This window comes from Leuciscus leuciscus (assembly GCF_965113295.1).
Source record: "Leuciscus leuciscus genome assembly, chromosome: 9".
Lineage (NCBI taxonomy): Eukaryota > Metazoa > Chordata > Actinopteri > Cypriniformes > Leuciscidae > Leuciscus > Leuciscus leuciscus.
In genome coordinates, this window is record NC_138733.1 from 14732504 (window position 1) to 15020861 (window position 288358).

Here is a 288358-nt window from a genome sequence, read left to right on the forward strand (position 1 = left end):
TTCACATGCACCCATTTCTTACTGCTGTATAATCAGAATGTACTCGGGCAGGATAATTGATTCATTCAGTTGACTTTTTTTTTTACTATGATTTTTCTATTCATTAATTTCAAGAAAAACCCTGGGATTTTCTCTATATTGTTAGTAAAGCGAGTTATAAGGTAACACTTTACAATAAGGTCCAATTTGTTAACATTAACTAACATTGAAAAATACTCCTAAAGCATAAAAAAAAAAAAAAAAAAAAAAAATATTGAATGGTCCTGAGATAACATGAACTGAGAATAAACAGTTGTATTTTTATTAATTTATGTTAACAAAGATGAATAAATGCTGTAAAAAACATATTGCTCATTGTCATTTTTTATTTTATTTTATATATGCTCATCAAGGCTCTTACATTTTAAAAGATTCACAAATCATTCTAATATGTGAATTTGCTGCTCAATAAACATTACATATTATCATCAAAATTGAAAACAGTTGATGCTTAATATTATTATTTTTTGACAAAACATGTTTTTTTTCCCAGGATTCTTTGATTGGAGGGAGGGAGGGAGAGGGAGGGGGGTACACGAATAGTTAGTTTGTATGGTACAAACTACAAACAAATAGTTACTATTTATTTGAAATAGTAACTAACTGACCCCAGACTTTTGAACAGTATAGTGTATATTCAGCACCACACTTCACCTGATCCTCAGCTTTCTGGAATCCACAATACATATCTAGACCAAAGTCCTTATTACCATATTGCAAAGGTCAGTGTTATAAATAATGTGCATTACTGAAGAGATGGGCATCAAATGTTTTCAGAACTCCAAGGGAATCAGTCTCTCAAAGTCATTTTTAAGAATAAAAATATATATAAAAAAAACTCTCTACTCCACCAAAGCAGAGAGCACAAGACGAGCCCATTTCTATGAGAGTTGTCAAAGAGTTTTCCAATGGTAAAATATATGTTCTCTTATGAAGCCAGATGACAGCCTTTCCCTGAAGTGTCTTAATCACATTCATCTACAAGATGTGTTTATCTTTAATTTCATAAAGCCATTATGGATGGATGTCTTTGCTGACTGTGATTTGGTTGTATTTTAATGAGAAATGAAATGAAAGTCAATTTATTTTAAATGATCCCCCCGTCACATTTATCACTTTTGTTAGCTTTCTTTACACACTTATGTCTCTTTGCATGTAATAGTCAGAACAATCACACTCACAGAAATGTGTTATGATGTATAATGCATACAATACTGTAAGTTGTAAGAAGTAAATAGGCAGTTTGTTTGCAGAACAAATGTTCAACAAAACTGCTTATTAAGAATTTGTGACCCAACAATTACTCGTATTGATATATCAGCGATGAGATGTTTACATTGCTGCGCCATGATCCACATGTTTTGCACATTCAATTCATATCTGATTCGTTTTATGTGATTTTAAACAGTATAAAAACCACATGGATTCAATACACATCATATCCAAACCTGACCCCATGAATAAAGCACATTTTATTTTTATGATACACATTTAAACTTTTTCTATGCATACTGTAGATTGTAATTTACTGTTTTTTTTTTAGATTGTAATATGAAATTAGCCTTTGCAAGGCAAAGGCATTGGCCATTTTGTTCCAAAATGCAATTTCCGCAACAGAATGCTTTCATTAAAATGACCTTATTATCCTATTTACAATAGGTTTACATTCAGCCAAGATCAAAAGCCTTTTCTCACAGCGTCTGAAACCTCTTGATAAATGATCGGGTCTCTCTAAACCCCTGGTTTCAGAGAGCCTACTCTACTCTGATTGGTCAGATGGCTCAGTCTGTTGTGATTGGTCTAATCTGCTCTGATTGGTCAGATGGCCCGGTTTGTTGTGATTGGTCTACTCTGCTCTGATTGGTCAGATGGCTCAGTCTGTTGTGATTGGTCAGATAGCCCGGTCTGTTGTGATTGGTCTACCTCTTACAGTACGTGTTGGAAACCACACAACTATTACCATATCTGAATTTCAGGTATTAGCGCTTGTATACACAGTGATACGAACAGTAGCCTATAATGATGCCGTGGATTTTACAGTATCAATTAGAATCCTAATCCTTTAGAAGAGCTTGCAAAATAGATTTGCTTTCACAGCGCAGAAAACAGCATCTTCTCGACATGTCGACAACACAAACCAAACTCTTTCAGGCCTCAGCTAGAGCTACAGTGTTTAAAGGGTCAAAGTAGATGTTCACGGGCACGTCGGGCAGCCAATTAAGATCATATGCTGGCATTATGCAAATGTTTTCTCTTGCAATGCATATATATATAATATGTTAGACAACAAACTAGTATGTTAAGAGAGTGAATTTTCTGAATAACTTCAAGGCCAAAACTATGAAGCCCCTAAGAGGATATAGTGGTGAAAAAGTATTAATATAATCATAAAACTTGCATAAGTTTTGCATTTCCCCAACAAACTTTGCGTTCTCTCCCAAAAGCATTGAAATATAGCATTTCCTTCCACCTCATATTATTCCCATGACTAATTTTGTTTTTTCACACAAACTATTTGCAATTGAATGCAAAGTATCTCAGAGGAACGCAGACGTATTTATGGGGACGGAGAAGCAAACGCTAGCAGTGAAATTTAATTTGACCCCCTCATTTCATTTTTCCACCATCCCAATGCATGACCCTTTAGGGGCTCCGTAGTTCCCAGAGTTAAATAAACACCCAAATGCATAATAAAAAAATCTGATACAGATTATGGTAATTCTCTGTCTTAAACTATTCCTGGAATGTCACAGCTTTTACTTCCACACACCACAATGCACAGCGATTCTGTTGGTGAGAGTGACGGGAAATAAAGCAATCACATATATTCCTCTAGACGCCACAGTGTACAAAGCTTTCTGTCTGCTCTCTATATACTTCTAGCTTGAACGTACAGCTCCTAGTTATACAAGAAAACTGCTTAGCATAGTGCGGATGCCAAAATGATTACTACAGCAACCATAGATAGAACTGCCTGAATACAGGATCTGATTCGATCACCAGTAAATAACAATGTGGACAATCCTAAATATCACATTAGAAAACTAATTGTCATCGCCTGCATTGCAAACATAGTCGTTCCTCTCAATCAAATATCTGAAGGATTTGTAAATCCTCCATCATACGTGGCATCATAGAACATTAAATCGAAAAGCTAGTATTAAAATCATAAGATGTCAGATGCTCAATATTCTTAAATGAGATTACACTTGGAAAGAGAACAGATTTTATTCAAATTTCCAATTGATTTTACTATGAGACTGCTTATTACACATGGATGCAGAAGGAGCTGACATTTGGAGATTTTTTTTTCTTTTTTTTCACCCGTTTCTAGTGCGTTTTGCAGACCTGAACAACTCTGCTGGCATGTTGGACCAGGGATGTTATTTGAGATGGCAACAGATTCTTGGCTGCCTGGAAGAGACACTAATTACTTGCTTTGTATTGTAAAATGGCTGCCAACTGGATTGTGCTGATGGAGTGTGTATCTGGAAATGTTCTTCCCTTGTGGTTGTCTGCAGATATTCGCTGTGATTGGAATGCGGGTTGCATCAGCTATAGAAGTGCGTAAAAATCTGAAAACATGACACTGAAACTGATTTAAGGTGAAAAAAATCGATTGTATGTAACAAGTTTATACAGCAGCATAGTGCATTTAGACACACTGGAAAGTAAAAAAAAAAGAAAAAAAAAAACTGTTTTGTTAGAGCTTTATCCTTAGAATAGAGTCTGACCATTTAAAACCCTTTAAATATTAGTAAAATGCTAAATTGCTCGGTTGCTTTACAATCCCATGAGGCCTCGGGTCAAAAGTTTTGTCTGCAGTAACATGCATCACAAAATATGAAATAAACACTCCCATTTGATCTGATCTGACGTGTACGCAGACTGGTGCATAGATATATACACTAGATGTCGCCTTAAAGACATTCGTTCCAATGAACTGCCGTAGACAAGGCGACATCTAGTGTGTATATATCTATGCACCAGTCTGCGCACACGTCAGATCAGATCACTTGGACATGGCTGTGTATAAGAGGTAAAAACGATATAAATACTGTTCGTTTTCTCACACAAACCGCTCGTTTCGTGTCTTAGGCCATCAATGTGTACTTACGATGGGGAATTGTTTAATTTGGACGACGGGGAATTGTTTTAATTTGGACTCTGTGCATGCTCTTTGAGATAATGACCATAGACCTGCATTATATGACTGACAGACAAGAACGGTTTGACCTAAAAATATCAAAATTGAAACTACTGCGGAAAAAAAGACACCTACATCTTGGATGCCCTTGAGGTAAGCTAAAACATACCAAAAATGTATTTCAAAGTGAACTATCCCTTTAATATGTGACCCTGGATCACAAAACCAGTCACATGTCGCACGGGTATATTTGTGGCAATAGCTAACAATACATTGTATGGGTCAAAATTATAGATTTTTCTTTTATCCCAAAAATCATAAGGATATTAAGTAAAGTTCATGTTCCACGAAGATGTTTTGTAAATTTCCAACTGTAAATATGTAAAACATATATTTTTGTGAGTGAATGCAGCACAATCGCGAACATAAATGGACAACTTTAAATGTGATTTTCTCAATGTTTAGATTTTTTTGCACCCTCAGATTCCAGATATTGTCCTGTCATAACAAAACATACATCAATGGAACGCTTATTTATTCAGCTTTCAGGTGATACATACATCTTAATTAAAAAAAATTGAATTAAATGCAAATTTTCTTCCTGTTTTATACTATATTTTTGTTCAAATAGGTCTGTTGTTGTTGTTTTCTATTAATTCTTACAACCTAAAAAGATGAGGCAATAATCAAATCTCTCCAATACTTTTGGCAAGTTTGACTCATTTTAGAAAAACAGTTTTTAATCATGAGCGAGTTTTAGCTTGGCAACTTTTAAAGTATCTTCCTCTACACTGCTTGTTGCCAGGTTGAGGCAGTGATCCTTTGAACCTGCAGTTGTGGGATGTTATCCAAAAAAAACAAAAAACAAAAAAAAACTTCACAAAGTTGCCGGCCTCTGGCAGGGGAAGAGTAATGTGTCTGGGCGCGTCTGATGTGTTGGCACTGTGTAACAGACCCTGGACGCTCATCTGTCCTGCCCTCTGATATGTTTTCTGTAGGCAGGTCACAGTGACACGTTGTGGTCTGTGTGTCTGGAAACACTGACACATGACATGTCCATCTGCGGCACACCAAGTTCCCGGTGTGCCGCAGATGGTGATATTCAAGACGTAATGCTTATACAGAAAATGTATTTATAGCGAGACATATTCGTTTCAGTCAGCAAAACTTGAATGTATATTTCTATAATTTTAGTTAGGTCTATAGCCTACATACACATATTCAAAACTTTGCAGTTTTACAATTAATAAGTAACTAAATATTAATACATTTATAATATTAATAAATATTAATGTATATATATATATATATGTATGTGTGTGTGTGTGTGTGTGTGTGTGTGTGTGTGTGTTTGTTTGTTTTTGTTTGTAGAATAACAAACTACCTATGTCTTCACACTTCATATGTGTGATATTGTATGTTTTTTTTTTTTTACATGCAAATTGACAGACAGATTGCTTGTTACAGCCTGTATCAGGGATGACAACAGATTTTTGTCTCTCTGGAGGAGACAGTAATTACATGCTTTGTATTACAAAATGGCTGCCAACTGGATTTTGGAAAGGCAGCGTTGGTCTCTGGTGGATGTTTTCTGCGACTGTGGTAGTCTAAAGATTTGTCCTTGGAGCAGAATAAATGTTGTTTCAGATGACGAGTGCAGAAGCTTATGTGCATAATGGGCCTAAAAATAAAAAAAATCCATGCTTTCAAAAAATAGATGCACAATAGATGCACTTAAGGATTTCCAGTATTTCCTCTCTCAGGACTAAGAATGAAATGGCTTAGAAGACTGTTTTGATGAATTTGAAATATAAAATTGCTAATGCCACTCACTCACTGTAGCTACAAATAAAGTAGCTGAGTGTGTAATGCAGTTTTGTACACACAGAGTTCAGATGTTTGCGAGAGTGACAACTGCATTCTACAACCAAACATACTGACAACTAAATTTACACAGTTTGTGTACAGAACACCTGAACACCTATTGTTAATGCATTGATGCTTTTGGCAGGGGAAACAAATAAAATGGGCAAAAATTTCCCCTGTACCAGTACAGCAGCTTGTTACTAGATAATTACCTTCAAATGAGCGTATTATTAAGTTTTATTTTCGGGAGTTTTTGCTTTACTTGAGTAGTCTTACTTAAACTCAGTTACATTTCTGAAGCAAAAACAGAGCTTCTTTTAGAGCTCAAAAGCATGATGTACAGTTTTGCAGATCATCATGACTTTAACATTTTTTGTCTGGTGAAAGAAACACATAAATGAAGATGAAAGCTAAAATATTAAATGTCATGGGTGTATATTTACTGAGTAATCCACTATTGTGTAGAGGGGGGTCAAAATTAAAATTTTCACCTTAGATGTGGAGCCAAATTACAGTGGGGTAAAAATGACTTTAGAAAGATGGCAGCATCATTATTTTATTTCTACATAGAGATTGGTAGGTCTATTAATTAAATCTGTTGACTTTAGCAGTCTTTGTATCATTATATGCCAACGGTGACAGTTCAAAAATGGGAAAAAGCACTTATTTAATTATTTTGCACCAAGTTTGCATGCCTGTAACTCAAGAATTATTAAAGATACTTTAACATTCTTTTAGATTCTAGTTCTTAATACACTTTTCTTTTGGTATCTTCATTTTAAAGGCCCTATATTATATTTTAGGTCAGAAAGCCTATACATTAGGCCATAGCGCTGGGAATCTGAAGGATCTGGAGATTCTTAATGTAGGAATGATCTCTGATCTCTTGTCAGGGGTTATCCAAACTCATCAGACATTAGGAGAAAACTCAGAGCTGTTATTTTGGCAAAATTAGGTTGTAAAAAGTATTGAATAAAAGGGCGCCATTAATAGTGGCCAACATATTGTCACACACACTGGTTGGACTGTTTGCATATTTCCCCTGAGTTGTTGTCATGGTTGTTGATTTGATTGTCATTCTGTTCAGCTGCGCACACCTCATTTTCATCAGTATTTAAGTTCATTAGTTTGTTGGGTATTGATTATGTTACGTGTGTGAATGGCTTTTGGATTTATGCCTTTGGATTTATTAAAGACTGCCTTTGATCTTTATCATTTTGTTTGTGTTGATCATCTACACAGCGTATTGTGACACGTATTTGGAGAAAAACATTTATTTAATAAAGAAAAAATTGATTCTTTTGAATAAAATATCAAAAGGATTAACAATGCAGATATATTTTCCCAGGCTTCTTTGCTCATATTTACTAAGGATGCCAATAATTCTGACCAGGGCTGTAGGCTACTTCTTGGATGGCCTGAGGGCAGGGCCGTGGAAAGATGATTTAGGCTGGGGTGCTGTGCATACACTGTAAAAAAAAATTGCTGTAAAATTACAGCCAATTTCCAACAGTAAAATACTGTTATTTCAATAAACAGCTAAATCATGTAAATTTACAGCTAATGGTCATTAAATTAAGCACTTGCAGTACATTTACAACATTTAACAGTAAGCCGGTTTGTTTGCCATGTCCACACTAATACGTTTTCGTTTGAAAACGTATATTTTTCTCTCCGTTTTGGCCTTCCGTCCACACTGAGACACGTTTTTATTAATGAAAACAAAGCTTTTTGAAAACGCACTCCAAAGTGGATACATTTGAAAACGCCGTTTTCACGTTGTAGTGTGGACTGTGAAACCGGTGGTATTTAAAAACGATGACGTAAATTTAGTCATGTGACGCATATTGTACCAATAGATATTCATGTTTATATCAGTATTGTGCCTGTTATGTGCTATTCACTTTCACACTGTTGCTAAAAAATATTCTACATTGCACACTCTTCATATCACAGTCCTGCAAAGATGACAGAATTTACTCACATTTGCTGTCCTGCGGCAATACATGAGAGCATTTGCGTTTTAGACCAAACATATGGTGACTGCGTGGGACCTGGACCGCATCAGTGAATGGTAAAGCCTGGTTCACACGGGACGATTTAAAAATTGTCGGCCGATTTTCCAAACCTGAGAGACCCCACACACGGGGATAAAAAATCACGGGCCTAACAGTTTTGGTCGTACAGTGTGTGGTGCGCAGCCACACGGCAAAATCAACACATCACACACGAACCGATTTGACTCGTCCCGAGCATTCCCAGATCAGACGGGAAATCGCGCAAAATACCTCGAGATCAAACGTGACTTCAGAGTAAACAATCATGGCGGACGAAGAGGATGAAGTGGCAATAGTTTGTTTTTAACCGAAAAAAAACGTTATCAAAAGAAAAGGCAATGATCTCTGATGTCCACCGGACTTTCTGGTGCGCCATATCGCTGGCTGTTTTGATTATATTTCCCGGTGTTTCCTCGCCGCCTCGTCACCTCGCTTTCTGATTGGCTACACTCCACAGGCTGCGTGCTCGGGGGACACCACACACGAGAAGAAATCGGGCCAAAAAAATCCAACATGTTGGATATCCCCGATTTGAGATCGGAGCGGTCCCGACGTCCTTCCGAGCAGACGAGAGCAGCCTTAACACACCACACACGGCAGGAATATCTGATCAGATTAGTGTGCGATAATCGGAGCATCCTTAAGATTGTCGGAAGAGGTGAATCGGGGCTAAAACCGGATTAATGTAGACGTAGCAAAACAGTCTCGCGATGTAAAAAGCAGCACATGGGGGCGGGGCACCTTCAATACAACACAAGCTCTCGTCTGCAGAAAGCGGTCAACTGAGGCCCCGTCCACACTACTGCATTTTCGTTTAGAAACGGAGACCTTTTGCTATGTTTGCACCTCCCGTCCACACTAAAACGCCAAAAACGGAGACCCAAAACGGAGAAGTTTAGAAACGCTGCCGACCCGTTTTTCGTTTTGAATCTCCGGAGGGCGTTTTAGTCTGGACGGGTCAAAACGGAGGACTTTAGAAACGATGACGTAGTAGAGGCTCACGCTTGGCTCTATGATTGGGTGTCATCAGTCATGGCGTATATCTTTGCTAGCAGCTGTTGTGCAAGTAAATTCTGCATTTTACAATGCTATAACTGCCTACATGCGCCGGAGGCAAGTTATTATTCGAGCGATCTGTGACAATTCCCGTGTGCAGCGGCGGTATCGACTGTACATGGGGCGTCGTTTTTGGGTTAACCCGGGAAGAACCAGCGCATGGTGGGATAATTTTATCAATGAAGTTGTGTTTACACCGGCACGCGCATGCCCAGTGTTGGTGAATGGTCATGTGATCCGCGTTTTCAGTCGTTTTAATGTGGACGGAGATCAATTTTAATACGCAGCTAAAACGCTGGTGTGGACGGAGATCATATTCGTTTTAATTCTCCGTTTCTAAACGAAAACGCAGTAGTGTGGACGGGGCCTGAATCTCTACTAAAGAAGAAAACTGTTCAAGGTAAGTTTATTTCTTTGTTGTTATTTTACCATGTTGCACTCAACTTGTAAAATCGCCTTTTTCGACTGCACTAACGTTACTTGGCGCAAATCGCGTGTTGCAGCCAGATAGACCGTTCTCGGATGAGGCATTTCACTAGTACGTGTTCTCCATCAGATTATAACTCAAGGTTTGCTAGCCTGCTAGGTTTAGGAATAATTGACGACAGGCTGCTGAATTATTTTGGAAAATAATGCACATCCGAGGTTGTAATGCAGCCACGATTTGAAGTGCAATTCAACGGCTCGTCGTCAGTTATTTCTCCTCGGTGTCGGTGACCACACCTCAAGGCATTGTTCAGATGTTGTATTTCAAGACATTTGTCAGGTTTTTGTCCTTTTTCTTATTGCCAGATACCAAGCCTCAGTTGCTCATTCAAAACGTCATAACAGAGAAGTGTTTCAAGAACAGCGTCATCACTATGCAACTGAGAAATGGTAGGCTACACTTTTTAATTTTGAAACTATTTTATTGATAAAGTTTCTGTTTATGGTCTATATGCGACTGTGTGTCTGCACTATATCTGTGTGTGTGTGTGTGTGTGTGTGTGTGTGTATATATATATATATATATATATATATATATATATATATATACAGGTCCTTCTAAAAAAATTTGCATATTGTGATAAAGTTCATTATTTTCCATAATGTAATGATAAAAATTCAACTTTCATATATTTTAGATTCATTGCACACCAACTGAAATATTTCAGGTCTTTTATTGTTTTAATACTGATGATTTTGGCATACAGCTCATGAAAACCCAAAATTCCTATCTCAAAAAATTAGCATATCATGAAAAGGTTCTCTAAACGAGCCATTAACCTAATCATCTGAATCAACTTATTAACTCTAAACACCTGCAAAAGATTCCTGAGGCTTTTAAAAACTCCCAGCCTGGTTCATTACTCAAAACCGCAATCATGGGTAAGACTGCCGACCTGACTGCTGTCCAGAAGGCCATCATTGACACCCTCAAGCAAGAGGGTAAGACACAGAAAGAAATTTCTGAACGAATAGGCTGTTCCCAGAGTGCTGTATCAAGGCACCTCAGTGGGAAGTCTGTGGGAAGGAAAAAGTGTGGCAAAAAACGCTGCACAACGAGAAGAGGTGACCGGACCCTGAGGAAGATTGTGGAGAAGGACCGGTTCCAGACCTTGGGGGACCTGCGGAAGCAGTGGACTGAGTCTGGAGTAGAAACATCCAGAGCCACCGTGCACAGGCGTGTGCAGGAAATGGGCTACAGGTGCCGCATTCCCCAGGTCAAGCCACTTTTGAACCAGAAACAGCGGCAGAAGCGCCTGACCTGGGCTACAGAGAAGCAGCACTGGACTGTTGCTCAGTGGTCCAAAGTACTTTTTTCGGATGAAAGCAAATTTTGCATGTCATTCGGAAATCAAGGTGCCAGAGTCTGGAGGAAGACTGGGGAGAAGGAAATGCCAAAATGCCTGAAGTCCAGTGTCAAGTACCCACAGTCAGTGATGGTCTGGGGTGCCATGTCAGCTTCTGGTGTTGGTCCACTGTGTTTTATCAAGGGCAGGGTCAATGCAGCTAGCTATCAGGAGATTTTGGAGCACTTCATGCTTCCATCTGCTGAAAAGCTTTATGGAGATGAAGATTTCTTTTCAGTACGACCTGGCACCTGCTCACAGTGCCAAAACCACTGGTAAATGGTTTACTGACCATGGTATTACTGTGCTCAATTGGCCTGCCAACTCTCCTGACCTGAACCCCATAGAGAATCTGTGGGATATTGTGAAGAGAAAGTTGAGAGACGCAAGACCCAACACTCTGGATGAGCTTAAGGCCGCTATCGAAGCATCCAGGGCCTCCATAACACCTCAGCAGTGCCACAGGCTGATTGCCTCCATGCCACGCCACATTGAAGCAGTCATTTCTGCAAAAGGATTCCCGACCAAGAATTGAGTGCATAACTGAACATAATTATTTGAAGGTTGACTTTTTTTTTTGTATTAAAAACACTTTTCTTTTATTGGTCGGCTGAAATATGCAAATGTTTTGGATTTTTGGTTTTTCTTTACTTTTTTGCCAAAATCATCAATATTAAAACAATAAAAGGCTTGAACTACTTCAGTTGTGTGTAATGAATCTAAAATATATGAAAGTCTAATGTTTATCAGTACATTACAGAAAATAATGAACTTTATCACAATATGCAAATTTTTTGAGAAGGACCTGTATATATATAGTACCAGTCAAAAGTTTGGAAACGTTACTATTTTTAATGTTTTTGAAAGAAGTCTCTTATGCTCATCAAGCCTGCAGTTAAAAAAAAAACAAAAACAAAAAAACAGTAATATTATGAAATATTATTACAATTTAAAATAATGGTTCCCTTTCAAGGGAACTCGAGCTGCGTTTGAGACGCGGTGGGAACGCTCTGCGTGATTGCGTCGTGACGCACGTGTATAATCAGTCCAATGGAACGAAGGAACGAAGGAACGTCATCAGTGACGTTCGAGAATTGCGTCGGGCGACAGATCTATCTCTCCGGGCCACCAAGGAGACGGCTAAATCTGTGGGCCGTTCTATGGCAGCCCTGGTGGCCACGGAGCGCCATTTATGGTTAAATTTGTCTGATATAAAGGATAAAGATAGATCTGTTCTTCTGGATGCCCCGCTTTCGCCTTCGAGTTTGTTCAGCGATGCTATAAATTGTGTTGTCGATAGATTTACTGAATCTAAGAAACAAGCGGCGGCATTCCAGAGGTTTCTTCCTCGCCGATCCAGTGTCCCAGGGACTGCTAATGTTAAAGCAGAGCAGTCCCGACCGTCTACGAGCTCCTCACAACAGCAACAGCATAGAGTTCAACAGAAACAAAGCGTCGCCTCTCGGGCTCCTCCACAGTCTGGGGAGCCCAGGGGGCGGCCGCAGTTTAAGTCAGTTAGAGGTAGACAAGATCTGAGGACTGTCCTCTCTAATAAGGCTTGGGACAAGAAAAAGTCCTGACGCCCTAGGTGTCAAAATGTTGAGGGTGGTCCCCTCGGGGGAGGGACGGTTCCCTGAGGAGAGCCGCAGCGCTGCCACATCGGTTGTTCCTTGCCGGTTCGCCGTTTCAGGGCACCGAGGTGTCAGCATCCCCGTGCGATCCTCCGAGGAGGGTCGTAGAACAGTCAGTTCGGTTGTTCCCTGCCGCTTCGCCGCTTCAGGGCACCGAAATGTCTGTTCGACTAAATCCAGAGGCCAGTCTCGAGAGGCTGGTTCCCTTAGCAGAATTTCTGGTAGCGTGGAAACTTCTACCAAATATTTCTCAATGGGTCCTGCATATAGTGGAAAAGGGTTACAGAATTCAGTTCGGTTCGTGTCCGCCCAGATTCCAAGGGGTTCTGCCCACAGTGGTGGACTCCGAGCAGGCTCTGGTTATGGAGCAGGAAGTAATGACGCTTCTTCGAAAAGGAGCTATAGAAAGGGTCTCTCCTCCCAGCAGAGAGTCAGGGTTCTACAGCCGTAATTTCATTGTTCCAAAGAAGGATGGGGGGTTGCGTCCTATTCTAGATCTGCGTCAACTAAACCGCAGAGTTCAGAAACTCAAGTTCAAGATGCTTACGCTCAAACAGATTGTATCACAGATTCAGTCCGAGGACTGATTGTGACAATAGACTTGAAGGACGCATACTTCCATGTATCGATTCATCCTCATCACAGGAAGTTCCTGAGGTTTGCTTTCGGGGGCGAAGCATACCAATATCGGGTTCTTCCCTTCGGCCTAGGTTTATCACCCCGCACTTTTACAAAATGTGTGGATGCAGCGCTGGCTCCTCTGAGACTCCAGGGCATTCGCATATTAAACTATCTAGACGATTGGTTGATTCTTGCTCAGTCAGAGCAGATGGCAGTTCGGCATCGAGGTGTCGTTCTGGCTCATATAGAAAAGTTGGGGTTACGGCTCAACTCCAAAAAGAGTGTGCTCCTCCCAGCACAGAGGACCACTTTTCTAGGAGTAATTTGGGATTCAACAACAATGCAGGCACGTCTGTCTCCTGCACGAATATCAGCGATTCTCACAGCCGTAAAAGGGGTAAAACTAGGCCAGTCACTCACTGTCAAACAATTTCAAAGATTGTTGGGGCTCATGGCAGCTGCGTCCAACGTAATTACTTTTGGCCTTCTGTACATGAGACCTCTGCAGTGGTGGCTCAGGACCAAGGGGTTTTCCCCGAGGGGAAATCCGTTTCGCATGATCAAGGTCACGCGGCGATGCCTTCGTGCTTTGGTCATGTGGAAGAAACCTTGGTTCCTCGCCCAGGGCCCAGTGTTGGGGGCTTCTTGTCGACGCGTAACGCTTTCGACAGACGCTTCCCTCACGGGGTGGGGCGCAGTCATGAGCGGACGCTCAGTGTCAGGTCTTTGGCAGGACCATCAACTGTCTTGGCACATAAAATGTTTAGAAATGATGGCCGTATTTTATGCTCTGAAATACTTCCTGCCAGACCTGAGAGGCCAACACGTCGGTGGTCTCATACATCAACCATCAGGGGGGTCTGAGGTCTCGACTACTGTGCAATCTGGCTCATCAGATCCTCCTATGGGCCCAGGGGAAATTACTGTCCCTCAGGGCAGTATATATTCCGGGGCATCTGAATGTAGGAGCGGATATTCTGTCAAGGCAGGGGCTGAGGCCCGGGGAGTGGAGGCTTCACCTCGAGGTGGTGGAGCTTCTATGGAAGAAATATGGGCGAGCCCGAGTCGACCTTTTTGCATCATCAGACTCAACCCATTGTCCCCTTTGGTTCTCCCTCACACATCCATCTCCCTCACACATCCAGCCCCTCTCGGACTGGATGCAATGGTGCAGGTGTGGCCGAGGCTACATCTGTACGGGTTTCCCCCAGTATCTATGCTCCAGGGAGTTCTGGAGAGAGTTCTCCGGGAAGGGGCTCATCTACTATTAATAGCTCCGTACTGGCCGACCCGAGTTTGGTTCTCGGATCTGGTGTCACTTCTGGACGGCTCTCCGATGGAGATTCCCGTCAGGAGGGACCTGCTGTCCCAAGCAAGGGGCACGATATTTCACCCTCGCCCAGAGTTGTGGAAGTTGTGGGCTTGGCCTCTGAGGGGGCCCAGCTCATAGAATCTGGTCTCTCGACTGAGGTCGTTGAGACCATCCTTCAATCCAGAGCTCCTTCCACGAGGAAACTTTATGCTTTGAAATGGAAATTATTTTCTACATGGTGTAGAGATCGTAATTTGAATCCTGTTAACTGCCCTATTGGTACAGTTCTCGATTTTCTACAAGACCGTTTCTCTGCTGGATTATCTCCTTCCACCTTAAAGGTGTACGTAGCGGCTATATCTGCATATCATACCCCTCTGGCGGGTACTTCAGTTGGGAGAGATCCTCTAATTATTCGTTTTCTCCGTGGCACTTTGAGGTTGAGACCTGTATTGCACTCTAGCACCGGCATGGGATTTGCCCATTGTACTGGAGGGTCTGGCTTTGGCTCCCTTCGAGCCCATTGAGGAGGTTTCAGAAAAGTTCCTTACTCTAAAAACTTTATTTCATCTTGCTATTTCCTCTATCAAGAGAATTGATGATTTACAAGCCTTGTCGGTGGCTCCATCATGTCTGGAATTTGCACCTGGTATGGTGAAAGCATTTCTTCACCCTAGACTGGGTTACATTCCTAAGGTCCCTACTAATGTTGGGGGCCCAATAGTGCTGCAGGCCTTTTATCCTCCACCATTTAATACCCCAGACCAGGAAAACCTGAATCTGTTATGCCCTGTGCGGGCGTTGGATGCTTACGTCCACAGAGCTGCCCTGTGGCGTAAATCGGAAAAATGATTTGTCTGCTTCGGAGCACCTAAGAAAGGTTGCCCTGCATCAAAACAGATAATGAGCAAGTGGATAGTTGAGGCTATTTCACTGGCATATGAAGCGGCCGGACAGCCTTCACCTTTGACTGTTCGGGCCCATTCTACGAGGAGTATGGCTGCCTCTACGGCTTTAATTTCGGGAGTTTCCCTTCTAGACATTTGTAATGCGGCAGGATGGTCCTCTCCGCATACATTTGTGAGATTTTATGACTTGGACCTCTCCACTCCTGGGGTCAGGTTGCTTGCTTCTTAGTATGCTCATGGTACTTCATACAGAACAGGCACATCGTCATTATGGCGGAGTGGGTATGGGGTTCCCACCGCGTCTCAAACGCAGCTCGAGTTCCCTTGAAAGGGAACGTCTCAGGTTACGTATGTAACCCTGGTTCCCTGATAGGGAACGAGACGCTGCGTTCGCCTGCCATACTTCCTGCTTGCCTTGATGGACTTGCTTCAGGCTTATCAGAAGCTAGTTTGGTCTGATCTCAAGAGTGATTTATACCTTCCTGGTCGGTGACGTCACTGATGACGTTCCTTCGTTCCATTGGACTGATTATACACGTGCTTCACGACGCAATCACGCAGAGCGTTCCCACCGCGTCTCAAACGCAGCGTCTCGTTCCCTATCAGGGAACCAGGGTTACATACGTAACCTGAGACGTTCTCTTTTTTAATATACTTTAAAATGTAATTTATTTTTGTGATGCAAAGCTGAATTTTCATCAGCAAGTACTCCAGTTTTTGGTGTCTTATGATCCTTCAGAAATCATTCTAAAATGCTGATTTATGATCAATGTTGGAAACAGTTGTGCTGCTTAATATTTTTTTTATAACCTGAGATACTTTTTTCAGGATTATTTGATGAATAAAAAGTTAAAAAGAACTGTATTTATTTAGAATAGAAATCTTTTGTAACAATATACACTACCGTTCAAAAGTTTGGGAACAATAACTTTTTTTTTTTAAAGAAATTAGTACTTTAATTCAACAAGGATGCGTTAAATTGATAAAAGGTGATGGTAACGATTTATATAGTTAGAAATGTTTTTATTTTGAATAAATGCTGTTTTAATGAATAAATGCTGTTAACGTTTTACTCATCAATGAATCCTGAAAAAAGTATTCCAAAAAATATATATTAAACAGCACAACTGTTTCCATCATTGATAATAACTGAGTATCAAATCATCATATTAGAATGATTTCTGAAGGATCATAAGACACCAAAGACTGGAGTACTTGCTGATGAAAATTCAGCTTTGCATCACAAAAATAAATTACATTTTAAAATTATTAAAAAAAGAGAACCATTATTTTAAATTGTAATAATATTTCATAATATTACTGTTTTTTTGTTTTTTTTTGTTTTTTTTTTACTGCAGGCTTGATGAGCATAAGAGACTTCTTTCAAAAACATAAAAAATAGTAATGTTTCCAAACTTTTGACTGGTACTGTATATATGTATATATGTATATATATATATATATATATATATATATATATATATATATATTAGGGCTGGGAATCGATAAAAAAAAAAAAACTAATTAATTGCACAATTTGCTGTAATTAATTGCATTTCCCGCAAGCTTGTAATCATCAATATTTAAACTTAGAATCACCTAATTAAATTAAACAACACAGAAAAAAATAAAAAAGGAACAGGAAATTGCCCTATATTAAAATAATATTAAACATCAATATATTAATATATTATTATTTTTCAATAATCAATCAACATAATCAATTTAACAGATTTAAATGTTGTTGTTTTTTTTATCTAATTATCAAAATAAAATATAGTCCTACAAAGCTATTATTACAAGAGCATGTGATCAGAGCAGGTCATTTTACCATTGTTGCCCAGCATGACTATACCAGCTCAGTAGGGCTATTGCAAACAGCAGTCTACTACAGAGAAATTTCACATTATTTGAGCGGACTTTGCTTTTCCAGTGCGTGATCGGTACATGATTGGAGCGTTTGGGCCGTTAAAGACGGAGCAGAACGCGCAGCGCAAACACGGAGCGGAACATTGAGCAGAGAGCGCGCCGACACACACACACACGGAACGGAGAGCGCAGCGCACACACGGAGCGGAAAAGACCCGCTCATGAAAGCTGCGCGAGAATGAAACCTGATCGCCGAACACGGAGGAGCGAGACAGCATATTTTCGGCCTTTTCAATAGCAGCCGCAACAGGAAATCATTAAAACAAGGCAAAAAAAAAAAAAAAAAAAAAAAAGTGTTGCGTTAATTGCATTTTTTTTTTTTACGCATTAAACATCTCAAATTAATCCCAAAGATGAATGCGTTAATTCCCCCAGCCCTAATATATATATATAGCCTATATGCTAGACTGCATAGCTTTCCAGCAGACTTAGAAATTAGGTGCCAGTGGTTGCATGCACTTGGCCTGGAAGACTGTGAGTTCCCGCCTAGAGCTGGAGTGTGCAACCTGCATTTTATGAGGGATTGCTTCTCCAACGCAATGGGGGTGGAAATGGGCTTCTCCAAACAACTTGCACTGAAAACATTTTTTTTTTTTTTATAATTCAGCAGCCCGTTGTCAATTATTACCAAACCTAGCAAACCTGGAGTTATAATCTGATGGAGAACACAGACTAGTGAAATGCCTCACCCAAGAACGGTCTATCTGGCTGCAACACGTGCATGCAACCACTGGCGCCTAATTTCCAAGTCTGCTGGAAAGCTATGCAGTCCAGCAGTGCTGTTGCAACTAGCAACACTGCACCTACGTCCCATCCAAACCACTGCAATAAATACAGATAAAGCTAATGCTAAAAATCTACGCTAACTTGAAGCTATCCTAACTAATGCAATACTATGCTATTAACTAACTATGCTTCTAACAATACTACACTAACAACTATGCTAATTAACTACCTAGGCTACACAAAATAATCTAAATAACTATATAAATGCTATGCTAACTAGATGCTAATATACGATATCCTGTTTGTTTTCAATAGTCGCAATTCCAACTCCTGACTCGCTAAAATGGTTTTGACGGAACAAGATGTTTTTATACCAGGGGCTGAGTCTATGGCTGAGCCTATGCCAAGGGCATGGTGAGCTGGTGCCAGCTTACATCACGTGGGGAAACAACTTCCAATAGGAAAATTCTACTTGAAGAGGGCAACACGCAGGCATTTTTACACCATATATTGCAGAATTAAAACACTTTATACCCAAATGTCAAAAAAATTACTCGAATCAATGAACAGCACTAATAAAGCCCCAGTCTTACAGATCATTAACTAAAAAAATTGTTACCCTTTAATAAGAAACAATATTGAGTCTATAAAACACGTCAAAACTCCACAAAGCACATCAAGCATAAAAAACACAATTCAACATATAAATAACTGTTACATGTGCATGTAGTTTGACACATTTTTAATAGCCCACTTAAAGTGTTTATTACAAAGAAATGACTAAATGCTAAAAAATAACAAATTCATGCATAGCACCCCTACTTCCCGCACCCCTGCCTGAGAGTGGGTGAATAAACAGCAAATAAAAATTTTTGTGGCAACAATCCCTTTAAATGCACTTCCTTTTCACAAGGGATCATGTATTTTCCCCCATTTGAGAGCAAGTTTTCCACAATCAGTTTAAACGATTTGATGGGCCTTTATCTTTCTTGCGTATTCCTATAATTCCTCTGATATGAGTTTCTCTTACACTCTCTTCTTCAGGTGTCACATCTATAAAAAGGAGATATAGTCTGTCAACATCTCTCAGTTCTGTCATTCCAACTCATTCCTCATCTCCTTTTTTCCCTCTTGTGGTTTTTTCATTCTGAATGAAATGTAGATGCGGTTTTCATATGAAAATGCAAAATGGGGGCCTCCGTATTTTGAAAGATTCATGATTTCCCAAATTAGTCCGGTTAATAATTCAGCATTTGTTTAAGCTGACTCCAGGAGGCAGGGAATGAGAGTCTGTTTGCTGTACTGGGTCGATCTGCTGAAATAGAGGCCAGGATGCCTCAGTGCACTGACAGGCTGTTTTTGCAGGTTAAAAAGCTTCAGTATAATGAACTAGCCAAGGGATTGGAAGTCTAAAGGGCTGACCTGACTTATTCAAGTTTGGACGCGAATGTGCATGCACATGAACATGCACAAATCTACTTGCTCTATTTTCTATGCCCTCTCATAATCCTCTCTCACCCAATAACTCCTTTTCCAGTGATTATCCTTTGAGGGCATCCACTAAAATGTACTGTGTAGCTCATTTTCACAGGCCAAAGGAAGTGGTAAAACTCTCCAGCCCGTTTACGTTCTTTAACTTTCAGTGAGAAGAATTCAATTTGGGCTAAAATTGATTCCTTCCTTTCATGCAAAATGTAGAGGCTGCGGCATATTATCTGTCACACATGGTCAAAAAATACTTATAAATACTTTTTTGCTCCACAAAGTTCTTGCGATCCCAACTCACAAAACAGAATTAAACTACTTCAGGATTCTATAAACGTCATATAACATTTTTATCAACACATCAACACACATGACCCCTTCTCAAAAAGTAGTGCGCTTAATTGTACTGAATATATTGTACTTCAGATCTTAACGTTTTTCGCAGAGAATATACTATTAATGCAATAAAAGGCCACTTAAGTGTACTATGTTTCTTAACACACTTCCGAGACAGCAACATAGTGTCGGCCCACATCTGGTACACGTGGATTCCACACGTACCAGATGTGGGCCGGATCTGGGCCGACACTATGTTGCTGTCTGGGTTACAGTAAGTACAATTTTAAAAAGTGCAGTTTGTAATAATGTAACAATACAAGTTTTAATTTAAAGGTTGTAACAATAAATGTAACAATACAAGTTTGACTTTAAAGTTCATTTTAAATCAGTATGGTTTAATAATGTAATTATGTTATTAATCATAGTAATTAATGTAGTAATTATTTAATTGTGCTTTAGAAATGTACAATTATTTCGATGTTGACTAAAATACAAAAGAACATGTAAAGTAATTGATTGTAATGTTAACTTTATAGGCCTAGTCTAGTTGATTTAAAGTTTAGATATTTTAAATGTACTAAATTGCAACCACATCATTAAAAATTTGGGTTACACTTTTTTATTTTAAAGTACTCTTGTTACAGTGTAAATGTACATATAAGCACTGAGTAAAAGTAATTAACAACATGTCCTTGGTATATAATTAGGTTTAGGGTTAGTTGCATGTAACTATGCATTATTTACTATTATACCATGGGCTGTTTAAATACTCGATTCTGATTGGCTGGAAGGTGTGCAGTAAAACCCTTTAATGCACAGGTAGTTCCAGTCAGTTTGATTACAGTTACAGTTCGAAATGAATCCGCTACTATAAACATTGGTAACCATAGTAACACAGTTACACTTGCAAGCAGAGTGAGAGACTCATATGAAAACGTTTATTTAGGTAGGCTAAATGGATGATTTTTGCATATCGTTTAATTTGTATGGTGAATATGGCAATTTTGAGAAATGGGCCCAGGCACAAGACGAAAAAGAAGACTTGTTGAATGACAAAAAGCGGCACAAAGAATTAACAATAAATAAATGACATGATTAGTTCAAATAAAGATTGCCTTGTCACTGTCAGTGTTGCCTGTCATTCATAAATAATTTTAATAAATCCATTAAAGAATCATTAAGTTAGCTATATGCTTAAGCAACGAGGGGACTGTAGCTGCTAGACTTTAAAGAGACGCACACAGGTAACGTTAACTCGCGCACGCATCTCTCTCTCTCTCTCTCTCTCTCTCTCTCTCTGTTCCTTCTCTTTCAGTTCTCTGTCTCTCTCTTTTAATAATGAATTTAAATAAATGTGATGATTCATTCAAATAAAAGCAATCCGATGGCTCTACTTTATTTAAAGTGGACGGAGTGCTAGAACTAACGAGCCGTAACTTAAGAAAATAACCGTCATTTTTACACGTCTGTTAAAAAATTACACTGTGAACATCAGTTACAGCTTTAACTTGTTTTTAACTTGGCAAATAACCAAGGTATAAGCGGGATAATCCACAGCTAGCCATGCATTAAAGAATTTTAATGCACTTCGTAGAGGCAACCACCCTCCGCTTCGCGTCGGGCGGTTCTTCGCCTCTACGTCGTGCATTAAAATCCTTTAATGCATGGCTAGCTGTGGATTATCCCTTACTTATTACTATAGTAAGTACATGTAACATTATGTAAAAACGACACTGTAAAATAAAAGGTTACTAATTTTTGTCTAATTTGTCATTACAAATATTTAAATACTGTACACTGCAAGTCTCAATAGAAATTACATTATATTTATAAAGTATGAAGTTTGCTTGTCAGTATATTTGTCAGTACATTTTAAACATAATCCAAGGTCAAAAGATTTATAAAGATGTTCTTAAGTACTTAAATGGGTAAAAAAGATAAACTAATTACATTTAATATCAATTTAATGAACATGCAGGTAAGTGTTATTGTTACATTATATTCAGTTTGCATATAAGTGTATTCTTTTAAAGTCGCACAATTATTTGTAATTATTTGGAGTTTTTCCATGGTGGTCCATTATTGTCATACAGTATTATCAAATAAATCGCTCTTAAATGGCACATAACAATTACATTTTATGTAATTGATTGCTTTGTATGTTGGTAAAACAGATTATTGACCAGAATAAACTGTAAAGTGAATCAGACTTTATGTTAGTCATATTTTGCTACCACCACTGGCAAAAACCCGGTAATAGATGATTAGTTGCTATTAAAGGAGAACTCCGGTGAATTTTTAAGTTAATCTTGATCGTTTTACCTTTGTGAGTACTGTCTATAGAAAAAAAAACGAACCGGATCGGTGCTTGCAACACGGAGCTGTTACAGTTAATGCCCAGAGCTCCCATTCAGCTAAAACGGCAGTTTTGGGGGCATCGACCTAAAGAGTGTCTTTGTGCCTCTTAACAGACACAAAATGCAATTAAAATATCTGTCCAACATGAACAGGGCCCTTACATGACAACAAGATGCGTTTAGCAACTTAGCCATTGTTTAAACTCACCTAAATAGTGTTTTAGACGGCTAGCTGTAGTCTCGCGCTGAAGTCCCGTGGGAACTCAGTTGTAGCCGGAAAAAGTGCGCGTGATTTTTTTTTCCCCCAAACCACTTCAGCGGAAATCCCGCCCTGCAGCTGATTCTAAGGTTTTCATTGGTCATGTCAATCGTCACTGTAACCTAAACCAATTAAATCAGCTGCAGGGCGGGATTTCCGCTGAAGTGGTTTGGGGGGGGGAAATCGCGCACATAGTGCAGGTGGGAGGAGCGTCGTGTTCCGGCTACTACTGAGATCCCACGGGACTTCAGCGCGAGACTACAGCTAGCCGTCTAAAACACTATTTAGGTGAGTTTAAACAATGGCTAAGTTGCTAAACGCATCTTGTTGTCATGTAAGGGCCCTGTTCATGTTGGACAGACATTTTAATTGCATTTTGTGTCTGTTAAGAGGCACAAAGACACTCTTTAGGTCGATGCCCCCAAAACTGCCGTTTTAGCTGAATGGGAGCTCTGGGCATTAACTGTAACAGCTCCGCGTTGCAAGCACCGATCCGGTTCGTTTTTTTTTCTATAGAAAGTACTCACAAAGGTAAAACGATCAAGATTAACTTAAAAATTCACCGGAGTTCTCCTTTAACTCTCAGTGACCGGTCATGACTGGCCCAACATCCATTTCTCTCTATCTACACTTAAACCCTGAAAAACAACACTTATCACCAGGCTGAGCCATAAAAGCTTGTCTCAACACTTGTTCAACACAAGTAGGTCTTCGGGGTTTGCTAAAGTGTTAACATATCAGTCTTCCCTATAGTGAGCAGATAGTTGCTCTCAGAGACAACTCTTTGGGAAATGGATAGCCACATTGAGCTCCAGGTCAATGCTGTAGAAAGAGATCGGACATTGTTTTTCTGTTTAGGACCAACAGAAACTGCCTCTTTCAGGGTCAAAAAGACAGAGGAATTTATTTTGTAAAGCCAGTTTAAAGGACAGTGTTTTTGTAGCAAAATGGCTAAGCATTGGCATAGAGCCATTTAAATCAATCAAAGGACTTTGTGTCTGTACATGCTGTGTTAGTGTTGATTATTTCCCATATTCCTTCAAGTTATCGTTGTTGATTACGGCTGATTGAACATGATCAATACAGCCATTTTGAACAATGAGTCTAGAGCACTGATGTCAATCTGTGTGAGAGGAGATGAAGAAAAAAGAAGAAGTTTAGGCATCTACTTCACTTTAAAGTACAAACACTTACCTGCAATTCTCAACATCACTTACAAGATGTATAACTTTTTGTAGTCAAGACCAGCTCATGAACGAGTCAGAGTCCAGGCAGAGACCTGAGTAGGTTGAGTCTGAATCAAAACTGAGACCAGAAGAGGGTTGAGTCAGAGTCAAGATCAAGTCCAATTGCTATGCTTCCGAGTCCATGAATATATGGTCTTGGACTTGGACCCAGGACCAATCTTGAGCACACTGGTCTTAAAGCTGTGGCTCTCGACTTGTTTTGCTTCATTATCAATATTTTACGTTCAACATTAGGTGGTAATAATATAATATAATATAATATAATATAATATAATATAATATAATATAATATAATATAATATAATATAATATAATATAATACAATATAATATAATATAATATTGTTTGATTGAACATATGATGATGATGATGATGATGTCAACAACAAAATAATGTTTTTTTTTCCTCCTAACTATACCTTTTTATTTTTCTATACTAACAATGCATGTTTAATTGCATGTATAAAAACCTTAAAGTTTTTTGTTTGTTTTTTGTTTTGTTTTTTTGGTCTATATTATAAATGCTTGTCAGTACATTTGGCAGTATTCTTTAAATATATTTTAAAGACAATATAACTTATAAAATTGCATACGTCCTATCACCGCTGACAAAATGGGCTTTCAATAGATCTTGGCTGCTATACAGTAGAAAGGGGAAATGTTTTTGAAAAAACAGAAAAAAAAGCTGTTGCCTTCCCTTTTTGCCAAATAGGTAAGAAAACTTCAACACCCACAATGCACTGGGCATGTTGCTGTTCAAGGCCACTCCCACCAGTCTGCTATTCGGTTGCTAAGTCGTGACGTAACCACTCTCCGACAATACTCTTTCCGGGTCCAAAGTCCAGGTCCTCTCTACCTACCTACCTACCTACTGCTTTCGCTAGTGTTTTGGTTATTATTGAGTGTTTTTACAATGCCGCAGTGCTGTGTCCCGTGTCCCGAGCTAACTCACTTCAACCTCGTAAATCTTCTTTTTCATTGATGTCTGGACTCTACCCTTAATTATGCCACCTGAGTGATGAGCTACACTAACCACTCTGTTGGTGTTAAAGGAATTTAAACCCTTTTTGACCGCCAAAGATGCCTCACTAAGAAGGACGTGATCGTAAATAAATGTACAGGTTCCACCATTGTTATTTCTGGACGAGAGGAGCGCTTGGACCCGGAAAAGGCTAAACGTCACGCGTGACGTCAGACTTAACAATCGGATAGTTACGCTTGACCAGAGTCAAATACCACCTTGCTTTGGTAGGAAATACTTCTTGGCAAACTTTTAGTCATAATGGTGTTGTCTTGTTTTGTTTCCGGGTGCAGGAATTCAAAAAGTAAACGTTTCAAAGAGTGAGTTACTTTTGGTATCCGGTGAAGGATCTAACGTGTTGTAGTCAGTGGCTAAAGACTGCAAAGAAACGCAACAGGAAAACTTACATATTTGTAGTCAACATTTCAGACTGGATGACCACGAACACCATGTTTTAGGCCAAATGGAAGAGAAAAACTGAAATAAACTGCCATTTTGTGTCATCCGTCAGACTTTTGCAGGCAAATAAATGTGAATTTCTCTCTTCAGGTAACACGGGGAAATTAGTAAACGTTGTTCATTTACATATACTACCAACATTGTAACAATACAAAGCGGGTTGAAAATCAGAAAAGTTACTCTTTAAGTTCAACTAATTGCACTTATGGCAAATAACATGTAGATACATGTCCGAAAACATTACATTGTCTGTAGATAAATGTATTAATGAACATTATGGATGACTGGATTAATTAATCACAATTCATTCATTGTTGTTTAAACAAACATGCAATAGGCCCACTACTTCAGATTTTGACCAGAAGGCGGCCGCTATTATGATCCAGTATGATTATGCTGTTTACCTTCTGGGACACATTTAGCTTATGATCACTTATTAGATTTTCGGACAAAACAAATGTATTGACTCAGTCTCTATATTTAACTAATGCATTTGAAATGTGCCCTATTCTATTTATTATGTGTTTTATTGTGAGAGAAGGTATTTTGGAGCCAACAAATTCAGAAGAACAGATAAAACAACACAAATTCAGAAGAACAGCTTTTATTCCTAAAATAAAACAGTTGGAACAGAAAACGTGTTAATTGAACAATTAATTATTTATTTTATTAAAACTTAAAATGAGTAAGACTTTCAAAACATACCTTGGTGATAGAAACTGCAGCAATAAAAGGCTTAACCTCAAAGCTTTACTTTCCTAATTCAATTCTCCAATTATCTTTTCACGATGTGCTTGCAGAAAAAGGGGTGTGTGCATCAACAAAACGGCGGCATAGACAAAGGAAGATATGTGTGTATATATATATATATATATATATATATATATATATATATATATATATATATATATAAATCTTCATTTGTCTATGCCGCTGTTTGTCTATTGACCCCCATTTGTGGTTTTACTTTATAGACAGACTGAGAAATACATGGAGATGAAATGTCTCAGTTTTATATATATATATAACATACATGTATATGTTTCTCTTCAATTTTCACCAGCCACACTAAACTGAGACATTTCATCTGATCCATCCAAACCGCCATCCCTCATCATGTTAAGTATGTGTGTTTCTATATGTCACAAACCCCATCACACATTAAGATTTCAGTAGATAATCTGGTCTCGAACCATTAACATTTCATCAGACAACATGGAAGAGAAATTATAGAAAAGCTTTCATGAAAAATTCATTACCATTGGCAGGTGTATTTCTCAGTCTGTCTATAAAATAAAACTATAAATGGGGGTCAAGCCTTTGTTATCGCTTTTAAATGTTTCAGACACCTGAAGCGGTCTGGAATGAATTCATTAAAATGGATAAACTCTCAAAAATAGATGAGACGTTTTACCATGACAAGATTGTATAATTTTAAAGAGTTCTGCTCTTATGAGAACAGTCTCGATTGCCTTAAATTCCTCATGCATGTCTAAGCAGCACAATTTCTCTGCCATTTCATATAACCACTAACACTTACATTACATTTACTATTATGTTCTTGGCAAATGCTGTTTACCCAAATTGACTTAGAAAGTGCCCATTACCACAAAATGTAGCTAACAGTGCATGTCAAGTGTTAAATGCAAATTACACAATAGAGACATATATGGAATACCCAATCCTGATTGGTCAGTCACGTCTTGTTCATCATCACATTTTGTGGTCAGATGCATATGTACAGTATAACATACCTTTTCCGTAATCTATGTATCATCACATCTGACACATGAAGAATGTATATATGAAGTTCTGCCCACATTATTGTCAATGAATAGTTCTGTCATGAAACTCTACATGGCACTCTACAAGCTGATTGGTTCCTGTTGCATCAGTAGCCAATGAGCTTGCTGCTCAACATTTAATAGTTGGTCACTGGTTGCAGTAGCAGTTTGCTACATGCTTTGAAAAATCCTCTGAAACCCTCCACCATCCCCAGCTCCACCTGTATAGATGTGCTGTGGGTAAATTCTTATTTGCTGTTTGTACAGCTGCTGCTTATCATGTATGTATTGGAAGTAGCAAGTCTTTGTACTTGCTCTACAGCAGCAGCAAAAACAGCAAAGTAGCAGATCTATTTAACCAAGACCAAATAGATTAACATTGTCATTTCCATTACTATGCTAAACTCTTCAGAGAGTTGTCATGATACAACTGTTTATTTAACTTTACATGGCACTTTACGGTGTCATCTTTCATACAACATTATCTGAGATGTCTCACAAGGAAAAATAAGGAGTTGCACACTGTTCAGTGGTGAATGTGAAGACTTTTTTTAAAGCTAATTGAAATTGTATTTTTATTGTTAATGCGTCTGCAGAATGTTAATCTCCCGATTGTATTTCAAACCTAATGCAACTTCAGACACAGTGACATTTCTATCCGTACTCAATTTGTTTTACATATTTATTCATTGACATTGTATTCAAATCAGATGAAGACCTTTAAATCCAAACACACATCTGCATCTGATCTTGTCATATACATTTGGTGAACATTGAACTCCAACAAGAAGGATCACTTTGCCTTTTAAACCAGTAGTGAAAATCATATACAGTAGTACAAACATGCAAATATTACCATAGTTTACTCAGTACAATTTTCTTTAGAAATACACTGCCATTCAAAAGTTTGGGGTCAGTAACCTTTAAATAAGTGTCTTATGCTAACCAGGGTGTTTATTTTGTGAAACAATTGTGAAATATTATTGCGATTTCAAATACCTGTTTTACATTTTAATATTTTCAAAATTATAATTTATTCCTGTGATCAAAGATTTTCAGTATCATTACTCCAGTCTTCAGTGTCACATGATCCTTCAGAAATCATTCTAATATACTGCTCAATAAATATTTATTGCATAACTGTGTTGTAAACAGTCGTGCTGCTTAATATTTCTGTGGAAACCAATATCTTTTTTTTTTTCTTTTCTGAAGAATAGAAAGTTCAAAAGAATAGTATTTATTTGAAATATAAATATTTTGTAACATTATAAATGTCTTTATTGTCACTTTTAAATCACTTTAATACATCTTTGCTATAAGTATTCATTTCATTCTAAAAAACAAATTGTACTGACCCTAAACTTCTGAACAGCAGTATATTTTTTTTTGTGCTGTATGCCCATGACTTGTTCTCATTTTGTTTATCTTGTTTCTATTGTGCATAGCATAACATATTTTTCTTTGTTTTGTCATCCCTGGGAAATCATTGCAAGTGAAGTCTGGTCTTTTGATGAACTGTTGGTGTTGAAAAATCAATAATTTTGTCTTACCTTGATTAAGGATAAAACGGAGGTTTAAATAGGATAAAATATCTTTCTTCTCACATAGTAAAATGACTTCAGCTCAAATCAATATTTCATGCCCATTTACTATCTTATTTGGTAAGCAGCCATGTAATATACAGGATAATGTACAGTCAGCAAAATAAACACCTACATAAACCCCTTATATGTAGTGCTGATACAGCTCTAGAGCTTTAAGTCACAATGCTCAGGTCACTGAATAAGTGTAAAGATGAGTTGAGTCAACACATCTAGTGTTTTCTCTGTTATGGAACATCTTGGGCGAAGGTTAAACCACCTCTCTGCTATTTCCACCAACACAGCCACCCACTAGCCAAACTGAATAGGAGTTTGAGGCTATCCTGTCCTTATGTCACAGGGAGCAAAGTACAAAAGAGCACTTAGAGTTTGAGTGATCGAGCGAGGTGAAAGGTTGTGTGCTGAAAGAATCAGGATAAAATATCAAGAGCCTCTTCCAAAGTCTACATGCGGACGGGAGATTATTATTATTTTTTTTTTATTTCTTTTTTTTTTTTTTTTACACTGCACTTGCACCAGCAAAAACGATCACTTGGTTAACAGGGTCCAAATCCTGAATTAATAATGCACTGAAATATATCCCATGAAAGTATAACCACCACTTCAGTTCAACAAGGTCTATTACACAGCCCTGCAGTTTGAAAAAAGTCTGCTGAATTAGCAAAAAAAAAAAAGGCATTGTATTAGCTAATGCTAATGCTGGGTTAAAAAAATTCAACAAAACTTTCCGTCATATACAGTTTTGTCACTAAATAAGAATGAAGATTTGCCATCCAGGAAGAACCTTTTAACTGCGGAAAACTTTGAAAACTTTGGATTAATTATATATATATATATATGTATAATTAATATATATATTGGGGGGGGGGATATTAACATGCCTAATGGTGCGTTCACACCGGACGCGAATAGCGCGTCAGGCACGAGTGATTTCAATGTTAAGTCAATGCAAAGACACGTTACGCGCGTAAAAAATTCCTGCGGCGCGAATGAGGCGTAGAGCGCGGCGCGGTAGACGCGAATACGCCTCATTCACGCGTCAAGTTCGCGCGAATAGCGCGAATTGAGCGTCTGGCGCGTTAAGCGCGAATGTTTCATGTAGTGCTATTTGTGCATTCACGCGTTTGACGCGAATTCGCGTCTGCCGCCCGAGTTGAAAAATCTGAACTTATGCGTCAATTCGCGCCGCGTTAACCAATCAGGAGCCTGCTTGCTGCTGTCACGTGGTGAAGTGACAGTTTATAATGTTATTTTATGTTTGGCCTCAATCAATTATTTTGTAATATGACTAAAATGCACAACAAAGCAAATCTTTCACATAAAAACTCGATTTCAATATATGAGAGATACTCATTTTGTATTGAATGCTATTTATTCCATATCTATTCTAGATTATATGAAACATAATTATTCTAATGTAAAGACAACAAACACAATTTAGTGTATAAAAACAAAAATCACAGGACAGGTTTCACTTTTGGAGGCTGGCTCCATTTATTATCAAAACAAAAATAAATGACAGATTAGGTGGGTGCGGGCGAGGGTGAACCTCGCGCCGGGCTGTAGAGCGCGGGCTCGTCAGGCAGCGACCACTCGAGGCCGAGGCCTTACGGCCTACGCTGTCCTCGTCAGTGTCCTCACCGTTAGGTCCACCAAACCTAGCTCCTGGAGCAAATTGTGAAACTCCTGAAACCCTCCGGAGGGTCTGGTGGACCCGAGTACAGCGACGATGTCCCCTACGCAGCTGTATCTGCTCTCCAGAGCATATACGAGCGGTGACTCTCTCGATTAATGCTAATGCTAATGCTCGATAAACATCTAAAAAGATGGCCGCCAACGGGTTTCGAAACTTTCGCCTCTGACGCGCGTAAATTTCGCTTCAAACTTTTGTTTTTACGCGCGTCAATTTCGCTCTTGACACGCGAATTAACATAAGTGGTCAAGCGTCAAACTAGACGCGGCAGGCGCGAATTTGACGCGCTATTCGCTTTTTGAGAACATATGTTTCTAACAAGTAACTAGATAAGACCGTTTGGGGTGTGAGAGTGTGCAGTTTACATTGTAGAACAAAAAGTCAAAGTATTGTCAAATAATGCTTACCACAGCTTTCTGTTTATAGATTTTCATGCAGAGTGATCTGAAGCATTTAAAATAATTGCAAAAAGCATTATTGGCCAAAAATAAGCCGCTACAAGTTACATAACTAATTAGCACCTCCGTAGTTGATGACGTCACAATGCTCTTCTACTTCACTTAACTTTTTATTTATTTTTTAGCTTCACTATTGCCACCTAGTGATAAGGCATGCAGATAGTTTTACATATATCAATAAGACAACGGAAAAGCAATGGACAACTCTGGATGCAGACAGACCCTTCTCCAAAATGACCAGCTGACATAATTTCACTAATCATATCATCAGCACATGGAAAAGTGTGAACAAATATTAGTCAGGTAAAATCACTGTATCATTCTGATTGGATTATAAGAGCAGACTGATTGCTATGAAAGGAGGGAAGAAGTGCTTTCATCTTCGTGTTCCTGTGTTATCAATGGTTACCTCCAAAGAAAGACATGCAGCCATCATCACTTTGCATCAAAATGGCCTCACATGCAAGGAAATTGCTGCAAAGAATATTGCACCTGAAAGAAAAATGTATTGGCTCACCAAGAACTTCAAGGAGAAAAGTTCAACAGCAGGGAAGAGAGCTTCAAGACGTCCCAGAGTGTCCAGCAAGTGCCAGGACCACCTCCTCCTGAGGAGTCAGCTATACAGAATTGGTTCTCCACCGGTGCAGATCTTGCTCAATATTGGCACCAAGTGTGTGTGAGTACATCTGCACACACAGTGAAGCCAAGACGTTTGGACAACGGCCTGGTGTCAAGAAGGGCAGCAAAGAAGCCACTTCTCTCCAAGAAAAACATCAAGGACAGACTCAAATTCTACTAGAAGTATAAGGATTGGACAACAGAGGACAGGTACAGAGTTATTTTCTCTGATGAAGCCATCTTCTGACTGTTTGGGACATCTGGGGAATCAATTGTCTGGAGAAGAAAAGGTGAACGCTACCATGAGTCCTGTGTCATTCCAAAAGTGAGACCATCCATATGTGGGATTGCTTTTCATTCAAGAGACTGGGCTTTTTCACAATTCTGCCCCAACAACTTCCATGAATAAAGAATGGTTTCAAAACCCCCTGTAAGACAAAACTTCTCCAAACTACCCAGGAGAAATGTGTTGATGATCCATACATTATCCAGCATGATGGAGCACCATGTAACAAGGAGAGGGTGATAAGGAATTGACTTGTGCATCCTTACATCGACATTTTGAATCTGTGGCCAGGCAACTCCCTAATATCTCAATCCATTAATCCCTGAAAACCTGTGTTCAATCATTAAAAGGTAAGTGGACTAGCAAAAGCCAGTACAGAACAACTCCGAGGACTAATAAGGCAAGAATGGATCGCCATCAGTAGGGATTTGGCCCAGATGCTGATTTCCAGCAATCCATAGCGAGTTGCAGAGGTTATAAAGAAGAAGGGTTAACACTGTAAATATTGACTCTCTACATACAGTATATTACATGTTTTTGCCAATATTTGCATTTTCCTCTGTCATTTCCCATAATCCTAACGTTGAAAACAGGATTAAGCATAGAATAATGTCATATGTGAAAATCGTCTGAGAATTGAACAAAGATAAGAAGACAGAGATGAGAAGATATAGATAAGAAATATGTCTTTGTGGCAGTTTTTCTGGTTATTAAGGGATAACACATAATTTTTTTCCTTACAAATGGCTGTCAAAAGCAAAAATGCAAAACATGGTTTTGGAATCAGCACCCCAAAATTAGTGAGAAACAGTATTGGATTTCATTCAGCAGAAATGAAGCAGAGTGGTATTATATGTGTGACTTCATAAAAGTAGAAGAACATTGTGTTTCTACCAGCATTTAAATACCATTTCGGTGCATATGATCATGATGTACTGTACCAGAAAAGTAGGGTCACAAAAAATGTGATTCTATAAATGTAATTGTATTTTTTGGTGCTCACAAACACACAAAAAACCCCAAAGCTGCAGACTTTTTGGATGAAGATATAGCATCGCCAGAGGCTGGATCAGGTCGGAAAGCAGCTATAGGTTCCACAATACCCGAGACTAAGGCTGGTTATTGCTTATTTGGATGGAAACAAAAACTGAACCCTGAGGGCTCTACAACACCCAAAGCTTAGGAGAAAAATTGCTATCGAAACTAGATTTGGTACCATGGGATACGCTAAACTGTTGTTGCGTTACTCTGGGATCAGAGCAGGATCAGTGATTCTGGAGTTTCACAGATGCAGGTGTCCTCGGATGCGTGATGGGAGTGGAGATTCGGATGTCGAAGAAGCTGAATTGATGAGCAGAGCCAGTGAAGAGCACCTGCTGTTGCTGTCCGTGGTGCTGAATGAACGACAGTAGGGTTTAACGGCCACCTCTCGTTTATCTCAGCTCTCATGGTTCAAGCAGCCACAGGCAAAATCATCGACTGTGTTACCTCACGTCATGACCAACAGTCACACATGAATAAATGAACATGATGTAGAAGACATTCAAAATAATCATTCCAGAGGACTGTTCATTCATTTAATCATTATATATAAATTGTGCTACTTTTTAAATGTCTGACATTTAGATTTTTTTCCACATGTCTCAGACACAGACTTTTAATTTTAAGAGATGAAAATCCATCATAAAATTATTAATTGTTACATTTTAAAATTATCTACAGACTTAGGTTATAATAATGTTGTAAAACTATTATTTTCAGAATTATTTATAAAATTATTGTATAAAATGTATACAAACTATTTTTTATATTGAATATAATGAAATGTTCAATTCAATGTTTTTCAAATAAGTCTCTTTGCTCATCAAGGCTGCATTTTAATGAACAAAAATACCATAAAAAACAGTAATAATGTGAAATATTATTTAAAATAATTAAAAATATCTGTTTATATTTTAACATATTTTAAATTCAGCATCATTACTCCAGTCTTCAGTGTCACATAATCCTTCAGAAATCATTCTAATGTGTTGATTTGCTGCTCTAGAAACATATTGAGATTATCATATTATTATTATCAATGTTGAAAATAGTTTAATAATGTTTGGAAACCGTAATATTTTTTTTTTTACAGAATTAATTTATGAATAGACCGTTTAAAAAATACATTATTGTTTTTTGCAACAAGATAAAAGTCATTAGTCACTTTTGACCAATTGAATGTGTCCTTGAATGTGAAACAATTGTTTCAAAGAAATAAAAAAATAGAAAGCTTGAAAAGTTTAAGATTAAAAATAAATTAAGGTATGATGTTTAAAAAAAGGGGAAAATAAATAAAACGCCCATTCAGCCTGTATTTCTGTTGCACAACATTTTTAGTGTTTTCAGATTAAAACAACTTTAATGTATGATGTGCGACTCTATAAAATAAGATACTTGGTTATGGGTCTGAATTTTATGTAGGCATATGATGCAGTACATACTGTACATTCTCTTAACTTTAATTGGAGTCCTTGTGAAGACAAAGGAAAGGAAGATGAAAAAAAAAAAAAACACACATCTAGTGTGAACAGTCGGTTGTGTAACAGCGGAGCCGATGATGCGCAGGCCTATAAATACAGACTGGCAGCAGCAGTGCATCGTGGGCCAGTGTTTCCCCTCAGCCCACTCGGCTTTGTTTATTCCCAACCGCTTGGCTTGTTATGCCTCTGCACTGCTTTGACATTGGCAGAGAAATCAGGAAACACAATGTACAGCGCCGACTCCCTCACGGACTTTGACCGATGCCTCCCTCACTGTTTGTGTGACTCCCTCATACGGGAAAACAAACGATCAATTTGCAATACACCGGCCGTTTCATTGGCAGGTACAGTTACGAGGCTTTCCAGTATAGTAAGCCATTCAATAACAAATGTTTTCTCCCTGCAAGATGATGCTATGATTAATGTAGCTGCCCTGTCCTGTAAATAATTTCACCTGGTAGCCTAGAGCTAGTGCAACCCACAACACTTCCGTTGTCATTTGCGCTTAATATGAATTCAGCACAGCTCAGTTGTCAACCAATCCAATGCAGTCCCAGCTAACTAGTTAAGGTATCGCCTGGAGTAGTTGAAGGAGAAGATGCAAATGATAAAAACATATAATGTGAAAATAAGGCGAAAGAGACGTGCAGAGTTGGGGCTTATCTAAATCGTTAGATAATGCATTCGAATGAGTTGCATGTATCTTGCCTTTCCGGCAAATTCTGCCATGCATTTTCTAAGCTTCTAATGAAACAATATATCACCTTCTCTACCCACGTTCCTCAGCCTGGGTGCAGGCTTGCTAACACTTCAGCTTTCATCTTCTAGACGTGGGAGATATTATTCATAAAGTGTAAAAATCAACTCTTCAGCTATTTACTGCAAGCCCACCAAGCGGAGAGCAAAAAAAAAAAAAAAAGGAAGCCCCAGGGAGACTGTCACTAAGACCAGCCATATCACAACCATGTCAGAAAATCTATCTGGTTACTAACAAACTAAGAGATATGGAGCTCATCTAAAAAATTAAAATTATGTCAAAATGTACTCACCCTCATGGTGTTTCAAACTCATATAAGTTCTGTTGACTACAAAAGGAGATACAGTATTTAGCAGAATGTCCAAGATGATTTTCTCCTTACATTTAAAGTAAATGGAGACTCCATTAGGGAAAGAATTGTAAGGAATTTGGGGATTCCGGTTCCTTAAGATTCCAGTTCCCTAATTATATGAGGAAAATATATTTGGAAAACAAGGCAAATGTAATTTTGTTAAAGGAACTATTTCTATAATAAATGTAAAACATTAAAGAATAAAAAATGTGATTGCTTATTTTATTCAACCCTTTACCTTTTTTAAATGCTACTGACACAACTCATAATGTGTACAAGCAGTCAATAACTACAAAGATTTAGGTTTCAAATGCTGTATGTACAACATAACACAGTATTTGTGATTCACTAAAAACAAACGGGGTCATGAGAGTCATTAGCAGTCATCACTGGACGTGCTATTTGTTTTGGACTGGAAAGATATTGTAAGTAGATTGTTGAAACCATTAGCACCAATGGTCTCTACAATCTGTTTGCACTTACAAGGCTTTTGGGAAACGCTCATTCATCAGCTTGGAATTCAAATGTAATGCTCTGATTGTGATTCACTAGATACACTATTCACTAATAGTGCGGCAATGCATGAAGTCACTTTCACACCAAGTAGCTTTCTGTTGGAAAATGTGGCGATTTCGCAGAACCATCTTGAACATGAGCACAGTCTGCATCTGAACATTTTGGCCCTCACATGAAACTACTGATCGCACAGATTCCTACTGGAATGACTGTGTTTTGCAGCAATTTAATTCAGGGGCCACTTCCAGAGTATTGTAGTTTGGAGGTCAGTGCTTATCGGTGGAAGCATGCAAATGTGAGAATGTTAATGGAAACGCATGGAATGGCATGAACATTTGGTATTTTTTATTTAAAAAAAAATTTAAATGGAAAATAAATTTCCCTGCCTTCCCTACAGCTAAACTTCTCTTGCGTAGCCCAAAATCGAAAAACGAGTTCATGATGACAGGATTTTCATTTTTGACATGAACTATTCCTTTAAGCACTGCAAGTTTGGATTTAATAGATTTCAGATCAAATTTTTGCCTCTGTCTACTGACATTTCAAGGATGCAAGGCAGATCTGATGCATTTAAGTAGCAAATCGTCTGGAAGCTCGTGGGGAAACCGTTTGATTTGAACGCCGTACGACTGGTGAAATGACTATGGTGGAAAGCACACAGGTAAAGGTGGCCCAGGAGATGTTTACGCAAGCTGAATGTTCCTTTCATTAACAGCACAGCAATGTTTATTTATACTTTCGCCATTTCTGCTATGCCCAACGGGCTGCTGGAGTGTCCTGTGATGATGAGCTAGTGTAATCACTGAGCCCAGCCAGTGATTTATAGCTTACAGCACAGAACCTAAAAACAGATGCTCTTTAGAGCACTTGATTTCTACAAGTTTACAAGCCCTGTAAAGCACTGCGGTAAGTGAAGGTCTGGCATTACTAGGGCCTTCAGCAGAATTCTGTATTTAGGCAGGACCACTGAACTGTGATTGGAAACTCACAGGTAGGCTATTTATCACACATTCACAAGGGATTTTATGCCCCTGCTCCAACAGGGTGTAAATGCTGGCCTATAATGTTTTCAATAGCATAACAATCTGGAGATTTTGTTTTTAATCAAAATCTTTTTGTTTTGTTTTTGTATGCAACAAATAAAGGAAGTTCATCAAATAAATACTAATACTTTTGATATTTTGCATAACTTTTCCGGAAAAGTTTGGTTTGTTATTGATCTTTTAAAGGTGCATTGAGTAATATTTTGGAAGATCTGTTGACATAAATGCAATATCATATACAGTACATAACTATGTTTTCAGTGGTGTATAAAGACGTTACATAATGAACTGTTATTTTTTTATTACCTTAGAATGAGCAATTTATATCTACATACTGTACACCGCGGGTCCCCTTACATTTGTAGCGACCCCTACCCTCTTCTTTGATGGGCGGAGCACCGGGTTCTAATGATATGTCTCTCGACTTAACTAATTTACTTCCTTCCTTCCAAACCAACACGTTGCCTACGGTGTATAGGCTCTGGCGTAGGTCCGATGCAGAAAATGTACACACTTCACCTTTAATTAGCTTTTGTAATTTTTCTGAATTTTGACTCCTCAAACATGTAGCCAATCAGCATTAGGGGGCGCGAGACGGTGGAGGAGAGAGAACGAGCAAGAGGGAGATTTGAAGAAAGACTGTAGAAAGAGAGATTGCTGAGAGACATTACAAAAGAGAAAAGCTCATAAGAATCAGGAAATTATGATCAGGAAAGAGGTTTAGGACCCGTGTTATTATTAGAAAAGCTTCCCAGCGCTGAAGAGAAGCGGGAAGGCCTGAAAACAGACACGGAGGTTGCTTTGATTCCACTTTGATTCTGAGTCCGCTCTGAGTCGAGACCGACTGGAGCAGGGCGGTTAGGATTGTAGGGTGAGCTTTGGAGGCGGAGCAATGAAGAGAGGGGTGTGTGTTTGTTTGGATTGATTTCAAATATCAACAATGTTCAGCAATGACTTTGAGAAATAACATACTACATATTTAACATTTTAAATAATTATGTTTTAATAATGTTTTAATATGATTTAAAGAAGTACACTACTGTATCTTTGTGTTGACTTACATACTGTACTAAAGTAAAGTGATTGATTATAATTTTACATGCTGTAAGTATATTTTTATAATCTTTATTATTGCAAATGTTTAAATAGAAAGGGCAGTTATGTATTTAGTTTGCCAATAAATGCTTGGCAGTACACTTCAACCACATTTCACAAAAAAAGTGTGAAATTGCATGTTAATATGTCCTTAAATCCTACTTATTGAGTCAAAAACACTCTAATGTTCAGCTACCATGAAATATAAACTGTAATATATTTTTCGCTTAATTGCTAATAACATACAATTAAGTGTCTGAAAGTTTGTACTTTAGTTTAGTCTTTTAAAGTATTTTAATTCCATAATAAGTAGTCTTTATAAAAGTATGTATTTCTTTTGCACAAGTTTTTTTTTTTTTTTTTTTTTAACTGCTTCAGTCCTTATGTGTCCAAGAGCTAAATACCAATCATTATATTCACAATAAATCACGAACCAATTTAGGCTGTTTTGCTAATCATTTGACCCATTCAAAAAAACGTATTCATGAAGTTATTCATTTAATCAGGTGTCACTTAGTTCTGATTCTAAACAGCCCAATACACACAACTTGTTTGTGAAACATTGTCATGGAAAATATAACATAACGTGATTATGATCATCTACATAATGAATGTATCCGTTTCCAAAAACCAGAGCACGCAATGCTGCTCTTCTTTTCTATAGCTTATTTTGATAATATAGTCAATACTGTTTTTTTTTTGTTTTTTTTTGTTTTGTTTTTTGAGAATCTGTATGCCTTAGAAATCATTCAAAATGCATGTTTTCTATTTTTTACTCACTGTATTGTGATGTGTACTCACATGAGGCTCATTTGTACCCTGGGATTAAAACGAGAAGCTTAATCACACAAATCAGCAGAACTGTGTTCTCTGGAATAGTCTTTGTAGAATAAGAGGATTTGTGTTGCAGTTCAGCTCTGGATGATAGAGATTGTTTATGGTGACGGAGACACACTCATAATCCCATTAAAACGAACCACAGGGCAGATCTCAGCTCTGTTTGTCACATTCATCACGGCCGTTTGCGCACTAAACTTGCAGTCGTATCGCTTAACATGTAGCGGGAAGTGAACAGGTTGCTGGTATGAGACATTGGACTAGTTTGTGTGTCATAATGCACAAGTATTAAACTAACTGTGGGGGTATTTTCTGCAAGTAACACTTATAGGTTTCCGTGTGGATGGGCTAAGTGTTTTTCTTAGCAAGAGACATAAATAAAGCTGAGTAAATAAGATCTCCAGTGAATTACTGTGTAAAAGGGGAAAATGTTTTGATGGAAGATGGTATATGGAGAAATTCACAGAACCACATGATTAAGGCAGCATCTCCAAAAGACCAGATCCCACACCACTCTATAATTTTCCAGAACTATATTAGAGTAATATATCATGTTTCCTTATTCCTTTTTTAGACCTGGAACATTTTTTTAAAGGAATAGTTAACCTCAAGTTTTCATGCTTCAAAACAGATGGCATAAAGTTTCATAAAAGTGGTCATTATGACTTATGCACTATATTTATTTACTGAGAGTAAATGATAGGTGTGGGTGAGACATATATCAAAATGTAAGTCATTATTCACTGAATTCATAGGAGATTTAGCGATGAAAAAAAAAACCATAGTTAAGTCATGAAACTAACACATCGCTCTGATTGGTTCATGTAACACTATGGCATTAGCAAACCAGACACTTCCAAATCCACGTAACCATGTTTGTTCCCTTGCCTGCAATCGTCCTGTTGCGCGATTATGAAAAGTTCTGTTTACCCCTCCTCCTCCTCCCCAGCACCACCTGTAGAGATCTGCTACGGGGGTTTACTATATTCTTGCAGAATCATGTACTTTACTGTATGTTATTTAACTATGCTAAAGACATTCTGATATTTGCTCAGCAGTAGAATAGCAGATGTTGTCTACCAAAATCAAGAATATGTACATTTCAAGCCCCATGCCAATAAATGCTGGTTAAATAATTCACTTCAAGAGTTGTCATGATGGAAACTGGTTCAAAATGCTTATTTTACTAGTGCAACTGATCTGGATTGACAGCTCAATGTTATAATTTCATATATTAATTGTGTCTGTTTCTCACACAAAGCTATCTAATGGCTTCATAGGAATTAGAATATCGTGCACAAATTGCATGGAGTACAGGTTTTTGGTGCTTTTGGGTCCTATTTAGAAGTTTAAAAGATTTAGTTTCAATTATAACTGCTTGGAACAAGCTTGACATTTTTCACTTTTAGTGTAAACTATTCTTTGAAGTATATGGAACAAAAAACAGTGTGATCTTTTCAACATTTTGAGGTCATCTATTGTTTAATAATTCCCAAAGACCACATGAACATGAAACACCAGAGATTGCCACTCCCTAAAAATCAATTTCCTATTATCTCACTCACAACAGTTGTGGCGTGACGATCACTTCAAATCCCATTTTGGTCCGACAGCTACAGCCAGCTCAATTTACGGTTTCACCCAGGCACAGTGAGAATAAGCACTTCAGTAATCACAACTTGCTGTAAAAATATAGAATTTTTTTTATATAATGTTGGGACAGCAAAGAGTATTACATTGATAATAATTACTAAATTACTAAATAAATTACTAAAAACTGATTATAGCAAAAGTTATAATAACAAAAAATCAACTCAAGTTTATTTGTGCATTGGTTAGGCATGAATTACTGCATATTTGTGCTACCGTATTGTAAATTGTTACCAGTTGTTTTAGTTATAAATGTGTGTAACATGGTATATAAAATTAAGTTTTTTAGCAATGTATTAATTACAAAATTCTTAACAATAAATAAATGCAGCCTAAAGAATATGAACATTATATTTTGTTAAAAGGTATTGTTATTTCATAAATGAGAATCAAACGACAATCACTATTGGGAATTTATAGGAATTACAAAAAAACTCAACTATAAAATAAACTCATTAGGGTAATGAGAATTTTGGGGGAAATGTGCTTAATTACTCATCTTCTCATTGGTTCTTGTTTAATCAGTTCTGTCTTGTTGTTGGTTCCTTGTTTCCAAACGTTGGACTTTTATTCATCTACATCTTTTGTTTTGTCCCATCACATATGGCTGTCACGTCACGTAATAAAAGAACAAACGACCCAGAACCGAAGCCTCGGGAGGTGAACTAATCATTTCTGTTTCCGGTACCGACGGCCTATACGGGATGAACGAACGACTCAGACCTGATGACTCAAGAGGTGAATTATCATTTCTGTTTCCTGTACAGAATCTATAGGATATTGAACATGCATGGCCAACACACACAAAAAAAAAATTATTAATCACTCTCTAAGACAACTCGTTGTCGAGGCTTATGAAAGTTTTATTCAAAATGAACAAATAGATCATGATCGACCCATTACTAGTGTCCACTACTAAAAATATTTAAGTTAAGATTACATGATAATTTTAAGTTAAATGTATGAATTAGCTTACTCAAATATTAAAAATTAAGAGCAATTAAAATGTATGAGTACAAAATAGAAGTGTTTCAGTTCTGCTTACTTGAACTACATTTCTTAACTTAAATATTTTGATGTAACTGATTACCCTTTTTTTAGGTATGTAACTTATTCAGGTTTACAGTCTATTATAAATTATATATTTTTTTATATTCTACAGTTAACAGATGTTAGAACGCAGATATTGCAAGCCACACAATTTTTTTTAATTTTTTTTTTATAATTAGCTCTTGCTAATCAACTTTAATGACTCACCATGCGAGATGTTTGAGAGTAATGCTCTCCGGAGCAAGAGTCCTATAATCTAACATCAATTACCTATTTCAGTTCAATTAACCATCACAAAGGTGTAGCCACATGTCCAAAACGAGCAAACAATAAATCACGCTCTTAAAGAGACGCTCACCTCATCTGCCTGTCTGGGTTTCACTTCTAAACAGTTTGCATTTATTTTCCTCCAGAACAGGCTGAGTTGTGTCCTGACACAAGATAGTGATTAACCTTGCAGGTCATTAAAAGTAACACAGCGTGAAGAATTTACAAAGTCTGGCCCATTAAGTGTGCTGGGTTTAGAAGTTTTTAAATTACCCTTTCATTCTTCTATTGGACTCCAGAGTGTAAGATCTGTAAATCTGTAATAGTAGATGAACTGGAACCAATACAATGCATCCAGGTCTCAGCTGTGTATAATACAACCTTTCTGACATTGGGAACTTCACTCGTCCCTAAATGAGAGACTGCTAGAGTCTCTCAAGACTTTGAGAAATAGTCTGGCTTTACAACAAGGTCACTCTGAAAGAGGCAGACATTGCTCACAGTGACAGCACAGAATGGAGACAGCGCTAAAACACACTCATTTCACTAAAATCTGCCATTACAAACCTCCTCTCATTTCACAAATGATGGCTTCAAATAAATACTGAATGTGGTGATAAATTACTGTTACAACCAGGCATCTAATATAGCAATAATTCTCAGCTCATTGGTATCACCCAAAAATGGGTTGCAGGTCATGTTCGTTCGAAAGAAAGAAAGAAAGAAAGAAAGAAAGAAAGAAAGAAAGAAAGAAAGAAAGAAAGAAAGAAAGAAAGAAAGAAAGAAAGAAAGAAAGAAAGAAAGAAAGAAAGAAAGAAAGAAAATAAATAAATAAATGTTAATAATAATAAAATAATGGAGTAAATGTAAAGTGTAAATATAATACTAAATCTAAATGATTCATATTTGTTTGCCATTTTGAATTCAGTTACTACTACTACTACTACTACTACTACTACTACTACTACCTCTACTACTACTACTACTACTACTACTTCTACTACTACTACTACTACTAATAAAAGTAAATAATTATAGAGTAAATAACTACATTTTATTACTGTAATAATCAGAAAAATCAACTCAACTCATTAAAATGAGCAAAATGACATTAATTTAGCGAAAATCATACATTCCGATTTTTTATTTTTTTATTATTGAACTGCATTCAATTATGGAAATATTATATAAAGGTTAAGACACATAATAATGATAAATAATAATAATAATAATAATAATAATAATGACATTTGAAAAAATATATAAAAATGTGGTACAACACTTGTGGGTCTTCTTTAAACAATGTTTGTTTGTTTTTTTGTTTTTGTTTTTTTAATAATGGAAATTTGAAAAATAATAGTTTAATCAAAACGTGTTACAATACTTTCCAGTCTTTTTAATGACTAACTGATTGTGGATTTCCTTATTTTGTGTCCACAGACCTCAAAATGAGCGACTGTGCAATTATTTGTAAAGGTCATTATCTTTTCCGGAAAGGTTTTGTGAATTAAATAAGACACTTTCATTAATTCTTGGACAACGTGTTATCTGTATTTGTGATAGTTTCTGTCATGTTTCCCCAAATCCTGTCCAACAATCTGGCAAAATAATTAAACGTTGAGTTCTCCTAAGACTAATTAACGCTCAAAGAGGAAAGGTTAGACTGTTAAAATAAGAGCCTCCCTCAGCTTCCCGTAAGCGGGATGTTCACCGAAGACTTTGGGGCATAACTGAGCCAGATGGGTGTTGAAATACTTAGCGTTGTTTTTGACTTTCAATATAAAGCTGTAATAACATACGGTCATGTTTTCCATTTGACTGGCATAATTATTACTGCCTTGACACTTGGTTTAATTTTTTTTTTTTCACATTATATGTTTGGGTCTGAATCACAGTCAGTACCACTGGTGTGATTACTAGCGGCAGCTGTTTATCACTAACTAGGTGATTTCTCAGGAGAAGATGCCTGTTTCACTGTTACTGAAGTATATGTCCCTTTGGATGTAACACCAAAACATGAAGTATAGTGCTTGTTTCTCTTTGCCGCAGATGCACTACAAGAGTTGTGAAGAATGAGCTGTCTCCAAATGCAAATGATCTGGATACAAGCATACAAAGATACAAAGAAATTATATAATGTATCATTAATTTCACATTAATGTTTTTAAAGACACTGTTATTTTGAGCCAAGTGGATTTTGCATTCCACAAAAATAAGAAAAAAAAATATATATATTTTACATTTAATACATTTAAAATTGCAGCAGTGCTGCAAATTCAGGCTGCATTTATATGATCAAAAATGTAATAAAATTAAAAAAAAAAATATTGTAAAATATTATTGCATTTTAACTGAAGAGTTTTTTTTAAAATATAAAATGTAATTTATTCTAGTGCTGGCAAAGCTGAATTTTCAGCAGCCACTGCAGCAATTATTAATATGCTGATTTGGTGCTCAAAAAATATTTCTTATTATTATTATTATCACAAAAGTTCCTTCTAAATGTTTCTGTGGAAACTGTGATACATTTCCTTTTTCCTTTTTTTTTTCTTTTTTTGATTATTCAGGATAGAAAGATCAAAAGAACAACATTTAATTAAAAAAAAATTGAAATCCTTGTATATCAAAGTGAAAGTTATAGTGTGACTTTTAATCAATTTAATGGATGCTTGCTGAAAAATAATATTAATTTATTTATTTATATATATATATATATATATATATATATATATATATATATATATATATATATATATATACTAACCACAAACCATATAAACATGCTTGTATAGTTTATAGATCTTAACAAAATATTTATCTAATTTGACATAAAAAATATGCCTTATTTCCCTCTGCTTTAATCTGTTTCAGTGCAAAATGTCTTTATAGACATGTAAGATATAACATTGGGCAACAGGGCAATTAGTGGTTGTGTGTGTTGGCCCATCCTTCCCCTCATACTAGTTCAACCATAACCAGCGTAGATCTCTCATCTCAGGGGCATCTTTCCATCCCCTCTCGGGCCAAACTGACAGGATTAACAGTGAGGCAGCAGGCTGCTGTTATTAATTGCTCTCCCTGAGGAGAAGAACCTCTAAACATTCAGTAAGCATTATATATTTTCACACTCCATCAGCCTGTGCCATTCTAGGAGTTTTATGGTTTTAGTATGTGCCGCTTCGCCTTTGCCAAAATTTCTTCTCTTTCCCAGGCCACGTGCCATGTGGTTTCACAGCAATATGCTGCACTAATGTCATTTTGATGTCACCCCACATAAGCCAGTGGTTAACAAAACTAGAAATGATCGCTTTTTTTCTTAGTTCCTATTCATTTATTCATTCCATCCCACTATGATAAGACTTAATTCACAGCCACGGTAAAATGGAGCGTGGTCTCATTTGCAGAACTCACTAACTTTCAGAACGCTCCAGTATATCAAAGAATAACAAACACTGTCTATTCAGCTTCTTTCGAGCTGGTTTAAAACACTGCAAAGGGAGTAATATCGTTTGCAATTCTTTCAACCCATTAATGGGTTTCCTGTCATAGCGTAGAGTGTCATAGTGAGAGAGAAAGAGAGAAACCGGCTCCGTAATTACATTTGAAGTACCACATTTCAAGCTGTATTCAATTATGTGGCTGTCAGTTAAAAAACGCCGGCTCCGAAACTGTTATTACCGTAACTACATTTACTCACATAATAAATGAGGTGAGAGGTGTACTTTTTAGATAGAATAATTTCTGACCGGCTGGAAAAAGACGAAGGGCTCATTCAAGGATTATCATTTTGGCCATGGGCGTCTGAACACGTTAGCATACTAGACATATGCAATTGAATTGACCCATTAGAATCAATGAAACTCTCCATCTAAGTGTTGCAAGTGTTGCACAGCATTGTTGCTCATAATCACAGCCTTGTTGCGGTACATATTTTCAGTGTCCAATAAGGGTGACATTGGCTCAGAATGACCTGAGACAATATTCCAGCAATTTTTTTTATTAAAAAGGAATAAATAAAATGGCTGTTTATTTGTCAGTCCAGTCCATTTCCTGTAGGCAATATTCCAGTCCAGGTAATCCAGCATACACATGTTAAAGCTTCATTTAGCAAGTATACTCAGTCAATATCTGTTACTGATACACATCTACTGATATGCGGAAGCAATTTTGCTTGGTGTATTAAAAGTTGTGTATGCTGGTGGTAGACCTGAACTCAGAATTGCTTACATTACATATACAGTATTTAGTCACATACGCTCTCCATCTGCACATCTTCTACATTAGTCATCCAGTCAAAAACCACATTTCCCAGCATCACCCCTGTTCATCACCTGCACTCACTCTGCCATCACCCACACCTGTTTCAATCTGTCGTCTTTCAGCAAGTGTTGTTATAATTGTTAATTTGCACAGAATTCACCCGCTTTTTTACGTCAATGTTAATTTACTCTATGCAACCAACATCAAATGTTCTTGGAAATGTCTTCATTATGTACGTAAAACATATGTTCATGAGGATGGGACTGAGTGGGTTTTCAATCTCCCTTCGAGCTGCATATCTTTTCTTCCATTATCTGTATACATTTTCTGCTTGAAAGAGCCCTCTTATCGTGCTAACATGCTCACTTGACTCAGGGTCTTATCCAAGGACTTACTGGCAGCTACTGTACACATTGTCACACACAGCAGAACTACCATTGCATGATATATTATTGACATAATGGCGGGTTGTGGATTTTTTAGAAGTGGCGTTAGTATGAGGGGGCTGGTCGTGAGGATAAACTGTTTCAGTTCCTTCTTATTTACAAGCTGATACATCCAAATTGCACCTTAAAGTAATCTAAGACCAACAGTAGGCCTATAGTTCATACTTTACAAATGTACAAGAGATTCTCAACCTTAAATTGGATAAGTGCCCAATTAGTTTACTATATTTTTTTACATGAAGTGGGCTGCGTTTCCCGAAACATTCTTAATGCTACGTCGTTCTTAAGTTATACCTTAAGCTGTACCTTATCGTTAATACGTGTTTCCCGAAACGTTCTTAGTTAAATGTACCTTCTGTAAGTCATACGTTCGGAAGGTTGGTCAGGACCACTCTTAGCATCTTGTTAACCTGTGAACAGGTGGCCACCACTGCAACTAAAAAATAAATTATAATAAAAAATAAAAATACATCTCAGTATACAAATATAATTCTGAAGTTAATACACCCAGTGTTCAATTAGGCTAATTCAATTATGCACAGAATAAAATTGTATTTACACTGATTGTTGTTAGCTTTTTAATTATATTAACCAAATGTGCATCAGCTGGCAAACCATTAGGCAGTAAAGGCTTAGGAGTCTATTTAAAGGAAATGATTGTGAATGATTGCTCAAACTATGGCAGCGATACAGCGAATAGTTGTGCTAAATGAAGGACGGCGCCATCCACGGAGCCCTTTCAAAGGCCAGTGAAAGCATACTGTCAGTTTAGCCCTATTCGGACGCTAATTGTTTCTCATGGGGTTGTAGGCTACGGTATTTTAAACATTTACAGGGATTAGTCGTGATCTTATTGCCGTCCAAATACAGAATTTCAGTGTTTTTCTCCCACCACCCACGTAAAAATCTCCGGCCAAATTCCCTAGGCTACTGTTTTTTTTAACACCAAGGTCGTGTTGTGATTTAACTGCCGTCTGAATCCACATCTCTAAGTTTACAAGAAGAGATCACTTCAAACTTCACTGTTTAAATCCTTTTTGATCACTGCCGAGCCCCGTACGTACAATGTAAACTTTTATTAGGCTACTGAAGTGCTGGAAAGTATTTACAAGAAAAATATTTCAATCAGAGCTCCACCTCAGCGAAATTAAAAAGGAGAAAGAAGAAAGCACGTAAACATTTGTAATGGGCCGTTATTGTGGCAGCAATATATGATACAATTTTAAAATATGTAGGCTAGGCTATAGTTTGGATTATTTTTTATTTATTTTTAATTCTAATAAATGTAATTTCCACTATTTCTGAAGTGATTATTATATAAAGAACACCGCTTTCTCACATAACACAGAGAAGCAGCCCCTGCATGAGTGAATAATTGATTCTCGAGCCATCGATATCAACAAATTCAGCACCATCGCCACGGACAGCACCCGGTGACGTCGCACGTAAGAAGGTGTATCTTAAGCAGCTTCCTAAGGCATGGTTCGGGGAACACGCCTAGAAATGGTATATCTTTAGTTAAGTTATACCTTTAGAGTCTTCGTAGCGCGCTAAGAGACAACGTTATAGGGAAACGCAGCAGTGGTCTTCTCATCCTACGTTCCATGGATTATTCATGTAAGGTGTCTCTCATCATGTGAATTAATTGTTTTTAAAGGTACACCATGTAACTTTTGGCCCTCTAGCGATTAAAAAAGAAAACAGCATTCATTTTGCAGAAGAACATTAATTTGGTTGCGCTTTGGCTGAATGAATATGGTTATCCTACTGCTCATAAAACATTCACTACTAAGAGATATAACCAGTTTAGATGGAAAGGATCTTAACCTGACTAGCTGAAGCTTTACTGTAGCTTTACCCATAACTAGACAGTACTTCCTTGAAAATAATTTAGCTTAATTTAATTTAGCATTTAGCCGATGCTTTAACAGTATACTCATATTACAGTGAAAGTCCCCTTGGAGTAACCTGAGGTTAGGTACAAACACACGTAATCTAAATTATCATTACAATTTATTGTCATGTTATACACAGAACATGAAGTGTGAAAAAAAAAAGCATGCGTATCTAATTGTATCCTGTATCACATGCTGTCTAGAGGGGGAGTTAGCTTTGCATTCCAGGGTTAATGGATGTTCCATTGATCTAATTAGTCATTTAGCTAATGCTTTTAACTAAAGGTGCACTCAATAATTTTGTGATAATTATATATATTTTTTTGTATTTTAAAAAAATTGGTTTTCGAGAAATGTCATTAAGTTGTGGTGCACTCACATACGATGAAGACTTCAGTCATATCAGTCTAATACAAAAAAAATCCTGTTATGGGTGCTTTGAGATCACATGACCAGCCATGATACACAAGTTAATACTACTACTAATAATAACAATAACAATTATTATCATTTACTTTACAAAGCTCCTAAATCAAGGCATTGTACAACACACACACACACATACACAAAACATGGTTTTCCATGTTTTATGGGGATTTTCATAGACATAATGATTTTTATAGTGAACAAACTGTATATTCTTTCTCCTAAACCTAGTCCTACCTATCACAGAAAACCTTCTGCATCTTCACATTTTCAAAAAACATCAGTTAATATGATTTATATGCTATTTTCCTCATGGGGACCAACAAATGTCCCCACAAGGACAAGGATTTTGGACATTGTCATCTTTGAAGGAACATTTTGTCCCCATAATGTAGGGTTCACCTGAAGGATTTATATTATATTCAGCACATCAAAATGAGTGAACTTTATTAAAGCACAACAAAAGATTATTAAGCCAATGATTTAAAATGCACTTTAAAGGAACACTTCGACTTTTTGGGACTTTTTAATGAAATAAAATGCCACTTAAGTTTACTTAAAGAGAGTACCCTTTCATGGCTATATTGCTCAACACTTAAGTAGCTGCTACACTTTTAAAAAGTGCAGTTTGTAACGATGTCAAATAAAACGTTTTACTTTAAAGGAACACTTCAACTTTTTGGGACTTTAGCTTATTCACCTTATCCCCCAGAGTTAGATACATACCTTTTTCATCTCCGTGCGTGCTGTAACTCTGTCTGACGCACCCACCGCTAGCCTAGCTTAGCACAAAGACTGGAGGTAAACAGCTACAGCTAGCATACTGCCTAGAGCCCTGCACGGGGCAAAACATCCAGCCCTAACCGAGACCTGGCCCGTGGTGTTAAAGCCCTAATCCGGACCAAGGCCGAAAACGTCTGCAATTTTTCAGCCCGAACCCGACCCGAGATCAACATCAATATCACTTTGAGCTCTCTCTGATGCGCGCTGTCTCTGCTAGACGCACACACAAGACGCACACACATACGCTACTAGGTAAAATTTTATTATAGGCCTCAACATAACTACCACCACCGACAATTATGCCCACAAATATTAATACAGACTGTCCATTACAGAGAAGCATAAGCATGCAGTAGAGAATATTGTATAGCCAAATGTGATCCAGCAGTAAATAAAGATTTATGGCCTACCTTTTTTTGATGTCAAGTAACTTTACTGAAGAACAACGTTTCAAAGAACTCTTCGCCAACTGGCTAACGTTAAATAATAATAAAAAAATCAAAAAAATCCGTTGAACTGAGTAGGTTCATTCACTGTTTATTTGTGATCGTTGTGAAGAAACAGAATAGCATCCATCACTGTTGAAGGCTTCAGGCTCGGTAATCAAATCAAAACTCTTTAAAAATGCAGCTTTTCCTAAAGTATTGGGAACTTTTAGTGACGCTCCAACTTCTCCCTGATGCTCTGCATGGTCAACTGTCACCTAAAGCCTGGTTCACACGGCAGGATAATTAAGCCGATTTTAGCCCCGATTCACCCCTTCCGACAATCTTAAGGATGCTCCGATTATCGTAAAATAATCTGATCAAATATTCCTGCCGTGTGTGGTGTGTTAAGGCTGCTCTCGTCTGCTCGGAAGGACGTCGGGACCGCTCCGATCTCAAATCGGGGATATTCAACATGTTGGATTTATTTGGCCCGATTTCGTGCATGGTGTCCCCCGAGCACGCAGCCTGTGCACTGTGGAGTGTAGCCAATCAGAAAGCGAGGTGACGAGGCGGCGAGGAAACACCGGGAAATATAATCAAAACAGCCGCGGCATGGCGCACCAGAAAGTCCGGTGGACGTCAGAGATCATCGCCTTTTCTTTTGATAACTTTTTTTTTTTTCGGTTAAAAACAAACTACAAACTATTGCCACTGCATCCTCTTGGTCCGCCATGATTGTTTACTCTGAAGTCACGTTTGATCTCGAGGTATTTTGCGCGATTTCCCGTCTGATCTGGGAATGCTCGGGAGTCAAATCGGTTCGTGTGGGATGTGTTGATTCTGCCGTGTGGCTGCGCACCACACACTGTACGACCAAAACTGTTAGACCTGTGTTTTTTTTTTTTTTTTTATCCCCGTGTGTGGGGTCTCTCAGGTTTGGAAAATCGGTCGACAATTTTAAAATCGTCCCGTGTGAACCAGCCTTTAATGCATTGCACGCGCGTCGCGTTACTCGCGTGATCGCATATTGCGTTGCATATTTATAATATTAGCCTATCAACACGGACGGATTGACAATCTGTGCGTTCTGGAAAAGTCCAGAACGGCCGTCCAACCGAGGGCCGTCGGCAAAAAAAAAAAAAAAAAAAGTCTAATAAAGCAATATGAACAGCCAACAGCAGGGGCACTAATATATGATCACGTATATGCTACCTGTAAAAAACAACAACTAAGGAAGAAGAGTCGGCCTATACCTACTGACAGAAAGTTAGTTTTATAAGGCTGCACTTTTAAATTAGCTTACATTATATTTGAATAGCAGTGGCCTGTGAGTTGCCCGCTAAACACATTCTATAAATAGCCCCAACTTGCCGTCGGGGTTCCAGACTTCGAATAAATTGTATAATTTTGCGACCTTTTCAACTAAACTTTTCAATTTGAACTTTTGCCTCTACAAAATTACCCAACTCTCTTTGATTATACGCTGTCATTTGTGTTGCGTAGCCTATGAGAAACATCAAATGGCAAACGCTCAAAAAGCGGAACAAATCTTGTTTGATCTGAGCAGCGCAGAGCATTATCAGCTCGGCCCAAAAAACAGCGATCGCGGACAAAGCAGCTGTGGGCTGATCTCGATCACGCCAACATTAGGCTATTTACACAGAGTTATTGACAAATCTTGTTTGATCTGAGCGGCGCAGAGCATTATCAGCTCGGCCCAAAAAACAGCGATCGCGGACAAAGCAGCTGTGGGCTGATCTCGATCACGCCAACATTAGGCTATTTACACAGAGCTGCGCGATCCACTGAGAAGCATTTAAATTCAGCGCAGAATTCTCTATCTCTATTATAAACCCACACATGACTTTGATTTAAGCTTGTAAAAAGCCAGATGAAACAGCGCTGATATTCTCAACATATTGACGCAAAAAAAAACTGCCGAAACATTGTTCCGAGAACAAACCAGTTAGAAGACATTTCACACCAAAACTTATGAATTAACTTTAGTAAAACAAACTTTTTTGGCAGAAATGGGCCTGTATTCATATTAAAAATGCTGTTATATTAATATATTCATGTATTAAATGTAGCCTAATGCAGTAATGTTTTGTTTAGAAGTTATGGCAGTTTTTTTTTTATTATTATTTTTTTTTATTATATTTATACTAAATGTGGGCTACTGTTTTTGATAACACATACAATAGGTTTATAGAAAATCAACAAAAAAAATCAATAAATACTTTCATAATTTTTCAGGAATTTTTTTAATTTATTTTTTACGCTTGTGAGTTGTAAGTCTGAACCAGAATATCAAGATATTTTATTATTTCCCATATGATGGTGAAAAGTAAAAAAGCTTCACCATGTTATGTATAATAAATATTGGAGTATAACAAGTAAAAATTCCCTCTAGATTATTTTATCCCTTGAGGTAGCCCTCGCACACAAAAAGGTTGGACCCTGGTATAGTAACTATATGTTTTATAATTACAAGTTTGTGTAATTTGGGGTTACTGTAGCCAGTGACATTTCATTATTTGTATTTTATGGCATTGTACATTTTATGTTTTTATTTGAAGGCTGAGGCTTCATTAATAAACACAACCCCAATTATCATCATTTGTTTTGAGATGTTACTTGCTGTGAATACCTTGTCTGATAGGTTTACAGTATTGTGGCATATAGTATCAGAACATCCTGGCTAGTGTCTGTCGCACACGGCGAATGGCCGGACGATGGGCCTATTTGGGAGAAAGTCCAGGGCTGTTTTTTAGCCCCAGTCCGTCCCTGCCTATCAATATAACAGTTTTACATACAGTAGCCTGCGCTCTGCACGTATATTATGGGCACGATGAAAGGAGAAAAGCTAAATGAGCCCGAGTCCGACCAAAGTTATATATATATATATAACCCGACCGCTCCCAATAAGTGACAAAATAACGCCAACATTTTCTTATTTACATGTTGTGATTTGTATAGTCACAGCGTGTACAAATAACATGGTCACATATTCTCAGAAGGCAAAGCACTGCTAACTTGGGCGGAGTGATTTGCTCGCAGCGCCTGAGAAGCCCCGTGGTTAGGAGCAGAGTTCGCTCAGAATTGAAGTAAATCACTCCGCAGAAGTAACAGTGCTTCGTCTTCTGAGAATATAGTTCCCAGTATGTATACGGTTAAAAGATGGTTGTGTCTCATGTGACCTTGTTATTCGTACACGCTGTGACTATACAAATCACAACATGTAAATAGGAAAATGTTGCCGTTATTTAGTCACTTGTTGGGAGCAGTATGCTAGCTGTAGCCGTTTACCTCCAGTCTTTGTGCTAAGCTAGGCTAGCAGTGGGTGCGTCAGACAGAGTTACAGCACGCACGGAGATGAAAAAGGTATGTATGGACTTATCTAACTCTGGGGGATAAGGTTAATAAGCTAAAGTCCCCAAAAGTCGAAGTGTTCCTTTAAAGTAAAACGTTTTATTTGACATCGTTACAAACTGCACTTTTTAAAAGTGTACTTAAGTGTTGAGCAATATAGCCATGAAAGGGTAGGCCTACTCTCTTTAAGTAAACTTAAGTGGCCTTTTATTTCATTCATTATATTATATTATCTACAAGAACATTTCAATATATATATATATGGAAGTATACATTCAATACAATTAAGCACAATTATTTTTTCACAAGGGAAGCAAACCAAACAATATAATAAACATAATGGAGTTCCCCAATCCTGTTCCCGGAGATCTACCTTCCTGCAAAGTTCAGCTCAAACCCTGATCCAACATAACTGAGCCAGGTAATTCATATCTTCAGGTGCTCTTGATAATTACAGACAGATGTGTTGGATCAGGATTGGATCTGAACTCTGCAGGTAGATCTCCAGGAAAATGATTGAGCACCCCTGGCCTACACACACACACACAACATAACAACAGAAGTTGAGTCAACAGCAATGTTCCATGTGATGGAATGGATCAGCATATGTGCAATCCTCCTGGTTGATTAAACAGAATAAGTATAAGTGAAAAAAATAAAATGTTTAAACAAGCACCTTGAGATTTTGTAAAAACAAAAACCCCTTAACAAAACCTCAGTGAGTGCACCTTATTTCAGGCACCATGACCCTGGAGTAACTTTAATGTGTCTTGGCCAAATGGACAACTGTGATGTTTCCACTGCGAGATTTGAATTTACAACCTTTAGCCATCAGCCCAAAATCCATTATGCTTTACCCATTACACAGCAACTCACAATGTAAAATGATATGCTAAAATGACGTCATTGAATCCTCAGTGGTGTTATTTCTGAAAGCTGCATGGACATAAAAAGGAAGAGCTTAGGACAGAAAACCCTCAATCCCACCTCTAATTTCCATGTTTCACATGTGTCCTGGAGCGCTACACATCACAGGCAGTGGGAGTTCTGAATCTTCTGAATATGCTGCAAAAATGCTGTTTACATTACAGAGAGGCTTCACTCAGTCGGACCTGAAGTCCCTGTTGAGTTCATTTTATTGTTTGACCTCATTCTTGGATTCTGAACGCTAATAGACTGGTGAGCTTTTTATGAGCCGTGCACTTTTGAGATGTTCATTTGCATTTCACTCCAGAAGAGAATTAGCTGCTGCATATGCGGAGTGCAGCGAGTTGGAAATTAATCACTCTAGCCTCTAACCATTACAGTAAAAGCTCAGCAATTTCCTTTTTTTGTTATTTTGACCCTCAATACTGCACAGAGTTTTTATCATTCAGTTGAAAAGTCAGCGTCTTGATGAGATAAGACTGAAGTTAATCAGTGATAGCCTGCACTTTCACTATGACTAATGCTACGTTTCAATCAACCCCAAAAGTCACAGTGTCCAAAATTCCTACTTCGAAAAAAGCATTAGAACGGCACTTGACAATGTTTTTCTGAAAATTTTCATTACAAATTCCATTCCATTCCAATTCAATTCCATTCTGTTAAAACCAACGTGTAAAAACAGCAGACGGGCTGAATGAAAATGCAAATTCACTCTCTGACATTAGGTGGCGCTTATAGAGAAGCAGAAATACCTCGGTTACCGTGGTGCACAAAGTGCTGCAACTTTCCATTTCTGCTTAATAGTGAAGAAATTGAGTTTTGTGTTCGCAACAACACCAAATACAAGAGTACAAAGACAAGATGTCTGGCTGGTTTCGGATTCTTACTCTGCTATTCACTGTCATTTGGCAAAATTCTTGCTACCAAGTCATAGTTTTATATAACATCAATGACTGAGTACAGCATATGATCAACAGCATGAATCTTATTGGTTGGTCAGAGTTTTTTGCAATGCGATGGAAAAGAGATTTCTCCATAAAAATGGACGATAAGCGAATGTTCGTGTTGGTCTGAAGAGATGCTTTAACAGCCATTCAAAATTAAAATATATGGTATGCCGTTCACACTTACCTTCGTCTTGGTGTGAAGACTAAGGTAAGTGTCTCAGGCCGGTGATTGTATTTTCAAATTGGAAACTCATGCAAAATCTGATTCTGACAAAATGAGGATATAGAATGTCACACAAACATAGTGATGCCTATGGAACACTAAAGCTAATCCTAAAACAAACTTTTACACAGATGAAAAATGAGTCCTAGATAACATGATAATAATACTTTAGCAAACATTTGGTCAGACTTTCAAATATAAAACTCATGTGGAAATCAGATTTTGCCAAGATGAGGGTGTACAATGTCACGTGAACAGTGACATACATTAAGCGCTAATGCTAATGCTAATCATTCACTTCTACGCAAATGAAAATCATCAATGAGTCAATGTTCCTATAACATGCTAATAAAACGTGTTTAGCAAACTTTTGCAGATGTAGGTTTGTAAATTAGACACAGTAAATAATCCTTTCTGTTGATAATTGTACACCTAATAGCATTACCCAACATTGTTTATCCAAAGATATTTTTGCTACTTTATTAGCATTTAAACACCTGCAAAGCTAATGGTAGTATTGCCATTTTGTTTTCTTGTTCAACGTACTTGTAGCATCACGCAAAGGAACGGCTTTATGGAGATTGGAGATGTAATGTTTAGCAGAAGCAGACAGTTTTCTTGTCAAAATACAATGCCATCTTATTTTTTCACAAACAATATGTTCCATTCAGCTGCAGTAACTACCAACAATAATACAGTGGCCTGGTGACCTCGAGCGATAGAATCACCATCAGCGTGAATAGACATAAGAGGAAAGGACGGGAAGGACGGGAAGCAATGTGGCATCAAAAAAAAAAAAAAACAGAGATTTCTTGAGGGGAAACTATTCACAGCATGGTGTTGTAGTCCACTGCAGTATATAGATTGGTTTTCAGGATAGACATCGAGGAAAGCAAGGTGAAAGAGCGAGATATATAGAAAGTGGGTGAAAAACCGGGTGAAAAAACTGTGTTTTTCTGTGCGACTGTGTCCCAGGGGGGGTTTCACCGACCACAGTGAAGGAAATCTAATAATCAGTCCACTCTGAGTTAGGCACGCCGTCGCCCATCAAAGCTGATCTCTGTCTAACAACTCCTTCATGGCGAAGTCTGGTACAGAGGAGCCCATCAGACATCCACACACAGCTGGCTTTACCTCAAAACATGACGTCTCACAGGAATCTCTTCTCCTTCTTAATGAAAAAGAAGATTCTTTCAATCCAAAAATCCCAGATCAGTTTTGATCAGAATCTGTGTTTGACTAGCCAAGTCGAGGACAGATGCTCAAATCAGAGGTATTAATGATGGACAGAAGACTAGATGAGACGAGATTATAGATGCTTCAGGAAGCTTTGAGGTATCTTAGCACAAGTGTGCTACATACATGATCTTTGCAGTTAAATATGAAATAATAATGGGTGCAAAAATTATTAGAAAGTGCACATTTGCACATAACAACAAAACAACAAAAATTCAATAGATGACAAAGGGGGTACTTTTTGTTGCACTCATGTTTATGCTAATAACTTTTGAATCACAAGGGCTAGAAACAAAATTCAAGACGATTTGATTGCACCCTATGACGTCATTTTCCGTCATGGAAATGTTTTCGCCATTTAGAATTTTCCGAAAAACCAACTTTTTAGAACTCCTCCTAGGCCGTTGCTCCAATTTGCACGAAAATTGAACCAGATCATCTCCAGACCATGCCGACAAAAAGTATATATATATATATATATATATATATATATATGTAACATTTATACACACACACACACACACACACACACACACACACACACACACACACACACACACACACACACACACACACCATTCATTTTAACTATAGACTCATTTACATCAAAAAGGCAATATCTTAATCTAAATTCTTTATTTTGATAATAAAATAATAATAAAAGAACAAAAATATAATAAAATCAAAAATAAAACTTGCAAATTTGTTGACCACATGCATTCAGAATTCATCTTTGAATGATCTATAATAACACATCTGGCACCTGGAAATATAAAACCCAAAAAGTGTTAAAAAAAAGAGCCATGTCATACAGTAGGCTACCCCATGCCAAAGGGTGGAAACATAGCTATTAATAACGGTGGAACCTTTCACGGCCTCAGAAACTCATTGCCTCTCTTTCCTGCCACCCTGCTGAGCGCGCTGCTTATTCCTAAAGCAATCTGTGCCTCTCCATGCAGCAGCCTAATCTCAGCCTGACAGAACCCCACAGACCACCTTCACATGCCCTCAATGTGTCTTCCCGAAAATACAGCTGTTTAGTCCCCTCCCAGAGTTCCACAGTCTCACTGGAATAATTACTGGCCCAAAGGTACAGCGCTCTTCTGTTCCATTTATACGTCTCTCATCATTTGCACGGCAAGCAGTTTTGTGACGCTGGGATATGTTGACAGTCCGCGAAAAGGAAAGAAAGGTGCGCTCCTAAAACAGAAATCAAATCCTGGATGATCCCATTTTAGCATTAATCTCAGCACAAAACAGAGATGCAAGCAAATAATGTGATTAAGAGGCACTTTGATTAGAATTGGCATCTGATGAATTGCTCTCAGCACTCTACACCCCTAAAGATGGATATATATGTTGCTAAAGAGAATCCAATTACTCAGAAATTGTTGTCCGTGGATAGGATAAGAAATTGATATCAAACGTTTCGGTCATGATTAATGTCGCACCTTGGATGGGCCAACAAGAGGCGCTTCCAGCGATGCGGTATGATGTAGTACGGGTTATTGACTGATCGCGGGCCTTCATCGCAAAAAAAGTGTGTACTTTTAATCATTGAGGCTCAAGCTTTCGTGGTTGTGAATTGTGCATTCCTTGCAGCCCATAGAAATGTGTCTAAATCAAGGCAGTGATGAAAAAAAAGTCAGATAAATGATAATGGCAATGTGAGAAGATATTGAGAGGGTAATGTAACACAAGTGTCACCGCGCAGACATTATCGGTTAAGGCTGAGGTTATTTGTGGCTCACTGAAGATAAAAGCTCCATAAAAGCGGGGTGATAGAACTTCCCTCCTTTTCCCTGGGCTGTGAATGTGACAGGGCACCAGAGTGTTGAAATCCTTGGATTTGCATTTTAAAAAATGTGAGCAGGGAACTGCAGGAAAGCAGCAAAACATTGGGTGAAGAATATCCTGAAAAAGATAAGTTCAACAAGAAGTCATTTTAACATCTTTTACCTTTAGACCTGATGTTCCTGCTGGGGAAAAAAAGACCACAAATCTGCATGAATCTGGTTTGGTGCTGGTCTAGCTGGTTGGACACTTGCTGGTTAAAATAGTCAAAGGGATAGTTCACAGAAAAAAAATTAATTCTGCCATTATTTACTCAGTCATGTTGTTTCATGTTGCAACATGTGTCGGCCCAGATCCGGGCCATATCTGGTACATGTGGATTCAACGCGTACCAGATGTGGGCCGGATCTGGGCCGACACTATGTTGCTTTCTGGGATGTTAGCATACAAGTAATCCAAAAACTCCAGTAATGTAATTCATTAGTCTCCAAATTAAGATGGATGTTTTTGACTTTGCCGTATTTGATTTCCTGTCTGTTTACATTGATCAGACAGTTGGTTTTATTTATAGTTAATAATCATTTAAATAAAAAAAACCTGTATTGTCTGGATTACTTGTACACTACATTTACAGTATGGCAATTTTTGAGCCTCCTGTGAAAGAAAATTGCACTTAATTGTATTGAATGTGCATTGTAGCGTATATTTAAAATCTTAAAAGAATAAAAAAAATATACTCATAATTTTAATGAAAAGAGAACACTAGCTCCATGACTTTCACTTTTACTGGGCCTGAATGAATTCACGTAACAGCGCAGCGCGCCTGGGTTGTACGTCACCACGTAGGCTCACTATTGGCCGACACTGGTCATGTGTGTGATGCGTGTGACGTACAGCACAGAAGCGCTGCGCTGTTACACTATACGTGAATTCATTCAGGCCCACACAGACGAAAATTAATAGTTGAATAAAGTCGTTATTTTTGTTGTTTTTTGCGCACAAAAAGTATTCTCGTCGCTTGATAAACTTATGGTTGAGCCACTGTTGTCACTTGGACTATTTTCACAATGTCTTTACTAACTTTCTGGGTTTGCAAGTTTCGATCCCATAGAAGCCTATGGAGGAGTGATCCAGCTCTCAGATTTCATCAAAAATATCTTAATTTGTGTTCCGAATATGAACGAAAGTCTTACGGGGTTGGAACAGCATGAGGGTGAGTAATTACTGACTGCATTTTCATTTTTGGGTGAAATAACCCTTTAAGTGGGTCAAAAAAAAAAGAGCTCCAAAATGTATGTTCATGGATCAACATATTTTGTTAATCCTGGAACAACATTCCTGTTTGAAAATTTAGTCTTAACCCTATCACTACCCCTAAACCTAATCCTAACCATAACTTATCCCTTAAATCAGATGGAAATGATGAGTAACACTGATGTAGAAGCACTTAACCCTGGTTGTAAGCCTAAACCTGACAAACTGTAAACTTGCCCCTTGAATCTGATTGGTTGATTCTAATGTAGTTCCAGGATCAACAGAGGTGTTTATCCAGGAACATGTTGAACAACAGAAATTCTTCTCCTTTTGATTGGCCGGCTTTTCCTGGAGGATGATCTCTCTGTTACCTTAAAGCCACTTTAATGTCTACCAGTTACCATGATGTATTGCTTTTATTGGCAGCTTGTGGAAACTGCACTTTTCAAGGATTTCATCAGAACAACAGAAACATTTCTCCTGCCCCTGTCTACATGTTTGATAAGGTGGTACGAGTTGCTGTGACTAGATATAATTTATATTATAGAAATATAAAGAAATAGTATGACTGCGGATTTGTAAATTAATAGATTGATTGTTCAATGTTATCTCTTTTTTGCTTTTATCATGATGGTATTATTTGGAAACCTCCATTCAAATGTAAATCTGCAGCTCAACTTGTAATAGAAAATTTACAAAAAAAAACTCTGTACTTATTGTGCAAGTTTTTTTAATTGAAAATTCGGTAGCACTTTATTTTACAGTCCTGTTCCGCATTCAAAGGTATGGGGTGGGTAAGGTTTTTTAAATGTTTTTGAAAGAAGTCTCTGCTGCTCACCAAGGCTGCATTTAATTAATCAGTAAAAACAGTAATATTGTTAAATGTTTAAATGTTTAAAATAACTGTTTATAATTGGCTATATTTTAAAATGTAATTTATTCATATGATGCAAAGTTGAATTTCTGGCATCATTACTCCAGTCTTTAATGTCACATGATCCTGCAGAAATCATTCTAATATGCTGATTTGCTGCTCAAGTAACATCTATAATTATCAATGTAGAAAACAGTTGCTGCTTAGCATTTTTGTGGAAATCATGATACAATTGTTTTAAGGATGAACTAATAGAAAATTCAAAAGAATAGCATTTATTTGAAATTAAAATGTTTTGTAACATTATTAATGTCTTTTACTCTCACTTTTGATCAATTTAATGCATCCTTGATGAATAAAAGTATTATTATTATTTTATTTTTAACTCCCAAACTTTTGAAAGGTTGTGTACATATGTACTTATTATAGTAATTACAACAACTGGGTAATAACTAGATAATAACCATGAACCTACCCCTACCTTAATCTATGTTACCTTATATTACTAGTAAGTTTGCTATAAGTGCACATACTGTAAAATAAAATGCAACTGAATATTCCCATTATGAACATTATGTAATTATAAAACCAATTAAAAACTGTTCACTCAATTTAACATCAATAAAGTATTATTCACTGAAGTCATAGACAACCTGACAGCTTTGGTCATAAAATAGTTTGAACTCTTCAGGCCAGCAGACATGCGTTGAGATTGATCTTATTGAATCGCTCCATATGTAATTGCTGTTAATCACAGGCCATTCAGAATGAAGTCGTCAGTCATGTAGTATAATAACGCAACAAACAATGAATCCCTGCGACTCTCGCCAGAGCTCTCTGACATCAGACCAACCCTTTAACTTACCACATGTCAATCACTTCTGATTTCCTGTGAATTCAACAATATTAGTTTGTTTTTCAGACCATTGTTGAGCCAGTAATGAATGCCAATGTACTTTCAGGGTGGGTCACAGGTGAAAAGAGAGCCAATTTAGCTCAAGAAAAAAGTATATAGGTCTGACTATTAAACTAGAGTGTTTTATTGACAGGGTCAAAGGAGCTGTTGCCAACCTTAGAAAATCATTAAAAATACCAACTTAAAGGCGTCAAACTTGCCTCTGAGATTTTTATGTTTCGTGTTAGTGGTATTTTTTACAAGAATTATTCAAAATAAATTTACATTACAGTATTTATTTACAGCATTTTATAAGTATTCATATATTGGCATAACATTCAGTTATTTTAAAAACATAACTGCAAGCAGTAATTATGGTGCCGAGTACCAAAGGGAATATTTTAGTTCATAAATTGGCCCATGTAGAGTTTAAATCAAGATACTTTAACTCTTCAACCCAAATCTTTAGTCATCGCAACAAACTGCCACAATTGCCATTGGAAATGCTGTTGCTAAATGTTTTTGAATACCAAAATATTTTGATCATGTTATTTGGTACAAATAAAAGGGCTAGTTCAGTGAACTAACCGTTTAAGTGTAGCATTTACTTTGAAACAATTTTCACACAGAAACAAATAATTATATGAAACAAGTAATTTAATTATTTATGTAATTTTGAAGTAGAAAGACTGAAAATATTTTCTTGTATATACTCTAGTAATCTGTTTTATGTACAATTTTGAGAAAATATCTTACAGTGTATTTCCGGAGATCATCTGAATCAAATTTGATGGGAAATGAAAAAAAAAAAATGTGTTGGAGTGTCAACAAAAAGTGATCACCATGTGACTTTCTCTCCAATGTCTTCAGATACCCAGGACATGGCGGTCGGTGTTTGGCAGCAAATGTTACGATACAATTTTAAATGGTGGGAAAGGGCAAGGGAAAATTTGTATTTGTCAGGGAAACACAATGTTAGCTACATCATCTAGTAAATAAACTGCAAAATGTATTGGATGTAATACAAGTATAAATTGAAATGGTTATTATTATTATTATTATTATAAGAGATATGTTATTATTAGGATATGCTTTGTCTTACCCCAATCAAAAAAAGTTTTAACTCCCCACTGATTATGGGATAAACTGCACTTGAAAAACTGTAATCTAATTGCTTATAGTTTTTTAATGGATCTGTAATAATAATTTCAAGATTTATCAGAGTTGGCATTTTGTACAGCTTAATGTATTCTAAATCAAATTAAATAGACAGTTTTCTGACTGTAAAAGTATCTTACCCTAAGTACACTCTATTCACAGACATTTTCTCTGGATTTATGTAACATTTTTAACAGACTGAGAGGTTTATTTATAGCCTTACTGAGAATTATACATTTATAATGCACTACTTCAGTGCTGAGACACACAATATCTACAAAATTCTCTCAGGATCCTTTTGGGACTCCAAATAAAGAGGTGAATATATATATATATATATATATATATATATATATATATATATATATATATATATATATATATATATATATATATATATATATATATATATATTCTACCATTTTGAAAACACCCACCAGTGACTGTGGGGTATGAATGAGTAATATCCAGACACAGTCAATATAATCAGTAAAAGCTATTAACCTAATAAGATACAAGAGCAGCACAGAGAGTCTATGACTAAAATCTGCCTTAATCCACACAAAAGTTAGCTGGAAAAGTCGAGGTGAATCCTTAGCATTAGATTTTGTGAGCTGCGTTTAAGCAATTTAATGTCAGAGCTAGCATTACCCCAAAAGCAATGCATCTGTGCCAAGGCTGGCCTGGAAAATGTTAGTTTACCCAATTAGCAGTTAATATATTTAAGGTCTACAACAGAATTTTATAGTCCATTGATTTTATGGCATTAGGAGAATCACAAAAGCCGAATTAAGCGGATTTAACAAAACAAAGGTGCATTTCTTGAACAATGATGTAACTCGCTTAACTACCATAGTATGATGCAATGATTGAGAAACAAACTAGCTAGTCACAACTGTTTCCTGAAACCGTAGTAACTTTGTCGCACATCCTTGTTTGAACCATGTTGGTTAGAATGACATCACACAGGTGGTGGAGTAATAGTTTCTGCTAATGTATCACTTCAAGATCAAAAGTCAGATTGTTGATGCGAATAACGAACACGGCATCTGAGGTCTTCTTCGCTATTTTTGTCCTCCATTATGTTGCTTTGTTTCAATTCGGTTTATTCAATTGTGGGTTCTCTCTTATGTCACTCCGGAGATTCCCACATCTTAGAGCAAGTTCGCACACAAAATAAAAGACGTAGGATGAAGTTTGTTTATATTACACAGCATGTTAGCTTGCATTTAGCGAAGAGCACACTGTAAATGCAAACATGGTATTTAATTAAAAATAGTCAATTGACCTTAATCAGTTTTTATCAACCTGCTATTAACACTCACTTTTAGTAAGTTACTTGTACTTTGAGGTTGAAAAATCTTACCAGCTCAGTCTACTTGAGCTGGATTCATTTAGAAAAAGTCAGTTTATGACCTGTGGGCATGCGCAGATCAGTCCTCTCTATGCTAGACGCCAATATATGGCCACGTCAAGACCCGCCCTTCAATAGCTACTATTGGCCAGGCGTCCATGCTTACACAAGGCAACGTAACCTGATTTGTACAGGTCCTATCCCCCTAAGAAATGGGGGAGAGAAAAGGCCACAGGTTGGACCCAAACCTGGGCAGCTGCAACAAGGACCCATTCAAGGAAATTGGTTTCTTTAATTTAAGTGAACTTGAAAAATGAGTGAGCAGAACTAAAAGTGTTAAGTTGTAGGTATTTAGTAATTCTAAGTGGGGTTAAATGTATATCAAGCAATCCACACAAAATGAAAAAATTAAGTTAACACTAAGCATGGCTATTACTGTAAGTTATATGAACATAAAAAAAAAACGTGTTAGTGGTACTACTTGGTTTAGTACTAGTACTAGTGGTTTAGTACTAGTACTAGTGGTTTAGTACTGCACACTTAAAATAAACAAGCTTTTCTAACTCACTAATCTTAAGATTACTTTGCTTAATTTTTTTGAGGCAATGAGTTTGCATAGTTTTTTTAAGAAAGGTCAACTAATTACATTTCACAGTGCATGATCAGTCCACATTTCATACTAACAACAGCTCGAGAGCTGTGGTTCCAACCACATAATTTGCGATGCTGTTTGCGACTGTTCATTGGAACTATGGTTTTGGGAAATCATTGACCTACGTTGGTAATGACGGAACTTGTGATCAGTTGGCTAACAATGCTTTTGGGAAACGCAGGTGAGATGATCGTATTCTTGTAGTGTTGCGTTTGCGGTAATAAAGATGACTAAAAGTTTTTTTTTCATGTTATCCAGTGACAGCAAAAGATCCAAACATGGCGGATAATATTTCACCTCTGTGCCAGTACTACTCTTTACAGTTCACTGCTCATGTGGATTATGTAAATAGCATTCACAAAATCATGTAGCTAATGTACCCTTGATATGATAACTGCTCATGCAGCACTGTCAATAGATTATGAATATGCTAATACAAGAAGGTTAAGTTTAAATATATGGTTCAAATAACAGTGATTCAGCACTGGTTGAAGTATATGCGAAAGCTTAAGAAAGCATCTAATTTTTGTTTTGTTGCAATTATTGTTATGCATATATAAATGTCAATATTTCCTGGCATATTATGATCCAGACTCTGTCAGAGGGCTGGCATTTTAAAAGCACTTAAACACCATAATTTGTTTTGTAATGCACAGCATCCACTCATCATACACTATGGTTCATCTGTCAGATTCTACAAAATAACTCGTTTTTTTATTTTTTTATTTTATTGATTCAATGTTAAACTAAATGACTGTGTGATATGCAACATAAAAACAGACCTGTATTTTTTTTGTAAGTTGTCATTAAAAGAACAACTAGAATTTATAGAGAGAGACTGTTCATCTGTTTGTTACCAAGTATTTAGATGAGTGCACTAGAAGAGGTGATAAGTTTAGTTCTAATCAAACCACTAGATCACAAGTGTAGCCTACATTTATGCAAATAAGGTTAACTGAGACTCAAGAGTCCTCTTAAAAAGGGGTCATTTTTTGCATTTATCTCTCTAGCTTTATTTAGAATGTTTTTAAATTGTGGAAATAGTCTAGGTAAAGGTTGAATTTTTAGGTTTAAGTGTCATCTCTGCAGGAAGCATGTGTACAGACTCGTGTATAAACTCGTTCCAAGCACCAGTGAAAGATATGAGTTTGTACAGAAGGCTCTCTTTGAGTGTGAGACTGGAAAATAGCTGCAGGCTAGGAAAGTTGCCTCCTTATGCTCTCTCATGATAACTGTGTGTGTAAGAACAGAACTGAAGATAACCCAATGAAAGTCAGGCCTGTTACACTCATTTAGTGGGGTTTTGCCCCTAGTGTATATTGTTTGTTTTTGGCCACTTCTGGTAGTTCTCGCTGCTTGTTAGCATGTTAAAGGAAATCTTGGTTTTGAATGGAAAAACACAACAAGATACACTGCATCGCCAAGAGTGAGTGGCCACCCTTGTGAAAAGAAAACATATTTCCCTATATATGAATGATCAATATATTAAATGGTTTAACAGTATGTTTGAAAATATGCAGAATAATCAACGCTATCTCACGACCAATTCATACGAATTCGTACAATTGATTAAAAGGTGGCTAATTCGTACGACCTCACTTGTACGAATTCGTACGATTTGTCTAAACCCACGTGATGGGTAGGTTTAGGGGCGGGGTCAGGGGTAGGTCAATCGTATGAATTAATACGAATAGGGCAACTCGTAAAATATGTACGATTTAGCAAAAATCTTACGAATTCGTATTCGAGTGAGGTCGTATGAATTCGTACAAATTAGCCACCTTGTAAAATTCGTATGAATTGCCGTGAGATCGGGTTGGAATAATATACTGTGTTAATATATTATACTATATTGAATAATACATAAGAAATTGCCGCTTTTCATATATTGAAAAATATGTGACAATATATTTACTAATATATAAGTGTCATCTTGTCACCATCACGTTCATCATCACTGTCATCGTCTTCTTCACTGTCATCGTCATTGTCTGCACTACAGTTCCCATGATCCTCCTTGACACACACCTGCACATCGTTCTCCATTACCCGCACATGCCAGTCATCTAGTCATTATTATCGTTATCATTCATTGTCTTCAGCTGTGTCATCATTGTTCTTCAGTCTATTTAAGTTCCTCTCGTGTCCATGTTCATTGTCGGTACTTGTTTGTGTTGGATGCTTGGATCACACTGTTTCTCTGTTTTAACTAATCGTTGTTTAGAATCATCTTGTTATTTTTTTGTATCCATTGCCTCCATCGTACTTTTTGAGAACCACAGCGTGACTCATCTGAATATTTTTTTATTTATATTCAGTAAAACACTTCATAATATATAGATGTATATGTGACCCTGGATCACAAAACCAGTCATAAGTCGCGCGGGTATGTTTGTGGCAATAGCCAACAATACATTGTATGGGTCAAAATGATCGATTTTTCTTTTATGCCAAAAATCATTAGGATATTAAAGGTCCCATGACATGAAATTTTCACTTTCTGAGGTTTTTTAACATTAATATGAGTTCCCCTAGCCTGTATATGGTCCCCAAGTTTCTAGAAATTTTAATCGGTGTAAATCGAGCTTTTGCTATCTTTCTCTGCCTTTGAGAAAATGGAAGCTCAACCGGGCTGATCTTGAATCTCCTCCTTATGACGTCATAAGGAGAAATGTTACCTCCCCTTTCTCTGCTTTGCCCGCCCAGAGAATATTTTCCACCTCTGAGAAAGTGAGCTAGGAAGTAGGAACGCGCGCGATTTTAGTTTGTCCACGAGAGATAGCCTATCATGGCTTTTGAGCGAGCGAAGCATAATAATTGCTAAATAATTGGATGTACAAATGAACACTGAAGGGTCAATACAGAGCTGTGCTTGCTGAACGTCTGAAACTAAAGTCTGGATCAGTACCAACTCTCTTTGGCTCAGCTACACACCTCGGACAAGTAAGTCAACTAATGATAAGTGTGTTGCTTTACTGTTTATGGTTACCTAGCTTGTTACAAGTAGAATGTGGCTGTAACATTAGCTATGCAGCAATGCAGTTACTTGCGCTAATGTAAAGGTAGACAGCATCAAGTATGTGTGTACACTTCTTTGTTATTTGGATAACCGTTCTCCTGTTGGTTTTATGGCGCGTGCGATATACGCATTTCAAGATCGCAGAGCTTGATGTACAGACGTGTGGTACCTGCCATGCAGTATACCTTATTTCAAGTTTGACTACGCCACCCCCTGATGATGGGCAGGGGGAACCCTAACTCTTCCCGTGACTGTAGTGTGGCTAATACATTTATCCCCGCAAAGGGACAGTCAACAAGAGAAAGAAATGTAAATGTATTCCAAAATGTATTACATTAAATTTAAGACGTAGAAAAGTTATTTAAAACGAATCTTAAAAAACAATGTGGTAAATGACTGGTGGATTTTCCTAAATCTAGGAAGGTCGGATCAGCCAATGCAAAACCCCTGCTCAGGAGGCCCCTGGAGAGACAGAAACAGGAGACAGCAACCCAACACCAGTCGAAGCATGCAACACAACAAGCACTACACACTTAAGATCTTTATATACCACTACAAAATATCACACCGTGTTGTAGTTATAAGTACACACCAATACAGTGTCTCTCCCAGTATGGTCCCCTGAAGAGAAGGGGCAAAGTATCAGTGTGGATCCGGCCTTGTACAAGGATAACCTACGCAGAAGACATAGTTAGAGAGGAGAATCACCAGCATAAATGGCAACACTTAGTCAAAATAAGAAATACTATGAATGTAGCACATGAGTGGCAAAATTATGGATAACCAAACAAAACAAAAACAATCAAACAACAGGAAACAGTAAAGAAATGCCTATTAATTACAGGAAAACAGTGGCTGGCCTGGTCCTTTTCAGTATGATCAACTGTCCCACAGCGCATTAACACATGCAGAGAAAAAGGTGAACGTTCCGTTGCAGTGCAGTTCAGCAGCTCGAGACACACTGGGGTGATTACATAAATGTTAAAACTCCATTCAGCAGCCTGTGTCCTCCGTGAAGAGTAGACACGCGCTTCTAGAATTACCCTGCATGAAAAGGGGCCCAACTCACACAACAGTGTCTAGCATCCACACGAAAAGAGTCTGCCTTGCAGCCAGCAAACATTTATCACTTCTTGATTAGTCATGTGACCTTACAACCGATCACATGATTGATTGAGTGAATATGATGCAGCTGTGTTGTATGCCTGCCTAAGTAGATCCCCACACTCACTCCTCCCAAAAGGTATCGTCGCCCCCGACGATCAAACATCAACCCCTAGGGATGCAGCAGCCCCTACCATCCCCACATTGGCACTGGATACTGCAGACCTTGGCAAATTGTGAGGATTCTGGTGTTTCCCAGCTGTTGCCCGTCTGGTGCGTCTAAGACCTGGCGACCTGCCTTGAAGTTGGGAGTTCCCCATCTCGTCATCATCGCCCTCGTCACAACCCTCATCCTCTCCTACCGGTGTTTCTGACACTTCGTTGGGAGCCGTTGGTGGCAGATCTATAGTGACAACAGCGGTTGGAATAGGTCTTACTTCTTCTACCCAGGTAAGGACATCCTCGTCACTGCAAGTCAAGTTACTTTCTGGGCAAGTAGATTTTGTGCAGGGCTGAGGGACCTTTGCTACGGATGGTATAGTCTCTAGTTGTGATGCTTTAATCTCTGTTCTGTGGACTCGACGGACATTACCAGTTCCATCAACCAATGTTACCGTATAGGGCCCACCAGGGTCGGTCGGTGCCCTGACAACTTTGTACAGTACTGGTGACCAGACATCCTGGATCTTGCGGCGACCCTGGCAACGATGATCTTTTAAATAGACCAGTTGACCCTCTGTGAAACCCGTATCACACACCTGTTGGTTATGGCTTCGTTGCCGGTAATCTGCTGCCTCCTCCATGTTCTTGCGGGCCAGTTCACGAGTTACCTGAATTCGTTCCTGATGCTGTAAGACCCATTCATCCCAAGAGCTTGTTTCCTCTGTGTCAGTAGCCCCCAAGAGGAAATCCACGGGGAGTTGAGGTGTCACGCCAAACATCAATGAGTAAGGGGAATGACCAGTGGAGCGGTGCGTAGAGGTGTTGTATGCCCACACCAACTGGGAGATGTACTTTGGCCACGCCCTTTTCTTTTCTGTAGTGAGTGATCAGAGGAGGTCATGAAGGGTCCTGTTAAATCTTTCGCATTGACCATTCCCTTGGGAATGGTATGCCGTTGTTCTAGACTTTTCAATCCCGTATAGCTGACACAACTGTGCGATGAGTGCACTCTCAAAGTTTCTCCCTTGATCGGAATGTATCCGTTTAGGCACTCCGAAGCGATAGAACCAACAGTCAACTAAGACCTTCGCCACTGTACTGGCACTTTGATCTTTGGTTGGAATTGCCTGTGTGTACTTTGAGAAAACATCTGTCATGACCAAAACATTTTCCCTTCCGTCTGTTGCGGACTCAAGCAGGGTGAAGTCTATAGCAAGTACTTCCAATGGCTGACTGGCCAGCAGAACCCCCTGGTAAGTCTTTACTCTGGGCTGAACAGCTTTAGACAGCACACAGCGTTGGCAGTTCTGACAGTACTTCTCAATTTCCGCTCCCATCCCTGGCCAGTAACACCGTTGCCTCACCAGGTCAGTAGTTCGTCGTACTCCTTGATGTCCATGTTGGTCATGGAGCCCCCGGAGAAGCTCCTGATGGAGACACTGGGGCAGGAGTAGCTGCGTGTATGGCTCCCCATGAGGGGCAGTTGTCTTCCGGTACAGCACGCCGTCCTTCTCCAGGATACGATCCCACTGCCGGAGGAGATGCTGTACATCCTTGGTGAGTTTGGCCCGCTGCTCCTTGCTGGGAGACCTTCCTTGTCTCCAAAGAGACAGAAAGTCTTTCAAAACAGGGTCCGCCTCCTGCAACGTTGCCAGATCAGTATTGGATCGACTTAGGAGGACTCCAATTTGATGAGACATGGCTTCCTCAATTCTGTCGGGAATGGGCGGCTGGTAAGATTCTACTCTCAGCTGGTCAGTCTCCAGAACTGTGGTCTCTGCTTGAGTGCTGTATTGACGAGAGAGAGAGTCAGCATTAGCATTATTTTTACCTGGTCGGTAATGCACGGTGAAGTCGAAAGCTGCCAACTGAGCAACCCATCTTTGTTCAGTAGCCCCCAGCTTCAGGGTCTGAAAGTGACTCAAAGGGTTATTGTCAGTATAAACCGCACATTTACTGCCAAGTAAATACTCTCTGAACTTTTCTGAGACTGCCCATTTTAATGCTAAAAACTCCAGCTTCATGGAGCTGTAATTTTCCATGTTACGCTCTGAACCACGCAATGAGCGACTAGCATATGACACTGGACTCAATTTTCCATCCTTCTCCTGGGACAGGACTGCACCTAGTCCTTGGTGACTAGCATCTATCTCCAAGACAAAAGGCTTGGTGAAATCGGCGAATGCTAAAATGGGAGCACTTGTAAACATCCTCTTCAACTCAGTAAAACTTCTCTCACATCTTTCAGTCCACATACTGGGTAGAACTGCAGCTGGCCTGGTCCTACTCATCTTTGCGGCTTTAATCACATCCGCCACTAGTTGGTGAAGTGGAGCCGCTAACTGGGCAAACCCCTTGACGAAGCGACGATAATAGCTGCAAAATCCAAGAAATGATCGAACTTCAGTCACATCACAGGGCCTCCTCCAGTTACTCACAGCAGATATCTTTTCTGGATCAGTGGCCACACCTTCTTTGGACACACGATGTCCCAAGTACTGCACCTCCCTCCTGAAAAAGTGGCACTTACTCAGCTTTGCCTTAAGCCCTTTCTGTTGGAGTCGACTAAGGACCATCTCCAGTCTCTGCAAGTGCTGGACCACAGAAGAAGAAAAAATGATGACATCATCCAGATATAAAAGAACTGAGTGAAAGCTCTGGTCACCAAATATTCGCTCCATGAGCCTCTGAAAAGTTCCGGGAGCATTACATAGTCCAAATGGCATCCTTTCAAATTCAAAAAGGCCAAAGGGGGTACAGAATGCAGTTTTTGGCTTATCACTCTCAGCAACAGCAACTTGATTATAGCCACTAGCCAAGTCCAGAGTTGAGAACCACTGGGCACCTGACAAGGCGTCCAAAGACTCCTCAATGCGAGGTAATGGGTAGGCATCCTTTCTTGTTTTGGCGTTAAGTTGACGGTAATCAACACACATCCGTAGCTCTCCAGTTTTCTTTTGCACCAGGACAATGGGTGATGCGTAAGGGCTACTACTCTCCCTAATCACTTTGCTATCCATAAGCTGTTTAATATGGTCTTTCACAGCCTGCCACTGTGTAGGGGGTATTTGCCTATATCTTTGTCTGACTGGTGCATCATCTAAAAGAGGTATCTCATGTACAATTTCATCAGTACAACCCAGATCTCCATCATATCTAGCAAAGACATCACTATACTTCTCTAACAGCTGTTTTGCTTGACTCTCCGCTTCAGGTGAAAGCTCTGACCAGTGTAAAGCTGCAAGGGCTTCTGAGATGGAGGCAGGTGGCTCACCAGCAGTATGCATATTAACTAGGGCAACCTCTCCATTCTCCCCTTCAAACCTCAGCTGCTCTGCCTGAATGTCAACTACTGAGTGTAACATCCCCAACACCTGCTTTGAGTGGACTGTAGCACCAGTGGCTCCTACATTAACTACCGGAACATATGTCACACCATTAGTAACACTGAGTAATGACGGGGACAACAACAAACCTGGGGCAAGATCTGAGCCTCCAGGTTCCAACAACATTGTGGCAGGTGTCGTATGTGGGACTTTTGGGCAGGTGACCTTAATAAACTTAAGTGACCCAGCTGGTATAAACTCCCCACCCTTTTCTAAAACCCGCACCCGACCCTCATGAGTTAAATGGCACACATCTTGGCGACGACAGTAGCGGAGAGCAGACTCCCAACAGGCTTCTGCCTGAACAGCACATAGAGAAGCAAATAAATCTTCACCCTGTTGTGCAAATAACTCCCTATAACACTGAGCAATGACATTCATTCCTAACAGCCCAGGAATGGAATGTTGTAATGTGCGAGGGGCGTCTTTCACGACCAAAACCCCCCGTCCTGGAAGTGTTCTACCCAGTACCTGGATATCCAACTCTAAATATCCAACATAGGGGATATCTAATCCATTTGCAGCTTTTAAAGCCAACCACCCTGCTGACTACGCCAGAATGTGGTACCTGCCATGCAGTATACCTTATTTCAAGTTTGACTACGCCACCCCCTGATGATGGGCAGGGGGAACCCCAACTCTTCCCGTGACTGTAGTGTGGCTAATACATTTATCCCCGCAAAGGGACAGTCAACAAGAGAAAGAAATGTAAATGTATTCCAAAATTTATTACATTAGTACAAAAAGACGTAGAAAAGTTATTTAAAACGAATCTTAAAAAACACTGTGGTAAATGACTGGTGGATTTTCCTAAATCTAGGAAGGTCGGATCAGCCAATGCAAAACCCCTGCTCAGGAGGCCCCTGGAGAGACAGAAACAGGAGACTGCAACCCAACACCAGTCGAAGCATGCAACACAACAAGCACTACACACTTAAGATCTTTATATACCACTACAAAATATCACACCGTGTTGTAGTTATAAGTACACACCAATACAGTGTCTGTCCCAGTATGGTCCCCTGAAGAGAAGGGGCAAAGCATCAGTGTGGATCCGGCCTTGTACAAGGATAACCTACGCAGAAGACATAGTTAGAGAGGAGAATCACCAGCATAAATGGCAACACTTAGTCAAAATAAGAAATACTATGAATGTAGCACATGAGTGGCAAAATTATGGATAACCAAACAAAACAAAAACAATCAAACAACAGGAAACAGTAAAGAAATGCCTATTAATTACAGGAAAACAGTGGCTGGCCTGGTCCTTTTCAGTATGATCAACTGTCCCACAGCGCATTAACACATGCAGAGAAAAAGGTGAACGTTCCGTTGCAGTGCAGTTCAGCAGCTCGAGACACACTGGGGTGATTACATAAATGTTAAAACTCCATTCAGCAGCCTGTGTCCTCCGTGAAGAGTAGACACGCGCTTCTAGAATTACCCTGCATGAAAAGGGGCCCAACTCACACAACAGTGTCTAGCATCCACACGAAAAGAGTCTGCCTTGCAGCCAGCAAACATTTATCACTTCCTGATTAGTCATGTGACCTTACAACCGATCACATGATTGATTGAGTGAATATGATGCAGCTGTGTTGTATGCCTGCCTAAGTAGATCCCCACAGACGTTACAGATCTTTCATGAAAAGGCAACAGTAGGTTAGCGTTAGCTACATGATAAATGTAAACCATCCGAATAAAGTACCGTATACAGACATAATATTTTAAACTAACCATTCGCAAACGTCCTGCTGGAGCCGCTGAGTTGCAACTTCTTCATCCGTTGCTTCTCCATCTGGATCAGATTCTGGGTCAAACTGAAATGCTTGAATGACTGTGTGTCTTCGTGCCATTGCAATACTGACCCTGTCCCAAATGGCGCACTTCATGCGGACTTTCGGTCTCGTGGACTTGAATTGCGCGTGCTCACTGAGTCTACGAGTCCGTAAGCCGTCCCATTCAGCATTTTACCGCTCTGAAGTGTGCTCAGCAGCGCCCCCTTTGTACCCTTGAAGCGGTCTTCCACGAAGCCTGCATAGATGCACACTCCACGCACTTTAACTACCCAGGAATCCTTGCGAAAGGCCAATCAGACAACAGATGGGAGGAGATTTCACTCACGGATAATTGTTGACATGGCTGAGAAGAAAATATTACTGTTTGTATGACCTAAATGTACATTTTACCAGTTGTTACCTACAGTTTATACAAACATTATGATCATCGAGCAGTGGTTGATGTCTCAAACATAATAATAGCACGTTTAATAATACGATCGCATTATGATTCATTAAATAAATAGAATCGAATGGCAGGGCTTTACTGAGTCATATGTAAACATAGTATGAATATTGAAACCTGTAAATTGAAAAAATGATGTTTAAATTATGTTTTAAAATTGTAATCTTAGTTCAAATGGAACATTATGTATTATTATGTACAACTGTATACATCATTTAAATAAGCATGATTTATCTATTGTCTAATGCCCAGGTGATATGCATAATATCAAAATATAGAACTGTAAAATTAGGCTGTGTAGTGGACATGCAGATGAGACGTTGGAGCGCAAAAATGTGATTTCTCCTGTCCAACAACAACCAGACCGTTATCTGTCCCAAAAATACCTCTCAATGCGCCCTCGTGGACTCGCGCCAAGGGCCCTATAGGTCTGCACTACATGACGTCACCAAAGTGTGGATTCTGAGGAAGTCCACAAGTCCGGAGTGTGCCATTTGGGACAGAGCCACTGTATATCCAACGTAAACATGTACCGTTGCCGCAAGATGGTCAAGGCCACACCCACCCTCCACCTTGCACCGCCTTTCTCCTCCTCATTATCATTTAAAGCTACAGACACCGAAACGGCCCGTCTGAAGGAAGCTCATTCTAGGACTTTCTTGTAGTGGCTATAATTCTGCACCGAGGCAGAATTTTTGGAAAGAGATTTCAGATACAGTACTAGGGACCACTAAGGCCTATATTAAAGCCTACACAAAGTAGCATGTCATGGGACCTTTAAGTAAAGATCATGTTCCATGAAGATATTTTGTAAATTTCCTACCGTAAATATATAAAACATTTATTTTTGTGAGTGAATGCAGCACAATCGCGAACATAAATGGACAACTTTAAAGGAGATTTTCTCAGTGATTCCAGATTTTCAAATAGTTGTATCTCGACCAAATATTGTCCTATCATAGAAGGACCAAATATTGTCCTATCATAACAAACCATACGTCAATGGAAAGCTTATTTATTCAGCTTTCATATGATGTATATATCTCAATTTCAAAAACATTTACCCCATGTGACTGGTTTTGTCATCCAGGGTCACATATGTGATCAGTTATGGTACTGCACGTGTAATATATTGCAGATATATTTACTCATGCAGCATAATCACAGATATATAGAGAAACATTTAATATAAAATATTTTTTTAATTTTTTATTATTTACATTATAAATGTTTCATATTTTCAAGCTATAGTTAACAGAAGCACAAGCAGACCTGCTTGTCTTTAAATATTTAGCCAAGAGACTATCACTGTGTTAAGGACTACACAGTCTTTACTTTTATTAAATATAATAAAAGTAGTCTTTGTACTTATTGGCCAATCATCAACCGAACCACAGGCTCTACTCTTCAGCACAATGGTAACCCCAAAAACTCAGACATACAAAACCTTTTAAATTGCAAAATAATAGAGCATTGAACACTAACAGATTTCCCCCCATATTAATATTGAGCAAAATGCATTCAATAACACTTAATTTTAACTTTTGTAGAACACAAAAATATAAATTTGCAAGACTGTGTCTGTCACTATTTTTTATGCATTTAAAGTGTATTGGGACTGAAGCTTTTAAGCTTCAATTTAAAGTCACAAATGCAACACTCTTAAAAATAAAGGTGCCAAAAAACCTTAAAGTTCTTAAAATAACTTTTTTTCTTAGTGCAAATAACCTTTTAATAATCTAAAGAAATAAACTTTTTCCACCGAAACATTTAATCCCCTATACTACCACTTGTCCACAGCATATCAAAACGTTTCCATGCAAGTCTCCAGGACACTTGAAGAAGACTTACTAGATAGGAACTGGTAAAAGCCACACGGCACCTGCTACACACAATCTGGGTAACTGCCAGCTAGGTTTTTTTAATAACCTTTTTACCTAATTTTACTAAGAATACTGTTACTAATTACACTTATAATGGCAATACCACAGAATATCACCAAATTGATCAAATCCACATGTGTTTATTATCCAAAATGATGTCCTTTCCTGGAGGATGATGTCAATGAGGAAATGGCTTTGTTTGTTATAGGAAAATTCTAAAGACTAAAAGGATAAAAGGTGACACAGGACAAATGTTGGTTACAATCTACTGTATATATATAATATCCAGTGTTCAAGACATTACAAAAAATATATATATATACAAAACACCTGAAATATTTGTTAATTACAGTATATAGAATCAATATATAGTAATATAATATAATATAATATAATATAATATAATATAATATAATAATTTTTATTGTAGAAATTAGTTAGCATAGCACATAGGGACATGGCAAAAATGTATCCTTCTGTTTGCTTAGTTATGATATAAGAAACATAAAACTAATATGATTTCCATCTTTAAAAAAAAATCTGATATTAATATTTAATTGAGAATGCTAACAAATATATAATGAGAATATGAAAATACAGAAAAGTAGGACATGCCTGTATTGTTTTGCCTTTTTCAGGCTACAGTTTTTTTTCTTCCAGTTTAAAATCAACAACCCATATGTGACCCTGGACCACAAAACCAGTCACATGGGTCAGTTTTTTTTAAATTGAGATACACGAAAGCTGGATACACAAACTTTCCATTGATGTATGGTTTGTTATAATAGGGCAATATATGTCTGAGATACAACTATTTGAAAATCTGGAATCTGAGGGTAAAAAAAAAAAAAAATCGAATCATTGAGAAAATCGCCTTTAAAGTTGTTCATTTATGTTCGCGATTGTGCTGCATTCACTCACAAAAATAAATGTTTTATATATTTACGGTAGGAAATTAAAAAAATATCTTCATGGAACATGATCTTTACTTAATATCCTAATGATTTTTGCCATAAAAGAAAAATCGATAATTTTGACCCAAACAATGTTTTGTTGGCTATTGCCACAAATATACACGTGCGACATGTGACTGGTTTTGTGATCCATCATCCATGGTCACATAAAGGGCTTTTTTAATTTATGTTTGTGTTTATTGTTTGTGGGTTTAGCATCACTGCAGTCATCCACAAAGCCGGGCCAGGCAGGAGCTCATGTTCCTGTCATGTGAACCGTCTGATTAGGCTGGAAAGAGAAAGGAACAGGGACTGGAACAGAATACGGCTCTCTGATAGCTTTGACAGCAGGTAATGAGCCACTTAATGAAGTCCAGGGTAATTTCGCAACCACAACAAGAGGGAGATGCAAGCCGTGCCGTGTTAGGTCCGTAACAGCCTTTAATCAAATGGGAAAGGCAGGCTGAAAATGATAGCCTGGGTCTGTGGGGATTTTGACAGCAACCGCAAGGTAGCAGGTGCTTCTCTTAACCTGTTGGCATGGCAACCACAGCGTAGGTTCTTCCCCAACAGTACATTTACGGCATCTCCAAAATGATCCTCACACAAGAAAATATGTTTGTTTTATTTGTGTTCATCAGGAGGCCTTCCACTGCCGCCCACACATCTGCTACTGTGACTCTGCCTCCTCCAGGTTGTGTGTTTACCATTTGCATGTTTTCAAGATTTCCTCAATCAGCAACATGATGCTTTTCCTTTTCATCATAAACAATTAGTGCTTTTCGGTTCCTGGTGGAATAGCGTGAGAAACAATACTAAGTATTAGTTCAGATACTCGGCATTCCGCATTGCAGAGGTTATCAAAATGTCAGGCGAACATATACTGTAGCATAGAGTTTTGATCATATTTTTTTTTGATAGAAATAGATTGAAGTCTCTTATGCTTACCAAGGCAGCATTTATTTGATCCATTCAGTAAACACATTAAATATTATTGCAATTTAAAGGTACACTATGCAACTTTTTGGGGTTCAAAATGTTCTCAATCAATCCTTCTTCAAAAACTTATCCTGATTTGCTATGGTAAGCCTATTTTAAGTGTTTATATTTTAGAATTAGCATGATGTTTTTTTCCGTCACCCGCCCGTGTGTCTCGTCATGGCCGTAAACAGAAAAGTTGCTCCGGCTACTTTAACGCATGTATGGTGTGAGTGGCAGAGGTTACTTGTCACAGCGAGTGAGAAAGGTCGACATGGAGCCGCTAAATCTTGAACTCGGCTCCGGCGAATCACCCGTTTAAAACAAAAGCTGTTTGTTTACTCTTTCCCCGCCAGCATTTTATTTTTATTTTTTATTTTGGCAGCCACCGCCAACCTTTTTGATAATTTTCACAAAACTTTCAGGGCCACCCAGAATCTTTTGTTGTATGTACCGGTAGGTTTAGGCTATATCTGAGCATGCTACATATGCATCTGCTTACATGCAATATGCTATCACTTGTTTCTGCTTCTTTTTCACCTGCTTTGAACAGGAGATTCTGTACTCCTTCAGAAGATGCGTTATAGTGGCCCTTACAGTATACAGTAACAGTGAAAAAACGGAAAGCCGGAAAATTCCGTCAATGGCGGGTAAGTTCCCAGGGAAAGCAAGAACTGACAAAATGTAAAATGTGTGCCTTGAATGCAATGTAAGTCGCTTTGGATAAAAGCGTCTGCCAAATGCATAAATGTAAGTGTTGTCTATAAATGATGGAAAATTCTGTCAATGGAAGGGAAAGAGTTAATGGGTGTAGCTACAGTAACATCTTCAGCATAGTCAGCTTGAGATCCTTTCCATTTAAACTGGTTGGCTGCATCCGACAACGAAGGCAGCTGACTTGTTGCCTCTCCGCCCTATCAGGCAGTGCCTTTGCAGGCAGCGTTTGCGCACGAAATTACCTCATGAAACTGATTTCGGACAGACTTCTGATGCAGCGTTACGGTTTAATGATCTACAACAAAATATAAAGAGTTTTGGTGATAACTAAGCAAATATGGAATTACTACAATTGTAATTTCTTGCTAGAAATTACATCAAAAGTGGAAAACGTTTGTCAAAAACTGACCGCCAAGCGCAATTTTCAGACTCCATCTTTATTTTTTTTTATTTTTTTTTTCAGTTTTCGGATACAGCAGTTATATCTCTCAGGCCAAGTAGAGAATGTTTTATGAGCAGTAGGATAACCATATTGATCCGCAGAGCCAAAGCACAATCAAAACAATGTTCTTCCGCAAAATGCATGAAGGTTTTTTTTTTTTTCTCGCTAGAGGGCCTAAAGTTACATAGTGTCCCTTTAAAATAACTATTTTCTATTTTAACCGTTTATTATAATGTAAATTTTTTTGTAACAATATACTTTACTGACACATCAATTGAATGTAAATTATATATATATATACTGTATGTTAAATATGCTCCAAGAACAAAACACTAAACTTGGTTAAGGTTTTATTTTAATATTAAAACAAAATGCATAGAAAAATTATTCTTCATTGACATACATTGTCATATGAAAAACATACATTGACTACAACAATCAGTTAATAATAAATATTAATAAATATTGCATTGTTTCTTTTATTTTAATTTTTTGTTCTTTTTTTTTGCATGAGTTCTTAATTTCTTTATATGACAGCCTGGCCAAAAATGACTTTGCGTTATCACAAATAAACAATTGATTCATGTTTTATTTTATTTTATAATATTTTAAAGGTGCTCTAAGTGATGTCACACGTTTTTTAGGCCAAAACATTTTTTGTCACATACAGCAAACATCTCCTCACTATCCGCTAGCTGCCTGTCCCCTGAACACACTGTAAAAAAACGCGGTCTCTTTAGACACCACAGGCTCCACAAACGGCAACAAAAACAAACTGGGCTCACCCGCACCACGAAACACAACAAGCAGTGCTCCAGCCAATCACCGACAAGAAGTATTTGAGGGGTGTGGTTTGGGGGTTAGTGCGCGTGCACATGAAGGGGGTGTGTGGAGGAGAGAGAAGCATGAAGAGGGAAGTTTGAATTATGGCCGACACACGACTAAAGAGACTACGTTCCGATGAACAAATTGCAAAGAAGAGCAATAACAAGGATAAGGAACGCACGAAGTCCCGAATTTACATCGGAAAAACCCTCGAAAGGTGGCGAGAACTCCGCCGGCAGAAGGGCTTCCAATCCGACATTCAGTTGCTCTGTTTTTGCAGAACAGGTAAATCCATTTTTCTTTCTAAATTGACGTTCATGTACGCCAACCCAACACAAGGATGTAATTAGCTAAAACTATGCAGTCAGCGTTAGCTTTGGTGAATACAACATATATGTTTCTAGCAGCTAGCGATCAATCTCTATTTCACAGTAGGGCGACAATTTGTGTGAATGATTGTTCTCTTACGAGAGGTCTCTCGTACTGCGTAAGATATCTTACGCTAGGGGAAAATCCTTTTCCGCGAGATATTGAAGCCAAAAATTATCCTTAATTTTGTAATAATGCAAAACGCGTTGCAGCAGCAATGCAGACATAGGCGAGACAGCTCGCGCGCCTATTGGCTGCTCTCTGGCAACTGCAGCAGCCTATCGAGCGAGGCCTGGCGTGACGCCAGACCCAATCAGGGCACTTCGCGCCCGCTGCGTCACGTCCCGCCGAAATGGGCGTGGTCTAGGCCTATAAATATCGCTCGCAGGCAGCTATTATCTGATTTTTCATCCTTCAAGCGAAGCACACGCATCGCTGGAGCTGGATTAGAAGCCGCGCCGTCGAGAGAGAGCACCTTCAGCGGGACGAGTCACTGAAGTCGCTGGCCGCGCCGCCTTCCTGCCTTCCTGCCTTCCTGCCTTCCTGCTGCGCTTTCCGGCGCTTATATCCTTCTCTTTTATTTGCACTGTATTTCTGTGTGTGTGTGTCGCCGCCGCGACACACATTTCTAAAAGAGCTAGCGTCTTTTTAAAGATGCCTTCCTGCGGCTCGTGCAGAGCCACACTCAGCGACGGAGACCGCCACGTGATCTGCGTTTCCTGCCTGGGTGAGGAACATGCAGCTCTCGCGCTCGCTGACGGCGGATGCCCTCACTGCGAGCTGATGGCAATGGCGACTCTGAGGACTCGCCTAGCCGTCTTCACCGAGACTGCTCCCCCGCCCGCCGCGGCGTCGCGCCGTAAAAAGCGCCGTGCCCAGCGGGCCCCGGAACCCTCCCTCAGCCGCCAAAGCTCGCCGGTTCGCCCGCTTGCTTCCCCGGCTTCTTCTGTTTCGCTTCCTGACGGACAGCGGCCGCCGTCTGCCGCCGCTTCCGTTGATATCGCGGATGAGGAAGCCCTGCTGGGAGAGGATGATTCCTGCTCTATCCTGGCGTCAGGCAGTGAGGATTGGGCGGGCTCTGAGGACCCCGCACCCCCTGCCCGCACTTCGTCAGGCAAGAGAGCTTCTATTGAGACGGAACTCATGCGAGTAGTGGTCTTCGCCTGAGCAGCCCGCTCACAACCGGCTGGATGGATTTTTCCTGCCTGGGGAGCGCGCTTCGCCTGTGTCCAGACCGGCGCCTTTTCTTCCTGAGTTACACGAAGAAGTCGCCAAGTCCTGGAGCGCCCCCTATTCTGCTAGAGTGCGTCCTGCTGTTTCTTTGGCATTCTCCGCCGTTGACGATGCCAAGAACAGAGGATACCTCTCGCTGCCGCCGGTTGAAGAGGCGATAGCGGCCCACTTATGCCCGCCCTCCGCTGGACGGCGCGCTAAGCCGGCCCTGCCCTCTAAAGCTTGCCGCACGACGTCGAGCTTGCTCCACCGCGCTTTCTCCGCCGCCGGGCAAGCTGCGTCAGCGTTGCACACCATGGCAACGCTCCAGATCTTCCAGGCCGATCTCCTCCGTAAGCTGGATGAGGAAGGACCTGACGCGATCTGTGTGCCGGACTTAAGGAGTGCCACGGACCTCGCTCTTCGTGCTACTAAGTCCGCAGCGCAAGCCATTGGACGGACTATGGCTTCTCTCACCGTGTCTGAGAGACATCTCTGGCTGATGCTCTCGGAAATGGCCGAGTCTGAACGCACCGCGTTCCTCGACGCCCCGCTTTCCGCCACAGGCCTCTTTGGATCCTCCGTCAAAGATTTCGCGGAGAGATTCGCAGAGGTACAGAAAGCGTCTCAGGCCATGAAGCACTTCCTCCCGAAGCGCTCCAGCTCTGCAGCAGGCCGTGCGAAACCGTCTGCTCAGAGCTCACAGCCACAGCCACCGTCCACTGCCTCCACTTCACAGCGCCGCCAGGCCAGAAGCGCGAGACCGCGCTCCCGCTCATCCGGTCGCCGCCCCGCAGGACGCGGCTCGCGACCTAGGATCACGGTGAAGCCCGAGGCCCCGAAGTCGTCCTAGCACAGCTAGGAAAACGACGGTGTTCCAGTCCCGCTGCGGCCGGACTCACACCAAAGCTATTCGCTCGTCCAGTTCCAGAGAATGTGACTGTTCCAGTGTTTTCTGCAGCCAACAAGTCGGTTCTGTCACCCGCTTGCCTGCACACAAATGCCGTTTTCACGGCTACCCAGATAAATCCCCAAAAGAGTGTATTTTCTGGTGTCCCGGCCACGGCCGATGGTGTTTCGTGTGTAGTAAGAATGCCCACTGCCCAGTGCCCATCCCTACACATAAGCACAGCCTGTCACACAGGGCTCGCGCACATAAAACCGACTCAGATCGGTTGCGCTTCAAACATGGTGAACGTGCCCACTACCCAGTGCCCACTAACACCACGTTATGCATGTCTCACGGTTTCTGTAAAAACGAAACCAACGTGCACTCGCTTCACGCAAGCGAACGATGCTTTCAGTGTGATAAATGTGCCCGCTGTCCCGCGCCCACAGCCACACATAGACATGACAGTTCCCACGGGAACCGCCCAGCCCTCCCCCTCGCGGTTAACCACCGTAGAGCAGTCGAGCGCGGGCAATCTGCCAGCTGTCATCAGCGCGCCCCATGCCTCAAATGTCACGAGCGACACGCTTGTGTTACAGCACACCGAAGCTTCTCCATCGCTGAGCGAGCGGAGCGCGCTTCGTATTCGACCCCTAGCTATCCATGCAGACGCATGGGCAAAGCTACCCGGGGTTTCGAAGTGGGTGCTGAACATTATAGAAAGAGGCTATTCGCTGCAGTTTCGCCGACGCCCTCGCCGCTATGTGGCGCGCGTCGAGACCACGGTAAAAACAGAAGTAGCACATCTACTTCGAGCCGAAGTGACGAAACTATTGAGCAAAGGGGCCATAGAACCTCTCTCTCAAGATCAGAGCCAGGGGGGGCTATACAGCAGATACTTCCTGGTACCGAAAAAAGACGGGGGTCTCAGACCCATACTAGATCTAAGGCAGCTGAACAAAGTGCTTGTGAAGCGACAGTTCAGGATGCTCACGACCAGGCAAATCCTTGTGCAGATTCGCCAAGGAGATTGGTTTGTGTCAATAGATCTGAAAGACGCGTATTTTCAAATACAGATAGCGTCACGTCACAGGCGATATTTGAGATTCGCCTTCGAGGGCCAGGCATATCAGTACACAGTCCTGCCGTTCGGTTTGTCCCTAGCACCCCGTACATTTACGAAGTGCATGGACGCGGCGCTCGCACCCCTCAGAATGAGAGGCATGCGAGTGCTGAACTATTTGGACGATTGGCTGATTCTAGCGCAATCTCGCGCAGTGCTCATAGAACACACGACCATTTTACTCGATCACCTCGAGGATTTGGGTCTGAGTGTCAATTGGGCGAAGAGCTCCCTGTCACCCAGTCAGAAAATATCTTTCCTGGGCACAGAACTGGACTCACTATCCATGATAGCGCGACTATCACAACAGCGCGCGGTAGACATTCGACGCACAGCGAACTCTTTTCGCTGCGGCGCGTCTGTCCCGCTCAAAAGATTTCAGAAGATGCTAGGTCTCATGGCCTCAGCATCGTCAGTGCTCCAGCTGGGTCTGCTACGCATGCGCCCGCTGCAGTTTTGGCTGAAAGCGCGAGTCCCACGCAAAGCGTGGGCACCCGGTTTGCTTCGCCTCAGGATCAATCAGAAATGCGTTACAGCTCTGAAACCCTGGAAAGCGAACGACTGGTACCAATCAGGTGTAAGCCTGGGGACTTCCTCGAGGGTGAAAGTGGTGTCCACGGACGCGTCCACCTCGGGATGGGGAGCGCTGCTCGAGGGCAGACCGTTCTTCGGCCAGTGGTCAGAACGGGAGAAGCTCCTGCACATAAACTGCCTCGAAATGCTGGCAGTAGACAACGCGCTGACGCGTTTTTGTCCCCAAATAAAAGGTCACCACGTCTTGGTCCGTTCGGACAACATGTCTGTGGTGTCCTACATAAATCGCCAGGGCGGCATCAGATCCGAGAAACTGTACAGGCTGGCAGAACGCCTCCTGGTATGGGCTCAGTGCAACCTGCGCTCGCTCAGAGCAGCGCACGTGCCAGGGATCATGAATATAGGACCAGACAGACTGTCCAGGAACAATGTTCCGGCAGGCGAATGGTCCCTACACCCACAGACAGTCCAACTGCTGTGGAAGAAATTCGGCAGAGCGAAAGTGGACCTGTTTGCGTCTCAAGAAAACGCTCACTGTCAAGAATTTTTCTCCAAGAGCAGGAGCGCGCTGTCCCATGTGTGGCCCCGCCGCCCGCTCTATGCTTTTCCCCCCGTCTCTCTCCTGCCTCAGGTGATAGAACGGATCAGGGAAGAAGGATGCTCAGTACTGCTGGTAGCACCGTTCTGGAAAAACCAACCTTGGTTCCCAGCCGTGATGCAGTTAGCAAGTACTGCCCCGTGGCCAGTACCAGTGAGGAGAGATCTCCTCTCACAGGCCCACGGCTCGATCTGGCATCCTCACCCGGAACTATGGTCCCTTCATGTCTGGGCCATCAACGGGTACATGTTGGACTCCCTAAAGGAGTATTAAACACGATCACGCAGGCTAGAGCTCCGTCTACAAGACGACTCTATTCTTCGAAATGGTCAGTGTTTTCGGGCTGGTGCACAGCCCGTGGTGTGTCACCCACAAACTGTGATGTGACGGAGGTGCTTTCCTTCCTACAAGAGCTGTTGGATGGGGGCAGGGCCCCCTCCACGCTCAAAGTTTATGTGGCGGCTATAGCAGCGTTCTCAGAAACAACGCTTGGTCAGTCAATAGGAAGGAACGATTTAGTCATCCGCTTCCTTAGAGGAGCTAAGAGACTGAATCCTCCCAGACCTCCCTCAGTCCCCGTATGGGACCTTTCTACGGTTCTGGAAGCCATGAAAGGTGCGCCATTTGAGCCTTTGCAGTCAATCGATTTGAAACACCTGTCTTTCAAAACAGTGTTTTTGCTGGCTCTCGCTTCAGTGAAGCGCATAGGGGATCTGCACGCGCTCTCTGTGAGCGCGGCGTGCATGGAGTTTGGGCCCAATGACTCAAAAGTTATACTCAAACCTAAGCACGGTTATGTTCCAAAATCCCTCAACACACCGTTTAGGGCGCAGATTATCTCTCTGTCAGCCCTACCGGTCCCTGATGAGGAAAGAGACGCGAGCCTCCTTTGCCCAGTCAGGGCATTACGAGCTTATGTGTCTCGCTCGTCTGTTTTCAGACAGACGGAACAGCTCTTTGTTTCGTTTAGCGGACGTTCTAAGGGACTAGCCGCGTCGAAACAGAGCCTATCCAGATGGATAGTTGATGCTATAGCGCTGGCATACGCCTCCAAGGGCATGCAGTGCCCTTTGGGTGTCAGAGCGCATTCCACGAGAGGCATGGCCTCTTCGTGGGCCTGGTCAAGTGGGATTGCCTTGCAAGATATTTGTATGGCGGCAGGCTGGGCCTCCCCGTCTACATTTATAAGGTTTTATAACCTAGAGGTTCCCGCCCTGCAGGCCAGGCTGCTGTCGGTCTAAACTACCAGTATTATCTGACCTGATGCGTTCAGCTCAGAATGCTGCGTTTGCTGAGCACAGCTCAATGTTCGACAGTTTAAAGCTGGGCAAACTGTGTAAGACCCACATTTTTTCCCATCAGTTCAGGCCGTACCCCGCCCTGTCTGTATGATGAAATTCGCGTCCCTTCGACGCTACTTTATGTGGAAAAGTGAGGCTGCACCCCTCCTTCTTCCCGGACTCTCTGTGAGTTCACTGAGTGATTGTGCACTATATGTACCCCGGGCTTTCGCCCTTGGGTCTTTGGTGTCAGATCTCAGCATGCACGGCGTTTTACATTGGGTCCCCTAGCGTAAGATATCTTACGCAGTACGAGAGACCTCTCGTAAGAGAACGTACTCGGTTACTAACGTAACCTCGGTTCTCTCTAGAAGAGGGAACGAGTACTGCGTATCTTGCCGTGCATGCACACGCTCTGGTTGCTTCGATGATGAAAAACCAGATAATAGCTGCCTGCGAGCGATATTTATAGGCCTAGACCACGCCCATTTCGGCGGGACGTGACGCAGCGGGCGCGAAGTGCCCTGATTGGGTCTGGCGTCACGCCAGGCCTCGCTCGATAGGCTGCTGCAGTTGCCGCAGAGCAGCCAATAGGCGCGCGAGCTGTCTCGCCTATGTCTGCATTGCTACTGCAACGCGTTTTGCATTATTACAAAATTAAGGATAATTTTTGGCTTCAATATCTCGCGGAAAAGGATTTTCCCCTAGCGTAAGATATCTTACGCAGTACTCGTTCCCTCTTCTAGAGAGAACCGAGGTTACGTTAGTAACCGAGTACGTTTTCACCCACTGTTTGTTATGGATTTGAATGTTCATTTATAGGCTATCGACAACTTTGACTAAATTTGTTTACGCCGCCGCCGTTGTTTATGCTCACTGGGAAACGCGAAGCTAACGTTATCTTGCTATTATTGTGTCCTTGTATGGGAGCTAACGTTATAGTTATAACCTCAGGTGGCGAAACGATTTTAAGACAATGTTTCTCTTTTTCTGCATTCTGTTCTGCAATATATAAAAGCATTTATCTAACTTGGTGACATTACACATTGAATGAAGTATCAGTAAAACTTTACTTTGTTTTTAGTGACTACTTTGACTTTCCTTTATGCCGGAAGGGAGGGGAGGAGGGAGGAGACGGGATGAGGAGGAGGGAGGAGACGGGATGAGGAGGAGGGAGGGTCTAGCTAGCCTCCGTTTTGTTTGACAACAATTCGAATGTCAACACTCCCGGCATCACTTAGAGCACCTTTAATACATTTTCCTAGGCCAGACATCACTTTTGGCCACTACTGTATATATTAGCATGAGCAACTCAAAATATTTTATATTTGTAGCATTGAAGCACAAATGTTCTGGGCCTGTTGTGAGTGTTCCTTTCAAAAACACAAATAGGTTTTGTTGAAGTTCCTAATTACTTCTCCCAATCCGTTCTTGATTACCCCCTCCCTGCCTTCCAAACTGCACCAAAGTGCACGCAATCAGAAATCACATGTCCACTCAATTTTGTTTTCTTTGATTGATGCTCAACATGAGCTAAGCAAAAAAAAATGTGACAACAACAAAAGCAAATCTGAAAATCTGAAAGCATATAGCTGTAAACATTATACCATGTGATGTTGAACACAAAAATGCCCCTAAACTCCCAAGAGGCAAAAGTTTATTTTATTTTATTTTATTTTAATAAATTTTTGGCATTTTTACTTTTTGGACAAAATAATCGGTTAGTATTTGTGTAATTATAGTATTTAATAAATAAACAAAGACAGTAATTATACATAATTGTACCAGTTTACTCTTGTCTTTCTCATTGCAAATTTGCTAATACATTTGCATGGAAATATAGATTTTATATGAACTCCCAAATCTGTTCTAGTAGATACTGAGTTAGATTTAGTGTGAACTGAGATTCACTCTTCTGCCCAGTTAACTTATACTGCACAGTAATGGCCAAATAAATGTTATATAAAATACAATGAATTTATTTAATTCACCACTTGAAATGAATAAAAACATTATAAACACAGAATATATATATAACAACTGACCCAAACTCTTATTTAACTGAATTAATATAAACTAAAATAAATTGTCCCTCTTGGCTGGATCAGGCTTAATTCACACTAAGACCAAACATTTATTGTGAGCGAATGTTATCTGCGAATGTTATCTAATATTTAATAGAATGAATAGAATGAAACAGTTCTGCAATATTAGGTAAACATTAACGGTAACATCCCTAAGCTGAAAGGTGTGCATCTGTTGTACCATAGTCAATTTGTATGTCGATTAGCACCACCTATTGTACAGGAGTTATGGTTTGAATATACCTTTTGTTTCTTATTGCAATTTCATTTGCATCTGGTGTGGATGGAAGTTTCTTTCCCTGCAAACCAAGCATGTATGTGCTGGTGCTCTGGTGCATATACAAACATCCTTCACTCCCACTCTCCTTCTTGTCCTTTTGAGGATGTTCATATAACTTGCCAGCACCACAATTAACTCCCAGAGCGACCTGCTCACCACCCTGTTGTTGAATCGGATTAGGTCTCTCCTTGTCTCCGCCAAGCTCCTGCCAGCTTATCTGGGGCATGTTTGGAGGGCGCAACAACAGGACAGGGACACATGCCTGGAAATAAACGGAGTCTCGCGGTGATAGCCTCCCTGCTCACTCAGCCATGAAGGTTAAAACGTCTCATTCTTGCCTGCAGTCAACCTTGCTCCATGACTGTGAATAAGGATGGAGGATATCTGTAGACATCTGCGTCTGTGTCTGCTGTCATGGGTCAGCAGGTAGACAAATGATAGAGAGCATGCTGGGGGTCACGGTGTGTTTAAACACGGAGGGCAGAGAAGTCAATCAATGGATAGAAAAACGAAATGTGTCAGGCATCACAAAGCAGCCAAGTGCAAAATATTTTCTGTATTTATTGTTTTATTGATTTGATCCTTGCTGATGCTGTATTGTGTAGCATTATGAGATACTGAACTTGAGGTTGTTCTTTCATGAACCTTAAATGATCAGTCAGCAATATTTTATTTAAAGTGTTAGTTCACCCAAAAATGATAATTCTATCATCAATTACTCACCCTCATGTCATTTCAAACCCTTAAGACTTCCGTTCATCTTCGGAACACATATGAAGATATTTGAATGAAATCTGAGAGATTTATGTCCCTCCATTGACAGTCGATATAACTACTACTTTGATGCTTTACTTTTTTTTTTTATTCACATATAAACATTCATCAACACACACATCAGATATGGTAAACGTAAGCTCAAGCATGCTTGCTTGACGTGCGAGAACCAATAATATACATTTTCGTGTTACGCAGCACATTTGAGCTTCTCCAAGAACTAATGAGGTTCATTCTCATGTTTCGCAGCACGTTTGAGCTTCCCTAAGAACGAATGAGGTTCATCCCTGTGTGTTACGCAGCACGTTTGTGCTTCCCTAAGAACGAATGAGGTTCATTCTCGTGTTACGCAGCACATTTGAGCTTCCCTAAGAACCATTGAGGTTCATTCTCGTGTTTCGCAGCACGTTTGAGCTTCCGCAAGAACGATTGATCTTCTGTTTATGTTTGCTGATCAATGTTTAATGTTCAAATGTGAAAAAATACTAAATTCAATCACAAAAATCAATTCTGATTGAATTGTCCATATTTCCCAGAAGCATTGTTAGCCAACTATGGTCGCAAGTTCCTTCGTTATCACAATAGTTCAACGAGTTGGTGTTTCCCGAAAGCATAGTTCCAACTAACATCCGCGAAAGCATCGCAAAGTTGTGTGACTGGAACGACAGCTCTCAATCTGTGGTTAGAAGCATAGTTTCTATTTTTTTTTTTTTTTTTATGGCATGTGGACTCATGATATTTTATTAACAAAGTTCGGGAGGAACACGCTCAAATGATCTATCCAATCATCACGTCATTCCAACCAGCAGTCAGCAATCAGTCATCAACATGTCTACCCAATCAGCATGACTGGAGGCCTATACACAGTCGACCCACCTATGTTCCTTGACAGTTTTCAGCATCCCTCCACCACCCTGGCTCCACACTTCCTAACCAGAAATACGGGGAAGGAGTACTCTGGATTCGGGCCAAATTCCGTGCTCGGAGCCTTGGACAGCACGCCAAATACGCATACTACTTTACTCTGATCTCATTATTTGTAAGTGTAACTTGTGAAAATAAATCCTTATCTTGAGCAAAATAAGCAAGCTGACATTCTATATCTTTCATTTGGAAAATATACAAATTTCATTTAGGCTACGTCTTTTAGTTTGTCAAGAGATTTAACCCCTTAACTGTCACCCCCCTTTTTGAGAATGAACATTAAAATGCACTATTCAAACTTAAATGGTTGTAATTCAAGAATGCTTTGGAATATAGACCTAAGTTCGGTCTTGTTTTAAAGAAAACACTCAGATTATTGCTGAAGTGAAAGCACTTAAAAAAAAAAAAAATGAAAAAGTTATGGGTTTAAATTTACAGTAAATCAAATATACTGTAATATTTTTCTTTTATATAAAATATATATTTTACTAAATATCTTTTACTATAAAATCAAAGCCATATATCTAACCAAGTTGTGTTCCAAATTTTAAGTTGATATCACAACAATTGAAGTTCCCATGAGATTTTGTTTAGGCGTAATATAAAAAAAACCCACTGGGTGACATACATTCCATTGAATTTAATTGTATGCATTCTGCCGTAAGAAATTAACAAATGTCTGTCCAAATAACACTTCTGTCCCCAAATATGGAACCTTGAGACTGGAGATATGTGTTTTGTCAAGATTAGAAAAGGTTTTGATCATAAATTATGAAACATGATGACCACAAATGCGGAGGATCCCGATAATTTTTTTTTTGTTTTTTTTTTTGTACTGTTTCTATGGTAACACAACGTCCAACTTCAAAACGGTTTTCACAGGATGTAATCATTTGTAAGCTTTCAAATGATACTTAATTTATGATAACTACTAAAATATGTGATGTAATAAAAAAGGCGATATTATATTTTAGAGGATAATAATATATTTTTTATTATGAGCATTTAGCATGAAAACCAAAGTTTCAATTATTCAAAGTGTGTGAGTTGACTTTCTGTGACAGGTGTTATGATGTAGATTTTTTAAGGAGCACTCTTGTCATAAATTCATCTATTACTGTTCCTACATAATTTGTAACAAAAAACAGTGCTAAAATATCTGTTTAGGAGGAGTCTTAGACCTTTCCAACAATATATAGTTTGTCATGATTAGATTAGGATTTAATTGTAATATAGTGAAGTAAACGTATAGGCGTCCCGCTAGCGGGACGGTGACAGTTTTAAAGCGCCTTTTTTGAAGAGTGTGCATGTGTGCTCTAGTACGTAAGAAGGAGCCTATGATTGAATCTGGAAATAAAGCAAAATTGGACCATGTCCATAATTTATAGCAAAACATCTAGCATTAATTTGATCTCAAACAGATTCATTAAAATAAGTTATTACTCAACCACCTGTGTTACATCATCAGCCAACGTGGCTGAATGAGAAATTCGCGAAAATACTGTTTCGGGAAACAGTCGTGACTAGGTAGTTGATTTCTTCAATGATATATCATACTATGGTAGATAAGCAGCGAGTTATATTGTTGTACTGAAAACTCACCCCTGATCAGGCTGATTCATGAACAAAGAAGCCTATTTTTATTTTTCATTTTATTTTTTATTAACCAGTTGATTTGGCCGATTTTTAAATATATACGGATGCGTCATTTAGATTAAAAAAAAAAAATAATAATAAATAGCAAGCACTTGTTCTTGAGCTAACACAAGTTCACACATAGTATCTGCTTATGAAAAAGTGTATCACTACCCACATTTCCAAGAGGACACCATTAGATTCTCTCAAACCATCACATGTAATTGATTCAATAATACAGCTGGGCTGCATTAGCCACCAGCCTTTGCTGGGATGTGTTCCCTGATGGCCGTATAATCAAGGAAGTGCTCTTTGCATTATGTCCCAGTTCAAGTATGAATGAATCATTCTCCATCAGCAGACATATGTGTGGTCCAGCATTTCACTGATAATGCTTCCTGTGAAACCGAGTAGGGAATGAGCCACTGCGGGATGAGGCCTGAGAGAGGATACAGTGTTTCAAAACAGACACTGCATGTCCATGGCAACATTAAAATAAGATTATTTAATAAAGCCCTAATCAAGGAAGTAGGAAAGCAAGTAATTCCTCTTATATAAAGAACTCAGGTTATCAAAATACTGTAGGTATTAAGTGTGTAGGGAATATATTACCATCAGATTTGATGTGCGGAGCGCGTAATTGTTGCATAATCAGGATACACAAATATCTATTACATACAGTGACAAAATAATCAGATCACCACTACATTTAGTAAAACAATTATTGTATCTTAGTTGTATTGTATAAAGAAATATAGTAACCTACTATCACCAGAGAAGGATGGAAAAGGAGCTCACTTTGTGACCTTTTCCGAGCATCTCTCAAGATGTTGACTTTTGATTCATTTCACCAAAAAGACTCATTTACAGATTAATTCTGTGATTTTTGTTATCTTTTTTTTTCTTTTTTTTCTGTGGGTGCATCTTTACACCAGTAGGTGGATTCTTTTTGAGTGTTAAACCACTGTACGACAGCAGGTACTGATTTAAAGTTGACATGCAACAGAAATGACGCTAGTCTTTTCTTCTTTATTGTGATGTATATTCGAGTTAAATGGCTTCTCAACCGAGAAAAAATGGCAATTTTTTGCAAAACGCAAAATACGTACCTATACGTACTCATCACTGCAGTTTCTATAACAGATATGAACGGAGGCAGTAAAACAGGAAGCATCCTTATCGTTTTCACACAAAACTATGATTACAGGGCCCGATTATGCATTAATAAAGACTTCTTTTCACGCAGCTCCTCAGAACTTTTTTTTTTTTTTTTTTTTTTTACCATAGTGCATGCTTGTAAACAATATATTTTGGAGATTGCATCACTTAACCAGCTCCATATGTTTGTTTTTACTGACACACTAAGCATGTACAAAAACAAAATCACCCTACATTTTGTTTTCTTGTTCGAGAAGTCATTTTATTCAAATTTACATCACAATAGAGAAGAAAAGACAGTTGTAACTTCCATTTCATGCCGACTTTAAAAGCTGAACTGCTTTTAACTTGAGCATCGTGTTTTAAGACCGCTGTGTCATGCTTGAGACGTAGTTTTATGACAGAAATATGAGAAATACAATGTAAAATGCTCTATTAATCTATTTATTTATCTGTGGTATTATAGATCTTCAAACAGTATATGCTACTCACCCAATATAAACAACGAGAAAGCTGTGGCTTTTTCTCTCCAGTGCCACCTATGTGCTGCTTATGCATGCGATGAGTGTGAAATGGGCTTTATTGTGTGTTTGGATGAGGTTGCTGATTTTTGTAATTAATTAGTAATTTCTCCAGGAATACGGTTCTAAATTCCTCCCATCTCTGGCTGCTGCTGACACATTCAGAAAAGAAAATCCCCTCGTCTGTTTGCCTTCCCAACACATTTCGTCCCTGATCCTGGTGTCAGCTTGTGAGGGAGAGGTGTCTAGGAGGGAATTCGGTAACCACATTATCCATGTTCTCTGCAGTGGCTGAGTCTCCTGGAACCGTTGAGACGACAGATCAAAGCCCCACGCTCTCTCTGTGCTGGTCCAGCTACTTTGGCGATGCTACCCTTCAGCTTTGGCTCCAGAGACAGGCTTCTACCTTCACAGAGCACGGCTTGGATTGTTTCCTCAAGTGCGGACATTCGGCTTTGATGGTCAGTTTGCTGTGACTGAGACCCAAGGGTAAGCTTAGAAGAGCTGAACATAGGAAAAGAGGATGAAAAGGAGGCCGGAAAACGTCTCCTTTCCATGGACAGATTTTGTCAGTATAGCATCCATGCTTCACAAGATGGAGTAAGCATGTTTCCGGTTGTGTCTAGCACTGTGGGAATTGAACCAATTCATAAGCAGAAGAGATATCCCACCAATGTCTTTTTTATTTATTGGGGGGATGACATTTAATGAACTGAAAAAGCTTAACTAAATTAATCACAGACAAGGCTTAAGCTAGTCCCACATTAAAATGCATGTATGAGCTGTCTAACTGAAAGCAACTTTCACTGGAATATCTTAAAATATGTCAGTGCCATTGTTTTGTCGTATATGTTTTTTTTCTTTCTGTTTTTTTTGTGTGGTTTTTTTAAGGCATGTTTATAAAAGTTACTTAAATGACCTAATTGAACTAAGGCCTAATCCTGGCTAAATCTAAGCCCTGTCTGTGAAACCAGACAGGTTTATAAATTATAAATAAAATACATTTTATGTAAAATTCTTATTTTTTTATTTTAAATTTAAACACACTAAATTAAATTTAATAATGATATACTAAATGACAAATTGCCATTATTATTATCTGACAACCCTTCATTTTTATTTGTATCTTCCCCTAATGATTCAGTATGCTGTGCGTGTCACAAACCCCGCATGACTATCATTTAGGTGCCCCTCCTTCTGCTCCTAGATAAAAGCAGTGTACTGGTCTGTCTCGGCTGCACTTCCCAACCAACACTAATTATTGATATGCATTTGTCTGGTTTGCATCAGCCTACTCTGTGATCTTGGCTTGTGAGGTGCGATTATTCCAGCAATTGTTCATGGAAAAACGCACTGGGACATGCAGGGCTGTTTATGGATGCATCTCAGCCTCTTAAATTATGGATTTCCTTTGCCCTGAATCTTCCTTCGCTGCCCTTATTTGCTTTGTTATTTTTATTTAACTTTTTATTGGATGAACAAGACTGAATTCTCAGAAACGAACATGTAAAAAGAGCTAAATTAAAGGTTCAAATATTTATAAAATTCATATTCTGAATTTGGACAAGCTCATGCTTAAAACTAGCCAATTTTAGTTGTGAAACTAAATGAAAAATCATATCTCAGTAGAGACAATCCACACATATATTCCTAAATCTATAATGAGCTACCTTTAAAGGGATAGTTCACTTTGAAATTAAATGTTGGTATGTTTTAGCTTACCTCAAGGGCATCTAAGATGTAGGTGTCTTTTTTTTCCGCAGTAGTTTCAATTTTGATATTTTTAGGTCAAATCGTTCTTGTCTGTCAGTCATATAATGCAGGTCGATGGTCACTGTGTCAAAGAGCATGCACAGAGTCCAAATTAAAACAATTCCCCATCGCCCAAATTAAACAATTCCCCATCGTAAGTACACATTGATGGCCTAAGACACGAAACGAGCGGTTTGTGTGAGAAAACGAACAGTATTTATATCGTTTTCACCTCTTTAACACAGCCACGTCCAAGTGATCTGAGGGCGTGCGTGCTTCCTGGTGTGTGACGTGTGTGCAGACTGGTGCATAGATATATACACTAGATGTCGCCTTGGCTACTGCAGTTCATTGGAAAGAAACCGTAGCTAAGGCGACATCTAGTGTATCCGTTATGTACCAAGAGCTATGACAACATGTCTTCCAATAGCACTTCATCAAGTTTAACTATACACACTGTAAATGATTTCTGTTGTTTTCACAGTATTATTGCTGTATTTTCAGTGAAAGTTTACTGTAGAAACAGTTTACAGTAAGTTGCTGTCAATTTTATAGCTTTTACATTATTTTTGCTGTATTTCCAGCTTTGTCACCGTATAACTATTTACAGGAAAGTTGCTGTCAATTTATGCTTTTCTTTGGTGGGGGGAAGAAAATAATTACAGTAATTCTTATACTCCTGTTAAATTGATGACAGTATTCCAACAGACAAGCCCGACAGAGGACATTTTTTGGTTTATTGAGGTTATTTCAGCTTAGGAATTTTATAATACATCGTTTCATAAGGTAACCCATATATTAAGGCATTTAGAATATAGTTAAAAAAAAGTTTAAGTTTGCTTGAGTGTTTTTTCTTCTTTTTTTTCTTTATGGTTGCCAGATTTGGTCACAAATCCAACTAATCTCAAAGGTTATAGCCTAAAATGTTTGAATGGGAGATGTAGTCCCATCCAGTGATCAATAATATAGGCAATATAAAATAGATAGAAATCGATTTCCATGATTTATTATTATTATTATTATTATTTTGCTTTAGATTTACACACTTAATTACATAAAGAGCGAATCGCACGGGATATACACCTGGCAACCAATCATCTAACCGTCAGCCGTCAAACTCGAATTTTCCATTTCATCCTGACTGACTTCGAGGACGGAGCACGCAGAACCAGCAAGAACTAGCCAGGTAAGATGTAAAATTGTATTCAAAATCTTAAAAATTTGTATTTCTAAATGTTCCACCACTACAAATGTGAAGATATTCGTTTTACCATTAACTGTTAAGTATCCTAATCGTGGTGAGTTTGAAAGGTAAAGTTAAGGTAACGTTAGCTTTTTAACGCGAACATTCTAGCCAGTTAACGTTAGCCAAATACTAGTTATCACAAGGTTTGATGTTAATGTCAGTTATTATTTTCAAGTTTAGAACAAAGTAATCGAAATGTTCTTGTTTCTGAACACTTGTGTGTAACTTAACGTTAACGTTACACTGTGTGTGTGTTGCCTGTCGCGATCGAGGCCTCATACAACATGTTAACATATAACGTTATAACGTTATAACATAACCCTACCGGTAAGTTATGTTCTACACTAATTGAATGGACAACCACAGTGTTATTAGTCATATTATACATTTTATAACGTCAGTACGATGCACATTTAAAGTGAATACACAGGCAGAGAAAGTCCCGCCCAATGAATTCTCGCGTCTCGGCATTTCAGTTATTGAATAAGGCACTAAAATTCATAAAAGTAATCTCTCTGTGTACATCTATGCAGTGTTGAATATGTTTTTCATTTCTTTCAGCATGTACAGTTGTTCGAGATTGCAGTGTGCTGAGGATGAGTTTTGCTCCTTCATTAAAAACAGAGGTAAGTCATTTTCAGTTATTGAATAATGCACTAAAATTCATAAGTAATCTCTCTGTGTACGTCTATGCAGTGTTGAATATGTTTTTCATTTCTTTCAGCATGTACAGTTGTTCGAGATTGCAGTGTGCTGAGGATGAGTTTTGCTCCATTAAAAACAGAGGTAAGTCATTTTCAGTTATTGAATAAGGCACTAAAATTCATAAGTAATCTCTCTGTGTACGTCTATGCAGTGTTGAATATGTTTTTCATTTCTTTCAGCATGTACAGTTGTTCGAGATTGCAGTGTGCTGAGGATGAGTTTTACTCCTTCATTAAAAACAGAGGTAAGTCATTTTCAGTTATTGAATAATGCACTAAAATTCATAAAAGTAATCTCTCTGTGTACGTCTGTGCAGTGTTGAATATGTTGTTCATTTCTTTCAGCGTGTACAGTTGTTCGAGATTGCAGTGTGCTGAGGATGAGTTTTGCTCTTTGCTTGGCCCTGCCAAGTCTGAAGTGTTTCTAGTTTAATGAATTAAATTTTAATAAAGAATTTTAAACTGACTTCTGTGTGTTGTCATAATTGACGTAACATCTAAAAATCAGTAATGTAACTGTGTGAAATATTTTTTGGATACACAACTTTAGCTTTCATTCTTTTTTTAAGTGTGTAACAGATTGTAGTTGGTTATATGTTGTGTATATAAAAATACCATAATCAATTATACTGCATAGTAACTTTACAGTATTTTAAAATACAGTGCAAAAACAAGCACTGTAATTAATTTTACAGTATAAAAATGCTGTAAGTTATTATACGGTATGCTGTGAAGTACTGTTGTCAGATTTACAGTAATTTTACCGTGGAATAAAATACTGAAGCTTGCTGGATATTTGTTGCCAGTAAGTTACTGTTGATTTTACGTTAAATTTTTTACAGTGCATGTTCTACTGTTATGCTGCCTATATAATGAATTACACAACCAAGCAATGAGAAAAAGTTTGTAATTTAGACCGTAACATTGACTTACCTGTCGAGAAGAAAGCAGACAACTTCAGCATCCCTTTCAAAGTCTTTCTCCTTCATTAGCTCTTTCCACCTGGGAAAAGCTATCCCGATATTTACCCTCATTTTTGGAAATCGCCGGTCACGTTTCCTTTTAAATTCTTTTTTGCTTTTTTTGGCGATGAGGAACAGAGGCAGTTGGGGATATTAAACATCATCACGCTGAACAGGTCGCTGAACAAGCTCAGTCCATTTTTACAACCTCATTATGCTCATAATTGTGCTGTTATAAGCAGAGATGCTCACAAGTCTCTGAGCTAGAGTCCAAGTCAAGTCTCAAGTCTTTGAGCTAGAGTCCAAGTCAAGTCTCAAGTCTATTGTGGTTAAAATAAGTGTTGCATCACGTACAGCGACCCATCCAGGCTACTTAGAACACTGCATAGCTATATAAGGAATTCAAAGCATGTAATATGTTATTATGACTCCTTTATTTATTACAGTATCAGCTTTGATTTTGGTATACTCAATGTAAACAGGCTATTGCAACATGACAAAAACACAAAGAATGCTTTACTTTTAAGTTAATATCTGTATGTTGCCTTGTAGCATGAACATACAGTACAGACCAAAAAATTCGTTTCTGAAGAAAAAGGACTCCCTTGTCTGTCGCTGAATTATAATGAAAGGCCTTGGCTCCTATTGTGCTGGCTCTGTGGGGCTATAAGACCAAATATATAAAAATGTTATACCTTACACTTACAGTACTAAAATTGACATACTCCTATTTAGTGCAAAACTGCAAAACATCACATTGTAGCTAAATGCAAAACACTATTGCAACGAACCAAATGATGTGAAATATACTATTATAAAAATATACTTTTATTGACCCCTTTCCGTGGATGAAAAACACTGAAAAACACTGATTGATCGATATCATGTATGAGGAATATACATTTCGGTAAGTTGTACTGTATCTTTCAACAGTGTCGTGTTTATTTACTATTAGCTAATAGAAAGGGTCGGTTCACGTGCCGTTAGGGATCTGTCACGTCACATTTACAAGCGCCAAAACGGTATTTATTGTTTGAATTTCGTAATAGAATTGACAGAATTTGAGAGCTGAGATTTTTTTAATATCATAAGTACCTGCTCTGTCTAGTCTGTCGGTCTCCGTGTCCTCTTTGCTTCGCGATTTTTCTGTGCGTGAGAAAATGGATGTGTGTCGTGAGAGCGTGTGAAAAGTGTCAATCGCGTGAGTCTCACGGTGAATGCGTGACAGTTGGCAGTTCTGTTGAAGTTTTTAAACCCCAAAGCTTACGATGAATGGCACAGCAGCCAGCGGCCGGTGCAGTCGAAATGTTTGTTGTCCTCTTATGTGTGGCCGCGCGTCGCAGTTACGTAGGCAGATTATAGGTAACGGAGGGAGGGGAATAACCATACCTATGGGAATAACAGCGAGCTCGTCAGACGTTTCCTAATAATAAACATTGTTCACGAGTCCCGCAGCTCGAGTCCGAGTCGAGTCTGAAGTCTTTCGAGGACGAGTCTCAAGTCGAGTCTGAAGTCACGCTGTGTGCGACTTAAGTCGCACTCGAGTCCGAGTCTCAAACTCGAGTCCCCATCTCTGGTTATAAGCTATTCTAACTCAAACGTTCTGGGGAAATGTTTTTAGATAAAAACTGAGTTGTAGGAAGCTTAGTGATGGTGACGTTGAAGTCGAGCAACCATGGTATAGTCCGTTTAGCTTTTTACTTCTGGCAACTGCATTTAGGCTTCAAAATTTTAAGTTTTAATTATCTTCATGGACAAAACGTGAAAGTATCATAAACTTTTGTTGATCACGTTTTTTTTTTTTTTTTTTTTTTTATAATCCAAAAGCCTATGGGAAAATCCTATTGGGTTTTTATCGAGGGAGCCAGCGTGATGCTACCACTCGATTGTGCAAGAGTAATGGTTATATTAGTGGCTTCAGTACTAGCATACAGCAAGACAGTTTAATAGGTTTTGGAATAGAGCCATTGACTTGACTAGTAAATTATCTTAGAATCATCATGGTCATTTTCTGTGAGGAACAAAATAACAATTTCTCTAAATAATGTCTCCTGAACAGATGCAGATGTTGACTAAAACAGATTTTCACAGTAAAATGCTCATCGGTTGTGGAGTTTAATTCGTGACTGCATGGGTCTGGAAAAACTGCCCTGGAAATTGGCCATATGGTTTGACAAAGTGAGGTTTCCCCTGAGTGATTGCACGGCGTAGGAGTGTGAGGATGTTTTGCAGAAACACCTTTGAGTAGGTTGTGACATTACATGTCTCCAGATTCTGTGCTGAAAAATACAAATGGAGTGAGATTTCCAGACGCACAGAAACAGGGGTGCATAAGGTTGACCATATTCAGCCACTCAGTTGCTAATGGACAATTTATGTCAGCTAGACTAAAAAAGATGAGTCTGAACTCTGAGGTGCAAGTTTTGTCGGAAGAAAGAATTGACTTTTAAGACTAAAAATGTCTATGTCTGAGTTAAGGGAAATAGGATGTAATGAATGCAGCACCGCTGTTGATGGTGGCCATCCCAAATCCAAGATATTATACAACAGCAGAGCAGATTTTACTGTAGCAAGACGGTCTCAGATATATTGTTTAAATAAATAATAATAACAATAAAAACATTAGGCACCAATTTTATCAGAAACAAAACATATTAGCTATGGTACAATGCTAAAATCATTCAACTTTCATTTGTAACAGAAGTGGAGTTTTCAGTATAGAGGGAATGCATTGACGTCACTTTCCCGCCGGAACACGCCCCCCTTAGCCGGATTGAGTGGCAAAAGAGCTGCTGCGTGACTGGACTTAATAGGGGAAACTGCCAAAATGCAAGTAAAACAAACGATTATCAATTTAAACTAAAGGTTGGACTCAATATGGTGTTCCTTACAACTTACTAAAGATCCATTGATCCATGGATATTGACATGCAGCCAGGAATCGTGTTGCCTGACATGTGTGCCTGATTTCGACACCGGGGAAATACATAAAGCAAATTTGCCTGTGAATGATTTATATAAATACAGTATAGGCAGGTCTATCCGGGTGATCACTAACATCATATCGTCCAGCCCTAAAACTTGTATAGTTTTTTGTCAGTGTTTATTTAAAAACATCGAATAATGCAGAATATACAATGATAAATATTTAATTGATGAGTTGTTAATACAATATATAACAATACCATATATAGGGTATGATTTTACACCTCAATTCAGCATATTGACACAAAATGATGACTGCAAATCCACCTTTCGCTGGAGTTCAGTTGTTTCTGTGAATTGCAGCGATCCATTTTCTCCTCTTGTCTATAGCTTTTGGCAGTCTGTAAAAATATACCTCAGATTTCTCATCAAATCTAGTTGTACAGTCAATCTCAAAGCGCTTTCCCGCTTTATGTGTTTTGTGTGTTTTTCGCATCATTCACGCTGAAAACAAATGCTGCCGCTCAGTCTTTTTGCCACTCGCTGCGCGTAACCTCCGGCCGACGGTGAGGTCACGCGCATACCCTCTATTAGGAACTTGTGGGAGGGGCCAACATTATGACATCATCCCAGGTTCAGAGTGATTCATTGTTTTAGCGGAAGCGGGAGATGGAGATCTTATTTCTGAAACTCTGGAAGGACTTTAGAAGTAGGGCAAACTGGATTAACTTCCACCTGCACACCATCATACTGTCTTCAGTAATGATAATTCAAACGTAGCTACATACTCAGACTATTTACTGAAATTAAACATACAAATGTATTATAATTTTATAAATTAATCAGTTTCTCTTCTTCTTTTATAAATTAATCAGTGTTCATTTATGTGGGTGTTTACTTCCTCAACCTGACAAAACAGAATCGTGTTCAATTTTAACAGCTTTGACAAATTTAGCACATGTGAAAATAATTTAGCATATTTAGTGATAATTGTATTGCCTACAACTTTATTGTTTATTAAAGGGATAGTTCGCCCAAAAATGATATTTAAGCCATGATTTACTCACCCTCAAGCCGTTTGAGATGCATATGTCAATCTTTTTTCAGACGAACACATTTTCAGTTATTTTAGAAAATGTCTTAGATCTTTCAGTAGTTATAATGTGAGGCAATGGGGTCCAGCTGCTTCAAGTCCGAGAATGTGCATGCATCCTTCACAAAAATAATCCATCCGGCTCCAGGGGGATAAACGAAGGCCTTCCGAGGGTAATCCGTGCGGTTTTGTCGTAAAAATGTACATATTTAAAACTTTATAAACGAAAATAACTGGCTTCCGGTGGCGGTCGGCGCGCGTTCATGGAGATGGATGCTGGCGTATGACGTAGGACGTAGCGTAGGAAGCGTCGTGACGTAGAACGAACGTAGAGTTTTGTTTTGCTCTGCTCTCTGGCTGCGCTGTCACGTTCGTTCTACGTCACGACGCTTCCTACGCTACGTCCTACGTCATACGCCAGCATCCATCTCCATGAACGCGCACCGATCGTTTATAAAGTTTTAAATATGTACATTTTTACGACAAAACCGCACGGATTACCCTCGGAAGGCCTTCGTTTATCCCCCTGGAGCCGGATGGATTATTTTTGTGAAGGATGCATGCACATTCTCGGACTTGAAGCAGCTGGACCCCATTGCCTCACATTATAACTACTGAAAGATCTAAGACATTTTCTAAAATAACTGAAAATGTGTTCGTCTGAAAAAAGATTGACATATGCATCTCGAACGGCTTGAGGGTGAGTAAATCATGGCTTAAATATCATTTTTGGGCGAACTATCCCTTTAAGGGAAGAGGAAATGAACAGTTAGGAGTGTGAATCCATTGACAAGAAAATTCCTGAAAGGAATGTCACACGTTAAGATGAGACCATTCAAATTGATCGTCTTTTATTTTATAAAAAAAAAAATCACACACCATAAAAATTACATGTACAAAACTATAAGATCTTAAATTGATTTATGTACAGTTACAAAAGAAAATGGTGAAATAAAAAGTGACCAAACAAATTAACATGTATACTTGTGCTCCCATTTGAGACTGCTGCCGTCGTCTGTTAGTTGCTTTCAGTCCTTTGAGTTTCAGTTCTCACTGGGCAGGAGGGTCATGGATGACACTGTAAATCCAGTTGAGATGGAGGAGGATGAGGAGGAGGAGGATGAGGAGGAGGAGAAGGGCAAATTGATGAAAGTGCAGGAAGCACAGACATGCTGTTTACTTTGTCCCATCTGAGTTTCCTCTCACTGGTGCAGTTTGCATGACTGAATGGGAGGAGGATGATGAATATCTAGAGGAAACGAGAGAGAAACAAGATCAGAGCCCTTGGCAGAAGGTGTGAAGCGTCTGAAGAGATAAGAAAAGACTGCAGCCCTTGCCTAGTCATCGTGGAGCTGCTCGCAGGTCAGCTAACATACGATTTAGAAGAATGATTCAGTTCGATACAATTTAAGCTCTATCGACAGCATTTGTGGCACGATGATTACCAGAGTGAATTTATTTGTATGGAAAAATATAGAGAAATCAATCTATCTATCTATCATCTATCTATCTATCTATCTATCTATCTATCTATCTATCTATCTATCTATCTATACTGCCGTTCAAAAGTTTGGGGTTTTATTTAATGCGAAGAAGTATTAAATGAAATAAACTTTTAAATGAAAGAAGTTTATCATGCTCACCAAACATTCATTTGATCAATAACACAGTAAAAACAATAATAACAGAAATATTACTACAATTTAAAATAACTGTTTTCATTTCAATACATTACTCCAGTAACCATTTACTCCAGGATCACATGATCCTTAAAAAAAACTAAAAAAACATTCTAATATGCTGATTTGGTGCTCAAGAAACATTTATTATTATTATAAATGTCAAAAACAGCTGTGCTACTTAATATTTTTGTGGAAACGTGACTCTTTGATGAAAAGAACAGCATTTATTCTTATATATATCATATATATATATATATATTCCTGTCCTGTATATATGGTGGAATACTGTAACACTGTCACTTTTACTTCAACTTGCATGCAAATCATACATAAATACATACATACGCTAAAAATAAAAGGGCATAGTCAAACAAATGTATCTTATGACCAACTTTATGCCACAAATCCTGTCAACTGAGCTTAACTTCGTAGTCTGAAGTCTTCAAAGACCAGAGGGAGCGGGTAAAATTGGCTTTCATAAGTGGAGATTGTGACATCTAAAATTATATTGATCTTATATGCATAAAGGAACAAAAGAAATCAACAGCAGTGCTGGCATTCTCTCAAATCTATGATGGTGGTCTCCTCTTTGGGCTTCTGGACCCTTTGGATGGGAGAACAGCTGATATAAATGTTAATTTGTTGGCAGGAGCAGCAAACGGTGCCGCCAAGCTCTGGAAAGCTTGAGAGACCATGAAAGCAGCCGGGATTAGACAAAATCTCTGCCAGTGACTCGACCCCGTGCCTTTTCTGCTTCTTTCAGATAATGTATTCGCCGACACCACCTTTAACAGCTCAACACCTGGACAAGGACCTCCATCCATGCAAACACCACAATCAGTCATATCAAAACCTAAATGAACGTCCATCAATATTGATCTGAGCATGTCACGAGTGATTTATTTTTAGCTCGGCCCTGACAAAAGAAAATTCATCGGCATGAATTTGGCCTCTAGAGCGGCCATATGCTCCAGCCAAGCGTGCTCAGCTCTGAGACAGATTCTGGATGTTTCACACCGCATGTGGCCTCCGAGATGGTTCTGTCTGGAGCCTCGCGGCATAGATGTGATAGAAGACCGAACACACAACCAAAATCATCCAAACACAGCTAAGATCAACAGCTCCGGGCATTTGCATATTAAGTGAAGTTTCTCTTCCTGCTTGTTTTTAATCTCAGCCGTTTTCTTCTCTCACCTACCCCGAAAAAGCCGTGCGGTTCCGGTGTTTAATCTTGTTAGGTGAAAAATGAATGTTTTCAGTTTGGAGTGTGACGACGTAAACAGACTACTTAAGATACATGGGAGTTTATACAAAGAGAAAAGATATACCGGTTGTTCCGGTGAAGAGACTATTTCGAGTATAAGAAAGAAGATAAATAAACTTCAAACTACAATCCCATTGTGTCATAAAAGCTTGATCCCTCAGCTCTTCAAATGCTTGCCCCGAAATCTATTTATAATTCACGGCAATCAAGTCTAGATTTGTTAATATCTTTCGATTGCCCTGAAGCTTCTCCTAATTTTTGAAGTATATATGTCAACACAAGTGTATTCAAATATGCTCTATTGTTCAAAACTTTTGGGTCTGTAAAAAAAATATTTATTTATTTTTATTGTTCAGCAAGGATGCATCAAATTAATCAAAACAATGACAGTAAATGCACTTATAGTATTACAAAAGTTTTATATTTCAATTAAATGCTGTTCTTTTCATCAAATAATCCTGTTTCCACAAAAAAAACAAAAAAACAGCACAACTGTTTTCAACATTGATAATAGTGGTACATGTCTCTTGAGCAGCAAATCAGCATATTATAATGATTTCTGAAGGATCATGTGACTGAATACTGGATGGAGTTATAGAAGGCAGATAATTTACGTTGCGGTAATATTTCACAATATTACTGTGTTTATTGTATTTTTATCTTATAAATGCAGCTTTGGTGGACTTCTTTAAAAAAAAAAATTTAAAAAATATTACCTACCCCAAACTTTTGAACGGTTGTGTAAATAATAATAATAATAATTTATTTATTTATTTATTTTGTGAGCAAAAGTACTGTACACATTTAAAAGTATGTTATTTTATTTATTTTTTGTTCTGTTGGCAGTGCAATTTCTTTTAATCAGCCAATCGAGAGAACTTTTTAAAGACTAATCCACGCTTAAATTAAATTGATGAAGAACTATACTAAACCCTTAGATGAAAACTTTAGCGTAAACAAGTCCAATCTTTTTCATCAGATAACGAGGACGGTATTTAACACTCAGAGAATCGTATTACTTGGTTTGGCTGCCATTATAGCTTTCATTATGAGTTATATTAGCACACCTTGATTCTCGTCAGCACTATTGATTCTGCAATTAAATCCAGCCGACCATTAGATATCAAATAAAGGAGTCTTTCAATGGATTTTGTGCAAACCCAGGGGCAAAAAGTGAATGACAGCTGGGTATAAATCACAGAAAGCTCTTTAATAAAACAGCAGTCTGTCATGCAAATGACACACAGGGGAATGACAGCCACATCACTTTCCTAAAGAGAGAGATAAGTAAACTCCATTTCAAATCTCACTTTAATGCTAACCTATTTAATTGACGCATACACTTACACATGTGTATGGAAGAATATGTATATGCATAGAATGTCTGCATACACTTAGTGTAAACAATTATTATCATTATAAAAAAAAAAAAAAAAAATGCTACAGTAAAAACCTGTTCATTGGTGAATTATGAATTGTATGTATAGTTTATGATAAAAAACAGTCAAATAACATTCCCAGAAGTCCCTGCGTGACACATAACATGATTATATATTTATATTTTCAATATATTTTTATTATCAGTAATGCACCATGCTATGTTGCATTTTCTGTTAATGTTTATTGCATTATTATTATTTTAGTGTCGTGTGTAACCCTGATGTTTTTTTTTGTTTTGTTTTTTGTCTTTGCATGTATGACACTGTCTATATATGAGTGTTGGCAATAATTTATCTGATTCATCATGTCACTTTCTATTTTGTCATCTGTATTATCATGGTGGTTATCAGTATATGTTTAGGTAAAAACAAAAGCAGATTTTGTCCAAGTAGCTTGTTATATTAACATTATAGCACTTACTGATCTATCTGGTTATAAAATATAGCGCCAATATGCCATCCTGAAAAGGTTCAAATTAGGTGAAATCTCTGAAAAGATGTTTGATCAACATCACAGTAACCTGGTGCATTCAAATAAAATTGGAGAAAACTATCAATTTAAGTGAATGTTTCAAAAACTTCAATCAAGGAAAGAGTTGCAATATTACTGGAATGTGAATTAACAAACACATTAACATTGTGAATATTCCATCAATTTTCCAAACCATCTGTCCTTTGTAAAATTAAATAAAATTAACAAAATTTTCTTTTAAATGTATTTCTTCAAATCACAAGCCATGGAATGTGGGCATTATATCCTGGCTGTTGCAATATTCGGAAAGGATTTTACAACCTTAAAATCCAGTGTGACCACCTCCGAACGAAACCAGATGCATTTGGAGAAGTCAATGTGGGCGACCATTTAAATCCATCTGGTTAATCTAAGCAGTGAGTAAATTCGTGTTTACTCTGACCCTATGAGGGGAGCATCTGGGCTCATGGAAAGGGCAAATTCGTGAGTCATTATATGTTTCATTCCTAATTTCAATTAGCCAGAAAACGCACGCTGAAGGGTCTCCAAGATACAAAACATTAGCAACAAAACCAGCAACGAACCGTTAATTTCGAGGAGCGCGGCTGTACTATGTGATTAACAATGTTGTGGTAATTACTAATTGCGGAGTACTTATCTCAAAGAGGTGGAAGGTGGAACAAAGAATTAAGGTATCAGCAAACATCCCCTCTGGGTGAGCAGACATAGGCCAGATAACATCGCCGTGAACTCCTTCAACACCGCATTCGCAGAAACCAACAACAACAAATCACAAGAACAGCTAATTAAAACAGCAGAACCTATGCTTTTCCCAATTCCAATCCAATCCGACATTGGCAAAGGACATTTGAAGGTCTTTGCCATGAGCCAACTGTCTGTGAGATTGCATTTACGATCACTATATAATTAATTATTACATATCAATATTTAAAACTGCTTTTGTAAGTGTAATTTCTGTTTTAATGGCATTTCTGTGATTAAATGGCAAATAAGTAATCAAAACGGACAACCTGCATAAGCGTCTGTGGCAGCAAAATGTGTTCAGTGAGCTTATCGCTGTGTCATCGGCATGGTGAAGTGATTAGTCACGTAATGATTTTTTAATTGGCGAAGAAATGAGGCTTGACAAGTCAAAACGAAATGCTAAGTGTGGCGAAGGGGTGCCAACAACTAAAATACTGTGTAATTGCAGTTCAGTTGGACTTAAATATAACAACTTAGATGCACCACTGAGAGATGAAGGTCTGAAATAACAGGGTTGGAAAGCTCAATCAAAGAAATGTTTTATTTTTTATATAAAAAATATCTATTTTATATCATAAAATCAATTTTATATCATTACTCCAGTCTTCAGTGTCACATGATCGTTCAGACATCATTATATTATGCTGCTTTGCTGCTTAGGTAACATTTATTATTATCAATGTTGAAAACAGTTGTGCTGCTTGATATTTTTGTGGAAGTTGTGATACATTTTCTTCAGGATTCTTTGAATAGAACCGAATTTATTTGAAATTTCATGTTTTGTAACAATGTAAATGTCTTCATTTGTGATTAATGTAATGCATTGTATGCATTGTTGCTGAATAACATTATTACTTTCTTAAAAAAAAAAAAAAAAAAAAAACTTCCCCCAAACATTTAAACAGTAGTGTATAATTTATGTCACAGTTAGAAATGATTGCTAATTTTTCTCTCAGCTATTGTTGTTAGATGCCTGAATGGCTATATGTGGATAGCAATGCAAATCTCAGTCGACACCTGAGTCCTGACAGCTAGGGTTGATTCACAGCTTTAAGCATTGAAACAGGGAATAAACATCTCAATCCATCTTAACTTTGCATCTCGAAGTTTTAACTGCTCTCGTTTCTCAAAGTCATGGAAAAGAAGCAGAAGCTTTGATTTTGGGATCAATAGCCATGTGAAGCGCCAATCGTTGGCCTGTCAATTTATCCTTGTCAGCTCCTTTAACAGGAAGACTTTTAAACAGAATCCCACTGATTGCGTATAACATCGGCATCAAACACCTTTCTCAGGTCACAGACAGCAGGCCACATGTGTCATCAAATTCAATCAATATTTAATCAAGAGAGTTGCAACTTAATCGACAGCTAAAGTTTTTGAGTGCTGTTTATTCTCTGACAATACAGCATGTAACCATTAAGCTTTAAAACAAAAAGTATTATATTACACACACACACACACACACACACACACACACACACACACATATATACATATATACATATATATATATATATATATATATATATCCTACTATTTCCTTAATATCTTTACTAATTTTGCTTCTCATGTAAATTTCTCTTGATTTAAGAATTTTTTTAAGAAAAACGAGACAAAAATGCTGAGTAAGAAAATATTTTTTGCAGAGAACAATGTCTCCAGGAACATCCAGATCTTCAATTACACTGTAAAAAAAAAAAAAAAGACTTTTGAAGGTGTAAATAAAAGAGAGATAAAAAAATAAGAGACTACTAGAGTACGTTTTACAAGAAAATAGTAGTTCTTTCTATAATGTAAAAATGTCATGTTTAATAAATTTTTAACTGCAGATCCTATATCCATTGTAAACAATTATTATTATTATTTTTTTTACGTGCTATTTCGAGGGATTGTCCAGTGTCTGAGTAACATTCCCTGGTGCATTTGGTTTGCGTGCAGCATCCTGTATATTTCTTTTGACATGCTCTGTCAAACCTCTGTTCTGACGTCACCAAGCATGAATGGTGAGGGAATTTTTAGCAACAGTTAATATAAAAAAAAACAGTATGATCAAATAATTCATGAGGCTGTTGCAGTGTTTCTGAGCTTGAATACAATCCTGATATCCACTGTGCAGCAACTTATGCTGCTTGACGTCAAGTCTTAAATGGGGGAAAATGTACATACTTGGCATTTACTATGGCCTTATGTTGGCATTTGTTTGCAGTCAGAGGTGATACTTGGAGATGAAAGGTACTGATTATGCAACACAAACAAGTTAATTATATTTCCACATGAGTGATCATGAGTTTTGGTAGAGCTTCTGATACATGAAGCTGAGGTGCAAGACATTAGCTGATAACCTCAGGACAGACACAGCAATGTCAACACAAGAGCTGAGAGCTTCCTAATCACTGACTCTGATCTCTTTTGAGTGAGCAAACCTTAGTGAGCAAACCTTACTAAATATACTATATACATATATTAGACTCTTATGCTCATATTGCTAAATATTATTAAAATTTAAATGAACTGTTTTGTATTTTAAAATTACAGATGCCCCAATTACTTTTTTCTTGTGGGTCTCAGTAGGTTATTGGTCAGGTAAGAAAGTAATCAAATGTAAAATGACACTGGATAGTCTTCATTGTAAAAGTTAAATACAGATTAAAGTTTACAATTAAAGTAACACAACTTATTTAGTAAAGAGCAGAGAGTGATGTTCTTTGTCTTTTGTTCTTTGATTAACATGACAGACAGCAGCAGGAAAATTAGACTGCTGTCACTTTAAGAGTGTATGCACGGATCCAATATACTGTTACACAACATGTGTTATCTTTCTCAACTATTCCAAAACTGATTGTGTTTAACTGAATACACGCCAAGTGTATTTGTATTTTTTTTTTTGGCGTTTTTTGTCTTTATTATGACAGGACAGTTAGTTGACAGGAAGCAAAGGAGGAGAGAGAGAGGGGGATGGGATCGGGAAAGGCCCATGAGTTGGGATTCGAACTCAGGACACCCGAAGCGTAACTGCGCTATATGTCGCCGCGCTGCCCACGAGGCTATTGGCACCAATCAAGAAGGGCATTTTGACATAATTTTGTGTGTAAACCACTCATTTTGGTACTCACGACTCACAAGCTGCTTGAGACTTAGAGGTAGCTTGTTCGCTTCAATTATATAGATCAGTGGTGCACGCGCTTTTGGTCTGAGCACGAAACTTGCGGGAATACAAAAATGATGCACAATACAAACACTACTTAACCGGAGCGAATGAGAGGAGTGAGTGAGAGGAGGCGGGTGTGTGTCACTTTGCCGACGGAGAGAAGTGGTGCACGCGCTTTTGGTCTGAGCACGAAACTTGCGGGAATACAAAAATGATGCACAATACAAAAACTACTTAACCCTCTGGTGTCCTTCATTTCAGAGTCACACTCAAGACCTTCGGGACCAAATGGTCCGGGAGGGTGGGAATAATATTTATAAAAAAAAATCATAATTTTTTTTTTTTTTTACTTGTTTTTTATAATATTTTTTCTTTTCTTTTTTGGTGTTTTGAGATAATTTTATGATTTATAATTAATATTTATGCAATAATTATGACCCATTTTTCCCATTGAATATAATATTTTTTTTTATATGTATATATATATATATATTTTATTTATTTTTATTTTACAGCTGTATTTTTTGTGTGTTCACATACCTAATACCATAAAAGTCACCAAATTTCGTAACATTCCGATGAAGCTGTGATTTAAAAAAATTCAACACAGATTTTTGTAATCTGAATTTATTAGTGTGTATGTGTATAAAAGTGTGTTTGTGTGTGTGTGTGTGTGTGTGTGTGTGTGTGTGTGTGTGTGTGTGTGTGTGTGTGTGTGGATGTGTCTGTTTTGCACTCTTGATGTTTTATAGATTCACCCCTTCACTGTTGTGTGCTTTTTTTTTGGATCGTGGCTGATTTGTAGATTGTACGCACAAAAAAACTCTGTATTTTCACATTTTTGCCAATTTCCCATTCATTTCCTATGGCGGACCATTTGGTCCCGAAGACCTTGAGTGTGACTATTTTTTTTACAACCACTTAGACTATTCAAATCCTGTCGCCAATTTTTTTGGGTGTTCATATACCAAGTACCAACAAAGTCACCAAATTTCGGACCATTCCGATGAAGCTATGATTTTATAAAAAATTTTATTTAAACATTTTGGGACCATTTGGTCCGAAGAACACCACCGGAGCGAATGAGAGGAGTGAGTGAGAGGAGGCGGGTGTGTGTCACTTTGCCGACGGAGAGAAGAGATTACAAAGCTGATGATGTTTCCTGTGCCGCTGGTAACAAAACAGACTCGGACGGCTCGGAATCGGAAAGACATGAGATTGACCGACCAGTCACCCGTCGGGACCGATCACCCGCAAAATTGTCAGATTATGGCACCTGGCCAGTCGATCGGTGCATCTCTATTTTTTTTTTTTTTTTTTAAATGTATTCCTGTGATGGCAAACCTGAATTTAATGGATCCTACAAGTGTGAATTGCATCTATACTGTAGATACAGAATTTATGTATACACATACACATAAATATAGTGGTATATAAAGTGGCTTTTTATACGTTGTATTAATTGTTTTGATTTGTTTTATTTAAAACTAGATGGAATTGGAAGAATTACAATAACTTTGAATTCTATTATGTCTGTGTAAGATGAGCCCTATGTCACATACAAAAGCATCATTGAGAACAACATTCTACATAATTTTATTGACAAAACATTTTATGTTGTTAAACCAGTGAGAACAATAATGAGAACTGATTGAATTTTGATGTATTGCATCTTAATAGAATATGTTTCATAAGTAAAATGTTAGACCCATTCAACTTTAAGGAAATGTTTCTAATGTTTCAGTTTGCATTGGCAGGTAGAGACACATTTAAGGTGAATATTCGCTTTCCAAAAGAGCAAGTGTATACTCACCCCTTCCAGTGAGGTGTTATTCTCGAACCCAAACCGTCCAGTAAACAATGCATGCTGAAGTCGGCAGCAAACACATTGACAGTCCCGGCCGCGGGGATGTAAAAGGCAATATGTTCCAAAAGCCAGCAATGGAGAACAATTATTGTGCTCCGTTTCCATTTGTTGCAGTAGTGGATTGAGTCCTCAAATATGTCCCGGTAGGAAACGGTTGGATAGTCCTTGGAATACAGTGTGAGAAGTGAACACTCAAGGGAGAAAGTCCAGTAGGGGTTCAGACAAATTATCCCATATTCCTCTCCCCATAATCGGATGACCTGGCGAGCTCTGGGGTGGGTTGAAAACAGAGAGAGAGATATAGAGAGAGAGGCCAACAATAAACAAAACAGTTTCAAAACCCAAATGAAGAGCAGATGTCTCAGCTGGTAGTGCAGATTTTTTTTGGGAAATACAAACCCGAATAGAGAACAAGTGCATCTGTCACACTACACAGAACAGAGATGAAACAGAGCTGTCATATGCACCAGACAGGACTGCAGAAACTACGCCAGAACCCGTGTGAAAAAAAATGTGTTTGTAATGTGTAGGACAGTCTCTTTGTTTTCAGTCTCTCACAGCGAAGTTTTGACCATTTACAAAAATAAATGAACTTTATAAAATTCCACATAGCAGATGACTTTAGAAGAAGTAAAAAAGAAAGGTGGCATTACTCTTCAGGGATGATGGCTGTCTCTTGTGGGACAGCGGAAGGAGTCATCAAATTTTAAAGTCGCTCCAATCTCGTTGAACCTTCTTCTCGTCACTGACCTGTGGGTTTGCGGTGTCTAGGGAAGACAGAAAAACAGCCGTGAGGGATGGGTAGGACTGTGCTAGTGACAGGACAGAGCGTTCTCGCGCCTCTCTCAGAAGACCACTCAATGGGAGTCTGCTGGCGGAGGTGAAGGACAACAGCCGGTCTGTGGTGTAGCTGATCTATTACCAAAACTACAATATAATGTGTCACAGAATAGATAAATAAGGGATAATATGCAATCAGCTGATTGTGAAAACAAGATAAACACTAATAAGGTGATCAGGAAGCAAAATAAACCCTGAAATATGATACCAAAATATCATAGTAATACCGATACTAGTACATTTTATTTTTATCCCACTTATGTGGCTATACGCAATAAATAAATTAATAGACTTGACTTTTTGTGGCATTTCATTATAATAAATGTATCCTTCAAATCTTAAAATTAAGTTTTTTTTATTTATTATATAGTATTAATTAAATAAAATGCCACTTAAGTGTGCTTAAAGAGAGTACACTTTCATGTCTGTTTCTTAAAGAGTTCAATAGTTCACCTAAACATGAAAATTCTGTCATCATTTACTCACCCAAGTTGTTCCAAACCTGTATGAATTTCTTTCTTCTGCTGAACACAAAAGGAGATTTTGAAGAATGTTGGTAACCAGACAGTTTCTGGTGACCCATTGACCATAGTATTATTATTATTGTTATTTTTTCCATACTGTGGAAGTCAGTGGGGTCCATCAATTGTTCGTTTATACACGTTCTTCAAAATAGTTTATTTTGTGTTCTTTGTTTGTGAAGAAATTCATACAGGTTTGGAACAACTTGAGGTGAGAAAATTATGACAGAATTTTCGTTTCTGAGTGACTACTCCTTTAAGTACACTTTTAAAATGTGAGCTTTGTAATAATGCCAAATTAAAGGTTTTACTTTATCAGTTTAAATCATTGTTTTATTAATATTTTGTTGAGCACATGTAAAGTACATGATTATACTTTTAACTTGTTATTCGATATTATTTCACATTCAAATTTCAACACATATTACACCATAGTTTACCATACATTTTCGTCAGTACATTTGGAAGTACACGTGAACCATATTTCCAAGAATATAGTAAGTAATTATGAAATAACATACTGTATAAAGATGTATTTAAGTTGGTTAATTTCACATAATTTAATTTAATGTAAGTTTAAACTATACTTTATTTTCATTTTATTGCAATGAAGTGTCTTGTGCACTTGAGTACATTATTTCCGTAATAAGTACTCTTCTTAAAAGTATGCTATAGTGTACATCCTATTCACAAGGGGAAATATTAATATGATTGATGAGATACGAGACTAGCAAAGCTGCTATCACAGAACAAGGACACGGGTCAAATATACAGCTGTAATTGACCAATCAAGATCAAATATTCTAGAGAGCTGTGTAATCCTGACTCTTATGCAGTGCCAAAACAAATTCTCTGCTGGTACGAAGTCTTTTGATTTACAACAAGCAAACGTCTTTCAGATGTCAAGAGCTGTCACTACTCTTGCCGTTCAACTAATCAGCAAACTGCAAACAGCAAACAGTTGCACATGTAGAACAGAAAGTAAATACAACATACTATTCCATACACGGATTCCTCTGATGTATTATGTAATGCACAAAGCCATTTTGTATCACTCCATGTTGTTTATCGACCGTGTGTTGGTGGGATGCCATTTTTGGATCAGTAGCTATACAGAAATGCAATCCTGTGAGGTATATGTTGGCGCTTTTGAATCCAATGTTTTGTTTTGTTTTGTTTTGTTTTGTTTTGGTGTGAAAACGTATAGATATGTTAGGTAAATTATTATTACACATGCAATTAAAATAAGAGCATGACAAGTAATATGAGTATCAAATTCCTGTTTGTACATTTGTATTAAGGAATTCAATTCATATGACATTGTTATTTGACATAATCAGCTCATACTACAATTCACACACTGTAGTAAAAACTTTTTTTTTTATAACTACCAAAAACATACCGTGTAGCTAATACTACATGATTTTCCCTATTACAGAGACAAAAGAAAAAAGAAACAAAAAAGATCCTCAAAAAGTGTCTGTTTGGACTGTTTGGAAAAAAGTCAGCCATTAATAATATACAGTTTTCAAATTTTTTATACAAATTATAGATTTGATACACCAGGCTCAAACATCCAACCCTATTATTCGAGATATTGTCAGAAAAATGATTCACACATATCCACACATATGTTTTTCTTTATATGCTTTCTTGCGTGGTAACAGGGTTGAAACTAATCAGAAACCACATATTAAATTAATATTAAATGAACCAGCACATATTATGCACTAGTATATAGTATTCTACTATCTACTGAAGTTGCCTGTGAATATAATGTAGGTTAAGCCTCAAATTTTTCTGACCATTTACTGAAAAAGGTCATAAAAAAAAATCCCCGATCTTAAAGAGCCTGTGTATGTCATCATGCTCATTCAGACATAATACATTTTAATTCACATCCTGTGCCATCCTTAGTTGATTGATGATTGCATTTAATTTGTGGTCATTAGGTGTCTGAGTGACTGACGGGATCAGGAGAATCATGGAAGTTCAGCCTTCTGCATCACCAGCTCTTGACTGAATGGTCTTTATCGATTTAACGATTTAAGGATGAGGTCCTCTTGAATTCCATGAGCATTCATCTAGAAACTGCAATTACCTGATTGGACCCATAAATCCAAATTCCACAAAAGGAAAAGCTCTTCAAGGAATACCTAGACATGGCCCATTGAATCAGGTGAATAGCTCTATTCCTGGAAATTACAGGAGTCTATATATGCACTCCGAAGAGCTGTAAAGTGCCAAGGCATTGTTAAACGCACACTGTCAAAGGGTCATATGAATGTGCAATTACCTGAAAGCAACCTTAAGCATTTTAAATCAAACAATTTGCCTTTGGTTTTGGCGTGTTTGCTGTTGTCTGATACCTGAAACTGTATTAACTAATGCCGGGTACACACTGCACAATTTTCCAAGTCATCGGATCGCTGTACCTCTCACACTACACAACTGTCTGGGGTACCATTTAGTTGCTTTTGTGTGCACAGTACACAACATTTTAATACAATCACCGACAACTCTGTCTGGTGTACATATTACATTTCACAACCAAACACAAGCAAGAATGGAGACAGGAAATAATGAAGCTCCGAAAATATAATCCTCCAACTCAATCTGGGACGGCATTAAAACAAACCATTTACTTGCTCATGACTCTGGAATCCTTCTGAAGTCCATAAAGAGATGCAAACAATCTGTTTAAACTAGACGCGTCAAAGCGAACGCTCTTTCACTTTTCCTTTTGTCCTGTTCTTGACAGACTCAAGTGCGTTGAGTATGTCAGAAACTGAACGCGAATCTGTATACTGTATCCAGTGTAGACAGTGATTATAATGGGTTCTATTAGCTTTTTGACGCAACGCTCGCATCCGGTGTAGGCAAATGTCAGCCGTCAAGCGACTGGATGCCAGTGAGAGGGTGCCTATGAATTGCTCTATCTTGCTCTATCTTGCAAATATTCATTGAAGTCCTGTATTATTCTGTGTGATGTCACAGATCACGCAATATTAAAATGAGCCATTTTTGGAGCTTGATTAAATAAATGCTTTGTTTTTAATAAGGGGGCATGTTTTAAAGGGGACATATCATGAAAATGTCCATGTTTAAGTGCTATACTGCCCTACAAAGGCAAAACGCTAGAGTGTGGAACTGAGACAAATTATTTTAAAGATTTTTAGTTGTCCCGCCAAATTAATTATAGGCAAATAGATGTTTTAGTAATGAAAATTATATACTGTACATAAAAAAATCTTGAGCTCAAACTTGACTTTTGACCACTATTTTAAAGTTACTGTACTCTGCCTTTGTATTGTCAGCAAAAAAGTGATAAGTCATGCCAAGGCAAAAGGCAGTAACTTCGACATTATCAATATTTGGTTGCTGATCACCATTAACAAAATCATTATAGTAACACCTGTATAAAATCTAGTGATCATGGCATTTATTTTGTATGATTTACAATTACTTATAGCCATCTACTTATTGCTATCCTGTGTTTTGGTTGCATTCTGATGGCATTATTAATACATTTGACATGACAAAATACCTCCATAGATGTATTAGTCCAGCGTTGGCTCAACGGTGTTTAAGGCGGTGCTGAAGGCCCCGGCGAAGATTTGGCACTCTGCCAGCTAGATACATGAGTGTTTCAACCAGGTCCGGTACCCGAACTGGGTGAGGCGGGGCTTTAGTTCTTTGTTGTATTCATCTGCTACGGCATGTGTAACATTTTTCAGTCAACTCTGCATAATCCTTCGCGATCGATATCGCACGTTTGTCGATGGAGCGGTTTCAGACCATACTAAATGTTCTGACCGCATTTGTGCAGGACAAAGCTCTGAGGACATCAGAAGTTAGAGGGACTGATGGCAGCTGTACAAAGTACACAGGCTACACCGTAATTTGAATTTGAATGGACAGTAAAACAAAGGCAGATAACCGTACAATCTGGTAGGTAGCATTATTTGATAGAACACGGCACATCAACTTCATATTGACGAGCAGCTAAACAAAGGCAGAGTACCGTAACTCAATTTGAGTGTTCCAAAACCAAAGAGCGGTAACTGGTGTTACGGTGTTCTGCCTTGGTTTCTCATGGGTTTTTGGAAGTTACTGTTAAGACAACTCATTATTTTCTCGAAAAAACAACGGAATTGATTCAAGATACTCATCCACATGATAAAGGAGGTCTTGAATGTGCCAAAATTATAAATAACTCATTTTCGACCAAAAACGAAGTTACGGTCTTTTGCCTTTGCACGGCAGTATAATCGGGTCCCCGGTGCATCTACCAACCCAGAAAACGTGAAAAGTGACAACCCAGTGACTTTGTTTTGGTAAGCCTTTCTCTGCAAGCATTTAAAAAAATAAGCTGATCAGATTTCGCTCCACGTCTGACATAGGAAAGGGATCTTATTATAATATTACTGCCCCTTAAACTGCACGTTTCCACCCACAGCGCCACCGTTTGGTTTTTCGCAAGCGACAAAAGTGTAACCAGTTCTAACGCAATGGCAAAAGTTTGTGCAAAGCATGCAAACTGTTCTGTCGTTGGTTGCACAGACAAGCACAGAACACTATTTAGAGTCCCAGCCTCAGAGGAGACAAGAGAGCAGTGGATTTATTTTATTATCAATGGAAATCCCCCAGAAACAGTAAGCAAAAACCTGCTTGTGTGCGCTAATCACTTCAAGCCGGAGTGCTTTCGCAACCTTGGACAGTACAAAGCAGGAATTGTTTCAAAGTTGAATCAATGTGACTCCACAACAACTACATAAATGTATGCACTAACCATTCAGAAACATCCCGGTTCAGTCTAAAAGTTGCAACCTCTTCCTGAGTCTCTCGTAAGGCTGCACTCCGCTACTGGCTATTTCTGAGATTTTGGATGAGAGTCATTATTCACGTGTTTGTTATTGCCTGAGTATCCGAAGCTCGTGTATAAGGATCGGCCCTCTTCTGAACAGGGGCAGGGAGCAGCAGCTCATTTGCATTTAAAGGTACACACACAAAAAAGGCGTGTTTTTGCTCACCCAAAAAGGGGCAAATTTGACAAGCTATAATAAATGATCTGGGGGGTATTTTGAGCTGAAATTTCACAGCCACATTCTGGGGACACCACAGATTTATATTACATCTTGTGAAAAGGGGCAATATATGCCACCTTTAAGCTGTGAAACTTGCAGGATGTTTTAATGGTACTTATATGTCAAAAATCAATGCAAATTTGATCTCTCATGTCATGACCCCTTTAACAAATGTAACCTTTTTGTAAAGTGTTACCACATTTTCTTTGACTTACCTCCTTGTGTGTCCGTTGTGCTTGTACCCTCTTTTGAGGAAAGTGAAGGACGTCTCTTGAGCTCTATACAAGTTCTGGGATGGTGCCTTTGTGTGGGGGAGACTATGTCCTCACAGGTCATCTCTGAAATCTGCACAGCTGTCTCAGAGTCTGTGACCAGCACCATGGCAGTGGAGTCTTTTAAACTAGCGGCGGCCCCCCCTAAACCCGCTCCCGAGGCCTCCTGGCCCTCTACGATTTTGGAGCTGGAGCGCGGGACCTGTCCCGCCGCTTGACCCCCGTTCGTTTGCAAGCGTACGTTCGTCATGGCGGTTCCCTTTCCAGAATCTGCCCCCTGATGGCTATAGACTTTATATCGGATCATCAGGATGATGATGAAAACGAGGACGGAGGCCACGATGATTCCTCCGATGATGATGATCATGGTGCCGCCCAGGAAATGGCTTCGGAGCGACTGGCACTGGCTGTACTCGGTCTCCGTGACAAATGAGACACAGCCCACCTGGCGCGTGGCGGTCAGCGAGGTCATGCCATCGTCGTACACGGCCAGAACGCACAGGTCATACTCTCGTCCGGATACGAGGTCTCGCACCAGGAAGTCGTAACTTGTGGAGGGAATCATTCTGCAAGAGAGGCAGGGAACAGTTGAACATTATCATGTATTCCTCAGATAATACATGAATATAATTAAGATTAGCCAGCATGTGCATGTATTATCTACTGCCACATGATCACATTAGAGAAACTTGAGTAATAATATCATAATTCTGAATATTATGGACGTTATGTTAATTCTCAATGATGAATTTAATATACTGCAATGCAAGTTATTGCAGAACTACTTCCCATCATGAAATACAGAGCAGGCAAAAATGTACTCTTTATTAAAAGGCTCCATCAACATAAAGTCAAAATCAATACCCAAGATATTACATTGGTTTCCAATAAAATGTACAACATGAATAAGGTGTGCTGTAAGTGTAATGAAAATCTATAGGTCCAGTGTTAATATTTTAAAAAATATACATATAAATATGTTAGGGACTCTTCCCCAGAAAATATTTCAAATAAAATTAAAATTCCCCGGAAATAAAAAGAAAAATATAAAGAAAAATATACATATGAATATATCTTGTATCTTATTGTATTCATTGTATCACATCATTTTATCAGACACTGCACCAAGATCACAACAAACAAATTTTTATTGGATTTGAATGTTTTATTATTATTATTTACTGTGCAATTACTGAGATAGTAAGGGAAATACATTATTTGGAGGCATGTATTGATCTGATTTGCACATACTACAGACAGTGTGTGTCTTAGTATTGCTTTTAAAATTATTACAATTACATTTTATATGCGACACTCTCCTTGAGGTTGACATCGAGGGATAAATTATTTTCTTTTAGATAAATAATGTAAGAGCTTGACACAATTAAACCTACATTAAGTATTCTATTGCTTCAATTGACTATTCGAAAAGTCATTAGAGTTCATTGAGGGTAACTGAAAATTGACCATTTATCAAAGCAAACATTTCTGTGAATCTCTCAACTACAACGATTAGAGAGATTTTCAAGAACTATGGTACCCATAACACAGAACTCAACAGTCATTAGATTCAGTTCAGAGACATCCTGGTTCTTGTTAATCTGTGCATTTTCCAAGCACTGATACTGTACATAATAATCACACATATCATGACTAAGCATCAAAAAGACCATTACAGTTCGTGGTAGAACCAGTGTTGATCTCATTGTTAATGCATTTATATTAACATAACACATCTGTATTAGACTGCATTTATACATTGCATGTGCAATGCAAATGGTGACATTGAGGGATATTTTAGTATTACATTAATAATCTTATGTCAGATTACTTGCACAGTATTGCTTGTTAAAATAAATCACTTGCTTTTTGAGAGGTTCTCATACCATCTCGGTCTGAAAAAACAAAGTTCTGTCATGAAACTCTAGATGGCACAGGCTGATCCTTAACTCAATATGCTTGTACTCACATCGTCCTCTGTAGGACACATCTGATTGGTTCCTGCTGTATCAGCAGCCATTGAGCTTGCTGCTCTACTTTCAACTTTTTTGGTCAGCATTTGCTATAGCAGTTGCAGCAGAGGGCTTTCAGAAACCCTCCACCTTCCACAGCTCCACCTGTATAGATCTGCTATGGGTAATTCATGTATGCTATTGTACAGCAGCATGTCTTACTTCCTCACAGCAATGTGCCGTATATGTATAGGGCGTAGCATGTCCAGTATATGCTCTGAAACAGCAACAGCAGCATAGCAAATGCCAAGACCAAATCTCATAAAATGCACATAAGCGTGTTGATTATTAAATGGGAATCATAAAAGTTATTAGTGATGTCCCACTCATTGTGCCAGTGCTCAGATGGCAACACTGGAAATCTACTGTAAAAAAAAAATAAAATAAAAGATTCTGCATTTAAGGATATTTTGATTGAGCAAACATGCAACATTTGAACTGCTGAACCCGAGAGCAGAAACAAAAAAAAATTATTCAGCCTTTAATTCCACAGAGGTCACTGGAAAGTCAAGTTAGAAGATATGTTTTTGCTCCCATATATGCTCCCATATATATATATATATATATATACCTTTTCACTAAGAGTATGATGGTGAATAAGAATACGGTGGTGTTACACATTTAGGTCAGCCAAAAAAAGAAAACCTCATGTTTATTTCAACCCTTTATGCTGGGATTTTTTGTATCTCTCTCTCTCTAGAACACAAAACTAGAAAATGTTATGCAGCTCCTGCCATTAAAGCCCCAAAAAAGTCAAAAATGATAGCTGAAAATTCAAGTAATGATCCACACTCTTATAGGAAAAAAAGTTTGATGTTGTTCAATATAGAACCCTAGAGTTCTTAACTAAAATTTAAAGAACCTTTATGCCAAAAAAGGTTCTATATAAGGGTACATGTCTTAAATGATTACTTTTTAGTATTTTTTTTTTTTTCTACAAGCTGCTTAATAATTAATTAAAACTAAATCCATAAAATGATCCCATGATGGGAATCCCTAAAAGGTTTTATATGTGAAGTCCCTGACAGAACCTTTGAGGTAACCTATATAGAGTGCATTGTAGGGGCTGTTCACAGAATGCGTTTTCCAATCCACTGCTCTACTTTTCCATTGTTTGATGTGTTTGACCGTTGCGCTCACGTCTTGCGTCTTTTGCAGTGTCTCGTTCATGACACTGTGTTCTAAAAATGCGGCGCTCAAGTTAAAAAGATAAAATAACAATGATGAATTGAGAAATATGCATCATGTTACAACGTGGCAAAGGAAAAACAAGCAACTTCTGGTTATTGATTTTAAAGCCCTCTTTGAAGTGTTCTTATTTGCGTCCGTCCTTCTGTTCATTCAACAAGAAACTGTGCCTTTGTTTTTCCCATTGAAGATGACATGCGTCAGATCCCTCTGCACCTTAATTCATTACTCAAACACACTTCACACACGCTCGCTTCATTTGCATGCAGTCGAGGGCCTTTCCTTTCTGTATGATATTAGGGCCACCAGTAAAGTCTCTAGTTATTACAGAGGTATTCCAGGCAAGAAAAGATCTGCTAATAATGAACCGAAAGATAATACAATAGAGGACTGTGTGCAGCTACGACACAATAAAAAATCTCGAATTAAAACACCCATAATTTGGTGAACAACTGAGAATCCTTTTCTCTCTGGTGCCACACAAATCAAAGCCATTCTCCATTTTTGCAAAGTGGTTTATTGTTGTCATACTCGATTCTGTTGATCTATCAACATCCCCCTGTCTGATAAAGGCTGGAAATAAAGAAAAACAGTGTCAAAAGACTGTAAGTTTGAGTTTTTAAAACACACCTCACTGATTCTTCAACGGAAACATGCATTACGAAACAAGTTATTAAAATAATGTCCTTGAGGGAATCACGTCCTCCAGTCCCTGCATTCAACCAACAGTAATAAAACACTGCGGCATGAAAATAACACGACTGCTAAGCATAACACTGTTAGCGCACACCTGCCACAAACCTCAGTCATTTATTAACTTTACTGAAAAGAAAATATAAGAAAACTATGCTCTCAAAGAGAAATCACACTAATATGCTGTGGGGGAAAAGCAGTTCATTTCATTGGCGAGGTGAAACATTATCATAAAATATTTGGCTTTAAGTAATGCCTGGATGCTAGTAAGGAATTGCCTCATTTGTCATGCTTACAGACAAATGATGCACAAAATACAACATATGCTGCTTTTTATAGCAGTTCTGGCTAAAAAAATCTAACAAAATGTGCTGTAAACCTATTTGTCAATGCAGTTTTAACACAGTATATGCTTTTATCAGGCAATATAAGCGAACATATAAACCCAGATGGCGTCAAAAAGGTATACAAAGGCCTACACTGGTCTCGCTTTTTGATTCACTAACAAGAACTGCTTGAGTGAATCCTCTGTTCAGGAATCGGGCTACTCTGGTCATGCATGTTTTTGATTCGCTAAAAAGAACTTGCTCATAAAAGTCATTTATTTGTAAATCATACTAAATCACACTGGTCACACTGTATGCTCTTGAATTGAAAATAATTGACTCATAAGAGTAATTTGTTCGTGAATAAGACTACACTACATTGGATATACTGTATGTTTTAGATCACTAAAAAAAGAGACTAATATGATTTATTTGTTCAGGAATTGGGCTACTCTTGTCTTGGTGGGGGGGTTACAAAAAATAATCGACTGAATATATAAGACTACACAACATTGGTCATCCTGTAGGCCTATGTTTTTGATTTTCTAAAAATAATAAATTCACAAGAGTCATTTATTTCAGGAACCAGGCTACTCTTCTTCCATCGTTTGTTTCTGATTCACAAAAAAAACAAAAAACATATAAGAGTAACTTTTTTTGAGAACAAGGGAGCATTAGCCCACACAGTAGAGGTAGTGACCCAAAAACATTGTGTGCATTGCAGAGTTTTCCAACACGGGTGCATTTTTTCCATACGTTAGCATCCACTAAGCTTATTTATTTGTAAAATTATCAGCGCTGTAGTCTCCTGCGTACCTGACCAGTTTGTTAACAAGGGTCTGCTTGGGGAGCATCGCTGAGTTCAATCTTTCTGTACGTGCGAGCAGAATCCTGCCACAGCAAGATTGCCTCTTGCAGGTTATGATCTCAATGCTGCTCAGTTTCAGGGACCAATTTATTACACCAATTTAGCTCATATCAGGCCACAGCTAAAAGCACGCCTGCTAACTCGCAGCTTAAAAGCTATTCGTTGCAAAATGCTTTATTCTCATTGCATCAAGGTAATAATCAGGCTCTCAAAATTATATGTACAGCCAGCTGTTAAAACAAACTGAACCATAATCGATGAATCTGTAGTCATAAAATTAATTAAACAGTCAATCTAATCTTTTAAAAAAGCAGTTAGCTCTCTATGCTACTAACAAAAGGTAGATAGCTGCTAAAAGCTACTCAAGTAGTTAATTTAAAAATAACAAATGCATAAATCTTAATTAGGGTGATAGTATTTACATTTTTAACTTTATTTAGTTTGCAATGTTGCTGTTTATGCATGAAAAAGGTCTAGTTTTAAATCACAAAGTCACTCCAAAGGGAGTTATCCTCTATTTCATTGTGCACTATTTCTGAACTCCCTGAAACACCTTGATTGAAGTCGAGTTTTCTTCTGGGAATGTACACGTCACAATTATATTCCTCTTTTAAATAATTTCCGCTCAAGGCATACACAAAAAGGCCTGGTTGAGTTGTGTTAATAGTGTGTTGAATCTCGTGGTTACGATAAGGGGCGTGCCATTTCTGAAACACAATGTAAGCAGTTGACCAATCATAACACACTGGTCCAACTGACCAATCAGAGCACATTGCGCTTTTCAGAAGGAGGGGCTTCATGGAGACAGGAACTAAACAGAGCATTACTGACAGACTGAGAAGAGAGGTGCTGCAACAATGTCAAATATGTGATTTTTTTTTTTATTTTTTTTTTTTGAATCAAGCATAAACCAAATATTGTAGCAGTCCCCAAAAACTAAATCAAGATTTTTGAAAAAGAGCTTAATAGGTCCCCTTTAAAAGTAAACCGTAAATACAACTAAGCACCCTAATTTATACATCTTAATTAAAATAATTTTTAAATGAGTTAATTGTTTAATTTCATTCTTGATTTCATCAATAATCATTATTTTGTGACATTAAACTATTAAAAAAAAATCTAAAAATGCCATACGGATGTGGTGCAAATTATACAGGGCAGTGTTTCAGTGGCTAACTCATCTTATTCAACTATATATAATAGTTTTGTATTTATTTTTTACTAAAAAGCATCGACTCATAAGATAACTGGCTCACAAGGAGTAATTTGCTTCAGGAATCAGGCTAGCCAGGTTGTGCTGCATGTTTTTGATTGACTAAAAATAACCAACTCATAAGAGGAATCGGCCTATACTGGACATGCTATATGTATCAATTCATTAATTTTATACATATACCCCCACCCCCTCTTTTTTTTTGCATATTTTTTGTATTTATATGAAGCTTCAGAACCTTTTTCTAGTGGAATGCAACATACATTGTTTATCAATATGTTAACAAGATAGAGATTGATGAATTAACTAAGATATGTTTCTATGGGATTGGTGGATTGAAGTCTGACTTAAATGTCACAGGCATCATTGAATATGTGCCAGCTGATATCTGAATCCGGACTGTGGAAGCACACAGACATCAAGACAGACACACAGAACGTTCTTCAGCATAGAACTCAAAAAGACATTGAACTCAGTTGGACGTACAAATATTTCAGTTAAACTCAGCATAAAACAGCATTCACAACACATCTCACATTATGGAAGTAAAATATATCTTAAAAAAACTGTGAAATGTGAGTGTTAGAACGTCAAAACCCACATTTGAGGAGGCTGACCAGAAGATGAAGGCTGAAGGTCAAGCTCACCCTCGAGAGCATCCTGACATATTCCAATGGTGACGTTTCTTTTTTTAAAATCTATTATTATGGCTATTATTGCTGTAACCTTTACTACATGAAGATTAACCAGCATTAAATTACTATTGTAGACTACTCACACAATTTTAGAAAGGCCACATTACCTACAACTCCACAATGCCTGAATAGCTATTTGGCTATTGGTTAACATTAAAATGAAAATAGAAATAAAACAAACAATACATTGACATCCAAATCCACTTTTGGTTTAATGTTTAATTCAATGCTTTACTTGTCTGTCACAATAATGTAATGTTTTCTTTTATTTATTTAACTATGTTCATTTGAGGGCTTTTCTCAGCAGATTTTGACTTGAGCGATTATTTGACTGAATTAATTACAAGACATTCTGATTAAGTGCTGAAAATGACAGGCCTAGTCATTACATTCTAATAAAATAAAATGAAGACAAAAAAAAAGTTTTCTTTTTTACCTTTAGAAGTAAGTGCTCTGATGAATCATACAAAATATGACTAGGAATATTTATAAAAAATAAAAATAAAAGAATCAAATTTTACTTTGACTTTAAAATCGTACTAAAGGATGGAATAAATACACTATTTATTCACACCATTCAATATTTTTTAATGTTTTTGAAAGATTATGCTCACCTAGTCTGCATTTATTTGATCAAAATACTATAACTATAATATTGCAATTTAAAATAGCTGTTTTCTATTTTATAAAATGTCATTTATTTCTGAATTTTCAGCATCATTTCTCCAGTCTTCAGTGTCACATGATTCTCCAGAAATCATTCTAATATGCTGATTTGATGCTCAAAACACAATCATTAAAACATTTTTTTTTTTTTTTTTTTTTGGAAACTGGTACAGGTTTTTCAGGATTCATGTGAAATAGGAAAATGAACAGCATTTATTGGAAATATAAATCTTCTGTAACCTCATAAATATATTTACTGTCTCTTTGGATCACTTGTATTGTATTTTCTGTCAAAACAAAAAATCTTACTGACCCCAAACTTTCGAATGGCAGTAAAAGTTGTAGTACAAGTTGGAGGACAACAAAAGTCAACCCAGACTATATGAAGCTTCATGTTACATGGAGCTGTACTTCATCAGAGATATTCAGAAGCAGTTGACATTGGGATGTCAGACTGCTGGCAGGCCTGTGGAGAGGGATGGAAGAATGGGGGTTTTGCCCATTCCTCATTCCCAGAAGAGAGCCAAGGAGACCATGAGCCTCAGGCAACTCAAGATGTTCTCTATCTCCTTTCCCAGCTATAGAGAAGGTCTGTTTCCAGTTTGCATGCGAAACAGAGAGTCGCAATGCATTTGCAAGTCTCGCGTTCCCAAAAAATCCCTGGGAGCCGAGTGATGTACAAATACGTTTTTCAAAAGATGGAGACATCCAGAGAGGCACTAGGTAATGAATTCTCCAGACTCCCCCCGTTTTATGATGCTTCATTACCATTGGCTCCTTCCTCATTTGAATTCCGTGATAATAATCGTATGCAGTAGCATAACAGCTTCCTCATTACAAACTCACGGTAACGTAGAGCCAGTGCCCTCCGTCCAAATGCACATTACACAACGGTGAGCTTCTGCGTGTCTGTGTCTACCTTGTGCATTGTACCAGGACTTGCATTATTGATGTGCAGTGAATTTCTAAAGAGCTTTTCAGAGGGTAGCAGGTGGGCGGCAAATACAACCCGTCTCCAAGCCCTCAATGTCCCTCTTCTTCCGCACTAGGACACCAAGCATAACCGACTGCGGATTCACTTATCACTTATTCATAAGCTCACATCAGTGGTCTGTACCTAGCAAACATAATTTGAGTAATAGAGGTCTTCACTTGAGTTTGGAGGTCCTTGAATATTGATCCTTGTAACCAGAACAGCCAGAGAAATGGCTTAATGCTAACCTGAAAGCACAGTCCATCTTACCTTGTGAAAAAAAAGTGCACTTACCTGTACTGAATGTGCAGTTGTATTGTACTTCAAATCTTAAAAGTATATTTTAAGAAAAACTGTACTTGTAGATAATATAATATAATATTAATGAAAAAAGTCAATTTAAAGAGAGTACACTTTCATGACAGTTTTGTAACACACTTTGTAATGATATCCAGTTTTACCTTAAATATCAAGTTTTACCCTGAAGTTAATTTCTAGTCAGTTTTAATAATCTTATGTTGTGCTATGAAGAGGTACACTTATATAGATGTGCTGACTTGCATACTAAAGCACATGTAAAATACTATATTATTATTTTAATTATATTGTGTTATTTGATAATACATTTAAAGTTTGTTTTACTAAAGTGCAAATTTATTATTGCAACATGTAATTACTAATATTTAACTATATGACAGACAAGTTTTAATATAAATGACTTTAAAGTGTATTTTAGTTTACTATAATTTCTTGTCAGTACATTCAGCAGTAGCGCTACTGTACACTTTAACCATATTTCAAAGACAACAGAAGTAAATTAATTATGAAATATACATATATACGTATGTCCTACTTAAGTAGATCAAATATATATATATATATATATATATATATATATATATATATATATATATAAAAGTATATTATTTCTGTAAAATGTTGAAGTGTAATAAAGGTATGCTAAAGTGTACTTCTTTTCCACAAGGGTACAAACCAAAAGCATGCAAACATTTACTCTGAGAAAAAGTGATTGTTGGTGGAAATGTAAAGCCTTGTTAATAATTAATGCAATGCATTTCCACTTTGCTCGGACACTCCTTTGCTTGAAAAAGGACACCGCTACTTCACTCTCCCGTTACTGAGTATAAATGAATGGCTGAGTATAAAGCTGAATGACCGTGCAGTCAACTGTGAAATGTCTGGATCATGTGTGTAGATCCATGCATAAATACCAGCCAACACACGAATGTCCTTGAGACTGCAAGTTGTTATTAAGATGTCTGAAATCAACCTTCCAATTAAATATGGATTATAATGTTGGACGTTCTTAAATTAGAGGTTTTATAGGTTGCATTTATTGCCTAGATAACATGATTTTATACATGGATTTCATCCCAGACTATTTTTTTAATTTTCAAATTGAGATCTGAGGATATGAAAATATGTTACAAAATGTATTTTTCGAGCTGTCAAAGTTTATGTGCACTTAAAGGTATACAGTAGTATACATTAATTTTTGACAGCCATATATTTATCAGTGAGAATATTTATGAAGAAATGAATGACTAAGAAAATGTTGATGTCAGATGTCAACATAATAAAAAAGTGAATATTTTCTAAATAGTACTTTTTTTTGCACATTTACAATATGGCTTGAGTACTATAACAAATAAATAAACAAATGGCAATAAATAAAAAAAATAAAAAAAACTGTTACTTAATTGTTGTCTTTCACACTTGATATTTGCCCCACACAATATAATATAGTATTTCATGTACTGGGAAACCATAATGCATATATGAAAACATAAAGCTACAGGAACACTTGAAGGTTATGCGTGTCACAACTAAGCATTAGAAATATAAATGAAATGTATTATAAAATACATTCAATCTGCTTCATGGCCAACTTTAAAAATTTTCCATCGGAGCATCATAATTATGAAGAATTGCAGAGTGTGCCAACATTTAGCAGCTTAGATTTAAATTAAAGCACTTATTATGTCATAGTCAATTATAAGAGGCGCTACCAAAGATTAACTCAGTACAGTAACTTACTGAAGATTTAAAATCATGAATAAGTCCCATTTCTTTCCCTAAACACCCATTTAAACATAAAACCTCAACACAGCTTTATTTGCATTCGATACAATACATACAGTCCTATTTTTGGCAAACCGTCGCACTTGCTCATCACAGACCACAGTGAATAGAAGTGTTCAAATCGTTCTTCCTTTCCAGTCATCTGAATAACATCAACTAATTAAGAAAGACGGAGACTGCTTGTTTCCTGCAGGTAAACAGTGGCTTGTGTGACATCAGTCTGACAGTCGCCCTGGAGTCGAATAATCACCGCAAATGAAGGTATAACGGTAGCTCGTGCTCAAGGAGATGTCTGATTGGAGTATGATTACATCCAGTCAGAGAGAATATCTCTATATTGACATGAGAATGCGGTTGAAATTGCATTTAGGCGTGCCTGCCAGTAAAGAGGCGGTGACATGCCAGTGCTTTCCTCTGAGAAATGCCGATTCTATCCTCACATGGCCCACGGTCTTCTGGTCGGCCCGCGCTAGTGTGAGTTAGAGCTGTCTCTGAGCTAATGTGGTGTAAAGTGAGCTGGGCCTAATAAAGCATGGAGAAATGGGAGTCGACAGACCCAAGATGTCATCAAGGAGTGGGTCAAGAAAATGAGACATGCTGAATTCTGCTATATTAGTCTGGCAGATCTCAAAACTAAGCTGCCACATTTGTGTTTGAGTCTGTTTAATTGTCTGTTTAATTTTCTATCTGCTTATGCAAGTGATCAGATAAACTGTTAGATGCATCCTGGCACAGTCATTTGCAGTTTTTTGTCCCGTAAAATACTCTGTAGAATGAGAGCATCTCTAATACCATCTGTCTACAATCAGTAAGTAGCAAATCATACTGGTGTTGTGCAAGTGTGGCGTCTAGCTTCAGATAGGCGTTTATTAATATAAAAATAAACATAACATTTCCCAAAAGGGGAATAAAGTGTATATGGGGATAAAAGTGTCTAAAATAAATAGGGGGTCTGGTGTTCTCATTGAGCTGGGGCAATTGCAGGGAAGGTAGTGCTCAGATGGGTAGGTCCAGGTAAACATATTATATTAAATTATTATATATTAATTAAATAATATATGAAATGTATAAAGGTTAAATATATGTATAAAGATCAACACATAAATACCAAATACAATGTTAATAAATATGTTTACTGTTATATACTACTATACGGAGCCCCTAAAGGGACATGGTGAATAAAAAAAAGAGCTGTTTTTGCATTCTCTCGCAAATGTTTTGCGTTCTCCTGAGAAACGTTGTGTTCCCTCGCAAAACCGTTTGCATTCCACCAAGAGACACGATCACAAAAAGCTCAAAAGGTTTTGCGAGTGAACACATAGATCCAAGATGGCGCCGCGGATGGCTGCCTTGGTGTGGAGCTCTCCAGTTATTGTGTTGTTTTTGTTGGTTTGTTCTGCGTTTAGTCATTCTTTTCCTATCAGTTTCACCAAAGACGAACTACTGGACATTAGGAAACACACACCAGACAACTTTTTTACAGATTTTGATTACTCAGACGTTTTACTGGACATTCTCGTCGGAGGGGCAGCGGTGTTGTTCAAACGCGCGGTCAGACGCAAACGCGGGAAGCGCGCTGGCGCGCTGGTTAAACTCCGCGAGCGCGGCCTCCGTACTGCACTCCCCAGTATTCATCTTGCGAATCTCCGATCTCTTCCTAACAAAATGGACGAACTTCTTCTCCTCACCCGCACTAACAAGGATTTTTAAAACTCCGCTGCTCTGTGCTTCACTGAAACCTGGCTGAGTGAAGCCATACCGGACAACGCACTACATCTGCCGGGCTTTCAGCTGTTCCGAGCGGATCGCATCGCGGAACTAACGGGGAAAACGAGAGGTGGTGGATTGTGTTTCTACATTAACGAAAGTTGGTGTTCAGATGTAACAACACTGAAGAAGATGTGCTCTCCTAATTTAGAGGCACATTTCATAAACTGTAAACCTTTCTACTCGCCGCGGGAGTTTTCCTCATTCATTCTCGCGAATGTTTACATTCCTCCAGACGCGTGTGTGAGCGCGGCGATACAACAGCTGGCTGAACATATAGCTGAAATGGAACAAAGGTACCCAGACTCTCTTTTAATCATTCTTGGGGATTTTAACAAAGCAAATCTCTCCCGTGAACTGCCAAAATACAGACAGCATGTTACATGTCCTACCAGAGACAGTAATATATTGGACCACTGTTACACCACGATAAAGAATGCGTATCACTCCGTCCCACGGGCAGCTTTGGGGCTCTCTGATCATTGTTTGGTTCATCTTATACCGACCTACAGGCAGAAACTGAAATCAGCTAAACCTGTAATAAGGACTGTAAAAAGATGGACCAACGAAGCAGAGCAGGATCTACAGGCCTGCTTCGATTGCACTGATTGGACTGTTTTTGAAGCTGCAGCCACCGATCTGGATGAGCTCACAGATACTGTAACATCATATATCAGTTTCTGTGAGGATACATGCATTCCTACCAGGACATTCTTATCATTCACTAATGATAAACCATGGTTTACTGGGAAACTCAAACAGCTTCGTCATGCCAAAGAGGATGCTTACAGAAGTGGGGATAAAATCTTGTATAACCAGGCCAGAAACAGACTGACAAAGGAGATCAGAGTTGCTAAAAGAAGCTACTCTGAAAAGCTGAAAAACCAGTTTTCAGCCAACGACCCGGCATCAGTCTGGAGAGGCCTGAGGAACATCACCAACTACAAATCACCATCCCCCCGATCTGTGGAGAATCAACAACTGGCTGACACTCTCAATGCATTCTATTGCAGGTTTGAGAAGCCCAGACTCACACCTCACACCCCACACCCGCTCTGATGTGCACTTCACACATCCACCATCACCTCCTGCAACCCCTCTCCTCCCCCCTTCTGCCATCCAACCTGAGCTTAAGGTCTGTGTGGAGGACGTGAGCCGAGTCTTCAAAAAACAGAAGACTAGGAAAGCTTCAGGCCCAGACGGCATCTCATCTGCTTGTCTAAAAGCCTGCGCTGACCAACTGGCCCCAGTCTTCACGCAGATCTTCAACAGATCATTGGAGCAGTGTGAAGTTCCCTGCTGCTTCAAACGCTCCACTATCATTCCGGTTCCCAAAAAACCTCAAATCACTGGACTTAATGACTACAGACCTGTCGCTCTCACGTCTGTGGTCATGAAGTCGTTTGAAAGACTGGTGTTGGCCTATCTGAAGGACATCACTGGACCCCTTCTGGATCCCTTTCAGTTTGCTTACAGAGCAAACAGGTCTGTGGATGATGCAGTCAACATGGGACTGCACTATATCCTGCAACATCTTGACAGACCTGGGACTTATGCACGGATCTTATTTGTGGACTTCAGTTCGGCCTTCAATACCATCATCCCTGATCTTCTCACAGCCAAACTGACTCAGCTCTCCATGCCATCCTCAATCTGTCAGTGGATCTCCAGCTTCCTGACAGACCGGCAGCAGCGAGTGAGACTGGGGAAGCTCACATCCAGGACCCTCACCATCAGCACTGGCGCCCCCCAAGGGTGCGTTCTCTCCCCACTGCTCTTCTCCCTGTACACTAATGACTGCACTTCTAAAGACCCCTCTGTCAAGCTCCTGAAATTTGCAGACGACACCACCGTCATCGGTCTCATCCAAAATGGTGACGAGTCTGCTTACAGACTGGGGGTTGAACAGCTGGCTGTCTGGTGCAGCTATAACAACCTTGAGCTGAACACGCTCAAAACAGTGGAGATGATTGTGGATTTCAGGAGAAAATCCCCAGCACTCCCCCCTCTCACCATCATGAACAGCACTGTGGAAGCAGTGGAGTCATTCAGGTTCCTGGGCTCTACCATCTCTCAGGACCTGAAGTGGGCAAATCACATTGACTCCATTGTGAAAAAGGCCCAGCAGAGACTGTACTTCCTTCGCCAGCTGAAGAAGTTCAATCTGCCACAGGAGCTGCTGATCCAGTTCTACTCAGCCGTCATTGAGTCTGTTTTAAGCACTTCCATCACTGTCTGGTTTGGTTCAGCTACCAAATCGGACATCAGGAGACTACAACGGACAGTCCGGACAGGTTTCTGATTCTGATTCTGATTCTGATCTTTTGGGGGGAACGCAAAAGCAATAGGGGCTTTCGCACCGGGTAGTTCTAGGAACTTAGTTCTAGGAACTAGCCACCAGGGTGGTTCCCCGAGAACTAATGGTTCCCTTGAGAACATTTTCCTGGTTGTATTCCTGGTTGCATGAAGTGACGTAAGCCGCGCTTGATGTTGTGACTTTTTTTGTTGTGATTTTGATGGCGCTGAGAACGCCAAAGCCTGAGTTCACAGTGCTCGCATACTCAGTATTCATTAGTTTACGATCTGTCTAACAGTCCTGTCTAATGCGTTATTAGATAGAACTGTTATACATAGAAAGTAGACAGCAATATGAAAATGTACAGTATTAGCATATACCGTGTGGTTGATGTCCAGTGTTGCTAGCTAAGCAGAAATACATAATCATGTCTGGCTTGGTCCCCTCAAAGTTGCACGATGGATTTTCTCTTTAGCATAAAGGTTAAGAGGCCCATCTATCACTGTTTTCCATGTTCGTATAGTTTCTGGAGTAAATATACAGGCTGTAATCTGTATGTTTACACTACTTTTTTTTTTTAAATGGCGGGTGTTTCGCGTGTGTCCGGCCAATCAGCGTACACTAATGTCACTGGTAGTTCCTATAGTGCTAGACCCTACTCTTTTGGACCCTCCTCCAAAAGGAGTTCCTAGAACTAAAATCGTTCCTAGTTCCTGCGGCGCGAACTCCTTAAAAATGTGAACATGTTCTAGGAACTATGAAAAGGTTCCTCCGGTGCTAAGCCCCTATTGACTTATTATTTTTCCACCATCTCATTTTTTTTTTTTTTTTTTTACCACCATGTCCCTTTAGGGGCTCTGTACATATCCTGTTATTGATGTAAATTTTATAAATCTAATATCCTCAAATGTAACTTCATTCGGACATTATCCCAACACAATGCAAACTAAACCTCACCAGAGGGCCAGGCTTCCAACTGAGGTTTCTTCTTATTTCACAAAACATATTTAAGATCCTTAACATCCCACCTAACCGCCTTAATTGAATATTAGGAGTTCATATTTATTTTATATTCACATCTGCAGTACTGGATTCTAATGAGTTTTTTTTTAGCCATGGACATTTGAGCAGGCCATAATTGGAAGAAATACAAAATTGGAAAATATACCAGAGGCAAAAGAAGCAGAAAGCTACGAGAACATGAGGAGTCAAACCGCATTCTCATATTTCTGTGTAAATGCCGTGGGCGATCCGGCCACACTGGGAAAGATGCATTCCCGCAATTAAATCGGTACATGCTTAAACAGTCCTGCTGACTCCTCGCTGCAGTTCTGAATGCTATCTCGCGCTCAGCCAGGGGAGGAAACTGTTTGCGGTAACTGCCTGACAGACTGGAGGAGAGGAGGATTGGATTGTGTTTCACAATGCCGGCTAAACAGCTTTCAATGCCAGTGGTATGGATAGATAGGGCTTTTGTAGCAAAGCTGCTGTCCGACAATCAACTCGTTAAGTCTCACAATATGGCTTTTCAACTCGCAGACCTTGCGTAGGCCTCAGGTGGGCAGCGCAGGATGCTTCATCGTTTTATAGTCACATCTGCCAAAGCAATAGCTATAATTTTGCACAGCATAGTGAAAATAAATGGCCTACTGGATCCAGGTCAAGATCAAACACTCAACAAACTAGGCTCATTCGCAAACTGCCCGGATAATCCATCAGTTCCAGTCCGAAAGAAGATTCCCAGGCACCTTGGATATTTCTATATGAATGTCCTCAAAGGAAACCTCTCTCTCTCTCTTTTTTTTTTTCAGAACGTTGACTGGCTTTTCTTCTGCCATATCTTAAAAAAAAAAAAAAAAAAGATTTGCTGGCAAAAGTTGCACAATAAACAAAATGCTGAGAAAAAAGAAAGAAAAATGAGAGAGAGAGAGCAGAGAGGAAAAAGCTGGTTCAACAGAAGAGCGTGGCCTCATAAATCTCTCCTCTTTCCTTCTAAGGATCGATTGATTTGATAAACGGGGAAAAATATGGTGGTGCTAGTCACTTCTTCAAATCTGCCTGGTTTCACTGTAAGCACAGGGACTTTAAGTAGCTCTAGGAGGAGATGGTCTGGCTCAGAATTTCCTTTATTGCATTAAAGTGAAACCTCAGTCACACATGCTAGCTAAAGGGCTTTGCTGTCTAGCTTAAGGGGAGGGGGTGTACTTCCATTACAACGGATGCATTTCATCCTACATAGCGTTCTTTTGATCGCTGAACTGCACTATGATTTTGAACGATTTGGTATTGAGACCCTTGTAACTCAACCTCGTTTATTCATGGTAAATGTTGCTTCTGAAACGGACCGCTCAAACAAATTTGTTTCACCCTCGTGTTCTGTTCAAATTCAATTTACGGTTTTTGTTTGAGGTCTCCATGGTTATTTGGAAACTAAACTCTTATTTTCCCTTCAAAATCTTTTGAGATGTTCCTCTGGGTCAAAGCCCAGACAGATATTACTGAAGCTGTATCCCTCAATTTTAGACAAGCTCTTTTAGAAAGGTATTTGTTAGGGCCACACTATTTTGAGAAAAAATCAAATTGCTTTTTTTTTCTTTCTTTTTAAATGCTGGTATAGTCACATTTTCTAAATGTCAGTACTGAATTGGTACAGAAGTCGGTGCTTTTGACAACACTAATATCAATATGACTAATAATATTTATTATAACTGTATTTTAAAAAATAAGTAAACACAGCGTTGTCAAAGTTGATATTGTGGATTTATATATGGCCAGAGACTTGCATGTGTCTCTTGCTTTAAATTATTAACATTTGACCAAAATCAAGGTCAAATGGAGTTACGAGTCAGCGAATTCCTGAGATTTTCAGAAATAAGTGTTTTGTCTGTCATTGGAATGCATAGCATTACATTTTCATCAACTTCCAGGTTATAAAGTTTACTGTGGCTATGTGGGCGCTCAATTGTTTCTGTCATGGCCAAAATCTCATGTTCTTAAAAACTATTTAAGACAGAATTTACCATGACTCGATGACAAATGCTAGACTAAGAGAAGACACTCTTCTCCACTCCTTAAATGCATAAAACATTAGCCTTTATTTATCTATCAATTCTTTATTTACCCTCCCACTGCAAACAAGCAGAGATGGTCCAAACTGTGTGCGGCACTTTAAGCTTCTGTTTTGTTGACAACAGCTGGTTTATGAGCAATTAGTCTCATTTCAAGTTTGGGGAAAATGTTTGGCACATGTTGTGCTCCCAAAAAGCATGTTATAAGCAACTCAAACTCAGAGCAGTTGCAGAGATGAGAACATGTGGAGCATTTCATGTGAACAGAGCAGCTCTGAGACACTGAAAACAGCAGATCATGAGTTGCTCACGTGTAAATAAACAGTGCTGTGCTTCACACTGATACTAATCACATTTAATCAATTAATCACAGCCTTTACAATTTAATAATCGCACTATGCCATGTCACTATTTTGATTTAGATTTTTTTGATTAATCATGCAGCTCTAGAGACTGCTATCCATCCAGCAACATTGTATGTGTTGGGGTGAGAGTGACCAGACAAAAACCAGTCACATGGGTCAATTTTCTGAAACTGAGATGTATACATCATCTGAAAGCTGAATAAATAAACTTTCCATTGATGTATGGTCTATCAGGATAGGACAATATTTGGCCGAGAGATCTGAAAATTTGGAATCTGAGGGTAAAAAAAATCTAAACATTGAGAAAATCTCCTTTAAAGTTGTCCATTTATGTTCATGATTGCGCTGCATTCCCTCACAAAAAAGAAATGTTTTATATATTTATGGTAGAAAATGTACAAAATATCTTCATGGAACATGATCTTTACTATATGTAAAGCAATCAATATCCTAATGATTTTTGGCATAAAAGAAAAATTGATAATTTTGACCCGTACAATGTATTGTTGGCTATTGCCACAAATATACCCGTACTACTTGTGACTTGTGATCCAGGGTCACATATTAGAAAAATGCAATAGAGCAAATAGAAGTCAATACCAAATAAAAAAGTATATTCTGAGACCCTGAACCCAAGTAATGTATAATTTTTCAGGAAGATTAAATTGAAATGTACTTTATGAATAGATTAGGAAAAGTCAAAATGGCAAACAGAACATGAGAGTTACAATACATTCTTCTATAACACAGAACACCCAATATCTACAGTAGATTAAAAAATCCCCAGTGTCGCAGTTTACTAATACATGCTAATTACACCCCCACAAGGAAAATTAATTTTATGCTTCGTTTAGAACGACGGCGGTATAGAGGATGGAAAAGACATGAAAAATGAAGCAAAAGGTTTTTAAAAATCAATCTTTAATAGGTGGCTGATTCTCCAAAAATGGTAAATAAATGCAATCTATAAAGACGAGGTGCAGATATGTTTAATAACTGAAAGGTAAAGAGTTTCAATGTTAAAATACCTTCTTCAACCCCTGCTTAATGTGGATAGACAACAATTAGTACATCTTATGTACGTATAATTCTCTCTAAAACACAAAGAAAGGGAAATGTTTTAGTAATACTAATTAAATGTGTTTTGCGATGTAATTATAAAGACATTAACATATTTTCATGATTAAAAAAATTAATAATGACAGCCAAGTGCTTTATTATTGTAATCAGGCACCAAATATTAAAACTAACAGTTCGTTTTAAATAATTGTTAGCTTTCTGAAGATATAATTGAACTTTATGCTTTGAAAACAGTCATCATCATTATTGTTACTTTTGCCATTATGTTAGGTTAGAATGTGTTCTGTTCTGAAATTTCATTTTTAAATGATTAAACCACTTTGTATTCAAGAGGACAACATGGTCTGAGGCAGAAAGAATCCGTCTCTTTTATAACAATGATTCCAAGTTATTTTGTTTAACTAGATTAGCATCTTTTTTTTCTTTTTTTTTAAGGCTACCTGTTGTCGGCTGTCATTAAAATCACTATCTAGGGCAGGGAGAGCTGTTTTATCTGGAGGGCCATGGCACGTCATTTTAATTAAAGCGTGTCGTCTTGCTCCGGTATAGAGGGAGGGGAGTCATAGTGACGTCCATAATTAAAAATTGATCTGGGGCACTGCAGGAATGATGAAATTCCTGGGAGGGAGGAGGAAAAGAGGAGGATCAGTTGATCGAAATGCAAACTCAACATACCTTTAGGTGGTATAAAAGGTATGCATTCATTGCATTAGGGCTGGGTGGAAAATAAACTGTAAAAATCTTGTAAACAGAAGAATTTTTTTTTTTAAATGTATTCCTGTGATTCAAAGCTGAATTTTTTTGCATCATTACTCAAGTCTTCAGTGTTACATGATCCTTCAGGAATCATTCTATGCTGATTTGCTGCTCAAGAAACATTTCTTAATATTATCAATGTAGATAATAAAAAATTTTTTGCTAATTAATACTTTGTGGAAAACATGATACGTTTTTTCAGGATTCTATGATGAATGGAAAGTTGAAATTGACAACATTAATTTGAAATTAAAATATTTTTTTAACATTATAAATGTCTTTATTGTCACTTTTGATCAGTTTCATGCATCCTTGCTGAATTGTTAAACAACAACAACAAAAAATCTTACTGACACAATTTGAACTGAAATGAGTCACAGAAATTAATCGAACTTACCAACTAATATTGGTTCTCTACTGAAGTATAAAACCCCAAAAAGTTCTGAAATGATCTTATACACTCGAGAACAGAAATGTAATGATAGATGTCCAATGACTTGATCTTTCTGAAAATTCACATGCATTTATTTTAAGAATCCTACTAACATTTGATTGTGAAAATATCACATTCTATTTGTTGATGAGCTTTAATATATTTAGCGACAATAGGCCTCATTCATGAAACTTTTACAAACGTACAAGTAAATGTTAAGTGAACCTTCCAGAAATCTCACTCTCCAGATTTGCAAACACTTCATAAACCTCAGATTTAATAATTAAACATGTGACTACTGTCCAATGAATAAAGGCAAGAAAATGTTAATATGCACACTTTGAATTTGTATAGTGAGCTACAGTAGTAGCTTTATCAGCAAGATTGACAATAGCAAAATTGCATTACTAGATCACTGACAAGTTGCTAATATTGTATGCACAAATATAGTATTTGGATGGGGATTTGTACACCAACAGTAATCCAGATTACGGCCTTTAATCTACCCAGATAACGGCCTTTCGTCTCGATAAGGCAGTGGTATCACACTTGCAGAGAGTTTGGCATCTGAAATGGAAGGCATCTGACTTCACGCTCTCTTCTGCAGTCCAGTGATGCCCTTGCTGGGAGTCTTTTTAATCAGCTCATCAGTCATTCATGATGAATGAAACATTAGCCCTTCTCTGCCTCCCAGTTCACACATTAACCATCTGCTAATCAGGACTGATTGGGCACAGCTACTCTTTAAGTTCACCCAGGGAAACATGACCACGACATGTACATTCCTTCTCCATACTCTTTCCTTCCCAGCCGGCATCCCGTCATCATAAGTATGTGGGCTGTGTTTGTTTGCCAGTGTAACATGCAACAACCTCAATCTGAGTCACGGGAAAGAATCATATAGCTGGTTAGAAGCGTGGTAGGAAGATCTCATGCTAAAGACCAGCACTCAAAACAACACATAGCTGTAGTCTGCTCAATAGAAATATATTGCTATAACATGGCACTATATTTGAACATTCATATAATAGGTGCATGGTTTTTACAGCTGAATCACTATTTATGTAATCATGGCAGGTGGTGCAGGGTTATGTTTCATTTAGTTTCATTGACATGTTCTACCTAGTTTCATTGTCAAGGGCTGCATCTGAAATCACATACTTTCTAGAGTAAGTACTTATTTTGAATAAGTAATTACTTTGTAATCACTAAAAAAAGTATGCTTTATATAGTATGAATATGTTTAGTGTGAATGTAATTTGGTTGTTCTACATTCTCCATGTCATTATCATGTGACCTACCAGCGCCACTTACGTCGCTTCACTGCCATTCACAAATCCTCTCCCGTGGTGTCCATATGCACACTTCAGAATGTCATAGTAGGTCATCTGGGTACCGGCCTACTCTTGCATGAGTACTGTGAATTTGGACATACTTCTTTAGTCACATATTCTTTTTCTCCTGCTATAGTGGGGAAATATCCAGTATAGGATTTAGGATGCAGCCATGGATTTCACTGTTTACTGGTTGCCTGAGTTTGTGTGCCTTGCTTGTTACCATGGTTTCTAGTTGACTTGCGCACCTGTTACTTGTTCCGATCATTCTTGTGTATTTAAACCCTCTGTTCAGTTCAGTTTGGTGTCTGGTGTCTTCAATGTTAGGTTTGCTCCTGTGTACATCTCATGTACCTTCCTATGACAGAGTGTTTTGTTCTGTTTATTCAGTTTAATAAAGTTAGATTGTTGCTAACGGATCCTCTACTTGCTTCATCGGTTCCAAAACTTCCAACCCGTGCCATAGGGTAAACACTAAAATGGTGAGCTATAACACATAATGATGGGTTCATGAAAATTATAGAACAAATTACATACAACCAGGAGGAAAAATATTTTTTTACCACTAAAAAGAGCTTTTCGGTGGTTACAATCACATAGCAATTGAACACAAGTGGGTGCCAGACAGGCAGGTTGCACCAACCATCTGTCCCCTGTTTCAATAACAAGCATATCCACGTTTTCATCCAAAGGCACAATTTACATTGACTGCTTTTAAAGCACACATGTTCTGATCTAATTAAGATTTCAGGGAAGCTTTGGACTTTGCTTTGGTCTGGCTGTGAAGTGGATAATTGCTGTGTTTCTTTAAAAGCATCTGCTGGGGGCCCAGTGAAAATAAACCCCTGAATTTTTCGGTGCTGGTTTAATATCCATTAAGAAAGCAATTAGCAGATTTCTAAGAGTAAAACCTTTCTGCCATTTGTATTAGCAGAACACCCATCTGCCTGTGTTGGGTGGCAACTAATTAAAAGTAGCAACGCTACTTACTTCAATTCATTTTCAGTCACATGAAAGTAGCTCGGCTGTTTTTAAAATAGTAGCTACACAGTCTTGTCAGTAACAAACTGTTTTTAAGTTTTTCATCTATTATTTATATATTTTCTCATTATTTTAGCTTTATTTATATCATAAAACTATTCTAATAGTTTAAGCTTTAGTTAACAATTACAGTAGCCTACAACATAGCTTCCAGGTAGTCTAAATTTATGTATTCAAGTCTAATGCAACTTTATATGAAATTCTTATTTGTATTGTATTTATTTTTTTGCCACAGTTTTGATAATGGTAATTCAAAATGGTAATTCACCACTAGTGAAAGTGCTGCTTTATCTAATTTAATAGATTTTTCTTTTTTTTCTTCAAATCCATTATCCATCCATTCATCTCATGTTCAGTGACATTTACCACTGTGTGATTCACAGTTAAACAGTGCAGAAATAACCAATAATGCATATGAACATACCCACAATACTCATGGTACTGTCACTCGCACCAACTGTGAATTTCAGCACGTCATTCACTATTTGCTTGTCACACTGTATTAATTATTCACTATTCAGACAGGTTTTCCCTGAGGAGTTTGTGTTTTGCAGAAAATCCTGTTTAATCCCATCCGAATTGAACATGTCCGGCTAACTCTACTCCTTCGCTTATAATATATGGTGACCACGTCAAGTTCACTACCTGGTGCACCTTATATATTTCAATCTTTTTGACGGTAAAATAACAGTTGGTGGTTCCAGTACTGCTGGCATCCCATCCAATGTACAAAAGTAAATAAATAAGGAAAGTCTTATCACAAACTCTTCTGAACTACTTTAAAAGTCAGGTATGGTGCTCAATTGATTTAATGCCTCCCTTATACACATAATGCTGTAATTATATCGCATATGTAAGTCTTGCACATTTCAATGGGTTTCGATCCTGTCCGAATCAAATCACATAATAATTGTAAATTAAACATTGTTTGGAAAATTAATCCTATCTGAAGAGTGATTATCGGATTTCAGAATTACAAGATGGAATGGAAACGGAACAAAAACCAGCGTTTTAGCTGTTAAACAACAAAGTGCTCAGTCTCTGATTTATGAGGAGCTGCTTTTAACCACTTTTACCATGCGCTACATGGATAAGCTTATTTTCTGCAGTCTTACACAAGGCTTTCTTAAGGATCTTTATTTAGGGAACACAGCTGTGCTCTTTTCTTTCTCAAAATAAAACACTCAGTCTCAGAGAATAAAAGTATTACCCTCACAAGATGTGTTTTAAAGACAAAGCCAAGCATATGCTGCTGCTCAGAGCATTCTTTTGAAACAATGACAAATTGCAACTAAACTGAATTTGTGATCACTGATGTGTGATCACTGATTGTGCTTTCTTCCCATTAGACACTTCTATAAGCAAAGCCACTTAATCAACCCTTTCAATGATTTTCAACGACAATTAAGGCACATTTTTGTTAACTCTCCTGTACACATTAGCTTATGGCTATACTAGCACCAAATGCTACTTTCAACCAAATGATAGCATTGAATGTGATTTGGATTACTTAGATAAGAGCCTACCTAAATGTGCATTCTTTCGCTGCTTACAAAATCAAATTAGCAAATAAAGTATGTGAAGTACGCCAAAAAAGTAGTATGCCAAAATACATCATTTCCGGATAAAAATGGGCGAAAAATACCCGAATGTCCTACTACTACCTATGAAACTTTACTCTCCCATGAGGCCACGGGAGAGGATTTATAAATGGCAGTGAAGCAATTTTAGTCTGGCAAGTCTGGAATTTTGAAATGGAAAATGTGTAGTAACCCTGTACCCTTATTCATACTATATAGAACATACGTTTTAATACTTAACAGTCACACAGTAAATTCAGATTCAAATTCCTACTCAGATAGCATGCAATTTCGGATGTCTACGTTTTTGTTCACATTTTGCCTCTACTTCGTTCCGATGTTCTTGGATGTTATTCTCACATCTATTGGCCTGGATGAATAAAGGTTTTTTACTGCAGCCACTTCACACTAAAGCCATCTGTCCCCAATACTTTTTATACTTGGCTTTGCGATTGTAAAATTCAAAGTTTGCCTTGATAAACGGTACCTTTTTATTTAATTTCTATTTTACTTTCAATTCATATTCAATTCAAATTCAGAAATATAATTAGAATTTCAAGGTCATCAATTCATTTCTGAATGATGCACAACCCTGGCAAACACATGAATTTAACAAATTACTAAAGTGTTGTTGCCTCTATTTTGCCTATTCATAACGTACATATTCATATTCGCATACCTACGGTGCAGTCTTTTTGGTGCAAGGCTAGTTTGGTTGGGCTCTTTGTCATGTGATCCCCATGTTTCCTTTGTGTTCATGTTTTTTATTTTATTTTTTTAATGTTTTTATGTTCTCATTGATTCATTGGTTTCAATACATTCAGGTGTTGCTCAATTGCTCATTAGTAGTCTGTGTATTTATAGCCCTAATTTTGCCATGCATGTTTGTCAAGTTGTATCATCTTTTGATGCTGCAGTCAACTTCTGTGAGTTTTATGTCAACACCATGCTTTAGTCAAGTTTAAGTTATGTTTATTTTCAAGTTGTTGCTTTGTTTGTACACTTTTTTTAAAAATCATGAAATAAACTGCATTTGGGCTCAGCCTCAGTGGAACCATTACAGAAAACTCAATGTTACACAAATGAAAACAAAAGCAAATGGCATGAACACAAGGGAAACATAGGGATCACATGACACATGAAAACAAAGAGCCCAACCAAACACCAGCCTTACAATAGGCAGCCTTTCATTTATGGGATAAAAAAAAAATGCATAAAGTGACGTGCTGGTTCACTGTTCTTGTCCCCTCCAGCTGTCCTCTAGTGTGAAAAGAAAGCAGAAACCTATTTTGATGTCTCTATTCGTCTGTTCTTTTGGAGAGGCTGTTCAAGGTGTTACTCTTAGCTGTCAGTGGTACATGTACTTCCTGTGGCATCCTGTCAGAGGGAAGTGTGGCCAGTATCATCACTGATAATAGAGCACAAGTGCCTGTCCAAATCCAGCATAGCCTTTATGGATTTTTAACTGTTTTTGTATCCATTTACCCATATCATGACTCTGACTTTAATAGAGAAATATGGTACAATGTGGCCTAGACAACCCTATTGACACGCTTATTCAATCAGAAGGAGGAGCATTGTGGATATTTGGTTAAAAGGTCAAAAAAGAAAAGAGAAAGCTTAAGCAAAAGTGACTGGATGCCTTTTTTAGAATCAATCGCTCTGCTTTAATGCGCATGAGGTTTGGCAAGCTGGACTTCTCCTTGGGATGACCCAGTTTCCCAGAATTTCACAGTAATCCACTCTTAAACGTACAGTTCAGCTGGAAAAAATGAAAATATAAGTGCTGCTTATTGCTCTACTTATACATGTGGTGTGAAGTCTTTTGATGTTACTGTATATGATAGCTTTATATGAATTTAAAATTATAATTTGTTATTCTCTTTTCTAAAATCGTCCCCTCTCGACTCCTTTTGTGCTAAACGAAAGAAAGAAAATCATATACTGTAGGTTTGGAAGGACATGAGGGCAAATAAATAAATGACAGAATTTTCACTTTGGGTGTACTTTAATAACTTTAATATTTTGGGTCCCTTGAATAATTTTAAGCCATATTTATATTATCTGCATAGAGACAGCAATGTTCGGAATGTCATTAGTAGAATTAATTTAAATTAATATATAATTTCCATTAGTGCCCCTTGCCTTTATCTTCAAATCCAGCATGTAGAGAATGTTATTGTATCCCTGAACTAGTATCATTGATTCATAAAGCCAAATTATCTTTCATCCATTCAGTTTTTCTTTTCTTCCAGAAAATGTGTTTAGCTTTTATGGCCATTCGTTTCACTGTAGCATATTGCCCAAGGTTGTGAGATGGATGCTAATTCACGGTCTTCCCCAGCACCCAGACTAATTAAACATACAGAACAGCTGTGAATGAGAAGATATCACAATTGGTGTGGATTCTAAACATTAGAAAAAGACAAATTAGCCTGGTTTGTGCCCACCTCTCCCAGCACACATTTTGTTTTCTCTTTCACGTCAAAAAGAATCATCTGTTAGTCTGACCATAGAGTCATCTTCTCTGATATTTCTGTCTTCTTTCATGAATGGGATTTCTGAGGCTCAAAGAACATTGAGCACAAACACTTTGAATTTTGGATATCCCACAGCTTTAGAAAGTGCTCTGGGAATACATGGTCCATAAACAGTGCAACTTCTGACAGATGAAGCAAAGATTTTCTCTTTTATCGTGACAAAGACATCCTGCAGTGCAATACAGATAAAGTTGCGCCTGTCATTTTTTGTCATACTGAAAAATGAAGCATAAGGCAGGTCCATGGAGATGAAGGCCATTGATTGTTCAATTAAACAATACAGTAAATAAACAGCAGCAATATTTAAAGCAAGTCCCAGTAATGAAATCAATTGAGATACTTAACAACACATGAACATCATATCATTGTGATACTCTTATATAGGAGAAGGCTAGATATGTTATTAGATGCACAATTGCACCACAATAACATTGCCATGTTAGCACAACCATTTAGCCTTCTATGTAATTAGATTTCACAAAATAATGAGACATCTTACCTGTAGACCAAGGTGTCATCTGCCGAGCTGTTGTACTGAATCTGATACATCCTGATTCCAGGGAAATGTTGTTGCGAAGGCCACCTGATGAGTGCAGAATTTGCCGTAAGCTCAGCAAGTACCACCTTCCTCTCCTGAGACCTGGTCTCATTGCTGACTGATGAAGTCGACTTAGCAGAGGTTAGAATATCGGATGGACCTGGATCAGGTTCTCGAATCCGGTTAGTGCTGTTAGCTAAGTGTGGAAGCGGGCTGACCACCAACTCCACCGTGCCTGTAGATTCGCCCGCAGCATTTGACGCAATGCAGGTAAAGACTCCCGTATCCTTCAAGGAAGTGATGTTGATCTCCAAGCTCCCGTTGCTAAAGCTTAAAGTACGGGAGGTGTTGGCGATTAGACGGCCCTCTGGGGAGATCCAGTGAACGTCTGGGTCTGGGTCCCCATTGGCCTTGCATTTCAGGCTTGTGGGTTGACCTTCCATGACAAAGGTTTTGGGAGATTTCCTTGTAATCACAGGGGGATCACAGATGAACTCCTCTTCTGGAATTGTCCAGAAGTACTTTGCCATAAGGTCGGGAGGTGACGCGCAAGTTTCCAGGTCATCCTCTCGCGTTACCCTTCTTAGCCAGAGTAGTTCACAGTTACAATGTAGTGGATTCCCTCCAAAACTTAGGACGAGGGAGGAAAGGGGTGACCCTTTTGACTTGGCATAAACTGGTATCCTAAGGAACAATGGGTCAGGGGGTATTTTCTTTAGCTTGTTTGATGTCATATCCAGACGTGCTAGTTTGTGTAGGTTCGAAAAGACTCCTAGAGGGACATGCTCTATGAGGTTATGGTCCATGTTGAGAGTGTTTACATTGGTGAGGCGTCCTATAGTGTCCCATGGGATATCCACCAGGTTATTGTACGAAAGATCCAGGTCCTCAAGAGTCCCCAAAAAATCATCAAATGCATGTGGCGAGATGTTGTGCAGCTGATTGTTGGCAAGGATAAGGTGCCGTAGGTTGGTGAGTCCTCGGAAGTGGTCGTCCGTGATGACGCTTATGCGGTTACTGTCCAGGTGCAGTGCACGCAGCCGCTTAAGATCAGCAAAAGCATAAGGCAAAATCTGGCTGATGGTATTGCGGGACAACGTCAGGTGCAAGAGACTGGTCATGTTTGCGAAATCCCTCCTCCTTACTGCGGTGATAAAGTTCTCTGTGAGACGCAGCTCCACTGTACGCCGGTCGATGACTGTTGGCACAAAAAGCAGGCCAGTCTTGGCACAGAGGATGGCTAGAGATGGCGACAGGTTCTGGCACATGCAACGCTTGGGGCACAGCTGCCCCGAAGCAGACACAGCCAGCACCAGAAGGGAGAAGATCAGCCACTCCATCTCTCGGGGGAACTGCAAGACAAGCAAACACAGTGTGTCAGTGTGACAATATGTACTCCATAGGTGAAGTTCTAAGCCAATGACTTTGTAAAATGAGAAATGTCACTGTATTGGATGAATACATATCAACAACATCACGTTGCTAACACTGGCCTAGAGTTAGGGCAATAGTTTATAACCGTCTCGTTTTTTTTTTTTATTCAAAACCAAAGTCATATAACGCAATAATGGGGGATTCAGTTTGCCTAATAGTTGCTCAAGAAAAATAAAGATACTTCCCAAATGACAAAACAATATATTCCTTTTTTTTAATCTTTTTTATATCCTTATGCAAATAAAAATAATTGTCAACAACAACAAAAACAAATACAAGAAAAAGCAGCTACACAAGAAATGATCAATAGGTTGCACAATTCAATAAAGTGAACATCAATCTGTGTAAGCCTTGTATCAGACAAGGCATAGTTCATCAAACAATGTCCAAAGTTGAAGCAGTCCTTTAGTAGATGAATAATCCAACCATCTGCGATGAATTTACTCCGAAAGACAACAGTTCTCATGCATCAGACTCTTCCAAATCAGGAGCAGTCATGAGTAAGCCAAACTCTCAAGCTTACATTCCTCTGGACTTTAAATCCATATTTAAAGTGCATCATGGAGGGTTAAAGTCACTGATAAAGAGTCCTTTTTAAGCTGAGCTTGAAATGTAACATTTCCCAACCAGGACATAGCACAAATGCAGTTAAGCCATGCTTTCTACTGCTGCTTTACTACTCTCTTCCTCTACAAACCCCCCTTTATTTAAGAAAACATTCAGGCACAATAGCACCCCTAGTGGTGTGGAAGAAAGACTGCAGTAAAAAGACTACATTTACATTTTTACATTTATTCATTTAGCTGACGCTTCTATCCAAAGCGACTTACAATTGCTATATATGTCAGAGGTCGCACGCCTCTGGAGCAACTAGGGGTTAAGTGTCTTGCTCAGGGACACATTGGTGTCTCACAGTGGATTCGAACCCGGGTCTCTCACACCAAAGGCATGTGTCTTATCCATTGCGCCACTACCACCCCTATGTTTGTAAAGTGTTTTTTGTTTTTTTTTACTATTGGGCTCTGTATACAAATCCACAATCAAATTCATGTTTGTTACAGCCCTTCCCCTGTTCTTTAACTTTAGGTTTTTTTTTTTTTTTTTTTTTTTTTTTTTTTTTGTGAGAGAAATCTAGGACCGACTCATTGGTGGGCGGGATTGCCCTAAAGAAAGCCAGCTGCACATGTGGCAACCTATTTAAGAAGCTCCTGGATTTTGTCTAGTTCTCTCTCATTTTTGTTTTGTGTATTTGTGTGAAGAGTGGGTTCTAGACATTATTTGTTTAACTTTAAATAAACCTATATTTTCTCTATTGAAACCCATATGTGAGTTGGCCTCTTTATGTTATGACTTTGAGCCGGGTCGTAACAATGTTCTTTTTGGGATCTCAGAGATTCCAAGGCTCTGTTAATACCTTGGAATGTGTACTTAACAGTGATCAAGTGTATCAAGTTGAAACTTCATGGCTTATTTTAATTTTTTTATTTATTACTTTATTTCAATAGAATAGAATACACAAAACATGATTCCAGCCAAAAGCTGAAAAATATGCATTGTGAATACACACATATGCATGCATACATATATACACCCATAAAAGAACACTAGAGTCCTATTTTAGGGATACTTCCAACCCTGGCAGCATATATATAAATGAATAAAACAATTTGTTACATTTAAATATGCGACCAGCTCTGGTTTGTTCTAAACCAGTGCTTAACCATAATTGTGAAAGGCTTTATAACATGTACTGCTTTAATTTAAATTGGAAACATGTCAAAACAATCAAATTGATCCCAAACAGAAAAAAAAAAGTGATCAGAATGGATGGCAACCACATTTCCAAAATAGTGCACTACTTTTATTTAGTAAAACTGAGAGGTGAGGCTTCAATAATATCTGGCTCTGAGTCTGGGCTTTGACTAAGAGAGAATCATATTAAAATAATTTGAAGGGAAAATAATAAGTTATTTAAATTGCTCTAATTTTTTTGAGACATACATTTTTGGGGCCTCTGAGAGAGAGAAAAAATGATATCAATAAAGTATAAAGGTTAAAAAATTGGTTATTTCTTTCACTGTGCATCACAGCTTACAAGATACACTGATGTCAAAAGTAAGAATCCTTTTACCACCGCAAAAGCAGAATATGGCTTTTCAATGTTATGGTTACACAGTAATGTAGAATCAACTCAAATGTAAGTTTGTGTGGAGATGATGCAAGGTGGCAGAAATATGTAACCACTTGAAACTACATTAGCAAGTCTGCACTGCAAAAAAAAAACAAAAAAACAAAAAACAAGAAATACAACATGTTTTCCTTTGTCAAACTAGATTCCTTCGAGTGCAAACATAGAAATATCAGAAGAAAAAAGAGGCCAGTAAAAAAATAAAGAAATAAAAAATCACATATTTAATTGTGTTCTCCTCTCAATCACAATACAACCAGTTTTCATTTCTGCACTTCATGAAATGTGTGCATCTCAGCAGGTCTTAAGGTAAGCGTAAAATAGAGATTAATCTTTGTGTATATTAAGCTGCCACGCGACAGGACTGAAACCACAACATTACGGAAGCAAATTTGTCCTGCTGAAACAAAAAAGTATTTTGCTGAGATGCATCTTGTGATCGTTTTTAATAGATGTATTGCTGTTATGCTATGCCATCATACAGCTGCTCCTCTTGTTGACAATATTTATGACAATTTCAGCTGCTATACCATTGGTTTTGAATCCAATGTAACCATGTATTTAATTATAGTTGCCTTGAGTGAGCCAAACGGATTTGCATCTCATACAACACAACATAGGCATGTAAAAAAAAAAAAAAAAAAAAAACTGATAAATTCTCTCATGGGACTTGTTTGAAGACTTGCTTCATAGAAAGTTATCTCTGATGTACCCATCTGATTTGGCATCCAGTTAAATGTGTGTTTTTCTGCACCACTGGCATCAGCAAAAAGCCTGCTGTTCTTTGTACTTCATTACTGAACTATCTTTATTTAATTGTTGATAATGTGACATGATTCTGGATTGTTCTTCAAAGCTCCTCTCGGATTTGCATTTATAACAACAGGTCTGTAAGCTCAAAACTGAGCAGAAGTACGTTTATTTAACTAACATGATTCGATTGCAGCTTTAAAACAGTATATAAAAGACACGATTTATACAACAATTCAAAGTTTGGTGTCACATCTGATCTGTGTTAGTGTTTTGCTTGAGTTGGACTTTACTTGAGTTAGTTTTGCGCTGTTCTCAATTCAGTTTCCGGTGTTTTTTTTGTTCATGCTCTTCTGTTGCCATGATTTCTTATTTAGCCTCATGTGTTCCACCTGTGTCTTGGTAATTATTTTATTTAGCCCCAGGCAGTGTCCGATATCGCCCCCTATACTCTTAAATAGGGCATTATTTGAGGGTACAGCTATTTGTAGTGGTGTCCGAAACCATAGTGGACGTAATCAATTCCATAATGCACCACAATAACGAGTGTATGACTGATGTATGCTCAAAGGCTAGATAATACCCATAATGCACCTGCGACTTGCCAGAAGATTGCGCTCACAGCTGAATCATCCATCCATCCATTTTCCGAACACAATTTCGAACAATTTTGTCTGTGTATTTGTAGCCCTGTTTTTGGTTAAGTCTTGGTCTGATCTCCTCATTATGTAAGTGTTTTTTTTTTTGTTTTGTTTTTTTGTTTCCTGGTAGCCTAAGAAATGTGTCCCTGGGTTTATTTTGATTACAAGGAGAAACTGCTTGCAAATAGATCAAGCTCTTTTGTTTTCGTCTTTGTTTGCAACACCTGCATGACATTTGGGGGCGAAGTGACACATTTATAAACTTACAAAAGATTTATATTTCAGATAATTCTTGAAATTAATCTTTTGAACCCGAACCCTCTATTCACTGAAAAATCTTAGCATAATATATAGCATAATCTCTAAACAAAACAAAACAAAAAACAAAACAAAAAAAATGTCATGCAGCATGTTTTCTACATTTATCATTTTAAGAAATGTGGATTGAGCACCAAATTCAACCTATAAGAATGATTTATGAAGGATCATGTGACTCTGAAGACTGGAGTAATAGCTACTGAAAAATGTAACTTTGTAAGTGCAGGAATAAATTATATTTTAAAATTAATCAAAAATGAACAGTTAAAATAAAGTCAAAATAAATAGCTCTTTAAATTGTAATGCTATTTCACTACACACACACACACACACACACACACACACACACACACACACACACACACACACACACACACACACACACACACACACACACACACACATATATATATACACGCACACACACTTTTTTTTTACTGTATTTTTGCTCAAGAGACTTCTTTCAAAACCATTAAAAAAGCTTACAAACCTCAAACATTTGAACAATTGTGTACATTGTTTTTTTATTTTTATTTAACACTTGTTGAAATGCAAGGGTAAAGACAATGCAAATTATTTTTTTATAATGTATATATTGGTCATGATTCAGACAAAGAATCCTGAATATCAAAATAATATCAAGAGTCACCGAATTAAGCTGAAACCACACCATACAAAATATATTGAAATTTCCACTCGGAATTAGTAAAGTATTAGTTCATGGCAATTCAGATACAAACCTAAATACCCTTCAGAACAGTAGCCAGTCCCTCTTCTTAAACGTCTCAATCTGTAAGCAGCTTAGATTTAAAGAACGAATGGTGGATAAAACTAACTGAAGTAGAAGGAGAGAGAAACACTTCTCCACTTTACTCTGATGTAAGTGAGAGGCGGTAAGTGATTTCCGGAGTCTTTCTACCGTTCCGTGCCTCTGCGACTGACAGAATTCCTAGCCCAGAGAGCTGTGATGCAATGGAGATGGATTACCAAGTCCATGTTTCTTTCTACCAGAGTGCCCATGGGCCCTGTGAGGTAAAAGTGTGGTGAATCGATATGAACTTCCTTTTCCTGGAAGGATTGGAGAAAAATAGCCTTACAGACTCTCAGAACTCTGATCAGATGCACCATTATTTTTAGCTTGTTTTGTTTTTGTCCGTCCATTCAAAGCGGCTGAAAATTAGTTGCAACTACTTTGCTGCAATACAACATGTATCATCATGTGACTCAAACCCCTTTGTGCTTCAATCAGTGTCATCCAGTGGAGAGCTCTAGAATCAAGCAATCACAGTAATCATATGCTGCCTCGGGACTCGAGACGTGACCCGCAGGGCGGATGTCATACTTGTCTGTCACTCACAGTGTGCGCCGAATTATGAACTGAACGAAGGCTACTGAATAGAGCTTTTCAATTAAAAATTCTCAAAGGATTTAATTTGGCACAATGGAGGCCCAGTTGGGTGTCATCAAAGACGGAGACCCCTTTGGGGTGCACCAAATTAGCTTGCGAAACCGAGTAAAAATATAAATATAAAAATACAACTCTGAGACCAGCAGAGACACAGACCTGAGCGTTTTACACGGGATATCAGCTGTCTCCAGCACTCATTCATCTCGGGTAAAATTATGCTCATTAGTTCATGTTGCTATGACAATCCAAAACAGAGAGTGCATTAATCACATCCCAGTATCAGGCATTTTATCTTAACAGTGGGCATGTGGTTTGCTTCTCAGTATTGAACACTGATCTGAATTATATCAACACAATGACAACCTGCAGAAACAGGGTTTTGTTTTGTTTTTGTTTTTTTTTAGCCAAAATGCTTCGAATACATAACGCATTCAGATAACAGCAGTTATCCATTTCCACTGTTTCCATGGCCTTTGAATCCATCACAAATCTTCCTAGTTACTGAAGGCCTCATTTGACTGAAGATGTTCCCTGGTCCATTTAACATGGCTCAAGTTTCCAAATGAAATGCAGTGGATTCAAATATTCACAGTTTGAAAGTCTTCTCATTGAAGAATATGCAGACGTTGCACTCACAGACTCATGCAGGATGGGTTGTTAATTGTTTGTTCTGCGTTGAGTCTCAGAGGGAGACGATGCCCTGAATATCCTTGGCACTGGAGCATGAGTAACTTCCAAACTTGTTTCAAATGTTCAAAACAGTTCTTTATCTGGTCTGCAAAATCCACAGCTCCTTTATAGAATCATTTGTTTAATTTGTGGTACTCGATAGCATTAATTTCACAGAGCTCAAGGTGTATTTAACCCTGAAAGTGTAATTAGTAACGGGACAATTTACAAATGGTTCATAAAACATTAAAGGCCCTGTTCATATGCAAATGTATTCCTAAACATTTGAAAATATAATTTAAAATCACTATTGATAAAATGTCTGTTCTCACTCATTTTGCACTACACATATTTATATGCACCGTGTAATGCACACACACACACATACATATATATATATATATATATATATATATATATATATATATATATATATATATATATATATATATATATATATGCATATATATATGCAGTTTTTATGTACTTTATTTTAGTACTATAGTACTATATAAATCAGAGGAGAACAGTCAGGGCTAAACTATGTGTAAAAATAATATTTAAAAACTTTAAAATAAATCTACAGGGAAAAAAACAACAACCTTCAAATCTGCCTATTCAGTTTGTGTTGTGTTTTCTCCATATTCTGATTTTTCCACCTGACGCTTTCAGCTCTGTGATTGGTGGTCCAGCTGTCGAATTACATAGAGTCAAGCCATAGCAAGTCAATGAGAGACAAATTTCAAATGACAGGAAAATGTACCAATCGTATCAGCCCTCTAAATGGGTGGGGCTTGTTTTCACCAACTTTATGACAAGTTATGCCCGTTGTGAGGAACATGATCGAAAAAAAAAAAACAATCCGCTGATGAAATAGCTAGTGCTATTCGCTATGGAAACCGCAAGCAGCATTAGTAAGGAGGACATTGTTGCTAATTTATTATCCACGCCATTTTCAAGATGAACTTTTAAAGAAAAGCTAGATTCAATCTGCAAAGGAAGAACTACACCATTTGGTGCAGAAAGCCAAAGCTTTTGAAAGCATTTCAGCCCCAGCAATTAGGCCTTTAAGCAAAACCCCAGGATGGCAGCATCAACCAAGAAGGAACTATTTGCTGTTTGGGTAAGTTATTTAAAATCGAACAGGTCACATGCCAAAATATTTAAATCTGGCCGCCGCTGCCACTGTTTTATTTATATTAAGCTTCATTTGAGAAAAGTAATTTTGCAGAATTACCGATCAATCTGTAAATTTACCAACTCAGCAATCATTATGCACATTTGCTGTAATTCTGCATAATATAAATTTTTTTCCCAAATAAACCATACGTTTATTACTGTCTGTTACAAACATTTAATCATCTGCTGTCTAATGATATTAATAATTATCAACATTGGTTCCAAAATGCCATGATCGCTGTTCACTGTCTATGATGCGGAAGTGTCTGTCGTTAATTTGCTTTGGTCTGAGCGCTAAATAAAATTTTGTTTTGTGTGTCATACATTTTGCAACCTGGCCATGTTGTCACCATATTCAGCTTAAATGCACTTTGAGATTGTGTGACGATGCAATTATTCGTAGTGAGGATTTGCATTTTATTACATTTAGTTTTATTTTGGTGACAACCCTCAAACTCACTTCACTGACTGCTTGTTGCATTTCTAGTCAAAAGTAACTAATGCAGTTCTATAGACAAGGACATGGTAAGCTAGGCTAATGTTATGCTGAGTTTATTTTTTCCCACTGAGGGAAGGGGGTGAGAGGGCCAAGGTTCAAGAGTCACACTAAACTATTCTGACATGTTGTTGTTGTTGCCAACACTTATACACTCATATGCTAATGTCCACACACATAAGTACAGCTTTAACCTACTTTATTCATATTAATGATGAAAATCTCTATCTCTACTTTGTGTTTGGTAAAGGTCACACTGTAGGACACAGAATAAATGAGCATGGAACCAGGTGCAAAATGCAAAATGACAGTAAGAGGCAAAACTTAAACTATTTTTAAATTGAAGAATCTTTACTTCCTGTTGGGATCCTGATTAGCAAAATTATGCTAAGAGCACCAATAGATTGCCTGGTTAAAAATGTTATTTTTCACTCGACACCCATCAGTAACTGGTAAAATGTTTTACACGTCAGGTAAATGCATAAAAAGTAATTTGTCGATAATTGCAAATATCTTTAAAAAAAGTTTCAGTCTGTATTTATGTCCATCTTTGCAGTCTAACCAATTCATAAAAATAAAATAAAATGTCTTTTATGTTTTGTCTTATATAAAATGTTATATTAACATGCCAGCTGTCTCCTATATAAAAAGGTTGGTCATTGAATTTGTCAAATATGCTGTTTTCTGAATTAAACTCCATTAATTCAGAGATGTCAAAACACACACAGATACGGAAATGTAAAGCTGGGTCAAAAGAGGAAAAAAGGAAAAGTGGCAGTTTGGTTTGATGACCCGATGTGAATTCCAGAGGACATTCTTAAAGAGCTCTTTAATACACAAAGTGCTGCAGGAAGAGAAAACACAAACAACACATACTGAAACATAATTGGCCGTGACCTTTGCGCAGGGCTCCTGCAGAACTGGGCAGCTCTTCAAAAGAGCTGTTTCAAGGAGAAAGGAAAGCAGTGGCATACTCTTTGAGACAGGCTTCTATTCAGCATCCCTACATGCAGCTGTCCCTCTAGGCCACTTTCTTTGATGTGATAAGAAAAATTATTTAAAGATATACGCTGCCTTTTGAAGATGGCTTTCCATGTGTTTTCCATTTAGAGATATTCGTGTTGCTTTCCACAGTGACTGTAAGATTCTGCAACTGTCTGGGTTTGATCATTTCGGGAGTTCAGGGGGATATTGCGCCTCTAGTGGCGAAAATAAATAAAATGAATGAAAGTTAATAAATTAATAAATATTTGTAATTAATATGTTGTGGGTAGAATTGTATAACCATGACTAAGCTCATATCTGTTTACCCTGTATCGTAGAGTCTGTTGTTGTCATAATCAACATGCATATTTTTTGTCCAATTATTTTTTTGAATTTTTTTTTCTATTTTTGCTTGTATAGAGCTGTCATTGTGATACTTAGACCTTACTGTTCCTCCACTGACTACCGTCACGGCTGTCTGAGTGACGAAATAACTACTGGTATGTAAAGTCTTTGGAGTGACTCCCGCCAGCATTTGCAAAGACACCCCCCTTTAGTTACTGTTGCTATGTCCGACAAACCATGCCGCTCTCACGCCACACGTCATGTTCTCACACAGTGAAAAATACATCACGGAGCAAAGAGGACACTGACAACGCGCTGACAGACAGGACAGAGCAGCTTAATTTTGATATGAAACAAAGACTCAACTTTCAGATTTGGTCAATTTTGAAAGAAATTTTAACAATTAATACCTTTTTGTGGCTCTAATGTGTCGAGACAGATCGCTGTAGAGCCTCAGTTGAAGCTCCTCGTGAACCGATCATCAAATCCTTCTGGTTAATTTATAGCATCAAATAATAATGAATGAACATCAGAAGAAATGTTGTTTCAACCGTGGAAAGACGTCAGTACACACTTTTTTTTTAGTTCAAATCCACCGACGTCAATCTACTAACTCTGCTGACCGCTTTGGCAGACAAAATGGTGGATTATGATTGGTCAGATCACCTGTCAATCAAACTCCCTGCAAAGGGTGAATTGTGATGAAAGGTCAATCTAGAGTGGCATAAAAGTCGCATGAATTCCAATATGACTGCATTTCAAAACAATCCGACTTTTATCTGATTTAGGCTTTGTTCAATCTGCTAGCAAAAATCAGATTTTTTGCATATCCAGATTTTATCCAGGTGGATTTTTGTAAGTGTGGACAGTTATCTTTTCAGCACTCTTAACTTGACACACAACAATCATGTCAAAACCTGTGACAGAAATGATATATAAAAGGTATAATGATTTTGGCCATGACTACAGCATGGAACATCACAATATATACCAGTCTCCTCAGTCGCAGAGTTTTTCTTGTGAGAGTTCCGCACTGCGACTCGACATATTTTTCTGCACGCATTTTGAAAGCCTCATCAGATACACGGGTACGCCTACATCATTAGCAAAGCAACCCATGCAGATTGGTTGGTTGTCTGGATGGCACAGACCTGAGTCACATTTGAGCAAAAAACAAACAAAAAAACAATTGGGCCACTTTTGCTTAGAAACCAATATCTATGGTCAAATTTCCAACTGATGTTCGATATTATTATCAATTCCGGATTTAAAATGTCTCTTGCATATCTCCAGGATTGATTTGCCCTTTTAAAACACTGTCTGTAAATCTCTGAGTAAAAGCTACTGTCTACTTGAATCTAATTCTTGAATCTAACCACTTGAATTCTAAATTAATCAAATGTGAATTGTACTTGAGGCATTTTGGCCATCCCTGTAGAAAGCTGTGACTGTGCAATATTTTGTTCTGTAGGTTTATAAGCAGCTGCATTCATTGATTGCCAATCCTAAGCATCCCCAGGCCCTAAACATATATTCCAATATGTTAGAAATTTATTTTATTTTATTATAATTATAGCTTTTAAATATGTAGAATTCATGCAAATTCCTTCCCCATTGCCTTGCAACAATTCTAAAGAACTTTTTGAAGACAAACTTGCAAATGCAAATGCAACTTGTAATACAATGAGACTCGGCCTGTCAGTAATATGGTTCTTTTAGTTGTTTTGGAGTGATATTCCACATCCTGTTTACTGCACATTTCATGTGCTCTCATTTTTCTGTCATTGATGTCTAACTTGTTCCCTCAGCTCACTATTCTGAATAGCAAAATAAATACAGAGGCCTATTTAGACTAGAAAAAAACTAAAACTGCCACTGAACACAAGATTCACAATTTGACATCATGAGCTCCAAACAAAACTCAGCAAAATAGAAAGGAAGTTTGCAGCTGTCATATCTTATTCTGTCATCCAAATCACTTCTTTGTGGAGATTATACAATTCCATCCTTTTCAACTAAACAATAAATGATGTAACCATGTGATCTGCAAATCCATCATTGTTAAACAAACCTGATACACAATACATGGAACAGTGAAATAAAGCAAAGCAGGTCCCACATTTTTGCACACAGTATATGCAATATAAGTACTTATTATGTGGAACAGCTTGTGTTAATGTTAATGTAATAAAGTATATTAATGCAGTAAGAACATGATCATATGGGCGTGATGATGTATAGTGTTAGCAATGAAAACTAAACTGTTAGAGTCATGGCATTTTCTCAGCCATTAAACATGAAGGTCAAACTTCATTGCACACACAAACACACAAATAAGATCTTATCAGCTCTTGAGACAGTAATTCAACACTCCAGAGCCCACGCTGATTTAAACCCCAAACGGTCCCTCTTCCAACGCAGTAATCTTTCCCTAAACAAAAACCAAATCACTGATGTTTACGGCCATGTAAGCAGGGGGGACATGCAGCAATATCTACAAAAGTGAATATAGTGTGTCTTACAACTATTACAATTATCCAACTCTATTTAGAAAATAAATAAATAAATAAATAACACTGACACATCATGTGCCCTTGGATGTTTAAAGTGGACAAATACAGCATCAACAACAACAACAACAATAGCAATAATTGTCTAATAAAAGTATTATCTGGCAAAGGGGACCAAGTGGACTGCCACATAAATTGCCTAAAAAAGGGTGTACAATGCCCTGGAATGAACACCAGTCCATTTAGTCCATTAATGCCTTTCAAAAGTACTCTTATTAAACTGATATGAGGTTTTTGTTGGACAGACATAACAGACTGCCTGAATGGATGTGTTCTAGCCAGAGTGATTTATACTAATGCATCTGAATCAAAACCTATTGTCTATTCAAACTCCATTTTGAAATCACTGTCAAATGAGTTCAAGAGGTTTCGCATAGTGAGAAAATCACTGCATGAAGCGCATCATTGTTATGATTGATCGCTTATATAAGTGCGCTCAAACAACAAGCCTCTATACCGACTGATAATTATATCAACTCAACGGCTTCATCAAAAATGCTGAGATAATTTAATCTGACCCAGTTTGTGTGATTTATTTTTCTAGGTCTTGAACTCAAGATGTATTTTTCAAGTCAATAATCCATCATAAGATGCTTAATCCTGCCCTACAAACATACTCAGCGTTCAGCCGTTGTCCTCTCGGTTTGTCTAACTCTTCATGATGTGTTAGTTTCATAGTGAGATTCAACATAAGGAAAATGTAACCAGCGCATAAAAACTCTGTGCCCTTGAATGACTAAATTCTGCTGGGCGTTCTGCTGATGTTTGCTTTAATTAGCGCAGCGCCGCCTGGATACCCTCAGGAAAAGAATCTTGGCAGAGAAGCGACTGGGCTCGGTTCTGAGATAACCTCTCTCAGTCAGTGAACATATAATATCAGTCAACTCCCTGCTCTACAGCCTAAATGACCCTGAAACGCTCTGCCGCCCATCCTCTCCAGATACTGTCATCGTCTACTCTCTTCTGTAGTGTCTGGGCGAGCATGTGAAGCTCTACCGCTGAATGAGGTCAGCCAGACAGATGTGGTCTTGACACATTACTGCTGGTTAGCATAGACAACCTTTCAGACCCCTACTGCTAATTCATTCATTGCCCACAGCGTGATAAGTTAGTTATATCAGCTGTTGCTGCCCTAACTCGCCATGTTTCACACTCCTACTGTATATGTGTTTATAACACACACACACACACACAAAAAAACAAAAAAAACAAAACAAACAGGCATTCTCTAAACTGCTTGTCCTACGTAGGGTATTCAGTGTCTTTTTTGAGGAAGACAAAAACGAACAGAACAAAACAAAACATCCATTCTCCAAACCGCTTGTCCTATGTAGGGTCTTTAGTGTCTTGGGCCGAGAAACAAAACAAAACAAAACAAAACAAAACAAAACAAAACAAAACAAAACAAAACAAAACAAAACAAAACAAAACAAAACAAAACAAAACATCCATTCGCCAAACCGCTTGTCCTATGTGGGGTTTTTAGTGTCTTGGGCAGAGGGACAAAACAAAACAAAACAAATCTATTCTCTAAACCACTTGTGTCTTTAGCGTCTCGAGCCGCAAAACAAAACAAAGCAAAGCAAAGCAAAATTAAGCAATATTAAGCAAAACAAAAAACGAATTTTCTCCAAACCGCTTGTGTTGTGTCTTTAGCGTCTCGAGCCAAAAAAACAAAAAAACAAACACTTCTAACAAATCCAACTAAGTACAGGGCTGATTGTGTTTTTTTGTTGTTGTTGTTGTTTTTAACACACAATAATATTTAAATTAATTTGTAATAATATATAATATTAACATATAATATTGGAAACATATCATGTTTATTTTTTATGCAATAGTTCCACAGCCCTAATACACTCAAAAAACTCAACTAGCCACTTGCTTGATTTGCTAAATAAAAATATGTCTGATTAATAAGAATATAACGAGTTTACTTGTGTTAAATGATTCATTCTTGTTAGTTGGAACTAAATTAAGAAATAATTGAATGAATTAGATCTGCACTTGTTGATTCAATGAGATTGAGGCGCTTCATATCAACAATTCTCTCTGGTGAGTCACACTGCGCATGCTCAGTACTGCGGCGGGAAGTTCGGGGACACGCGGCCGGGCTCAAATGTACTGTGGAGAAGGCTGAAATTCCTGACGTTTTGTGAGCGGTCTAATCGTTCTGCATCCTTGATATTGAGGGTAAGTACCTGATATATGTACCTATTTGTAATTATTACTGTGGGATAAAACTAAGTTATTAGACACTGTTGCGATGTTTCTAAGCAGGCTTATTTTCCCAGACTTGAAGCACATGTGTTGGGTTCAATTCTGTGTCTTTGTCGATACGAGTTTCACCTTAACGTTAAAGGGGAATATGGCAACTCTAGCAATTTTTTTCGCTGATTTTCAGCAAATATAACTCTACCCCAACAATGGGAGGGTAAAACAGGAGATAAATTGAATGCAGACGTCAGAGTCGAAAACATCATACACCCGTTTTTTTCCCGGTTTTTTTCTGTTTGTAAGTTAATGCAACGTTAGCTAACGTTAACGTTAGCGTAATGTGCCATTTTTATGTTGGCCTGGCCTTCATGTATGTATATCAGCAAAATATTAATTTAAACGTTCTGTATCTAGCCATTTCTGTCTTTTCAAACATGTTACTTAATGCTACCCAGCTTATTGATTACAGTGTGCAAAACTTGTCAAGTAAAATCTATGATGCAGTCGACCATATTTGAAGTGTCCTAATAAATGGCAGTTAAAGTTATGATTGAATAGGTATACATGTTTTATTTATGGAATATACTTATTAATATAAGTAAAACTTTATATTTAGTAACAGCAGCCAGTAGTGGTATTTTCTTTGGCCCATTTTTTGAAGTCAGTCTTATACACTTTTTTTCTTTACTTTTTTTACAGCGAAAATGATTCTTTTCTTCATACAAAAGATGAAATACATCACAATATAAAGCTGTCCCCATGCTCTTCTGGTGTGAACCTCACCTTTATTACATGTAAGTAGTTTTTCTTAACACTCACACATATAATGTATACCTAACTATCCTTGATTACTGACCTTTCCTTTTCTTTCTCTTTCAGTGACGTGTATGTGGCAGTGCAGGCAGTGTGTTACAAAGGAGAGTTGTAGGTACAAATTGCTTAAGCATTATAAACTACACCATTGTTTTGGAAACAACAATCATTATGTTTGTGTATATTTAAATTGTGTATATTTAATAGTCATTCTCAATGCATTTTCTTCCCAAAGAGTACTCTTAAGCTGTGCCGCCACTGAAGTTTGAGTTAATCTTGTCCCCACCCCACAGAATGACACTATACACACCCGAAGAGCCTGTGTCATCAAGTCTCTGTGCACCTACTTGAATGAAGACCCTGAAAAACTAGTGAAGGCATATTTGGTGAGTTGATAAGAAAATACAGTTTTAAAAGCCCATTGAATCTGTACTTGGGCCGTGTTTTCCCCTATTTGCTACAACAAACATGTGACTTGAGAGAACACATAACTTTGTCAAATAACTGAGCTGGACAAATTGTTTATTTATAGGAAACTGATGGTACACAGTTCTTATGTGAATTGGTTGATGCACGAAAACAAATATTTTTTTATTCAAATCGGTTGAGCTCTCAAGGGGCCTAATTTGCATTTAAAAAAATGGCATCAGAAACTGTACATGTATGCTTTTGTTTTATTGCAGTGCATTATATTCCAAAGTGGTTCTAATGTTTTAGCCACCTAATTTATTTTAAATATGGTGGCCAAATAAATTATTACAATCTTATAATATAATGCACCACATTATACTCCAGCACCCACTGTGACCTCAATAATAAACAGTAGAATTATCACCTTACTGACAGTTTCGTCTTAAAAACTGAATAATTCTAAACTTGTAAATGTAGGATTCACAGCAGAGCTCCTGTATTGGATTGAAGTTTACTTTACAGGTTTACCTAATAAAGTGGCCAGTGAGTGTTTAAGTGTGCATTTCTTGTAATAAATATTTGAGCAAATTTTTGCTTGTGCTCTTATCCCACAGGATTCAGAATTTGAGTCCCAAAGTACCATGGAGCAAACTGTGATAGGAGTGTATGTCATACTGAAGGAGGGAGCGCTGCCTAACGATGACCCAGCAGACATTGGTGTCCTTGAAGGTGTGGAAGTGCTCAGTGACTTGAATAGTCAGGCTTGTGCTCTGTTATTTGGACTGATATACTGTTTGAACCTGAGCTACCCACCAGAGCTCAAATGCACTTTTGAAGTCTTGCAGAAGATCTTTCTAAATCTAAATGGACAGATGTTGTCATCCAAGGCACAGTTCCTCAAAAACAAGCTTTTGGAGTAAGTGAGCTTGAAAAAGATGGACTGAGACTACAACAGTGTTTTACCAAAGGGACAACTGACTGGAGCAGTTGTTACACACTTGCTATAAATTCATGTTTGTTCAAATTTTACTTTTTTTGTGTGTCAAGGCCAAGGTTTACACTTACAAATTCCCAAAATGGGTATTATTAAAATGGCTTAATTTTTAAGATGTGAAGGAACATAAGCTACACGGGTAATTTAGAATTATCAAAATAATTTTCATGTGATTTCATCACAGCAAGCTGCTGTAAGGTTTTTATTTATTTAAGGTATGTATTTATTTATTTTTATGTTTTATATATACACCAGTATTTCATCAGACAATCTTTTTTTATTATTATTTTACAGCTCAAATTGTTACTCACAATTGTTTGTTAAATTCATGTTTATTTTCAAATGTAACATTTTTCTGTATCAGGCCATGGTTTACCTTACAAATTCCCAAAAAGGAAAGTGTTAAAATTGCTTAATTTTTAGAAGTGTTAAGAAAAAAGGGGCGTTAAAGTCCTGCAAGCGTTGCTTGGGGATCAGTTTTCTCAAGAGCCAAGATTTTGTTAGCTAAATGTTTCTTATATATCATGTTACAAACACTCAGATGAATGGGATACTTAAAGTGAAGAAAGCAGTTCAGACTTAACTGGTGCATGTTAAAGCCCAATTGAAAAAAATAAAAATGTTAATTGTTTGCATGTTTTCTGTGTTTTTTTTGTACACTCAAAGTAATCTCACTAAATTAACTAAGAATGAACATGTAACTCAAAAAAGATTAAAATGAGTTTAATGGAAATGTTAATATCATGTTTAACCAACACATCTATTTTGTGTTCAAATAATATGATAAAGGTTGGTTGACTTAACTTGGTTTGTTTAGATGGAATATAGGTGGCATGATAAAATCATGTTCATCCAATGAATTTTTTTTTTGAGTGTATACAGTACACACTTGGATTGTAACAGTTATGTATTCCACCCCTTAAGGACTGAATGCACAAAACAATGCTGGGCACTGCACCAAAAAGTACAGCACCATTACTCACAAAACATCATAAATTGCATCTATATTTCTACCCTATACAAAACAATTTAAGGACATGCAGACACAATCAACTGCAATATATATATGTACGGTACATTGACAGCACCATTTAGCTGACATGCATTCACTCAATGCATTCAGAGCACCTGGACAGTTTCATGTGTGTCTGTGGCATTTCAGTCATATTATACCCAAAGAAAAATGATGTTTCGGACTATTGATGCGACATTTAGAGTCAGCTGCCACTGAAATGCATTGGACTGAGGCTATTACCCAGAGGGCCTCACCAGTCAGCTCTGAAAGCATCATGTTTCTGGAGCTTTAAAGAACCCTTCACGTTGAATTAGGCAAGGTAGGGTATGCGCCAGACCGTGGCAGGCCTGTTTTCCAGAAGGAACATACTTACTTCTTCTGTGTTTCATTTTTTCCCTTTAGTTGACCTCTGACCTTAGCTGTGACTTTGTTGAGCTGGATCTAGCTTTTTTTCACGAATGCTACTAGGCAGCAAGCAACTGTATTTATTTTTCTTATACAACTATGACAGTAAAAATATTAATCTCTATGCCACCGAGTATGAGTTATGACTAATGACTAAGGTAAAATAACAGCTAGAAACAGCTGTGGGAGGATATTAAATAACAGAAATATGAAAATTAGCTAGCAGTTTGAGTCGAATATAATACATGCCTGTTCTGTGACATGCAAATGTGAAAGATGGAAACCTGGAAACTGGAAAGATGGAAAAGAATATGAGCTGAGGAGAATATATATATATATATAATTGTTTAGTTTTTTTCTTACAGATTACTATTTTAATGAAAAAGTGAACTCTAACAGCATATCTTTGTCTTGTTGTCCATTATACTGCCACTCAAAAACAACATCATACGCCGAATAAAATCTAAATTGAATCATGTGTGAAGAGCTTGGTGTGCCTTACAACTTGATTATGTAAACACATCATATCCAGATGATTAGACGATAGAAAGCAGTGCTTGACATGGATGTGTTTTGAATCACAGATCTGTCATTTTTGGATATGAAGTAATAAATGAGGAGAAAAACATTCTGATTTGTTTTCTAATCTTTAGAACTGACTGTCTGCACTGTCATTTCACAAGTAATGAAATCAGATTGGTTTGTTCAGACAGTGTAGTCAATATCCGTTACAGTACATGGTTTACAAAGTAATGGCTGATGCATTTTGAAATGTATGAAGCTTATATGACATTGGGCATAAAGAACAACTTGAAATCCAACCTGAAAGTCCAGGCTGAAACATATGTCCAAAAACAATAATCTGATTCCAAACCATACATAGCGTTATTTTCTAAACTCTAAAAATAAATGTTTTCTATTTTAATATATTTTTAAATGTAATGTATTCCTGTGATGTCAAAGCTGAATTTTCAGCATCATTCCTCCAGTCTTCAGTGTCCTTCAGTGATCCTTCAGAAATCATTCTAATATACTGCTCAAGAAACATTATTATCAATGTTGAAAATGGTGGTACTTATTATTTTTGTGTAAACAGTGATCCTTTTTTTTTCAGGGTTCATTGATGAATAGAAAGATGATAAAGATTAAATTATAATCATTTTCAAATTAATCATTTTTTTTGTTTTTTTAAATACTCACCCAATGTTTTTTGCTAATATATAGCCTATATATATATATAAATACATTTTTTTATTTGCCTGAATAAAACCTAAAATGTCTCAAAGAATGCTAATAAAGATCCCTCTCTCAGAGTCTCATCAAGTTACGGCATGACAGCTGCCAACATCAACATCTCTTCTGCTTTTTCATTTTAGGTGTGAAAATTCCACATCTAGGACAAAGTTAAAGGGCCAGTTCACCCAAAAATGAAAATAAAGCAATCTCGTTCCAAACCCACATGACTTTCTTTCCTCCACATATCACAAAAAGCAATATTTAGAAGAATATCCAATCTGATATTTTCCATACATTGACTAAGGCACCATAGAAGTGATCCCTACCATGAACTATATTTCATGGCTTTTTAAACCATTTGAAAGCTTTGTTTGAGGAAAAGTCCTAGATGTAAATTATCCACACTGATAATCTCCACTGCAGCTCTCAAATCTAATTCACATTTCTGTATATATATAAAAAAAAATAAAAAAAAATGCCCAAGGGAAGACTTTCTATAAATAACTAAATATCTAAATTTCAATTTGCTTGGCTTCAGAAGACTATTTAGTGCACAAGTCATATGAACTGCTTTAAAGAAACCTTTAGTTTGCTTTATGGTGCTTGACATTCTTTGTTCACTCTTCATAAAAGAGCAGTGCATAACATCTTCTCTTGTGTTCAAAGGAAGAAAGAAAGTCACATTTTAGCAGGCTTGTGAATACATGATGACAGAATTGTGGTTGCATTATTCCTTGAACACCTCCCTGCAGTGTGATTTGAAGTGTACCTCTATCTGAGAAGTGTAGAAAGGCTGGAGATGCTCATGAAGGCTCCACTGGCAGCGTTAGCTCTGAGTATAGCTGTAGACTCGGGACAGGCTGGCAGAGAGCAGAGACTCGAGGCATTGGCCCGGGAACATGAGAGTATCTGCCGCTCAGAGCCACGACTGACAGCGTTGCCGATTTTGGAGCTCCATCCACCTGTGAAAGGAGAAAGGGAGGAGGGACATTTACACGAGACACAAAGCATGTCTGTCTGGATTTTTTCGCCTCTCGGGACAAGGCGGCCAATGCATTTCCAGGACAAAAACAAGAGCTAGACACCCCCTTTTCTTTTCAACTCAGAAAACAAATGAAACAAAAAGAAAACGGAATGCGGCAAGAGCGAGGACATTTATAACGACCCAGAAGTGTCACGCTGTTTGAACGTTCCTACCATCACTCTTGATAATAGCTGCCATACGCAATATATTTAGCTCCATTCTCTTTGAAAACAAATCCTTGTTATTATTTCAAGTGCTTCTTTTACAGTTGTCTGCCTCTTGAAATGCTCTTGGTTGTATCTGTCCCACTGGACAGTTGGCACAATTACAGTTTGTTCTGTTTTAGTCTCTAAATGCATACCACTGCACAAACAAACGCTGCATAAACCAGCACTTTTTTTCTCTCTCCGTCGATTGCACCATTTTAATTACTTCTTTCAGGGTGAACTGACTGTAGGTGTAATGTAAAATCTCCACTATGAGCTTGTGTTTGTTGAGTAAATCTCAAAAATATGAGTCATAGTTTAGGACCATTAGCATTGTGACACGGTTTTTATGATCATTCTGATTAATCTGATGACTCCAATTGAACTGCATTATGCAATAACTGATTCTTGGTCATGAAAATAATGTCACAATGCATATAAAATATAATAAAATATGTTTGTGGGATTCTGTTAGTTCTGTTAATGTGTATATATATATATATATATATATATATATATATATATATATATATATATATACTTCTTTTTCTTTTTCTTTTTTTTAGAAAGTCAACACTTGAGAGTTTATAGTTTAAGACTCAGATTGTTATTAATATGGAGATATATGAGCTCAAACATAACAAATATATATATATATATATATATATATATATATATATATATATTAGGAATATCTTTTCAACATGAAATTTGTTTATGGAATATTTCATTATTCATTATAAATGAATAATATGCACCTGCACATTCTTTTATTAATGTGTTCTCGTAATCTTTAACCCAAAAACGTCTCTGCCATGAAAACTCTCGACCATGTTAATATGTTTGGTCTTGGCGGAATAGATCTGCTACACTGTTGCTGTTGGTTATTGCTGACTTGCTACTGCCAATACATACACAACATGCTGCTGTGAGCAAGTAAGACACGCTGCTGTACAATAGCATACATGAATTACCCGTAGCAGATCTATACAGGTGGAGCTGGGGAAGGTGGAGGGTTTCTGAAAGTGTGCTACAACTGCTACAGCAAATGCTGACCAAGTATTTGAAGGTTGAGCAACGAGCTCATTAGGCTGCTGATACAGCAGGAACCAATCAGCTGTGCCCTATAATAGAGAATGATTTGATTGCAAGCTGATTGAGTTAAGGACCAATTAGTCTGCGATATCTAGAGTTTCATGACAGAACTTTGTATTAACTTCCACTCTCTTCATGTCGACTTGAAGCTGTCAGGTGCTTCCAAGTGGTCTCAAAATGTGGAGTTTTGTCAAAATGCTGTTTGGTCTGGAAGCAACAAAAAATATATAAAACAAAAACAAAAGGGTCGTTGAGGCTGTTTGCTATTGTATATACAATTTCTCTCTTCCCCCAACCAACAAACCCCCCCCCTCCCCCTCCCCCTCCCCCCTCCCCCTCTCCCCCTCTCCCTCTCTCTCTCTCTCTCTCTCTCTCTCTCTCTCTCTCTTGTTTTACTCTCCCTGATGATCTCTCAACTCCATGTACCTAATTAGAACTTCTTAATTATACATTTTTTGTCCCTTACTTTGATGAAAGCCAAGTCAAAAAAATCCTCTTACTCAGATATCTATTGTGCAGATTTTGCAGATTTCGTTCCTGCATAACTATTTCTATTACTGAACGTTTCTTCAACTATGGGCAGTTTGGGCCTGTCATGCTCTCACTAGCTTATTTAACAATGCCCACTGAACAAACAGTCACAGGAGAATTCTGTCTATTTTTTTTCTGAACATACAAATGTGATTTCCCTCATATGTTGAACGATGTATTGTATTGGCCAAATGTTGTATTGGACTACTTTCACATGGACAACTTTCTTCTCAAGGTCTTCATAAAAAAATAAAATAATAATTGTTGTGGTGGACAGGATGCCAATAAATGTATTATGTTTTTAACGCGCACGCGCACACACACACACACACACACACACACACACACACACACACACACACACACACACACACACACACACACACACACACACTTAAAACGGTGTAGTGTAAGCGGCCCCTAATTTAATAACTAATGATTTTTACAACGGGAATGGATCAATCAAAAACTTACTTTAGCTGGACAATACCTTTTTTCTAGAGCTGCTGTAAAGCTAAAACAATCTCTGTTCCATTAATTTCCTATTAACACTAAGCTGCTTTGAAATAATCTGTATTGTTAAAAGCGCTATATACATGAAGGTGACTTGACTTGACACAACACACACACGCACATTGGGTTTTCATGTTTTATGGGGACATTCCATAGACATAATGATTTTTACACTGCACAAACTGTGTATTATATTCCCTAAGGCTACCTCTAAACGTACCCATCTTTCTGCATTTCTACATTTTCAAAAACCATGACTTAATATGATATATAAGTTGTTCTCCTCATGGGGACCAAAAAGGATTTCGGATATTGCCATCTTTGTGGGGACATCTTTGTGACGTAGGGTTTACCAGGACCACCCACCCACCCACACACACACATGCACACACACATGCTTTAAATATTGGGGAAATACAAAATGGATGCACTTTATTTTACAGTATGTGCACTTACATGTATTTACAGTGTACGTACCTAAGTACTGTCCCTGGGCAATAAGGTTACAACATGGGTTCAGGTTAGATTTTGGGGTAGGTTCAGGGTTATCTAGTTATTACCCAGTAATTGCAATTACTATGATAAATACATAGTATGCACATGGGGAACAGGACTGTAAAATCAAGTGCTACACAATCATATTGTATAATCTAAAATGTGTGCCATCATTGATCTTATACATGCAAAAGATGTATATGTCTCCTGCAAGAGAGTATGTGCTGACTGAGTTGATAGGGCAGAAGCTCGGCTTAACAATGCAATATCCTCTCATCACACCGGCTTTAGATCACAGAGCTCCCCCTCCCTATATCGAGTATGACACAGGGTGCAGATTAGTGTCTATGTACATGGCCGTTCTCTCCTCAGTGCATCATCAGAATGAGCCCAGCTGCCTCGGGAGAACAAGCGTTTCTTTGTCAAGACTCTGACTCACTTTTGGCCTGTCCTCAGTGACTCTGTGTTATCCGCCTGCTCTGTTGAGCCCCAGAGTGAGGTTAAAAAGACAGAGGAGCAAAGAGCTGTATCCAATATTCTAGTGGGGTGTCACGGCACCCTCTGATCGTTCCATTACCCACCGCAGCACTTACGTATTAATGGCTGCCGTAGATTTATTTTTATTTTTTTCAATACAAAGGTCATTATTTCCCGTTAGTTCCTCTCTTTTGCTTTGAAGTGAAAGTTTCTTTCACAAAAGCCCAGGCATCTTAGGCTGAGTACACACTGTGCAGTTTTTACCACAATTTGGCCAACTGGGACACATTTCAGGATTTCTTTCATCATAGAGCAAGATCGTGTGTAGTCATTGCACATTTATTTTGATGGCCATATTAACAGGGAATAGCATTCACATTGCCTGCTTAAGTGATGCTGTGGAGCAGGAACATAAGCATAGATGCAACTAGTATAATTTCGGCACTGAGTCTATTTTCACCACACATATTAACTAAGCACTAAACTTAACAGAAAATACATTGGGAATGCATTATAATCCTGTTATAATAACACACTATTTTGCATTACGGAATTATTGCAAATTGCTCATTTATCCACATGTATTAAAAAATAAATAAATTACTGTAAATAAGAAATAATATATAACAAGAAGACTCCAAACCATATTTGTATGTTTTAATGAGAATGTCAGACTCCCCCAAAGAACCTGATTTGAAATTTACAATCGTTATTAATAAGTGCTTAATTCTGCAGTCATGTTGTGTTGAGCCAATCATCTGAGCCATAAATATCATTTTACTAATTACTTGATGCAAATAATTCTAGACAACATGAAATTAAGATGGATGGACGGATGGACGGATGGATGGACGGATGGATGGACGGATGGATGGACGGATGGACGGATGGACGGATGGATGGATGGATGGATGGATGGATGGATGGATGGATGGATGGATGGATACGGACGGACGGACGGACGGACGGACGGACGGACGGACGGATGGAACGATAGACAGACAGATAGATGGATGGATGGACGGATGGATGGATGGATGGATGGATGGATGGATGCATGGATGGATGCATGGATGGATGGATGGATGCATGGATAGACTGTTTTCCAATATGAGAAAGACTGTTAATTTTAAATGTGTATATCTGCTTAAAGTTGATTTTATCAACATGCAGTGCTTATAAATGGCCTCAAAGCTAAGAGAGACAGACTAAATTCCGATTAAGATTTCACAGAGTCTATAAGCTGCGTTCAACCCACTCGACAATGCTAAATCTAACATGCTGGAACATGTGCTCACGCCCAGCCGGCATAGTCTGGGAATCGCACGAACACTCTCAGTGGGGGTTGCCGTACGACTGAACGTGGGCTCAGTTTGTGATTTCAGATGCCAAACTGCTTTGATTCGAGGAGACTGCGCTTAACTCAGCATACGATATGCATCCAGACACACGCCATTTACATCTCTCTCTTTATGAAATGAGAGAAAATATATAATTGAGAGGATCCATCCTCTAACGATAGGGAGCAGCAGTAATTGGCGAGTAAACACGGCACTCAAGCCTCTCGAAGGAAATAAAAGTGGGAGCACACCAAGCCAAACAGAGAGTGCATTAAGATGGGATAATGATCCCAGCTTGACTTAGATATTCCGGCTTTATCGTTCCCACCCACACTTCAGGCCTCAGCTGAGCTGCTCTGCTGTGACTTGCGCATGGAGTTCGGTTTTTCTCTAAGTGTTCCGTGGAGACGTGGTCCTCCCTCCAAACTAGTCCATTAGAGGCTGGGTCAATACCACACAGTGGGTGAGGATAAAGGGGTGTGAACGTGCTTCTGCTTGTGTCATCTCAGAGAGTGTTTCTGGATGTGTGAGTTCGCATGCGTGTCCCGATGTCAGTGCACAGCCTTTAAAAGCAATCACAAGTTCGGCTGACATATTGTACATGAACAATTTGATTTGTCGATTGCTATTGAAAAGATAGATGTCGCTTTTCAGCTTACAAGGGGGTACTTGGGGGCATGAAACAGGATATTCAGGATATTCAACTATAAAAAAAATGCTGGACAAGATTTTATTTTTCAATCAGGAATTGATTGGATGGTGAAAAGTGGGTGTTACACTCTTAAAAATAAGGTTTAATCATTGTCCAATCAATAACCTTTCACTTGCCAAAAGATTGAAGTGCCACTATTATGTTATTTTAAAGGTTCCTAATTCTGTTTTGGATGTCTCCTAAAATAGGTTTATATGCATACTGTTACAGTCAACAAAGTGACCTCCAAAGACTACATTACCCATAACCCACTGCCCAGACTATCAGCCATGATTGTATTCAGCTGTTGCTTGTTAGTTTCTGCCTATATAAACCTGGTTAATTCAGTCACTTGTCACTAGGACTTGATAGTTGTTCAAACACTGAATAGCTCCATCATTGAACTGAAAACAGCCAGTGTGGATAGTTACATGGCAACAGCTTTGCAAATAAACAAGCTATTTAAAAAAAATATATGTTGTGTATTCATCCAGTCAGTGTTTCTGACCTCTTATTTTACAGTGTGATATCTCAAAACCAGAATTCTCAGGATTAATTACTAACCCATGGTAATGAGTATGAATAACACAGTTCATAGAATAGAATAGAATAGAATAGAATAGAATAGAATAGAATAGAATAGAATAGAATAGAACAGAAAAGAACAGAATATATATATATATATATATATATATATATATATATATATATATATATATATATATATATATATATATATATATATATATATATTCATTCAGACCTCTAATGCAAGGTTTCAGACTACACAATATCAGCCCGAATTTGGCACGGTCCGTTTGACATCAGATGTCGTGGTGATTTGTAAATGACAACGGGCGTCGGGACACAAGAATCGATCGTTTCATCTCGTATAGTGAGTCATAATGGACGACAAACAACTCCATGTCTGCAACGCTTCACAACGTCACAACATAAATACTAGGGCTGTGTCTGAAATTGCCCCATATACCCTTAAATAGGGCACTCTTTGAGGGGACAGCCATTTGTAGTGGTGTCCGAAACCATAGTGGACGTTATCAAGTGCACTCATTCAATCCCATAATGCACCGCAATAATGAGTGTGCAACCAATGGATGCTCAATGGCTAAAGAATACCCATAATGCAGCTGAGTCAATCATCCATCCATTTTCCAAACCGCTGGTCCAATGTGGCTACAGCGTAATATCATACAGGTATAAATTAATTTTAAATTGATTAAATAGTTTAATTAAGGTTTATACATGCTAATTTCCATGACAGAGTTCAATATTCTTTTCATTACTACTGGAGCTACCAGTTTTCTAAGTTTCAAATGATTATTAAACAGCAAGCACAAAATATACAAAAGCGGCAGCCCTTCTGGAGCACTCAGTGTCCGAATTAGCATTACGCTAGTACTGGAATTAGCATTGGGCTAGTACAACTATTGTTTGTTTATGCTCTTGTGAAGCCATTCACTAGTTCCGCCTTCTTGATGACATCATGCACATCATTAAAGGCAGCTAGCGATGACTGATTGGGAAGCAATGTGTAGTCTAACATGTTTCTTGCCCACACACAACAAAAATGTAGGAGTCAAAATCACATAATCGTGCTTATCGTAACAGACACAAATATTGTGTAGTCTGAACCTGGCAAAAAAAAAAGAAAGCCCATCTGACAAAGTGGACAGATGAATAGCTTGAATAGCTTGTGAATAGCTTGACAAAGCAGTATTTATAAAGGTAAATCTGTTTTGCTATGCAGTGCTGTGTTGCACATTTTGAGCAATTCTTTTCATAAATTGCCGCAATAAATGTAGTGCTCTTGCCAAAGCTCGTGATTTTGTTCTTGGCTTAAAAGTTCTGCACTAACTTATACAGCAGTTCATTCAAATAGGTCACACTAAAAGCACTCATAATGAACAGCACAGCATTTGAAAAGTCCATTCTTTCTCATTTATTTTGGTTCCAGGCAGCAGATGGGCTGTGGTTGATAACCAGTAGATGTAGGCTGCCTGTAATAGGCATAAAGTTGTTCAGATAAGAGAGCCCGCTTTATGAAAGAGAGGCTTTAATGGCATTTAAGCAGAGGATGGGAAAGACTTCTGGTATGAGAAGCTTTTCTTAGTAACCTGTGGAAGATTCAGCTAGATAAAGTAAATGGGACGGCCAAAAACGAATCAATAAATATGATAATAATCAATGATGGAAATTACAGTAGGGACAAATAGAGTGCAAGAGTAAAACAATACTCATTGCTCAAAATCAAATATTTTATTTATTTACCAGTCACAATCCTAATCTGGTTTGGCCAAGCACAATTTTAAGAGTGCTATTTAGTGTAACAGCACTGGAATGTTTAGCACTACAAATTTGGGTAATTTTGAAGAAAATGGGTAACCAAACCAAACCAGTTGATGCCCATTGACTTCCATTGTATAAAAATAAATAAAAATAAAAATAAATACTATGGAAGTCAATGGGGTCCATCAACTGTTTGGTTACTGACATTCTTCAAATTATCTTCTTTTGTGTTCAGCAGAAGAAAGAAATTCATAGAGATTTGGAACAAATTAAGGGTGAGTAAATGATGACAGATTTTTCCATTTTGGGGTAAACTATCCCTTTAAGCAGCAAGTTACGTCCTTGTACAGGAAACTCATCCCAGAGAGTTACTGACAGACTGGGAAGTAAAAATTTTGAAAAAAGTGTGTATAAAACAATCAAGCATAAAATCCTATTCTAGTAGACCCCCAAACACAAAATCAAGACATTTTAAAAAGTGCATAATATGCCCTCTTTAAACATTGTCAGTAATTACCAAGGTAGAAAAAAAATCCTGACCTCTGATGTATTAAAATACAGAGTAGAATGGCTATTAAATATCAGACAGATTTCATGTGTTCTGTGTAGTTTTTGTCTTTTAGTAACCTCGGAGGAGGCAGTTTCTCCCTCTAATTGAGCATCTGCCTTCCTCCAAGTCTATCCGATCCCAAACTACCTCTCAGCACAGCTAATCATTTGTGCTATATTTAGCTGGAGTTGTGCCTGCCTGCCCATGTCTTCATGTTTAGCCTTATCCCTGGGCACACGGTAATTGTGAAACTTGTTTCGTAAAAACAGTACCACCAGAGGAAAAATAAACAAGTCCGTCTGCAGTGTAGGGATTTTGACTAAGGGCAAAATGCCAGCAGGTGGTCATGTTTCGCAATCGCAGGGGATAATCGGTGCAAGGCCACCTCAGCTCACCACGAGGGGCTTACGCATGACTCAAAGAAAATGTGTGTCGAAATATTTAAAAAAAACAACAACAATGCCACCAGCATTTGTGTCCCAATTCACTAAGCACATAGTGCCAAAGGCTCTGTTTCTCTGCACCACAATCAAGAACTTTTCAGAACAGATAGCACAATCTCCCAGAATGCATTTCCCCCCCTAATGTTTGTATATGTGAACTAAAAATGCATTCAAAACAAACACAAAAGCGACTTGGGGACTCCAAATCATTTTCCAGCATGCTTTCAGGAAACAAAACATGTTTTATTATTGATCATATTTGCAGTCTTGCACTCAAAGGCACCATTTTGCAGATTTTCCGCTATATTTAACTGATTGGGAAACTTTTTTGTTCTAGTTATGGTTTTTTGTTAGACCTATTGTAACTCCGAGACCCCGATGATGAGTCTAGAGAAACGAAACGAAACAGAAAGACTATGGTCCGAGATAGAGTCCTGCACGGGTGCGGGTACCCAACGGGTGACCCGCAAATTTTGCTCAAACGGGTGAAAGATATCCAACCGTGTCGGATACGGGTGCGGGTCGGGTCGGACACGGGGAAAACACGGGTCTAAACGCGGGTTTAAAACAATCACATGCAAACGTAAAAATAATATATGCATATTTTTAGGAACACATCTACAAAAATATGCCTTTATTTCAAGTTAATAAAATAATTTAAAATCCACATCAGTTTATTTGTGCCCACGCCCTCCCAGTATCTATAACGTTACCTAGGCTACTTTCACTTTTAAAAATTCATTATAACTGCGCGTGCGCGATCTGCTTGCAATCGTCGAAATGGATGCTGAGGAGCTGAAGAAAAGAATAGCTAGTGGAGATTGTAAAGTTGTCGACAATACGTCATCAAAAATCAAGTCCAGTGTGTGGGAGAAATTTGGAGTTATCTGAAGAAAATATTGTGAAAGGCTTGCTGCATTTTTGTGTTAGGCGCAGATGTGGAACTTCATCGCCGAGGAAGCACGCAGATAACTGTGGTAACCAAGCAGTTCTATCGAACAGTATTTTTCAGATTTAACACTAAGTATGTGTGGTGTGCAGGGCGTGTTTGAACCCAAAATTGTCTGATGTAGGCTAGACAAAATTGTAGCCGCGTCTGTTCGATTGGTAAAATGTGATAAGGCTACTCAGTTTTGAGGTAACGTTAGCCATGCATGTTCTTCATGTACCGGCCTTTTGACAGCTTCGGCTGAAGTTGTTCTTGTGTTAATTGCCGTGTAATAACTTCTGTATGACCTGGCGACTAACATTTTTGTAAGTGTGTCTAATGTGATTGGCTAAACTGATTTTATTTCGGGTGCGGGTCGGGTGTCGGTTCTATTTTAAGCGGGTCGGGTCGGGTACGGATTTCAATTAGTGCTGTTGACGGATAACGGGGATGCGGTTTTAAGCACTGCGGGTACGGGCGGGTGCGGATTTACAAAATCGGACCCATGCAGGACTCTGGTCCGAGATGCTGGGATAGGCTCCAGTATCTCAGCGATCTGACATAGGGCAAGCGGTTTGGAGAACAAATACAACAGAGTAAAGTAAAGTAAAGTAAAGTAAAGTAAAGTAAAGTAAAGTAAAGTAAAGTAAAGTAAAGTAAAGTAAAGTAAAGTAAAGTAAAGTAACGTAACGTAACGTAAAGTAAAGTAAAGTAAAGTAAAGTAACGTAACGTAACGTAACGTAATGTAAAGTAAAGAATTAGGAAAATTTTGTTCTAACCGATTACCAGTAAAGTAAAGTAAAGTAAAGTAAAGTAAAGTAAAGTAAAGTAAAGTAAAGTAAAGTAAAGTAAAGCAACGCAACGCAACGCAACGCAACGCAACGCAACGCAACGCAACGCAACGCAACGCAACGTAACGTAACGTAACGTAACGTAATGTAAAGTAAAGAATTAGGAAAATTTTGTTCTAACCGATTACCATTAGGAATGCTGGAGCCAAAGCATAAAACACGGTATCTGCTCAAAAAACGAATCAAAATGAAAACATTGAGTTTCTAATCCCTGGTTTTAAGAGTCTATCGAGCACTGTAAATTGCATATTATAATATTTTGCAGAGTGTTCATTCTGATCGTTATCAGTCACTAAAAGTGGCAGGCAATGTTCTTTTCCACACACTATCTACAGTATATCCTCAGCTCTCCATCCGTTCTAGTGAAATCACAGACAAAATGCACACAAATCTGTTGCTAATATATACCACTCACATTCACATGCATTTACCATCGGATTTAAAAGAGTCGTTCACCCAAAAATGAAAATCCTGTCATCATTTACTCTCCCTCAAATTGTTCCAAACATGTATGAACACAAAAGAAGATATTTTGAAGAATGTCAGTAAAAGTTGATGTACCCCATTGACTTCCATAGTATTTTTGTTGCCCTACTATGGGTTACATCAACTGTTTGACTTTTTAGAGTGACACCAATGGATATGTGTATTTTTGTCTTCTGGTGTGTCTGTGCTGTTATACTGAGCAGAAAAATAAATAAAAAATATACTCAAAAAGGCATCATGCTCTTAAAGGCATCCATATGATAAACAGAGAAGAGAGCACAACATTCATGAAATACATTCTTGTGCACTGCAAAATCTTTCAAACATCTTCCTTCAAAGTGCACATCTTTCCCATGGCATCCATTAATTTTTTTTTTTTTAAATGCAACTCTGTGTATTGTTTATGCTGCATAATAACATATGTGGCAAGTACCGCCACACCTCTGTATGCAAAACCTCTCTATACAGAGCCAAGGGAAAAGGCCAGTGCTCAATGAGCGTCAATGTTTGGAACTCAGTGTAGACTTAGTGTTAAGACGGGATGTGAGCCGTCATGCAAATGGAGGCTAAGAGGGATCGTGAGACGGGACCCCCCAGCAAGCCCTCTCATCATTACTGTGAGGAGACCACAGTACACGCCTAATGGGCTCCCCTATTAGAAGCCATCATTCACAAATCACTTCGTCACGTACCACTGTAGCACTGCTCATTCGCATAGAGATCCAACACGAGTGCTTAAAGGGGCTGAGATCAACATGTTCATGCTAATGAGGCAGCATGTGGCCACACTGAGACGTCTGTGTGATAATAGTTAAATAGTCCATAATAGTGTAATACTGCAGAGATGGGGTTGAAAAATCCACAAAATTATACTATTCATGCTGGAAAGCACTCAGATCTCCAGTGTTGGTTGCGGCTTAATGAAGAAAAGGAAAGAGACAGAAATATGATTGTCGGTCTATGAGATATAAAGCATGCCTGAGTGTAGTATCAGACTCGTTTGCGCATAAGCACTTTCTGGAAAAATGCACACACTGATCTGAAGTAAATGAATAAATAACTAAAAAAATGACAGAATGAATGCATAAACAAACAAACGAATGAATGAATGAATGAATGAATAAATGAATGAATGAATGAATGAATGAATGAATGAATGAATGAATGAATGAATGAATGAATCCTAACTAACAAGCTTTGCCCTAAATAAATACATAAAACGCCTGTACAAACCAAGCTTTTTTGCACTTAAAAAAGTAAACAAACAATAACATATAAATAAAGTAATATGCAAACAATAAAATAAATACATGCTAACAAACAAACACATAAATACATGTAAATCCATATACAAACTACAGTAACTAGCTTTTTTTTGAACTGTAAATAAATAAATGAATGACCTTTAAAACTCTTATACAAAGTAACTAGCTTTTTTACACCACGTAAATAAACAAACAAACAAACAAACAAACAAACAATTTACAGCAACTAGTAGTTTGAAGAGAACTTGGAATGCTAACATTACATCAGCTGTGTATATATTTCACATTTGTGAGTTGCTTTGAAGAAAAGCTAAATGAATAGACATAAATGTAATTGCTCATCAGGGCTCTCTTGGTCTGAAACGACAACAAACAAAAGAAAAAAACTATGATCAGTCATTCGTTCAGACAGTGCATATCTGTCTGGGATAGGCTGGTTGTTGAGCAGAATAAGCTGCAAAGTGGATCAGACTTTATGCTGACGAAAAGTCTGGCTCTGTGAAATGCACCAGTATCCGGTTAAAGCTAAAGCGCTCTGCTAGGAAAGTCAAAAATCCGTAATCCCAAACCAAGACTTAAAGATGACAAGACAAAAAAGACTGAGAAACTGCCACAAAAAAAAAAAAAAAGACATCCCCAGTCTCTGCTGTACATGGACAATTGGACAGCAGTTCTTGTCAGACTGTCAGTTCCAGTTTAACTCCTGTGAAAACAGAGAAAAGAATATAATAGCAGAAAAGGGCAAGGAGTGCAACTCGACGAGAAACAGGCCATGTGCTTTAGAAGACATGATAGATGTTGTAATTAATGTTATTGTTAATTACAGTGCTGTGTCAGGTGAAAACACTCTTTATGAAGCACAAATAAAACACTAGAGACAGAGCAAACAATGCTTAGTAGTTAGTCAAGCTTAACAAACCACTGTCAGTTTTTCTACTTTATCTGACACTAAAAATGACTTTCGCTATTGTAACCTCATGTAGTTTAAGTTGATCTAGTCACAAATAATCATATTTTTGACTTATTAAACCTCTGAGGAGAAAAGGAATTGCTGTGTTGATTGAATGTGCACTTGTACTTCAAATCTTTTAAGTATTGTTTTAATGGTTGCAGAGAATATAATATTAATGAACTAAAGGGCATAAAAGTGTACTTTAGAGTTTTAACTGATTGTTTTCATTAAACTTTCATGGCCCCAGAATATGTTTTTGTTTTTGTTTTAATATCTGAACATGCAATATATCAAAAGAAAGAACAGAGCCTCTGCTTAAAAATAAATAAAAATAAATAATAATATTCTAGCTTCATACTTTCTTTTTTTATCAACACATTTGAATGTGGGTTCGATTCAAAAACACACACTTTGAACAAAAAGCAGAGAAAATTGCGTTTTTGTCCAAGGATCAATTTCACGTCCGGATCGGATTCAGAACGATGATCAATACATATATGGAATAGATTGAATCCATCAACACCCCCAAAGCTTCACAGTCCTGTACCTCTTCCTGGGTCGACATTTCATTCAGCAACATTAGGCAGTTTTGATTCATATGCTGTTTAATATTGATGATCGTATTAGTTTACATGTGCAATTTTTTCTGCTTCTTCTTCGCCTGTTTCTCGATCTGGAGATTCAGTACTCTTTCAGAAGATGCGTGCACGCATTATAATAGCGCCCTCAACCGTATAACAGTGAAAACATGGATTGTTGGAAAATTCTGTCAATGTCAGGGAAGCGTTGTGTCATAAATGATGGAAAATTCCGTTAATGGCAGGGAAAGAGTTAAGCACTGCAGACGAGGAACACTTTCAACAACCACATCTTCCAGAAGAAGTTAACTTAGTGTTACACACACCAAATTAAGCATTTTTTATTTATTTTTTAAACTGACATGACATTTTTATAGAGTGTAGATTTCAAGAAGGCTTCTGAACATTCCCAGCATCTGGCCCATGTCTCATTTTACATGACACTTCTGAAAGATGAGACGTTGGTGGGAAAAGCTTCCAGAGAGTCCCACAAACACGAATGAACTCTGAGGGTAAAAGAGTTGTGCTTTTGTCACTCGAGGGATATATTAAAGGTCACCAGAAAGGTGACCTTCAAGGCAGATGAAAAGAAAATAGACCTCTCCTTCCACATACACTTCTCTGACAGATGTGATCCAGCCTGGAGTCAGAGGAGCTGGCCGAGAGAGTGTTTAAAAATTAAACCCACTCCATTTTAAATGGCTTGTCAACTTCAACTATTATGCATCATGAAACATGTGTTCTACATGGTACTCGGATATTGAGCTTCATATCTAATTTTTAAAGCAGTCATCTCCCATGTACAGTACATTTATTAAAGGGAAATATTTGAATATTCGGTCATCATTTACTTACTCTTATGTCGATCGTAACACATGTACGGTCCCTTTAACATAGAGGAGAAAGAAAATAACCATGATGATGCTTAATTAAAAGAACAAAATTACATTTTAGTGTTATTTTGTATTCTGTATGTGTGTGTGTATATATATATATATATTTATATATATATATATATATATATATATATATATATATATATATATATATATATATATATATATATATATATATATATATATATATATATATATATATATATATATAAAATAATAAGTGTACAGTACACTTACTGTATGTATTAAAAGTTTATGAAAAATGTTATACATTTTTTACTTGATGGTTACACCACATGACATTTTTAGAGTCATTAAATTGAAACACTCATTAAAATGTAACACTACAACAAGGTTCCATTAGTTACCTTTAGTTAATGCATGAACTAACATTAACTAACAATGAGCAATAGCTTGTTACAGTAGTTATTAATCTTGGTTAATGATAGTTAATTAAATTACAACTGTTTATTGTTAGTCCATGTTAACTCGGGTCCAATAATATTAACATATTCAACTTTTGATTTTATTTATGTATTAGAAAATGTTGAAATTATCATTAACTAAGATTTGTTCTCTTTCTCCACATTGGTATATCATACCACATTTAGTTATAACCAATGTGTACAAAGTTGTATTACCAAAACGTTATTTCAAAACCAAATGAACCCAACTTGAGTACAATGTTCCTTTTCATTATCATGTACATTTTGATCTGTCACTGACCCACTGACGGAAATAACATGTTGCTCTAGCTCAGTTTTCAATGAGGAAACCAAAACGACATCCTCAACTTGTTGTGTCGGCTGCGAGAGTGCAGCTTGAATTATAAATGTATCCCCTCAGCAACATGCCACAGAAATAATCACACTTTTTTTTCATTTAGAGGTGAGGAAAGACTGAAGCAGACAGAGAGGGGAGTAAAATATCTCTCTGAGGAGTCATGGATCTACTATAAACCAGTCTAACCTCATTCTCAGCTTCAGTGTTTTCCCAATGAGAAGAAGCATACAGGGAGTAAGAGAAACCAAAAGACATGAAACACATTATCCACATACCTATTCCTGAGGCTTTGCCGCACGGGATCTTGTTGCTAATTTATTTCATTATTTCAACATCGCTGTAATAGAGAGAAAGAGGGGAGAATGTGATCCGAGGCACTACGGGAAAAGCAATCTCAGCTTCAGGCTACAAAATGCATGAGAAAAACGGACTACTTTTTATTTAAAATAAAGCCATTTGATGTGATTTAAACTGTTAATAATGTCTGCATCAAGGGAAGAGAGTGATACATTTAAGATTAGGAAATGCTTATTATTGTAATGGTTAGACACACCGAAATTACATGTTTAACTGTGTTGCACTACAATTATCCTTATAGTTCAGTTGGGTGGGATCTGCACCATTGTTCTTTGAATCAAAATGTCTTTTTGATAGGTTCATCAAAAATGACACTTTTTATTAGGGTTAAAAATATTTTAAATGGTCCCAAAACTCTTGATTAAGAGAAACAACACTGCACACTGATTTGAATGGCATTGCCTTTGCAGTGTAGATTGGGTCTGAGATCTTTTTTGACGATATTTATTGTGCATGCAACTGACAATCACACACAGGCATAAGTTGTGTTTAGTTGCTTATTTGATATTTACCATAGGGATGGGTGATCATTTAAATGTATTTGATGATAATGTAATCACAAAGAAGTATCTTTAAAAACCAAAAAGGCTGCAAATATTGGATCGAAAATACAGTACAAAAAGAAATACTGTGAAATATTACCATTTACCAAATAACTGCTTTATCTGAATATATTTGAAAATAATACTTCAGTCTTCACTGTCACATGATCCTTGCAGAATAAGGCATTAATATGTGCTTTATAAGTACTAATAAACAGCCAATATCCTAGTAATATAGTAATATTAAACGAGCGGTTTAATCCAAGCCCATCTAAAGACACATGATATCTTAATATGATGAACAGATTTTAATTTAGGCTTTTATTTACATATAAACATTGATAATTTACCATAACAATGATCTCATCTAAATGTTTACAATGGGGTATAAATGTTACACACAGCACACAAAAGCTTTATTTCAAACTTTGAATTGAATTTACAAATTCATTGAATAAAATAAAGATACAAATGATGTAAACAGTGCTTTAAGTTTTTCAGGTCTAACAGTGTAGTATTCAGGTGGGAAATAATCAAATGTAAAATAACACTGGATAGTCTTTTCTGTAAAATTTGAATACAGATCAGTCCTTACAATTAAAGTTACAAAAGTTATTCAGTCAAGAGCAGTGATTTTATTTTTTATTTTGTTCTTTGATTAACATTAGTGACAGACAGCATCCGGAATATTAGGCTGCTATCACTTTAAGAGCAAATGCACGGATCCAATATACAATATACTGTTTTTTTTTTTACAACTATTACTCCTTAAATCGGACTAGGTAACCACTGAATATTATTTTTAACCAGCAGACAATCTCTACTGGTTTCTCTTTTAATTCAGAATACATCCCACCCGCAAGTGCCACCCTCTTCCATCCTTCAAAATACATCATCCCTTTCACGTGGTCAAACGTGTACCTTCCTGAATCTATCAACTCACACTGAATCTTTGACTATTGAGACCAAATAGGAAGATTATAGCCCCTCTCCACAGCATGCTTTTGAACTAAAATCTACAAAGAGACATGACATCAATACCATGCCAATATCTGGCTCAGCATTAGGGATGAAGGTGGCAGCGCAAAGCAATTTAACAGCTGAGGCTTATTCCCCACAGAGGAAAATGACTTCGGTGCCAACTTACTTTTAACTTAATGGATTTTGCCTTTGCTTTCACTAAGGCATCTTCATGTTTGCTGTGCTGTGTTAAAACCCTTTACACTAACCTAATACTCTTCATAGCCGGAGTACCCAAGACACCACTTAGCCATGGTGTTCTTAACAACCCCCTACAGTTTCAGCCTGCTGATAGAGGAAACCTTCACTAAACCTTCATTAACCCAAATACCTATTTGATTATCCCAGCTTTAACATCTAATGAATTAAGAATAAATAAGAAAACACATACAGTATATATGAGCAATATCACACAAGTGGGAGTGTGACATGGCTCTATATCAGCACGGCTGAAATAGAAATAGAAATAGAGCCATGTCGCATGACTTCGAGTGTAAATAAATAAGAAATGACAATGGGGAATTACTTCCTTCCACCACAGATTCAGATCTCAAGTTAACAGTTTAACTGAACTTTATAACTAGTAATGGAGGAACGCTGAGTTGCTTCATTGAAGTTAAAAGCTGGAATATTTAAAAGTATTGTTGAGTTACATACTTTAAAGCTATATGCTATAAGCTCTATGCTAAAATTATTATGTAGAGTAGAGAAAGAGATTGAATGAACATTACCTGCATCTGATTCAGCATTCATTCTTCAGGTCAATCTCATATTCATAATACGCTTCTTTGTTGTAGTATCATTTCAACGATTATGGGGATTTCCCATGACAACTCTGGTCAATTTGGTTGTGTTCAGATTGGTCAAGGTGTTGTTGAAAGTAAAAATAATGTCCTTGTTTATATCCTTGTTTCAGTCCCTTTCAATATAAAAGTCTCCTTAAAAAGCCCATAAAGTCTCGTCACCATCTAATGGCGTAACAATTTAACCAGCACTGAAGTCAAAATCACTAACACAGATTTCTCAATACCGAATAATATTATTAAATACTAGCCTACTTTTATTATATAAAATATTATTTGTTGAACAATAATATTTAATAAACAGCAATAGCCATTATAAAAGTTGCTAAACTATTCAGTCAAAAGTATAAAGGCAGCACTCTGATACAGCATTAACATTATATATTAGCAGAACAAATAATAGATTAATGAGACCAAAGATTGAGACGATATAGAGGTATATCAGAGCCAACTGCAAATTCCAGAAGAACTGGTCGAGGTAAGGCTGTTCTCAGCGAGTCCATGAGCGCTGAACGGTTGCTGATGGCCTGGAGCTCACATCTCCGAAAACGTCCAAGCAAATTTTCAAATGAGCGATATCTACATAAATAAACCACACATTTGAATTACATTTACTTCAGTGAGAAATTTTGCAAGCGGAGTGATACCAACGGTGAGACGGTTCCTGTTCTAGAATATTGCATGGCTGGAAAGACCTCTCAGCCAATCAGATTCGAGGACCAGTCCTGTTAATTTATAATGTTTCCTTTTTATAAACTTTTTTTCATTTTAATTACAATTTTTTTGTTGTATAAAAATGATTAGTTGAATTTAATTTTAAAAAAAAATATGCTAAGTGTTTGCACACAATTGATTTACGCTACATTTAAACAAATGCATTAAGTTGAACTAAAATTGATTAAGTTCAACTTAATGCATTTGTTTAAATGTAGCTAAAATCAATTGTGTGCAACCACTTACCATACATTTTTCAATTCAACGAATAATTTTTTTCAATGTAATAACAAAAACCTTGCTTCCGTTTGGATAGAAGGGTAAACAGTTTTTCCTGAATGCTTTGGGGAATAAGGCAACAGTGGCAAAACGTCCTAATCTCCCCTGAATGACGACAAACTCCAATGGGAATTTAACACAACAAAGTTTACACCACATATCTCATCACCCTGCGATTGCTTTTTCCTCTGTTTGCCCTTTATAACAGTTTCTGCAGTCTTCAGGGGCTATTTTTAGTCTGTTGCAGTCAGTTTTGTGCTGTATACTGCCTGCTTTAAGCTCTCACTTACCTAGAACTGTGAAGATGTGTCACTGATTCTACTGGATCCCATATGCACTATACAGGTTAGAATAGAGGAGGAATTTAAATAGACAAATGAATCAGTGCTAGCACTCAACTTTACATACAAAAGCTATTTATTTTATTTTTCCATATGTATTTATATATTGCATTTACACACATTAAACAATGACACAAAATATATGCACACATTTTTAAAACCTTGATTATTTTACTCTCTGGTTTACACACTGATGCTCACAACAATAACTAACTAACTAAACCAAATATTCATTTCAATTTAAAATTTTCATTCTGTTGTGTCACTTTTCCAGTCAAAGGTGAATATTTAATTGAGTTCATCATCAGAAATGACAGACCTGACTCGGGCAGAGACATATTTAGGGATGCTGTTTTCGGAGCCTGTGATTTACCTGTCGTATCTTATGAAACATTCAGCAAAATGTTTGAAGTAGGAGTAAACAGGTGCCTCAGGATGTTTTTTTTTTTTTTTTCTTTTTTTTTTTTTTTCTGCTGAAGAGCATTAAATATTCACATCAAAACTAAACTTAGCTATAATTTCAATATTCACCAGAAACATTCACAGTTGGAGTTTAACTGAACTTCCCCTCAAAACTGCATGAGATTTATACGGTCTGCCATATGCTTAAGATATGTTTCTTATTTTTAATTGGATTATCTCCATAACACTTTTTGTTTTGTTTTTCTGGACTCAGATTTAATGGTTAAATTAAATGTTAGTAATCAAATAGCATGTCTTATTAATTAAAATCATGAAACTTACACAATTTGACAAAAATGTTTTAATAGTTTAGCTAGGGTGACCAGACGTCCCGAAAAATTCGGGACAGTCCCGAAATCTAAACTGTTGTCCCGAATCCCGAATCTGGCCCTAATTGTCCCGAAAATTATACTAAAGCAAAATCTTGAGTAGTTATTGTCTGATAAACATTAAAAACTGTCTAAGTTTAGCAAATAACATTGTTAGGGCCCTGTGACATACGTTTTATTTTTTCTCAAATTCCGTTTTATTTTTACCCAAATGCCATGTTTTTTGTTATAATTTTTCTGGATTCCATTTGAATGGTTTAATTACTTTTTAATAATCAAAAAGCATGTCTAACATAGTGAATTCATAAAACTTTAAAAACGGCATAATCTATTTTATTTATTTAATATTTATTTACTTTATTATTATTTTTTATTTATTTTTTATTATTTTTTTATTTATTTTTTTACATAATATGGCCCTATTGAATGTTTTATGTATATGTTTGTTTGTTTATTTGTTCATTTATTAGTTTAGTTATGTGTGTGTTGTGTGTTTTAAATCCTTTTTGGGATTTATAATTTAATAAAAAATGTTGATCATAAATAGCGATCATGATAATAAGGACTAAAACATGAACAATTAATTTAATCTATTAACATGTAATCGAATGAAATTGAAACAATTCCTCCACAACATATGTTTACTTTTAAAATGAAAACATAGAATAATCAATTGTTTGATTATTCCTTGAAGTTTTAATAATTTTGTGTACATCCCTACTTTTGATTTACTCATCCAAAACATGTGAAATTTCACATACAGTACATTCCATTGTATTATACTTTAATAAATGAATACTCTTTTCCTCCAAAATGTTTTGCGTGTTTGTAAGTCAAATCTGATGCCATACTTCATCTCCCTCCCAAATAATTTAATTGATCAGGACTTGAAGATAGAAAACTGTTCCTAAATAAGTCTTACTAAAGTCTTAGTTTAGGATAAGTACAAAGGCAATGAGTCAGACTCGGCCAAAAGACATTTAATCAACTTGACCTCTTATTTGTTTAACTGCCAGTTAATGCTTCTTAAGTGCTGGCCCATAGGGGCTTTATGGGCTTTTATGGATGGGTAAAATAAAACGTCAACCAGTGTCTTTCTGGATTGCACTTGAGCACCTAAGATTTCAACATGCAAACTCGTCTTCCCCTGTGACCTCTAACATCTGTCTGTGAAACTGAAAACTGCCTGAGTTGTTCATCCAACCACATTAACACTGAGTTACTTTGCTCTAGTTCACACACACACACACACACACACACACACACACACACACACACACACACACACACACACACACACACACACACACACACAAAAACCTTTCAGACGTTTCTCACTTTTTTTTTTCTTTTTTTTTTTTTTGTGTACTTTTCGTGGTTATAGTTGGAAAAACAAAAGACACTTTTATTAAAGACACATTCTCTAAAAACAAGTCTTAATATCTTCCAAGGATTTTTATGAATATTTTTACAGGAAAATAATAATAAAAATATGATGGTACGTCGTAAGTGCATTCATATTCACAAACTTTATTTTTAAACATTACTTCATTCATAATCGACAACAACAGACAGACAAAAACATTTAAACTTCAGCAACTTGCTAAAAACATGCTTATATATATTCTCAAAATGAATAGATTATGTAATATCTCTTGAGTCTGTGAATGTTTGACAGCAACAAAGAGCATGACGTATATGAGAGACATTAAAAGTTAAAAGTGCTGTTTTTCTCTAAGTGGTTAATTATTTTGTGATGTTTGTTTTTGCGTCCCAATTGAAGGGCAATTGTATTACTAATTTCCCTGTCTGTTTTTAATGCATCAGAAATTAGCTTTGACTATTTGCAAAGTAACTGCACATAATGCTCTTCAACATTCCCATTTTTCCTTTCCATCATTTATTGTCACCAATTTCAATGTCAGTTTTCTTCTTTGTACGACTGATACACATATGAAAATGTTGAGAATCCCTCAGTTAGTCTCTTTTAGAAATGTGTAGTTGTGGGTGCATTAAAGATGTCTCACCAAATAAACAAGCTTTTATTGTGCATCATCTGATGAGTAATGCTGACCAAATTTCCCCTTTTAAGCACATTACAAAACATACCCAATGCACAAAAAGCTTATGCAATGGAATTGTGCTGCCTTCCGGTTCTGTGTAAACCATGAGCCACCGGATCCTATATTTCATAAAATATCTTAGTCTTTTTGTTAGCCCGACTCTATTTTCCTAGCACGCTCACATACACAAATGCCCCAGATTGCCTTGCTTCTCGAAATGTGTCTTAACCGGTCTCTTAAAATGACTTCAACGCTTCGTGACAAGAGATTTGGGATTTGGCTGCAATGATTACAGAAAATTCCTGAACTAAAAAAAAAAAACTAAAAAAAAAAAAACGCCTCCGCAAATCGAAATATACCAGTTATTCACATCCAACAAATATTAATGATATTTTCATTCTCAGTAGGATTATCCAATCATGAAGAGAGACCTTGGAAACACGGCGCCTTTAGTAAAGGCTCACAAGCTGCTTTTCAAGGACACTGAAGCCTGCATAACCAATTTTTGTATTTTCGTATTCAGGCAAGCACAATAAACATAAGGTGAAAACAAGCTTGTTGGTCGATTTTTGCTGTAAAAAGGTTAACGGGTTCATGATTTGACATTACATTCGAGGAAGACGAGGAGGAAGAGATGAAGCAGAGGTAAAAGATCTATCTATCTATCTATCTATCTATCTATCTATCTATCTATCTATCTATCTATCTATATATATATAGCCTATATATATATATATATATATATATATATATATACTGTATATGTATATATATATATATATATATATATATATATATATACATACATACATACATACATACATACATATATATATATTAGGGGTGGCACGGTACATGAAAAAACATCCGAACCGTTCGGTTCGCTTGTCTCGGTTCGGTGCGTGTGTGCGTCGCGCGGTTCGCACGGTTCGACGCATGCGCAATGTAGCCTTGTGCCCGTGCTACTGCTAATACAATGCTAAATCATAAATCAGACAAATGTAGAATAACATTACAATGTCCAGCAATCGATTTAAATAGTACACTGGGTTTACTTAGACATTTAATGAGATCAACTCCACTAGGCTATATGTTGTTTTTTTCACGTGAATAAATAGGCTACATAGATCGACTGTTCCACGTACCGGTAGCCTATGTACTTTAATGGTCCAGTGGCAGAACTTGCCAAGCGTGTCAAAGGTTCTGAGTTCTAATCTGCACTCGTATATATTTTTCTTTTTCATCAAAACCGATTATGTTTATCAGCGGTTGTATATCAAGCAGGGACAGATTTGTATGAATTTTGTTTTGTGATTTCATCGGAACGAATAGAGTAGCCTAGAGTCTCCTCAACGGACTGAAGCGCGCGTCTGAGTGAAGAATGTGCGGCCGCTGCGGTGTGTGCGCGAGCCACGAGAACACTGTATCAGCGCCACTGATCGCAACGGCAACGAGCACTTTGATCACTTGATTAAAAAAAACACATTTCAGCGCTAGATTGCTTCTTATTTAACAAACGAACGAAACGAATACTTTGCTAGTTAACTGGAAATGTTTTATTTATTTGTATTGGTACATCCGTGCTGGGACATAATATCAACCCTGGCAAAAAGTGGTGACAAATAACTGTCCGACACAGCCCACGGGAAATGAGAAGCTGCGTTTTGCAAACACACCCCATTTATGAAATAAATAAATTAATAATTAGATAATTCAGCTATATATCATATGCTGAAGTAAATTTTTGGAGTGTTAAAGATTAAAAGAAAAAACAACAACAAGAACCGTACAGAACCGAAAACCGTGACCCTAAAACCGTGATACGAACCGAACCGTGGGTTTTGTGAACCGTGCCACCCCATATATATACATACATACATATATATATATATATATATATATATATATATATATATATATATATATATATATATATATATATATACACATACATATATACATACATATATATACATATATATACATACATATATATACATATATATACATATATATATACATACATATATATATATATATATATAATAAATGCATTAAAAGTGGTCCATTTGACTTAAAGTGAATTTAAAGTCTTCTGAAGTAATACAGTATTTGTGGAAGAAACAGACAGAAATTTGAATCGCTATTCACTGAAAATCTTGACATTCACAATAAAATAAGATCTGTGCTCAAATTGTTTCAGATGTTTTCGATAGCTATAAATATGTAAATGAAAAGGTGAATTGAATGGCAAAGTCTAGGGTTCATATAAACATAACTTTTAGAATTTGAATTACATGGATTAGTGCATGCCATGTAAATATAACTGAGTCAGATGTGTTCAATGAATTGCTTTATCCAGTTGACCAGTGCACAGAATTGGTCTGAATGATTTGTTCATGACTCGGATTGATTGCGTCTGCAATAGTTAACAGCTCACTGGAGGTGAATATGATCAGTGAATAGCAAACTAAATGGACTTTAAAGGGGTGGTTGATTATGATTTCACTTTTCTAACTTTAGTTAGTGTGTAATGTTGCTGTTTGAGCATAAACAACATCTGCAAAGTTACAACACTCAAAGTTCAAAGCAAAGGGAGATATTTGCTTTTAAAGAAATAGCTTTTTAAGGACTACAACAAATGGCTGGTAGGGACTACACGAGCTTCCTCCCAGGTTAGTGACATCACTAACCCTAAAATGTACATAAACCCCGCCCCCAGGAATGTGATTTATAGATTATCATGACAGAATATGCTAATCAATGACTAGAAGATAACTACACATACATAAGCTACATAAATTCATCAACTAACCATTCAGAAATGTCCTGTTGCATTCTTCTTGAGTCTCTCCATCATTGTCTGAATCCAGTTTGAACATAAAAGGCTAAAAGTTGTAGACATTTTCAGTACATGTCTGTGTGAGTGCAAGCTGTTGTAGCTCCGCCCCCTGTGCCGGGAGCAGCAGCTCATTTGCATTTAAAGGAACAGACACAAAACGGTGCGTTTTTGCTCACCCTCAAAAAGTGACAACTTTAACATGCTATATACAAATATCTGTGGGGTATTTTGAGCTAAAACTTCACATACACACTCTGGGGACATCAAAGACTTATTTTACATCTTATGAAAAGTGCATTATACCACCCCTTTAAGCCCAAAGCCCAAACGCTTACAGTGTGTGTGATGTAAATTTCATCATAGTATGCATACTGTACACAAGCAGCCCGTATTCTGTACGATTGTGCATGTGTGCCTTGATTATTATATATATACATATTTATTTTTTGTGTTGCATAAATTAGTTTGTTCACAAGGTAGCAATGCTGTACGGAGCTGTTGTTTAACACTCAAAAAAGAAATGGAGACAATGGCTACATCCGAAATCACATATTTCCCTAGTAGTAGGCGAAAAACAGTATGTGACAAAAGAAGTATGTCCGAATTCACAGTACTTATAAAAGAGTAGGCATAAATGACCTACTACTTCATGGAAAAGAGAGTCCAGCACATTCTTCAAAATTTCTCAGTTTGTGCTCCAAATAAGAAAGAAAGTCATGCGTTTTCGGAATGACAGGATGAGAAAATGGCGCCAGAGTTTTTTTGGGTGAACTATCTCTTTAAGCTAAATGTTTCTGTCATATTCAAGACTCTATTCTGCACAATAAATCATCAGTGAATCATCTCAGATCCTCTAGGGGAAGATTACCGGTTAGCATTTAACAGTAACTGACCCTGTACGTCCTTGTAAAACAACAGGAAATTACCCACAGGGCGTTAATGTACTAAACTGACATGTGCTCTTGTTAATATTCAGACAGAAGGAGACGAAGGTGAAGCAAGATTGGTTGGAACGGTATATATTTCACATTTACATGTTGGGAACAGTCAATGCAGCTTCTCAAAGACTGGCACAGATGTCATTGGCAAGTTGGACAGATTCAGAGGAAAATGGAGCAGATCCCAAGGACACTAGGGTAGACGTGATGGACAGATTGGCCTCTGGATATAATTATGTAACTGCGAAAGGTGTGGGATGACGCTTAGATGAGAATCTCCAATGAGAGAAGGCATGAAAAGCACACATTCGCAGTTGTTTCCCTCTGGGAAACTTCCTAAATGGGGATTTTGTCATTGTTGTGCCCTTGTAAGGGCAATAAGGGCCTCTCACATTGTGGGGAAAAAAACCTTTCAACAAAACACACTGATGGAGCTTGAAAGCAAGTCAATTACGCTTTTAAACAAATCACGCTAATTACCAATTTACTGCTTGCACAAAGAGAGTCCAAACAATAGAGAAACAAACAGAAAAATGTGAATTGCTTTTCTATCAATTTATAGGCTTGGTATAGCTAGAGTGTTTTTTTTTGTGTGTGTGTGTGTGTGTGTGTGTGTGTGTGTGTGTGTGTGTGTGTGTGTGTGTGTGTGTGTGTGTTCATTGGGTAGCGGGTCTCTGGGGAAATGCCGCCCACATCTCGCCCTTACTGCCATCACAAGGGCTTTAACTGAGTGTGATTCTTGTCCTGTTCCTGGCCTTGCATAGATGGCCCTCAGGGACAAGGTGCTTTAGGAATATATTGAATGATTAATAAATGGAAACCACACAATGTAGCTCTGCTATTGAAGTATGAAGAAGCCATTTTAGTTGTAAACTCTGGTTGTATAAAACGTGAAATCTTGATGGCACAGAAAAAAAAAAAAAAAAAATTATGAGCTGATCTACTATTGTATACATAGTGTACATAGTGTTCTGAGAATTGTTTCTTTTAGGTGAGCGCAATAGTCTTGTTTGTGTATCTGGGTCTCCCAGGAGTGTTCCTAAGGGACCGTTCGGTATTTATGGAAGGGGCCACCGGAGGAAAATAGGGGAGGGTCATGTCTTTTTATTTTTTGTTGAGGGGAGGGTCATCCAACTTTTTTTAGTCTAGGGGGAGGGTCACCCAACTTTTATATTCATGAAAACAGCAACATTTCAAAGTGGCTTGTTTGGTGCTATTTTTTTCTTTCATTTAGCTCCATGTTGATCTCGCGTTATCAGCCCCCCTTCAATATCAGATGGGTCTGACCCAACAAAAATCCAGTTTGACGCTGTTTGACAGTGCGCGCGCACTTCAGTTCACGCTTAGAAAAAGTGCATCATGTCAGAACAGAATGCCAAAGAAATGTTTACCCGGCAAAGCTTTAAACAGGGATGCAAACAGCGAGCTTTTCGGCGCCTCGCGCTTTTTTCACGTCAGTTTGGGTGACTTGGGTCAGAGAGGGTCTGATTATAATTTCACAAAGTCATCTGAAGCCATTCCATAGCTTAATGTGAGGTACAGAAGTCTATTTACATCATTAAATTAAAGTTTACGGAAACTCGTTTTCCCTCTGCGCTGTCAATCATTCTCCATTCAGTATTCAAACAGCGCGCGCGCCTCGTCCGGTTACAGCAGGATGCACGGTAAAACTCTCTCCAATTTGGATTTGCATAAAATAACTTTACTTTGTGTATTTGTATTTTACGTTTGTTGCTGTTGTTAAACGACTCGCGTGTGCCTGTTAGATCACACACATCACAGGGACTATAAATCGGCATCAAACTCACAATAACTAATTTAAAACTGTGAAGAAACAAATGATCAATAAACTGTTGGACAGATATAACGTACTCTAGGATTTCCTGTGCAGCGCTGCACACTGTGACTCCATGTTGCTTTGAGCACATCATTCTGCACCCGCGATGCACATATACGCGCATTGTGCGCTCTGTTTTGAAGCGTTTCATATTATCATGGTTTTGCGCACTGAAAGATTTTTAAAGGCATATATTTTTTATACCTAGCCTGCACAATAATTTAATTGTAGCCTATATTAATATATAGCCTACACTTCTGAATTCTTGACATTCATACTGTATATAAATATAAAATTGTGAAATGTATGATTGCCTGATTGAATTTTATAAGAGTAGCCTACTAATAGTAATTTGTTTTTATTAACATGTTTAGATTTTATCAAATTACTGTGCAGATTTTTTCAAGAATTACTCTTTGATGCTGATTTATATACTCACTAAGTTTAATAAAAAATACATAATACATTTATGTAATATTTAAAGGTGTTAACGGCAATCTTACACTGCAAAATGATAACTTGCAAAGGATTAAATTCATCACAATTATGTAAGTATCTGGATATTTGCCGCGGGGCGAGGGCTTCGATAACCTCTCTCTTTTTTGACCATAGCCTGTGTTTGCATCCCTGTTTAAAGCAATTTAAGTTAACATAATAAAATACGTAGACCTACACCATAAAAACTAGTTAAACTAGTAAATTCGTTAAAATTGGGCGATTCCAGTGTTATGGACGTGACATTTGCAGTCAAAACTTGAAATATAAATTCTCAGAAAATGCATTTAATACCAATATTTTGAAACGTCTGAAAGGAGTCAAGACATTAGAAAAATATCAGTCTACACATGCGTTTTATATTTAATATGAGGGAAATACACATGTGACGTGACACAAAAAATCTTTAACTTTTAAATGGCAAAATATTTTTTAGTAATTCTAGGCTATAAATTACACTGTGCAAACCAAAAGATATATACCCACCGGATGAATAAAGACTGGCCTCCACAGAACATAAAATATTATTTTTATTTTATTTTTCGCACAAAGCCTTTCTTTAAAGTGAATTTCGTTTTTTTATTAATTGTATCTTAATTTTAATCAATGTTTCATCTGGATTTAATAAATAAGAAGTAAATATAGTAGAAAATAGATAATCATGACACGGAGGCGCGGGCGAGTGAACTGGACTCTTGTCTCATAAATGAACCGAAACTCAGCGTAAGGTATGCTACTTGCCTCACAGACCTGAGAAATATATAGAAAGCTTGAAATGTCTACTTTTAAAGAGAACAATTCAAAACTAAGGAAAACAGACTGCTTTCTGCTTATGAAATGTGCATTTCTCTCTGGCGCGTTCTGAGAAGATCGCGACGCATCGTCAACTTCATCTTTGCAGTCGACACAGAAAACACTTGTTTATTAATAAACAATTAAAATGTCTCCATATTTGACATATTAATAATCATTACTTTTGCCGGTTCTTTGTGACAGCTTTAGATGCTTGTTGGCAGTGCCACCCACTCACATGTTGAACGAGTCACACCGCATCAGCACCGAAAACATGATTGTTTTCAAATCTAAAATAAAAAATCGTGATACGAACCGAATCGTTGGTTTGGTCTATCATTACAGCCCTAGTAAGATGAGAAAGCAAGAGTTTATGGTTTAAAAAAAAACAATGGCTATATGAACATCTTTGCCAAGCGCAAACTAGTACAGAAGTAGGATAATCAATAAATTATCGGGGAGGGTCATGCCTTTTTTCACAATCATTTTGGAGGGTCATAGAAAAATGTATTGCTGGCGAAGGGAGGGTCATGTATTTTTTGACAACAGATCTCAAAACTCCTCCGGTGGCCCCTTAAATAAAAAACGAACAGTCCCTAAACACCAAACCTCAATGCAAATGGATTAAATAACACATTTAAACACATTCTGAAAATAATTCCAAATGTGAGCAAATTTCGAAACTCAATTTCAACATATACTGTATACATTAGAGTTGTCAATTTAATGTGTTAATTTAATTAATTAGTTAATAAAAATGAACTCATTAAAATTACCGCATTTAACGCACCCAACCTGCTCCAGACTTACGAAGGTCATCTTACATTTTAAACAGTTGATTGGTGACGAACATGAAGCAGGGCAACAGCTCACTGCATGATGGAGCCTGTATATAGAATGCAGTTAGAATGCCCCTAAAATTCCGCAAAAGTGCCTTTGTACAAGTAATTGTCTTATATTTACAGTGGGTACGGAAAGTATTCAGATCCCCTTAAATTTTTCACTCTTTGTTATATTGCAGCCATTTGCTAAAATCATTTACGTTCATTGTTTTCCTCATTATTGTACACACAGCACCCCATATTGACAGAAAAACACAGAATTGTTGACATTTTTCCACATTTATTAAAAAAAGAAAAACTGAAAAATCACATGGTCCTAAGTATTCAGACCCTTTGCTGTGACACTCATATATTTAACTCAGGTGCTGTCCATTTCTTCTGATCATCCTTGAGATGGTTCTACAATTTCATTTGAGTCCAGCTGTGTTTGATTATACTGATTGAACTTGATTAGGAAAGCCACACACCTGTCTATATAAGACCTTACAGCTCACAGTGCATGTATGAGCAAATGAGAATCATGAGGTCAAAGGAACTGCCTGAAGAGCTCAGAGACAGAATTGTGGCAAGGCACAGATCTGGCCAAGGTTACAAAAAAATTTCTGTTGCACTTAAGGTTCCTAAGAGCACAGTGGCCTCCATAATCCTTAAATGGAAGACGTTTGGAACGACCAGAACCCTTCCTAGAGCTGGCCGTCCGGCCAAACTGAGCTATCGGGGGAGAAGAGCCTTGGTGAGAGAGGTAAAGAAAAACCCAAAGATCACTGTGGCTGAGCTCCAGAGATGCAGTCGGGAGATGGGAGAAAGTTGTAGTAAGTCAACCATCACTGCAGCCATCCACCAGTCAGGGCTTTATGGCAGAGTGGCCCGACGGAAGCCTCTCCTCAGTGCAAGACACATGAAAGCACACCTGAAGGACTCCAAGATGGTGATAAATAAGATTCTCTGGTCTGATGAGACCAAGATAGAACTTTTTGGCTTTAATTCTAAGCGGTATGTGTGGAGAAAACCAGGCACTGCTCATCACCTGTCCAATACAGTCTCAACAGTGAAGCATGGTGGTGGCAGCATCATGCTGTGGGGGTGTTTTTCAGCTGCAGGGACAGGACGACTGGTTGCAATCGAGGGAAAGATGAATGCGGCCAAGTACAGGGATATCCTGGATGAAAACCTTCTCCAGAGTGCTCTGGACCTCAGACTGGGCCGAAGGTTCACCTTCCAACAAGACAATGACCCTAAGCACACAGCTAAAATAGCAAAGGGTCTGAATACTTAGGACCATGTGATATTTCAGTTTTTCTTTTTTAATAAATGTGCAAAAATGTCAACAATTCTGTGTTTTTCTGTCAATATGGGGTGCTGTGTGTACAATAATGAGGAAAAAAATGAACTTAAATGATTTTCGCATACTTCGCATACGAAATCGCATACTTCCCTACTATATAGCATGTGACAAAAGAAGTATGTCCGAATTCACAGTACTCATAAAAGCGTAGGCAAAAGTACCCGAATGACCAATGACATTCAGCGAGATTCAAAAGGGTGCATACGATGGACACTGGAGAGGATTTATGAATGGCAATGAAATGACATAACTTGACTCTTGTAGGTCACATGATAATGACAACATGGCAAATATAGTACGTCCAGATTACATTCATACTATATAAACGTACTTTTTTAGCGGTCGTGAAGTTATTACTTCAAAATAAGTACCTACCCAAAAGAGAGTATGCGATTTCAGATGCAGCCAGAGACTTACTCATTTAGACATTTACCTCCACCTACTCGCAGTTTTAGTTTCTTATTTAGAGTATAATTTCACTAAAAAAATAAGTTGTTTTTCCATATTAATAAAAAACCCATTAAAGGTATAGTTAACCCAAAAATGAAAATCCTGTCATCATTTACTCAACCTGAATGGCCATTGAAACTTTATTTGTAATACATTCTATGTTGAATAAAAAATTACCGGAATATATATATATATATTAGAGCATTATAATAGAGCTGTCAAGCGATTACAAGAAAAACACAAAAAAGCCTAGTAAGCCCATGCAAGGCTTTTCTTTGTGTTTTTCTAGTCTCGGTCGGTAATGAACTACATTGGTCCATGCAGCAAGCACTTCTTTGTATCTTGTTCTACAGAAGCCATCTTTCATCTGGTAAGCCCAACATAACACCAGATATCCAGTCAGTGGGGCTCTTTTCCTCCCAGCATACCCCCCACTTCCAGCGCTTCAGCAGTTGCCCACTGCGGGGAGCCTCTTCCGCTGCATTATGCACAATGATGTGCGCCTTGAAACTGGGAAGTACTAAGCAGCAGCAAATCTCCATGTGTTCCTCTTTGTTCTCAGTGAGAAGTCTTGTTTCCTCCTCATCTGTAATTTCACCATCTCCACCCAAAAATCCAGAGCAGCTGTCACTGTTTCCAGTGCAAAATCATCAGAGGTTAGACGCTTTGATGCAACGAGAACGACATACATACGGCGAAACTTCACAAACAACATATTGTCTGTGTTTAATAATGTATACAATAAAAGGTAGATCTTTTTGGAGCATCACACCTCTGGAGAGAATCTGTTTGCTGGTTGTTTTTCAAGAAAAGACAGACATGTGGAAGCTTCACGAGGTACGATGGGCCACAGTCAGCTTCCGTGGAGGAAGTGTGAGGATGAGCAGCAGAAAGCCAGAGGAGAGATGTTACAGCAGACAGGAGGCTTGTCTTTCTCACCCCCTTGATAAGATGTCATACATCAGATGGTGTCAGACATTCCAGTACCAGTGACAACTTGTGATTGCTGTGGTATTGAGGGAATCCAGGTCTTGAGGGCCTGTGATTCAGGAGCTGTCGCGTTCTTGTCACAACAACCCTAACCCTTTGATCAGCCATTGGAAACAGCCAAACCCACTGGAACCTTTGAAATGCAACCTTGACAACAATAGCAAGCATGCAGTGTGACGGTGAAACGGTTAGAAACTCTGGAAAGTTTGAAAGGGACAAACACTCAAGATGCTTTGACTCCCACGTGAGATAAGACAAATGATAAAAGAGTATCTGAACGATTTTTTTTCTGCCTTGTGAACGTTTTTTAGATTGAAGAACGTGAGAAGGAAGAGTTGGTCCAAAGAAACATGAGTACCCTAGTGATTTTTTTTATTTTTTTTTATTAAAATTATATATATATATATATATATATATTTTTTTTTTTTTTTTCACTAGGGTACTCATGTTATATATATAATGGAAAAATGTATTTGGAATACATACATTTTGTGCTAAGTATACTACAAATACATTTACATATAAATGTACTTAATAAAAATGCCTTTCAAATTGTACTTTTGGCATACTAAACTGGTATACTTAAAGTCTTCTAAATTGGAACAACTAATTTTGTACTAAATGCACTTTAATTGTGCAGAAATAGTGCTGAAGTCAAACTAAAGATATACTTAAGTATACCTGAAGTGGAAATTGCAAGTATACACTTTAAATATATTGCATTTAAAGACTGATTTTATACAGAGATCATGCAATCATTTCTAATAATGATATTAAAACACATGTTAGGCTTAATGTTAAGAAATGTGCATTGTGCAATACAGATATACTCCAAATAAAGCTTAATTATAATTATATTTCAATAAGTCTTAAGTGATATGTCAGTAAAAATGTTAATGGGTTTGAAGTAATCTTAGTATGAAATTAATGTCTTTTAAATGTTGGTATATTTTTTATTTAGGGTATCCATTATGAAGAATAAAAACAAAAAGGTAAAAAACACATACAAGGTCTTAGAAATGTACTAGTGAAAATTTGGAGAAAAACCTTTATACCAGTTTCAATAAAAGTTTAAATTAGCCTAACTAAGGAGCCGTTTACACAACACTGTTTTCAACCACAAATTGAAAATGTGAAAACAGGTGACGTCATGTGCATGCATATTAAGTGTTCAGTCTATAGGCTAGTTGTGTTCCTTTACAAAGTGGCATCGCCAACTACTGGCCTGGCAGCAGAATACAGCGTTTTTAGTCGTTTTCGCAGATCTGTGTGAACGTGATCGTTTTGACAACATTGTTGTCTGTAGGTAAAAAACGCAAAGGAAAAACTTGTGTTCTCATGTAAACGAACCCTGTCATGTGGTGTAACCATCATACAAAAATGAAATTTCACAACCTGAACTAACCTTGCCTTGTCCTATAAACATCTTCTGTTTTTCTTTTGCTCAGCATGTTGGTAGCACCACATGACTTAAAATCTGCGTGCAAATCAAAGGTATTTTGTCATTGTTGTCCCCTTTAAATTGCACATTCTGCACAAACCTGCTGAAGTTTGAAAGCAAGTCAATTGCTTTCAAGTAAATTACCACCTTTGGTCAAAACACTTGTGGAATAGCACATTTCTTAAACCGTACACTAGTTGCATGGTCTTTATGTGTGGTAGAGCTAGTAACACCCAGATTGTAGTAGCAAAGTGGTGTTAGAAAACTCAACACCTCCTACATACAAGGACTCATGCCAACTATCCATCTTAAAAGGAAATTGTGAAGGAGTACTGGCAGTGTACAAAATGTATTTTGCACATACTCACAAAACCTCCTCTTAGAGTGTGTTGTAATGTACTAGACAGGTGTGCTGTGTGAGCAATAGTTTCATAACACGAAATATATTCTTATTGCTTTAGCTGCAGTAAACATCGTTCTTCCTCTGGACATTATTATTCATCATTGCTGCTGAATTCTGCAGAAGATCTGACAGAACCGCTCAGTTTTCCCACAACACAGTGACGAATTCAATACCGGAATAGTGCTCAAGTAGATAATTTATTCCAAAATCTCATTAATTTCAGCTACAAAATGTAAACCAGAGGATTATTATTGTTGATGTTATATTACCTCTAAAAGTGCAAATGAAAGTGTATGTATGAGATAGTTCCATAAATAAATAAATAAATCTTATTGAGATTTTTATGATTTTGAGTTTTCTTCTTTTTTGTCTAAAATCATTCAAATGTATCTGGTTAAATAATAATGTTAATAATAATAATAATAATAATAATAGAATGAATGAAATAAAATGAAATAAATACATACAAATATATACAAAATAAATTATTATAAATAAATAAACACAACATCACTAACATCACTATTGCTCATATGATATTTCTTAATTATGGTTTAATATTAATGTGATTTAATGTGTTTTTTATTTTATTTTTATTATGATTATTATCCATGTACTATATTGACAGCTTGCAGCAGACCTAGTTGTGTTTTTTTCTTGTTTTCTTTAATTCCAGCCATTCCCATCATTCCTCCACATAGACGTGTCACTGTATGCACAGGCCCTTCTCAGTCAGCGTGTGCCCAAAACGGTCACATGACCAGCTTCTCACACTCTGCAGCATTTGACTGTTTGTGCTCAGAATAAATGACTTAATGACTGTGAGGTGTTCTTTGGGAGATGCCACACAAATTGTAGTTACCAAGCAACCCACTCATTATCATCCATCCAATTGCAGTGACTGTGAATTAAGAGAATGGAAGAGACGAACCTAGCATACTGAGAAACATGTATATGTGAGAAGAACAATGCATTGCTTCATTGATTTTACAATTGGCGAAAAAGGTAAAGTATGGTAAAAAATAAAAACGTATTTTATCTCACAATTCTTACTTTTTTTCTCACAATTGTGAGCTTACATTTCAGAATCTTTTACATCTTTTTATCTCAGAATTGTGTGATACAAAGTCGCAATTGTGAGTTATAAAGTCAAAATTATGTGTTCTCGCAATTGCGGGAAATAAAAATTCTGACTTTTTTTCTCGCAATTGCGAGTTTATATCTTGCAACTCTGACTTTACAGCACGCAATTGCGAGTTTATATCTCGCAATTCTGACTTTATAACACGCAGTTGCGACTTTATATAACGCAATTCTGACTTTATAACGCCAACGTGACGACGTTATAGTGATCCCAATTACGTCGTCACGTCGATGTTACGTCGAACGTGAGCGACTGAGCAATTCTAAGAAATGAGAGATGTAAAGTCGCAATTCTCTTTTAAAAAGTTATATTCTGTGGAAAGCCATGAGATCTAAGTATACTTCTCACATTTATGCAGAAGTGCTTTTGGATAGTTGCATTTTGAAGGAAAATGGCACATGCAAATTGTTGTTCAACAGGTACGCACATAATATCTGCTCAGAGATCTGAAGTGCTCATGGTTACATTTAGAGTGGTTCCCTGGAAATGGCATAATAATTAGGCTATAAACTAGCTGCATTATTACATAAAAAAAAAAAAAAAAAGTTTATGTTTAAGGAACGTGCGAATCAAAGCAAAATTACATTTGCAGGCCTATATTCATTAACATATTTTACACATTACTTCAAACTACTCCTCCGCCATTGAAACGTTGTGGCAGTGATTGCATTTAAAAATAAATGGTTATACCAAATGAATGTTCACAATGCTTTTTTTCTTCCCCTTTTTTTAGATTTGTGATCATCACAGCAGATGCGACCCGACAGATCTGGATGTTGAATGAAAACAAAGCACGCTTAGAGTGAGAAAATTATACCTTAGGTCAGTTGTTTGCAAACTCAAATGTAGTCGCCCTTTGTAAGTACCAGTAAACACATGGGGATTCAGAAACCCTTCTCGGCCCTCTCCATTCTGCAAAGTCACCTCTCACCTCAATGCGTGATTCGTTATCTCTATCAAAGTGACGCAGCTGTAACTCCCCTGCATTGTAAATGCCATGTCTGACTAGCAGCACATGTTCAACAAGGCACTTTGAGTTTGCAGTAGGCCTATTATATAGTTCCAAAAAAACTAATGTTACTGGCAACAGAACAACAGGTCAGACTCCACGATGAATCGAGAAGTGAGCTACTGTTAGTAGTTATGCCTTCGAATTTAAAGACCCATTGAAATGTTTTGATGAGCGCAGTTTTACTTCCTGTAGAATTGAAGGAGATCTATAATACCTGGATTAAACTATCTGTTTGCATTGCCATTCATCTCAAAAGCAGTTGCTCGGCTAGCACAGAAGTAGTACACTGCCTGAGAGTTTATATCATTGGCAAAAGCAAATGAAGACACATACATATAATTAAGTCAATCCCTTTTCCACTAATTAATGGTTGTTAAATATATAAGCAGTACCACAACTAAAAACAACAATCTTTGATTTTCTAGCTGCTATTGTTAGAGGTAGATATATTTTAAGCACTCAATATATATGAGAAATAGTTGCAATTGTAAGTAAAATCGAAATTGTAAGATATAAAGTCACATTGTGAAAAAAAAAGAGAAAAAGTAACAATAGTTAGATATAGTCACATTGTGAGATCAGGGCTTGACATTAACCTTTTTTGCTCTCCAGCCACTGTGGCTAGTGGCCACGAAGGATTTTCACTGGCCACAATTTTGACATCAACAACATGGGGGAAAAAATGTAATATAGATATGTTTTGTACAAATCTTAATAATAATAATTTGATTAATAATTTGGCAGCAGGTATATTAGGCTGCTGTCACTTTAAGACCTGACGACTACATTATACTGTTACACATGTGTTTTCTTTCTCAACTGTTTACGTTCACCTAACGTGAATTCTCACCAAGACCGGCATTTTTACATTATTTTATATGTATTTGACTGTTCAAGTGCAATAAGCAGCGAAGAATTTGGTACTGAGAGGCTTTATCTGCGCGCAACTTTGGGTGTGAGCACAAAATCTGCAGAAATGAGTCAAATACAGTATGTGCAATACACGCAATCCCATGCCGAAATTCAAGCCCTGTAACACCAACAATATTGATCCAGAGCTAAATAAACGAGTGAGTGAGGGGAGGCAGGTTTGTGTGTCAACTCGCTGTCGGAGAGATGAGAGAGGGAGAAAGCGCAGCTGGTGTCGTGCATCTATTCTGTGGAAATGAGTATCAGAAGCATTTCAGATATTAATATTTTTGACAACACTGCATTGCACTTAGTTTATTATTTCAAATGCCTTTTTAAAAGACTACAATTGAAAAATGTACATTTAGTCATTTACATTTAGTCATGTACATATGTACATATTATATATAATGTACAAATGTACATATTATATATAAAATTCAACCAAAGTGGCTAGTAGGAGGGACTACATTATGCGGGTGTTAATGTCGAGCCCTGTGTGAGATATGCAGTCACAATTATGAGAAATAAAGTCACAATCACCTTTGTACTTTTTTACACTGAGGCAGAAATGAGCGTCCATAATTTGTACAACAATGCTAAATGCTAAATTAGTTGTTTTGCTCTGATAGATAATGGGCTATAGATTAATACAGACACAGCATCTGAAAAGTGGAAGCATCACATGACTTAGGCACTTGTATTGCATAACGATGTTTGTTGACTCATCAGTGTTAGATCATGTGGTCGATTACACATTGTGTGCTCTGCATAGTAGCAATCAAGTCACTGCTACATAAGGGGAGGCGGGTAGGATTAGTTTTACTCTACTCTAAAAAGGCTTCTTGTTTGCACTGTTTGAAACACAGCCATTTAATGGCTTTCAAGTCATTCCTAGATCCTGTCCAATATGCATTACAGGCTGAACTGGTAACATTGCATTTACGGATCCAAGGTCAAAAGCACAAATGGGTGAAAAAAAACATCTCCTGCAGCACTCTGGATTGTGTTTTGGTGAAATGCTTTTGTGATAATTCAGCAGAGGGGGCAGATTAAGAGTTGTTTGAGGCAAATAAACCCTGAGTGACTCTTAGCTAAGAGAGGGGGCATTTTAGCTGTCAAGCATGTGCTTAATCTAGCATTAAATCATATGATCGGCATTAAGTATCCAGGCCAGACAGGATCTGATTGAAGAGCAGCTGGGGCAGCCTCTCTCTCTTTACCTCTCTCAATCCTGTTCCCACGCCATTATTGTTCCTTTGACATTAGTCATCATGTACAGTGTCCATACAAGTAGCTAGACCCTATTTAAACATGCTTTCACTCTGAATACTCACTTTGCCACCATTAAAAAGTCTGATCACTAAACAGTGACATTCGCAATCATACTGTAAGTGGACCAACACTGTTCGTGACACAGCTGTCAGACAAGCACGCTCCATTTCTCCTTTCCAATGAAATCGCTATATAAAATGCAAGAAAATGTGCAACCGTTATATGTGTCACTGACATGAGTCACAACAACAGTCACACTGTGACAGATTTAAATCAGAAATAAATTCACAATTGTAAGATTACATTGTGAGATAAAGTTACATTGCGAGATATAGTCACATTATTGGCCCTATCTTGCACCCAGCGCAATTGACTTCGTACACCGACGCATGTATCATTCCTATTTTGCACCCGCGCACAGTGGACTTTTCCCTCCACAGACGCACGTCAGTAAATTAGGGAATGAACTTGCGCTCCCGGGGGCGGTTCAGCACAAAGAGTGTTCCGGCGCAAACGCTCCCTGATGCTATTTTGCAGGTTTAGAAAACAATTCCGCCACTGACCAGTGGCGCGTTGAGCATGTTATTCAAATACTATTTTGAGGGCGCATGCTTGGCCATAATGTAGCTTGTGCACAATGCGCATACACTTTGATTCTCTCATCTACACAGAAGCAGTAGTTTTCATTTTTGCAAATCATAGGCTACATTATTTCAAGGAAAAATATTAACACACGAGGAAAATCATTGTTGTGTCCACGAAGATGTGAAACAATAGGCATAAATCTAGCCTACACATTTACCCAAATTATCATACGCCTGTTTAACCAAAGTTAATTTGGGTGGTTTTCTCCCATTCCCAATGTCACTTCTCTGTCTTTTACGACCCTGATGAGAACGTTGCTCTCCTCGGCTGTGAACCGCTCCTGGCGTGCGCCTGGCAAATCCGCCATTATAATAGCAATCCACCATGGAACAAGCGTGCCTACCCTTAAAGGGAATGTGAGATGACGCTCTGATTGGTTTATTTCACGTTACGCCCAAACCACACCTATGAATAATGAAGCTACTTCAGACCAACCCATTTTAGATTTGCGCCGGGCGCAAGAGTCATTTATCCCGCCGGTATAATAGCAACAGCACCCGAGATCCGCCCACAAAGTTACTTGCGTTTCGCGTTTGATACTTGCGTTTCAGATCGTTAAAATAGTGCCCTATGAGTCTTATGAGAAATAGTCACAATTGTAATATATCACTTCATATATAAAGTCACAATTATAAGGGGGGGGGAAATCACAATTACTTCTTTAGAACAATAAAAATCAGGATAATAAAAACTGCCCTGAAATTGATTATGAAAAAAAAAAATATATATATATATATATATTTTTTTTTTTTTAAGTACAGTTTGTTTGGGATCATGTTTTATTCTAATTTCTTTTTGACTTCATGACTTTTGAGTCATGCGGTGTGATCAGCAAAGTCATGTGATGCACCAATATGCAGAAAAATAAATAAATAAATAACAGGAAATTATATCATAGAGAAGAACCCTGCAGATCTTAATGACTGTTGGTCAATATCAATAAGTCCCTTAAATAAACGAATTAATGATTTTCATCTTGATCACATAGGGCCAGATTTACTAACAAAGCAAACCCTGTTTTGGAGTTAAAAAACTACTGTCAGGATTTACTAAAGACACCCAGTGAAAAATTAGCACTGAAAAGGCGTGGACACAGTTATTATGCATTTGTAAGAGTTTCAGACTCAAAATTTATGGGAGGAGAGAATTTAAATGAATCATGCAAGTTGATTTACAAAGGTTTGCTCTAGTCGATTTACTGGTATTTGTGCCATTATTTAACGTGGTCTTAAACCAGATGCTAATTTGTGCCTGACCTTAATGCATATGCAATAAGATCAGTTTTTACCGCTCTTGGTAGATTGCGTTGGTCATTATGTAAATGATCCGGCTAAGTCTGTATTCTTTACTTTGCGCATCGTCAGTAGATCACGTGCAGAACATTTCACTCCATCAGTGCTTTTTTGAAATTGCGCTAATTTGCCCTAGTAAATATGGCCCATGGGATGGAAACGCTGCTTTCTGCAAAATTCCAATTTTTCGCACAAGTTAAATTCGCAACTTTCAATGGAAACATAACTACTACTGTACATGCTGTTTTAATTCCTCTAGTCTATTTAAAAATAGTCAGAGCAAGATTCTAACTCGTAACTTCAGGCAAGAAATACCCCCTCAGCCACATCAGCTCATGCTCAGGTATAGGGGGTAGAGCCATTCTAAGACCAAGATTCTAGAAATCGACCCCTGAAACGCGTCGTTGTTTTTCCTAGATTACGACAGTAATCTGCCATCGACCCCTTTTGGGAACGTTGATCCGCCCCAGAGTGTAATCCTACCGACGAATACCCACAAAACACACATACAAACCATCCCTTGCAACATGTCAGCTGTATCACTTTCAATAAATCCACAGCTCAAGAGAGAAGCCCCTGCTATGTAACCCTGAGCAGCACATCTGTATGCATTTGGGCAGAGGAAGGACTGGAACAGAAGCAAAAGCCATCCCGCCGGATGTCTATACGAATCCCATAATCTGACCCGCCTCACCCACCAATGAGAACAGGCAGATGGTCACTGAAAACATTTCTATTTTTTTCTGTATGGCATAGAAAGAAGCAAAGCTGAGCTTAGCTGTACAGAGAGACTGAAAGATAACTCCGGAGACAGAAAGAGAGAGACAGAGAAAGGTGTAGTCGAAGGTCATGGATGATTGACTCCATCACCACTGGAGGTGCAGCTGGAGACAATTGCGTCAAGAGAAAATGCTGATAAACACACTTCTCCGTGCAGTTACACGCCAACCGGTAAAACACAGCGGAGATAAAAATCCATTTCAGGATGCTCTGTTTTTTGGGTTTACAATATCTCACTGTGTAAGACAGCTACTCACACATCTCAATGAGCTGGGAAATGATGAATACAAAAATCAACAGGAAGCAGAGACAACTGTAAAAATTCACTTTGGCAACCACTTTACTTACTCAATGAAGTGAAAGCATACTGGGTATTTTCCATGCAGCTAGTAGCACCAAAGGGAACTGAAAAAAGTAATGCAATTTCCAAAAAGGCTTCCCCAAATGCTTCCCAAAGCCCCTTCTGCCCATCAAGACAGAGGGGCGCCCTAGGCGGAAACCGTTGTCTCTATCAGAGTCTGCTAAAAATGAAAGCTACTTTCTGCCTCAGAGATATAAAAAAGATAATTGTGAGATATAGTTCATATTAAGGCTATATCACCTATTATGAGATATGAAGTCCCATTGTGATATATTTAGTAAAGTCCCATTGGAATTATAAAGTCTCACTGGCAGATATAAAGTCGTAAATTTGATACACATTGTGAGATATAAAGAGGGTTATTATAGTTCATCAAAACTAAAACTGGGAAAAACAAGATCCACTGTCCATTGTCTATAGGGTAGAGAAGTCACTTTCAAACCAAGCAGCTTTCTGTTGGTCAAAAGGGAAAATTTGTGTAACGAAATTAAACACTATAGTGGAATCTGCATGGGGAACTTTTTCACCCTGACGTGGAACTCCTGATCGCATTGATTGCTATTCTAATGACCGGATTTTGCCAATGAAATCTCTTTTTAACTTCTTATCCTGCTCTAAAGTCACATTATTGTCACATTAAGTTTAAGTTATTCGGCCACTCAAACACAGCAATATAGAAACACCACAGAGATAGCTTTCACACTCTTTGAGAAATCATCTTATGAACACAGGTTGTTGGCTGTTTTTGCACATTAAACCGGAACAGGGAGAAAGTATTTTAGGGTTTAAATGCTCAACCTTCACTTCACGAGGCATATCTTTGTTATATTTAAGAAAGGAGTGGCCTTCACACTTTTGGCCTGATAAGGGAAAGTGACTCTGTGCTATGAATGTCACACTTTGAACAAAACAAAATGCTATTCAAATCCTACTATCTCAAACCGCTGAGTCACTTAAACTCTCTCGGCTCCAGGGGCATGTATGATTCGTTACTATCGTGAAACGAAGATAAAAAGAAGAGTTAGAGAATTCAACTTTATGGCTGGGTTTCTTAAGGATACGGATATGAAAAGACAAGTTTTCTTTGGTTCTGACTAGTGAGAACTAAAAATGTCTTTAAAGTAGAGCCTAAAGTTTCTGAATGTTAACATAAAAGGACTAACACTGGCACAAAAGATGAAATTATACAAAACAGGTAAAAGAGCAAAATAAGCCACACAATCTGCGATTAATGTAATTTGCGTGCAGTGCCGGCCCGAGCCTTTTGGGGGCCCTAAGCAGAATTTGATTTGGGGGCCCCCTCCCACCACGCAGAGTCACCTGTGCTTGATGATTATTGACACAATGTCACGCTATAATGTTACATTATAAATTAATACAATGAGGTTATGTATAAATACAAAATAAATACTTAATAAAAAATAGATACTTAAAAAAGTTAACTTTTTCTTTACTCTTTTTCTAACTCTTGGAAACTTCTGAAAACAAACTGTCACAAAACATATTAAAAAAATTATTTGCAAAATATCCTCCAACGTTTTGCAACACTTTGCAGTTTGAATTATGTCTTGTATGAACATGACGGAGTATGTTTTTATGTTTCCACTGTTCGATCGCGCCCGCGACTCACACACACACAACATATGCCAGCTTTGTAATCTTCCACTGTGATGTTTCCAAGCACATTTTTGCGCGTGTGAAGAGGATGATTTTTTCCGTCGATATTGGAACGTGAGTGAAGTACAAAGCCTATGATAAAGAATAGTTTACCATCCAAATCCATCGCGAATGTTGAAACATTTTGATTCTAATGAGAGAGATACGTGAGCCCAACGCCGCTTACTTTCACTTTCGCTTTAAATTATTTCGTTTTGGCTTGTTTAGTTATTTTTTTATTCTTGTTCTGTTCTGAATATCATTACATTTAAAGGATAAATCATTGATCAAATCAAATTTTTGTGACATGGCTTAACATTACCGTGACTTTGCGCACAAATTGTCTATGCACGCGAGGTTATGCGCATGACTCAAACACGGGCAGACACAGCAGCAGTTGTAGGCAGGTATATTGATCATGAAATCAGAATTTTCTTGTCTTGAATTATTAATCCTTTCATTCATTTATGTCACTTGTTTAAGTTAATTAATATGTAAAAAATATATAAAAAAAAAAAAAAAAAAAAAAAAACTCGATTGGGGGCCCCCTGGTGGCGAGGGGGCCCCAAGCAGCCGCTTAGTTCGCTTATGCCTCGGGCCGGCCCTGTTTGCGTGCCACGGTTCCCAATATTAATACCAACAATTCCCAATGAAATGACAAAAGTGAGCTTGACTACACTGCAAAAACGATTTTTCTTGAAAAGTTGTTTTACAACAAGATACTATTTCAGCAATTATAATTACAAGCACATTTTCTGATTGATTATTCTGATTGATTTGAGTATATGCCGTCATATGATTGTCTCTGTTTTGTGGTCATGTGATCATGCTCCACCATTTCCCTATTATGCCCAATCTCTTTATTGGAGGGTACATAACTGCTGATCAGTCCTGAATGAAGAGGGCAGAGCGCTCACTGTAACTTAACGGTAGACCCAGCGTCAGTCAGGCAGCAGTGAACACGAATGTGCCGAGACACTGTCATAAAATGATTTTCATTGAGCCAAGGAAAGAAGAAAGACAGACTGTAGGGATCGGTCATCCTTGAAAGGCCAAATAGGAAGTGATGGTTTCCCACAGTGCTGGATCTGTTTCTCTGCAGGAACCCCAGAATGGATTAGTAAAGGCTTTGGCTGTGGTTTCACTGGCTGTAACCGTAGATCAATGGAGGGCTTTGGAGTGCAGGACAAATACATAAAGTGCACTTAAGCAAACCTTAATTATACCAACAGAAACAATGTTGAAGATATACTGAACACTGGATTTGAACTGAGAGAGCCAAATGCTAATTTTTCTGGGTCATATTTCATATAATTATTATACTGAATTTAAAACTGCTTGTGGTGCGGGAAGAACTGTTGGTAAGGACTGGATCAAACACTATCAACATGCATTTTTAATACATGAAACACTAGGAACCTTTTACAGTTCGGTTTTGGAATAAAGTTGTGTATATAACTTTAAATTCTTGAATAACAAGTGATAGTAAAATCAGGGTACAAATTGTCAAGCGCAATGAATCATTGAAAAGAAATTATCGATCAGTACTTTCATAAATTGCACACTGCAAAGTTTCAGGAGGGCAACTGAATTTAAACGTGAATCTTCTAAATTATCGAAATTGCGAAGATTAAAATATGAGGATAAAAATCGAGTCTGTTTTTGTAAGAAGTTAAATTTCTTTGCTGAAAAAAACTGTATGTAGCCTAGAGAAAAATAGCAAATAGCAAAACAATTACATAGGGACAATATGAACAATAAATTGAATTATGATTAATCATATCATCGCTGTCTGGTGTAAACCTTAAATCTTCATATTTTGTCATTTTTATTTTTATTCTTATATCATTACTATTGGTCACTATTTGCATATGTCTGTGTGTTTTGCAAATAGGCTATTTAACAAATGAAAAGTCTTAAAAAGAGCTTGTGACTAAACTTTGAATCCCCAGACTGTTGGTAAAACCTCATAACTCCACACCGCCTGAACCGCGAATGATGTGTGGCACACAGTTTGGACTGTCTCTGCTTGCCTTTGAGCTTGATTTTGGTCAAATGTTATGACACATGCAAGTATCTGACCATATATGAAGCCACAATTTCAACTTTGATAACGCAGTGTTTAATTATTTAAAAAATACAGTGTTTTTTTCCATTTCCTGAAAAGTAGCATTGTTCCTTCCCGGCTGGACGGTGATGTCATATAATAATAATTTAGAATGAAAATAATTACAATATATATTACTTTAAATAAATATATAATGAATTATTAAAATAATAACCTATAAACAAATTAAAATAAGTACAGCACATTTTCTCTATTCACCTGCCATTGGTAGGCATGACAAACCGCTTATTTTGGATCCTGATTACAACTGGTTTCATACAAAAAGTAACTGCCAAATCCTTGTATTATTCCAAATGTGAGTACTCCAGTGAGAGCTGTGGTAACTGCATACTGTGAAAGCTCCTGTTCTTAAGCCCTTTTTTTGGACAGGACTAGTTTCCCCTGAGGAGGTCAGGTTAATTTGTATTTTCAAAGACATACTTTGTGATTTTAATCCTCTGAAATCAAACACGTCTGTGTTTTTTTCTCACACAACCAAAAAAAATAAAGCAAATCATTTTTTTGCTTTTTTCCCCCATTTTTTCCCCATTCCCCCCCCCCCCCTCTAACTCAGAGGTCCTCTGAGAAATGTAATCCTGTCCGAATAGGAACGTCTGCGGAATGACACTACGCTTCTCCTCATTTATTTTGACCTTCATCGAAAACCGTAACTAAAGTCAAATTTCTCATTGCTCTGCCTGCCGCACCTTCATTATGGATTTCAACCTTCTTGCCAGCTTTCTGGGAGGCAGCAACAGTTGGTGGTTCGGGATCCGCTGGCCTCCTATCCGACGTTAAAGGAAAATTAATTCAAGGAAAGTCTGATCGCTGACTCATATTTTTACAATAAAACAAGACGGACAAAAATGTGTAGTGAGTTGTCGCTAATACCAAAGATAAACACATTAGCCTTTAAAGCCCACAAGCTTTAGTAGCCTCCTCAGGGCTAGCAGAGCGCCATTGATTTTGCTGAGGTGTGAAATGTTTAAGCAAAATATTGATGTGCTTACAACATAATGGAAGAACAGTCCTGACCTCCTCCATCCTTTACGCCGCTTCGCTCCCCACCCATATTACAGCCTCGCCTCCATCTCGCTGCCCGCATTGTGTATCCGTGTTGGCTTCCAGACCAGATCAACTGGAAAATTACACGTCTGGCCGTTTAAGCTCCATTGGTGAAAAGTCTGTTGTCGGGCATCAACTCAAAAGTGGCAAGAGTTCATTTAGCACGGTCGCCGGCAGAGTGGGAGGAGGAAGACTAATAGGTAATAGAAGAGCAACACACAGGCTAATACATCGGAGCAATTAGCCGCAAGCCGAGGCTTCTGTGGCGTGACGGAGGCCTGAGGGTAATTGCAGACCCCACTCATCACTGCCTCTAGTTAATACAGAACTCTGCACCACAGGGAGAGAAAGAGAGAGAGGACTTCCTCTTCCTCTACCTCTTCCTCGCCCCTGCTCTCTACTTCCATTCCAATCATTCCTGAGCACCACTCTGCTTCACAGTGAGCCCACTCTCTGTCTTTCTCTCTGGAGATTGGAGTGTGCACCCTGTTCGTACCACCTGCTGAAAATATGACAGTCTGTTTGAAAAGCCTGGGATGGGCTCAATCTTGAGCACACACTCGGAATACGGCCTCGTCTGCATATTTGGTGTTGGATGGCAGAGAAAGGAAGGGAAAAAGGAGTGAAATCTGAAACATTCCTCTCAAACGCACTTGGCACTTATGGAATTACGCAACAACCGGTGGTTAAATTACATTTAGTGACACCATGAAACCAATAAAGCTGACTAACGTAAAACGCTTACAGTTGATGTGGAAATCAAATTTTAAAAAGTATTGGTAACACTTTAGTTTAGGGTCCAATTCTCACTATTAACTAGTTGCTTATTAGCATAAATATTACTAGGATATCGCCTGATTAGTACTTATAAAGGACATAGTAATGCCTTATTCTGCATGATATTCTACATCCATTAATCCTACCCAATACCTAAACTTAACACCACATTACTAACTATTAATAAGCAGTAATTACGAGTTTATTGAGGCAAAAGCCATAGTTAATAGTTAGTTAATAGTGAGAATTGGACCCCTAAACATAAGTGAGACCAAAGTATCTGGAAATAAATAAAAAATGAATAAATAATTTGAATGGTTTATTAAAAATCTTAATAGATCATTTTCTTTTTTGTTTAAAATCATGGTGATTATACAGTAAAACAGTAGTATTGTGAAATATTATTACAGTTTAAGATACTGGTTTTCAATTTTAATATATCCTAAAATGTAATTTATTCATCTGATGTCAACACTGCATTTTTTTCCCCAGCCGTTACTCCAGTCTTCAGCATCACATAAATAAACAACTAATAATTAAATAAGTAGATAAATGTGCAAATAAATGACTAATAACTTAAATACAGTAAGTACATACATAACTTATAATTACATTTAAAAAAAAGACACGACTGATTTCCCCCTCAAAACCATTAGATTTGCACAGCTCAGGATGAGGTTATTATTTCTGTAGAAGATTTTTTGCTCAAAAAGACTCTCAAAAACAGACCCTTTCGAACAGGATCATTTGGACACCAATAAGCTCAGAAAGGTTTCACCAGGAGAGTAGAAGTCCAATCAGTGCCATTTTCAGCTTTTAGTGAGCCCTTTTCTGCCATGTGTGTTCACACTGCTCATTTGACACTAGCAGAAACTCTAAAATGCTGGAAAAAAAATCTTGCAAATCAATCTAATTCAAAAGTCACTTCTTCATTTCACGCAACAGGGAATGCATCATGATGCAGCAGACAGAAAATAGCCATACTGCTGTGACAGATGCAGCAAAACCAGACTGTTCTGCCAGCCCAGTTCTCACAGTTAAATGGCGACTCCTAAAACAGTGCCATGTGCCTATTAACGGGACGTGTTGGTCCCAAATACAGTTCTGGAGATTTGTACAACACGCATGCATTTCATTTGTCCTGCCGTGTTATATTTGAACGTCACCAACCATCCATCATCCAATATCTTATACGGGAGAATACAATAAACTGGCTGCATGTGGTTAAACTACAGTAGGAAAAATACAACTGACTAATATATTAATACTAAGTCAGAATATATATATATATATATATATATATATATATATATATATATATATATATATATATATTTTTTTTTTTATTTTTTTTTTTTTTTATTTGCATATCATCGTAAAATTAAATATGGCAAAAAAGAAACACAACTTAGACGGTGAAGGACGTTAAAGGGAAAGAGAAACGTATGTTTGCTAGCAGCACATAGGGATTAAATTAAGACCGGTTATGAAATAACCACCTGCACCTAACATGACTCAAATGTTTTCAGGCTACATGAGCTATAGCCCATACAGAACACGCATGCATCTACACCCCCTATCTGTGGACAAGAATAAGACATTACATGAGCTTTGCAACTTGACATTCAAAACTCCTCCAATTTCAGGTCTTTGGTTGTGAAGAGAGAAGTAATGGGAGTTTATCTTCATTTTGAAGCAGAACAACACTACAATGCATTATTGAACTAATGTAGAACAGTGTTTGTTAATGCATCAGAAAACAATAATGACACATGCCACCTAATGGCTTCACGCAGGACATTTTTTGCATTAGAATGAAATGTCAAGAAATCCATATGCACATTAAAGACAAATAACATGGTTTTGATGACCTGCAGTGACTCAGAATACTGTATACATCATTTTCTTCCCCTGGTAATTGGACACATCTTTGCTGTTAAATTAAATCAGTGTTGTAAAAGGGGTCTGGGGTATTTAATACCTTTAGTAATCTTTAAAATGGCAAAACATCTAGCCATCTAGCTAGGAGAAAGAAGGAAAAAAAAGAAGGAAAAAAAAAACTGCTGAAAACGTGGGTAGAACATCTTCTCATGCAGAAAACCCAATCAGGGTGTGCTGCCACCATGGGTAAAATATCTGGTCAGGCAGAACTAACCCACAACCCTAACCCTAACATTAGAAGGACTATTATATAGCATATCGTTTGTCTAAACACAATTTCGCATCATTTCATACCACCATTTTAACTAAGTCCTTGCACCGATGCAAACATTCAAGTAATTGCATATGCAAATAAAGAGGAGAAAGTGAGCTATCAAATTCACGATGGGGAGAATCGTGGCTCTGGTGCATTGCTGACCATTACTCAGCATCGAAAGAAACACATCGAGATATTTGCACTGGGACGCACATCACACTACTTATAATAATAACCTATAGTCATCAGCTTGTGCTTGAGATTAATCTGAAATCAAAAGATCGGCAAAAACGTCCAAGACAAGCCGAACAGAGAGAAATAGTTTGTGCTGCACAGTCAATTAATTCCAACAATCTAGTCTTTTAAGAAAAGGTTACCTTTCCTCTGCGATGCTCCTTGTCCTCCGGTGTAAAGTGCCAGCCGGTGGTCGTTTGGTGAGGACAGGGTGGGATAGCTCTAATTAAAGCGGCATTAAAGCTGGGGGAAAAGATCAGACAGGTTCGGTACGTTTGCACAGTACCTTAATGTTCTTCACAATGTGCACCAAAAAACAAGATGTTTTCATTTTCTTTACGCGATACAATTTGCCGTTACTTTTGCTTTCTCGCAAAAATAGTTCCCATTCTCGCGCTCGACCCTTTCCCAGGTGCGTCGAATCAGATATCTAGTTTCCTTGGCTTTTCAGTTTCACCTTGCAATAAAGAATACATATCCATATGCTGCTGAAATACAGGACAATCCAATCCGTCAGAGGTGTAGATCCTCGAGAAGGAACCCTCTTGCAATATCATCCTGATAGATGGGTGAGTTAGAAGACAAATACACTCGAAGCGTCTGCTCTTCTTGGAGCATGCTGGAGAGTGGGCGTTATTGGGGTAGATCTTCACGGCTCACTGCCAATAAGCATGCATGCCTCCGCCTGAAGCGCTGCTCCTCAACATGCACACAAACAGGATTTCTGTCAGTGCGGATGGAAGAAACTTGTGACTTTGAGCTTGGTAAGAGGTAAAAAGGACACATAATTACTCAGAGTGCGATAGGGGAACTGAACTCAGTTGAAACTAACGGATAGTGCTGAAATGGTTACCTAGCACGTGCAAATAAACGATAATCTGACCAAAAAAGCACAGGCGCGGTGATTCAAATGCGTTGCGCGCTTTGGTTTCTTTGCCCAGTACCAGTGTCAGTGCGTGTTCAGCACCAAGGACAGCGCACAGGAACTCGGAACGTCTAGAAACAGATTTTGTGCGTGATTTGTATGACTGTTTGTAACAGTAAAGCATTTACCAAGCGTGTCTCTGGGAGAGGGATAGGAATTTTGTCACTTAACGATTCTTATTCCTTAACGATTCCATAAATGATTAATTAATAATTTGCTTACTATTTATTTTACATTTGACTACTTTAATTTCTGTAATGCCTCTTTTAGATAAAACCATATTTATTTCATCTGTCTCTTTATTTGTACTGTATTTATTTGTGCTATTGTTCGCAATTTGTTTATTTCGGACTGTTTACTTGTCTTCTAAAAAAAAAAATAATAATTATCTAGTTATAGATAAAACCTCCCTGAGTTGTGAAAGCTATAACAACAAAATCACCCAAATTATCTGTATGTTGACGGTATATGGCAGCTTTCCCTGTTTCCCAGTGTATCGAATATGGTATCGATATTTCTCAAGATTTGATATGGAAGTTAAAAAAATGCAGTATTGTGACAACACTACTATCTATCTATCTATCTATCTATCTATCTATCTATCTATCTATCTATCTATCTATCTATCTATCTATCTATCTATCTATCTATCTATCTATCTATCTATCTATCTATCTATCTATCTATCTATGTCTGTCTGTCTGTCTGTCTGTCTGTCTGTCTGTCTATTCCATTAACTTATATTACAACACTCTTCAGTAATATGCTAAATAACCTGTAGAATACATTTACAAACTTAAGTAAACAACTTTTGGTCCCCATAATTCGGGGTTTACCATGGTACACACATACTGTGATCACATACTGTGACCTCAGCACATTGCATATTTAACTCAACATGTGTTGTCCATTTATCATTTTGGAAATACAACTGCTATTATGAATTATTATTTATTTTCTAAATTGTCTTCACATTTGCAAGTCCAGTCAAATAATGAATCAAGAAAGTGCTAAAAAGTATGACTGATATTACCTACAGTTCTGAAAATTAAAAGTTAAGGTGGGTGTACTGTCAGATACCATATTCTGTGGTCATTTTGGTAAGTATTCTAAATATACTTATCATAAATTTTAAAAGTAATTTCAAACTCTGATGGTGCCTAGAGTTGAGAACTTGAGAACCCATGCAGTTTTATAACAAAAGTGTAAACGAAAGAGTCAAGCAAAATAAGCAAAACAAAACCAAACAAACAAGTCTCCACTTGAACAAACCACGAACCATGAACTCACCAACAGCAGATTACACAAACAAATCTAGACAAGAGACAACAGTAACATGAAGACTATATATACACAAAAACTAATGACTAACAAGATACACTAATAATAAAACAATTAACCGTTGTTAATAATTGCCACAAGAGTTTTTTTCAGTCGTTCAGAAAAAAAAAGAAGAAAAAAAGAGAAAAAAACAACAACAACACTATACCTTCCACCATGCCTGTCTCATGTTATTATGAAAACTTAATATGCTCACCCTTGTGGCATATGATGCATAGGTTACTGCGGCTAATATGACCCGGGGACCATGGGAATGTCACTTAGCCCCAAGAGACCCTGAGAGAATAAGGAAAACGGATGTGAAATTCCACAAAATGGAGGACTGGTGGAGGGATGAAAGAGACAGCATGCCTGCTGCAGTACTCATTTGAGGCATTAAAAGCAATTGGCGGCTGATAAAGAGAAGTAGGAAAGTCGATAGGAGACTGAGTGAAAAGAAAAGCTGAAGGGTTAGTGTGAAAATACACAAACACTCCGGAAACAAACCGTGTGTCTAAAGGGTCGATCACTGAATCAGAAAGAAAGCAAGAAAGATGAAAAGTGAAACAGGTTGGTGTGTGCTGTAGAAATAATAGAAATAGCTGACAGACAGGAAAGGAATGACTAAAGCTGAATAATTGATAATAACTACCTTGCAGAGTGTCAGATGTGGGGAAAATGGAAATGATTTCAAGACTGCTGCATAAGTTCATTTTCATTGCAGGCATTTATTCTGTGTCAAATCACCTTCAATTTTTACTACATATTTGGAATCTGCATGAAATCAATATCAGCCTTGTTTAACCGGTCTTATTGTGAACAATGTGCCACTTTTTTACAATCCAGCACAGCCAGATAAAACTCAAGTCCAATGGATTACTGTTGGATAAAATCCGCACTCTTACATTTTCTATTCTTTTTCTTTTTTCTTGTTCGATAAAAGTTTCACTTAGAAATATTTCCAAATACAGCAGTTAAGTTGGTATTTAGTTGGTAACTTTTGCTAATCTAAGGACAAATACAAATACATTTGTTACAGCTATGGTTGTTTGACTTGTTTAGGTAACTTGTCAAAAATACAAACTTGTGTTGCCCATGTTTTATGTGTCTTTTTTTTTTTCACATAAGAATGTTTTACTCCTAAAGAAATTAAGAGTGCTGGCCAGCCGAATACTCGCTTTTTCTCTATATTAAACACTTTAATTTGTGGAATAAGTTAATAATGATTGTAAATAATATATGTCTGCAGTGGCATTCTAATATTTGCCTTTGTTTGATGCATCCATTCCAATATGTGTAAAAAGTCCAACATCACTGTTGACTAAATACATTTAACTTCTTCCTGATTATTTGTTTGTTTGTTTGTTTGTTTTTACGATGGCTTTTGCTGTTCAGTTGGGAGTTTGTTTTACCATCCCGCTTGGCATGATAAGTCTTAAGTTTTGCAGGTTACTGTTAAAAGAAATGCGTTACAATATTATGTTACTCCCTTAAAAGTAACCAATTGTGTTATGTTACTTTTCATTATCTAGGCTGGGCTTGCTTGTTTGTTTTTTAATAACCAAAAAAAGTTATTTCACAACAGAAGTGAAAATAATCATTCTCAGGCTGGAGGAAAGGCAAATTCACACCTGTACAGTAGAGGGCGCAGCTCAGACAAACCTTTCAGCAGTTGTGCCATTCTGGATCACAGAAGAATAGGATGCAGGAGAAGAAAGTTACATGCTGCGTCTCAATTCGCCTGCTTAAACTACGCCCTAAAAGTATGCACTCTTTTTGTGAAGGCCTGTCAATCATCTTGTCAAAGATAAAATCCATCACATTTCATTTAATTTCCTACAAATATATATATATATATATATATATATATATATATATATATATATATATATATATATTGGTTAATATTTGATTAGTCACTTAAACCTTTATCTAAACCTCTTACCATCGGTCGCACACTTTCACCATGTTTTGTAGTTTTTTTAAACACTTTTTACTCGTGTTTGTAGTTCTGAACCGAATCCTACAAAGCGCAATGGGTTGTGGGCAATATTAGACTTTAGAGTGAGCACGGATCCACACTTCGAAAATCTACCGAAAAATAGACCATCCGGGGACTTCTGGCACACTCTTTTCAGCATATACTATTGTATATAAACTAGTATATAAACAGCAAATACTATTTAGTCAGTGACCATTATTAGATTATAAAATATTATATATATATATATATATATATATATATATATATATATATATATATATATATATATATATATATATATATATATATATAATATAAGCATCCAATTTAATGATGATAGACAATGAATAATAAATTATTTAATCACATAAATAATACACTGTTAAATGAAGAATGAGGAGGTTTGAGATTAACTTTGCAACTAATATTAAAATTGGGCATTAATGCACTGTAATTACTATAATTTATTATGCGGTTTTTTTTTATTAAAAAAGATCATACAAATATTTAAATATTATTTATGTATTTCTGCACTACACTTACAAAACCTGCATATTTTTCTTATATTAAGATGTATGACTTATGCAAACAGTTCAAGAAAGTTTCTGATATCATAGAGTTCACAGAGCAGGGCAGTCTCTGCAAATCACTAAAACCAAAACTGACACTGCAACACGGCCTTAAGGGATTCTAAATATCAATCATATGTGTACACATGAATCAGCAAGAGAGGACAGGTTTGTGTAAGGTGTCCGCTGCCATGTAAGTAATCTGTTTAAACAGTCTCAACCCTGAGGGTGAACATCTTGTCAGTACCTCTTCTGTTTTACACATAAGATCTACATTGCGCTGGTCTTCAAATGTGCTATCTGGAGCAAACTTGTATGCTAACAAAGATCCATCTCTTATTTTTTCTTGAACAGTGACTCTCAAATTGATAGTCTGCCAAGGATTGGCTGATTTTGAAAAAGCTAAATGCAAAGTGCAAGTGACAAAAAAAAAAAAAAAAATGTAATTGACTAATCAATCGCCTCATAACAACAAATTAACTGACTCTGTTAACATTAATTCTACGATAAAGTGTTTTTGTTTCACTTATATAAATGTAACTGTTACTGTATGACTACATAAGTGTTCAGTCCAAATTCGTATTGGGGTCTTTAGCTATATAATTAGCAGTAGTTAATTTCAATATAATTAGAACAAACAGTCTAGACATGATACTGATTAGTGTATAAGGCCAGCCCAGATTAGTAAAAGGAATTTCAAATGAAACCATAATTGTTGTGTTCGGTGGTCTAAAATGTTTAATTAAGACTCTTTTATTAGTTAGTTTGTTTAGGTATTTAATGAAAAGAACCACTGTTTTAGGAAGACATCATTGTTTTTTGAAAAGTTTTCTAAAGAAGTCACTAAGGCTGCACTTATTTGATAAAAATACAGTAAAAACAGCAATATTGTGAAATATTATTTCAATTTTAAAGAACTGTTCAAATATTATTTATTCCTGCGATAGGAAAGCTGAATTTTCAGCATCATTACTCCAGTCTTCAGTGTCACATGATCCTTCAGAAATCAGTCTAATATGCTGATTTGCTGCTCAAACATTTCTTATTATCATTTATGTAGAAAATAGTCAACAATATTTTTTATATACATTTTTACTACATTTTCAGGACACGTTGATGAATAGAAAGCATTTATGTGAAGGATAAATATTTTATAGTATTATAGGCTAAATGTCTTTACTGCCATAGGCTACAGTAGAAAAAAATCAGTACTACCTAACTAGAAAAGACAGAGAAAAACTAAAACTAAAATAAAGACTGTTGCTTTTCCTTTTGCCAAATAATTAGGAAAACTGTAACACCCATAATGCACTTGGCATGTTGCCGTCCAAGGCCACGCCCACCAGTCTGCTAGCCTATGGATACGTTTGACCAGAGTCAAACACCGCCTTGCTTTAGTATGAAATAGGGGTGTTCGGTTCCGGTTTTTTTGGAGTCGACTCCGACTCCCGACTCCTAATTTTGGAGTCGGTGGAATCGACTCCTCGACTCCATTTACTTTGAATTAAAATAGGGTCAGGATTCAGAAGGTGCGTCTCAATATGCTTCCTCGTTTCTCGCTCGTATGTCCTACGACCCTGAAACCGATCGAGCTCCGCTCTCATGTAGGACATCTAAATTCTTTAATTCCACCGGGAGGGGGGCGAGGAACGAGGAGGCTTCCTGAGGAGTCAAGAGCGAGGATACAAATGTTTCCTATACTAAAATGTTTAATCAACTAAACCTTATAAATCCCCCTCCTTTTCACATCGCAGCTTCTTCAAATCATATTTAAGTGTGCAATATGTTAGTATTAATCATTAAACTTGTAAAAGCAGACTTGTTTTAGACAGTGTATTTATCTATTTATTTTGTATATTATTTTATATAATTTTAATGTAGTGAAGCTATGAACTTTAACTTAAGCATGTTTAACTTTTTTTTTTTACTTTTTTTGTTTAACATTGAAAAATATTAGTTATATTATTACCAGTGGTGGAGGAAGTAGGCCTACTGAATCTCAGTACTTAAGTAAAAGTACAAATAACCAGAGACATATTTACTTTAGTAAAAGTAGAAGTACCACAATGAAAACCCTACTTAAGTAAAAAGTAAAAAGTAGCCTACCTGATTTTAAATGTACTTTAAGTATTAAAAGTAAAAGTACTTGCATAACAATTTATTCTCTTAATGTCTATATTCTAATAATTAGGGCTGTAACAATATATGCAATATCCGAAATCGCTACACTCAGATCTACGAACCTGTGTCACGGTGTGAGAAGGCAGAATCGCGACACAGACCTTTTTTGAAGTTAACATTATAGCCTACAATACGTAGACCTACACCACAAAACTAGTTGAGGGTAAATTATTTAATATTGGGCAATTCCATCGTTGTAAACGGGACATTTGCAGTAAAAACTTGAAATATAAATTCTCAGAAAATGCATTTAATACATATTGAAAAATATCAGTATGCGTTTTATATTTAATGGGAAATAGCCTAGGCTACACATGCGTTACGGGACACAAAAAATCTTTCACTTTTAGGTAGCAAAATATTTTTTTGTACCTAATTCTGTGAATTACACTGCGCAAACCAAAAGTAATACCCACCGGATGAAGAAGGGTTGGCTCTCCACAGAACATAAAATATTGATTTTATTTTATTTTTCGTGTTCCCATTTATGAGGAAAAAACAAAAGACGTGACAGTTCTCTGTTACGGACATGACCGCTCTGAAAGCGACTTTAAAACTTTCACTGAGACCAGAAAACAGAAAGCACAAAGCCTTTTTTTTAAAGTGAATTTCGTTTTGTATTAATTGTATCTTAATTTTAATCAATGTTTCATCCAGGATTTAATAAATAAGTAAATATAGTAGAAAATAGATAATCACGACACGTATAGGCGCCGGCGAGTGAACTGAAGCGCGTCTCATAAATGAACCAAAACTCAGCGTATAAGGTATCTATCTATACATTATTGTTCTTTGTTTTCCTGGCATTACTTTTTTTCCCTCTCATTTCTTTATCTTTTTATTTTAATTTCCGTATCTTTACATTCATTATAATCTTTTCGTTATAAACTGTTGAACTTGAAAAAAACACTCGACACTGGGAGTCGATTCCTGACCTGGAGTCGATTCCGACACTAGGGCTAGTGAGAGTCGAGGAATCGACTCTTTTGGAGTCGACTCCCCATCTCTAGTATGAAATACTTCTTAGCAAAGTTTTAGTTATAATGTTGTCGCTTTGGATTGTTCCCGGGTGCAAGAATTCAAAGAGTAACGTTAAACGTTTAGCGCGAGTGAGTTACTTTCAGTTTCCAGTACAGATCCAGCACAGTAGTTGTAGACAACATTTTAAACTAGGTAGGCTATTATATAAAATAACGTAGTAAATGAATGTTATAGTTTTCTTTTTCAGTAACTTAAAATAACTTATTTGTGGGAGAGGTTATTAAAAGGGAGGGTAAATATGTCATTCTGATCCTCACTCCATACCAGTCGAAGAAGAAGAAGAAGAAGAAGAAGACTATTCCATCCATCCAAGCAAAATGCCGTCGAGTACAGGTAAGAAAGATGTTGCCATAGTGTTCCGTTTTTACCATGCACAATGTTGTTTTAAAAAGTAGACAAAGTACGATATGATTTCAGTGATAAACATACCCTTACAGTAACTGTTCTGTATATAACCCTCTGTCGATCCGACTGTCATGGAGCCCTGGAGCGCTCAAAACAAGTGACTGGGTCCAGATAACACAGACAATGAGTGAACATTGTTCATTTACTACCGACATTGTCACAATACAAAGCGAGTTGAAAATCGGCAAAATTACACCTTAAGATTCTGACCAGATACTTTCTCATCACAACATCTAGCAAGAAACACCTCTCAATGTTGTCATTCCGTCAGGTCAGTTTAGGTCTCAGGTAGAGCTACACATTCAGGATAAATTGAGAATCACAATTATTTTGTTTCAAATAGAGATCACGATTCACACACGATTCTGAACAGTGAACTAAACATGTAATTTACTAGAAATTCTGACACAAATGTTAATTGCTGCTGTCTATTTAAAAATGTTTAATTAATTCAGAATGATTATATATATATATATATATATATATATATATATATATATATATATATATATATATATATATATATGTATATATATATTTGAATGATTCAATGACTCACTCATAAATACTTGAATGAACAAATCTCTTGAATGAATGAGTCACTTTTAAGTCACTTGTCGTCACCTAGTGGTGTACAATCGTTAATTGAAGCGCAAAGTTACTTTCAAAACGGTGATTCGCTCTATTTTTATCGCTACTCCTGGAGTGGGGTAATGTGTGCTAAATGCTGAAGCAGCCATGAGGCGCACTAATACTCGCAAGGCCTGTTGTTGTCAGCATGAACTGAACTAACCCTTGGATGCTGCCCAGCTGAGAGGGTTCAAGGCCAGGCTTAATCTGTGTTGCTGTATAACAAGGACCCTCTCAAAATCCCTCTGGATGTACACGAATCAAGCTTTACAGTGCACAGGTTCATGCATCTTAAAACACTCTACAGATCCCCGGAATAAATGGATAAAACACAATAGGCCTTACACATATTTACTCTAAAGCTGACTTCAGTTGTATCCACACTGATACAAGCTGAAAGCATATAAACACATAGCCTACTACTGCAAATGTGTAGCCAATAGTTAGAGCTTTTTCTGTGTTTATGTGTTTAATGTTTGCATATGCTATATTTAGCTCTAGTTTTAGATGTAATGTTGAAATTCATATTTAATATTCAATACTAGTAAATTAAAGTAAAATGAATATTACATTGTTTTTTTTCTATTGATCTACATATGGAATAATTCAATTTAAACTTAATAGCAATCAATATTTTCAATTCTTCCTTTTATAAATTAAGTCATACAATAGTAAAAATGGATGTTTGATTATTATTTTCATATTTCAATGCTTTTTTTTCTTTAAGATCTGTTCTTTTGTTCTTAAAAAAAAAAAAAAAAAAAAAAAAACTTTAGTCCAGAAGGGATGCATTAAATTGTTCAGAAGTGAACGTCCGTAAATGTTTTTATTTTCTTATTTAAAAAAAAAAAAAAAGATGATCTTTTTAACTTTTAAACCATCAACGAATTCTGGAAAAAATATATCAGTAGAGGGGAAGATCCATTAATTTGCTTTATTTAAAGTTATGTTTTTATGTCCTACCCTGTTCAGATGGTAATACACAAATGTAGACATGTCCACATTCAAGCATTTCATACAATGGACTTAAACAGCTCGCCTTTTACAGCAGATTTAGTTCATAAACCACTGACAGTCATCAGCATTAGTAACTTACATTTCGCGCCATCAGTCTGGCGTTCACTCAAGCTCAGAGGATCTCCCATTCTTGGCTCACTTTGAGTCAGACTTGTGCATTCAGTGAATTGTAAACTGGAGACTGGCTCTGACCGGATCATTTGTATCAGTGAGTTGTTGATTTGAGGACAGAATACGATCATATCGGTCCAGTTCACAAATGAATGGTTCAATGCGATTTGCAATGTGATTTAACAGGTTAATTGAAAAGAATAAGCTCGTTCAGGAATCGGACACAGCTATTGCGTGATTTGCCTCTCTGAGCGGGTGACAAATTCTTTACTTCAAAATAACGAGAAGCAACATGTTTTTATTAAATGTAGTTGAGTGAACAAATACAATGCGATGCTTTGTAATGTAGTGAAATAAAAGTTTCCCAGGATTCAGACAGGATTTTCATTTTTGGGTGAACTAGCCTATACTTTAAAATACTTTGTTACTGTCCACCACTGCTGGGGGGCCACATTGGTCTAGCAGAAGTCTCCCGGCTCCCACAGGCCCCACATATAGCGCCAACCCCAGAATGACTAAGAGAGTGTGTATCAACCCTCTGGACAGCCTTCAGATCTCCCACAATCCACATGCACAGAGTTTGAGGGAATATAAATGAATAAATTGTATTCACTTTAATTGAAATGTCCTGCAGTCATGCCTCAACGGTCAGAACACGACCCCCCCCCCCCCCCCCCCCCCCCCCCGCTATAGGTCCCGTGGCACTTTGAAACCTTCTTGTCATCAGAGTTGTTTTTTTACAAGTAGGATAAATTGTGCATGTTGCATTGTTGATATTATCTCCCAATTGTGCCATTTTGCTGTGGTTTCTGAACAGCGTTTCCCAGCTATCAAAGCATTCAGTTATGGCACTTTGATGGCTGAGCTCAGATGAAAGGCCTTTTTCTGAACACTGTTCTGCGACATAAGGAAAGAGAGAATGTTTTAGGCAAAGACAAAAAGCTTTAAGTAATCATTCCTTCGGGGTATATTTCCTCAACTGTGCCCAGTTCACAATGCGCCGTTATTTATTTGAAAATCCCATTGTCTGTACTTGTCAGAAAGGGAAGATGGAGAGAAGGATTCATCATCCATACACTGTCATATAATCCTCTTACATAATACTAATTCTAAGGATTGTTCCTGATGTATTTATTTCAGTTCGTATTTATTCTGTTTGCATGCCATATTCATAGATGCCAGGAATGGGTTAAGTTGCAAAATGTAAATCAAACAGCAGACATGATGAAACCGACCCATGAGGTTGAGTGCGCATTAGATTACTGTCTTGTTGGCTTAGTGTCGGCGTCATTTGGGATGTACTTTTACACTTTTTATAGTATTAATCCATAAATCTCAAAAACATTCTTGTTAGAGTGTTTTGCAGAAGCCCTATGTAGCATCTCATCGCAACCGCCAGATGGTTTAGCTGTGGACCTGCGATGATGCAATAGTGCGGTTACATCCAAACGGAAGTGTTGACCTCAAAATACAATCCCTTTGATTAAAAAAGATGTTGCATCCAAAATCGCATACTTCCCTACTATATAGTAGGTGAAAATTAGTAGGCGACGACTGCCGAGTAGTATGTCCGAATTCACAGTACTCATAAAAGTACCCGTATGACCAAGCTGGTTCTTCCAGCGAGCTTCTGAAGCGTGCATACAATGGACACTTTACTATCCCTTAAGGCCATGGGAAAGGATTTATGAATGGAAGTGAATCGACGTAACCGACGCTGGTAGATCACATGAGAATGACAACATGGCAAATGTTGTACATTCATACTACACACATTCATACTATATAGAACATATTTTTTTTAGAGGTCACAAAATAAGTACTTATTCCAAATAAGAGAGTATGCAATTTAGGATGCAGCCATGATGATATTTTTGGTTTTGGTTGAAGATGGAGGAAAGATAATGGCTGCTGTTGCAAAGGAAAACAAATAAAAAGCAGAAGCGTAGGGGTAATTGTCACCTACAGAGTACTTTCTTGCTGTTATAATTGGTTGCTGAATTAAACCGTTTCACAGAAATGTAATTTATGATGCTGATGAAGCCGGTACCGTTCCCTATATGAAACTGCTGAAGAGAAGGAAGACGCGTGTTGCTAGGGTTCTGAAGTGAGCAGCTCCAGATGTGCAGGCTTTCAGCTGTGGTGAAGTACGTCTATCACCTTGGAATATTTTGTTGCTTGACCTTGTCCAGTGTGATGTCTCTTCACACGTCCCTGTCTGCTGTAATGTGAAGGCGTACAGTGTGTATATAGGGATGGATGTTGTCATGCATTTTACTTTGCAGTAAAACAGCATTTGAAAACTTGACTACAAAAAAAGAAAGAAGCTATTACACATTTACACTCTTATTACCCAGAATAATACAGTTCCGTGCAGCCTAGCATGGATAAGAGCAGGGAGAACAGCAATAACCCCCCTTAGGGTAAACAGAACAGAACCAACATGAATGAATGCAGCTATTATTAATTCAAGATTTTAAACTACAACATAATTCGAGAATTTATTCTGATTCAAGGGGAATCAGAATGCCAAATCCTGACTGGGCGAGAGGAGGAGCTGGGGATGGGTAATGAGCTCCTGAGAAACGCGATAGCTGCTGATAATACTGAAGGAGCTTATATATGTATACAGTGATAGGCGTCGTATTCCTATAGGTAGACGTGGATCAGCTGAGAGTCAGCTGATGCGAGCTTGACTAACGTGACCTGCCAGAACTGACTCTACGTTTGATTTCTGTCAGGACCACTATTGTCAAATACGACAATTATCATACAGTTTGGATTGGCGGTATGGTTCCGTTCTGGGCGAGAACTCCCTGCGCATCCATGCAGCCTAGCATGGATAAGAGCAGGGAGAGCAGCAATAACACCCCAAAACAAAACCATATGCCAATATCCCCCAAACCCAACTGACAGCGCAATTCTGTATGCTTTTGCAGTTACCTGAGTGAGCCAAGGCAACAAGCATGTTGCCAATACTGAAAAGCTTGAGCAACAGCATGTTACTAACAATACTGGAAAGCCTTAAACACAAGTATGTTGCCCTTCCCTGGATGACCTAAACGAGTATGTTGCCAATACCCGTATCAGCCATAGCAACAAGCATGTTATCAACACCCAAAATGCTTAAGCAGTAAACATGCCTATTGCCATGAATGGCATGCCGTCTGAAATGAAGAAAATTGAGATATCAAAATGAATCTGCTGCTTGCTTGTGGTTGTATATCCTGATTGAATGATTCCTTATGAGATGATGCGTTTTGCCTGCCGAATTCTGCCATTTAATATATATATATATATATACAGTATATATATCAAATGTTATATCAATATTAAATATATACTGTTTATGTTGCGAAATTGTCACTCATGCTAATATCAAAAGTTAAAATTTAAGTAAAATTGTTAGTTTAAATGAAATTGCTTTCAGCATCTCAATTTAACAGATTTAATCTGACCACATAGTGATAATGGTCATATATATATGTATATATGTATATATATATATATATATATATATATATATATATATATATATATATATATATATATATATATATATGTATATATGTATATATGTATATATATATATATATATATATATATGTATATATATATATATGTATATGTATGTGTATAAAAAAACAACTGTAGAGATTTCTAATGACATGAGTTGATGTAATATGCGGGCAGGAGAGATTCTGGTGCTCAGTTAGTCATAGGATGAGAACCTGTGATGGCAGATGTGGTACAGATGTGAGGCCGGGAGTGAATCTGGGCGTGACAGGAGCCAATGAACCTCGGGATGGGCGTCTTAAGCTATGGATAGAGAAAATAAATAGGAGAAGTAAAGGAAAGAATTAAACTGTATTTCTCAGCAAACAGAGCACAGAGCTGGAATAAAGCAGGATTAAAAGCAGAATGTGGGAATTGAACTATATGCCTGGATAAACAGTCTTCTGTCTAGATTTAAACACAGAGTACAGTGTGTCTCCTGAAAATTGCTAGGCATGTAAATATGGATTATTTAGCTACTTTGCACAGGAATTACTTTAAGAGATGTATAGGGTAATAAGGTATTTTAGGTACTGAGCAACTTTATAAGTAATATTTCGTAATTCATAAAGAACAAGTAATAGGCAATCAGTGTATCAATGATAATATGACTGATAACAAGCATATTGAACAAGCTGCAGCATATTTATGGGAATTGGTAACATTTGAGGTCTGCATTACCATAATCCAGTGACGAAGCTATGGACATGTTACATAACGTTTCTGTCTTAAAAAGAAAGCATAGGCCTATTCCATAACCTTGCAATATTTCTGAGATTGAAAAATACTGTTATAGAGACAGATATGATGGCTTTTAAATGACAATTCCACCCAAAAATGTCCCAGTTACTTTGTAAAGAAGCACAACGTGCCTGTAGACTGAACACGTAATATGCATTCGTATGATGTCACCATTTTCATAAATTTGAGTTTTTATAGTTTACACGGAAATGAACGGTATCATTTTCAAAAATCACCACTCTGAAACATGCATTCAAATGTTTGCGTTTTCAGGCCCCCAAAACGCTATTGTCTTGTGAATGAATGACAAAAACACATTCAAACTTTTTCACTTTTAGTCCGAAACGGCGTTTTGTAAACAGGCATTTTTTGTGTATCATTAATGCACCATAATGCAGAAAATAGGCTTGTACTGTTAGGTCTTCTAACAAAAAGGTTTTTATTAAATGAAGTGTGTACTTCATTACTTCACTGACTGTGTTAAATTGCTTGTTTTGTTGTGTGTTTGTTTCAGCATCATAAAGTGCCTATTTGACAACAATACTGATAGACAGAGATTATGTGATTGTATATCAAGGGAGTGGTACAAAATTGTTCTTGTTTTAAGGGGAACAAAACAAAAGTAAATTTTAATTTTAATTTAATTGTATTGCTTTTTTGGGGGAACTTAACCACAAGCACTAGATGCAGAATCACTCTATAAATAACCATGTGTGTATTATATTGATCTTTATAGGGAATGACTATGGGCTGTTTAGAGGTGGTGCTTTGTGTAAACATGTAGAACAAAATAACATCTCATATATTGCATTACTGTTCATCTTGTCTATACCACAGAAGGGAGGCCTAAAGGCTTGTTGCATTTTCAACTTTTTAAATGGTTTTCCATATGTTATGGGAATATTGGGTATATGGGTATATTTCCATTGTTAAAATATGTATGATATTTAGATAAGGAAAGCTATACATGCATTGTTTTGTTTTTTTATCGGTATAGAGATGGGTCATAGTAGTTTCATGACTCACATTGCTTGACTATTGCTTGAGCTTTTGTGTGTTATTGTTAAGGACATAAATTCAAATTAATGAGCAGAATTATTCAAATGCAGCATAACAAATGGCAAGACAAGTACATCACGATTAAGTAAAGACGTATGCAGATATATGCCATGTATACAATAACATCATGGCATATAATGTTATAATAAATAAAAAATATATATACAAAATAATAAAATAAAGTACACATAAATATAGCCAATAATACAAACTGTCCATCACTTGAAATGACTTTGCAATAGTTACATGGATGGATTATTAGATATAAATCTAGGCTATACCCTCTGTGTAGACCTATATGATTTTAAAACCAATAGCTTTGATGTAACATTTTATAGAGGTAAAAACATCTTGAAAACTTAATTGATTGCACATAAATTATCTTTATCCCGCTCCTGGATGACCTGGTTTCACAATTCCCATACATCTCATCCACAGGGAAACTCAAATGAATCATTGAAAGCGTGGGATTGAGAGATCTGCAGCTTTCATGCACTCCGTATCATTAATTAGTCAACATCGCCAGGGGTATCGCAGGCCTCATCTCCCATGTCTAATAACAATCGGGAAAACCCAGAATATCAAATCATTAATAAACCGCATTACAGTTCAAGCTCTTAGGGTAACTAACCATTACATCAGCCTCTGTAGGTATTGTGATGGAATTCCCACACATATTATTTAAAACTACTGGAAAGAGCTATAAAGTTTGTTTCCTGGAGCTAGTTAATGCAATTTTCCATGACATAATGACATCAGTGATATGAAAAATGAATAACGTGATACTGTACTGTAACCTAATGTGTGGTTACTGCTTGCTGGTGTTGTGTTATACTCTATAGGTGTTCACACAGTGGCTTAAGCTTCAATATGTTAGGAGGATGCTTCCATGGGAAAAATGTTAGGGTATGTTTACACAACAACGATGCTAAAACGTTTTCCTGTGCGTTTTTGTGCATACAGATGGCAACATTGTCAAAATGATCCCCGTTCACAAGGATCCGCAAAAACGATTAAAAACGCTGTATTTTCCTGCCAGGCCAGTAGTTGGCAATGTTACTTTGAAATAAACACTACGCACTTATAGACTGAACACGTAATACGCATACGCATGTTCTCACAAAAAAAGAGACTTGCAAGTTTGCGAATTCTGAAGTTTCCTTTTTTGAAGTTTGCGTTCTCACTCAAAATGCAGTTGTTGTGTAAATGAACGGCCAAAATGCATAAAAAAATAAAAAAGTTTTTAGCTGATAATAGTGTTGTGTAAACAGCCCCTTAATTAATCTAAATTAAATTAAATTGATACAAATATTAACATTTAAATATTAAAATATTTTTAAAGAAATTACATTTTTACATCAATTAAATTAAATTAAATTAAATTAAATTAAATTAAATTAAATTAAATTAAATTAAATTAACATTGAATTAAATAGTTTAAAATATTAAACCTATAGTATGATGCGATAAAATAGCCTATGCATAATATGCTTCATACTTCTGTGGACTGCTTTATGTAGGGTGAATATGCAGGGTCGAATATGCAAACATCATAGTGCCGTGCCAATGTAAGTAACCCTTTTACACCCAGCATTTGAAGATTTCATTCTGTTTGAGAGCTTACTTTACTTTGGCATAATGTGTCAGGAACCATTTGGACCTTCTTTTACCGTCTCAAAGGGACTTTGTCAGGAGAAGCATATTTTACTGCATACGCATGTAAATTTGATAGGTTTATTTGTTTATTTTTGTTTATTTGATAGGTTGGATGTTTTATTGTGCTTTCTGAATTTCTCTGTCCATCATGGTCACTACACTTCATTAATGGCTGAAAATATTTCATTGTCAATGCAGAAAAGGAACAAGTTACCGGTGCTGTTTCGCCAACTGGTCTGAAATTCTCCAATACTGGCATATTTATTGTTGAGCCCTTCTGAACAAAGCAGGGCATTACTAATTTATGATTACTCTACAGCTCTCATTCCTACTGCTATTTAATTGCCCTCTGCAAATATAATTGGATTTACCTCTACTAAACTAAACAAAAGCCTTTCTGACATATCCACTCATGGGATTGTTCACACGTTTGAGCCCTAATCGCAGCATTCTGAATATCATCAACCCTTCGTTCACTTACTCTTCAGTGTGTGCTAAAACACAACAGACCCAAAACAGATTAAGAACCATTTACCAGAGCTCTACTCACTCATAGGTGCCGTAATGAGGTAAGGCTCCCCTCTCTGACAAAGTCAATCTATTTCCATAGACGTCTAACCTTTAATCGCCCCTTTGAATTGCCGCTTGTAAATCTCGGCTCACAGTAGGGCTCTTCCTAAGTGTCTCTTGGTTCTCTTTCTTTCTATATTCTTTCCTGTCCTCTTGGGCTCTGTGGGCATTGGGGTGTGGAATTAAGAGTCACAACAACGTTACTGGACGGTGTGTGGTTATATTGTTACGAGATGAGCCCTGGATAATTCATGGCATCACAGAATGGCTGTCTGCATCTAATGGGCCACTAAATGACATTTGCAGTGGCGTTGACGCCACATTGGTCGGCATACTTATAAAGTCTGGGACCTTTGTTGTGTTGGACCAGGGTTGCCAACTTTCATGCATTAGGGCTGTCTCAAGCTCACAAAAATAAACTAAATCTCATTCAAAATGACAGGACAATTCAAAATTTAAACATGACAGTAACACTTTCAGAGGAGAGAATATGTTTGTTCTTGAAATTAGATAGTGGTTTGTTTTTCTTCATTATCTATAATGATTTAAAACTGTCTTGCTGCTTCACAACTGTGGGCAAATAAGCTAAATGCAGTTTATATGTTAAACATTTATTAAACCTTTAGGTATGCAATCGAAAAGGTTTCTGAAAAGTGAATCTTGTACAACATTATGTTAAGTGGTCAAATTATCATTTCCGGAATACTGCATTACCAGTCCAGCCACCCTGCTCACCTCAGTTTGTGCTGTTTGTTGTGCAGATAACATGCTGTCATATTTTATACGTCTCAGAGAGTTCATGTTAGGATAACTAATTGTGTGGTTGGCTGGGTTTGCAAATAAACTAATAAAAATGCTGACACATGTCACAACATGCGATCAACCAAAATGGAGGGCACTTTAAGGACAAGATGCTCGCTTAGTATAACTCTATAAAATCTATTGGATTTAAAAAAAATATATATATATATGTTTTTGGGCTGTCTACAAGACCGTCATTACTATGTTTGAAATCTGAGATAGCTGTCTTGACCTTCCAGAAAGCATTTTTGGATAAAGGAACTGTAGCTCCTAAAGAAACTGATTTCAGACTTTCAAGGGACTGGAACATCTTAATGGTAAACATTATTTTTTACACTGTGCAAACTTAAATGTTTGGATTTCTGTGATGTATTCTAGAATGTTGCTGCAAATTTTGACAAAATAATGTTAGCTGGCCATAAGCCAAGTTTCCATCCAGTTCTTCTGTTCTGTTATCGACAAATGTAAACATGCGTAATTTGTGTTTCAAATAATTACTATACTATATATAGTTCTTCTCTAACATTTACAGTGAAAAATGTTCAGAATTTAGATTTCTTTTTTGCCAGTTCACAAAAGTTGTAATAAATTTGACATATTAGACTCAAGACTAATTCTGTCATGTGACGTCACATTTATTTACATTTAAAGCCGTTTTCTTGATAAAACGTGTTTCCAAACTAGTTATAGCAAACTTTGACTTATTGACATATAGGCTAGAATTTATGTGAACAAACTGAACAAAACCGATTGTTGAAAATTGCGAAATTTGATTGATAATAAGCATTTCCATCAGCCATACTGGACTGGTACTGTAAACATTTTTATTCGCTAAACCTTTTTCTGCGCTTACTATGCATAAGGTTTTGTCCAAACTGCAAAAATTACTTTGGGTTTGCCTTAAAAGCATCAGAACAGTAAAAATCCAGCAAAAGCGCATATTCATTTTACATTATTTTTCAGATTATTTTGTATAATAATACAAATAATACTAATAACACAAATTTTACATTTACATTTAGTCATTTAGCAGACACTTTTATCCAAAGCGACTTACAGATTGGGACTAAATTAAGCAAGTCATCGTGAAGAGGCAAAAACAACGCAAGAAGTGCTCAAAATACGAAGTTCAGGCATTATTCAGAGTAGCATAAGCCCGATAAGCGAGAATTTACAGTAAAAAAAAAAAAAAAATATATATATATATATATGAAGAGTTCAGATGCAAAAGCCTCTAAATGCCATCTGAAATTTTCTTATAGAATGATCATTTTTATCAAGCTTGTATATTTAAGTTCAGTAATTTCACTTAAATGACAATTAATAGGTAATCTTCATTGCCATTTAAGTGAAATTATTGGATTTAAATATACGAGCTTGATAAAAATGATCATTCTATAAGAAAATTTCAGATGGCATTTAGAGGCTTTTGCATCTGAACTCTTCATATATATATATATATATATATATATATATATATATTTTATGAGGTTAAGTGCTCACGGAAGAGAAGAGTTTTCAGCTCTTTTTTGAATGTTGTCATGGATTCTGCATTCCGGATGCGGGTGGGGAGATCATTCCACCAGCATGGAACTGTGAATGAGAATGTTCTGGAAAGTGATTTTTTGGCTCTCTGTGATGGAACCACGACACGTCGCTCGTTGACCGATCGAAGGCTTCTGGTAGGGATGTAGACTTGTAGGAGTGAGTGAAAGTAGGAGGGAGCTGAGCCTGTGACAAATCTGTAAGCAAGCGTCAATGCCTTGAACTTGATGCGAGCAGAGAGAGGTAGCCAGTGCAGTGAGATGAACAAAGGAGTGACGTGGGCCCTCTTGGGCTCGTTGAAGACAAGACGAGCTGCAGCGTTCTGAATCATTTGTAGAGGTTTAGTGAACAAAAAATTGTCACGTGTCAATCTTTGGTGATTGGGCCATTGAAAATGTTGGCAAGGCAAGACAAAATCTGGACTACCATTTAGTCTAGATTAAAGCATCTGCCAAGTAAAAAAAAAAAATTACAGTTCAAAGCATTATGAACATTTATGTGCCATTTATTATGCACTTTTTTCTTGAAAGTGTAAGGGTCAGACAGGTCAATTTAGCTCAAAGGGAATTCTTAAATAATTTATGAATTCAAAAGAATCTCTTATTACGGCCAAGCAAATGACTCATCCAGCGTTCATTTGAACGGGCCGTAACTATCAGCTCTACGGGGGATATAAATATCCAAACTAGTGAAAACACTATTTCTACCAAACAAAGCATTAATTTATTGACAGCCCAGCAAGCAATTATTTATAAAGTTCTTTGGCGTAGTGCATAATCCGAGGGTAGCGGATCTGCATTTCCTGCCTAAAGACGAAGGCAGGGGCGCAGTCGACCCCCTGGGAGGTATGGACAGGACCATCCTGGTGGTGGTGGGGAGGGTGGAGGTAATTGTTTGCGTCAGTGTCTGCAAACTTCAACGTGTAAATACCGATCTTTTATACAGCAAGTATTAGGACATGATTGGATAGATGTGAAGGTAATAAGTGACGTAGTAATTGAGTCTTTTCGGTTGACAAAGCGTGCCTAGAATTCGGGCCGGCTAACTCTCACGTGATCTTGAGACCCCGGCCTGGATACGTGCTCAAGGTTCCCACTACTGCTTTCAGGGATCAGGTTGTGAACCTGCAAGCGCTGCCCTTGGAGGAGGCAGACCCAGCCTGGGCAATGCTCTGTCCAGTACGTGCCCTCCGTGCTTACGTAGACAGAACGCAGTGTTTCAGGCCCTCACACCAGCCTTTGTCTGTTTTGGTGGGAAGCTGAAGGGAAAGGCTCTCTCCAAGCAAAGGTTGTCTCACTGGATAATGGACGCCATTGTCTTGGCTTACCAGACGCAGGGTCGACCATGCCCCCTAGGGGTGAAGGCACACTCCACCCGGAGTGTGACTTCCTCCTGAGCTTTAGCGCATGGCGCCTCACTAACAGACATCTGTAGAGAAGCAGGCTGGGCGACACCCAACTAGCCAGTAAGTAGGACCGGCTCTGTGTCATCGCTTGCTGCGCCATTCCACTCCTGGATTGGAAACGTGCGCTATTTCACTCAGATGAGTTCTCCTTAGACCCTGAGTTCCTCCTGCACTGTCAATGCCGTCACCAGAGTGCATGCCCGGTTGGTCTGCCCTCGTGTTTGGCTAGGTGCTTCCATGTGCATGGTTCCCCGCTTGGGCAACCCCCACATGTGTATTTCCACGGTAAGTCTCCACCGAGCACGTGTCTTTCCCTCGGCAAGACCTCTTGCCATCTCGAGGTTGAAACATTCCACCCTGCGGGCTGGATACCTCTTGAGTTTTTCCATATGCATCCCGTACTCGGGTCATATTTGTATTCTAAGTCGTCCCTGCGGGTAGGCGCTGTGTTACATATTCCACCTGGGATATGCTACCTAGTGTTCCTTGGTATTCTTGCATTAAGCCTAGCCCTTCGGCCATGCTAGTCTCACGACAGGGAGCTCAGATTTGTGCAGGGCACTGGTAGACAGCCGCTGTGGAATGATTGAATTGGGACCCCCATTTTGTCATTCACTGACGTAACTCATAGTGACTGACTGAAAGGGAATATCTTGGCTACATATATGTTACCCTCGTTCCCTGAAGGAGGGAACGTCCCCCTGCCACAACCACTGTACCGCTGAAATAGCTGGGAGTTCAGTCTCGGCTCCTCAGCACAACATAATGTGAGATTGCCGCGTAGCTCCTTTTATACCCACGCGGTGGGGCGGAGTTGCGCCATGCAAATTGCATTGTTTTGCCATTGGCTCATTTTGAAGAACTCGAAGGTGATAGGCTTCTAAGCGAAACCCCCATTTCGCCATTCACTGACGTAACGTCTTCGTTCCCTCCTTCAGGGAACGAGGGTTACAGTACATACGTAACCGAGATGTTTCTATATATGCACTTATAAGACATGACCTGAACGAACTATCAATCATTATTTTAACCCTTCTGTCGTGTCTTATGCGGGGTTATTAAATTTGATATCAAAGCACCAGTTCTTTGAAGTTGGAAACGGGCTTGGCAGTCGAATCATTTAACAAACTTTGCAGCAAAACTTAACTTAGAAATGAGACTCTAAGTAAGAGAAAGAACATTGAGACAAGAATAGTTAGATGGCTTGAATGAAGCTGTTTAACCCATGTTCTTCTGATCTTGATTTGGGTTCTTTCGTCTGCTCGTCTACATGGTGACCCATCTGTCTGGTTACTCCGTCATGGCTACTCCATGACTACTCCTTGTATCTTCTAATGCACTGATTCACAGGCTCCCTCTAGTGGTACGAAGAGGAATCACTGAATTTCACACATACGATCACACCGGTGTGATTAGAACGGTCAGTGCATCTGTGACAATTTCGTGACGAACCCGCACCTTTTAATTACGATCACATGAATGAACTGAAGTGACCAATCAGGAGACAGACAAAGGATGACGCAGAGGGTATGAAAAGGAAGCGGTAAGGAATTGAAGGGAGGGACGGTAAACGTAAAGACAGCAGGGGACTGACAGCAGACAGTCATAGCTCACGGTTCTCTTCATTCACTGCATGAATCTTTCGTCTGCTACTAAAGATCTGCGTGGAAGTGAATATTACCAGTAACGCGAGTAAGTCAAGTCCAAACGTGGAACTTTACCAAACGCACACTGTTTCGAGTTGGTAGCCTACAGTCAACAGAGGGAACGAGCCAAAAGGGATTTAATCGCCGCATTTTTGGGAACCTTCAGACACCAGCTGCCGAGCGTTGCCTGTGTTAAAGCCTTACCTCAGGTACTCACTCCAAATCCATTCCACTCAAGCCCGAAAGTCTCCTCTGTGGCGTGGTGCATTCACGTTAGTGATAAACGCACATTACGTTACACACACACACACACAAACACAAACACACACACACACACACACACACACACTCACCATTGCTCATTCTAACTCTTTCAGGATACGCTCAGAGCGAGCGTTTTTCTTTTGTTCCTGTTTTGTATGATTTGAGCGTGACGATTTTGCATATGAGTGTAAATGTGATATCTTGAGTTATATTTTGCAAATCATGGACTATTGATTACTGCGAGCCTACAACACTCGATCTACATCAAAGACATTGTGATTCGTTATTGTAACCTCTGATGTGAGAAACGTATGTTTTTATTTTGGGTTTTGTTTGTTTTGTAAAAGAATAATATAAATATTTACCCTAAATCTTTCTTGTGGGATGTTTTGTGAAGAAGGGTATTGCTTATACAATTTGTTTTGTGTAACTGGTGGTTTATGAGCTATCCTGGTATAAATTATTATATGTGGTAGACCTTAATTCTACCTGGCGCCCGAATTAATTTAAAAATCCTTTTGCAAGGGCGTGCCACCGTTACATAAGTGGCGCCCGAACAGGGACTTGAACGTATAATACTATATTTTGTTGTACCTTCAGATATTCTTATAATTGTGTGAGTCTATTATTTGATTTTGTGAATATAAATTTGAATGTTTTTGGGAAGATTGCATGACTTCTGTGAATAGTGTTAATGAATTGATAAGCTGAAATTTCTTCTTTCAACACTGCATTTGACATTTTTTTTTTTTTGTTATCACTTGTCATAATTGTCATGTAAAGAAATTATTTTGTATTGCTACAACTGTGTGTTGCTGATTTTGGAACCAACTGTTATTTTTGAGCCCTATGATAAGTGTTTTTGATAAGTGGTTAAATGACAGACATCAAGGGTGTGGTTTCTAAGCTAATGGACAATTGAAGTGATTTTCTATGCTAGAAAATTTAATGTGTAGGCCTATTGGTAATTGCTGTGGGGAATCATTTGAAAATTGTGACTTTTGTGTGAGGGTGTGTGTATGTTAATATTTTTTTTTTTTTTTTTTGTGATTTACATACTCATCACACAGATTGAAAAACAATACCTTTATTGAACTTGTATACATTGACTGATATACACAATGCATATGGCCACAAAAACACCCTCCCCGTCCACTTTGGTGGATATTGAACCTCCTCCGGACATCCCTACGCCAAGTGGGCAACCGGGGCAACTGCAGAATGCGCAACGTTTCAGGCACCCACTGCCAAGCCCTTCCATTTTCTACTCCACACCCACACTGCCCCACAAACTTCCACAGGGATGGAATGTCCGTTTTGCTTCCACACCACCACCTGCTGAAAACCCTCTTGACCAAGGCCAAACCTGGGAGCAGGAGCTAGATCCTATGCATCTGTGCACCCCATCTGAAACTACTTCTCCAGAAATACAACATGGCTTACCTGGTTCCCTACCTGGTTTCTTTCCCACGCCTGGAAAAGAAATGCATCATCTTACTACACAACTACAAGGGAATTGGGATCGTCTATTTGAAAGTCAAACAAATCAAGAAAAGACTGTAAGTGAACTTACCTATGAAATAAAACAACTGACTTCTCACACTGGTGGGCAACTGGATGCTTTGACTGTAAAAATGGAGTCCAACCATCAGCAACTCTTCACCACCTTAACTGCAACAAAACAACAAGAAGAAACCGAGACTGATCAATTAATTAAAGCCATGAGACTGCTACTAACAGAGAAGCTACAAAAAACTGAAGCTACCATGTGTACTGAATTTCGCTTTATGGTGGAGCAACTACAACTGGAGTTACAGCAGGACATCAAGACCACCCAGCGAATTTTTCAAAAGGAGCATGAGCAACTCGCTGCAGAAGTTACCAAAGGTAACATCAAGATGAATGAACTAGACAGGAAGATAACTGAACTTCAACTTGAAATGAACAGCCTCAAAACAATCAAGGGGGATATAGAAAGGCAAAGTGAGTCCTCATCTACAACCCCACCTAACATACCTGCTGCACCAGTAGTAAGTCCAGCACATCTACTAACTCCTGCCATCAAAAGTGACCACTTAAGACTGACCTTTCCTACTTTTGGAAGATCATCTGATGACCCAGACCCGCTGCTATATCTAGCACGATGTCAAGACTTCCTAGCATTACACCCTCTTGCCGACGTTGACATTTTAGCAACTTTTCGCACAGTCCTACATGGCACAGCACGGGACTGGTGGGAGGTCGCTAGATCTTCCATAACCACTTGGGATGAATTTAAAACTGCATTTCTTTCTGCTTTTCTGTCAGAAGATTATGAAGATGAGTTGGCAGAACGAGTCCGTACCCGAACACAAGGAGAAAAGGAGACCATTCGAGATTTTGCTTTTACATACAGAGCCCTCTGCAAACGGTGGAAACCAACCTTGACAGAAACTGAAGTGGTTAAATTGATTCTCAAAAACATAAAGCCTTACCTGGCCAGTCAGTTACGTAGTCGTGTCACAACAGTGGAAGAACTCGTAAAGTTGGGTCATCAACTGGAGAAGGACTACGAGCAACAACAGCAGTATGAAACTTGTGTGAGTAAACCATCATTCCCAGATGTGTCACAAAAGCCCACAAACAGAACTGCTGACAAACCATCTTCTGTACGATGCTGGAGATGTAAAGGATATCACGCACCTGGAAACTGTCCACATTATTCAGTCACTCCTGAGAATCCACAGCACCCACCTGGTAACAGAAGAGCATTTCAACCTCACAAACATGGTAGCCAAACAACCAGTAATGCTGTAACTGCTACAACCATACCTAAAATGAAAACAACCCCGAAATTACCTTCATCTCCATCTCCTATCATTCCGCCACAGTTAGTAGTGCCTGTCTGCATTGGTGTTTGGGCAGGAAAAGCTATTGTGGACACAGGAGCAAGTTATACTATGGTGCAGGAGGAGGTGTGGAAAAAACTTACCCCACATGAGAAACTGCAACCTTGGACTTTGGGACCTTTGTATCTGGCAAATGGAGAAGCTGAAGTTCCTTTAGGATGGATACATCAACAAATTAATATACATGATCATTCTTTTACTTTACCCATTGCTGTCCTTTCTTCCAAGGCCCTTGCCTATTCAGTAGTTTTGGGTTTGGACTTCATATTTTTTAGTGGCATGCAAATCAACGTCATTGACCGACAATACTTTTTCAAGTCAAATCCAGGAGAACAACATTTGTTTCAACCTGGAAATGCCAATGTGCCTGCAAGCAGCAAATCCCAACGACAAAGAAATGAAAGAAAGCTGCAGAGTCTGTCCTTACTAAGTTCTATACCTCCTCAATCCACACTTATGTTACCATCTCCTGAGATTACAGACTTAACTCTGATTGAGAAGGCTGTGAATGATGCCCACTTACCTCCTGATGGTAAACAGCAATTGCAGGAACTTCTAGAGAGGAACACTCAAGTATGCACACTTCAACTTGGTCGTACTGATGTTCTGAAACATTACATCTACACAAGTCAGCAAGTACCCATTAAACAGAAACCGTACCGCATGTCTCCTGTCAAGCAAGCTCTGGTAAAAGAACAACTGGAAGAGATGCTTAAGACAGGAATTGTGGAACCATCACACTCGGGTTGGGCTTCTCCAGTCGTTCTTGTCCCCAAGAAAGATGGCAGTATGAGATTCTGCGTGGATTACAGGAAGTTAAATGCCATTACCGAAACAGATGCTTACCCATTGCCAAACATTACAGAGATTCTCGAATCACTTTCAGGAGCAGCAATTTTTTCCACAATAGATCTCAACAGTGGTTATTGGCAAGTGGCCATGGACCCCTCAAGTAAACCAAAAACTGCCTTCATCACTCCTTCAGGACTTTTCCAATTTAACGTTATGCCTTTTGGGCTTAGGAACGCCCCCGCGACCTTCCAAAGGTTAATGGAGACGGTATTGGGAAAATTGCGAGGAGAACAGTGTTTTGTTTACATAGATGATATAATCATCTATTCATCAGACCTAAAACAGCATCTACAAGACATTCAAACTGTCTTCCATAAGCTACAAGAAGCAGGTTTGACCATCAACTTGAAAAAAAGTAAATTCTGCCTCCAAGAAATTTCATTCCTTGGTCATGTTGTGAACACTAAAGGCATTATGGCAGACCCAAGCAAAGTTGAGGCCATTCGGTCCTATCCAGTACCCACCAACCTTAAAGAGGTACAACGGTTTCTTGGACTAGCCGGATGGTACCATCGATTTGTGCCGAATTTTTCAAAAATTGCAGAACCCATAAATGCTCTGAAAAAGAAAGGGAAAACATTTCATTGGTCAGATAAATGTCAACAGGCATTTGAGCAGCTCAAGACATGTTTGTCTTCACCCCCCATTCTTAGTCATCCAAATCTGCAGCATCCATTCACAGTATACACAGACGCTAGTGGCACGGGCTTAGGGGCTGTGTTAACACAAAGAAAAGAGCAAGGAATGGAGGAAGTTATAGCTTATGCAAGCCGAAGCTTAAACCCAGCAGAAACTAACTACTCCGTCACCGAGAAAGAGTGTTTAGCAGTCATCTGGGCGTTAGAGAAGTGGCAACATTACCTTGAGTACAGGATGTTCACAGTTGTGACTGATCACTCTGCCCTTCAGTGGGTAATGTCCTCTACTAAAACCACTGGTCGTCTCATCCGATGGGCCCTGCGTTTACAAAAGTTTGACTTTGTCATCGAATACAGAAAAGGAAAACTAAATGCAGCGCCAGATGCCCTTTCCAGAATGTCCAACTTACCTGCATGCACCTTGTTCACTAGTCTGAACAACGAAGTAGACTTCCCAATCACTGCTATGGACCTATGGGAAGAACAACATAAGGATCCTGAAATTCAAAAGATTTTCAAAGGAATAGCAGAGAATGAGCAAGCTACACCTGAACAATTTGAGATTGTTGAAGACAAGTTGTATCTCAAGACGCAACTGGCCAAAGGGCAAGTTCAGTACAGAATGTACTTACCTAAAAGCCTTATTCCTGAAATTCTTCAGCATTACCATTCACATCCTCTGAGTGGACATGGAGGTATTTTTAAAACCTACAAACGTCTACAGGATGTTGTCTTCTGGCCTAAGATGTGGACAGATGTCAAGAATTACGTTAAATGTTGTGAGAAGTGTCAAACCTACAAATATGACAATCGCAAACCTGCAGGCAAGTTACAAACTGTCACCACCACACGTCCTATGGAAATGTTAGGAGTGGACATTATGGGACCATTGCCTAGCAGCAGCCCACACCGTCACGAATACCTTCTAGTCTGTGTAGACTATTTCTCTCGGTGGGTTGAAATGTTCCCAATGCGTAAAGCAAATGCACAAACCATTGCTTTGATTCTCCGCAAGGAAATTCTTACCCGTTGGGGTGTGCCAGACTTCATCTTGTCCGATCGAGGAACACAATTCGTCTCATTACTTTTCAGAGAATTGTGTTCAAAATGGAACATTGCACAAAAATTAACGACAGCGTACCATCCACAAACGAACATGACCGAGAGAGTGAACCGCACCTTAAAATGTATGATTGCCTCTTACCTGGATGAAAACCACAAAAAATGGGACCAGTACATACCTGAGCTTCGTTTTGCTGTTAACTCCGCCATCCAAGAGAGTATTGGAATGTCACCTGCAGAACTGCAACTAGGCCGAAAGCTCCAAGGTCCAATGGACAAACGGTTCCGATCTCAAGGAAACAACCTCTCACCATCTGATCCATCTTACGATGTTGTAAACCACATAGCTCAGCTAAAGGAAAGAGCTAAAGAGAATTGCATACGAGCGAAAAAACGGCAACTGCGAAACTATAATAAAAACAGACGAGAAGTCTTGTTCAAGGAACAAGATCGCGTCTGGCTGAGGAACTTTCCACAATCCAGCGCCCAACAAAGTTTCAGTGCCAAATTAGCACCCAAGTGGAAAGGGCCTTACAGAGTAATCAAGCAGATGGGTCCAATTAATTATCAAATCGTTTTGGAATCTACGGGCGAAGATGTTAGAGTTACTCACGTCTGTAATCTGAAACCATGCTACCCCAACGCTGCTGATTTGGAGTTATATGGTAAACAAAGACTCCAGGAAATCTTTCAAGAATCCTCAGATGAGGATACAGAATTCCGGGGATTTTAAAGCATATGACTCTCACAACCTTGAGGTTGTTTTTTTCCAGCGGGGGGGAATGTGACAATTTCGTGACGAACCCGCACCTTTTAATTACGATCACATGAATGAACTGAAGTGACCAATCAGGAGACAGACAAAGGATGACGCAGAGGGTATGAAAAGGAAGCGGTAAGGAATTGAAGGGAGGGACGGTAAACGTAAAGACAGCAGGGGACTGACAGCAGACAGTCATAGCTCACGGTTCTCTTCATTCACTGCATGAATCTTTCGTCTGCTACTAAAGATCTGCGTGGAAGTGAATATTACCAGTAACGCGAGTAAGTCAAGTCCAAACGTGGAACTTTACCAAACGCACACTGTTTCGAGTTGGTAGCCTACAGTCAACAGAGGGAACGAGCCAAAAGGGATTTAATCGCCGCATTTTTGGGAACCTTCAGACACCAGCTGCCGAGCGTTGCCTGTGTTAAAGCCTTACCTCAGGTACTCACTCCAAATCCATTCCACTCAAGCCCGAAAGTCTCCTCTGTGGCGTGGTGCATTCACGTTAGTGATAAACGCACATTACGTTACACACACACACACACAAACACAAACACACACACACACACACACACACACACTCACCATTGCTCATTCTAACTCTTTCAGGATACGCTCAGAGCGAGCGTTTTTCTTTTGTTCCTGTTTTGTATGATTTGAGCGTGACGATTTTGCATATGAGTGTAAATGTGATATCTTGAGTTATATTTTGCAAATCATGGACTATTGATTACTGCGAGCCTACAACACTCGATCTACATCAAAGACATTGTGATTCGTTATTGTAACCTCTGATGTGAGAAACGTATGTTTTTATTTTGGGTTTTGTTTGTTTTGTAAAAGAATAATATAAATATTTTCCCTAAATCTTTCTTGTGGGATGTTTTGTGAAGAAGGGTATTGCTTATACAATTTGTTTTGTGTAACTGGTGGTTTATGAGCTATCCTGGTATAAATTATTATATGTGGTAGACCTTAATTCTACCTGGCGCCCGAATTAATTTAAAAATCCTTTTGCAAGGGCGTGCCACCGTTACACATCACGTGATCAACTGCTAATTCAAATGTGCTTTCGCGTGTTGGCTGACGCGGAGCCAGAGATGGACACGCTCAGCACTTGTCATATATTTATAACTATTCAGTGTTTTCAACCAAATAATGTTTATTTTAGGTTTCAGACATTTAAATTCACATAAGTAATAACAAAACAATACATTTAGAGTTGACACACTGATGTCTATGGAAGAGGCAATAATAATCCTTTCCATTATAATTAGACGACATGTTTTTTTCATATCAGATACACATTGTGTAAGTAACTTTAAAGTTTACTCTATTCTTCTCCCAGTTCACCGGCCACTTACTTTCATGTATTTCGTGAGTAGTGGATGAATTCACGATGTTGTAAATCCAACAGATCCGATTCTCTGAACAGCGGCACAAACTAACAAGGCGGCGCCCATCGTGCATATAGCTCAACTAACGCAATCATATTTTCTTTTCAGCTAACTTTTTAGGTGATTATGTCCACTGTCTGTCTTGGTTTTCTCTTGCATCTGCAAAGTCTGTTATTTTAATTATTTGTATTATTATTTTTAATCAAGTACAGTACTTCTTTTTTTTTTAAGTACAGTACAGTTTTTATTTAACTTCTAAGTACAATACATTTTCATTTAATCTTTAAGTATTTTTATTGTGTTTCACTTTTAGGTGCAATACATTTTCATTTACTCATTATTTAAGTTTTTTTATTTACCTGTATGTAAGCAGCACAGTGCAGTGTTAATGTTCAAACTGGGTTTTTACACTGTATAAAAAGGGGTTGACAATAATAAATATTCTTATAAGAAATAAAACTGCTTCGTTTTTGAGCTGTGCATAGCTATGGCTTGTATGTGATCTAAGCATAATAAGCCCCTTTCACACAGAGATTCCAGAAAATACACGGATAAAGTGACCCGGGATTTGACCCGGGTTCATTTGATTTTGGTTCATTCACACTGCCAGTGATTTTCCGGAATCAGAGAGTGCGTTCACACACAACCCGTAAAAATCCCGTAAAGACACGTGACATCGATGTGTCTTGTAATGTCTCAGCAGCGTCTTAAGTCTGCTTGCTAAAACCACGCTTGTGCATTTTTTTTTCTCTGATCCCATCATAAACTTGCGCATTACGTACTGTTTCACTAGCTAGCGAACGATCCCGGCTTCAGCGTCACGACACGGCATTATTATGGCATTTGTTCACACAGCGCACGTTATAATGTTTGATTATAAGTCAGTCAGGAATTGTTTTGGGATGAATTTTATGTATTTTAATATGCAAAGTCTCAGTCTCTGTGGTTTTAAGAGATTTCAACCCTGGGGTCGTTCAGAGGTCCTTAAGAAGGAGGTCTGTTTTAAATCATTTGTCTTGGGATTAAACAACCTCTGCCGTTATCTTGGTGGGTCCTGAGCTGTGCCATCTCTGAACCAATCAGTAATCTTCCAAACTATCTAACACTGACACGTTCTTCCTTTAGCTGGGCTCATCTCTTTGAAGCTTGCATGGCCGTAAAGTTCTTAGCTGGGGGTTTTCGTTGGTTGGTCAGTAGACTGGCTGGGGTCTGGATTTTATGGTTCTGGATTGGTGATGTGGGGTCTGAGGTGTTGAATTTTGTGTGAAATTATGCTTGAACGATTCATCTGGAAGATTCATTTGTGTTTGCTTCACCCTCAAATCCTACAATAGAATAACCATCAGACATCAACTAGTAATTTTAACATTGAAAAACTGATGCAATGTTGATTAAAAAAATGCTCCTAAAGTCTCATCCGTTTGCTCTCTTCACTTCAAACAGACGAGGAAAGCCAGGCGGGTGGGGAATAATTTAAGGTACTTTAAATGTATATGGGACACGTTGCCTGATTTAGTCTACCTGCTCAGACTGCAAACCAGCCTTCATCCTTAAAACTCTGATGATTGGAGGATCAGCGCCAGGAAGAAACTTACGTTGATGTCATATCAAGTATGTTACTTGTGACACATAAATAATTTTCATATGATGATATCAATGAAATGTAATGCATGTTCCAAAGCCTAGTGAGCTGCCAGGAGCTGTAATGTAGGTAGGAAGCAGTGCTGGGGAATCTCTTTTGACACGAGTTTCCAAGCTAATGGCTGCTCAAGTATTTAGATGCAAGCTGCTAACAAAATGTAACATTGAATATATTTTATCAGACTACTGTACAAGATGATTGAACAGATTGTGCACTAAATACTACTAATAAATATAGAAAAATGCTTCCCTTCCTTAATCTGATGGGGGGAAAAAAACTATGTCACAGGGATTTCTCTACAAGGACACAGATCAATCTGAATTGTTTTTAAAAATGTCCATTACCTGTCTTAAAAAAATATGATTCACCGAAATTAATTTCAATGTGGAAAAGTGTCTAATTCTTCTGAATATGTTCTTGTAGTGTAGCCTACTTCAAATATTAAAAATAGGCTACTGTATAGTTTTAAACAACTACAACAGATATAGAATACTACAGAGAGTATTAATATAATATTTAAATAAAAGACCACTTAAGTGCACTTAGAGTACACTTTCCTATTTAAGTACACTTTTAAAAAGTGCCTAATAATGAATGTAAACAACTTACAGAGCTATTACTTGTACCTCCTGACTGCTGCACATCCATTTCGGCGTTGATAGTGTTGATGTAGAAACGCATAAATCCAAGTCTGAGGACGTGAACGCAGCATAATCTCGTTGTTTTGAGTCAGGAGGAACTGTAAAAGGCTGCTGCTGTTTGTTTTAGGCGCTCGCTGATGGTCTGTCTACAACTCTGCATAGCCTCATGTTCGCGCTGATGACATGTGATGTCTGCGCCAGCAGGGTGTGTGGAGGTATGGAAAATATATGTTGACAGGCAGGTAGGACATCCTATCATTGCATCGTATCATTGTTCATCCAATCATTGCATCGGACCGAATACAATGATTGGACGAAAAATGATTTGGTCCTGAGTCTTCCACAGAACATATGTACATGTTTTGATATTTAGACCACTTCTATTATTGATTGCTCTCAGGAACAGTGTAACACAAAGTGTTTATGAAACAAATTGCCTACCCCAGCTTTAAGTCCTACTTAACTGAATTAAAAAACACTACAGTTCAGCTAATTAAGTAACTGAAAAACATTAGGCTTACATTCAGTTCATTTAACTATATTCTTCCTATAATATTTTTTTTAAGCATGCTTAAGTGCACTTCTTTTTCAAAAGGACTGGATTTCCTAACACTAAAAATAAGATACTGTAGTTAAAGAGAGCATTTTGTCATGCTACATCGCTACATGTAGCTTGATACTGTAAAATCTACACATTTTAAAGCAGCTAAGCTGTTGTTATGCTAGTTGGTAGAATCACTACTTTTAGTTAGTTACTTCTTGACATTGCTACAGTACGCAGCTCACTTAGTTTCACTCACAGATTCAGTCATGACACTGTCTTCGAGAGTCACTTGTGTCAGGAAACAATTACTTTACTGTGTAGCCTTCATGGGGCTTCAAAAGTTTCAGTCCCAAACCAGCAAAATGACTTTGTACAAAACAGCTTTGAAGACCTGTAATAAGTGCCAAGCAGCTGGACGAATGGAATCACTCTGAAATGCTAGCAGTGTCATACTGCACTCAGGTTCACTCAAGTCAAGTTATTCTGAATGGAGTGACATGTAAAACACCACTGTACGTTGAAGCCCACATATTTTTCTTGAGTACTCTTTTGAGAGACCGGCGGAAGTCATTGGGCATGTTTCATTTACAATCATAACAAGCAACATCCCGCTGTTTATCATCAAGTGCTAGGACTATTTTGTGTGATTGCAAAGTTTAGGAGTAAAACATTTGAATACATTTAAAACTTACAAAGTGTTTTGCTCCTAAATGTTGAGTACTAATATATTTTGATTCAGTTTATTAAGGAAGCTCTTGCTTATGCAAGAAAAAGAAAAAGAAAATGACTTCACAACAAACAAGCTCATCTCCAAATTGTTAGTCATTCATCATCTAAGGTGCCATGAGGGAGAGGCACTGATGTGTACCTCTTGTTAAACACTAGTTCATAGAGATGTCAAGCCAAATGAATGAGAGTTCATAAAGTTCCTGCATAGGTAGAGCTGCCTAATCGAATAAAATACATTAGGACAGATCATTCTGAACAAGTATATTCTGCATGCTTAATTTAAGACAACTACATTATAATGTGTTTGTTGGTTCATAGACCCCAGAATGTCTTGAAATCAGTTAATGTATCAAAACACATCATCCGAATCAGATTCAGAACGTTGATCAAAAAATAGATTGCGTACATCGAGTCCATCAACACCCCTAAGCTTCACAGTCCCGTACCTCTTCTTGTGTTGGACATTTCATTCCGTACCATTAGGCAGTTTTGATTTATATGCTGTTGAATGTTTGATGATCACTTTAGCTTACTTGTGTGAAAGCAATTTCTATTTGCTCAATCTAGATTATGCAGATATTTTTATTTGCTTAGTTTTGGATCTGGAGATTCTGTACTATTTCAGACAGCGCCCTCAACCATAAAACAGTGAAAATACAGATTGGCAAAAAAAAAAAAAAAAAAAAAAACAACAACAAAAAAACTCGTCAATGGTGGGGAACCATTCTGCCATAAATGACTGAAAATCTCATTGATGGCGGGGAAAGAGTTAAAGGAACAGGTCACCCAAAAACTTAAAATTCTGTCATAATTTAAAAACCTATATGACTTTTTTTTATTGCATGAAACCCAAAAGTAGATATTTATCAGAAAGTCCAAAGTGCAATTATCCATACAATAAAAGTAAATGGCGACCACATCCAAACAACATTGGACCCTTCTGACTTTTGTTGAATGGACAATTTGTATTGTACTGAGAATGTTCTCAAGTGAAGACATGAGAGTGAGTAAATTATATATTTATTTGTTTATTTTTGTTGAACTAATCGTTTATATCCTAATTTATCCATTGGTTTTTAAAGGAGACATATCATGCTTTTAAATCGTTCCTTTTTACATATAAATCATACATTTGTGGTCTATATAAAGCGGAACTGCAATGCTTGGGTCTGAATTCCTCATTATTATAGATCCACAGGCCCCTTTTCTACCCCTTTTCTGATGTGCGTCTGAGAGCAACTCGTTTTGGTGCAGCCTCTTTAAATGCAATTGAGACACTTCATACCCCGCCCCCTCTCCAGGTTGCAGAGGTGACACTCGGTTCAACTCCACCCCGTTCAGCCATTTTTGTAGTTTGATAGCAGAGATACAATTATCTAGCGGCACAGAAACTTTTTATTCACACGTTATTAACAAAATGTCAACAACGGAAGACTTGTCCATCCAGCCTTACATGTTCGAGCCAGAGTCGGAGCCGGAGCGAGATGAAAATGAAGATGACGAACCTGCAGAACAACGTCTTCATATGGATGGATGTATCGCAATGGTGTGTTACTGTATTTACACATGAAACTTTGGTCTTCCGACCTTTTACCACCGTATCGATTTATTTTGATTAATATGTGCGAGGGAGAGAGAGCAAGACAGCGTCTAGTTTGGAGACGGTGAAGTCTTGTTTACACCTTCGCCTGACTCCGAAGAGAGAGAGAGCGCGCGCACGCGACCGTGTCTCTCTCTCTGCTCGTTCTTTCAGTTAAACATGCGCCCTGTCACAAGCGCGGCAGTTCATCTACATTAGACGGTGTAATGAAGCGTGTGGGTTACTACATCCAACAACCGAACATTTTAACTTACCCTCTCGTAACTTCTGCATCCTTTAGCTTGGACTACAAAATTACAGCGAGAAATAAAAATGGCGGATTGCTGGAAGTGGTGGGCCGGAAGTCGATGTCCTTATTTGGCAGTTCCGCTGCAAATACTGTGACGTAATAGTTGAAAAAACGTCATAGATGACAGAAAAATCTGAACCAGTTGAAAAATATGACCAAAACAGAATCTAAAGATATCAACGAAGCACCTGAAGAGAATAATTTCTACTTTTCTGTACTTCTAAACACTCCAAATATACAACAAAATGCATTTAAGGGCTAAACAAGTGGATTTAGCATGATATGTCCCCCAGAGCCATAGAGAGAGAGAGTTGCGACACTCCCATAGACCTCCGTTGTAAATAATGGCGGCGCTTTTAACCGCCTACTTCCGGGATATGAAGATCGGAATAGTTCCAAACACTGTCATGTGGGCGTTGGACACCATTCACTTACATTGCTACGCGTCGAGTTGTTCCAGAGTTAAGTTGCCGAAATATCAACCTCTTTTGAATTGTCAACTGTCTATATTGTATCAGAGGCCCTTTGCGATGCTTATACTGGTCTTCATTTGTACATGCACAGCGTAATTATTTATATTTTATGTTGGTTGTTTCAACCAATTTTCAAGCACTGCCTGCTAGCTAATAGTTAGCTAGCGCGACTTCGTCAGCTAAGAGTTCGGTAATGAATCGCTACCACCTTTATAGCAACTTTTATTTAATTTAATTTTTTGGGATATACTAACTTTTCATTATGTTATTATTGTCTTGAGTGAAGCGGCTTGTGAGAACAATGCTGGACCTTTAGGATTGTTATGGCCATCACCAGTCCTGTCTGTTTCATGGATCACCTGCCCCTGGTTTTTGTTTTTCTTGTTCACACACACAAGCACACATTTTTGTTGTCTGTCATTGTTTAATAAAAAATATTTTATTTGAAAACCCATTTGTATCAGCCATGCTTAAATTCGTTTTTAATCTGTTATAGTTTTGATAATGTGTATGGCCTTAATCTTAAAATAATATTCTTAGTCTTAACATGATCATGTTTCACGTTGTGGTCCTGGGGGGTGGCCACTTTCATCAGAAGAAGTGAGCTAGCTTCTATGCGAATTCTGAACGGACCGCCACGGCAGACCTCTTGCGTGATCATGAAGGTAGGCTAATGGCTGAATCAAAATTTATAAGCAAAATCACGGGAATCAATAGCCTAATACAGCCCAGTTGTGCTAAAATAAATATCATGAGACGTCCATCATCAGATGAATGATATGGAAAAGTTAAGTTAGAGCCGCTAAAGCCAGTGCTACTACCCATGCGAACATGAACACTAAGCTTTTCCCTCCAAAAATATAGCTTAAAACTTATCTCCAAATGCAAAACTGACATTAACAAAATGCAATAATGCAATAACAGCTGAAAAAGTACTTGGGTGTGTGTTTTATTTTATATTTACCGTTCAATAATGCAATCGCTGCTGTCTGTCCCATAGAAGAACATGACAGCCAGCGTATGTTTTGGAACTATTGGGGCTTACATGAACCACGTGACAGCCATAGCGGCGACATCAAAGAGTGTCGCAACTCTCTCTCTCTATGGCTCTGATGTCCCCTTTTAATAGATACTATAAAGATGAACTATTAGTCCAGCATGTTTTCCTGAGGATTGCAGAATTATAAAAAAAGTTACTTTTAAAAAGGTCCCATGTCATTCCCACTTTAAAAGTTTGAGCAAGGGGATTTCAAGGGGATTGTTTTGAGAACCTGTCAAAACATAATGCAGGGTTTGCACAGAGGCTGTTATTGAAGTCTATGGGGCAGCGCTGACCAGGGTGTGTATTACAAAGTGACCTTCGGTAGGAAGTTTGAATGTTATGGTTTTATGATGCATTGTTTGAACAGCTTTATGTGACAGCTAGTGACATGGATGGCCTACCTTAGAAGTATTGTTCTTTCTCAACTCCTCAACTACAGTAGGCCTAACTTTTCTTCAGTAAATAGTAATAAAGAAAGCCTCTAGAGGATTGTGAATGAAATGTTTTATGTAATGGCCTTAGAAGAGGTCAAAAGGGTATTTCAAAATGAAATGTTTTGGAAAAGTGCAGACTAATAATACATCACATGATCAAAGATCATGTCTAAAATCTAGACTTTCCCAAAAAGTGCTGTACACAGTAGAGCTAACAGATTAGCTTAGATCATTGCAAACCAATCACCAGATCAGTATAACCAATACAGTGAAGAATACTTGAGTGGCATTGATTTTTACTCAACTGCAAGGTATAAATGTACTAGGGGTGGCACGGTACATGAAAAAACATCCGAACCGTTCGGTTCGCTTGTCTCGGTTCGGTGCGTGTGTGCGTCGCGCGGTTCGCACGGTTCGACGCATGCGCAATGTAGCCTTGTGCCCGTGCTACTGCTAATACAATGCTAAATCATAAATCAGACAAATGTAGAATAACATTACAATGTCCAGCAATCGATTTAAATAGTACACTGGGTTTACTTAGACATTTAATGAGATCAACTCCACTAGGCTAGGCTATATGTTGTTTTTTTCACGTGAATAAATAGGCTACATAGATCGACTGTTCCACGTACCGGTATGTACTTTAATGGTCCAGTGGCAGAACTTGCCAAGCGTGTCAAAGGTTCTGAGTTCTAATCTGCACTCGTATATATTTTTCTTTTTCATCAAAACCGATTATGTTTATCAGCGGTTGTATATCAAGCAGGGACAGATTTGTATGAATTTTGTTTTGTGATTTCATCGGAACGAATAGAGTAGCCTAGAGTCTCCTCAACGGACTGAAGCGCGCGTCTGAGTGAAGAATGTGCGGCCGCTGCGGTGTGTGCGCGAGCCACGAGAACACTGTATCAGCGCCACTGATCGCAACGGCAACGAGCACTTTGATCACTTGATTAAAAAAAACACATTTCAGCGCTAGATTGCTTCTTATTTAACAAACGAACGAAACGAATACTTTGCTAGTTAACTGGAAATGTTTTATTTATTTGTATTGGTACATCCGTGCTGGGACATAATATCAACCCTGGCAAAAAGTGGTGACAAATAACTGTCCGACACAGCCCACGGGAAATGAGAAGCTGCGTTTTGCAAACACACCCCATTTATGAAATAAATTAATTAATAATTAGATAATTCAGCTATATATCATATGCTGAAGTAAATTTTTGGAGTGTTAAAGATTAAAAGAAAAAACAACAACAAGAACCGTACAGAACCGAAAACCGTGACCCTAAAACCGTGATACGAACCGAACCGTGGGTTTTGTGAACCGTGCCACCCCTAAAATGTACATGTATCTTTCTCTCTCTCGGTTGTTGTGAACCGTTAGCTCCCGACAGGGAATAAACTCAGGAGTCGTGTCTGGTGCTGCACAGCTGCGGAATAGAAGTACTAAAGATTCTATGCTCAGAGGACCACAGCTGGGACATTGATAGTGTTGGAAGACAATAGACCCGCACTCGGGGTGAGGCTTGTAATACCCGGAGTTAGTAATAATGAACCTGTACCAGACCAGCGTACACCGGTGAGAGTTTATAGATGCTAAAGACCTGGTGCTTATGTGTGGTTTGAGGTAGGGATAGTAGCTTCTTGATGGGATGCCGTCACCATATTTCAGGAGAGGAATTACCTTAAAGTATTGTATTGTATTGTATTGTATTGTATTGTATTGTATTGTATTGTATTGTATTGTATTGTATTGTATTGTATTGTATTGTATTGTATGAATTCGGGAAGGTTATTACCCTGAAGGTACTGCACTATTGAATTGATAATATAGTTTTGTATTGTGTTATACTGACAACTGAAGGTTGCTCGAATTTTCTGTGGGGAAGAAGTTTAGATTAGTAGGTTGTATTCATATTGCGAATTCCCACAACAGGTCGTGATAGGTCGAAGATTATTTGATATTACTATTACTCATAACTGAACTTCTAATTTATGCTAAAATGATTTACACTATTTCATGCACTGGTCAAGTTTGAGATTTTGGGCTATTTAGCTTTTCATAACATCTTGTTTCAGACTAGTGAAAAGAAAACAATAATTGAATTGCACTTTATCTATTTGCATGTGTATATTTAAATTACAGTTCTTATCTTGAAAGGCCATTTTCTCAAAAAAAAAAAAAGAAAAAAAAAATTTCTCCTACGGTTTACAGATTTGTTCCCAATATTTTTACCGAGGGGTTTGTTAATATATAATTTGCCTGATTTTATACTTTTTTGGGGGGGATGTTTTGACCGTATTTTCTTCTTTTTTTGTGTGTGTGTGTGTGTTAAAAAGAGATCATATTTTACTCAAATTCTTTACTTAAATGTATAATTTATCATTAAAACGTCTTTTTTTATCATTAAATAATTTTTTTATCATTTAATTTATCATTAAAACTTTTTTTGTTGTATTTAATAGAAATGCCTTAATAGCGAAGTTGAACAGAAAATCAGTCAGATTCTGCATATATTTGTTCAACAACACTTAGTAAAGTAATCATGAAACTAAAATATACGTGTGTGTGTGTGTACATGTATGTATATATATGTATATAAATGTGTGTGTGTGTGTATATATATATATATATATATATATATATGTATTTATATGTATGTGTATGTGTGTGTAAATTTACACATGTAGTTCTGTAGTCATTAAAAGAGCTTCTCTAGCTGTAGAATCACATAGTGTTTGATAAATTAACCTCTAAAGGTGATGATACACAAGGCGACTTTTTGAGCAATGTTGCTGGGCAATGTTGCCGCCAACGGGCAACCAGATGAGACACAGAGCCCATGACCAATCTAACTTATCCAGATAGAAATGGTTTCAATGGGAAAGTGCCCAAGCAACAATCGCTCGGCAAGATTGCCCAGCAACATTTCTCAAAAAGTTGCCATGTGTATCATCACCTTAACAGCTGTTCAGTTCCCATTGTGTTCTTTGAGCTCATTAGGTTGCAAAATATAGTTACAAACATATTGTCTTCTGTCACGATATATGCATGCATAAAAATATGTGAATTATCAATCAAGCCCAACAATCTAATGGATATTACTTTTTATGCATAACTTGGAAACAATCAAGGTTGAGATCATAAACACCAACATCTAATCAATCTTCAATTTCAGCAAGCCAGACAGTTTATGTTAGAGTGAAGACATGATCGAACACCACGCTCTCTCCCAACTCATTTCACTTGTCAGACCAGTTGGGAGCATCAATTTCAATATATCTCTTCATCTCAAGTGATTCTGACAGCATTTAACATATTCTAAAATATTAGACGTGTCAGGGACAGAGAAGACTAATAACAAAAGAGTGGAACACCAATATGGCAAATTCATGTTTTGATCTCTGCAAAAAATAGACACAGTCAAAGTCATTAAAAAGGCCTGATGATTTACAGCTGCCGTTTTGAATATGGAGGACTATAGTCTGTAAAGCTTCATGCTTACCAAAGTAACAAATGAACAAAGGCAAATTTTACATTTTGCATTATCCTTTAAACTGGCCTCTAAAATGTGTGGCTGAGCACATTTTGAATTAAAGGAATAGTTCATCCAAAAATCAGTTATTCATATTATTATCTTTGCACCATGATGCAAGTGAATATTGATGCATATCTGTCATTTACAAATACTCACTTGCATCATGGTGCAAAGATAATAATATGAATAATAAAAAAAATCTTTTTATTTTATTTCAGCTTACATTTATTTATTTTACCATACACTGTAAAAAAATTCTAACCCTCCCAAATCAAAAAATTCAAGTGACCGATAACATCGAAATTTTTCAATTGGCCAAAGTGAAATTCTTGTTGCAATAGTCTGTTACCATTGGCTCAATGAGAAATAATACGTCAGACTAATTGAAAAATTTAGATGTTATCGGTCACTTGAAATTTTTGACTTGGGGATGTAATTTTTTTTTACAGTGTAATAATGCTGATTCCTGGACATTATTATTATTATTATTATCCATTGATTATTGAATATTTAAAAATAAAACATTGTTTGTTTCAATATTACTGCCTGAGGAAACCATAAAATACAAATAAATAATTTCTCTTATTTATTTATTTATTTTTATTATTATTGTTGTGCCAATAAAGGGTTATTTAGAGACATAAATAATCCATCTAAAAAATAAAATAAAATAAATCTCAAGAACGCCTCAAAAACTTTTGGTTGCTTATTTGATGTGTGCATAACCAGCACCTGTGGGGTTGTTTTTTTGTGAGCTCAACCCGTGGGCAATCATAGCTGTCATCGGACTCCAGTATCTGAAGAGGAGGTTGTCAAATTTACCACATAGATTGGTGGCAGCAAGGGAAAACTGTGATGTTTTGAGATGGTGAAACATGAAAGTAAGAGAGAGTGTAAATATCGGAAATGTAAAAGGGGACGCTTGTACCTGGATGTTTAAGAGGAGACCTAATAGAGCAGTAATAAAGGGACGAAGGCTGGTTCGTGTTCAGAAACACCAAAGAGGACTAGTGCACTGTATTTTTCAAATTCACACTCGATTTCATTAAGCTCTTATACTGTTATATATGTGACCAATGCAAATTATTTGAACAATATTTAGAAGAATATTGCAGCAAATACTGCACTCTGTCCATCTAAAGTATTGCCTAGTACAACGATTCTTCCTTAGTATCTTGTATTATTGGTAACAAAATACATCATGTTTTCACTGAACAATTTGCTACAAATTATTATTAATCCTGATATAGTCAATATTACTCTCCCCTCGGAATTCAAACACAAGGATACATGCACATGCAATATGTCCCAAGTCTTAAACCTCTTTTACAGTATGATACATTCAATTCAAAATATTCAAACGCCCATTCTGTAAGAATGAAGGTGAAAGATGACAGAATTATTATTCTTGTGTGAACTATTTCTTCAAAAAAGAGTTTAAAAAAATGCTTTAAATTGCTGAGTGACATCTAAAGAGACATAATTATTACCCATAAATATAGGGAAAAGAGAGGCAGACAAAGACAGAAAGAACATGTGTGATCCTATAGCAAACATGTGATTTAACTGTTAAGTGATTCTTGTGTTCTCTGTTCATTAATGTGTTTAAAACAGGCAAATCACTGTCAAAACAAGGCATTTACAACTCTATTACAGCCACTGAACCAATTAGCATATTACAGCCACTCAATAAGCATAATTTAATTAATTAATACAATCAATTGTGCCACAAGACAGTTTTATTGTCAGTTTAAGCTTCTTGTCAAAAATGTTTTGCAGAAACAGAGCTCAGATAACTGAACTGTGGGCTGTGCTTATTACAGTCCCTTATTACAGCTTATTACACTGTGGAAGAAAATTTGGGAAATTTTTTTTTTTATATATATATATCAATAAATGTACACTAACAAGTCTCAAACGTATTGCTGGATATTACAACACAAGCAACTTATTAGCACAGTAACTGAAACACAACCTGGGAACCAGGAGGAACACTTGTTTCATGGGGCAATTATATATTCTGTGGCAGTAAAACTGTAGAAAGGTAAACTATAGCAACATAAGTACAAACATTAGTACAGCATTTAAAAACTTAAAGGGCCCCTATTATGGATTTCTAAAAATGACCTTTCATTTAGTGTGTAACATAGCTCTGAGTGAATGAAAACATCCTGCAAAGTTTTAAATCAGAAAGTGTACCGTATATAAAGTTATTGTCTTTCAAAAGAAAGAGTCGACACTGAGTCAATGAAATTAATCATTTTTCAAACGAGTCATAAGCCGTTTCGTTGTGACGTCAAGACGAAACTTTAGCATATTGGCCACCCACTTATTGCGAGCACAGACACCATACTTGAACCTCAAACCTGCAGCTGATTCCTGAGGATACTGGACAGCATCATGTCGTGAAGGTAAAGCCAGTTTTTTTGTTTTTTTTTTACTGCTCAAGGACGAGCATGTGAAGAATCAGTGGTTAAAATTCATCTTTACCACGATATCACAGCTAGGGATGTCCCGATACCACTTTTTCACTTCCGATACGATACCGATGCTGCAGCTTTGGCTATTTGCCGATACTGATATCAATCCGATATTTTTATTTTATTCTTTAACTAATACTAGCCTACTAATAATAAAATATATGGAAGCACTTTGCTCAATTAGCCACATAAAAACATCTCACTCAAATGAAGAACAAATACTTCTCCAGTATATAGTCCACAACAACAGTTGATAATGAAAGACTGCCACCCTTTATTCAAAAGACCTTGAGATATGTTTGGTAATTGTGCCTGAATGAATTAAAAATGTATTTGCTATATTTCAGATCAATATATTTGTTTCCTTACAATTTTAATTAACTTTAACGTTATTCTCATCTGAATTATAAATAATGTATTTCTGTATAAAATAATACTACCATTAAAAACACATTTGATTTTCTTTTTTAATCAATGTAGAATGTGTAACTTAAAAATAAACAGATTAGTGCTCTGTTTTAGGACAAGAAATGAAAACCAATGCAATATGATGAATGTCCAAAAGATGGGATAATTTTTGCTTCTAAACAGCGTGTGTGTGTGTGTGTGTGTGTGTGTGTGTGTGTGTGTGTGTGTGTGTGTGTGTGTGTGTGTGTGTGTGTGTGTGTGTGTGTGTGTGTGTGTGTGTGTGTGTGTGTGTGATTTTGGTTGTGGTTCTCAACTCCAGTCCTCGGGACCCGCTGCTCTGCACATTTTGTATGTCTCCCTTATTTAACACACCTGAACCAGATCATCAGCTCGTCAGGAGAGACTCCATGCATAGACATGTATAGAAAGGCTAGATGGCTCAAGGCGGAGTCAGCTGTGTCGTCACTTGGCGGCCATCTTAGGTCAGGAGACTGCGCAGCTGCTCCCTGCTGCTGTGGACGGAAGGTGAGTGACATACGCCAACTAAAATGCTCGTAACTTGCTGAATTCTTGACGGATTTACAAACGGTTTGGTTTATTACAAACCTTATTAACGTGGCTATGATTTGTGCTGATGCCGTTTGTGGCTATAATTTTTCACAAGTATGCAGTTAAATAGCCGCATCCCTGACGTTTATGACACACCAAGCCGTTTGAAAATCGGTTGAAAATTGAGCAAAATATAGTTATTTCAGCACTACATGCACAATAGACTTTAATGTTATAACTGGACGAGCGGTCCTGTCCTAAGATGGCCGCCGTGTGACGTCGTCGGGTCCCATTGGCTCTCAGCGCCGGTAAGCTATCTAGCCTTTCTATACATGTCTATGACTCCATGAACTGATTTGAGTGTGTCAGATAAGAGAGACATACAAAATGTGCAGAGCAGCGGGTCCCGAGGACTGGAGTTGAGAACCACAGTTTGACAAAAGCACAATGTTGTGTTTTACACAAATATAAGTAGGCTAAACACTTTTTTGCAGTTTTAATGATGTCCTGTATGAACAAAATGACGGAGTATGTTTTTATGTTTCCACTGTTCGATCGCGCCCGTGCCTCTCTCTCTGACACACACACACGCACAAACGCACAGACGCACACACACACACACACACACACACACACACACACACACACACACACATTCCAGCATTGCAATCTTGACATCTCAGCCTGTTCATTATGCTGCGTTCACACCAAACGCGAATAGAGCGTCAAATTCACGTCTATTTCGATGCTTGAACAGTTTGAATCCATTCACGCGTCCAAAGCGAATAGGACGCGCAGCGCGCGTATAATGATAAAGCCAGCGTTTGAAGCGAAATAGACGCGCATTCAGAGCTAAGGCGGGGCTACAGATTAGGTGTCCCTAAAGAACCCGCATATGTCTATGCGCGTATCTAACAGTAGTTTCGCATTACATTAATTAATGTGCACGCGAGTTTTATTTATTTTTATATCGTGTATTCTCCGTGTAAATCCATGCACCGAACCGTGACGCACGTACGTTCAATATGAATACATACGTTCCACCCCTAATAGGTATCGGATCATATTTTTTTCTCCCCTCCGATATCCGATCTAGCGTTCTGGGCCAGTATCAGCATGATACCTATGCCGTGGATCAGATCGGGACATCCCTAATCACAGCAGTATAATCCTAAACTTTTGCTGTGTTCCCTTTATTTTACTGCATTTACATTTATTCATTTAGCAGACACTTTTATCCAAAGCAATTTACAAATGAGAACAATAGAAGCAATTAAACTAACAATAGGACAACAATATGCAAGTGCTATGACCCTTCCCAGTTTAATCTAACGTAGTACTTTTTAAAAAATGTATTTAGATATAGAATAGAAGAGAAAGTGTTAGTATTAATGGATCAAGTGCTGCCGAAAAAGATGTGTCTTCAGCCATTTCTTGAAAAGAAACTCTGGTTGAGTTAGGCAGATCATTCCACCAGCAGGGAACACTCAAGGTAAAGGTCAGAGAAAGAGATTTTGTGCCTCTTTGAGATGGCACCACAAGACGACGTTCACTTGCAAAGTGCAAGTTTCTGGATGGCACGTATGTCTGAAGTAATGCGTTTAGGTAGGAGGGAGCAGAGCCAGTGGTTGTTCTGTAGGCAAACGTCACTGACTTGAATTTGATGCGAGCGGCAACTGGCAACCTGTGCAATTTAGTGATGAGAGGAGTGACGTTTGCTCTCTTCGGCTTGTTAAAGACCACTCTTGCTGGAGCATTCTGGATCAGTTGCAGAGGTTTGACAGTGCAAGGTGGAAGACCAGCCAGGAGAGCATTACAGTAGTACAGTCTGGATAGAACAAGCGCTTGGACAAGGAGTTGTGTAGCATGCTCTGATAGGAAGGGCCTGATCCTCCTAATGTTGTATAAGGCAAATCTGCAAGTCTGTGAAGTTCAATTGATCATCAATCACAACTCCAAGGTTCCTGGCTGACCTTGAAGAAGTTATGGATGACGAACCAAGCTGAATGGAGAAGTTGTGGTGTAGTGTTTGGTTGGCCGGGAGCACAAGCAGCTCTGTCTTTGCCAAGTTTAGTTGAAGGTGGTGGTCCTTCATCCAGCCAGAAATGTCTGTCAGGCAGGCTGAGATGCGAGCAGCTATCGTTGGATCATCAGGCTGGAATGAGAGGTAGAGTTGTGTGTCATCAGCGTAGCAGTGATAGGAAAAGCCATGTTTCTGAATCACTGATCCAAGTGATGACATGTAGATGGAGACGAGAAGTGGTCCAAGCATGAGCCCTGAGGTACCCCAGTAGCTAGATGTTGGGTCTTGGACACTTCACTCCTCCAAGACACCCTGAAGGACCTACATGAGAGATAAGACTTGAACCATTGAAGTGCCGAGATGCCCTTCATCTTTTGGATTGACAGATGGATCTGGTGGTTAACTGTGTCAAAGGCAGCAGACAGTTCCAGCAGGATGAGAACTGAGGATTTGGAAGCTGCTCTTGCCAGTCTCAGAGCTTCAATTACTGAGAGCAGGGCCGTCTCAGTTGAGTGTCCGCTTTTGAAACCAGACTGGTTGTTGTCCAAGAGGTTGTTCTGTGTTAGAAAGGAAAATATCTGTTTGAAAACAACTCGTTCAAGTGTTTTCGCGACGAATGGAAGAAGGGATACCGTTCTGTAACTTTCCAAATGTGATGGATTTAGAGTGGGTTTCTTAAGCAGTGGGGTTACCCGAGCCTGCTTAAATGTTGTGGGAAAGGTACCAGTGTGAAGAGAGGTGTTGATGATGTGAGTGCGGGTACAAATGAGGAAGACATGGCTTGAAGTAGATTAGTGGGAAAAGGATCAAGCGGACAGGTAGTAGGGTGATTGGAAAGGAGGAGTTTGGAGACTTCTGTCTCTGAAAGCAGAGAGAAAGAGGGTAGAATGTGTGTGTTAGCTGGTAAGATGTGTGTGTGGCCGCTGGTGGTGGTTGTTATCATTATGAAAAATGTGGCATAATAGTCTACTGTTAGGGTTGATGAAGGGGGAGGAGAGGGAGGGTTGAGAAGAGAGGAGAAGGTTTTGAAAAACATGCGAGAGTCAGAAGAATTGTTAATTTTGTCGTGATAGTAAGTCATTTTAGCAGTAGAGATATTAGCAGAGAAGGAAGAGAGGAGGGATTGATAAGGTCAGTAAGATCTTTCGATTTGTGCCACTTCCTCTCTACAGAGCTGATCAAGAGGAGGAAGTGTGGATGAGACCAAAGAGGATAGGCGAGAGGGTGAGAATGAGCGTAGGTTTCGCCGAAAGGTGACCTGTGGAGGAGTGTGTGTTGTGTTCTGAGACAGGTTGAGGTTGAGAGTGAGAGTGAGGAGAAAGTGATCTGAGGTGTGCAGCGGAGTGACCAGTGTATGGTCAGTGGAGCAGTGGCGCGTGTAAATAAGGTCCAATTGGTTACCTGATTTGTGAGTAGCCGCAGTAGATACTCGTTTGAGGTCGAATGAGGCAAGCAGAGTGTGGAAATCAGCAGCCTGAGGATTTTCTAGGTGGATGTTGAAGTCTCCAAGAACTATGAGGGGGTACCATCCTCCGGGAAGGATGAGAGTAGCACATCAAACCGCTTGCTCTTGAAAGATGGTGTTCAAAATACTTCGTTTTGAGTTTTATATTGTGAAGGTCTCCTACTAACTGGTTAACTTATATTATTAATACTTCTGCTAATCAGTTGTGGACCACTATTACCTATAACGGTGTCTATTAATGCAGATTTGTCTGTCGTTCTCACTACTTTGAGGAAAGATTAAGCATGGAGAAAGATTTGTTTTACCAATGTTTATGTTACATCGGTCATTCACGCTAGAGCTCGGATAATGTATACAGTGCATACATACTCTGTTATTGATACAGTTTATCTATGTGTTCACTGTAATATATTAGAAAAATACTCTGTAAATAAATGAGTACAAGTAAAATAATCGGTTTGTTGATGGACATGCACTTGTTAATGCTGATGGTGAGGAATTACAGTTGCAACATCTCATAATGTACCTCAAACTAAGTAGCGTAACACTGAGAAACGTCCTGCTCGAGTCGTCCTTGTGATGGAGGTTCGGGTTGAATGAATAGTTCTTCCAATGTTTCATCATCGGACTCGCGCTCGCATTGATATGGTCACAGCGACGTCATTGTTCGTTACTGTGTTTAGTTTACGGTGTAGGAAGCCTCAGGACACGCAGAGCTGATGTTATGGCAATGGGCGTTTTTGTTTTCTATGCGCGCGCTGCATGGTAGTACGCGGTAAACCAATCACAACAGACTGAGCTGTCTGGCCAATCAGAGCAGAGTAGCTCACGGAAAGGAGGGATTTAGAGAGATTGATTGATCTGACGAGTTGTTTGAGAATCATTGAAAATGTGGTGATGTGCAAATGTATATTATGAGGAAATGAAACAGTTTTTCTACCTTTGATGCATGTAAACCTGTTGTAGGAGACTCCAACACAACATTAGGAAACTTTAAAATAGCATTATAGGGAAACTTTAAGTAGATGTCTACTAGGGCTGGGAATCACTGGGTACTCAAAGGAATGTAGGTCTGCACTATTATACAAGTTTACATTAACATTTAAATGTTTAGTTTAAAAAAAAATAAAAAAAAATAATGCATTTATTTTTCAAGGAAGCATTACTTTGATGAAAATTGACAGTAAATGTATAATGTTACAAAATATTTATATTTCAAATGAATTCTGTTCTATTGAACTATATATATATATATATATATATATATATATATATATATATATATATATATATATATATATATATATATATATATATATATATATATATATATATATATATATTTGTATTTTTACACACACACACACACATATACACACACACATATATATATATATATATATATGTGTGTAAAAAAAAAAAAAAAATCTACATTGATAATAAATATTTCATATTGTTTTGCAGTTTGGAAAACATGCTTACTAGAAAAGCTATGGATAAGCTACTCAAAAGCACCTGACGAAAATATATAGTTAAGTAGCGTCGCTATTTTTAGTTAGTTGCTCCCCAACACTGTTTCAGATTATTGTAAATGTCCCACGCTTTCTTCTGAATTTCACTCTCTGAACCTGAGAGGAGCTTTATTTCCTGTGGGGGAATGACGGGACTAAAAATACCATCTTTACTATTAAAAATTACATGATTTCTCTCCCATCTGTTAAAGTATGCGTACAGATGGATGGACAGATTAGCAATCAGAGTTATATATTTATGTGATTTTGTATTTGTGTCACATACAGAGAGAGAGAGAGAGAGATGAAGATGAGGTAAAAGGACTTTAGCTAAATACGTACTGTCTGAATTCCTCGGTCCATATAGCTGCATAATCTCTGATCTTAAGGGCATTTTACCATGCCATGTTGGAACCAACTTTTGATATTAGTTTGTTCATTAATATTTCACAAGATTTAATGTTTAGATTTATGAACCTTTTGCAATTTATTCAAGAACGTAATTTTCACATACTGTTGAAAATCCAGTTTTTAGTTTATTCCTGATAAGTGCTTACTGTCACAGTTGTAAACACGACAGCTTTCTTCTTTCATAAGGGGGTTTGGCATCACAGCAACTTTTTCCCCAGTCTGACTCTTGTTCACTTGCATCAATTTTTATTGCCACAAAAAAATACTATCCGATTACTCAAAAAAAAAAGAAAAAAAAAAGAAAGATATATATATATATATAAATAAATCACCCAATTACTCGATTGCCAAAATAATCATTAGTGACAGCCCTAGATTAGTTAAAACATTTAAAAATGCACCTGCATTGTTTTGCATTTTGACTTTCAGTCACATATTTTGTCATTGAAGATTTCTTAAAAATAGTGTTAAAATATCGTCTTGTCTCGTTCTTGTGAACCCAATACCGTGTATCTTCTTGTCTCGTGAGCTAAGTGTATCGTCACACTCCTACTTCCAAGTAAAAATCATTGTTACTTCTTGACCTGGAGGACCTTCGGTCTTCACAATCATCTCAATGTAAAAAAAAAAAAAAAAAAAAAAAACCTTGGGTATTAAAAGCAAGTTAATCTCTTTTACTCTTTCTAATGTGTAGCATCTTCTGTTGTATCGTGGTGATTTTGCCAGCGAAATAAATACACTCTCAGTTCATAACATTTTAAGGTGATGCGATTTTAATGACACCTTTAAAAGAATAGAACATCTTGGAATGACACACAACGTCACATTTGCGCGTGTCAGGGATTAATTATCTAAAAATTAATCCCCCGCCTCCATAGATGACATTTCGTTTTGCCAAAAGTGAGCGTGTGACAATCTCTCGTGTTAAACAAGAGCGACACTAATCTCAGAAAGGACACGTCGCTCCCCCGCATCCACCTGTTTGTGGCAGGAAAAACAGAAGCATTTGCATTGCTTTACTGTTGGAATTACGATCCAAATTTATTAAAAGTCATTGGGAATTTTTGAGGATAAACCAAGAGTGAGAAAATCGGCAAGTATTCTCACAACAAACGCTGCAGCTGCTGTCCTAATAAAAGTGGCAAAGGTTTCCAAAACCGTCAGTTGTTGGGTGGTTTTAGCAGGCTTTTCAGAATGAAACTTCAAAAGACACTTTGAAATACTCAAACCCCTGTGTGTACCTGATTCACTCTGCTTTTGAAATGGTAAACCTCCTCTATTTCCTCTGAAGCGACCTTTGAGCTTTGTTAATTCCTTTTAGAAATGTTGCATTTGTTGTGCTTTACCGATGAACTTTGACATGCATCATACGGAGGTTTAGCCTCTTGTTGAAGACCGAAATAAAAGACGAAATAAAATTTGCAAAAAAATACACTTTTAGCAGATGTATACACACATTTATTTCACAGTCATTTTTTACTTCAAACTAAACCAGAAATATTGATGACTCATGTTGTCCACAGAGGCATATATACAAATTTGTCCAATAAATTATCTCTAGAATGACAATATTCCCTTTCTTTAATTATAAATACCATCTAATGCTGCAGTTCCAAGATACAAAATCAGCAGAAAGAAAAAAAGAAAAAAATATTGATAGCCTGTCATTCATACACATGAACTCTCTCTTCTTGATCTGACCTGTGTCCCCCATTTGGATTCCTGTAGCTTCCAATACGTTTGATTGATTCAGAATATCTTGCTGAGCACGCTGGATGTCCTGCTATCTGAAAATGCTGTGACCACCTGCTGTGTCACTTATTATTCAAATGTTAATTCATTATCCAAATTACAATAGAAACGGCTACAAGACTTGCAGTATCAGCTGCAGATCTGGACAAGATATTTGATACTAATGAGATGGTATCTTTCATTGTGAATCAAGTAAATAAATAGTTTTTAGTAATGCTCAGGATTTCCCTAGTGAACTGAAACAAATCTTTCTCAAAGACATCAAGCACTAATTGAAAATAGAGCAGTTGTTTGGGGGGAGGGGGAGGGCTTTTCTTTTCTTTTTTAAATGACGCAACACTCAGTGCAGGAACCTCATTTAGCAGCATATGGGAGCTTAATGTTTTTTTTGTTTTTTTTTTGTTTTTTTTGATAAAAGTCACATAGCCCAAAATAACAATGCGGTGTCATTCTAAAAGTGTTTCCATTACATGCAATCTACTTACTCTCATCCAGAGATATTAGGCTAACTTGTGTATGTTAATCGACGTGAAAACAAAACCTTTTTTTTTTCACCATAGCCTATATTTAGATATGTTAGAAAGGCAAACATGGCAATTATGTTGTTTTCTCTGACAGGACTCGCAAGAAGTTTCTCACTGCTATGGTAATGCTGACAGTAAACAACGCTCTTCACATGTGCAGAATGCATGTGATGTTTTCGTCAGATTGCGTTTACGGAAAAAAAAAACATTCGTTAGGAATCTGCAGTTGTGCTGAATTGATTTAGACTGACAGTATCTGTGCATTTAAACATGGTCTAGTTTGCAGTGAATCTAAATCAGGGCTCAGAATAAATATAATGCAAACCAAAACAAATACTGGAACTCAAACTAAATGAAGAAGCCAGTACTGGGAACAAGCCCAAACCCAAATGTTCTCAAATTTCAAGCATGAGTGAAAAATTGTATTCCTCTCTATTCTTATCAGCACAAGTGCCATATGTAAATATATGTGTTGCATTGATTTGTGCCACCTGGGGGCCCAACAAGAGGCCAGACAAAGTGGTAATCATGAACTATTCAATCAAACTTGTTCAAATGTTATATGCCTTTGGCGCATTGTAGGACAATAGAGCCATCAGGGCTCTTTGGATTGCCAAAATGCTGAGACCATAAACTGTGTCTGATTATTATGTTTGCAGCAGGGTTTAATTGAATTATGGAAGCACTTAAATTCGGCAACACATAATCAGAGCAAAATCAAGGCAGAATTAATGCTTCATAATTTTATCAGATAATGTTACTTTTCTTTTCTGGAGGGGAAGGATCACAATTTATCTCTGTTGAATTGGATTATAACTGTGTGATTATCCTTATTGTGTTGCTTGTTCATTCTTGTTAGCCAGTCAAAGTGTTTGATAACAGTGTTTGTTTGATAATGATATGATCCAAGTACATGACAAATAGTAAGAGAAATAGTTAGCATAGCATATATTTTCTGTGTTGCTTCCATAATTTACTGCCCGTCTTCAAATGTTCAGATAAAACAGATATAATATAATATTTTACTGTTTATTAAAAAAATAAATAACAAATAATTGGGATTTGATCTGTTGCCTAGCAAAAGCTATATAAGTTAAACAACTCATCTTACAATTAAAAACTAATATGTTTAAAAAAAAATTCTTATCTTGTGAATGTGGGACAGTGTCTGTTACAGAAACCTTTCCAGGTTCTGAACAGCTTTCAATTGTAGCTCATAATTTGAAGCACTTGAGGTCTTAAATGTCACTATATGTGACCCTAGACAACAAAACAAGTCACAAGAGTCAATTTTTTTAAATAGAAATTTATACATCATCTGAAAGCTGAATAAATAAATTTTCCATTGATGTATTGTTTGATATGATAGGACAATATTTGGCCAAGATACAACTATCTGGAATCTGAGGGTGCAAAAAAATCGAAACATTGATAAAATCGCCTTTAAAGTTGTCTATTTATGTTCGCGATTGTGCTGCATTCACTCACAAAAATAAATGTTGTATATGTTTACGGTAGGAAATGTACAATATATCTTAATGGAACATGATCTTTACCTAATATTCTAATGATTTTTGGCATAAAAAAAAAATCAATAATTTTGACCCATACAACGTATTGTTGGCTATTGCCACAAATATACCCGTGCGACATGTGACTGGTTTTGTGATCCAGGGTCACATAAATGTTCCTGCATGCAAGCATTCTCCAAAAATCCAGTTGTCACCACAGTCAAGGTGATGACAAAGTTTGTGGTTTGGGCCGATCAGCAGGGTTATAGTTCTGGCTGACTTGTGGAGGTCAAGTGGAATTGGCTGGTTCTCTAGCGTGAAGAGTCTCTAGGAAAAATCTCAGCTTGAGTCAGAGAAACATGCCAGGAAACCACTGAGAAGAGAAAATGTCTTTGGTAATCCACAGTCATAACAAACCCCTGTGAGAATCTGGTGTTTTATGTTCTTCTTCTTAATTACAATGATTAGGCTATAAATATACAATAGCTGTAAAAATACACAATAGCTGTACATTAATGAAATATGATGATGTGTTCAGTAGCCTAGTAACAAAACACTTTTGTATAAATTCCAAATTCCATCTCCATGAGTTGCCATGAAGAAATTCATTAGTATTTCCTCTGCAGTCGTGTCCAACATATCATCTGTAGCCCTGTGGCACGACATTCTGTGTTCTTTTAATAACGTATTAGTTCCAGTAGATTTAAATATAAAATGAAACAGGCCAGAAATGCATGAAATGTATGGTTCTAGCGGTTGGTTTGACCTTTGAGTAAATGGCACTTGCCTCAAATACCTAAAATGTCATTCTCGTGTAGAATGAAACTGCTTTAAACAACGCGGATTAGATCCTCCGGCTAATTCTGAATGTGCGTAACTACTGGCGGAAACACTAAAGAGCACGGCTCAATTTTCACAGCCTCAATTTATTAAAATTAAGTTAAAGCCTAACTAAGAAGAAAAAAAATAGCCTACTTTGAAAGCAACTGGGGTTCAAATATATAAAATCTAACAAAATGCAGAATGCATAGTTCTGTCTATCTGTCCATCTATCCATCTATTTGCATAAAAATACCACGTTTGCAGAAAACATGCTAAGTTCACACTATTGTTTTTCTTAAACAATCCATCAGATTTTTTTTTAATACTTTCGGTGTTTTCGCATTCGTAGCAAGTTGCAAATTGTTTTGACAATTCAGAGCCACTGAATGACGAATACGAAAAAACGCATACAAAGATTTCGGACTCGGTGTGCAAGGACCTTTATTCTACTTTGAAATGTGCGTTCCGTTTTGGAATGTCTGTTTTTGTTTTGGTCCGTGTGATCCCGCCCACTGACAATTTACTCAGCCAGTTGGTGGAAAATTGCAGCCATGGAATCCAGCAAATGAACTGGATCAGAGATCACAGATTCTACCCGACCTAAAAAGCCTCGGCATCCATCTAAAAACCTCTATGGCCAGAAGAATATTAAAACACTGATAAATCAACTCACACACTTACATTATCAGGCTCGAAGCCTTCCACTGTCAATTGCGCTCTTTCCTGTTGCGTGTCCTCAATCTGACAAACCGTGTGAACGTGGAGTTTGAGGAGGAGGGAGCTGGGGAAACACTCTAATATTTTAAATATGGAATGTAGTACCTTATTCAACCACTAGCTGTCAATTTTACATACTGCACCTTTAAATGCACCTTTCACCCCAGATTTTTAAGGCGTTCTCAGACTTGAGAAAATATCCTGAATACAGGTATTATGTTTTTACATCTTTAAAACAACAATCTCTTTCTCTGAGAAATGAAAGACTGAAAAGCTAACATTATGAAATACCCTTCCTCTGTATTTGCGTCAGAGGACTATAGTCATACAAATGCTAGCCTTTGGACTCCCACCAGCTGGGTGTCTTAGGCTTTGAATACGGCCAGTATATTCAATTCAGCCAAAAAACAAAAGTGACATAGCCAGCCTACACACTCAGTGGGGAGTATTTATTAGAATGATGTAGCCATTGTCATCATCACACAGTACAAGACAAATCTTGTTCCTATTCATTCAATTCTAAATTTATAATTATATAATCCGAAATTCTGGCAGCGTTTTTTTTTTTTTCAAAAGATCAAAATAAATGCAATGAATATCATTGTGTGAAATAAAGAAAAATAATTCCTTTCACAAATGAGTCAGAGCAGTGAAACTAAGATTTATTTTAGCCTTGTACTCAGTATGTTTTACAAACAACTGGATTAAAATGGCATATGGTGAAATCATACAGTATACAGTATAAAATGTAATCATTTTTCTTACACCTTGAATGCATGTGTACACATCTTAATAATTTCAATTTCAACAAATATCATGTATCACATAGATATAAGTTTCGTAAAACATGAACATATCATTTAACCTTTTTATGCGAAGACAAGGTTAGTCATTAGGGTCTGCGGTTTTTTAAATAGTATGACAAAAATATCAATTATTAATATCTATTATGAATATATTAATATATGTATTCACTGTCATATCAGGGCAGCTTTATTACGGTCACATTTGGGGCTTTGCCTCCCTAAAAATTATTTTGAAATAAAAAAAGTGCATTTAAGTTATAAGTATTAATTAATTGATATATATATATATATATAATAAATAAATAAAATAAAAAATTTACCCTATATTTAGTTTGAGAGTGGCATGTACTATTTGTCTGGCTGAAGTGATTGATCACCTAACAATTTAAGTTCCGTTATGATTCACTCATGTCGTTCCAAACCTGTATGACTTTCTTTCATCTGTGGAACATAAAAGAAGACATTTTGAAAAATGTTGAACCAAACTGTTTTGGTGACCATTGACTTCCATTGCATGGACATACAGTAAAACACTGAGACATTTCACAAAATAGATGTTTACATGTTAAAAAAGAAAGTCATACAGATACGGAATGACATGAAGGTGAATAAATAACAGAATTTTTATTTCTGGCTGCAGCTAACACAGTGAGAGAAAGGTAAAAGTAACATGAATTCTGATATGACTGTTCAGACTGAGGTTGCATTGCAAAACAACAACCTGTATCAGATCTAGTTCCACAAATGGAAGTGGCCCAATTGTGGTTTGTGCTATTCACACTGTTAAAGAAGAGAGAGAGAAAAAAAATAAAAAAAATTCTGAGTCACTTAAGAGGGGTGGAGGATCAAATTCAGGCCATTTTTGCATGCAGTATGGACATAGCCTTATTGATTTTGCCAAACTGGGTGAGTAATATGTTTTTACTTTATCTGGCAAGTCTTAAAATCCACAGATTACAGTTCCTCTGTGCACTTCCTCAATAATCAATGAGACAGGATTATTTATAACAAATTTCTGTACAGAAACACAGCACAGGGTGTCAGTGAACGTGTGTTCAACCCTTCTATGTATAGCGCACAGGCACAGCTCACTGAGAAGCCAGCCCAAGGGTGGGTAAATGAGATGAGGGGTTGTTACACTTGACAGTCTACTTGTGCAGAACGACTTCTTCTTGGTGGCATCCAACATCTGCGGTGCTAATCGGGCCTAATTGCTCTCCCGATCTCATGTGCATTTGGAGATAGCTTTTAGTGCTCTGCTGAGAACCAGCCAGTTCACAAGAGCAGGACAGCAGGCCTGTAGAGGAGTGGGAGGATAGGCTATATATTTAATCTGTCTGTTTTCCCTGTTAAAATTGTGTGAGTGGTTTAAGAGTACGTCTGGAGTGGCAAGCCTCATTTCTACGCTAAAGTTACATAAGTGGGATTTTTTTGTCAAGAATGATCATTTACTTACTCATTTGGGTGTTATAGCAACTGTTCTTTTCTTGAGTTGAGTTGAGAGTGCAGAAGGATGTACTCATCATCTTTAAGGTAAACATGTGGTTCTTTAGTACATCCCAGAGAGACATTTTATTGCACAGAGGTTGCTCTTTACACACTTGGGAGACTTACAGAAGAAAATCCATGTATATCATATCAAGTCATTATTTATTAATAATCTTCTTCACATCTGCGGCAGGTTTTAAACATAAATGGGGCTCAAGTTGCAACATTGCGTATGTCATATGGCATGATATTTTCTGTATGAATGTGTATATAACAAATTACATTATTTTAATCATATAGCCTAATTTCTCAAGTAAAAACAATATTTAATTGTTTTTACAAGTTTGTAAACAAGTGTATTCAATGGGCCCCAATAGATCCATCTCTGCCATGCGTGAACATGTTTGGATGACTTCTACAGATTTTATGCTAATGAGTAGTTCTGTTGTCATTCCAAATTAAAATTAAATAATATTGTATAGGCAATATATAGTCTACTAAATTCAGACCTTAGCAGACATATCATTTAATATATTATTTCATATGCTAAATAATATATCAAATAAGATGTCTGATGAGGTCTGGATTTATATTTGCCAATAAAATAGTATATATGTGTGTATACATACATACATACATACATATAATATATATATACACACACACACACACACACATATATATATATATATATATATATATATATATATATATACCATATTATGGGGGGCCAAACAGGAAATAATTCTATGTAAATCCGAATATATAGTTAAAACTCTGAATATATAGTTGTAAATACTGAATATATAAATGTAACCCTGAATATATAGTTATAACTCTGAATATATAAATGTAAATTCTGAATATATAGTTATAACTCTGAATATATAAATGTAAATCTGAATATATAAATGTAAATCTGAATATATAAATGTAAATCCCGAATATAATATATAGTTATAACTCTGAATATATAAATGTAAATCCTGAATATAGTTATAACTCTGAATATATAAATGTAAATCCTGAATAGTTATAACTCTGAATATATAAATGTAAATCCTGAATATAGTTATAACTCTGACTATATAAATGTAAATCCTGAATATATAGTTGTAAATCCTGAATATATAAATGTAACCCTGAATATATAGTTATAACTCTGAATATATAAATGTAAATCCTGAATATAGTTATAACTCTGAATATATAAATGTAAATCCTGAATATATAGTTATAACTCTGAATATATAAATGTAAATCCTGAATATAGTTATAACTCTGAATATATAAATGTAAATCCTAAATATATAGTTAAAACTCTGAATATATAAATGTAAATCGTCTCGGGTTACGACTGTAACCCTTGTTCCCCGAGAAGGGAACGAGACACTGCGTCGTCGTCGTGACGACACTATGGGAACGCCCTCAGCGTAACGCATCTGAAGCATGAATGAAATCTGTCCAATCCTGATTGGTGCTGCGTCATGACGTAGTAGATGACGGCATAACCGGAAGATACAAAGGGACGCCGGCACAAACACACGTTAGCTCCTTTGCGATGAAGCACGCGCTCTGCCCGTGATAGGTGTGGCGACGAGACGCAGTGTCTCGTTCCCTTCTCGGGGAACAAGGGTTACAGTCGTAACCCGAGACGTTCCCCTTCGAGGGAACTCGCACTGCGTCGTCGTCGTGACGACACTATGGGAACGCAATGCCCACTATGCCACACCGTAAGCACGCCACCCTAGTGTGAAGCTGGGAGACCAGGCACACTTAGGACGCGATCACTCTGGCGCCAGGCGTCACAGGGAGTTGCAGACTATAAAATCTTATGAAGGTGTGTGGAGTGGCCCACCCAGCCGCTTCGCAAATATCTTGAAGCGAGGCTCCAGAAAGGAGGGCTACCGAGGAGGCCATGCTCCTGGTAGAATGAGCCCTCACAGCTATAGGTGAAAGCAGACTGCGCACCTGATAAGCCATGGCTATAGCCTGAACAATCCAATTACTGATTGTCTGCTTGGATGCAGGCAGCCCTTTCTTGGGTGAACCAAGCACACCAACAACTGGTCTGACTTCCTCCACTGAGAGGACCTCTCAAGGTACACTCTCAGGGCTCTGACCGGTCAGAGCAGGTGAAGTCTCCCCTCTTCCGCCGTCACGTGAGGTGGAGGATGGAATGCCTGAAGAACCACTGACCGTGCCACATTAAATGGCACCTTGGGCACATAGCCCGGTCTAGGGTGTAAGATGGCCTTAACTCCGCCAGGGGCAAACTCCAGGCAAGTTGGCATTATAGCCAAGGCCTGGAGATCCCCCACTCTCCTCAGAGAGGTGATAGCAAGGAGAAAGGCCACCTTAAGGGTCAGGTTCTTTGCCTCAGCCGACTCCAGTGGCTCGAAGGGGGCCTCAGCCAACCCTTCAAGTACCACCGCCAGGTCCCAGGTTGGAACTCTGGAGCGAGCCGCAGGCCTCATCCTCCGAGCCCCACGGAGGAAACGTACAACCAGATGGTGCTTCCCCAAAGGCCCCTCACCTATAGGCGAGTGGAAAGCCGCAATGGCAGCCACATACACCTTAAGTGTGGACGGGGTAAGACCGGCGGAGAAACGATCTTGGAGGAACTCCAGCACTGAAGCCACTGGGCAGTTTAACTGGGTCCACCTCACGCTCTCTACACCAAGTGGAAAACACATTCCACTTCAGGCTGTACAGTCTCCTGGTAGAGGGAGCCCTGGAGCTGAGTAAGGTCTCGACAACATCTGCTGACAGGCCAGCCTCTAGGTACCGAGCCCCCTCAGGGGCCAGACCCAAAGGTTCCACAGCTCTGGCCGGGGGTGAAATATTGTGCCCCCTGCCTGAGACAGCAGATCCCTCCTCAGAGGGACCTGCCACGGGAGGCCGTCTAGCAGAGCTATAATGTCCGAGAACCAAACTTGGGTCGGCCAGCGGGGTGCTACTAAAAGTAGACTGATCCCCTCTCGGCGAACCCACTCCAAGACTCCCGGGAGCAGAGCGATCGGGGGAAATGCGTACAGACGCAGCCTCGGCCACGTCTGCATCATGGCATCCAGCCCCAGCGGAGCTGGATGTCTGAGAGAGAACCACAGTGGACAGTGGGACGTCTCTTGAGACGCAAAGAGATCCACTTCCACCGGGCCAAATCTCACGCATATGGCTTTTACCACCTCTGGGTAGAGTCGCCACTCCCCGGGCCTCAGCCCCTGCCTCGACAGGACGTCTGCTCCCTGATTTTGGTCCCCGGGGACGTACATCGCTCTGAGAGACGATATTTTCCCCTGGGACCACAGGAGGATCTGGTGTGCCAATCTGCATAGAGGGCGCGACCTCAGACCCCCCTGGTGATTCAGATACGCGACAACGGAAGTGTTGTCCGAGCGTATCAGGACATGGTGGCCGCGGAGGTCTGGGAAAAAGCTCCTCAGAGCTTTGTAGACCGCCAGCATTTCCAGGCAATTGATGTGCCAAGAAGAGTGCCGGGTCTCCCACAGACCTCTCGCAAAGCGGCCGTCCATGACCGTGCCCCAACCAGTAAGGGAGGCATCTGTTGAAACGGTTTTCCGGCAACATGATGCTCCCAGTACCGGTCCCTGGGACAGGAACCAAGGTTTCCTCCATATGACGAGAGAACGAAGGCATCTGCGCGTTACTCTGATCATACGGAACGGATTTCCCCTTGGGGAAAACCCCTTGGCTCTCAACCACCACTGTAGGGGTCTCATGTGTAGCAGGCCAAAAGGTATGACGTTGGACGCTGCTGCCATGTGCCCCAGCAGTATTTGAAACTGCTTCACAGTGAGGTTGTGGCCTAGCTTCACTCTGGAGACCAACGCCTGTATGGAACCCACCCGAGCAGGAGACATTTGTGCCCGCATCGTCGTGGAATCCCATACCACTCCCAGGAACGTAGTCCTCTGGGAGGGCGTCAACACGCTTTTCTTCGTGTTGAGTCTCAGCCCCAAGCACCTGATATGAGCGAGAACGACATCTCGATGTCGAACTGCCATATCGTACGACTTGGCTAATATTAGCCAGTCGTCGATGTAATTGAGTACACGAATGCCCTGGAGTCTCAGCGGAGCCAGCGCTGCATCCATGCACTTGGTGAAGGTGCGAGGGGAAAGAGCTAGGCCAAAGGGAAGAACCCGATATTGGTACGCTTCGCCCCCGAAAGCGAACCTCTGGAACTTCCTGTGACATGGAAGGATGGAGATATGGAAGTATGCGTCCTTCAGATCTATCGTGACGAACCAGTCCTCGAACTGGATCTGACTCACGATGGCTGGAATTGTGAGCATCTTGAACCTGAATCTCCTCAGAGAACGATTCAAGTGCCTGAGATCTATTATTGGACGCAACCCCCCATCCTTCTTGGGAACTATGAAGTACCGGCTGTAGAACCCGGACTCCCTGTCTGGCAGAGGAACACGTTCTATGGCCTCCTTGACCAACAGGGATTGAACTTCCTGTTCCATAACCCGAACCTGCTCTGAGCTGACCACAGTCCAGACCACCCCGTTGAACTTCGGGGAAGGGGAGCTGAACTGCAGTCTGTAACCCAGCTCTACAGTACGCAGGGCCCACGCAGATATATTCGGAAGCATGACCATGCGCCGAGATAATCTACTAAGGGAACCAGCCTCTCAAGGCTGGCCTCGGGTGTCAACCGAGCCTCATTCCCGACCCCCTGAAGCGGCTGACCGGCAGGGAGCAGTCGAGAATGATTTTCGGTGTGCGGACGCGTTCGCTGCCCAGCCGCAGGTCTTTCTAGAGGCGGCTGGAGCGGCGTGCGTGCGCGGAAAATCAGTGTGGCCCGAAGCATACTGGACGGCGGGAACACAGCACTGATTTCCTGAGAGCTCCGGGGGGAAGCGACCTCGATCGCTCCACCCCGGGGGGGACAGCTCTGAGTGGTCCGGCCGCAGCTAGGACCACCTGGCAGAAGCCTTCTTTGCATAAAGGACGGTCCTCAGATCGACCTTAGGCTCAGAAGGCTTGCCGCAAGAGCGCTGTCTCCTTTGCCAGGCTCCCTCGGGAGGGGCGCGGGAGGCGACACTCTTTTTGCACCTGTCGGTGCGAGGCTCAACATTTTAATTCCTCAAAATTAAATGCAGCCAAAAACACTAGATAAGTGAAACGGTGGTAGGCTGAATTAAAATATCTAACTTCTCAAAGTCAGATAATATTCCATCATTTTAATTCCATTAAGAATTAAATGCAGCCATAATCACCAGACAATACTGTTTGTTTAGTTTAATATTTATTTAAACGGTTTCGTAATCTACGCGCTGCCTCGGCAAACGCGAGATTCGAGCCGTCGGTCACAATATATTCGGCTTTCATCCCTCGAGAAGAATGTCAACAATTGCGAGGTTGAAACATCCGACAGCGCACGGCTTTTTTCTATGCACGCGCGCCGAGATATTTCTCAATGAACACTGCCAGCCCCCTCAGGAGCTGACTGTGAATGCCTCGCACCCAAACAGTATTATTTCACAGATCGTGTGTGTCCCTTTTATAGCAGACTCGTAATCTACGCGCTGCCTCGGCAAACGCGAGATTCGAGTCGTTCACAATATATTTGGCTTTCATCTCTCGAGAAGAAAGCCAACGGGCGCGAGGCTGAAACACCCGGAACGCACGGCTGTGTGCGTCAAAATATTTCTCAATGAACACACAGCCAGCACCCTCAGGAGCTGACTGTGCATGCCTCGCACCCACACAGAATCTTTAATGCAGAGTAGCCCCGTAATCTACGCGCTGCCTCGGCAAGCGCGAGACCCGAGCTATAGATTCTGTATTGCAATGCAGACATAATCTACGCGCTGCCTCGGCAAACGCGAGATCAGTCACAGAATCTTTATTGCAGAGTAGACCCGCAACCTACGCGCTGCCTCGGCAAACGCGAGATCCGAGCCACTAGATTCTATATTGCAATGCAGACGTTATTTGGGACAATTCTTATAGGACAAACAACACCAAATAGGACAAACAGTTTCACACAGAGCGCTTTGCTGAAGAGCAAAAAGCTAACGTGTGTTTGTGCCGGCGTCCCTTTGTATCTTCCGGTTATGCCGTCATCTACTACGTCATGACGCAGCACCAATCAGGATTGGACAGATTTCATTCATGCTTCAGATGCGTTACGCTGAGGGCGTTCCCATAGTGTCGTCACGACGACGACGCAGTGCGAGTTCCCTCGAAGGGGAACTGAATATATAAATGTAAATCCCGAATATATAGTTAAAACTCTGAATATATAAATGTAATCCTGAATATATAGTTATAACTCTGAATATATAAATGTAAATCCTGAATATATAGTTATAACTCTGAATATATAAATGTAAATCCTGAATATAATAGTTATAACTCTGAATATATCAATGTAAATCCTGAATATATAGTAATAACTCTGAATATATCAATGTAAATCCTGAATATATAGTTATAACTCTGAATATATCAATGTAAATCCTGAATATAGTTATAACTCTGAATATATAAATGTAAATCCTGAATATATAGTTATAACTCTGAACATATCAATGTAAATCCTGAATATATAGTTATAACTCTGAATATTTCAATGTAAATCCTGAATATAGTTATAACTCTGAATATATAAATGTAAATCCTGAATATATAGTTATAACTCTGAATATATAAATGCAAATCTGAATATATAAATGTAAATCCTGAATATATAGTTAAAACTCTGAATATATAAATGTAAATCCTGAATATATAGTTATAACTCTTAATATATAAATGTAAATCCTGAATATAATAGTTATTACTCTGAATATATAAATGTAAATCCTGAATATATAGTTATAACTCTGAATATATAAATGTAAATCCTGAATATAATAGTTATAACTCTGAATATATCAATGTAAATCCTGAATATATAGTAATAACTCTGAATATATCAATGTAAATCCTGAATATATAGTTATAACTCTGAATATATCAATGTAAATCCTGAATATAGTTATAACTCTGAATATATAAATGTAAATCCTGAATATATAGTTATAACTCTGAATATATCAATGTAAATCCTGAATATATAGTTATAACTCTGAATATATCAATGTAAATCCTGAATATAGTTATAACTCTGAATATATAAATGTAAATCCTGAATATATAGTTATAACTCTGAATATATAAATGCAAATCTGAATATATAAATGTAAATCCTGAATATAATAGTTATAACTCTGAATATATCAATGTAAATCCTGAATATATAGTTATAACTCTGAATATATAAATGTAAATCCTGAATATAATAGTTATAACTCTGAATATATCAATGTAAATCCTGAATATATAGTAATAACTCTGAATATATCAATGTAAATCCTGAATATATAGTTATAACTCTGAATATATAAATGCAAATCTGAATATATAAATGTAAATCCCGAATATATAGTTATAACTCTGAATATATAAATGTAAATCCTGAATATATAGTTATAACTCTGAATATATAAATGTAAATCCTGAATATATAGTTATAACTCTGAATATATAAATGTAAATCCTGAATATATAGTTATAACTCTGAATATATCAATGTAAATCCTGAATATATAGTTATAACTCTGAATATATAAATGCAAATCTGAATATATAAATGTAAATCCCGAATATATAGTTATAACTCTGAATATATAAATGTAAATCCTGAATATATAGTTATAACTCTGAATATATCAATGTAAATCCTGAATATATAGTTATAACTCTGAATATATAAATGCAAATCTGAATATATAAATGTAAATCCCGAATATATAGTTATAACTCTGAATATATAAATGTAAATCCTGAATATATAGTTATAACTCAGCATGTGAGCTCCGCTCAATATTCCGCTCTATGCCAATGCGCTCCACTCAATCGCTCACGGCCCAACCGCTCAAATCCCGCTCCAACATGAAATCTCAGTGTAACGTAGGCTACTGTACTACTATAGCCTTTGTTGATTATTTTTAAGGCATTGTTGGGGGCATTTGCCATTTTGCATAGGTGGCCTCAGCACACTGTTTGTGTGATAATAGGCCATTCTTTAAACTTTATTAGTTTCAGAAAGATTCTCGCGGATACAGAGACAGTTGAAACAAAGGCAGATCTTTATTTTACAAAAGCACAAGGTTTTGGTGTTATTGTGAATGTACACAAATAAAAGTAGACCATTTGTAGTTGTCTTACACACTAATCTGTATGGCCAAAAATTGACGGAGTTTCTTCCGCTGTCATTAAAGAAAAATCCATCAGAATGCGCTGGCGCGTTCGTTGTACAGGGTTAGAGAAAAGCTTATTTAGTTTCATATTTATGTTTAAATAATATGCTGGGCTGCATTTCCCGAAAACCTTATTTACGCTATCATTCTTAAGTTATAACTCAGGCTTTACCTTAACGTTAATAAGTGTTTCCCGAAACGTTCTTAGTTAAGAATACCTTCTGTAAGTCATTCGTTCGTATCTGGAGCACTCTTAGCTATACCTTATCGCTATTGACAGTTCATTACGATAGTGGCCACAACTGTTTCTTTACATCTCAGTCTATACGAATATAATTCTGCTAATTTAAGTGTTTTCATGCAAAGAACATTGTCATTACACTGATGTGATTTTATGTTGTTATTAATTATATTATCCAAAATTGTATCAACTGGCAAACCGTTAAGGGGGTCGCACACCGGACGCGCAGCTCGGCGGCGCGCCGCGCAGCGCCACGTCTTTTAAATTCGAACACACTATTCTCTATGAGAGTACACACACCGGCGGCGCCTTTCGGCGTCTGTCCGCGGCGGCTCAGGACCGTGTTCAAAATCCTGCCGCGCCACAGGGCACCATTTACATAGTTTTATATAAAATTTACATGTGTGTGTCTCAAATCGTAGTTAATGTATATACGGACCTCACCCTGTGCTGCAATATACATTTAGTTTTATATTTATTTACAGAAATCAGAAAATTGCTGATGTTATCGGATTTTCAGGTGACAGTTGTCCTAGACGTGGCGCGGCGCGGCGCGGCGCTGAGCTGAGCTGCGCGTCCGGTGTGCGGCCGCCTTTAGGCAGTAGATTGCCTACTCCTATAGCTAATCTACTGCCTAACGGTTTGCCAGTTGATACAATTTTGGATAATATAATTAATAACAACATAAAATCACATCAGTGTAATGATGGATTTTTCTTTAATGACAGCGGAAGAAACTCCGTCAATTTTTGGCCATACAGATTAGTGTGTAAGACAACTACAAATGGTCTACTTTTATTTGTGTACATTCACAATAACACCAAAACCTTGTGCTTTTGTAAAATAAAGATCTGCCTTTGTTTCAACTGTCTCTGTATCCGCGAGAATCTTTCTGAAACTAATAAAGTTTAAAGAATGGCCTATTATCACACAAACAATGTGCTGAGGCCACCTATGCAAAATGGCAAATGCCCCCAACAATGCCTTAAAAATAATCAACAAAGGCTATAGTACAGAAGCCTACGTTACACTGAGATTTCATGTTGGAGCGGGATTTGAGCGGTTGGGCCGTGAGCGATTGAGTGGAGCGCATTGGCATAGAGCGGAATATTGAGCGGAGCTCACATGCTGAGTTATAACTATATATTCAGGATTTACATTTATATATTCAGAGTTATAACTATATATTCGGGATTTACATTTATATATTCAGATTTGCATTTATATATTCAGAGTTATAACTATATATTCAGGATTTACATTGATATATTCAGAGTTATAACTATATATTCAGGATTTACATTTATATATTCAGATTTGCATTTATATATTCAGAGTTATAACTATATATTCAGGATTTACATTGATATATTCAGAGTTATAACTATATATTCAGGATTTACATTTATATATTCAGAGTTATAACTATATATTCGGGATTTACATTTATATATTCAGATTTGCATTTATATATTCAGAGTTATAACTATATATTCAGGATTTACATTGATATATTCAGAGTTATAACTATATATTCAGGATTTACATTTATATATTCAGAGTTATAACTATATATTCGGGATTTACATTTATATATTCAGATTTGCATTTATATATTCAGAGTTATAACTATATATTCAGGATTTACATTGATATATTCAGAGTTATAACTATATATTCAGGATTTACATTTATATATTCAGAGTTATAACTATATATTCAGGATTTGCATTTATATATTCAGAGTTATCACTATATATTCGGGATTTACATTTATATATTCAGATTTGCATTTATATATTCAGAGTTATAACTATATATTCAGGATTTACATTGATATATTCAGAGTTATAACTATATATTCAGGATTTACATTTATATATTCAGAGTTATAACTATATATTCGGGATTTACATTTATATATTCAGATTTGCATTTATATATTCAGAGTTATAACTATATATTCAGGATTTACATTGATATATTCAGAGTTATAACTATATATTCAGGATTTACATTTATATATTCAGAGTTATAACTATATATTCAGGATTTGCATTTATATATTCAGAGTTATCACTATATATTCAGGATTACATTTATATATTCAGAGTTTTAACTATATATTCGGGATTTACATTTATATATTCAGATTTACATTTATATATTCAGAGTTATAACTATATATTCAGAATTTACATTTATATATTCAGAGTTATAACTATATATTCAGGGTTACATTTATATATTCAGGATTTACAACTATATATTCAGAGTTTTAACTATATATTCGGATTTACATAGAATTATGTTTGGCCCCCCATACAGTATATACAGTATGTATATATATATCTTTATTTTTACTTTTTTTTTTTTACTTTCAGATATCATAGGCTATATGCTTAAGGATAAGGGGAATATTTTTGTAGAAATCTTGTATTGTATTTCAAGCAGGGTAAGAAAGGCTGAATTACGTGTTCTTGTTTGCAGTATCGCAAAAGCTGCTTCCAAATCTTCAGTCCTCATTCTCCTGGATCTGTCTGCTGCCTTCGACACGGTGAATCATCAGATCCTTCTGTCCACCCTCTCATCACTGGGCATCACAGGAACTTCACTCCACTGGTTTGAGTCCTATCTCACAGGTAGGTCCTTCAAGGTCGCATGGAGAGGCGAGGTATCCAGAGCACATCAGCTGACCACAGGGGTTCCCCAGGGTTCAGTTCTTGGTCCCCTCCTCTTCTCCATCTACACCACATCACTGGGA

The 288358-nt window shown here is 37.9% G+C and overlaps 1 protein-coding gene and 4 long non-coding RNA genes across 11 annotated transcripts in view; 2 read left to right on the forward strand and 3 right to left on the reverse strand.

The window, feature by feature from the left end:
• Positions 1-96297: 96297 nt before the first annotated feature.
• LOC309506875 lies at positions 96298-98064 on the forward strand. Its single transcript, XR_014208960.1, has 4 exons — positions 96298-96775; positions 97560-97621; positions 97720-97784; positions 97885-98064. It is a non-coding gene; the product is annotated as an uncharacterized lncRNA (long non-coding RNA).
• A 5206-nt stretch (positions 98065-103270) lies between these two features.
• LOC309507072 (leucine-rich repeat and fibronectin type III domain-containing protein 1-like protein) lies at positions 103271-232638 on the reverse strand. 4 transcript variants are annotated; one of them, XM_082181171.1, is made up of 8 exons: positions 218778-219266; positions 168253-168445; positions 147372-148762; positions 119819-120441; positions 113809-113922; positions 113555-113640; positions 113102-113425; positions 103271-103767 (listed from the first exon to the last, which is right to left on the reverse strand). In XM_082181171.1, the coding sequence occupies exons 3-5, from the start codon at positions 148748-148750 to the stop codon at positions 113855-113857; spliced, it is 2070 nt and encodes a 689-aa protein (XP_082037297.1). In that variant the 5' UTR covers positions 148751-148762; positions 168253-168445; positions 218778-219266; the 3' UTR covers positions 103271-103767; positions 113102-113425; positions 113555-113640; positions 113809-113854. The 4 variants fall into 4 exon arrangements, with proteins under 4 accessions (XP_082037297.1, XP_082037295.1, XP_082037296.1 ...); XM_082181169.1 differs by lacking the exon at positions 113555-113640; XM_082181170.1 differs by lacking the exon at positions 218778-219266 and adding an exon at positions 232549-232638 and having other exon boundaries at positions 113102-113922.
• On the forward strand, positions 162251-164867 carry LOC309507135. Of its 2 annotated transcripts, XR_014209033.1 has the most exons (5): positions 162251-162585; positions 163309-163403; positions 163489-163537; positions 163658-163808; positions 164448-164867. It is a non-coding gene; the product is annotated as an uncharacterized lncRNA (long non-coding RNA). The 2 variants fall into 2 exon arrangements; XR_014209034.1 differs by lacking the exon at positions 162251-162585 and having other exon boundaries at positions 162908-163403.
• A 10801-nt stretch (positions 232639-243439) lies between the features above and the next one.
• Positions 243440-245420, reverse strand: LOC309507165. Of its 3 annotated transcripts, none has more exons than XR_014209060.1 (4): positions 244898-245420; positions 244742-244792; positions 244534-244607; positions 243440-243730 (listed from the first exon to the last, which is right to left on the reverse strand). It is a non-coding gene; the product is annotated as an uncharacterized lncRNA (long non-coding RNA). The 3 variants fall into 3 exon arrangements; XR_014209062.1 differs by having other exon boundaries at positions 243450-243532; positions 243633-243730; positions 244742-245420; XR_014209061.1 differs by having other exon boundaries at positions 244742-245420.
• An 11095-nt stretch (positions 245421-256515) lies between these two features.
• Positions 256516-288358, reverse strand: part of LOC309507150 — a 195185-nt gene continuing 163342 nt past the window's right edge. The window contains exon 2 of the long non-coding RNA XR_014209048.1: positions 256516-256699. This is a non-coding gene — a long non-coding RNA (uncharacterized lncRNA). The remainder of the gene's footprint in view (positions 256700-288358) is intronic.

Coding starts and splice junctions, on each gene's coding strand:
- LOC309507072 (XM_082181170.1), bottom strand. CDS start 148,750: ATGGAGTGGCTGATCTTCTCCCTTCTGGTGCTGGCTGTGTCTGCTTCG. Junction 120,442..147,371: donor GATGACACCTTGGTCTACAG/GTAAGATGTCTC, acceptor CCTCTCTTGCAG/AATGATTCCCTCCACAAGTT. Junction 113,923..119,818: donor CACAACGGACACACAAGGAG/GTAAGTCAAAGA, acceptor TGTCTTCCCTAG/ACACCGCAAACCCACAGGTC.